Source organism: Heloderma suspectum, chromosome 3 (genome assembly GCF_057233095.1).
Source record: "Heloderma suspectum isolate Gila_16-S chromosome 3, 16-S_ref, whole genome shotgun sequence".
NCBI classification, from domain to species: Eukaryota; Metazoa; Chordata; class Lepidosauria; order Squamata; family Helodermatidae; genus Heloderma; species Heloderma suspectum.
Window position 1 is genome coordinate 195,634,533 of NC_139460.1, and position 230,922 is coordinate 195,865,454.

The following is a 230,922-nucleotide window of genomic DNA, read 5'->3' on the forward strand; positions in this document are numbered from 1 at the left end:
GCCTGCATTGAATAAAATGTATTTTGTATAATTTCTTTTAGCATTTGTAAGGACCTTGGATTTGCCTACAATAGGGTGGCCAGATGCAAAAGTGGACAGGGATCGTGCCCCTTTAATAGTTGTGCAGAAATTAGGAGGTGGAAAGGGTGGGGATGGCCACCGTAGCCTTACCTGAGGGCCAACACAGACCTTACTTTAAATGGCTGAATTCACACGTAACTCTAAGCCATGGTTTATGTTGATCATAGTTTGTTGCTTTAGCCATGAATTACCTTGCAGACCAATCCATACCTTGTTTTCCTGATTTCTGGTTTTGTTCTCTCCTGCCCATTTTGCCAGCCTTCAGATAGTTTAATTTTCAAGCTGCTCTTATTGGATGATTCTGTTTCAGCGTGGTCAGCAGCACAAACAAACCAAAGATAAGCCTTGGTTCTGGGCCCAGACATCACGATAAGCCCTGGTTTAAACAAGCCAGAATTCACAACCCAACAATAAATCATGGCTTCTCTTTCTGGGTTGTTAGTGGGTTAACAACCCATGGATTGTTTGTAGGGATGGGTTCAGACACAACGATAAACCAGGTTTCAATGAACCACATCATGGCTTTCTGTTATGTGTGAACCAAGCCATGGTGTGTCTAGCAGCTATGATATTTTTTTCATTTTTACTCTTGAATAGGCTCAGGGCTCCCAATCCAGACTGGGACTCTAGTATGAGGTGTAGGGGGCTTAAGATCTAGATTGGGGCCCCTGCACCTACTCTAGAGTAAAAAATTAAACAAAGACACAGTTGCTAGACACATATTTAAAGTAATATCTATTTTGACCCATGGGCATCTGAAAGGGTGGACTCACAAGCGGAGAAGTCTCCTTGCCTTCCATGCAAAATAAACCATATGTAGCCTAGCTTCTTCTAACTCCAACTGAAGACCTATTCCAAAAGATGAGGCTACATATGTTTAAGACCTTTACTGAGAAAATAATTCAGTGGTATGTTCTGTTTTAGGATATCAAGCAGGTGTGAAGCAAAGGTTGACCATGAATTAGCACCATGAATTTTTGCTCCTAGGAAGGCAGATTGTGATCTGTCTGAAACATAAGGTCAGATATAGACTTTGAGACTATATGCAATTTTTACAATTTAACCTGTTGCATCTCTAACTTTTTCTGACAGAAATAAAGCAAATCATCGCCACAGAGATAGGGAGAGGTAAGAGTGACACACTGCTCAGTTTAAGGATGGACTTTGGGTAGTTCCAGATGAGGCTTTCATGATGCGATTGCCCTACCTCATTCACGGAATCTTACAGAGGGTCCAGACAACAACATCTTCTACTTATAACACTCCAGTGTTTCCCCATCATTTCTTCTGTCGTTTTTCTTACGGCAAAAATCCATTAAGGAAGAGACAGAATAGCTGCTGCACAATGGCTACTCATTGGGAATGCTAAGAGCCCTCTTGGGAAGCATCCTTGGTACAGGCATGTGAAGCTTTGCTTGGGAAAAGGTCGAAGGAGTATGTGGTTGCTGCAAGCAGAACAATGGCTCATGAGGGTTCTTCATGCAAATGAGCACCGGATTTGGACTGGGAAGGAGTCTCAGAGGGAGCAATTGAATAATGAACCTTTGGTGTGACTGGAGGTGTGCTTTGGCTAGAGATGTGAAAGCCTGGGTGGCGGGAACAGAAAAACTGGGGTGGGGGGAGGGAATAGATAAAAAATACCCCAAAAGTATTTTTTCCAGGGAATTTTTTGTACAATTGGGAAAAGAAATCCCCCACCCAATTTCTCCATCCCTCCCCATTCTCCCCCACCCCACCCCTCCACATCTCTCATTTTGGCTGGAATCTTTGGCTGATGGGATGGAGAAGTGGTGGTAACAGCTTCTACTGCAGCATTTTAAAGCACGGCTTCACAGTGCTGAGACTCAAACAACACATGGCTGGTTCAGTGTTGTTTTTAGGGAAATGCAGGCACGGGGATAAAAAGTTGATCACAGAAGCACCACTGGGGGAACAAGCGATCAACATTTTGCCATCAGGTTGTTTTTGCAATCAAAATCCCCTATTCTCCCCCCATGGGTGGGAAAGAGACCATAATCCCCTTCCCTCCCAGTGCTGCTGCTACAATCAACTCCACAGACCCCCTGACTGCATTCTTCCTCCCCCAGTGCCAATTTAACACAACCAGGACCAGGAGACTGGATAACAACCCTGGATGCTTGACTGGGCTACTTTGCAGGGCTGATGTAGCCCACACTCTCAACCACAACACTCCCCCACGTCACAATACGGATATAATAACAGCAGATTTTATTTTTATTGGTGGTAATTACTTATGTGGTAATTAAAAAAATACATACAAACTCGGGGAAAATAATATTTGCATGAAACAAGACCTGTGCTGGAAAGGGCATGATGAACTCCTGACTTTCCTGCTACCTTTTGTTTTGGGGTGGATACTGCCCAGTCACAGCTACTCTAAAAATCTGGATTTCTCCATTGTTTTCTTTGGGCAGCAAGGTATTGCAAAATACTGTTGGCAAGCTGCTCAGGAGCAGAGCAGACACAGTCAACCCTCTACCTACGTAGCCATCTTTGAGGGTTACTTTAAGACATTCAGCTCAGAGCAAGGCAAGCCCAGGACCAAGTGACCTTGCCAGAGGCAAGGCAGTAGCAAGTCACCTATGCAAGGCTAAATTTAGCAAAACCACTCAGATCAAACAGCACTTAATCGGACCCTCTGATGGAGGGGGCAATAACTGGATTATTGCTATGCAGGCATATCCCAGCCCTGTTTATATGCTTAATAAAAATTATCCCCGTTTTTGAAGAAACCTGTGTGTGTGGATAATTGAGTCATTCCTTCCAAGATACACTATTGCCAAGGTTAAAAGGCCCCTTAAGAGGTGTATCCCTAAATGTATGTATACTTGTACATATTGCAAGTACCCAGAGAGAACGTTTGGTAACAGTACTTCAAAGATTCAGGGCTCAGGCCCGTAGGGTTGGCTCAAAGAATAATTAGCGATGTCAACAGTTTGAAGAAAGGTTCAAGGCCGAATAATGGTGGAGGGGGAACCCACAAAGCAAATACAGGTTTTTAAAAGGCCTTTAATAAGCTTCATTTTAAATTAAATTAAAAGGCATATATTTGGATACTTTAAGCTTCACACTGGCTTCTGAGTGATAAGATTCTCACCACCTCTGACAATGACAGAGGAATTATTTGGGAGCAAATTTCATTAAACTCAGTGGGACTTACTTCAAAGGAAACATGCACAAGAACAGCCTGCATTTGTGTGTGTGTGTGTGTGTGTGTGTGCGCGCGCGCATGAGAGAGAGAGAGAGAGAGAGAGAGAAGAGAAGCCAGTTGAGCAGAGACCTCGCTGCTGTTGCATATGGGCCAAGGCTGTGAGCTTTGAAATCCTCAGTTCAAGTGTCACCACAACCGCTACATTGGGAGTGGGCCAAGCCTTAAGGAACCTCTGTCTCTCAAATATCAGCTGGGGCGCTGTTGCAATAATGGGGGTGGGAGATAAGAGAGAGACGTTTGTGCTCTCTTCCTGAAAGTTGACAGTTGCACCTGGTGGCAGAGGTCTCCAGGAACCAGGCCTGTTTGTGTAGAAGAAATGGCTCATGTGATAGGGCTAGACTAACTTTTGTTGGTGTAAGAATAATAAGGCTTTTGAATCAAGCCATGACTCACACCCTTGTCGCTGAGGCAAGGACTCAGGCCTGTAGCCAGCCTAAAAGTTTTGTTTTGGGCGGGGGGCTGAAAACGTAGGGGGCAGTTTTATGTGGCCTGCAGACCTTGTTAAGACACAACTGTAAACCATTTTTATTTAACCCTTATTTTTGCAGTGATACTGCAATTTAGGTACATTCAAAAATTTTCACTAAGCAACTTCAACAATTGTTATGACTCTCGCCACCAATTAACAAAAAAGGTTAAAAGTCAAGAATAACCCACTAGGAGAAAATCAAGAATAAGCTACGACAGGAATATTCTTATCACAGAATCCTAGAGTTGGAGGGAGCCATTTAGGCCATCAAGTCCAACCCCCTGCTCAGTCCAGGATTCCACTTTAAAACGTTCTCTGCTCTGACCATTAGGAAGCTTTTCCTGACGTCCAACCAAAATCTGCCTTCCTGTAACTTAAGCCTGTTATTTCATGTCCTACAGTCTTGGATGATAGAGAACAGGTTGCAGCCCTCTTCTGTGTGACAACCCTTTAGGTACTTGAAAAGTGCTACCATATCCCCCCTCAGTCTTCTCTTCTCAAGGCTAAACGTACCTGGTTCTTTTAATCTTTCCTTGTAGGATTTAGGGTGCAATTCTGTGTCCCCTAGACATTGTCCGAGGGGCCATAGGATACAAGGGATTCCCCCCACCAGGGTAAGAGACAGCATTCTGACCTTGGAATGGAGAGTTGGAGATCCAACCCCCCTTCCCCACCTCCTTGCAGCTGGTGTGGAAAGAACCATGCTGGCTGCCCTCTGAAATAAAATAATTGACCTGGGAGAGGGGGGAAAGGGGGTGCTCCAGTGCGTGGGGAGGGAAGGAGACCAGAGATAAGAGTTATGAGTTATCCTGAGCCTCTTCCAGCCTCCTACCCTCCCCCTCCAAAGTGCCCTCACAATGGGTAAAAAAAGCCCATCTCGTGAAATATAAAGGGTAGGAGGATGGAGAGGTGAAGATAGCTTCCACTGCTCCTCCCACCCTGCATTGGATAATTGGAAGCCTCTGAGTTTGGGGGCTTCCAATCATCAAGGGTGCAATCAATAGGTCTGTGTCCTTAGTTTCTAATCCCCTGACCATTTTTGTTGCCCTTCCGTGAACTCGTTCCAGTTTATCTGAATCCTTCTTAACGTGTGGTGTCCAGAACAAGACACAGTATTTGAGGTGAGTTCTGGCAAGCGCAGAGCAGAGTGGAACTATAAGTTCCCGTGATTTTGGAACTATACTTCTACTGATGCAACCTAAAATTGCATTTGCCTTTTTTGCAGGCACATCACACTTCTGCCTTATATTCAGCTTGTGATCTACTACAACTCCAAGGTCCTTTTCACACATACTATTGCCAAGCCAGGTATCTCCCATCTTATAACTGTGCATTTTATTTCTTTTTTCTAAAAAAGAACTTTGCCCTTGTCTCTGTTAAATTTCATTCTGTTATTTTCTGCCCAGACTTCTAACCTCTCAAGATCATTTTGAATTTTGTTTCTGTCTTCTAATGTATTAGCTACCCCACCCAATTTTCTGTCATCTGCAGATCTGATAAGCATTCCCCTCACCTCTTGAACTCCTCTTCCTCTTGGGTTTTCGTGCCATGGAATCTCACTTATCTGTGCTCCGAGTTTATTAAAATCAGCTTTCCTGAAGTCTAACGCAGTTTATGAAGACATTTTGATGGAGCTTCATGGTGAGCAGATTCACATGCTTTCTTGGCTGCTTCAGAAATGTTGTTGAAAACAGTATCATTTTGCATTTCTTGCAATTGCCTCCCAATACAGTCAATTGCATGCTGCCTTGATATCCAGATTCTTCAGCTGCAGCAGTGATGTTGCGGGTCTAAAATCTCTCAGTACTTTTGGCATAATTTCAGTAAGAAAGGGAAAACAAATACTACTAACTTGATTGAGCAATCCAACAGCTTCAGTTCTTAGATTACATTTTTTTTCACAAGATGCACTGATTTATTTGAGAGTAGAAAGAAGGAATTCTTCATCTGAATGTATAACTGTAACTGAATCCAAGTGTCCAGTCCACCGTTGCACCAACAGGCATTTTAAAGAACTGTATTTATACATCTGAGCAACACGCTCCTTCTTTAAACGTACGTACAACTGTTCACATATGTCAAAATATTCCTTTGTCTCCAAGTATAGCCTCAACTGCATGCGCTATTAGGAATCTGTGGGCAGATTCCAGCATGGCACTGCCCCAAAATAATACCATCTGTACCTTTAAAAAGAAAAACAAAGGCTTTCAAAAATTGTTGGCTTTCAAAAAATTCTGTAATACATTTAATAATTTGTTTGCAAAAGAATTGGGGGACAGAGAACATTTGGAGGGCCTGCCCCCCAATCCCCCCCCTCTGGCTATGGGCCCACAAGGACCTTGGAACCAAGGTTCCATACCTTCCAGTTCAGTTGGCACTGCACCTTCCATCCTGATTTGGGATGCCTCATCCATGCCAGGTAACTCCAATTTCCCTCCAGTTTGCACCCACCATCACCCCTGCCAGATATCCATCTTCCCCAAGCAGATGATGTGTTCTATGGTGGGACACCCAATGGACCCTTTAATGACCATGTATGGCAGTGGTGGCCAGTGTTTTTGTACTGCAGCTCTCATCATCCATCACCATTGGCTATGCTGGCTACAGCTGATGGGAATTGCAGTCCACCAATATCTGGGGGGGGCACAAGTTGCCCACCCCGATGTATGGATACAGAACAGTGCAGAGGCTTTGACTAGTATACTGGGTACCAACCAGACTTTCTTGAACTTTGATTATATGACTTAGGTTTGACTAGGACTATGATTCAGCAGTGACCTCATTGCTCAATATAGATCATTTATATTTTATGATTCCAAAGTTTAATGTTTCTGTTGTGTAGGTAAGTGCTACAGGATGGGCCAATATTTTCTATTAATGGAAATGAGCCTTGGTGGAGGTTTTAAAAAATAAAAAATGAAGGAAGCTGAAAAATACTTGATTGATTTGGGCTATTTCGGAAAAGTATGTGGGGAGGGGAGAGACATTGCCAAAGAGTGGCTGTTTTGCATGGGGCTGTGGATGAGAAGGTTAGCTGTTAACTGCACAGAAAATAAAGTCATGCTTATTTCTACAGCTCGTGTAGACATTCCATTGCCGTGGCATGTACACTGTGCTAAGTTAGTTTTACGCAGTGTTAAGCACTATTTATCTAATTTTATGTCAGTTCGAGACTATACGAACCACAGGTAGTTCCTAGCTTAAATCTAGTAAGTACAGTTGCCAACTTCCAATTTCAACAATCCTGTCAGTCATATATGTAAAGCAAAGGAAGAATCTGGAGGGTCAGTTCAGAGCCTTGCAGTACCAGCTCCAGCTTCTCGAGGGCCCTTGGGCAAGACACCCTCAATGGACCCCCCTCCCTCAGTGGGTCTACCTTCTCACCACCTTTGTCACCAGCTGCTCTTCTTCCTCCTCCTCTTCTTTCTCATCATTGCTATCACGTGCTTGCTTAACAGCGAGAGAGCCAGGGAGCAAGCAGGCCGTGGCATCTACTGCTCCCCCTTCTCACCACCACTGTTGTCTGGGCCAGAGCAAGACGCAGGTGAACAAGCAGGTTGCAATGGTGGAGAGGAGGAGCAAGTATTATTTATTATTATTATTTATCACATTTCTATGCCGCCCAATAGCTGGAGCTCTCTGGGTAGTTTACAAAGATTAAAAACATTTAAAATACAATATACAGAGATTAAAAACCATTTACATAAACAACACACAGACAATATACACAAAAGAAACATATATCTAAAACAACTTCAAACCATGTTGGCGCCAGGCGGGCCTCATTGGGGAGATCATTCCATAATTTGGGGGCCACCACCAAAAAGGCCCTCTCCCTTGTCGCTGTCTTCCACGCTTCCCTCGGTGTAGGTAGCCAGAGCAGGGCCTTAGATGTTGAGCGTAGTATACAGGTAGGTTCGTGTCGGGAGAGGCGCTCCGTCAGGTATTGTGGTCCTAAGCCAGGTAAGGATTTATAAGTTAAAACCAGCACCTTGAATTGGGCTTGGAAACATACAGGCAGCCAGTGCAAGCGGGCCAGAGTCGGTCTTATATGTTCAGACCCTCTGGTCCCCATTATCAATCTGGCTGCCGCATTTTGCGTGAGCTGCAGTTTCTGAACCGTCTTCAAAGGCAGCCCCATGTAGAGTGCATTGCAGTAATCTAACTTGGAGATTACCAGAGCATAGACAACTGAAGCCAGGTTATCCCTGTCCAGATAGGGGTGTAGCTGGGCCACCAACTGAAGTTGGTTGAAGGCACTCATGCCACTGAAGCCACCTGAGCCTCAAATGACAAAGATGGCCCAAGGAGAACCCCCAAGCTACGAACCTGCTCCTTCAGGGGGAGTGCAACCCCATCCAGAACAGGTTGAGCACTCTCCATCCGGTCAGAAGAACCACCCACCAACAGCATCTCAGTGTTGTCTGGATTGAGTTTCAATTTATTAGCCCTCACCCAGTCCATTGTCGCAGCCAGGCACTGATTTAGCACATCCACAGCCTCACCTGAAGAAGATGAAAAGGAGAAACAGAGCTGTGTGTCATCAGCATACTGATGACAATGCACCCCAAAACTCCAAATGACTGCACTCAACGGTTTCATGTAGATGTTAAAAAGCATGGGGGACAGAACTGACCCCTGTGTCACTCCATACTGGAGAATCCATGGGGCCAAGCAATATTCCCCAAGCACCACCTTCTGGAGCTGACCATCCAAATAGGAGTGAAACCACTGCAATGCAGTGCCTCCCACTCCCAGCTCAGACAATTGTCCCAGAAGGATACCATGGTCGATGGTATCAAAAGCTGCTGAGAGATCAAGGAGAATCAACAAGCTCATACTCCCCCTGTCTCTCTCCCGACATAGGTCATCATACAGGGTGACCAAGGCTGTTTCCATGCCAAAACCTGGCCTGAACCCCGACTGAAATGGATCTAGAGAATCGGTCTCATCCAAGAGTGTCTGGAGCTGGTTGGCAACCACCCGCTCAGACACCTTGCCCAGGAAAGGAACATTTGCCACTGGCCTAAAAGTACTAAGATTTTCCAGGTCCAGGAAGAGTTTCTTTAGGAGTGGTCTCACTATTGCCTCTTCGAGGTGGCTCAGGACCACCCCCTCTTGCAAAGAGACATTAATCACCTCCCTGGCCCAGCCAGCTGTTCCTTCTCTGCCAGTGTTTATCAGCCAAGAGGGGCAAGGATCCAGTACGGAAGAGGTTGCCCGAACCTGTCCAAGCACCTTGTCAACCTCCTCAAGCTGTACCAACTGAAACTCAACCAGGAGAACAGGACATGTCTGTGCTCTGGATACCTCACCAGATTCACCTGCTATAACACTGGAGTCTAAGTCCTGGTGGATGCAAGAGATCTTATCCTGGAAGTGCCTAGCAAATGCATTACAGCGGGCCTCAGGGGGATCTACAGTGTCCTTAGGGCCAGCATTTAATAGCCCCCAGATGACTCTGAAAAGCTCTGCTGGGCGGCAGACAATACAGATTCAATAGATTCAATACAGGCAGCAAGATGATGGTTTTTTGCCGCCCTCCCTGCCCCTGAATATACATTACCATGTGCACATACCAGCATTTGATTGCATCCACTAGTTCTTCTCCATCTGTACTCCAGACGTCTTCGATTTTGTTTCATCCCTCTCAGCTCTGGGGTATACCACCGAGCAGTTTGAGCTCTACTCAGGAGAGGGCACTCAGGAGCAAACATGTCAACCGCCCAGGTCATTTCTGCATTCCACTGATCAACCAGGGTTTGGACAGGAGAGCCCGCCATATCAGCTGGAAACCTCTCCAGAGTCCTCTGGAAACCATCCGGATCCATTAGCTTCCAAGGGTGGACCATCTTAATAGGTCCCCCACCCTTGCAGAAGGGAAACGCTGCTATAAGTCTAAATCTCAGCAGGTAATGATCTGACCATGACAAGGGGACTGATGCAAAGTCATCCACCTTCAGACCACCATCTCCATGTCCAGTTGCGAAAACCAAGTCTAGAGTATGCCCTGTTACATGCGTCGCCCCGATGACATGTTGGGACAGTGGGTCATCATGGAGGCCATGAAATCCTGAGCCGCCCCAGACAAGGTGCCCTCAGTACGAATGTTGACATCCCCCAGAACCAACAGTCTGGGGGATCACAACAGTGCAATAGAAACCACCTCTGTCAGCTCAGATAGGGAGTCTGTTGAGCAGCGGGGTGGGCGGTACACCAACAGAGTTCCCAATCTGTCCTGCTGGCCCAGCACAAGGTGCAAACACTCCAGACCAGTAGTCACATGGACAGGGAGCCTGCAGAGGGAGATGGAACTCCTATAGACCACAGCAACCCCCCGTCGCTGGCCCTCAGGTCTTCCCTGATGCTGAACCAAGTACTCCAGTGGGCAGAGCGGGGAGAGACTAACTTCTCCCCGCTCACCCACAGAGGTCTCGATTATACATGCCAGATCAGCTGCCTCATTCACTATTAAGTCATGGATGAGGGAGGTCTTACTTTGAATCGATCTGGCATTTAAAAGCAGCATCCGGAGACCTGAGGGTAGGCTGATAGGGCAACCACCATGCCTGCGGTTGGGGGAAGGGCCGGAACACGGCACTGCCATTAACTGTATGGGCCATGTTCCCCTAACCTGGCGAGCCCTCCTCCCAATGCCATATCTCCCTTGACCCATAACCACACTAATTGGGGCCCCCTCAAGTGCCCCGACTTGGCCATATATCCTCTCACCCAGGCACGTAACAGGATCCTAAACAAAACAGACACAAAAGCAACACAGTAACAACAACAACCAACACCCACACATAGGAGCCACAAGAACTAGTCAACCCAGTGTTAGGGGGTTGGCCCCTCGCAGCTCCCCCCCGAAGGGACAACCCCACCTTTGGTGTTGCTGCCGCCAGGGTGCTGCCGCCCCGTGTCAGAGCTGGGCAGATAAGAGTCTTCCCAGGGAGCTCGGGCCCAGCCAGCTCGAATCAGCCGTAATTAGCCTGGGGGAGTTTTTTCCTTTCCCTCTTCAGCTCCAGCCAAGGGGGTGGCTTCTCACTGGCAGCTACACAGTCCCAGGCAGGGCCAATAAGGTGGTAAGTTGGCCCACCTGCCTCTGTTGGATGTCCTGGCTGCCTTCCCTTGCCTGGTCCAGGCTTTGAAGTACAGGGGACTATTGTCAGTGGGCCCCTGCTGGAGTGTGGGCCCTCAGCAGGCGCCCAACTATGCCTAGCCTTGACACCAACTCGAGCCTAGCGGAATATGGTGAGCCTAGGGGTGGACCCTGGTGAATCCAGCAAGGAGGTTAATAACATCTTTAATAATTTATCAGGCCAGGATCTCTTCTCGATCCTCCCAGGATGCAGGACACAGAATAATGGGCTCAAGTTACAGGAAACCAGATTCCAGCTGAACATCAGGAGAAACTTCCTGACTGTTAGAGCAATATGACAAAGGAGCCAATTACCTAGGGAGGTGGTGGGCTCTCCCACACTGGAGGCATTCAAGATGAGGCTGGCCAGCCATCTGTTGGGGATGCTCTGACTTAGATTCCTGCATTGAGCAGGGGGTTGGACTCGATGGCCGTGTAGGCCCCTTCCAACCCTACTGTTCTGTGATTCTATTATCAGGTCAGCTTTGAAGTTTCCTGTTCTTCAGGCCTAGTGCAGGTTACTACCAGAACTTAACTGTATTACTGTCCAGATGAATAAATAATGGACCTTGGGCAACTTTATACTCACCCACCACACCTCAGTCAGCAGGGGAATCCAAAGCAGAATCTCTGATGTAGATGGGAATGCACAGAAGAGAACACACAGAAAGACACAATCCTTGATAATCCAGGTCCCAGGCTATTTAGGGCTTGGGAAGTATGAACCAGAACCTTGAATCAAGCACCATCAACTCATGAGTCCTCCTACTTACACCTAGCCTAGAAGCAGGTTTGCGGCTACCTATAAGTAAACCAGCTACTACACCTTGTTACAGCTGCCAAGGGCTAAACATTATGGCACGCACAGTGTCAATGCTATGTTGCAGCATTTGTTTTTCCCTTATAAAGCTGCTTTTAGACAAGTGAGCTTCCAGAATAATCTACCTGGTTGCTCTGCTGTTATAAACAACACTGGACTAGATGGACCTTTCCTCTGACCAAGCAAGGCAACTGTTATTATATTATGAAACTGGCTAAGAACTGCCCAACTATGAGAGCTTTTGGATCTGATTTAATGGCATACAAAAACATTGAACAGCGGGCAGTGATATTGTTGGTAGCGGACCTGCTGGCTGTGTTTGCTGCAGCAAAGGTCAAAACTAAATTCAGATATCCATGATTAGATTCACTGTTTCTCTCTGTTTCCTCCTTTAATGGGTTCTACAGTAAGTCCCAGTTTCATCAGCCATGAGCAATGAATGGATCCACCAAGGGCTCCATCACACGGGTGGAGAATTCCACATCAATGTCAGTTCTTTCCCCATCTGGCATCATTGCAGGACTGGGTGGTTCTCTTTAGATGGCTGTGCCCGTTGTGTTATTTTTCATTTCTTTCCTTCTCACGGGGTGGTGATGCTGCTTGGGGTGTAGCGATAATTCCTCCCAGGTTCCTGCCCCTTTCCCTCCCCTTGCACGTTACTGGTGGATGGGGACTGACATGCTGTAAGTCTGCAATCCTCAGCACACTTACTTGGGAATAAGCCCCATTGAACTTAATGGGGTGCTCTGAATCAACAGAGGAGATTGATTCTGAGCTTGGTGGAATGGGGGATCAGATCTGTCCCCCTTGGTTGCAGGGAGGCCTTTTACCCTCTTCTCCCTCCGATTGAGAAATGAGCTCAAGCATTTACACAGCAGACACATGGTTTGAGAGCAATGCACTTCTTTGCTGCCGTCTGGTGCTGCTGTGGCCAGGCAGGTGGCGTGCTGTGCTGCGGCCAGGATTTGGGCAGTTTGGCGGGGGGAGGGGGCGCCTTGAAGCAAAGGGGAAAATTGCCGGTGGGGGGGAGGACTGGGCGCAGATCTTTCCTTCCTCAGCAAGACTTGAGCGGAGGCAGGAGTCGCCCTCAAACTGGGCGCCCTCCCCTCCTTGCAAGGAAGGGAGAGAGCACAAGCCCTCGCGCCTATCAAATCTGCCTGTAGCCCTGCAGCCCATTCCCAGTGCCTTCATCATCCTGACTGCTCCCCCAACAACTGAAAACAAATGCCCACAGCTGGTTTATTCCGCTGCTGGAGATTTTCACGGGGAGGTCATGGCACTCCTGTTCCATGGGCTGGAAAAAATACCACATTTTTGGCATTTGGGGAAAACACAGGATAGGCTAGGAGAAATGGCGGGAGACACCCTTCAGGGTAACGGCGTCATCTAAGGAGCCCTCAAACTTCTGAGAAAGAGCCATCTCAATAGCAGGATACAAGCTCTGTGTGAAGAAGCCTTGTTTCTTAGCTGAAGAAACAAAAGTGACATCAGTCTTTGGATATTCAAAGGTGGGAAATGTTGTCTTGGGCATGACTCATGGAGCTAGCATGGCAGAGTAGAAAGCAGTGGGCTCTGGGGCAAGCTACATGTTACACACAAATGTGTATAAGAAAGCCACAACAACTTAAAAATAAAAATAAAATCAGATTTGGGAGAGGGTATTTTAATCTGAGGAGTGGGACAGAGGGAGTAGATGTTTAACCCTTTCCCCCCCATGACCCTTATTTCTGTTCTATTCTGCCTCCACCCCAGTTGCTTTTCCTCACACAGGATTCCAGACATGTGTTTGCAAGAGCCATCACAGAATCAGCGAGTTTGATGCAAACAAAGAGAAATCAGGTCCAAACCTCATTTTTCTGGTGGAAGCACTCATCCAGCAGCACTCCCCATAGATCCATATACATTCCACAAAGAGAGCAGGCCTTGCCACCAAAGCTGGTGAAACAATAGCGTACAGTACAGGAAAGATGGCAAAATGAAACTGAAACGAAAAAGTAAACATCCTGAAGCATATAGCAAGAAGGGAATTTGCTACCCACTACGTAGCAAAGCAGAGAAAATGCTCATTTGTTTTTAAGCAATCAATAGTAGCTTGGTTTTATTGGAAGAAGAATGCTCCCAGGCTACGAGGACAGACTGTTCTATATTTTGTAATCACTGACTCAGGCCGTAGCAACATCACCTGATATTACTCATCTTGGCAAATGGTGTCATGTGTGCATTCCACTGCAGTACCCTAGAAGAGTTTCCAAGAAAAGGATGATGAGGATTCATATAGGCCTGTGATCCAAAGGCAGCAATAGATGCCGAGAAGCCGTTTCAGTAAAGTTGACATAATCAGGTTGATTTTGCATCAGCACTCAGGCTGACCGGAGAAGAATTTCCCAACCTTCTGATAGCTGAGGCACATTTCTCTCCCCCAACAATTAAAACTGGAAGCACACCTCGTGTTTGCACCTGAAAAGGTATACTTTTATAGTGTTGTTATGGTCATCCCGCTTCTCTGAGTGCTCAGAATTTCCAAAGGCACAGCCCTTTCCAGGGTTTAGTTTCCTTTGGGAAGAGGTCACTGGAAGCTTATGGCATTTTCTAATATTTAAGTTTATTTACACATGTACAAGTTGTGCATAAGTGGAGATGCAGCTTGAACACTCCAACAGACAGCCATGATCACTGTCCCACATCAGATGTCTAGAGAGGCAGCCCCCCGAATGTTGACAGAGCTCCAAAACTCATCTCTCTCTCTCTCAGTCTATCTCACTCCCCAACTCAAATAACAGTTTCTGTTTTTTTTCCGCATACAGACCTAGATTACATCACCCTTAGCTTTCAGGGTATTCCCTAGTCATTCCTTAATAAGACTTAGGGCACAATCCTATGGCTGCTAGACAGCGGCTAGACAGTCATAGGGTTTTTCATTTTTCGGGAACCGCCTCCCCTCCCCCTCCCCCTCCCCCTTGTAGGTAGCGCGGTTCATCCCCAGCTCCGCACTCATAAGAGCAGCATGGAATGGGGGGGGGGAGGGGACGGCAGAAGTGCCAGTATAATGCTTCTTATGTGCCATCTGGCCTCCCCCCCCCCCTTTGAGCCGCTTTGACTAGACAGCTGAAATTGGCCGTCTAGCCACAAATGCAGGCCAGCAGGAGCACGGAGATCTCCTCCGTGCTCCACCTGCCCTGCATTGGATAGTTGGCCACCTCCATGTTTGGAGGCGGCTATTGCCATAGGATTGTGCTCTAAAGGAAGATCATCTGAATATCGTGGGCTATTAACACTCCTGTGTCAAGTCCAAGACTCTGGTCAGGTATTGCTTTAAAGCAACGCATAGTGATTACTCATAGGAAACTCATAATAGTGTGAAAGGGTAAGAATTCTGCACCCTGCAGACTGTGACCCGGCTGGGGGCTGGCTTCAAAAAAAGTGCTGGAGCAAAGGCCCTGCGGGTCCTGCCACCACCACATGCTGCTCTGCATGACACCTAACTGGAAGGAGGTGAGCTCTTGGGAAGGACTCATGCAGCAATACATTGGGAAGCCTCCTCTGAGAATTTTTTTTGCTATTTCTGAGGCTGGGGTGTGAGTTGCGCATGATACACAGATATGACAAAAAATCCTACCTTTCAGCTCATTGAAAGGAAGTAAAGCCCAGAGTAATAAATCTTGCGGAGATGCAGCCTGCAGGCTCCGGTGTGGGTCAGTGTGTTGAGCTCCCTGGAGTTTTTTAATTACTTATACTTAACTTATTACTCATAGCAAAAAGTTTGAGAACACTGGGACTAGAGACTTGAAGATATTCTCACTGGATTTAGTCTCACTTCATTTAGTCCTCCATCATACCAAGTGGTTTCAATGGTTACACTTAGGGTTTCTCAGGGACATAAATGTAACAGCAACTGAGTTTTAAGCAAGTAATCTGTAAAGTTCACTGAAACCTTTATAATCAGCAAAGCATTCTCAAACCACCTTCTACTCAGGTCCTCTGCTTGGTGTTATGCCCTACCATGAGACAAGATGACGTGGACTCCTGCATTCCACCGAGGCTTGTAAAATCCTGTGCACACCTACTTGAGAGTAAATCCTATTAAACTCAGGGAGATTTATTTTCAAGTAAACCATGCATCTTACATGGGTGGCACAGCAGGAGACTAGCATACTTGACCTTTGAAGCACAGTCCACAGGGAAGCTGTCCTGCACAAACCCTGCTGAAATGAAGAGAAGGCATGCAAGAAGTCACAGCAGCCAAACAAATGAGCCAAATGATTGCACAATACAGCAGTGAAACTGAAACCAAGATCTAAGGCGAACACACAGTGTCTGCTGGTTGTCTTGAACCAGCCCTACCTGGAAATGCTAGACTTTTGTATATTCAAAGCATGTGTTCTCTCACTGAAGGGAGTTGCAGCTACACAATGAATTAAGTGACCCTGAGTTGCAATAACTCTTGTCTAAGGACCAGCATGGCCAGACGCAAAAAGGGACAAGGCACCTGACCTTTAATAGTTGTGCAAAAGTAGAGATTTCAGCTGGTATAGCTTGTCATGGAAGTGTGGAAGAAAACTTCACAGCTTATTCTGAGCATTCACACCTTCATTAAAAAATAAACAAAAGACAGAAAAGAAAGCATATGTATGCAGAGATTCCTACAACATCCTTGTAAGAAGGTTCTCCCAGTTTACATTTCAAACAAAGCTTTTATATGATGTATGACAAGGCACAACTTTGGCTAACACTGATTGGATACAGAACATTTCAGAGGCGGGACAAGTTGTACAATAGTTCTGATTGGTTTGTAATTGCCAGTTAGCAAAATAGTATTAGTTGCCATTCTGATAAGCAGTTCTTACTGTTCTGGTTTTATCTGACTTTTCAGGTGGCACTGATGCTGGGGCATTAATTTTCCCCCTTTGCCCTGACATTGCTTTTTACCCAGACTTTCAGTCTGCATTCTTTGTTTACTTTCGCTTTGCTGCATGCAAGCTTAGTGAAACGCAGGGCAAGTATAAGCATCAGTCTGATTAATGGCTGTTGGAATTTTCTTCCTCACAAGTTACACCTAATGAAATCCTGTCTTCTCCACAACTATTAAAGTGCAGGAGCCCTGTCCTCTTTGGCATCTGGCCACCCTACAAGGATAGGCCTCGGTACAGAAAGATAATTTCTCTTTTTACCACTGTGTTGGTTGTGTTGGTAAGCATGTGGCATTATACAACAAAAGTGGCTGAGGCACTAAAGAGCCTTTAATTCTGTGCAATGCTTTCTTTTGCTGGGGCTTTTAGCTGAGTATTGATGACTTGCTGGGAAGGCTAATAGGTTGTTCAAAGCCCCCCCCCCATTTGTGGTTCAAAAGTGGTGTTATACTAATAAGCAAGATACATACATTCTCGGCTACTTTGGGCGCCTGCCAGGTACATTGCCTACCCTTAAGCATCTTCTCACCGTCAGGCAAAAAAATTTCTGATTTTCTAGTAATTAATTATTCAACATGCTTAATGTATTCAAGGTGGGGCAAGTTACTATTGTGAAATCGGTACCCTAGTCTTACACTGTAGTTTTAAGGAGGCAGGTTGCTGCTGCTTCTCTCTCCCTTGCCCCCACCTTTCCAGTGTTGTCTCTTTCGTATTCAAACCTATCCCACGTTTTTGGGGGGTGAAATGTAGCTCTGGACCACACTGCCTGTTTTTCCCCCTGATCTTCTCGACTGGACTCCAGGGGAATGTGTCCAATCCCTTCCATTGTCTCAGAAGAGTAAAACTCTGCTTCGGACATACACAACACCTTGCAACCAAGCCTGTGGAAAGCAGCGGGTGTGGTGTCACCAATCTCTGTGGCTGACGGCCACTGGGATGCAGCCACGCTGCAAAGACCAGTTGGCACTTGGCAGTCTGTTGTTTTCAGTGGTGTGAACGCTATTCCACCACTGTGGACTAGTTGCATGGAGCAGGTTGGCCTTTTGCACTGACTTCTCATGCCCTCCCCTGAAAACACCCACCCACACTGGGTTGTATCCAGTGTTCGTCTAACGCAAGTCCCATTCATTTCAATGGGTCTACTCTAACTAGGAGCAACTTTGGCTACGGCCCACTGTTCCTCGATACGGGCGCGGCAACACCTGTGGCCAGCCTGTCCTGAAGTTCCCCTTTTCCCTGCCCTCTCCGCTCTGATCCCTCCGTCCCTCCTCCTCCCCCCCCCCCGGGCTCAGCGAGGCCCTTCCCAGGCAGGCCGGCGGAGGGGTCCTTCGCCTGCAGCGCGGCGCTCTCCCTCTCCTCCCCTGCCAGTCCGTATTCCTCCCCGCCACACGCGCTTCTGCTGCAATTTATTCATTCATTTGCGCCGGGCGGGCGGGGGCTTGTCCAGTCGCTGCCTGGCCCGAGCGACCGTCCCCAGCAGCTCCATCGCGAGGGGGGGGGGGAGAACTCTGCTTGTTTGCTTGCGTACTGCCAGCAGCCTTATTAGGCAAACAGCAGCTCCGTCGCAAGGACCGAGGCAAGTCCCCAGCTGGCCCAGACCACCCCAGGCGGCCGCCAGCAGCAGCAGCAAGGCGCCTTGCTGCGCACAAAAGCCGAGCTGCTCGGCGCGGGCTGAGGGGGACAGGCGCGCGTCTTTCGCCATCCCGCGCGTGCGGGAGGTGCCGGGGCGGAAAGCAGCATCCCTTCCCCTCCCCGAAGACGCGCGCGCCTCTTCGGAAGAAGTGCACTTGCAGACGCTCTGCGCGCCCTATCCGGACGGCGAAGCGCGCTGGCTGCATCCGCAGCGGCTTGTCGGCGAAGGAAAGGAGGCAGACCTCTATTCCAGTTCCTCGCTCTCCCCTTTGAAGTTGACTCAGCTTCGCTGCCTCCCGCCTGCCCGCTTCAATGAAGACGCCCCCTCGAGCTGCTCGCGCCTCAGACGCTTGCGGCCGGCTGAAGGCCACCGGGAGTTGATTCAGAGAGAGCCGCCGCCGCCGCCGCCGGGAAGGTGGGCGGCAGGTGGACTCAAGTTCTCTTTGGCCGGGGCGCTTCTAGGAGACTCGTTCTCTTTCCTGCAACCGCGGCGGAGGAGAGTCAAGGACCGGCAGAAGCCTCCACGCGGGCTTTCCTTTCTCACGACGGGAAGACCCGCGTTAGCCCTCGGGCTTGTTGGCATTTTGCAACCCCACCACCAACAAGTGAGCAGAGAGATCTGGGAAACCTTCACACCATGGGGCGGACCTGACTGAGGATCCGCTTCTCTGCCAACACCAAGTCGAGACACCTTTTTTCTTGGGAGAGGTGAGGGGAAGGCAAAAACCACCCCGGAGGTCCTCTCGTGCGCGTTTTCGATTGAGGTGGCCCGTTTCAGAGACTTATCGCGGACACTGCGCTACCGCGTAACAAGCTGGGTGGGGAAATGGGATTATCCAAAGGGGGGAAGATGCCTTTTGCAAGATGGGCACTCGGCGTCGTCGTTTTGTGTGAGGGTAAGTAGATCTGATGGGACCCCCCCCCCCTTTTGGCGCTCTGGGGTGGGATGGCACAGTGGTTAAGGGCACGATCCAGCGTTGAAGGTTGCAGTCATATGCGCGCTTGCGTAACTCTGTAGTGCGCTGATTTCGGTGGGATTTACTTCCGAGTAAAGATGGAGAGGATTGGGCTGCATGTCCCGTTTATTTCTGTCGGATGGCGTATACAACGCACCTGTTTAAATTTACCTTATGGAAAACAGGGATTGATGCGCCCCGATCCTGTTTAAGGCTACAATCTTGGCTGAGAGTACATTGAACTCACTAAGACTTCTTCCAAATAACCATGCATGTCACAGTGAGTTCAGTGGGGCTTACACCCGAGTAAGTAAGCATGGGATTGGAGGCTTAAAAATGCCTGATTTTTGCTGAGATCGTGCATCTCTACTGGCTGCAGACTGTGCTCCAAAGACCACCCCCACCTCATAAAATATCTGCAACTTATGTATTTTGTCACTTAAACACACACACACACAAGACAAGACAGCCTCATAGTACCTGGTGTATAAATCCTCATTTCAAACAAATCTGATGGGCGAAACAAAGACCATGGAAATTAAAGCAAGTTTCAGGATTTTTTTGTAAAAGGTTTAATAATATACAATTTGTAATATTTTCTCTCTCATCCTCCACTCCCCATTATCAAATTAAATTGGCTTCAGGTTGATAAATGGAAAAAAGGCTACAAGATGAAAAGTTATTGGCTCGCCACACAGATGATGCTTCCCGCAGCTGTTTAGTTTCTAAGGCAAACAGAAAAATCCATTATCTTCCTCCCCTCCATCTGGCCTTATTTGCCAAAGCATTTCTGATGTTTACGTGAATAAATCAGAGATGGTGTGTTGTAAAGAAAGTTATTCACGCTCTCCTGGTCTGAGGGTCCCATTTAAATCATTAAAAAGAACTCAAAACAAAACAAAGAACTCCTATTTGGATGGATGCCGCTGGCTGATCCAGAGGTGGAGCACTTGGCTCATCTAATTTCTAACACTGACTCTGGCCCTTTGTGCTGGGTCAGGATCAATAATCTTAAAAATGATAATAATAATAATTAATAATAATAATTAATAATTAATAATTATTAATAATAATTAATAATCTTAAAAATTAATAATCTTAAAAATGGCCCATGGTGGCATAACTGGTAATCAGTTAAAGGCAATGAAACACACACACACACACACACACACACGTGTACACACACAGGGTTTGGGTTTCATTCATGGAAGTGTTGATTGACTTATACAAGCCTTCTGCCCTGCACATTTCTTAAGAATTGCATCTTACTGTATCTTAAGTCTTCCAGGCAAAGAGATTCTCCCCTCCGCCCACACACATGCACACACCTTTTGTCTGTTGCTCATTCTAAGGATCTATGCATCTCTAGTTGTTTCTTTAACTTTATGAAGGTATAACATCAAGAACAAAATGGATCAAATGCAAATATTAACTGCCCACCCTTTTTTTTCCATATCCAGAAACTTCCTGAGGTTGAATGTTTTCTGAAATGTGACCTATAGATACATCTGCTTAAGTTGTTTCTCTCTTTCTGTGATTGTGTGTATGTGGTGCCAACATAAAGAGAAAAAGATCGCTGCCCAGAAGAGCTTACAATCTAAAATTTGGTAGTAGAGGAGAATACAGAGAAAGGGGGCAAGGATGAAAAGGGAGAGGCAAGAGCAGCATTTTATTATTCTCTTAAACATCTTTTTTTTCCTATCCTTTTTTCTTGACTACACGTGTTCCTATTTTTGAAAATGGTTTCACATCTTAAAATTCTGACTCATATTTGTCACATGATACTTTGCATGTTTTGGCAACCTCTTCTAAATTGCACGTGAAAGAGTGATAAACTAATCCAAAAAGTAAAACTGTTTCTCCTTTTAAAATTAATGTATATGCTCTCCTTTTTATTTCTTTTAATGTTTGTAACCTTTATCGATGTATTCCCTTCTGTGTTCTTAACAGCTACTTCATGGATGAGCAAAGCAAACACTTGTTCAAACACAGGTTTTCTACTTTGACAGTGCAATCTTTTAAATGTCTCCTCGAAAGTAAGTGCTACTGAGTTCAGTGGGGCTTACTTCCAGATCAGTGTGTCTGTAGGATTGCAGCCTAAATATCAAGAGTCGGATCCAAATTTAGTCATGCTTATGAGCCATCTGGACTACCTTAAGTCCAGTTGATTTCAGTGGGTGTACTCTAAGCATGACTAAGTCTGGATCTCACCACAAAACTTCTTAGATTGCAGTCTTATGTAATTTACCTGTGAGTAAGCCCCACTGAAGTCAATAAGGGTTTCTGACTAAACATGCATAAGCTTGGGTTGTTAGCTAGCTGCATATTGCACCATCCTTTGATTTTCACAAATGTGAAATAGCATTTCTAGTGGTTTTCCAAGTGATGCTATGAATCCTTTAGTCTGGTTGATGTCACTTGTGGATATTGTGTTGATAGAAATCGCAGTGGCAGAGTTTTTTGTGATAGGGAGCCTGTGTCTTTCAGAGCTGCAGAACAAACAAATTCTGCAGGTGTAGCCCATTGCTACATTTGTGTGCAGGGAAAAGCTGCCCCTGTTTAACTTATGTCTGGCAGACAGAAGAATTCTGCCAGCAACAAAATAAGTAAAAGTGGTTTCAGACGTAGATAAAAATCAGAAGACTGCTGTTCCTAAATTGAAGGTAGATTCTCATCCATGCGGATTTTACGTTCGAATTGCAGATGGAAGAGATCTGATGGGAAAAAAATGAAGTCCCAGTTGTGAAAACCACCTAAGGGCACAAGGCAGAGGAAAGTTCTCTTGTATTGCCCTAATTGAAACAAATGGGAGATGAACAAGAGCTCGCTGCTCCCAAGAATTTCACTGGGGGTTGCACAGGGAGAAATTCGCACTGCGTTGTCCCTATAGGATCGGAAAACCGAAAGAGATGGCATGCCTAATATTTGAATGCTTGCTAAATTTGAACTTTATTTTAGTGAGTATTTGCAAGCACTGCTTTGTTTCTTCCTTACTCACTGAAGTTGCTTGGTCCTTTCTTAAAGACCTTGGGTCCAAGGCAGGTGGGAGCTGTTTTTGAACAGGGCCTGTAGCTCAATAGAGCACCTGCTTTGGATGCAGAAGGCCTCAGGTTTGATCCCTGGCATCTTTAGGTAGGGCAGTAAAAACTGTTGCCCCAAACCCTGGAGAGCCACTACCAGTCAGTGGCAACAATACTGGGCTAGATGGACTAATGATCTAACTCTGTATAAGGCAGCTTTCTACATTCCTAACATTCCCCCCCCCCCCCCGTGCAGTGTTTTTTTCCCCTCCACATCTTTGTTCAGACTTCTCTCTTGTGAGTTGAAGTTGTATATTCCCCGATGTAGCTCCATGGTTAAATATTTGTTATGTTCAAAAGCAACATAAATGAGAGTTGAGCTTCAAACCTAGGTAAAGCAGATGTGAAGTGATCATATTCTAAAATGGGGTGGAGGATCCTGAATTTTGCTTGCATCCTTTTGTTTCAAGTCCCACTCCTCCTCCCATATGGGGTTCTTCTCTCCTTCCTTATACGACTGAACCCACACCTAAGCTACTGGAGGTTCCCCTCCCCAGTAGCACCATTTACTTTCTTGGTGCCCATTTTAAACCCGTGCACCTGAATTGATGACTAATGTCATTTTAATTTTTTGACTCAACATAGCAGCAAATGCTTTTTAGGACAACGTTAATGAGGAATGTAAGATGTCTAGCACAAAAGGTGCTTATTGTGTGTGAGAGAACTGTTGTCTTGCTTTGAAAGAGGTGTGACACCAACTCTTATTTATGTTGCTTGAAATCTACATGTAGCCATAGTGAGCAGCAGGGTGAAGTTCTGGATGAATTTTCAAAGTTGCCCAGATACATTTGCTCTTCAGCCAGTTTCATCGGGACATTTTCCATGTTGCACAGCAATCAACCTGGGTTTGCCACTCTGTGTACACTCAACAAGGAGCCACATCCCATCCCAGCTCTCTGATGAGTGTACCTGTGCGACACCTGTTTGTCACACCCGCATTTTACATATTTAGGCATACACTGAAAAAACAACAACCCTTGTGTACACTTAAGAATTAATGTGTAAAGAGCCTCCCCTTTTAAAACCGTGCATAGTCTGGGCCATGCCTGCCTTGGGGTGTAGGAGGGCAGCCTGCATGTTCCATGCAAGGTGAGGAGCCCAGAAGGAGAGGAGGAGGATGGGAGGGGGAAAATGAGGGTGGAACCAAAATGGATGGAGTGATAGAAGGAGCAGGGAGAAAAGCATTATGGAAATGATCGATTTAGACCTTTGGCAAGAGTTATCTGTCCCCTCCCTTGGCAGCCTGCTGCAAGGTAGGGGAGGAAGGGGGGAAGAAAGAGAGAGAGAAGTGGTGGCCCTGCCCACTTTTGGCTCTGGCTCCACCCACCGCTGGCATGGAGCCCTTGAATGAAAGAAATGGTTCCCTCTGCCTCCATTAGGGTCACCTCCTTCCATATGTACCTCTTGCATCCCCTCAAATCAGCAGCTGAAGACTGGCTCTACCATTAGGCAGAGTGAGACCACCACCTAAGAGAGCTGCCTTTTGAATGTCAGGGAAGGACAGCAAATGGTTACTCATTTAATTCATTCCTGTTGTGTTTTTACTCCTGGGGAGAAGCATTCGTGGGATTTCTGCCTCAGGTCTCAGAATAAATTGGCCTGCCTTGGCATTCTGCACCTTGATTTGGCAGAGATGGGTGCCCTTTGCTTGTCTGCCCCTCTCAGTAAAATGTCTTGGACTGGCTCTAGCTCAGGCTTTGCCTGCCTACTCTCTTTTAGTGAAGCTGGAATGATGAGGGTGCAGACCAATGCCTCCATGGTTGTGGCACCCTCCCTGTGGAACTCGCCACCCCAGGCTTCATGCTTGTACCCTTTTTTGTTGTCAAGCTGAAGCATTTTTATTGATTAAGACTTCATAAAATAATACTGCTGAGCTGAATGTGATTATAAATGGGCATTTTACTGCTGCTGGTTCTAAACTGCTGCAGGTTTCAAATGTTTTGTTTAACCGCTGTACTGGCTTAATTCTTTATTTTGTCATAAGCTGTTTTGGGTATTCTATAGAGCTGTGACTAAATAAGCTTTATACATAAAATACTTTACACAGAAAAATAATTATATTTATTTTACATTAGGTGAATAAATTATGTGTAATATTATAGTGAACAAACAAGCAAACCACATGGTTTAGCCCTATGAAATAATTTTTGAAGCATTAACTTCAGGGCTGGGCAACCTTTTTGACCTGGAGGGCTTTATTTGGGGATGGGTGGTGGATCAGGTGCCACACCTGTAAGCATGTGCACACACCACTTACATACGGACTACAAGATTAAAACTATAAAACACAATAAAACAATGATAAAATGGTAAGAACAAAACACAAAAATTTAACTATTAAAAACCAGCAAGTACTATCTGTACCAGGGTGGGCAGACAGTAGATCTCCAGATGTTCTGAATTTCAGTCTCCAGTAGGTTCTGCCAGTGGTCAGAAATGCTGGAAGTCCAAAACATCTGGAGATCCACTTTCTGGCCATCCCTGATCTACACAACATCCAGCTCAGTTATACATTAAGATGAAAAAGTAAGTTTTTTGGACCCACTTAAAGGCCAGTCATGGTGTGGCCTGGTAGATGTCAACTGGAACAAAGTTCCAGAAGTGTGTGTGGGGGAACTACAGAAAACCCTCCCCCACACTGTTGCTTCTCATCCATAATACCTCCCCCAGCTTACTCTAAGCCTGGCTGGAGAAAGGTTGTCAGTGAGAAACAGCAGATAAGAGTAGTACTAAATACACACACTTGCAAGTTTTCCTCTGTATATGCCTGCATCCAACATTATGCCCATTTCCAAGATTCGTTGTTCAGTCGTTAAGTCGTGTCCGACTCTTCATGACCCCATGGACCATCGCCCGCCAGGCCTTGTCTGCTATTTACTACAAATTCAGATCACATTTAAAATTTCTATTCTGTAGGGTGGGCACTTACACATGGCCAAAACAGAGGAAATGCATCACCAGAAAAGGAGGACAAACAAAAGAGGGAAGGAATTTACATATGATAATATACACATACATACATATACATGTAAATTTAGAAATAATTACTATAATTTAAATAGAAATACATTACATCTCACAGTAGTGGGGAAAACTGACTAGATGACCTCTGGGCCTGTGTCCAAGAGCTAAGTGTTGATGGGCAACTTTAAGGCCCCTCCACGCTCTCCATTCATATGGGTTTTTGACTTCAAGGTCCCTCCACGCTCTCCATCCATATGGGTCTTTGACTTCAAGGCCCCTCCACGCTCTCCATCCATATGGGTCTTTGACTTCAAGGCCCCTCCACGCTCTCCATCTATATGGGTCTTTGACTTCAAGGCCCCTCTATGCTCTCCATCCATATGGGTCTTTGACTTCAAGGCCCCTCTATGCTCTCCATCCATATGGGTCTTTGACTTCAAGGCCCCTCCACGCTCTCCATGGGTCTTTGACTTTACATCAGATGTCAACTGGGCAGCCAATCAGATAGAGGGCACCTTCAAAAAGAGGACTGTCTTCCTTAAAGTAGGGCGCTTGGCCATCTTATCATTATGGCTTTGATCAAATAAATGACAGACTGGGCACCCATGATCTCAAGTTTGGGAATGTATGGACACTTTTTGAAAAAATGTGCTCCCATTCAGAACAAGTTCAGATTATTTGTGAACTGAAACAAAATTCTCATACATCTCTACCAATAGCCTGTCAAACGGCTATGGACTGTCATGAGCGTGATTTAAATGGGGAAGACAGCGCAGCATGAGGTTTGAAACGGTGTGTCCTCCTCCCCTAACTAACTGGCATGGCAGGGGGAGGTGCATGGTGCCTTCAGTGCCTAGGGAGGAGACGTTTAAAGCTCCCTGCCCTTGCCCACTGAGAAGGGGGGAGGGGAATGTGTGTGCATGAGTGTGTGTATCGCTGCGCGTGTGCATGAGTCTGCATACGCTGCCTTGGGAGGATTTCTCCTAAAAAGTGGCCTATAACAATAAGTTAAGCACTCCCTTCCGCTCCTTGGTTCTCTACAATTGCTCCCCTCCCTGTGCTTACACTAGTGTGATGGGGAAACAGTAAAACTGGAAACCTTATGCTTGCCTTGTAAGGTGTAATTGTTATTATTTTTAAAATGTATTTGTTACATTTATATCTCACCTTTTCCTTGAAAGAACCCAAGGTGGTATACATGATCCTCCTCCTCTCTATTTTATCCCATAGAATCATAGAATAGTAGGGTTGGAAGGGGCCTACAAGGCCATCGAGTCCAACCCCCTGCTCAATGCATCCCACTCAAAGATGTTTAAAGATCAAACAGAAGTAAGCTGTTTGGAAGTGAATCTTTTGTTAAATGAAAAATGAACAGTTATAGGACTCTGTGCATCTATAAAAGAGTTAATATGATATCTACTCCATGAACTGGTTCGCATGATCAATTTGAGCCATGGTGGCTCAAATAAGCCACCATGGATTGTGGCATGTTGAGGGGGTCCGTGGGCAGCCATTCCATAACCCTACCCCTGCTTGTAGGTTGTTGTGCTGTCTGAACCTGGCGAGGGTGGGTTGTTGGTGTAGTTAACAAATCACCCAGAACCCATGGGCTGTTTTAGGGTTGTGGGCGGTTTGTTAACGATGCCAACAACCCACCGTCATCAGGTTCCCATGACGTGACAACCTACGAGCAGGGGTTAGGCTATGGAACGATGCCTGTGGGCTCCTGGCACATGCCGCAAATCATAGTGGCTTATTTAAGCCACCATGGCTCAAATTTATTGTGCAAATCTGGCCCATGTGTTGAAGACACTTTTGATTAGAAATAAATATTTTCAGTAGTAGGCATTCATAGGAACAGTATTGATATACTATCAATAGTATAAAGAAATAATGGCTTGCATCCAGGTTTCCCTATATCTGACAGAAGGAAATTTCTCTGGAGGAAGGGGACATATATACTGGGTGTAACCCACTATATTTTATATATACTCAGATCTTGCTGTTCCTTGGACTGTGGCTTCCTTAGGTCTCCCATTCCAGTACTGATTAACAGTTCTTTTGGGTTTGGGCCATTTTGAAAGTATTAGACTGTTTTCACACATGATGCTAAAAAATTCCCTTTGAATCTTTATCTTGTTTTTGTCAAGTGTGACTGTTATGCAGGAGACAGCCATTTGTCAGTCATTTTGACATTCTAGCCAATGCATGTTTTCAAAATGCAGAATGTGTCATGAGGAAAGTGTCCAGGCAGAACAATCCTATGGTGGTCAGAGACAGCAGTGCAGTGGGGGTAAAGATGCTCCCAGGTAAATGGGTATAGGATTACAGCCTAAAATAATGCTATTTATTTATTTTAAATGATTTTTAGCCCACCTTTAAGGGTAGAACTTTCTCAAAGTGGTGCAGAAGAAAAAAATCAGTACAAAACAAATTCAACAGAAAAGCAATAAATGTTCAATAAAAATGCTATTAAAAAAACACACAAGACATAACACCAAGAAAACCTGTAGCCCATAGACTATGGAAAGGCTGGTGCAAACTACTGGGTATTCAGAGCCGTCTTCTGCAAAGAAGGGGCTGGATGAACTCCTGATGGTAGTCAATTCCAGAGCTGTGGGGCTACCACTGAGAAGGCCTTCTCACTTGGGGCATCTCTACACCAGCCTAAAATCCTACATTTAAAACAGGGCTTTCTGCTTCCGTTTTAAATGCAGGATCACAATTACTCCCTTTGTCATCTGCCTCCTTTCCCCCCTCGCCTTTCCCCCTCCTCCTCCCCATATCTGAGTCTTCCGTTATCTTTCATCGATCTTGCTCCTCTTCTTGCCTCTTTTCCTCTTTTCACAGAGGGAACTCAAGCAGAACACAATAGGGTAATTTGATAGCTCATTATCTGCGATCTATTTAAAAATGGAACAAAGGGCATTTAGTGCGGGAGACGCCCTGGAGGGTAACAGCGTCATCTAAAGAGCCCACAAACTTCTGTGAAGGAGCCATCTCAATCGCAGGATAAAAGCTCGGTGTGAAGAAAGGCTTGTACTCACTACCCTAACTGCCCTTGTCTTGCTAGTATGCTGTAAGATATTAATGACTTGGAGGAGGAGGTACAGGGGATGCTGATCAAATTTGTAGATGATGACACCAAATTGGGCGGGATAGCTAATACTTTGGAAGACAGAAACAAAATTCAAAGTGATCTTGATAGACTGGAGCACTGGGCATAAAACAACAGAATGAAATTTAATAGGGATAAATGCCAAGTTCTGCACCTAGGAAAAAGAAACCAAATGCGCAGTTACAAGATGGGAGATACCTGGCTCAGCACCACTACAAGCGAGAAGGATCTTGGAATTGTTGTAGATCACAAGCTGAAGATGAGCCAGCAATGTGATGTGGCTGCAAAAAAGCCAATGTTCTTTTGGGCTGCATTAATAGAAGCATAACTTCCAAATCTTGGGAAGTACTAGCTTCCCTCTACTCAGCACTGGTTAGGCCTCATCTGGAGTACTGTGTCCAGTTCCGGGCACCACATTTTAAGAAGGATGCAGACAAACTGGAGAGGGTTCAGAGGAGGGCAACAAAGATGATCAGGGGACTGGAAACAAAGCTGTACAAGGAGAGACTGAAAGAACTGGGCATGTTTAGCCTTGAGAAGAGAAGACTGAGGGGAGATCTGATAGCGCTCTTCAAGTACTTGAAAGGGTGTCACAGAGAGGAAGGCCAGGATCTCTTCTCTATCCTCCCAGAGTGCAGGACATGGAATAATGGGCTCAAGTTACAGGAAGCCAGATTCTGGGTGAACATCCAGAAAAACGTCCTGAGTGTTAGAGCAATACGACTATGGAACCAATTCCCTAGGGAGGTGGTGGGCTCTCCCACACTGGAAGCATTCAAGACGAGGCGAGTGCTGGACTGGGAGTCGGGAGATCCGGGTTCTAGACCCCACTCGGCCATGGAAGCTCACTGGGTGACTTTGGGCCAGTCACAGACTCTCAGCCCAACCCACCTCACAGGGTTGTTGTTGTGAGGATAAAATGGAGGAAGGAGGAGGATCATGTACGCTGCCTTGAGTTCCTTGGAGGAAAAAAGGCGGGATATAAATGCAATAAATAAATAAATAAATCTGTCGGGGATGCTCTGACCTGGATTCCTGCATTGAGCAGGGGGTTGGACTCGATTGTCTTGTAGGCCCCTTCCAACCCTACTAATCTATGATTAATTTTCCTTGCAGCTCACAGTTTTGGAAGTTGGAGCTCTGATGATGATGTGGACTAAATATTTTTTTAAAAATCTATGCTGTCCTTTAGCATAACTTTCAAAACAAGATAAAATACAAATAAAACATAAAAGTTACTTTAAAAGTCGTTATTACATTAAAATGAAAATGTCTTTGCCTGGTGCTGAAGACAACAATGTTGGTGCTGGCTGAGCCTTGCTGTGGAGGGAATTCCACAATTGGGACTCTACCATTGGGACGGTTCTCTCTCTGTCGACCACTCACCTTACCTCAGACTGTGCGGGCCCTATGAAGATGATGTCAATACATAGGCAGATTGGTATAGGAGCAGGCATTCCTTCTGGTACATGGATCCTAAGCAGTGTATAAAGGCAGAGAAAACAGATTTTGGGCACACAGTTGATTTCTTTAAAAAAAGATTTGCTCTTCTGGAACATAGATAATGTTACTGAAGTTTGTTTACAGCATTTGTATCCTGCCTTTCCAAAACAAGAGGTGATTTCCAACAATATTCAGTAATAAACCAATATGAGTCATATTACAATTAAAAATCAGTCTCATAAACATTGGTCAGTAAAAATGATATGCTCTCCAGCAAAAGCACTACAAAATGAGGCACTTGCTGAACAGCTGTGGGCCTTTTGGAAGAGGTGGGTTTTTCATCCTCTCCCCCAAAGTTGCAAGAGCAGCACAGTTCAAAAATTCTTGGGGGAGGTTGTTCCATAACCTCAGAGCAATTTGCATTAAAGGGCCAGCTTCTTGCCAAAGATGTGCTCCCCTCAGGTGATGTAGACACATCAAGCACAGCCCTTCCTACCACATGTAAACAGCAGTTGGGCTTCTGTGGGGAAAGGCAATGCCTGAGGTAGGTGGGTCCCAGGCTGCGAAAGGGTTTAAAGGTAAGATCGAACCCTTTGAACTGGGCCCAGAAGCTAAGCTGCCACATAGTAAGTTAAACATGTTTTTGCCTCCCAGCATCTAATACAGGGGGGGTGAACATGTGGCCCTCCAGATGTTGGTGGACTGCATATTCCATCAGCCCTAGCCAGCTTAGCTAAGGGTGAGGGATGTTGGGAGTTACAGTCCAACAACACTTGGGGGCCACACGTTCCCCAGCCCTGATCTAGTAGGATATGGCATTGCCATTTTGCATCACTTGCAAGGGCAGCCCCACGTAAAACATGTTACAGTAGTCAATCCTAAAGGATTACAAGGATTACCTCCCTGGCCAATCTTAAACCCTGAGTTGGTGGCGGCTGGGGAAGGCAGTCCTTCAAGTTGTTAAAAGAGCCTTGCAAATAATCTGGGGGTGCAAGATGGTCCCTTTCCAACTCATTCACCCAGACTCCCAACCCACTCTTCCACCTTCCCTAGCAAATGCAGTGGAACCGGTTCCTTCTTTTTGTTCTGACACTCTCCCTGTGCTGGAGAGAGACAGAGACAGAAAGGGGGGGGGTCAGTCCAGCAACATGGAAACTTTCTGTGTGGGTGAGCTATTAGAGTCTTTGGGTGAATGTTTTCATTATAGTTACTACTGCAGATAACCCTGCTAAGATATTTTGCTCTCCTCATGCTGAGAAGAGTCCTCATGGGAACAATAATTTAAGGTGCTCTGGTTAGGAATGCAGTAATAATTCAATTCAAGGAAGCGGTTGAACTAGGAATGCAGTAATAATGCAATTCAAGGACCTTGCTTAGCAACCAGGTTTTAACAATTTTATTGTTTTTTTAATTTATTTGTTTTTATGTGATGTTTTAATTAAGTTTCTTTTAAAATCAGTATTTTATTCTTGGCTGTCTTGAGCACCATTGTTTGGCAGAAAGGCAGGATATAAATAATAAAATAAAATAAAGAATAGGGGGAATGCATTTTGAACTGAGCAGGGCCAAGGGTTCTGCCCACTGGTTCTCTTCCTCGTGAGCTGAGTCATCAGTAAGGGGCTTGTTAGGCTGTTCTCTCCTCCCAGACTGAACTACAGCAGAGGCTTGGGCTTTGCCATCTCTTTGGGCACCTCTGCTGCTCCCTGCCGTTTCCCTTTGCCCCTCTGGCTTGTGCATGGCAGTGAGTGGTTGAGGTGCTTTGAGCAAGAACTCTTGAAGGAGCCTCTATTACTGGCCATGCGGTGGGGGAGGAGTTAAGGAGCCCTTTGCCTGTTTCTCCGCTTGGGTGGAAGCAGCTGATATGGTATGGAGTCCTTGGTAACCATGGTCCAGAGGAGATGCCACCAGTTGCCTACTCCTACCCTAGCCCTCTGCAACGCGCTCCCTCTGGATGGGTTGGACTACAACTCCCATCACCCATAGCCAGCAGACCTTTGGCAATGCTGGCTAGGGATGATGGGAGTTGTAGTGCAACACATCTGGAGGGCATCAGGTTGGGGAAAGCTGCCCTACCCTATAGGATCAACAATACTTTGGAAAACCAGAGGAGAGGAATGCAAGAAAAACAATACGATCCCGAGTTATTTGTTTGTGTTGAAAGGTGTCATTAAAAATATACCCATTTGTTCGCTTACACCCCCATCCATCATCCCTGTGTTGCCTGTCTCTGGGATTTTAGCCCTGTCTCCCTCACCCAGCTGGGAGGTCTCTGGGAGGCTAATGCACTTTGCACTGCCTGGGCCATTGCAGCCTCAGCCACCACAGATGCAGCCTTTCTGTCGGGAAACGCATTGCCTAGGACTCAGCTATGTATATGTTGGCCATTTAAGTCAGAAATAATAATTTGCAACAGTACCTTTAGCAACTGTAGAGACTGTCCAAGAACTGCAGCGTTTTTAGGGTGGTGCTATGCCATGCACAGAAAAGCTGTTAACTCCAGCAGGGAGGTTTATCTTCACAGTTGGATATAGAGTGGATTGCAGCTTTAAAACAGCAGGCCTCCATCCTGTTTCCTGCTTTCCCGTCTTATAGGACACACTACAGAAGCCTGGACAAACCCAAAGTGTATAATCTCCTTGGTTACTGGTTTGATGTGCTTATATTTTTTGGTCTGGTTGGGTCCAGTGAGTGACCACCCAGGACCAGCTCATGATATTTTGATGCCTGAGGTGGAGCAGCAAATCGCACCCCCCCCCCCCCCCGCTTCAAGGTACATAGTATCTAAGGCTGGTAAAGCTGTTTTGGCACTTGAGGCAGAAAAACCCACAAGTGCCTATTCCCAAAATTTGGCAGTAAAATTTGTCATTAAATTGCCAAATTCAGCCATAAAAATGAATACATAATAAATTAAATGGCTAACAATTTACTGCCCTTTCATGACATCCAAAGTAATCTTCCTGAGGCAGATGCCTCACTCTGCCTAATGGTAGGGCTGGCCCTCTATCATCTTACTTTTAAAAAGTTGGATCCTTATTCTGAATGTATTGAGTGGGGTTCTGAACTAGTTGGGTTTAATAATGTTAAACAATTATTCAAGTTCCTGTTGTGGGGAAAAACAAAGATTTTGTCTGGGTTCCCCCGCCCCCGCTCTGGTCCAGATTCAGTTTGAACCCTTTCTCAATAGTCTCATTGCTGTTTCTCTTGATGATTTCTGTTATGGCCAAAAATTCCTAGCGAGGAAATTAATATGAATATTAAAAAGCTAGCATTTTCATGTGAAATACTGAATTCAGTACAGCATGATCAGTAGGGCAGATGACTTTATTAAATTAGGTTTGTCACATGCATTGATTGCTGACATACTAGATTGTAGTATGATAAACAGGAGCCAGTATTTATATACAAGAACCTTGGAAGTTCAAATGGACATTGACCAATTAGTGGCTACCATTCAGGTGCACGCCCTCTTAAACTGCTGCAAAATTAGCTTCTGGGCCCCATCTATATGGCATCGCTTTGACCCCCCCCCCCCCGTCGCAACTGTGCAGCAACGCGGCTTTGAATCACAATGCCCTGCAATACACTCACGATGTACTGCCTGCTTCCCTAAGAGACTCGCTGTGCCCTCTTTTTTGGGCCATTATACTGAAATGCGCAGCTGTGCAATCCCATGAGTGTGGGGGTGCAACACTTCAGTGGCTGTTTTATATTTGAGGGGCTCTGCTGTGTCTTTCTGACCCTGTTTTAAATAAAAATTGGGTGTTTTGTGCGCCTTCATTTCCACACCATCAGTTTGTCAGTTCCCCAGCCTGAGACTCGTGATGGTTCGCACTCACAAGCGTGAGCGCTATGTGCCTACCCATCACTCTGAAATGGTTTCTGGAGCGATGTTCTTCCTCCCCCAAGACCCTCCCCAGCCCTTCGGTACTGAGCCCAAAAGCAACCGTTGCGAAGATACAAAGCTGCAAAAATGTATGAAAGTGTGATTAAATAAATGAAAATGCCTCTCTGTGCCTCTGTAATGGTGCAGCTGCGAAGGGATGGGGGAGTAAAGGGGCATCACAGAGTGACACAGGCACTAAGCATGCCTACAACACGCCCACTGTAAGATGCAAAGTCAGTTCGGGGAAGGAACCAATGGCCCGCAACCGTAGGGGAACCCGCAGCAAACCCCGCAAATCACAGTAAAACGACTCCTTGGAACTCCGCTTTTTCCTGGCGAAAACCACGGATGGCTGCGAAGTTGTGACTGTGTCATCAATCACGAGGGACCTCGACTTGCCCCCGCCCCGGAGTAAAAGCCTGGTGCAGGTGGGGCCCTGGTGCAGTCATGTGTGTTTGGGGTGGGGAGGTGGTTTACTTCATGCAAGTTAAAATCTGAAATCCCACAATGCAGAAAGCTACACTCTGCAAGTCCATCATAAATAGAATAAATTATGCAAATGACAGATACTATGTAAATTTTGCATTCATGTACATTTACTTCCCAGCATGTTCCTGTTCATTTTTATTCATATAAAAATATTAGCGTTTAAACTTCAGTCAATACCTGATGAACCAGAATGTGGTAGCGAAAAAAATCTGAATTCTGATGGTTGATAACCAGCTCCTCTAATATTTGTATAAAGTTAAATAAATAAGGCATGGACATATTTTCAGTGATGAGGGATATTGAATTGCAGCTCAACAGTCTGCACATTAGCCAGCCTGTGTGTACAGTTTTAATTATTCACTCTTAGAAGATTAGGTTCTGTTTGAAAAGCATTCCATCCAAGAATCTCAAATTCCAGACAGTTGTTTTTGTCTTTATTACTGCTTAAGTATAACATGCCAAAATCGTTGCACTGATCTATTTAGATTAGAAGATGTCCTTATAGAGGCTGGGCAGCGTTGCCAAGAAGAAGAGAACCAGTCTGGTCGAGTAGTCAGTTTGATAGCTCATTTACACATGCACCTTAGGGCATCAGTACAGAAGCTGCCCTGTTTCTGGATGGTTGTTTTTGTTTTTGTTGTGGTTCCAGCTGCTAGTACAGGCACCTACAGCTGAAGAGCTCTTTTCCAGTGTGTTCTCAGCAACTTGGGAGTCCAGTTCTAACAGCCACTACAGGCTCTGCAGCCGGAGAGCCTTTTTCTAACCTTGTGCTCTTAACAAGGGGATAGTCCCTGTCAGTGCTGCTGGACACTCATCTTAGCAGTTTCCTTAGGGTTTCCTCCCCACAGAAAACAATGAAATCACGGTACGGTCTACTTTATCGCTTTTCTCTCTGGCAGTTGCTGTGCTTTCCCCCATTCCCTTCCCACCCAGTTGTATGCAAGAATGGAAGCCTCCAGAGACAAATCTGAAAACCGCCCATGTGGTGGTTTCCTTGTTGCTTCCAGCAAGGAAAAGCTGGAGCTGCTTTGAGTATGAGGGGCCGCTGGTGGTTCTTGGCGCGCTAGGAAGTGTGGGTCCAAGGCACGGGCTGGAAGCGGGATCTCTGGCTGCAGATGCCTGTAGTGGCTGTTAGAATGAGACAGACTCAAAGAGGTTACAGGATAGGGTCGTGCATTAAAAGACTAATGCAGGGGTGGGGAATGCGTGGCCAGATGTTGTTGGACTGCAATTTCCATCAGCCCTTGACAGCATGGCGATAGTGTAAATGCATGATAGTGGCATAGAGATGTGAAAGAAATCTCCCATCCAGAAAGGGAGAAGTTAAAGAAGCACACCTACAAAGAGGTTTTCAATGTCACTAGGTCACTATCATGCAATTGTCTAGTAATCGCTATGGCCCTGTATAGTGACATAGTGTCATAGTGAGGTAGGGGGATAGGAGATATGGGTATTGCTGGACAAATGCAAAATAGTGAAATACTGAGCAAGATGGGGGAGGTGTAGGTACTGCCAGCAAAAGCACTGTTTTGGCTTACCACTTTAATTTTTTAAAAAAGAAGTTGGAGGCTGCCAGGTTCTCTGACAGCCAGCCCTGAAATGGCAGAAACAGCAGGGAAACACAGGCAGGGAAAACATTGGGGAAACCCCCCTTGACTGGAGTCAGTGAGGTGAAGGGCTATCATGCTGGAGTAAATGAGTAGGGTGGTGCAGACCGCAATGAAAGCACAGACAAGCTGACTGAAGGAAAACAATCAGACTAAAAGTAGGATCAGAAGAACTGTTTGCTTGGCACAAAACTCCGGAGTGGCTGCTGGATGGCCACGACACATCTTGACACCCTAACAATGTCCAAATACAGCCAGCTCAGAATAAGTCGTTCGTGGAGGCACCCCCCAAGGGAAAATATCTCAGGTTGCAGCAAAGTGTACTGGGGCCAAAGAAGCAGTGACTGCTCTCCTTTTGGAAGTATAAAAGTCAGCTGTTGCTCAGATCTGTCTGTAGAATTAATGGGTCCCTTATAGAGTAGGGAGCAGAAGTAAAGAAAAACATGGCGTATTATCAAAGCAAGATATATTGCATAAGATATAGTATAATAGAAGGCAATACATATACCTAGTGCTAATGTTTGCCATGTTCAGATGAAATCATCCTTCTTGCCAGAGAAGCACCTCCAGCGGGGGAATCTTAACTTTACTTTGTAGATCCATAGTTAACAGGTGTGGCACTGTTTGTCAGCATAGCAGAATTTGACCAGTTGACTGATTCCAGGAGTAATGCCATGTCTGGGTTGCAAGTTAACTTGGTTGGTGGGCTCTTGCCAGGGCTGTGTAGTATACTCATAAATCAAAATTCTGTACCAAGAAAAGTGGAACCTATATACATTGTGTAAATGAAGTCGATTTGTAGATGCTTATTTGCAGTGATTGTTGTACCAAATTGTTGAACCAGTATGTAGCTGGTTCATCCACTTTGAAATGGGTTTCTTACTTTGTTATTTGGGGGAAGGTAGATGAAATTCTTTCCTGGGGGAGAGGAGGTGAAATTCTTTCTGGGGGAAGCAAACTGGAGCTATTTCCTTCACCCCAGAAAGCCCTGTTTTGAGGTGCATTATGGCAGCTGCTATAAACAGCTTTCTCCTTTACCACTCACTGGGGGCTACTGTTATAGCAGAAAGAAGTTGAATATGAACAGAAAAACACATACGTTACAGACTGGGCAGATTGATCTTCCAGCAGTTCTTTTTACTTGAGACGTGCAGTGTTAAATATCCCTCCAAAGAAAGGACAGTGATGGAAGCAGGCATGGCATGTTAGAATACAAAGTTATAGTGTGTCATTCCATGCACCCCTATTTTTACACCTGAAATACTAGGAAAACCTTTTTTTAACGTTTGGATTTCTTTCATTTTGGGGGGTAAGAATGTCTTGTATCAATCAACCTTTATTTGCTTAAAATCAAAGTTCATAGCAAAACAAGAGACAACAAATCCCCAATAAATCCCCAATCATATAATCTCCACCACTAATAAATATGATTATACATAATTCTGTCTCATTTTAAAAGCAGCTGTTGCAAATAGCAAGACTTGGCACATAAGGTATTTGTTCTGATCAGCCAAAAGTATACAAATTGTCTCAAAATCTGACATCTCCAGACAAGAAAGGAAACTGGATAAGAGTCTCACTCTAGATTTCCTATACAATGGTCAGTACAACAGATGACAAATTTCCTCGACCTCTCCTGACCCACAAACACTGAGATGTTGGTTCCATGGAACCTTAAGGAACCTTTTTTCCAAATAAGCCGTAGGCATGTTTTGGAAGCACAGCTCAGTAAAAACCTTAATTAATAAAGGAAATGTAAGCTTGTGTAATACTTCTGCAGACTGTGATTTACCTTTATATACCTATACCACAGAGACAACCAAGTTTTGAGTGTCTTGTAAAAACCCAACTATGCTTTATTTGAAAGTAGACCCAAAGGTTTAAAAGGTGTCCCAGCATTTTTGGGCTTGAGAATCATATTAATGCAATTCTATGCATGTCTACTCAGAAATAAGCCCCATTATGTTCAGTGGGACTTTCTCACAAGTAAATCTGTGAAATGATTTGTTGAAGCAAAAGTGGGGCGCACTTCATGATACCATTTCTTCTTGAAATACTGGGTCAGTTTCACAACTATTTGGTTGAAACACTGTTTCTCCACAGTCCTAAGAGTCCTGGAAAGGAACAAAGAGTCCTTTGGGGCAATGAACAATTTTCCATTGCTGTTGAAAGTTCTGCGCAGTCCGTGCTCTGTGCACTGAGACTTCACCAAACTCTGTCAGCATGTTTCAAGCATATCTTTGCTTTTAAAAAAAGAAATAAAGCTCAAATTCTCAAGATACTTAATTTTATGCTTGATACCAAATCCCATGCTTCTGTAGTGAATCAGATGCACACAACTTGGCAATATTAACCAGACTGCATTAACTGGAACTCAAGTATATTTGACATGTTGCAGGATTTGATTGTCCTGGAACAGAAACCTGTTATGGGATACACAGCCTTGGACATTGTTCCTAGGGCAGATCCAAAAACTGTGAAAACACAGTGTTATATTCTGTGATAATATGTTCTTTTCTAGAAGCTCAGTAAATAACAACACACTGTTGTAGTAATCCTTAAACAATGCCTGTCCTTCAAGGAGGAAGTGAGAGGGAGGAAGAGACCTAGAAAGGGGAGAGATTGGGAAGGGAGAAAGCATTTGGGGGTCTTTCCCTGGCCCAAGAGAGGTCTGGGAAGGTTTTAGGGTGGGTGGGGAGGAAGTGTGGCTATTTATGCATCGCCCCAAAAGAGGAAACGCATAGTGGGAAGACTGACCAGGTGACCTGTGTGCCTTGCTCATTCTGCTTCCCAGTTATTAACTGTTGATGGGCAACTTCAAGGCCCCTCCCTGCATTCCTTCCTTCTGGGTTTACCTTTAAACTGGACTTGGACTGGACAGTCCTTCAAATAGAGGATGCTTTCAAATAGAGTATCCTCTGACAAGTTTTCAAATAGACGGCTGCCCTTCGTAAAGTAGGACCACCCTAGGATGAGTCCTTCCCCCCACCCCCATCTTGGCCTGACAAAATGTGGTTCTGGGCTTTTGCCAACTGAAAGGATATTGCTCAGAGGTTGTTCTCAATACCTGGACTTTTAATTGGGTCATAATGAAGCTCAGAAGCGCTCTTGCTCTCTGGGACAGCAAGTAAAATGCCTGAAATGACCTGCAAGAGCCAGGGGGATTGGAGGGACCTCTTTAAGAAGAAATTATGTCTTGCCAGTAGCAAAAATGAAATTAGAAAGTTTGCTCACTTAATCATGATAGAAATGTACTGATTCAGCTGAATTACCTTCAGGAATTTGGCTAACTAAATCAGCATTTTTTCTGGTTTTGCAAGGGAAATGGGTACATTATTTCTAATGATTACCTAATGGGATATGCATTTAGAAAACTAATTAAACATATTTAACAGACATTATGTTTTTGCTTGTGTGGCTCTAATGTTACTGTGTTTTTTTAAAAAAACATTATGGATAATCTTACAAAGGAGATAATAGGGAGGTTGGTGGCTTGGTTTCTAGTCCATCAAAACAGATTTGTTGGCTTGGTTACATAGCACATTCCAGGAATGCTAGTGATTTATGGGTAGTCTTCCAGTTCTGCTTAAGGAGGTTACCGCTGAGAGTTCCATAACCTCACCTTGCTGCTGCTTTTTGTGCAGCAAATTGAAGGATTTTGTGTTTCTTATAAATGGGAACATTTTTACATTTCATACAAAGGCTCACTCGTGTCTCATTGTGATGGCCCCGGTTGTCTTGGCTGCATCATCTGTGGTTACTGGGGCTTAGCCAGCCCCCCCCCCCAAATATCACGATAGGGGCTGTGTCCCTCAGACTCAGGGCTGGGGTCTGGCAAATCAGTGGCTAAAGGTACAACAGAGGAGCAAGCAGAGCCAGACTGTCCAAGTCAGATCCACAGTAACAAATAGCAAGCCAGGCAGTATAGATCAAAGGGGTGTGTAAAGAGGGTAGTCAAAGGCAGGCCAAGGCCACTTACAGAGAGGGGGCAAAGAGAAGGCAGGATAGCAGGCTGGAGCTAGCGTCAAACACAGCTGTGGTATCCACCAGCTTCTAGTGGGCTTTTTATCCTGCAGCTCACATAGCCCCACCTAAGCTCCAGCTCCTAGAGGCCTCCTTGTGAGGAGGGCTTTTTACTCATGAGGAGCCCCTTTCATCCCAAGTAGATCTTTGCTGCGGCATGGCACTTCATCGAGGTTTGCCTCCTTTGGTGCTGTTGCTCCTTGGGACTTCAGGATTGCTCGGCCTCCTCTTCTGAGGCAGACTCCTGGTCTTCCCAAGGGGCTGCGATCTTAGCAGGCTCCTCCATGGGCTCAGGCCCCTGTTGCAGCACAGGGCCTGGCATCGTCCCCCGTTGGGGCTTCTGACCTTCTAATGGGGGCGTGACAGGCTCCTGGCTGAAACTGGCTGTACAGAGAATACAAGAAAATGATGTAGGCAGGCAGCTGCAGCACTGATGAGGCCATCGGAGAAAGGAGAACTAAGAGCATGATGGAATGCCGAGAGTCTTGAGGTAGTGGATTGCAGGAGAGAATTCAGCACTGGGAATTCAGCACTCAACCTCCAGGGCTGAGAGAAAAAGGCACCTCCAGCTGGCTTCCGCAAGGAACCAAGCCCCTTCCTCTTCCTCCTCACTGTTGATCGTGTGGTGGTTTCCCCCTCCCCTCCATTCTGAAAGGTTGACATGCTTCTGTGGTATTTTTCCCTTGAGCTCCACTGTGTTTTTCCATGGCCCCACCTACCACTAAAATGCACCCTCCTAGCCTGAAAGAGGTTCGGCACCCCCTGTCCTAGAGGAAGCCATAGAAAGAGTGCAGTGAGGCTGGTTTTCCTTTCTTGCTGGAGCAGGTCAGTCAGGAAAGCTCTAGGAAGCCATAACTAAGGTGACAGGTGCCTTGGTACTCATTCGTGTGGCATCATCAAAGTGGCGCCCCCACCATCATGCACTGTTCTTACCATCCAACCACTGGGGAAGACCAACAAAGCCTTTAAAAACAATTGGAGCATGATGAGGCTGTGGTGGCACCAGTGGCCAGGACAGACATGCCTAGGTTGTTTAGGCTGAATTTCAGCCTTGCCCGCCATTCAGCCCAAGTTGGCCAGTGTTCTTCCACCTGGTAGGAGGGGATGGAGACCAGGTTTCCTTAATTAGGAAAAGGTCTTTAGCATCATTTAACCCCCCCCCCCCCGCAGCCTTAATGCAGTAGGAAGTCTGTGGAGGACTGAATTATGTTTCAGGTTCTGCTAGCTTCTTTCATTATTCTGCAAACACATTCTCAGTGCTTCCAATTCATCCATCTGTATAATAATTGTTTACATTGTACTTAAAAGGTAGCTGGTATATACATTCTCATACAACTACGAAGTGCTGGGAGACCTGTTTTTCACTATTTTTAAAATTAGCGATGATTATACTCATAGAAACCCCTTGTATTCTGTTAGCAAGTGTCCCTTTTGCATGGATGTCTGCCTCAGTACACACTTTCAGACATGCAAACTAACCTTTGAAGGGATCTTTTAACATTGACCACTGAGCCTCGCAAAGCTTGGCACCTTAGGGGGTTGAGGGGATTTGAAGATTGAAGATACAGTTGCTTAACTCAAGAGTAATTTATTGAGAGGAATTAAAACATGCAATCAAAAGATCAGCGTAAGGCAGTAGGTTTTTATAGGGTTAAATTTCACTCATGCAGAGTACTAGTTCTGTGTTTTCTTCCTTAATTGATTTTTTCTGGGAAGAAAAAAAGCTGGAAGAAGTGGTGGGTGGGAAAACATAGGAGGGCTACATATTGAGTATGATGTTGCCTGGACCCCCTGTAAAATTCCAGGAACGAGGCAGTGTGATTGCACAATAAAAGCCTCGTCTGGAAGCACCCAGACTCCTGGCATGGATTTTTCCTCCATTTATAACTGCAGGGCTGGCATCAGATGTAGGCATCATTGGGCACCTGCCATGGCCCACATTCCTGCAGGGGGCCTACTGCCACTCTTGGGAGCCTCCTGCACCTTGGCCTTTTAATTGTGGCCGACTGTTCACCTGCCCTTTCTAAGAAAGCAAACAGTGACAGCTGCACCCTCCATCTGCCTTGTGCGTGCCCTCTGGGTGCTTGTGACGGTTGGGCTGAGAAGGAGAGGGCAAGCAAATGGGCATAAGTGCCTTGGCGAGAAAGGGGACACAGGGAGGGGGCCCCACTGAAGGCATCTTCCCCAAAGGCCCCCCAAACCTGGAGCTGGCTCTGTGTAACTGTGCAATGCTGGTGTAGCAGCTGCGAGCTGGGAAGTTCCTTGTCCATTAACTGAGGTCACTTTCTTTTGTGGGTGAATCAGGATTCTGGTATTTCTGAGCCTGTAGATTAGAAGTGAATTGACATTTCACATTTCATTTTGTAAAATTGAAACTTCAAACATAGTTTCAATTAGTTCTAGCTTTTTACAGGAATTACTTCTAAATTTATTAATTCAGGATCCTCTCTTGCTTCCCCTTTAACTATATTCATCCTTACAAGGTGACCATTGTTCCCATTAAACTGGGATTGAGGGCATCCCAAAATCTCAAGTTGTTCAGTATCTTGCATGCTTCAAGGACATTAAATGTGTCTAAGCTGCCTAGAATTAAGGATAAGTTAACCATGCATCTGCATGCTTTGCAAAAAAACATTGGCATAGCTTTAATGCATTGCTCACACACACTACAGAAGTCGGGGGTTTTCTTGCCATTGAGTTATTGTAACTAACTACAAATCATTCTACTGAGGCATAAAGAGTTTGAGCCATGAGTAGTGTGAAAACTACAAAAGAGCCACTAAGCTTCCCTGAAGATAGTCTTTGATTATCCTCAAACAATGTTTCATGCTTGGTTCTTTTCCTTAGATTTTTTTTTAATGTGGTATTAGCATAAATACTTGGGACCAGTTAGCACAGGACATTGAGCCAGTTTGGCACAGGACTTTGCACTGCAACTAGTGCAAATGGATTGGGTGATTCACATGCTCACCACAACATTAGTGTGAAGTGGGAAATACATGGATAGAAGCTGCAGAATTTTCCACCATTGCGATAAAAGAAATCGGCTACTGACTGTATTCACATACATGTACTGGACCGCATGTTAGGCGATTCATGCAACTGTTTGTTAGGGTTGCCAGATTTCAAACCAGCTCCTGTAGCTGTGCCTAAATTGGGACAGTTTGATCTGCAGCTATTAGCAGGTGGCAAAGTTTAGTTCCATGCCATGCAAAGCTTCACCAGTTTGTAGGTGCCTACTTATGCACTGTCAAAAGAGAGGAATGGCATCACCAAAAAATACAGCCAAAAGAGGACACCAATTTGCATAACATTTGTGTATGCAAATTTATATGTCTAGGTGCAAATTTAGAAAGAATTATTATAAAGAGAAATACAGTATATCTCACCATAGTGGGGAAGATTGTGACCAAGGCTGCATCTACATGGCACCGATTTCATTGTTTGCTCAGTAGGAGGTAAGCATTATTAGTGCTGCGAATTAACAACTGGGGCGGTAGACTGGAGGGTTAAGGCGGGCTTCCCAAGCTGGGAAGAGCAGAGAGTGCAGAGCTGGGAGGAGGGTGTGCAACTAGCATGTAGGACTTGCTTGCGAGTCGGTGTTCATAACAAATCCCGCATACACATTTCTGAGGCGGGCAGGCAAGCAGGCAGCTGCTGCCTCAATCTCCCTGAGAGCAGAGAGCGCGGAGCTGGGGAGGAGGAGAGAGCAAGTAGCACGTAGTCTATTAACTGCCCAATCAACAGCCCCCCCCCCCCCAAACACAGGCTCAATGAAGTGCTTCTGAGTACATGTTTATGAAAATCATCCGCCCTGGCACGCACCCTTTCCCAACTGTGCAGCTTCGAATCCACAGGCATGCAGCATTTCTCAGCTGTGTTCCTTTGTAGCTGGACATGTCTACTCTCAAGCTTGATTATTAAAGTGAGAGAGGCAGTGACATGGAACTGAAGGCAAAGAGTTACTTCCTGGTAGACATGTTTGCCCCTCTGCTCTCCCCCTGCCCCAGGCTACTTTCCCTTCCACCAGCCAGCGCGGCTTCCACCAGCCCGCTTCTTCATGCCTCTGTAACTGTAGAGCTGCGGAGGAGGAATGGGGAGGGGCATCACTAACGATGCTGTGATTTCAATCCGAGGAGGGACAGACAGCTTAACCCCCAGCAGTGACCCCGAAACAAGTGAAAACTCGGCAGCAAATGGACTCTGAGAAAATCTGGATTATTTTGTGAAAACCACAGTTGGGCTGCAAAGCGGGGACTATGTCATCTGTCGCAAAGATCTTCTCTTCGAAGTGGTACGGGAGCAAATGGCTCATGTAGATGGGGCCCAAGTCACCTGTGTGTCTGCTCAGTCAGCTGTCCAGGTGCTAACAGCTGATGGGCAACTTCAAGGCCCAGCTCTTTCTTTATAATGGTTGATGGGTAACTTCAAGGCTCCTCCTCTCCCTCCTTATGGGTCATTGACTTTAAAACAGACTTGTACTGGACACCTTTTCAAATAGAGGAGACCTCTGCCAGTTCTCCACAACATAGGACTGTCCTCTGTAAAGTAGGACATCTGGCCACCCTACGCTTGCTTTCTGCAAATTAAATCTTGGTTAAAGGCACAGGAGCAGGCTAGCTTTTTCTAGTTAGCTGGTATTGTTGGTGTCTGTCCAAGGACAGTTGAAACTGTCTCTAGGTCCTGTGTGAACTAGCGCTTGGAAGCTGTATATGATTATGGGTCATGCTATTTTGTCATACTGGATGCAGATAAAGCTCTCTCTCGGCTCTTGTGTACTCTGCTAGTGGATGGTAAACAATAGATGCTTGCTTAATAGTCCCATCAGGTCTAAATGCCCAGTGTGAAATGTTGCTAGAGCCATTCGTATGTGGAGAATGGGGCTGAAACGAATAGTTTGAATGTGGAGAAAGCAGTTTCAGATTCTAGGAGCTGATGGGCAAAGAGCAGTCTTGTGAGATGGAGGACCTCAAGGATTGTGCTGAGACATTTAAGATGCAATCCTTTGCATGTTTAGAGAGAGAGAAATGCCTACAACTCTCAGCATGCCTCAGCTGGCTATGTTGGAAGTTGAAGGCCTTTTTTCTGTCTAAATATGCATAGGATTGCGCCCTTAGGGACTGACAACATAATCCTAAGCATGTTTACTTAGACAGGCCCACTGAATTCAGTGGAGTGTATACCTAAGTAAGCGTGCATAAGATTGCAGCCTAAAGCTGCCTTGGACTCATCTCTGCTAACCTGTGTTCATACTTGAGTCCTCTTCACCTGTATTTTTGTTGTAATAAACAAAACAGTACACTGTTAAGTCTCCAACACTCTATCCTCTGGAGGCAGCTGCCCTTGTAAAGCTGCCTTGAAACTTTCTATCACTGAGGGAAGTGGGGAAGTGAAATAACAGGATGTATATCCAAACAAAGTGTAATATGATGGCTGTTATGAAAAATAATTATTTTAAACCTAACTTTGTGATTTTTTTTCATTTTTTAAAAAGCATTACTCATGTCTTTTGAACATTTGGAACTTGGAACTTTGCCTTTTGTGCCTTCAGCATTGCTCCCCAAAGTACATTTTTCTTCTAGCTTTAACTTTCTTAAGCAGGTCCTGCCCTAGGGAAGTGGAGAGTCTATTTCACAGTCTAATACATTTCATCATTAAAAAGCTTCCTCTTTTAATTCCAGGATATTCCAGAAGGAAGCACTTAATCTGAACTGCATTGCGATGAGTAGAAAGCTGGCCTTCTGGCATCCACCGCTTCCTAATTATTTGCTGTGCGGTGGGGTGGGGAGAGGTGCTGGAGAGAGAAGACATGGGAATGCTCCAAATTAAATAAACCATGCCAAGGGGGAATCAAAGGTACCATATTCTTGCTTTTCAGAGACTTCCTAAAATCTTCATTTATCCTGAATTACAGCTGAAGGGTTTCACTATCACCTCTTCATTGTTCTGCTGTAGAACAACAGAAAACTGCAACCATGTGGAACAACTGTTGAGAAACAAACTATTAGCACACTATGCTGTGTGCTTGGGTTTCCTGTATGTCCAATTTTTCTAAAGTGAGACACATGATTCCCCCCAAGGAAGCATGAGAAGCCAGGCAGGAGGGTGTTTGAAATGTTTATGGGAAGGTTGGGAGGAAAGTGTATCCCTGCCTTACCTTCCTGCAGCACCAAAAACCTGAATAAAAGCATATAAGTAAAAGCAGGCATTGACAGTAGGATAGGACCTGAGCAGTTTCTTGCTGAATGGACATGCATCCCCTAGGCAGATGGCAAAGATGGTTCATATGGGCCTCTGGGGGTCTATTCACATAACAGTTGGGATGGGTTAGCCACAGAAAAAGCACTGGAAAGGTTTACATATGTTGTCTCCCAGCCTATGATGAGGTGGTGACATGCACAGCTCAACAGATGCAAGATTTGGTGACTTGTCATGTCACTGCAAATGTTCAAAACAATTGTGTGTCCAAAGCCAAATCTTACATATAGGTCAGCTTACTATAGGGTGGGGGCCAAAATGTGCAAGTTTATATTTCCTACCAAGATGGTAGCATGAATGGGCAAGAGTTGAATGATCTTGCCACTGTTATCCATGCTCTGGTAACATCCAGACTGGATTGTGGAAGTATTTTATATGCAGAGCTATGTTTGAAAAGTGTTTGGAAACGTCAACAGTTGCAGAACAGGTTGCCATGTTACTAGCCAGAAATGGCTTTAAGATCTTCACTGGACTTCACTTTGTTTCTAGGCTTCTAAAGGGTCACCTTCTCCCATATGAACTTGCCCATCAATAGGGAAGCTGTTCAGGTGTCTTCTCCTTTGGATATAGGTGGGTGGCTACTGGAAAGAGGGTCCTTTCTGTGATGGCACCCTTATTATGGAACTGTCCTTCTCTTGTACCAACATTGCTCAAGTTTTAGGTGCCAGGCCACGTCTTGACGTGTTTGCTCAAGTTGTTAATAATATTTAAGATCTTAGCTGTGACTGCTTTTAATCACGTTCCATGACCTTGTTGTTTTATTAGTTTTATGCTGGCTTCAGCATTTTTGTAGGAGAAAGATGGGTAAAAAAGGCCTTTATTAAACTTGGAAATGAAAGTTTGGGAAGTCTTGCTATAGTTTATATTTATATTATATTTATATTTATTAAATTTATTAATCGCCCATCTGGCTGGTCACCCAGACACTCTGGACGATGTACAACAAATAATAAAACAGTTTAAAACAATAAAATTCTACAATAAAAACATGTTCTAAAATACCCTAACCCACCCCAAATGCCTGCCTGAACAACCACATTTTTAATGCACGACGGAAGCTCATTAAAGAGGGGGCATGATGGAGTTCCTTAGGGAGGGAGTTCCACAGAGTGGGGGCCACCACAGAAAAGGCCCTCTCCTTCGTCCCCACCAGTCTAGCTGTCCTGGCTGATGGAACAGAGAGAAGGTCATCCGAGGCTGATCTTGTTAAGCGGCCTGTCTGGTGTTGCTGGAGGCGCTCCTTAAGATAGGCTGGGCCGGAACCATACAGGGTTTTAAAGGTCAAAACCAACACCTTGAATTTGGCCCGGAAAACAACTGGTAACCAGTGCAACTCTTTCAGCACTGGAGTGATGTGATCTCGCCGGCGGCTACCTTTAATCAGGTGAGCTGCCGCGTTCTGTACTAGCTGCAGCTTCCGAACCGTCTTCAAGGGTAACCCCACGTAGAGTGCATTACAGTAGTCTAAACGAGAGGAGACCAGGGCATGTACTACTGATGGGAGTAGATGGTTGGGAAGGAAGGGGCGCAGCTGCCGTATCAGATGGAGTTGATACAGCACTGTCCGGCTCACAGCTGACACCTGAGCCTCCAGGGACAGCTGGGAGTCCAAAATGACCCCCAGGCTGTGGACCTGGTCTTTCAAGGGTAGCTGTATCCCATTCAACACCAGGTCAACATCCCCCAACCTCCTCTTGTCTCCCGCCAAAAGTACCTCAGTCTTGTCAAGGTTCAGCTTCAGCTTATTCCTCCCCATCCAACCATTCACCGTCTCCAGACATTTGGACAGGGATTCTACGGCCAACCTTGGTTGAGATTTGAATGAGAGGTAGAGCTGCGTGTCATCCATTCATAGTTCATGGGAAGAATGAAAAGTCAAATTTCCCTTTCCTGTGCCCATGACATGGGTTGGTGTCACTGTCAGGCCAGAAGGGCTTTTTAAAAAAAATGTACCTAAAAACACAATGGGAAAACAGCTCATGCACACTCTTATCTGACATTGATTTTTGGTTATATTTCTTTCAACTGATAAGCTGCTTTCCTTTAACTCTGTTTGTCACATATACATTCACATTGTTATCTTTCTTTATTCTTCGAGACCTTTGCATTTGTTGGATATGTGATGCTCTTGAATGTCTAAATCTTCCTGTAGGGCAAGTCAGCTTTATGGCATCCACATACTGGAGTTTCTGTTGAACTGGGACGATACACACACTACTTACAGAGCCAGTGGTCAGAACTGTTCTGAAAACCAAAGTCATTGATGGCTAGGACAGCCTTCCCCAACCTGGCACTCTCCAGATGTGTTGGGCTACAACTCCCATAATCCTCCAGCCAGCACATATCTTTAGGGTGTCCAGCTGAGGAAGGCTGGCCTAGGATGTCTTCATTTAGGCAGGAAGTGCCAGAATACCTCTCCAGTGTCCTTGATTGTGAGGAGCATCCTGCATTATGACAGAATCCCATGTGCTCTACAGTGGTTGAAAGGCTGGAGGGTTTGTCCCAATGGCTTCTTAGACAGAAAATAGATGATTAGAAATGGGCTGTCTACCCCACTCAGTGCTTTCCAGACATTGGGGGCAGGGGAAGGGGGAAAGCAAGAAGGAAACTGAAGGTGAGAAATTAGCAGTGGTTACAGCTGACATAAATCTGCTGTGGAACACCTGTGTGTTGTAGAAGATTCTAGGTCATGTCCTTTGGGTAGACCCTCAAATAGGTGGAGTGCTGGTTGAACCTATCAAGTCTCATGGTTATCCAGCAAATGGTGCCCTGCAGGATCTTATTAGTAAGGGAAGGACCAATAGTGGTGGACAAGCTGTTTTCTAAGGCCACTCAGAAGATACTGCTTTTCTCATTGAGGAACCCTTGATAAACTTCCAAGGCAATAGGCTGGTGACCTCCTGATTGCCCAAAAAGAGAAAATGCATCACCAAAAAAGAAGACAATGTGTTGCATAACGTATCCATCTACTGATGTATAGGTTGTTGTTTATTCGGTCAGTCACTTCTGACGCTTCGTGACTTCATGGACCAGCCCACGCCAGAGCTTCCTGTCAGCCGTCGCCACCCCCAGCTCCCCCAAGGTCGAGTCCATCACCTCCAGAATATCATCCATCCCTCTTGCCCTTGGTTGGCCCCTCTTCCTTTTGCATTCCACTTTCCCTAGCATCAGCATCTTCTCCAGGGTATCCTGTCTTCTCATTATGTGACCAAAGTACTTCAGTTTTGCCTTTACTTCAGTTTTGCCATCTCACTACAGTAGGGATGACTGTGACATGTGTGCCTGCTGAGTCTGCTGTCCAGGTTGATTGGCAGCTTGAAGACCCCTGCTTTACCTTAGTCTGGTCCTTTATCATTAAACTGGACTTGGACCAGACAGCCCTTCAAATAGAGGATGCCTTCAAATGGAGTTCTGTAAAGCAGAACACATGGCCACCCTACAAGGAAATGTGGGTTTTCCCAAAATGTAGTTAGAAAATCATTTGTATAAAGGAGTCACTACGGGCACAATCCTATGCATGTTTAGACAGAAAAAGGTCCTACAACTCCCAGCATTATCCAGCCATGCAGAGGATTGCACCCTAACCCTCTCTGAAAGATACTAAGATGTGATGTGGTCTCCAGAAGGCAAGCCCCCCACCCTCAAGGTCGAGTTCAGACACAAACAACCATGGCTTGTTACATGAACAAGCTGGCACTGGTCTCAGGCTTGTGCACTCCCATTAGCATGCAACTGCAGGAGATTTAAAATTTCTGATCCTGGTTTGAAATTCTGGCTTTTAACAAACTGTGGTTTGAACAAGCCACCATTTATTGAGTTCGAGCACAGCAATAAACTGTGCTTTGTTGCTAATCTGGAATGGAAGATTTAAATCTCTCCTTTTGTGTGAAGGGAAGGGGGAAAGCATGCAAGCCTGAGGCTCTTGCTAGCTTGTCATATTAACAACACACCATAGTTCATTGTTACATTTGAACCAGACCCAGAAAAGTCAGGCAGATTACAAAGGGATAAACATGACAAATGTGGGGGAATCTTAAGAGGTGCATGACTTGAAAACCAACATTTTATCTTGGGATGACTTGTAGCTTTTCTTTCATTTTACCTACTGGCTGGCATATAAAAATTCCTGTTGCCCATTTACCAGCTGGCACAAAAAACTTGCTGTTGTTGCGGGGGGCGGGGTGTGTGTGTGTGGCTGGAGGGGGAGGGGAATAACACCAGCGTAATACATGATCAGATCTGAATTTTGTTTATAATCAACTGTGCTTTGTAGAGCACTGTGTACTCTTGAACGTGTCCTGCCAAGAGTGTATACGTTTTACCACCCCTTCTCATGGAGGTTGCACATCATCCTGTTAACTAAGTTAAAGGGAAACTTACCTTGTGTGGCGACCGCTTGGGAAGAGAGATAAATAAGACACAGTTAATTGGAAGCAGATTTCCACTGTCCATCTCTAAAATTAATCCAGCCTATTAAAGTGCTCATGAATCACTTTTGCGCAGAGAACTCCTAAAACTCTTTGCTCTTCTTTTGCCTCAGTAAACTCTTATCTGCGGAGGAAGCTCTTGAATTTGGTGACTTGATTACTAGGAAATAAATAAAATTGTAAGTGCAGTGTGGCATTCAGAAGCCAGGAGGATATAGAGATTTAGTCAGTCAGCTTTCTTTGTTTCAGTAAGTGCCTAGGGTTGGTAATTGATGCAGTGATAAGGACAGGTCTTGACTACGTTACCTGGTGTCAGCTTCCGCTGCTTCAGGAACAGACCACAGGCTGTATTTCATTTGAAGTGTGCTCATGAAAGCATAATAGATCATAGGTTTAAGATGGGGCCCAGTTACTAAGGCCAGAGAGGCAGGTGGAGCAGCAGGGGAGGTAAATAGCCTTTGTTTGTCCTTTTAAAACATTGGAGCAGCTGCTGCTGGAAAAGAACAAGGATTATCTGAAGTAATAACAGGTTATACAACCAAGTGTAAAAATTTGTCTGACTGACTTTTAAAAAAAAACATTTGAAACAGATTTTTGGGGGAAGGAAATATTACAAACAGATTCTAAACGTAATGCACACAAATGTTAAACATACGCAAATCATTTTAAGAAGGTTTTTTAAAGTGTCAAGAGTGTAAACTATTCATTCATCCTTCAGTCTGCATGTATCTGAAGTTCCCTCCGGGGGGCGGGGGACATGCACTATGTGACATGCACCGGGAGTTGGAATTTGCAGTCACTCATGATCAGTAGAGTATGATGATCGACTGTGGGACATGGTACAGGGAGACCTAAGTTTAAATCTGCACTCAGCCATGAACCTCACTGGGTGGAGAAGTTGCTATTTCTCAGGCAAACCTACCTCCTAGGAATGTTCTGAGGGCAAAAATGGGGTAATCCTATATATACTGTATATCACCGTGAGCTGTTTAAAGAAAGGGTAATTTTTTATCTGAGAGAGCCCTTTGGATAGCTATTGTGAAACACATTTTCTGTCAAAATGCACATTTAAAAACATACTTTGATATGTTTTTGAGAACTGTGTTGGAATGTTCAGGAAGTGTGAAAGCTGGTGGATGGCAGAATTCTGTTGCACACAGTAATCTGGAAGGTGCAGATCAGGTCAGCTTATATCAGGATTCAAAAAGATTGGATTCCTCAAGCTTCCCTACAAAAGACCCTCTTGTACCAATACCTGGTCAGAGACTGACTCTCAAAGCTAGTGAAGTTCCTTGTGTGTCTTATGTTGAAGTTGCACCAAATTTGAAGACCGTGACTGCATTTGCATGACACGCCAACCCATTGTGGGTGACTAGCTATGCACTGTGGGTTCTGTGAAGAGCTTCAGTCATTTGGCAAACATCATTACTTTTTTGATAATTAATATGAAGATGTTCATTATGACAATGTTGTGCCAAAGTCCATAATGCTGTCTTCAGGCCAACAGGTGACTGTGAGAGAATTATTGCGTCATCTGCGTATAATAACACAGTTAGCTGCCTGTTAGTTAACTTAGGTGGATGGAAGTCAGGATGGTTAAGGACTCGAACTAGCGAATCTATATAAAAATTAAATAGCGGGAGGGCTAATATGCAGCCTTGCTTAACACCGTTAGAGGCTAAAATGGGACTAGATAGAGGGCCCCTGGGATTGCATCTAATTTTTAAGATGGTATTTTCATGAAGTTTATATATAAGAAATAATAGGTGGCAATCCACCACGGAGGCCTGGAGTTTTGACAAGGGTCTGTTTCTAGAAACAGAGTCAAAAGCAGCTTGAAGATTTACAAACGTTGCAAACAAATATGACCTTGGTGTACTTGCGTTTTTCTTCACCAAATGTTGTAAAATTAAAGCCTGGTCTAAGGTGGAGTGACCGGATCTAAATCTGGCTTGTTCATCGGCCAAGATATTCTCATGGTCCATCCAGTCTAAAAGTTTTGAGTAGAGATGTTTGGCATACAACTTACTAATTGTGGTAAGAAGGCTAATCAGTTGATAATTTGCAGGATTATCCTTCTTTCCTTTTTTAAAGAAAGGAATAATAATGACCAAACCCCAGTCTGAGGAAACACATGCCTACTGATCTATGTAAGGCTGAATCTACACATAGCAGTTATACTGTTATCATAACTATTGGTGCCCATTGGTGTCATGTGTACCAATAGTTATGATAATGGTATGATAACGGTATAACTGCTATGTGTAGATTCAGCCTAAGTGAAACGAGTTGCAAGAATTGGAGCCTACCAGTCAGTGTTACTTTTGAATAGCTCTGGGGGCATGTAGTCGCAGCCGGGAGCCTTGCCTAATTTAAGTTGGTTTATTAAATCAATAATCTTTCGAGCTGTAACTGGGGGCCATTTAGGTAGGTTATCGGAAATACACTCCAACTGAAAGGGAGGGGGAGCTGCTTTTGCATATAGCGCTGAAAAATATGCCTTCCACCTCTCAGCAGATATATGATGTTCCAGACGTGCAGGAGGGGTACACTGCTGTCATTTGCCAGAAGGTGGCCGAATCATTGGACCTGACTGCATGTATAAGCTGTTCCCACCCCGTCTTTTGGGCATGCTTCCTCTTCTGCTTAAATACAGTTTTATAGCGTTTTTTTTAAGGATTAAGTCCACTAGTGGCACCGCTAGGGGATTTTGCCTGTAAGTTCTAAATTTTGCACTTGGCTTTCTTGGCTTGAATACAATCCCCTTTCTTGGCTTTCTTGCTTGAATACAATCCCCATCAAACCAACCCTGCGATCTATAGTTATGAGGCTGGGTTGTCCCCACAGTCCTGACAATGAGCCTTTAGTTAAATGAGCCTTTAGTTCATCAACCAAAGACTCTCATATATTAAGGATTCTCTCATTAGGTTCCAGTGCAAGGATAAAAGAGCAGACCTTGTGGAAGTGGTCCGACTGGAACAGCTTAGTAAGCGTCCCATCTGCCTTCTCAGACCATCTGATCTTAGAAGATGTGATTTCAACTATGGAATTTGGTATAGAATCAATGGCGATATACATCTGCCAGTCCAAAGGTTTCAGAGTTAGGGTCAGCGGGAGATGATCACTATCAAGCTGATTGCCTACTTCAAGATGTTCCGCTAGATGGGTCAGATTTCGAGAAGTAACTAGGTAATCAATAACACTCATCCTGGAGCCCGACCAGAAGTTACATTCTCTAGGAACGTCCCCTGTACAGGAGCCATTTAGAATGCAAAGGTCCAGTCAATGGAGCATTTGAACCACACATAGACTTGAATAGTTGTCGATAGTATCTTTTGATTGGCGTGTATTTATTGAAGAAAGGGGAGGAATATTACAGTGGTTACATTTTATTTTTGTTGCCACTGTAAGCCGATCTAAAGGAGTGAGGTTGGTTATGGACAAGCGAAGCCTTGTAGAGATAAAAATGCATAAGCTACCCTTTGGTCGCCCTTTCTTTTCACTGGGGGAAGCTTGTAACTGATGCACTTGTGAATCCATTTAATTCTATGATGTTCAGTGTCCAAGTCTCTTGCAACATAATAATGTCAAATTTGGATACATCGTTTATGAATGATTCCTCCCCACTCTTGCTTTTCCACCCAGCAATATTCCATGACAGGGTGGAAAGACTTCATTAAGACATCAGAAGTCAATCTGTGCCATCAGCTGGGGATGCTTTACTGGTGGCTGGTATGCAGGAAAGATCTGAGTTGACACATCCAGGCAGGGGAAGAACAGATGGATCCAACCCCTGTTGAGCAGGTGAATACATTTTGGGCTGAATCAAAAGCACCTCCAAAGAGTCAGATTGTATATTTTTCACTGGTGGCATCAGCTGAGTCGTATTTAGTGTAAGGCTAGTGGAAACCTGGACACCATGTAAGCTGTTTCTAGTATGAGACCAGCTATCTGGACTAGCTGTGACTAGTTGAAAAGTAACGATGTCCTGGCAGGGAGGTCGCAAAGGGGCAATCAGGGGATCATATAAAGCTTGATCAGCATCCCACTCGGGGCAGTATAGGTTGGAATGGTGGTATCCGTGGGAAAGTCGATGTAGATAGGTTCTTTCCAGATTTTTGTACTGTAGGATGCCTTTCTTTGGGTAATGGTTTATTGTTAAGATTAAATCCACTTGTTGGCTGTTTATCTGATGCTGTGTACTCTCTGCTGCATGAGGGGACCTTGGAGGAGTAATAAGTTGACTGTTAGTATTGCTAATTTATTTATTTATTACATTTCTTAATCACCCATCTGGCCGGTCACCCGGCCACTCTGGGCGATGTACAATAATACAAACCATTTAAAAACAATAAAATTACACATTAAAACATCATTTCAAAAATTTCCCTAGCCCACCCCGAACGCCTGCCTGAACAACCAAGTTTTCAGTGTGTGGCAGAAGTTCATTAAAGAGGGGGCATGGCGGAGTTCCCTAGGGAGGGAGTTCCACAGAGTGGAACTGATAGCTGATGGGACAGAGAGAAGGCCATCCGAGGCTGATCTTGTTGAGCAGCCTGTCTGGTGTTGCTGGAGGCACTCCGTAAGATAGGCTGGGCCAGAACCATATAGGGTTTTAAAGGTCAAAACCAGTACCTTGAATTTGGCCCGGAAAACAACTGGTATGGTTTGTGATGTCTGAGTGTGGGGGAAGAGCTCCCAGAACTTTACACTGTCAAATAAGGAGACTAGACTAGCCTGTAAATCTTCTCATTTAGTATTAATATCGGTGAAGTTTGCAGAGTTTACAGAGTTCGTATCTGAGCGCGTCGTGGCCTCTTGATGTTTCCAGGTGAAGTGTCTCCTTTGGAAAAAATCTTAAAACTTCAGTGGGATGGTTAGACACAAGCTAAAGATTTGCAGTGAGATCACTCAAGGATGTATCCATGGGAGCCTTATCATCATGGCATTTTTGGTGTGCAATGTAGAAGCCCCCCCCCCCCTGCAGAGCAAGGGGCAGATAGTAGGATTGTAAAAGACTGTGATGGGGGAGATACAGAACCCGGACAGAAAAGTCTGCATTCTAAAAGCATAAGGGGAATTACAGCCTGTTCAAAAGTGAGTAAAACTCTCTTCTGATTAAATTTTGCAGGGAGCCAGTCAAGAGATAATAAATCTATATGGTGGGGCTGGCAGTGAAGGAGTTGACTCAAGGAGAGAATCACTGCCTTTTGCGAGAGCCATTGACCACTGTTAACTCTGTTCAGGGCAATTTGCAGTAACACCTGCGTGTTTTGAAAAATCCAAGTAGAAGTATGTTTGTTTAATGCTCTAATCTTTCCCATTGTAATGGGACTGTTGTTTACATGCTGCAAGAAGGGGCTTCGAAGCCCTTGTGGGTCTGATTTAGTTTCTGCAATTCCATGAGTTGTAATGGCTACTTTAGATGGGCCCACAGATTGAGAGAGTCTTTTGAAGTTTGGTAATACCCTCGCCGAGGGTGTCAGCTCTAGGGCAAACAGACTGTAATTTATCGAATATTGCTATTGTGGTCTGAGCAGTAAGGAGACATTGTCAAGCAACATAGTCAGATGGAGGGTCTTCTAGGGCATTTACGTTTTTGTTCACAGCAAAAGGAATCTGTATGTTTCCAGAGCCCAAAGTAGAGGAAATTTCAAAAGGCTCAGAGGGCTCGGAAAGGGTCCATTTTGCTGGTGAAAACAGTAGGGATGGGCGGATGGCTCACCTGCCGTTCCGGGGGGGTGGGGGTGTTTGCAGCGGGGGAGGCCATCCATCCCTCCCCCCCCCCGGAATCCTGGCCGGCCGGCTCTGCTCCGCAGTGATTCCGCAGAGCTGCCAGCCGGCTCCGAAGCACCAGCGATACGGCTGCCATTGCCATATTGCTGGCTGGGCTGATTGACTGCGGACGCAAATGGTGTCCACTATGCCATTTGCGGCCGTAAAGGTCTTAGTTTAAGCTAAATGCAGCCATTTATGGCTGCATTTACCTGAAACTAAGACCTTATGGCTGCAAATGGCATAGTGGACGCCATTTGTGTCCGCAGTCAATCAGCTCAGCCAGCGATATGGCAATGGCAGCCATATTGCTGGCGCTTTGGAGCTGGCTGGCCGGGAGTATCCAGCTGGTGAGGATTCCTTCAGGAGGTGGAGGTAAGTCTTCCGATCCTCCACGGACTTCAAAAGAATCCGGCCTCACTGGGGTCCGTGGAGGATTTCTCCCCCATCCCTAGAAAACAGAGGGCCAACCTCCAAAGTGCAGCATATCTATTTGAGGTCGTTAGAGGCAATGAATTACTTACAGAACTGTGTACTGAGAAAAGGTCGTCAATCTGTAGCTGTTTTGTAATCTTGGTGGCAGGTTGAATTCCGGGGCTTAATCCACGCTGTTTTTTGTTGCCCATGCCTTAGCAGTTTGAGTTGAAGATCTGTTTGTTTGCCATTTCTCACCTTTTTATGTTTCTGCTAAATGTTTAAATCGGTGACATATGCCTTCAATAGGTCAAGAGCCAGGGAGGGCCCAGGTCCAGGTTCAGATCATATAACAATAAAAACTAAAAACAATAAATAAAACTAAAACAAACTAAAACAAACATGGAGCTCTAACGATATACCCTCACCATTGCCATCTTGCTTCGGCACTTCCGAACATAAGGTAATTTCCTTTGTAATTGTAATGAATGAAATGATGAAAAATGAAGTAAAGGATCTGTTGATTTGGTAAACACTCTGACAAATAACTGATCAAATTGGCAGTACACATCTGTGTCCAGAAATGGAATGCACATTTGGTCTGTATGGAAAGAAAATTTAATGTTGGTATATATGGAATTAATCCATGAAAATAATTCCTGTAAAATACATGTGTTGGAAAAAAGAACGTAAAAATACCATCAATGTAACGTTTATAAAAGAAAATATTATAAAAAGGATTGTTAGCTGAATTGCAGATAACTGTATCCTCAAGGGCTGTCATAAACAAATTTGCTATGCTGGGAGCAAACAGACTTCCTGTAGCAACACCGCGAATTTGAAAATAAAACTGATTGGAAAATCTGAAATATTTTTTTTCTAAGATGATGTACTTAAGTTCCAAAATAAAATATGTGGGAGGTGAAGGGTCACTCCTGCTATTTAAGTAAGATTCCACCACTGAACATGCTTCCTCAGGGGAAATACTGGTGTATAATGAGTTAACAGAATATCACCTGTAGGGATCTTCATGCCCCCCAGTTTGTTAATAAAGTCCTTAATGTCTTTTACGCATGAAAGCATTTTTGATACAAAGGGACATAGAAAATAGTCAAGATATTGGGACAAGGGTTCCAATACTGAGTTGGAACCAGAAACAATAGGTCAACCAGGGAGAGGAAAACCAGGTTTATGTATTTTAGGAAGAATATATAAAACGGGCACGCGTGGATGGCAGTTTTGTAAAAAAATTGATGTGGGTTCATCTGTGAGTTTCAGCATCATGGCTTCAGTAACTGAAGCTCTAATAATGGAGGGGATAGGTTTAGTGAGGTTTAGTGAGCCAAGGATGGGCTTATAACAGGTATCATCCTCTAATTGTCTGTGTATCTCCTTCAAATAATAATCTCTGTTTAACAAAACAATAGCCCCCCCCCCCCCCCCTGTCTGCCTCCTTAATCACTAAAGGCTGGTCCTGGGCCAAAAGATTGAAAATACTCCTTTCCCGCTTAGATAAATTATGCCATTTTCTCGATGATAAATTATACTCTAATTGTTTAATGTCCCTGAGTGCCAGTTGTTCATATACCTGTATATGAGGATTCAAGGTAGACGGAACAAAAATAGATCTGGGACAAAAAGGAGAAAGAGTAGACATTCTCCCTTCACCAAAAAAAATCCCTCAATTTTAATTCATGAAAAAGGTGAAAGAGATCCACCCGAGTATGAAAAGCATTATATATGGGAGTAGGAACAAAGCTTAAACCCAAATTCAAAACTCTTCTTTCATCCTGGGATAATTCATGGGAGGACAGATTCACAACAAAATCCTGTGGCATCTTCTACGTTGCAGATGAAACTGGGAAAAATTAGTTCTCTGAGAGCGTGTTCTCAAACGCATTCCCCTAGAGGGTCCCTCATCTCCAGATGTTCCTATGGATTCATCTGTCTCACTAGATTCAAAATCTGTAGGGATATTGGAGAAATTCTGCCAAGAAACCTTTTTATTATATTTGAGATTATCTTTATCCATCCAGTTACACACCTTGGATTCAGAATAACCCTTTCATCCCTAGATAATTTCTTGATTTTCATAGTTTTTAGTTCCAAATGAAAATGATCAAGATCTTTTTGTAACGCCGAACATTTGTTAGTAAACTCTTCAAAATTATGTTGCTCCTTAAACTGATTTTCCAAAGTCTCCAAACGGTTACTAACTGTGATAGTTCCTTTCTGTGCCCTTTCAATAATCAGTAACATTAAATCAAATGAACATTTGTTCAATATAGATACCCATTTCATTTTGAAATCCATATCATCCAAAAACATCATGGGCACCTTATTTATCCTTAAAACTCGAGGGATTCTATGGGATCTACAATAATCCATTAAGGAAGTGGCTTGTAAATCCAATTTGATCTGTTTTTTCTTTAAGTAGAAAATCCAACCAGTCAGAATTATTAGCAAGTGCAACTTCATCAGTAAATAAAGAAGAAGAATTGACATACGGGCCATATCTGCCTCAGCATAAGCAAAAGCAGAACTCCATTGGGCCATGCCCACAAAAGCAAACTAACGAGTGCAAAGGGCACCAGTTGTAATAAAACAAGACCCAAAAATGCTAAACTGCACACAACTGGAACACACGAGTATAAATTATATAATATTATAGGGGGACAAAAACAATATATATACAAAGAAGACTGCAAGAGTAACAGCACAGTACAAGAAACAGAAAAGTTCTCATTTTCAGCTTGTATGATTTTTACTTCTGAGGAAGCTCATTGTGGAACAGGAGTATGTCCGGATTCCTGTAAGACCACAACCTTCACAGCACAGTTCCTTCCGCTGCAAGCAATTACTGTTTGTTCCTGTAGCATTCAGCCTGTTTCATCTACATTTTTACAATTCTGTTTCTTGTATTGTGTTGTTACTCTTGTGGTCTTCTTTGTGTATAAATTCCCTCCCTTGTATTGTAATATTATGTAATTTACACTTGTGTGTTCCAGTTGTGTGCAGTTTAGCATTCTGGGGTCTTGTTTTATTACAACTGGTGCCCTTTGCACTTGTCAGTTTGTTTCCTCTCCACGTCTGCCTCAGTCCCCTGAGCAACTCAAACCAGTATCCCAGGGGACCTGGCCATCTTGTCTGCTGCCGAGTCCCCCATCCCCACTCTGACCATGATCCCAGTTGCAGTCAGAGCCCTTTACAAAAAATGTTTTTTAAATCGGGGTAGTCGTAGTGCTTAGTGCTTACTATGCGGGATGACTATATGAAACATTCCGTATCAGAGGCAGCATGCATTCCTATACAAGTTGCTGGGAAATGATAACAATAATGATAATAGTAGTGGATGGAGGAGACAGTTATGCCTACTATACAGGATGACTATATGAAATGTTCAATATCAGAGGCAGAATGGCTGCCTACACCAGTTGCTGGGGAAGAAATAACAACAATAATAATACGTGTGGAAGGGAAGCAACACACCAGTTGCTGGGGAACATGGACAGGAGGGTGCTGTTGCTCTTATGACCTACTCGTGAGTTTTCAAGGGGCAGCTGGTTGGCTCTTCTCATGTTCATGCTTCTAGGGCAGCCTTCTCCCCTTGTCTCCACCAGATGTGTTGTGCTGCTACTCTATTCTCTCCATTCTCTGCTAGGCATCCTAGCCTGCCCTGCAGGGTTGCTGTGGACATGAAAGAATGAGGACATGCATTTCACAAAAAAGGTTTTATTATAAAAAAGATAATAACACTGTGCAAGCAAATCCCCAGCCCTCACTTTGCAGCTTGCTGCGCTACTGCTCCAGGTACCGGACTCGCTCTTCCAGGTCGTGGGGCTTCCTTTGGACAGAGCAAACTGTAAAAGGGGAAAGAGGAGTTATGTCAGTCTTACATTACTGTATGTGAACAGCTTTGTCTTTTGCGCAAAACCACTCCAACTGCTTATAGTTCCTGTTTGTGGAGTGGTGGTATTGCTCCACGGACCTCTCGATGTCCTCCACCGAGGTGGTGTGGGTTCCCATCTCACTGCCATTCTGAGTCCCCACTGACTGTGTCAGGGGCGGGGGTCTAGGTTTCCATTGCACTGCGGCGCCTATAATGTGAGGTGAAACATGCATCACTTGACAAGCAAGCAACATTCCCCTTTCCTGCCCTTCAACTGGCACATTGCACCTTCCTTACCATAGCTTGGGCCAGGAATGGGATCCTCTTCCTCCTGGGAGGCTGGTTCATCCTGGGGGGCTAGTTCCTCCTCCTCCAGTGCTGCTGTCATCCTTGATCTGTTTGGGGTTGAGTAGGGGTGTACAAAACACTTACCTTGTTCCACTGGGGCCATCCGCGGTGGGGGGGGAGGTGCTCCGCCCCCGCCGGAATCCTCCCCGGCCGGCTCTGCTCTGCGGCAGCTCCGCGGAGCTGCCAGCCACGGCTGCCCACAGCCAGACCTCGGTCCACTGCTGGGCTGCGGCTGCAAATGGCGGCCGCCATAGTGGCCGCCATTTGCGTCCCTGCAGTAGCCATGATAGGCTACATATATATTTACGTAGCCTACCATGGCTACCGCAGGGACACAAATGGTGGCCGCTACGCCATTTGCGTCCCTCCCTTTCACCGTGATAGGCTATGTAAATATATACGTAGCCTATCACGGCTTGGCTGGGACGCAACTGGCCAGGTAGGCTCTGTCCCGGGGGTATTCCACGGGGTGGTGGTGGGGATTGCCCTATTCCGCCACGGACTTCAGGGGGCTGGATTCTAAAGAATCCGGCCTTACTGGAGTCCATGGCGGAATTCTCCAACATCCCTAGGTTTGAGTGGAAAGAAAGGTTGAAACCAGGAGATGGCCACAGCACATACATCTGCTCATTTTCTGGCAGGTTGCTCTCACCTTTGACAGCTCACAGCTGTTGCCCACATTTAGTAAGACACACACACAAAACATATCCATATGATCATGTGTATGTACACACAGACACACACACAGACACACACACACACACACACTGTCCGTCTGTCTACACACACTGCAGATGTATTTACAGTACAGAATACTTAATTACACTTACACAGTGGCTGCTGGTCAACCCAGCTGGGTCTTCCGCCTGCCTTCCACAGGCTGTGAAGCTCCCAGAAAAAAACTGGCATATAAATTCTGTTGTCAATATTGGTAGTGGCATATACCTATAAAGAGGATGACTGAATAATGCCATCTAAAGAATAATGTTCTAAGAAGTTACCTTACTGAAGTTTTATATTCGATTCCAGTGTGCTTCAAATTTCTTATTGGGGTATACACAGACCACAAGCTTTGGTTCAGACCCCGATTTGGCACTTCAGAAAAGAGCCCAATTTGGCTTGGGCCAGTTCAGAGGCTGCCCACTTCAACTCAGATTCAAATCTGAATTTTGATTAGAAAATCCAAATCTTCATGCCTCCCATTGACTATCATTGAAAATGAACAAATGTCTATATCTTTTCCCCTGTTTGTCAGAATTGGATGATATTTGCAGGAATAGCAGTCCATTATGAGAGGATTGCATTCTCCAGATGTCAGACAAAGAGATGCATGGACTTTTTTTGCTACATGCCTTTAATGTTTTTTTCCAAGGGAACTGTGGATAACTTTTTTATTTCTTGGCAGAATTGGCTGAAATTTGCAGAGTAGTTGCCCCTTCAGAGGGGATCAAGTATGCCAAGTTTCACACGAATAGGTGCAGGAAACTTTGTGTAAGAGGAGACATTACATTTTGAGGGTTCCAAAAAAAGGATGTGCTTATCCCCCTTTGTTTTTTGTGATCAATTGTTGTGAAAATGACATACAGCACAGAGGTGGCACTAGTTAAGAAATCTGTAAAATGTCAGAAGGATAGGTGTAGTGTTTTTTGTGGAAGGGGAATGTTTACACTTTCCCATGGCCCCCTCCTTTTTGAGGGGGGAGGGACACTTTGTATGGAAATGCTGTGTGTCACAGAGGTGTCCCTAGGAAAGAAACCTGCAAAGTTTCAGAAGGATAGGGAGTTACGTCGAATGCAAACCAGTTTAAGACTTTTGTTTGCTGCGTGGCACCAAAGTAACAGAAAATGCAGTATGATGGGGTGGATGTGGAGCATCAAGTGGCAGAGGCAGAAAGACTTGAACATCTGGCATTTTCCAAGCAAGTAATGTTACACCCTCCCAGGTTGCACAGATGCCACAAAACTCTTTTAATGCTCCTGCTCCTGGGAGAGAGAACAAGCAAAGAGCTGAGATATATTACATCCACATCCCTTACCAAAAGCACTGGGATTGAAGATCCCTGGTAAAGCCAGTCACTGTGATTAGAAGCTAGAGTTGCCGGTCACAAAACGACACCAGCTCCTCTTCCCACCCTGATGTTTTCCTTATAAGGAGAGCTTGGGGAGAAATGTATCAATTTTTGGAGACCCACCGTCTGTCCCTCTGAATTCCAAATCTTCACAAGTGTTTAGATTCTGTCTGCTTGGAGAAGCCTCTCTTCAATTTGTACACCTCCTGAATCTGTCCGAATCACCCTGATTCAGTTCGGGATCTATCAGAATTCAAAACATGCTTTTTGCAATGATGTCTCCCAAACAACCACTGCACTTTGGCCTTGGATTCACTATGGATTGCAGAGGGTTCAAGGTTGTGTCACAGGAGACATTCTCAGTTTGATCAGAACTTCTGATGGGCCTGTAATACAAGCCATTGCCAGGCTTAGGAGGAGACTTAATTTATTCACAATTACAGATAAGCTGATAAACCCTGTAAAACAAACCGTCTGCCATCACTTGCAGTATTATACTCAAAGCTGCAAGTCCCACATAATTAATTTTCTTTAACAGCATATCTTGGAGTAGATCAAGTTTTTATCTTGAACAGGGATGGGTAACATGCTGGCCACATGTGGCCCCCACTGCCCCCTCATACGCACCCAGTGCTGCTGGAATTCATGGCGGTGGCAAAACAAAATGGAAAACAAAATGGAAAACAAGCTACATTTGATTGTTTTATCCCTCCATATGGTTTGCTGATGAAATTTGGCAGCAAACTGGTAGGTTTTCTTTGCTGCTGCCAAATTCGTTGGGGCAGTGGTAGTGACAGGAGTTGTGGTGGCTCCTAGACCCCCCAAAGTATAGTGAATAAGCATAGTGAATCAGGCTATTTTCAGGGGTTAATGAGACCCCATGATATGAGAAAGGCATGCCTGGTGGGAAAGAGGAAGGTCCCCAAATACTGTTTCTCCCATTGCACACAGCCTCTATGCTCCATGAAGGTCATCCAAACTGGCAGAGTATGGATCGGCTTGCAGAAAAGACAAAAAGTGTGCATATCAGCCATGAAACCTGTTTGGTAATGGATTAATATTTCTCATGAATAAACAAGAAGATGCTGGAAATAGTATTGTGAATTCATACATGAATGAAAAAGCATAGCATTGTAACTAGAGCAAACTGCCATACCTCTGAAATAATTGACCATCACAGCAACTAGGTTAAAGGATATGCTACAGTATGCTTTCCTGATAAACGTCAATAAAATGTCTAAAAATAACTACACAGATATAGTCTAAGTTGATTAGGAGTAATTGCCCTGAGTCAGTGTAGTCACTGATGGGTGATGTCATGTGTAATATTCTCTTAAAGTGATTTTAGCAGACGTGGCTTTTTGAAGAGCTCTTATAGTCGACATAAATGTCCTCCTAGTTTTAAATTGGATGCCAGCAGTCAAATATATGCCTAAATATGACATAATATAACATCAGGTTAGATCTTCGTGACTTTGATTTTTTTTCTAGTTTTCTGTCGCTGAAGAAAAACTACAGCATCTGCCTTCTTAATGCAAAAATTGAGTCATTAAACTGAACACGGGAGGGAATTATGTTAAACAATGGGGGTGAGCTCTCAAATATTGATCAAGGATCTGGAACTCTCTCAGTCACAATTGAATCATTTGACCTTGTAGCTGTAATAATGTGGCTACTGGAGAAGATAAACAGTGGACAGGATCTGATCCCCCCTCTAGCATGAGTGGGTAAAACCCCTTCTGTGCATGTATGGTGGAGAGGGTGCTATACTCTCCTCGTAGCAGCCCCCTGTGCCTCATGGGATACCTTACAGAGATCCCTTGACCTTTCCGTATGTGTGTGTGTTGGGGGGCAGAGGGCTGCTTCTGGAAGAAGGAGCTGAAAAGTCACAATGCATAATTGGCAGACCACCCATAATACTTTTGAATTCCACCCATGGTTTGCTGAAGGGTTCAATAGACAATAGAGGTTAAGCTGTATTTAGTTGCTGTGCGTGTGTTGAAACCCATTTCCTGCTGAGACAAAAACACTGCTCAGGCATTCAAGAGAACACATGAGGGTGCAAAGTGGGTACTGGCACACTAGCCCTGCTCCCCTCACTTCAGATGATGCCATGTTGAACTGGCAAGGTCAGAAAGGAAATTCTACTGGTGTTCGTTTGAATGTGAGTGGAACTCTCTGATAAGGCAGATAAGAGTTCTGCTCACGTTCAAGTGAACACAAGTAGAACTCCCTGTCAGACTTTGCTGTATCAGACCTTGCTGTTTCAACACATTGGGGGCAGCTGTAACAATTCCAGACCTGGAGTGAGTGTTCTCCAACTCGGGGCCTCTGAGGTGATCAGCTTGAGTTGCAGACAGGGTTTGATCTTGGCTAGAGTGAGGACTTAAGCTCAAGCCTAAAGTAAGGCAGATAGTGCTGTTAAATCTATTTAGCTTAAGCCATTTCTGAAGTTTGGTCCCAATATGCTGCTAGTGATGTCATCAGACCACACCATGGTCTGCCCTCAATCTTTGCTGTTTTCTCCCACAACCCCTTCCCTTCCTCTCCCCAAACTTGCTAGGCGATAGTGAGGTTTCATGTCAGGGCCTCTATGGGACAACATGTGTGGCAGCATCCAGAGCCACCAGGAATCATAGGATTCCCACAGATCCTGAAGTTCATGCTAGGAAAGTACATTTCCCAAGGTTTCTAGTGTCTGCATTTGCAGCTGTGTATAGGGCCTAAGGCTCCATTGTGAGCTTTTGGCATCGATTTGGGAAGGGGGCTTCCAGTGGCAAGGGCTTGTGTAAGGGGGCCAAAACAAGATCATATCAGGCAGCTCTGAACTCTGAAGAGGTTTGGGACCAACTCATCATGGGCTTGGGTTGAAATGCAAAAATTTGCACTTCAAGTCCCTCTTTTTTGAGGCCCATCACATTGCCAAGGTGGACAAAAAGTACCACTCTTTAGATCAGGCAAGGGCTGATGGCCAGGCTCCCAATATTTCTACCAAGCCTGGCCAATGCAGAGACTTAATACTGCTTGCCAATTGCAGGAGCTGATGTTGCACATCCCCATTCCTTCTGTGCCTGAAAAAGACTGAGGTATCCATATTACGCTAAAAATATAATTTTTCTAATTTTAGTTCCCCGCCCCCTCAAGTCTTGTGTCTTTAGTTTCATGGCTCACCTCTGTTCTCCTTTCTGAGCAATAATATTTATGTGCAAGAATTTATGAACTGAAAGTTGCATATGTTCCTTGGAGGCTGCATCCTTCAACAGAGGCACTTTCTTGAGATACTGAAGGAAATGGTAGATGTTTTAATAAAGAAAGCTGCTTCGCATCATTGGATGGAAAGGCGATTAAAAAAAATCCTTATCACTCTCACGCTCCAGAACTAAAATAGCCTCCAAAATGTACCAATGTGCCCTTAACTCTCAATCTTACTGATTGAAATTTGCCCCACATGAATAATTAACAAAAGCTTTAAACCAATTAAAGTTTTACAATGCTAGTTATATTTAATTTTCAACAGGGATTTGTAATCTTCTATCACAATGGAAACATTTCGCTTTGTAGAATTCTAACATGGTGATTGGATAAGTTCAACAATGGCAGGATCCAATAATCCACAGTAGTCATGCTTAATGTGAGGTTGCCTCATCAGGGCTTAGCACCAGAATTTGCATTGAGGGGCAGGGATCAGTCTTGACATAACAAGAGGATACTATTGATTATGTGCAGAGTGGCATCTCTTCTGCATTGAATAGCCAAAACCATCTAGGGTGGCCACTTGAAAATTTCCAAAAAAAAGAGGACAAACATCACCAAAAAGAGGACAAAAGAGGATGCTGATTTGCATAAAATGTGCACGTGCTAATTTATATGTAAAGATGCAAATTTAGAAATACAGTACAATTCACCATAGTGGTCAAGACTGTGACCAGGTAACCTGTGTTCCTTGCTCAGTCTGCTATCCAGATGCTGTTGATGGGCAACTTCAAAGCCCATCTCTTTCTTCTGATGGTTCGTTGTCTTGGACTGGACAGCCCTTCAAATGGAGGACTGTCCTTTGTAAAGGAGGACACCTGGCCACCCTAAAACCAGAGCTTTATGTATCTGAGTAGGGATTGAGAAGAGGCTATTAAGTCAGAGGATATGCCTTAATGACTTGCTTGGATCCTTATGCCTCTCATTTTATTTATTTATTTATTTATTTCTATACCACCCCAATAGCAAAGCGCTCTGGGTGGTTCACAACAATTAACAAAATCGTTTTAGAAATGAAAAGCTTTAAAGAATGGCAAGAGACAACTGGAAACTGCATGGTTGCCACTTAAAAGCTTCCTGCATGCACACGTAACCTTGTGGGAAAGATGTAGCTTCTGACCATGCTGTTAAACCAGGGAGTTACCGCCACTCAGTTTCCTCCAGATTACTAGGGAACACTGGTTTTAACCATGTGGTTAGAGGTTACACTCATCTTTCTACGTGAATATGGTTGCCATATGCCAAGCTTTAAGGTAAGGACAATTTGGTTGGCAATCATCTGTTTCCAACCTTTGAAAAAAAGGAGATGTTTTGTGGTGGGAGGCTTTCAGCAATTTTGACTTTGGGATCTTCTCCAGTAATGAAGCCTCTGTGGAGAAAAGGAAGTCTAGCAAGTTTATTCTCTATCTCTGAATATAGTTTCCTCATCCCTGGTGACCCCATAATTAGAAACTGTACCTCCTTCCTATGGGATTTGAAGTACATTTTTCCCCTGTGGCAGCATTATTTTTTAGGGTTGTGGTCAAGAGCTACTCTAATATGCTGTAAAGGTATTTTAAAAGAAAATTCCTTAAACTAGTATTTCTAAAACGTGGGCCCTTCCTTGAACTTACTGTACCTTCTGTAACACCCCCCCACGCCATTTTTTGATGAGTGAGAGTGTAGAGCGGCATTCCCCAACCTGATGCCTTCCAGATGCATTGGGCCTGCAACTCTCATAATTGCCAAATCTGTCCCTCTGGGGTTTCCCAGATGGCCACCCCCCATTTCTCCCAACCACTGATCATTTGGTAGTTCCCCCCTCATTATAAAGGGTTGAAATGCCTCTGCTAAGGGTTAGTTACTGTAAGAACTTTAAGCGAAAATATGCTGGTGTTTTTGTGTTTCGGCCCCACCTACTTTTGCTTTTAGCCCCACCCAACACTGAAATGTGGCCCCCCTACTTGTAAGTAGCCACACACCCCTCCATGGCGGCCATTTTATGAGTAGCCATGCCTACACAGTGGCCATTTTGTCACTGGTGCCCATGGCACTTTGTCAGGATTCCAAATGTGCCAACAGGCCGAAAAAGGTTGGGAACCCCCACATTAAGGTGTGACCTACTCCCATACATCTCTGGCAATGTTTGTAAAGAAGCACGAAGTGATTGAACACTATGACATGGCTGCTTCACGTGTCACTATCATCCCACCCTAAGAGTTGTCAGTGATGGCTTGGGATGCACCTGCCCATCTGGTGTAGCTTTTAAAATGCTACCAGAATGCATGGGCATGGACTGTGGTTCCTATACTGCCAAATCCATGTTTGAATTGGGCCTAATGTTTGTCACAATGGTAGATGATCCAGAAGCACCAGGTTCCCTTTAGTGCTGCTGTCTCGCAGTACCGGTGCAGCTTCTCTGGCCTTTTCCCTTCCTTGTGTTGTTGCCTGCCCCCACTTTTATCTGCCACAATGAGTAGGACTCCAGTTGTACCACACTCCAGGTGGGAAAAGATGTGGATGATGCAGTGGGACAGGGAAGGGGTTGGAGAAGCCTTTTCTTTCCTCTTCCTTGTCTCCCATGGAATTGGGGGTTTAAAGGTATGTGTCTCACATTTTAGGTTGCAAGGTGACAACCCAAATTCCCTTTGGAGACATATCAGTAGCCCCTTCTGTGGGTGTTTGTCCCTCTCTTGCTAGAAGAGTGTTGTGTGTTAGATCAGTGACTTGGAACAGTGATCAATGTGATAGCCACTTCATTTGAATGCCTTCCTGACAGGAGGGAGGCTTCCTTAATTGTTATAAGTGCCAATACAGTCGAGAGTCTGTTGGTATGCATCCAACTTCTGTGTGAGTGTTAGCTGTGTCCTAGCCTGGTTTGATTCTCCCCCTCCCTTTTTCAAGGTCTTCAGGTTACCAGTAAATTATATCCATAAACTTGGCAATTTCTTCACAAAAACTGCAACTAATTGAAATCCCTTCTATCACACAGTAAACTATCAAAATAATTGCAGAAAAAGTGGGGGGAAAGCTTCAATTTGAGCTTTGAGGGCAAAAGCCTTTATGCATTGAAAATCAGGCAAGGTCCGTCCCCCCCATGGAAGCATGCCAAAAGTTGCATTTATGTTCATTGAAACTTTAATTCTGAAATAAGCACTTAAAAGCTAACGGGAAATGGTTTTGGAAACTTGACTGCCCTCTTTTTCCCCTCTAACGTATGTGTGCAAATATAAACTTCCCCCTCTCCTCCCCTCCCCAAATATTGAAAGTTGGTGTGGAAGTCAAATTTGCTGGCTTTTTTAAACGAGGGGCTGTGGACAAGTGAGGGTCTAAGCCAGCTTTCCCCATCCTGGAGCCCTCCAGATATTTTGGACTTCAACTCGCATCAACCCCAGCCAGCATGACTAATAGTCAAGAATTCTGGGAGTTGTAGTCCAAAATATCTGGAAGGCACCAAGCTGGGAAAGGATGGTGTAAGCTGTTTCCTAACTATTGTTGTTGTTGTTATTATTTCTATACCGCCCAATAACCGAAGCTCTCGGCCATTTAGAAAGATTGAAAACATTAAAACATAATATACAGAGATTAAAAACCATTTAAGTGCAACAGCGGCAGCAAGACCAGCTGGAGGGGGAACCGACTTCCGGGTCGCTGCCCTCATAAAAGCAACACCTGCAGCTGAGGCCAGCGCCTCAGCGACACACGGAGTGCGGCGCTGAGTGCAGCGCGCTTAGAGCAGCACTTGGAGCTGAACTGGAGGTGGGAGTTTAACTGACTGACCTTAAATTAGCCTATGTTGTAAGCTGAATTGATAAGACTAACAAATGGGTTCATTAATTTTCTAGGACTTACCATTGAGGATTTATAAATTTGTAAGTCTGATAGAAAGGAATATGCTGAAGTGATTAGTATTTATGACTTTAATTTCTAACAAATTCCTCATATTTGATATTTTCCATATTTGAATAATTTTGCTGTTAAATTAATTAGTTGCAGAATTACTGTTATAAATTGAACGGAAACAGGTCTTACATTTGGGGAGTCCTGTATTTTTTATGATGGGTTGGAAGGATAAAAATGCAGAAAAGGATGAAGATGAAGCAGGAATGTCTAGTTCGTTAGCAGAGGAAATCAAAGCACTCATAATTAATTTAAAGAATTTGAAGTACATGCAATAGAAAAAGTTAAGGAAACTGAGCAAACATTACTGAAAAAGATAGAAGAGAAACAGAAAGAGGGAGAAGTATCACTAACAAATCTGATTAAAGAACACGATAAAGAAATATTATCTAAAATAAGTGAGATATCTACCGCAGTTAAGGGTTTGGAACAACATTTTGTAGACTCTGAAAAAACACTGAAAACTCATAATGAAGAATTTGTAGTATTAAAAAAACAAACAAGTGACCAGAAAGGATTTCTTCAGGAAATAGCTGCTGAGCAACATGATTCTAAAACTGAAATGGTTAGATTAAGAGTAAGAATGGAACAACTAGATTATAAGACACGGAAATGTAACTTGAAACTTAGAGGAATAAAGGAAGGTCTAGAAGGACAAAATCTTACTAATTACTTAGAGGAATGCATAAAAGAATTTCTTGAACCAGATATTTGGTATGCAATAGAAACAGAATCAGACTATACAATTAACTCACTTTATGTAAACGGTAAGCAATTACCTCGGGATATTTTTGTTAAATTTACCAGTCTTAAAACTAAAGAAGCCATACAAAAAAAGATCTGGTTGGGAAACACCTTGAAAATTGATGACAAAGAGATTCAGGTTCTCTCTGATCTACACTGAGACACTGAAAAAAAGGAAAGACCTGAAGTTTTTGACAGTCTGTTTACAAGAAAGGAAAATTCAATATCATTGGGAAATCCCATTTAAATTAAATGTTTGGATGGGAAAGGAGTGGGTTATGGTCCAGTCAGTGGAAGAGGCAAAACAACTTTTGGAGATTGTTAGGGATTTACCAACAGCTTCTGTAAACCCCTCATAGTTTGACTGTTTCTATCTGCTTGGTTTCCTATGTAACGTCATTAACATATTGATATTTTTTCTTGTTTTTCTTTTTTCCTTCTCTTTCTTTTTAGTAATAAAATATGTTCAATAAACTTAGAATTATATCTTTGAATGTTAAAGGATTAAATTCCCCCATTAAAAGGAGGAAATTTGCTTATCTATTGAAAAAAGAAAGAATAGATCTGATATTTCTCCAAGAAACTTGTGTTAAAAAAGGGGATGAACAGTTATTAAAGAGTTTAAATTTAGGGGAAGTTTATTTTGCTTCAGCAACTAATAAAAAAAGGGGAGCGGGCATTATAATTAAAAACCTCCGAATAACAATCAAAAGGAGTTTTAGAAAAAATTGAATAATAGAATAAATGCTAATTTGGACAAAGAAGTTATTATTGGAGGGGATGTCAATGGAGTGGTCAATCCTCAACTAGATAGATCGTCTTTAAGACTCTGTAGCGGTAAAATGCCTGATTGTTTTATAAAAAATCTTTAAAAAGAAGATCTTACTGATGTGTGGAGATATTTAAATCCCCAGGAGAGAGATTATATTTTTTTCTCTCCTCCTCATAATTCTTACTCAGGATATATATGTTTTTTGCCTCTCCCTATGTAACTAAACAAGTATAATCTATATCAATAAAACCATATATATATGCAGACCATGCTCCTATTTATGTAGAATGGCTGTCTGGAGAAGAGCAGTTAATAAGCAGGAAATGGCAGTTAGATAATTTTATTTTGCAAAATCAAGAAGATGTATCGGACTTAAATATTAAATTACATGAATATTTTCAATTTAATAACATTTCTGAATTAACAAAATCAACTATTTGGGAAGCTTCAAAAGCTTATATGAGAGGATTGATAATACAAAAAACATGCTTTCTAAGGAAGCAAAAGGGACAAAAACATACTAAAAAAATAAAATTCAGAAATTAGAGCAAGAACATAAACAGACGTGTTCAAATAGTATATATAGGAGATTGGAAAGTGTCAGGAAGCAGTTAGATTTATTAATTTGTGACCAAGTGGAGAGAAAGTTAAGATATCTTAAACAATGTTTTTTTTCCGAAAAAGACAATAAAGCCGATAAGTTACTAATCAACATAGCACAATGGGTATGCAAATAAGGAAAGGAAGTACAGTTTATACTAAATCTAAAGATATAGCAAATGAGTTCAGAAAGTTTTATGAAAATTTATATACTTCAGAACAACCCTCTAGAGAGAACCTTGAATCATTTCTGAATATGATCAAACTACCAAGCATAACACCAGAAGATATAGATAAATTACAGAGGCTTATTGCTTTAACAGAATTACATAACACAACTAAGGATTTAAAAAACAATAAAGCCCCAGGTATGAATGGTTTTACACCAGAATATTATAAGGTATTCTTACCAGAAACAGAACAACCATTATTAGGTGTATTGAATGGGATCATGATAACTCACTCTCTTTTAAAAACCTGGGGGGAAGCTCGTATAGTAGTGATTCCAAAAGAAGATAAAGATATCACAAAAGTTGAGTCTTACAGACCTATTGGTCTTTTGAATCAAGACTTTAAAATATGGACATCCATCCTTGTCAAAAGATTAAATGGAATAATTGCTAATTATATATCAGAAGATCAAAGGCTTTATTAAAAGTCGTAAATTGTCAGTGAATATAAGAAAATTAGTAAATATAATACATCTTGTTAATAAATCTAAACAACCATATGGACTAATTTTTCTAGATGCCGAAAAGGCATTTGACCACCTAGAATGGAAATTCTTGTTACAGATTTTGGATAAAATTGGTTTAGGCGGTCCATTTGCTGAGTGGCTTAAAATGATCTATGCAAACCCCAGTGCTTGTGTTTCTGTGAATGGTGTTGATTCAGACAAATTCTATCTGAGGAGGGGCACTAGACAAGGTTGCTGTTTATCTCCTTTGTTATTTGCGTTATCTATAGAGCCTCTTGCTCAAGCTATTAGAATGGAAAATATATTAAAGGGGGGTAAAGATTGGTAGGGAAGAGTTCAAAATTAGTCTCTATGCTGACGATACAGTTATTTATTTATATGATCCAATGAACACTTATGATAAACTTTTATTTTTGTTGCAGGAATATGGTCAAGTATCAGGATATACAATTAATATTACAAAATCAGAATGGTTTGGATTCAATATGGATAATTCTACAAAAGCTAAGATTACCAAAGAATAAAATCCCTTGGAAATATACTCCAGTAAGATATTTAGGGGTATAGATTACACAAAATTTTGATATCTTAACAGAATATAATCATTGTAAGGTCATGCTTGAAGTAAAAGATGACTTAGCTCGCTGGAACCAGCTTCGTATTTTGTGGATGGGTAGGATATCTGCCTTAAAAATGGTAGTACTTCCAAAAATTTTATTTTTGTTCTTAAATGTACCATTAAAGGTCCCACAAAAGATACTTTGAGATTGGCAAACATGTTCTTAAATTTTGTTTGGAATGGAAAAAAACAAAGAGTAGCAAAAAAAAACTTTAATAAAACCAACAAAGAATGGTGGATTAGCCTTCCCATCCATAAAAAATTACTATGTTACAGCTATGCTTATGCATTTGAAGACATGGTTTAATCCAGATAGAGCAACTGAATTAGAACAGTATAATGTTTCAACAAAGTTGAAAAATACTTTATGGTTCTGTAATAAATTTGACAGAAATATATTTAGAATGAACCCATGTACCAAAACCCTGTTTAACAACTGGTTGAAACTTAAGTCCGGGTTTATCTCCATTAACAGCTATTATGTATAATGATGAGATGATAGATGAAACACACCTAGGTAATCTATCTTTATGGTACAATCATGGGCTAATAGAAATAACCACACTTATAGATAAGGGAACATTTAAATCATATGAACAAATACGGAAAAAAATGCAGTATTCCCAACCTTTATTTTTTCAGTATTTACAGCTTAGAAGTATAGCCTTAAGGTTATTAAGGAAATCTGGACCTCTTCAGGAAAAAAACACCTTTGAAAATTTGATGATACATAATCAGGAAAATCTATTAAGTAAGCTTTATAAAGTTTTATTAGATTTAGATCTTACAATTAATAACTATCAGAAAAGCTGGGAAAGAGAACTAACTTGTCTGATTCCAGTAGGTACTTGGACTTGGATATGGAATAATATATCACAGCAGACTATTAGCACAAACTTGAAAGATTTTTTTAAAAAATTATATTCCACTGGTATTTAACGCCTGTAAGGCATTTATCCTAAGGGTGATAACAGGTGCTGGAGATGTAAAATGTCTAACGCAGATATGGCCCATGTTTTTTTGGTTTTGCCCAATCATTAAGGACTATTGGTTAAAGATAATAGATGAAATTGAGATTATATCAGGATATAGACTACCTTTGGATCCAGTAATTATTCTTTTTGGTTATGTTAAGGAAGTTGTTTTATCTGATGACATAGAGATGATAGTGCATTTATTAACAGCCACCAGAATGCTGATATTGGCAAACTGGAAAAAACCAAAAGCCCGTACAATTGATGACTGGATTATCAGAGTATGGGAAATAAGATATATGGTTAAATTATCTAATATAGTAAGGGTTAGAGAGGGAAGACAGCAAAATAATAGATTTATAGAAAAGTGGTCGTTATTTGTAATGTATTTGTGTAATAAGAATCAAGAGAACGTACAGCCTTTTGTGTTATTGGGAACTTTGTTATATTTTTGGTTTGGTTGATTAATTTGACTATATTCTATATTGTTTGAACTGTTGATAGTAATAAAATTAAGAAATACAATATAGAGATTAAAAGCCATTTACATAAAAAAACACATAAACAGACAGTATATACAAAAGAAACATATATCTAAAGCAACTTCAAACAAACAATCTCAAAAGCAAACAACCATAACCATAAGACATTCCAGGATCGATTAAAACCTACCATATGCTGCCAAATGCCTGGGATAAGAGAAAGGTCTTAACCTGGCACCAAAAAGATAACAATGTTGGTGCCAGGCAGGCCTTGTTGGGGAGTTCATTCCATAATTTGGGGGCCACCACCAAAAAGGCCCTCTCCCTTGTCACCATCTTCCGAGCTTCCCTTGGTGTAGGCAGCTGGACAAGGGCCTTAGATGCTGAGTGTAGTATATGAGTAGGTTTGTGTTGAGAGAGGCGCTCCATCAGGTATTATGGTCTATAATAGGTCTAAAGGCAAGAAAATCTTTCATAATTGGTGCAAAAATATGGGGTTGTTTGCCCCATTTCTTGCACTGCATATCAGTAATGGATATTCTTGGGCCAACCTTTTCACACAGATTGGAAATTGTCTCCCTTTTCCAATTTTTCACCATCCCTCTTGAACATTTCAACCATGGCACTGTCTGTAGAAACTATTCAAATTACTCCTTTAAAGAGTCCACAGAAGGTATTTTAAAATGTGGATTTAGGGAGAAAACATGTGTAGAAATAGTATTGAAACATGTTATTTGCGGGTGCATAGTGGGGAGAAATGACGAGATGACACAAACAGAGTTGGGATAAAACTGGGCCACATTTATTGACATATTACAATCTGCGAAGGAAGCACCAGCGGGCACATAGAAAACAAGTAATCATGACAGGTATCGAGTGAGGCATTCATCGTCTGAGGCATGGCGTCTACCGTAGCCATCCTGCAGATTGATCCACCCAATTCTGGGCTGGGAGACCTTCCCCTGTCACCACCCCTTGAGCCATGGAACCCGAGTGGGTGAGGAGGGTCGTCCTCAGAGGTAAGCTGTATCTCCCAACTCGGGGCCACAAAACCTGGAGCTGAGAGCCTCGGGCCTTACCAGTCACCTGAAACGGTGCCCACGAATGCTCACCTGTCCTCTCCACCAGTAGAGTGCCCGCCCGGAACTGCCAGTACAGTTATGTGACTGGATAAAAATATCAATTGGATGATACCAATTAGCCTACATTGCTCCCTATCCCACCTGCAGTATGAGGTAGGCAAAAAACCCAATCTGGCTAAGAGCAAAATTCCTACTCTGCCCCCAATAGGGCAACCAGTACAACCCACACTGCACGTTGGGGGGGAGGGAGGGAGCCAGAAAAGCTGGAATGAATGAGGAAAGGGGGCGGGGTGGCCTAAATATCAGCCAGCTCAGCCCCCGCCCCACCTGGTCGTTGAGAGCGAGGGCAAATGGCCTTGGATCTCATCCCGCCCTTCCCCCCCACACACAACACCCCCCCCACACACACAACACCCCCCCCCCACAGCCAGGCAAGCCGGACGCGGGGTGAGGGGACTTGCGGGTGCATAGGGGGAAGAAATGACGAGATGACACAAATAGAGTTGGGATAAAACTGGGCCACATTTATTGACATATTACAGTCTGTGAAGGAAGCACCAGCGGGCACATAGAAAACAAGTAATCATGACAGGTATCGAGTGAGGCATTCATTGTCTGAGGCATGGCATCTACTGTAGCCACCCTGCAGATCGATCCACCCAATTCTGGGCTGGAAGACCTTCCCCTGTCACCACCCCTCGAGCCACGGAACCCAAGTGGGTGAGGAGGGTCGGCCTTAGAGGTAAGCCGTATCTCCCAACTTGGGGCCACAAAACCTGGAGCCGAGAGCCTCGGGCCTTACCAGTCACCTGAAACGGTGCCCACAAATGCTCACCTGTCCTCTCCCCCAGTGGAGTGCCTGCCCAGAACGGCCACAGAAGGGCGACAAGCCTCTGCTTAGTCACCCTCCCCCCAACCTACACAGCAAAACATTCCAGGATGTCCCTTCGCAGATACACCAACAAGAAAACATTGCCTAGGTCAGAGATGACCACCATCTTCAGGGATCCCAACCGTCATTCCAGGCCGCTCTCGGAAGCAGGATGGACCCAATGATGGCAATTCCGGGCCAGCGACACCGAATGAGCTGTAAATCTCAGGCTTGAAGAATCAGGGCCTTGTCCTTCAGCAGGCATAAATCGTTCCCCCCTATGTGCCAAACCAGAATCTGCAGGGGAACCTTCACCAGCCCTTGCTGGAAGAATGTGGGCAGGAGGTGCACCAACACATGCCATGTCTGCACAACCACTGGATGGTGGCACACCAGCTGAGCCCCAGCTAGGCTCTGCCACTTGAGGAGGCACTCCGACTAGCCCAGAGAACCATGCTGTGCCCCCAGATGAGCACGCATACCGGTTCCCTCGCACTCTGGACATCTGAAAGAACAAGAGACAAACGTGAACACCACTGTCTTCATGTCCGAAAAGGCCCAGCAGTGGCCTTGCGGAGGCCCGATATGCCTTGGAGCTCCACCTGACGATGGACTGCACATTGTCCGATGTGAGCCCCAGAGATGCGGCGCAAACCCAACACCTTCAAGGCCGCAGAGTGACTACCCAGAATTGATGTTTGGTCAGGGGAGAGGAGTTACTAAGGCAGAAGAACGGGCCGGGGAGACTCCTCCAGACCTAGAGAAAAGGCCCCTAGGGTGGTGACCGGACGAAGGTCCAGCACCAGGGCTGTGAACAGCGACGCGCTAACCCCACTCCTGACCTGGTCAGTTTTGGACTTCCTCAGCGGAATAAGGACCACCTGCTGGGGAAGTTGCACATCACTAAACTGCCAAGCCTTGTCTGGTGAGGTACCCAAAGGCCACAGAGCCCGTAAACCCAGCAATATGTCTGGCGGCAGAAGGGCTCTGGAGTCTGGAGGCGCCAGTGATCCCCGAGACCAACCCTGGAGCACCTGCCTGACCAGGAAGTCAGCAGTGTTGTCGGCCACACCCTTCATCTTTAGCAAGCCTGCCCCAATAGTCTGGGCAGTCCCTTTCATGGGCTTTTGAAATTGATCGTAGTCCTGAATCAATTCCAGCTGAACAGGATGCTGAGGCCTTTGCTTGGGAAGAAGCTGAAGCCAAAACTATCGTTACTCTAGCAGGATACCCTATGGGTAGGGTGAGAGAAGAGCAAAAGAGCCTACACTAGATCTTACTTAAAGGCCAGGATTGGACACATCTCCTGCACTGCCATAGCACTGGGCATAGTAAAGGAAGCTGAATAATAAGAAAACTCCTGCTATAAATATAGGCCCAAACAGCTCCCATCAACTGCCACAGATAAAATCTTAACCATTTGTCATCTACTCTCCAAGACTGTCTCCATTCAAAAGTCACCAGGGGGAGCAACGCGAGGTAAGTTAGAAGCCGCACAATGAAACACAAAACGAATATTAGGACCTGCATGTAGCGCTCTAAATGTTTGTTAACCATTCTGCTACTTAATGCTGAAGCATAGCACAGCAAGCCTCTTAAGTTTTTTTAAAAGAAGCTGGTTGACTTTTATTTTCTGATTAACACACAGGCTTATAAATATCCAATTCTAAGATCAGGGGAAAAAATTAACAACAGGAATTAGCTGCTGGGTACAGCTAAAACTGGAAGACATCAGCTTTTGCCACCCTTGAGGTGATGCCACCCTGGCTTCAAACACTGGCACACCAAGTTGGTGTTCTGAGCTTTCCCTTCCCTGTCCACCATGAAGGTGGACTGAGGGGTCTGTGATTGTTCCAACCCATTGCTCCTGGTTGGCAACCAGTGAGGCAAATTCTGCTAACCACACCCTCCGAAGCTGGCAATGATATAAGTTCGGTTAGCAGCCCATTACCTTCTAGGAGGTGCTCCAAACGCATGCTGTGTCTGCCAACCACTGAATGGTGGCATACTGGCTAAGCCCGAGTTGGGATCCGCTGCTTGAGGAGGCCCTCCGACCGGCACAGAAAACCATGCTGCGCTCACAGACGAACACCCGCACTGGTTCACACACACTCCGGCCATCTAACCAAGCGCATTCCTCCAGTTAAGTCGGAAACAAGCCGGACTGATGATCATTATAGCTGGCAAACTGTGCCGCGTGACCTGGGAAAGGTCCTTGCCTTTCCTACTCACAGGTTGTTTCCTCCTAGATGCAGCACTGGAACCTGCAGGGGAACATGCACCAACCCATAATGGAATGGAGTGGGAAGAAAGCGCTTTCACTACAAGCTGCACTGGTCAATCTGCGAACACATGCGCCCTGGAACAGGCTGCTCTGGGAGCTGCAGCCAGACCTATATGCGCTATGACCAGCTCGAAACAACATGCTGTGTCCGGACATGAGCACGCGTGCACACGGGTTGATGTCCAATACATTGATCAAAGAAAAATAAATAAATAAATAAATAACTGTAAAGACAAGAAAAGAGATGCCGAGCAGTAAAGTGACTAAAGTCCACACTTTAGGAATGGACATAAGACCATAACTGTAAACTACCGGGAGGGCTACAACTGTTGCAGCTGAATGAGAGAGTAACACCCCAGGGCTCCCTATCAACCCAGGTACAGAAGCCCTCGTCATGTGAGACATGAAGTGCAGCTTGGCTTACGCTACTTAAATGCACAGCACTCAACGAGAGCCTCTTAGCGTGGTTTCTGGAATTTCCGGCGTCTGGGTATTAGATGAAACGTTGGCACTGGTGCTCAACCTGCCATTTGTATGCCTCATGAGAAAACAGGTGTTACGCAGGAGGTGTTGCAAATTCAATACTACTACCCGATCCATAAGGATCGGATTGCGGGAGGACTGTGGCTTAATAACCTGAATGGAGGCCTGCCCCTCACACACAAGGAATTTAAGAATGGACATAAGTAAAGCCTTGAATCAGCCTGCAGAGGCAATGCTGTGTATAAGAGAATTTTGAAAAATGGGATTTCAAGAGATCATAGGGCAGCCCTTGGGTGTGGCGCTATGCACCAGATGATCCTTTACATTGACCCTAACAGGGTAGTGTTTCATACCTCCCGTGTTACTGCACAGTTGTAACCTTAATAAATTTAACCAGTTAGCTTAATTGGCACAGACTCCTGCCACTGACTGTGGAGTAACCAAAAAAGGTGTGTGGGGGGGCAACCTTGTTTAGCTTCAGCAAAGCAGAAGCTACCTGTTCCTCCAGAGCATGCCCTTGGAGTGAATGCGAAAGCCGCTGCCTCGCAACATGAACAAAGAACAACCCTTACAATCAACCCAGTGAGGCGGGTTACACAGAGAGCCAGGGGTTGGCCTAAAGTCACACAGTGAGCTTTACGGCCAAGTGGGGACTAGAACCCATATCTCCAAGTTCCATTATGGCACTTTAACCACTTCACCGAGCTGGTACTCTAAGCTGCCAGGGAGGTGTGAAAACAGGAGAACCCCAAACCACATAGCTACCGGTCTCCCCTCACGGGGGTTGGCAATGGCTCTAAAGGGCGTGAGTCAAGATTCTCACCACACCCTACCCAGGGAAGCTGGGTATCAAGCCCCAGACTTTGTTAACAATAAGGGGGCTCTGTGAGATGCTCAAAGGCCTGAGTCTGAAACTTGGGCAAGGCGGAGGGCCTTCCCCCTCCCCCCCCCGCTCACTTTTCTTCTCATTTCCTTTTGTCCCTTTTCCTCCCCGTCTATGGACCTTGCACTCCGACCTGGAAAATTAAGACCACCATTCGAAGATGCCTCCCTGCGGAAAGGAGACCTTCTATGTGAGGTGGGAATGGATGGAAACAACCTTTTGAATTGTAGAGGGGCATCTATGTCTTCACCTCCCCACCCAAACACAACTCCCCCTGCAGCAATGGGGCCACATGCACATGTCCCCATTCCTTCCTATGAGGGTGAGAAAGGAAGAAATCTGCTCACAATGCATAGCCCTGATGCTATGTATTCATTTGGCCAAATGAAAGAAAGCCCTTATCTCTTCTTCCAGAGATCTTCTAAAAGATCTCTCTGGAAGAGAGGGAGAGTCTAATAACAAACAAAATACTTGCACTTCCCATGCAGAAGATGATAGCTGAATATCCTAGATACAACTTGGCACTTTTTCCCCTTTCCCTTTCCTTTCCTTCTTTTTTTTTTTTGGTCTCCTCCCCCACTCTTCCCACCTAAATACAAAAGACGCTGGGCCAGCAAGGCCACCAGAGATCATAGAATCATAGGGTTGGAAGGAGCCTACAAGTCCATTGGGACCAACCCCCTGCTCAATCAGGAAGCCTGATTCCCAGGTGGTCACCCAGCCAAGTACTAACCAGGGCTGACCCTGCTTAGCTTCTGAGATCAGGCAAGATCGGGCGCATCCAGCCCTTTGACTGATTGCTTGGAGGCATGGGGGAAAAACTCCGCCCCATGCTGCTGCTGCTGCTGCTGCTGCTGCTGCTGCTGCTGCTTATTATTATTATTATTATTATTATTATTATTATTATTATTATTATTACTGCACTACAGGCTGTTCAGGAGGCATGGGTGAACCCCACCCCTCTCTAGGCTGGCAAGGCCGCTCTGCTGCCACCCACAGCAAAGGCAATTCAGGCTGCTTCATAGCACTGAAAACTCCCCTTCCCTCTGCAGGGGCGGCAAGGCCACTTAGCCGCTGCCCACTGAAATCCCTGGCCCTAAGGGCCTCACTGGAGGTGCAGGAAGTGCCCGTAGCACAGCAAGGCCATGCCGCTAAGGGGTGATAGCTAGCTGGTAGGCCGACCTGCTATATTGGCCAAACAGGCACCCTACCCACAAAATGGGAAGATCGGGCCACAGAGGGAGCCCAGGGAATGAACCTCTGTTGGCTGCAGCCACTCCAGGGTGCGGGAACACTCCCCTACCTCCCTGAGACAGCAAGGCCACGCCGCCGCCGCCGCCATCCTCGGCCAAACAGGCTGCTCTGGGGAGGAGGAAAAAGCCCGCCAAGAGGCAATTCAGGCACCGCAAATGGCCAAATGGGCCACTGTGGGGCATGGGGAAAATCCCCCCAAGAAAGGAAGCAATACAGGGGCCTCAGTCAGTGGCCAAATGGGCTGCTCTGAGGCGCAGGAAAAAGCCCGTGAAAAGGTGGCAATTCGGGTGGGGCACGAGAAGACTCCCCCCTCTTCCAGTTGGAGCGGGAGGCCACTGCCGCTACCGAGAAAGGTGGCAATTCCAGGCTGCTTGGGTCAAGGGAAAACTCCCCTGTTGGGCAAAATGGGGTCCCACATGAGGCGCAGGAAGCCCGGAGGGAGCGAGCTGGGAGAAAATCCCACTGCTGGGCTGGCAAGGCAGCGCCACAGCCACCCGCTGCAATGTGCAGCAGAATCCGGGCTGTACGGGGCATGGGAAACTCCCCCCCCTCGATAGGCACGGCGAGGGCCTGCAGGGTCAGCTGCTGCAGTCAGCGGCTCTGGGGGCAAGTGAGGGGGGGTGCAGGGAAATACTCCCTCCCCCCACTTGAGAGTGATGGCCCCACAACGTCCAGGGCAGGAAAAAACGGCCCGCCCTCACGGTGGCCAGCACCCTCCTGTGGCTCGCTGGAGCCGCTGCTGCCGAGCGCTGTTGCGTCCTCCTTGACGCTGCTGCTGCTGCTGAGCCAGCCAGAAAAGCCGGAATGAATGAGGAAAGGGGGCGGGGCGACCTAAATATCGGCCGTCTCAGCCCCCGCCCCACCTGGACGTCGAGAGCGAGGACAAATGGCCTTCGATCTTGTCCCGCCCTCCTCCCCCGCAACATCCCCCCCCCCCGCAGCCAGGCAAGCCGGACGCGGGGTGAGGGGACTAACTGCCAATTTTCCTGAAGAATTAAAAAACAAAAACAAAACAACTACAGATTAATGCAGAAATGTGATGGAACAGATATAGGGGTGAACACATGCAAAAGTGACACCGACCAGAAATAACACCAATTCGCTGGTTCTTAATTCAGATAATCATGATTTTCACTCTGGACTGCAGCTGTTGTGAGAGAGCCTGAGCTTGAATCGTCCTACAGCTATCATGAAATGCATGCAGTACCCAGTGCTGAACATGATGAGCCTATGAGACATATCTGTCACTGGTGGCTCAAAAGACAAAGTTTGACCTTGTTTGGTATGGGTTCAGAGTGCATTGTGTTGCAGTTTGTCTTCACAGTCAACACAGGAAGTACCACAGAAAAAAAGAGGGGAAAAAAGAAAAAAACCAGGCATAAGGGGATAGGAGCTTCTAATTTTGGGCCTGCCACTGAACACTGATAGTTCGCATCTGAAAGGTTAGGAGGTGGAAGTGAATTTCCATTTTGTTTTCCAGACTTATTTTCCATGGGGGAGTGGGGGGAAATAAGGGACTGTGTTAAAAGTTATCAGACAGTAAAAGCTGTTCGTTGCTTTTCTTAGGAAAAAAATTGGTTGATCGGGGGGGATCAGTTGGCGTTTTTACAGAAATATTTGGACTGTAAAGTTCAGGTGAATAATTCTCCTATGTAACTCTGTATATTAATTAATTGAAAATGAATATATGCGGCGTTCATTGAAAATGCAGCAGACATTAGAAATCATGTTTTGTTCTTCCTCTGCTTATGTAAGGGACTGGTCTTACAGAAGGAGGAGAAGTACTTGGCGGTATATTAATGAAACCTCTTGTAGCAATTTTCAGTGGTTAGAAAACGCTGGCTGTAGTTTTCTGTAGATTATTATGAAATTTGCTTTCCCTGTAATTAATCATTCAAGAGATGTTCAGGTGTTCTACTAATGTTATACAGTGAAATATGATGTTGCTTTGATGCCACATCTGGTGTGTTCCACAATTAATTCCCCTGTGTTGGGATCAGCATCTGGAGAATCAGGGGCCAGAGCTGGACCCCATAGGCTTTCCATCTGGTCCCCAGCATATGCCAAACTGTTGCTGTTCATACTGGGAAGTGGGGTTAAAGATCCCCATGCCTGTGACTCAGCTCACAGGGGAGGGGGGCTGTGGGTGGGACCAGTACTGTTGGTCCTTTGGTTCTTCTTGCTCAGTACAAAATAGGACCCATATTAAAAATTAGTTGCCAACTACAGTCCACCTGATTATAGGGGTGTTACAGTGTGGTTGTAGGCAGGCATACTGATGAAGATACTTGTCATGCATTTGTTTTGTTAGTTTTCCTGACAATTGGCTCTTCCATTAGAAAGTTCAAGAGTGCTTACATGCTGAGCATACCTTGTCGGTGGTAGCTCAGGATTTCATGGCCTCCGTAATTCCAACTCATGACACATGTCATACTTTGGACTTGGGATTCTTGTGAGGGCAGGAAGATGGTGTTCTAGATATGGAGGATCTCTTTGTGACTCTTTTTGTCATGGTCAGGTAACTTCTTGGTGAAGTTTAGGCTTGCTGTAGCTATTCCCACCTCAGGGCCTATTAGGGTTGGTGGGCCTATTAGATCAGTCCATCCTCAGAGGTTGGTGGATCTGGATGGATTCCTGAGAGGGCTTGGGGCTCCCTGTGGGATGCAGAGATGACTCAGACAGTTGACATGATAGATCCTCTCTCCCACTTGTTTGGTGCCCTCATTTCTGAGGGAGATGGGAGTGATGAAGCATACAGGGATTGTTGTTGTTGTTCAGTCGTGTCCAACTCTTCTATGCTATGCTATGGACCATAGCACGCCAGGACTTCCTGTCCTGCGCTCTCTCCCGGAGTGTGCTCAAGTTCATATTCATTGCATCGGTGATGCTATCTAGCCATCTCGTTCTCTGCCATCCCCTTCTCCTTTTGCCTTCAGTCTTTCCCAGCATCAGGGTCTTTTCCAGAGAGTTTTCTCTTCGCATTAGGTGGCCAAAATATTTGAGCTTCAGCTTCAGTATCTGTCCTTCCAATGAGCACTCAGGGTTGATTTCCTTTAGGATGGACTGATTTGACCTCCTTGCAGTCCAGGGGACTCGTAAGAGTCTTCTCCAGCACCACAGTTCGAAAGCATCAATTCTTCGGCGCTCAGCCTTCCTTATAATCCAGCTCTCACAGCCATACATTACTACTGGGAAAACCATAGCTTTGATTATACGGACTTTTGTCGGCAAGGTGATGTCTCTGCTTCTTACTATGCTGTCTAGGTTTGCCATAGCTTTCCTCCCAAGGAGCAAGCGTCTTTTAATTTCATGGCTACAGTCACCGTCTGCGGTGATCTTGGAGCCCAAGAAAGTAAAATCTGTCACTGCTTCCATTTCTTCCCCTTCTATATGCCAGGAAGTGATGGGGCCAGATGCCATGATCTTCGTTTTTTTAATGTTGAGTTTCAAACCAGCTTTTGCACTCTCCACTTTCACCCTCAACAAGAGGCTCTTGAGATCCTCTTCGCTTTCTGCCATGAGGGTGGTATCGTCTGCATATCGGAGGTTGTTGATAATTCTCCCAGCAATCTTAATTCCGACCTGTGATTCATCCAACCCGGCGTTTCTCATGATGTACTCTGCATATAAGTTAAATAAGCAGGGTGACAATATGCAGCCTTGTCGTCCTCCTTTCCCAATTTTGAACCACTCGGTTGTTCCATGTCTGGTTCTTACTGTTGCTTCTTGACCCTCGTACAGGTTTCTCAGGAGACAGGTAAGGTGGTCTGGTACTCCCATCACTTTAAGAATTTGCCGCAGTTTGTTGTGATCCACACAATCAAAGGCTTTAGCGTAGTCAATGAAGCAGAAATATACATTTTTCTGGAATTCTCTTGCTTTCTCCATGATGCAGTGAACGTTGGCGATTTGATCTCTAGTTCCTCTGCCTCTTCGAAACCCAGCTTGTACTTCCGGTAGTTCTCGGTTCGCATACCGCTGAAGCCTAGCTTGTAGGATTTTAAGCATCACCTTGCTGGCATGTGAAATGAGTGCAATTGTGCGGTAGTTTGAACACTCTTTGGCGTTGCCCTTCTTTGGAATTGGAATGTAAACTGACCTTTTCCAGTCTTGCGGCCATTGTTGAGTGTTCCAAATTTGTTGGCATATTGAATGTAGCACTTTAACAGCATCATCTTTTAGGATTTTAAATAGCTCAGCTGGAATACTGTCATCTCCGCTAGCTTTGTTGTTAGTAATGCTTCCTAAGGCCCACTTGACTTCACTCTCTAGGATGTCCGGCTCAAGTTCAGTGACCGCACTCTCATGGCTATCAGGGACATTCAGATCTTTCCTGTATAGTTCTTCTGTGTATTCTTTCCACCTCTTCTTAATCTCATCTGCATCTGTTAGGTCCCTGCCTTCTTTGTCCTTTATCATGCCCGTCTTTGCACAAAACGTTCCCTTGAGATCTCCAATTTTCTTGAAGAGTTCTGTAGTCTTTCCCATTCTGTTGTTGTCCTCGATTTCTTTGCATTGTTCATTTAAGAAGGCCTTCTTGTCTCTCCTTGCTATTCTCTGGAACTCTGCATTCAGTTGGATAGATCTTCCCCTTTCTCCCTTGCTTTTCGCTTCCCTTCTTGCCTCAGCTACTTATAAAGCCTCATCAGACAGCCACTTGGCTTTCTTGCATTTCTTTTTCTTTGGGATGGATTTCATTGCTGCCTCTTGAACAATGTTACGGACCTCCATCCATAGCTCCTCAGGCACTCTGTCTATCAGGTCTAATCCCTTAAATCTATTCCTCACCTCCACTGTATATTCATAAGGGATATGATTTATGTCATACCTGAATGGTTTAGTGGTTTTCCCTACATTCTTCAATTTAAGCTGAAATTTTGCAAGAAGCAGCTCATGATCTGAGCCACAGTCAGCTCCAGGTCTTGTTTTTACTGACTGTATGGAGCTTCTCCATCTTTGGCTGCAAAGGACATAATCAATCTGATTTCGATATTGACCGTCTGGTGATGTCCATATGTAGAGTCGTCTCTTGTGCTGTTGGAAAAGAGTGTTTGCTAGGATCAGCATGTTCTCTTGGCAAAACTTTATTAGCTTTTGTCCTGCTTCATTTTGTACACCAAGGCCATGCTTGCTTGTTATCCCAGTGATTTCTTGACTTCCTACTTTAGCATTCCAGTCCCCTATGATGAAGAGGACATCTTTTTTTGGTGTTAGTTCTAGAAGATGTTGTAGGTCTTCATAGAACCGATCAACCTCAGCTTCTTCGGCATCAGTGGTTGGGGCACAGACTTGAATTACCGTGATGTTGAATGGTTTGCCTTGGATTCGTACTGACATCATTCTGTCGTTTTTAAGATTGTACCCCAGTACTGCTTTTCCCACCCTTTTGTTGACTATGAGTGCTACTCCATTTCTTCTAAGGGATTCTTGCCCACAGTAGTAGATGTCATGGTCACCTGAATTAAATTTGCCCATGCCTGTCCATTTTAGTTTGCTGATTCCCAAGATGTCGATGTTCAGTCTTGCCATCTCATGTTTGACCACCTCCAGCTTACCTTGATTCATTGATCTTACATTCCAGGTTCCTAAACAATATTGTTCTTTACAGCATCGGATTTTCTTTTCACCACCAGACACATCCACAGCTGAGTGTCCTTTCGGCTTTGGCCCAGCCGCCTCAGTCTTTCTGGCGCTACTTGGAAATACCCTCTGCTCTTCCCCAGTAGTATATTGGACACCTTCTGACCTGAGGGGCTCATCTTCCGGCGTCATATCTTTTAGCCTTGTGATACGTTCCATGGGGTTATCTTGGCAAGGATACTGGAGTGGGTTGCCATTTCCTTCTCCAGTGGACCATATTTTGTCAGAAATCTCCGCCATGACCTGTCCGTCTTGGGTGGCCCTGCATGGCATAGCTTATGGCTTCACTGAGTTACACAAGGCCCTTCGCCACAACAAGGCAGTGATCCATGAAGGGGATACAGGGATAGCTGCTGGAATAAAGGGGGGCAGAAAGCACAATACAAATCCGACCCAAGCACAGTTGAGAGGGCCCATCTTAGAATCAAGGCTGTTGCAGTGATGGCAAAGAAACAATACTTCTCTGTCAGCATTGTGTCCTCACAGTTCAAGCCAGGGAAGCTTTTCTTTGTGATTAGTGGCCTCCTCCACCTTGGCCACCAAGTGGATGCTAAAGAATTATCAGGCACTTGCATTCGGAGCAATATGAACACCACATTTCTGCAGAGATAGCAGTGAATCTATCCAGAGTCCTGTGTAGTCAGATTTTGGATGAATTCAGTTACTGCAGCCCAAGGACGTGGACACGGGTTTTGAAGGAGCATGGCCTACCACTTGTTTGCTTTGCCCCTTTTGGCTTATAACACAGAGCAGGAATGGGTTGGCTGGCTATAAATGCCTCCTTGCAAGACGAACTGGTCCTGATTTCCTTGAAGGAGATGGTTGTGAAGCCACTTCTGAAAAAGCTTTTCTGAATCCTCATGGTTATTCAGGCCAGTTGATCATATACCTTTTGGGGGGAAGGTGCTTGAGCGAGTGGTTACAGTGCAAACCCTGACCCTTGGATTATACTGATTATTTACATTCATTACAGTCTGGTTTCCTGCCTGGGTTTGGTACTGAAACTGCGTTGGTTGCAGATTTTAATCTTTTTTGTAACCTACTCATAATAGTCTGGATTGGAAAGTGTGGTAGTATATATTTTTAAAAATGAACAAACAAATAAATAACATGGTCTCCCACTGTTGCACTCATGTCAGACCTGCTTAACTTTTAAAATGCTACAGCGCCAGGTGCTGCCAGATCATTCAGTGGACTAATAACTCACGGCATAGCTCCTATAATCATTAACTCATGCAATTGTTAGCTACCAAGGCTGCTGCTGCTGCTGCTGTTGTTGTTGTTATGTTTGTTTTGTTTGCTAGAAAAGAATATTACAAAGGTTTTGGTAATCTACATTCCAATTTTCTTTACGTATGCCAGGATAGCACCTACATTCCAGTAAAACCCAGAATTTGGCAGAAATATTTGTGGTGGGGAGAACTCACAGAAAGTTGTAGTGGGTAGGGTTGCTAGTTCTCCCGATCTTCAGTTCCTGAGACAGAGGGAGGAGCCTTGGAAATCAGAGGTGGTGCCTGGTGATAGGTATGGAACCCAGTAACACCTGGCAGGGCAGAGGAGAGCAGCTGGCAGTTCAGGGGCGGAACTTGATGGACATGGGAGTGGCAAAAAGCTTACATCAAAAAAAAGAAAAGAAAAGAAGAAGGTCACATCAAGCCAGGGAGAAAATGGCTTGGCCCTTGGTCCTAGCCTCTCACCCTTTTATGATTTTTCTCAAGAGAGTAAAATGCTGAAACTTCAGGTCAAACCATGAGACTTGGCAAACATAATGGTGGTTTCTTTCAGGCTCTTCCCCCTATCCTGTACTATATAGCCTAGAGGTTCTTGACACATGCTGATGACCAAAAGCAGGGGAATTGGTAGGCCTGGGCCCATGGGACCCAAGCCCCAAATCTATTTCCCAGACTCCCTCTGTATCCTCCATACTGGCCAGTCCTTGCTCCATTCTTCTCCCCCCTTCGATCGTTACCCTCAAAACTGCCTATTCTGTCCCTCCTCCCCTCCCCCTCCTCCCCTCTGTTCTCCTTATTTTCTTCCTTTCCCCCTTTCCTCTGCCCCACTCTCCAGCCCTCACTCCTCCCACTACCCACCCTGCATTTCAAACCAGCCCCTAACAGAATTCTGCACTATTTTATTTATTTTGAATTTAATTTATGAAGTTAATGATGGTTGATGAATGAGTTAGTGAAATGAAGAGGAATTCATTTTGGAGCAGGGGTGGGAATTGCTTTGGATTAGTGCTATGTTTCCATTTTTGATGTGCATGTGTGAACAACCTTATAAAAAACCTAACAGACACTCTTTTTTGTGCATTGTTTTCCACATGTGTTCATAGCCATTGCAAATTAGTTGTAACTGATGAGGAACTGCTGATTGGGGATGATTTGGGGGTGGGGTGCAAATTCACTGAATAATTTATTTTATTTTGGTGATTTAGCTGGGAAAATAATTGGCTGGCTTTGCCTGCTATAAAATTTAAATGAATCCTAGTAATGGTTTCTTAATTTGCATATATAGATATAAATTAGCATATGCAGATTTTATGCATATATGGGCCCTGTGGGTCTGTGCCCTAAAACATTTAAGTGCCTAGCAATGCCACTGACTCAAAGGGACTCTGCCTCTGCTGTGCCCTTCACAATGAATTTAGTCCCACTGTGGGATCATCCAAGGAAGGCGTTATTTGCACTGTGCAGGTTCATAGCTGCTGCAGAGGTTTCAATAGAAGCCTTGGTATGTGCTGACGACACCGTTGTCCTGGAGCAGGGATGGACAACTTGCGGCTCTCCAGATGTTTTGGCCTACCAGTCCCATCATCCCTCACTGGCTATGCTGGCTAGGGCTGATGGAGTTGTAGGTCAAAACCCATGAAGGGTCACAAGTTGCCCACCCCTGTCCTGGAAACACTGTATTGTGGCCTGGTGCACCAAGGCATCCAATGGAACTGAGAAATATCCCATTTCAGATTGAATTTTCTGGGCCTTCAAATTGTGTCTAATTAACTGCGCCTCCCAATCAGCAACTAAGTAACAGTTATTATTTTAGGATAACACAGTTTATGTAAAGCCACTGCAACTTGCTTCGTAGAAACACAGTTGACATTTCCATTAATCTGGGGCTCCCAGCTATGTCAGATTTGTTCCAATTTGAGTTGTTGGAGGTCTAGTAATGTTCTTGCCATGTGTCTGAAATCAGAGGTGGAAAACTGCAGTACTTTCCTCTTTGAGAATTAGACTCCACCATCTTTGCCATGTCTTAGCATTGCTGTCTGTTCTTAACATTACAGTACATATCTGATGTTCAGCGTTTTGTTTTGTTTTTGCCAGAGCTGCAGCAGAGCCTATGTTTTCCCTTGTTTTGCTGGGAGCCACTGCAGATCAAATATACTTCATGCAGTGATCATCTCTGTCTCTCTGTGTCTCTGTCTCTGTCTCTCTCTCTGTGTTACATATTAACTAGCCCTGGTGCCTCCCATACATAAGGTCACAGCCTCCCAAATTAATTCTGTCACTGGAGAGAATTCATTAGATTCTTAATTGACTATTTCCTTACAAATAAGGAGGAAGGAACTTCTGGAAAACAAAGAAATTAATCATTAAGCAGTGCACATAAATCACATTTCTGAGCAAATTAATGACAAGATACAGAATTCATTGCACATTATACAGCCTCCCCCCCCCCCCCGGATTCTTTTGTCAGTGTACTAGTGATGACCCAAGAACCTCAGCCTGTACTATGGCCTGCACATGGTGGATCAAACCCCTCTAACACTGAATCATCTAAGGCAGAGGTGGGGAAAGTGTAGTCCATGGAGCCTTTGGATCTGGCCTGTGGCCTCCGCTCCTCAGCCCCTTTTCCCTGTGTGCCAATTAGCCTTAGGATAAAACAACAATTTTAGCAAATGGAACCATTTTTCAAAGGCTGAGTACTGTTTAGGACATGTTTTGGGGGTTACTTGGGGTGGGAAGTGTTACTGCCCCCCACCCCCACCCCAGTGTGGCAATTAGGCTTAGAAAAAAAGTTTTCAATTGTAGGAATGGGCCCTTTTCTCTAAGCCTAATTGCGGGGGTGAGGGGATTGAGAGAGAAAGGAGGAGAAAGAGAGAGAGAAAAGAAAGAAAATGGGTGATCCACTGTCAGCTCTGCCCTACCCACTTTTGGCTTTGGCCCTGCTCACCCCTGGTATTCAGCCCCCTGAGACTGCCCTCAAAGGAATGCAGCCCTCAACAGAAAAAAGGTCCCACACCCCAATCTAAGGGGTGGGAGGGCCACATTTGGACTGTTCAGTTGGTCACAACCATCTCAGAAGTCTCTATAGACAACTGACTATTGAAATATTGGCAGTTGAAGCTTATAATTTGCCTGTACTCAACTGTTCTGTCACGTCAGGAACATATGTGGTAGCCTACCCTTTTTATTTCATCATGAGGTCATCTGAGAGCAGTGGCTGGAGTTTGTGTCGCACATGCATACAGGACCCGGCACCACCCAATGAGTGACTCTCTACAGAGGATTTCTGAACTCTCTCATTGTTGTTCAGTCGTTAAGTCGTGTCCGACTCTTCATGACCCCATAGACCATAGCATGCCAGGCCTTCCTGTCCTCCGCTGTCTCCCAGAGTGTGCTCGAGTTCATATTCATTGCATCAGTGATGCTATCTAGCCATCTCATCCTCTGCCGTCCCCTTCTCCTTTTGCCTTCAATCTTTCTCAGCATCAGGGTCTTTTCCAGGGAGTTTTCTCTTCGCATTAGGTGGCCAAAATATTTGAGCTTCAGCTTCAGTATCTGTCCTTCCAATGAGCAGTCAGGGTTGATTTCCTTTAGGATTGACTGATTTGACCTCCTTGCAGTCCAGGGGACTCATAAGAGTCTTCCTGGACTCTCTTACCTCTTGGTTAAGCCACATGGCCCAGCATCTCCTGCTGGCCATGTGCTGTATCGGCAGGCATCTCAGAACAGGAATACAGTGTTCAGGAGGAAACCTGAAGCAGATGTATATAAACCTTGTGCAGATATCCAGTGAACATGGAGAAGGGGGCAGAATTAGGAGCACACCTGCTACCCCTACCCCTGACCTCCATAAGTTTTATTTATGTATTTATTTAAAATATTTCTTGGCTGCCTTTCAGGGCAGAAGCCCTCCTAAGGCGACTTACAACAATAAATTACATAAAATCAATTAAAATATTAAAAGTGATAAAAATATAAAAACAATAAAAACAACAATAAAAGCCAACAATAAAACCAACAACAATGTTAACAGCAGCAGCAACAACAATAGCAGTCATATCAAGAGAAGGCCAAGGTAAAATAATATGTTTTCAAGGCCTTCTTAAAAGTATGCAATGATGGAGCATGGTGGACCTCCAATGGCAGCTTGTTCCAAAGGTGTGGGGCCACTGCAGAGAAGGTCCTCTCATGTGTGGTCACCCACCTGACTGCTCTCATGGGTGAGCAAATAAGAAAGGCCTCTCTTTCTTATCTTAAAGTGCGGGCAGGCTGATATAGGTGTAGGCGGTCCTTCAAGTAACTTGGTCCCAAACCGTTTAAGGCTTTAAAGGTCAAAACCAGCACTTTGAATTGGGCTCAGAAATGCACCAGTAATCAGTGCAGCTGATGCAGTATAGGCGTTATATGATCAAATTGCCTTGCCCCCACTGATACTCGGGTGGCCGCATTCTGCACAAGCTGGAGTTTCTGAACCGTCTTCAAAGGCAGCCCCACATATAGCGCATTACCGTAGTCCAGCCTGGACGTGACTAGTGCCTGCATAACTGAGGCAAGGTCCATCCTCTCCAGATAGGGCTGCAGTTGGTGTACCAGCCTAAGCTGGTAAAAAGCACTCCTGGACACCGCAGCCACCTGGGCTTCTCCAGTTAGCTCAGAGTCCAGGAGAACTGCCAGACTGTGCACTTGGTCTTTCAGGGGGAGTGCACCCCCATCTAAGACCTGTTATAAACCTCCATCCGGAGTAGCTGGTTTCCCAACCCACAGTACTTCCATCTTGTCTGGATTAAGTTTCTGCGTGTTCACCTTCATCCATCCCAAAACAGCCTCCAGACGCTGGTTCAAGAGTTCCACAGCCTCCCTGGGATGTTCATATGGAAACGAGTGGTAGAGCTCATCTGGAAGTTCCCTGTGGCAGAGAGAGAGAGCCCACACATGCATAATGTGCATATTCATACGCTCTGTCCAAACATTTGCATGAATGTGTGGTGGTCGAGAGCCAGTGCCGTCTCCAGGTTTTCGAGGGCCCTTGGGCAAGACATCCTCAGGGGTCCCCTCCCTCAATGAGCCTGCCTTCTCACCACCATTGGCATCAGCTGCTCTTGCTCCTCCTCCTCTTTCTCATCATTGCTACGGTTTGCTTGCTCAATAGGCAGAGAGCCACTGAGCGAGTAGGCCGGGGCATCCATTGCGCCTCCTGCGGATGTACAGATTGTGTTAAATCTGTTCCGTCTGTGTTTGCAGATTGCCAGGCATCTTTCATTCCATTGTCCACGCATTTACGGAATCGGAAATTTTCTGTGAGAATTTCATTCATTTGCAAATGCACATTTGCACAAATCCTCCCTCCCCCAAGTAAAAAACCAGTCTACGAAATCCTTGTGACTCGGAAAAAGCCGGTCCGCTATGGAATCTGTAGGATTTCATAGAAATCTGAACTCATTTGAATCCATTGTGGATTTATCCGACATCCTTTGCGCCTCTTTCTCCCCATCTCTATTGTCTGGGCCAGAGCAAGAGGCAGGTGAACAAGCAAGTTGCAGTGGTTAAGAGGAGAGCAGCTCAGGGTGGGGGTCTTGTCAGTGGGCTCCTACTGGAGTGTGGGCCCTTGGAAGATGCCCAACTGTGCCTATCCTTGACGCCGGACCTGTTGAGAGCAGGGACAGTGGGTAAGATCCTGATTCTCAACTCCCCATGCATTGATTGCAAATCTTCATAGGGTTATCAGCAGTTGTCATCACAGTGGCACAAGTGCCTGAGATTCAGGTCTGCCAACAAATTTGTTGCATTTGCTTGCAGGGAGAAGGTGCTTCTGAGGGACACTGAAATCTGTTCTCTTCTAAAAGATAGAACCAACACAATTCTGTGTGATATTTGTTTCTGTTCGTAAAAATGAATGCTTTAAATGTGTGATAGTATTTGTCCAAGTTGTTTCTTTTGACTGATCAAATGTCAACCCTACAGAAATGTTCCCAAGCCTCAAGCTTGCTGTTTTTGTTTTGTTTTTTAGATCCAAGATGCATCAATTCTGCATCTGCATGCCAGAGCACATGGCAGAAATTTTAAAATGAAGTGGGGTGGGAATTGAATGCCCTGTCCTACAAAGTAGTTTTTACCATGCATTTTTTATATCTTGTAAATGTGAACTTGACTGTTTCGTTGCCCATTTTTAGATGAATGGCAGAAACAACGATGGCATTATTTTACTTTCTGAATTGAAAAATTGAACTGTGAGCTCACAGCTCCATTTCATGTTTGAAAAGAGAACAGTAACTCTTTGTAATGAAATCACTTTCATATCAGAGGTACATGAGCATATTTACTTCTCTCACAATTTTTCAGCTATCAGCTGAGATGTTTTCACTGATTTTTTATATTGTAAAGTAACATTGATAAGTATACGTATGGCAATAGTCTGAGAAAGCAATGAAAAAGTAGTTCCTATATTGCAACAGCACTGTGGGAGTAAGTGTGATAGTATGACTGCTTCCCATTATTCTCTAGTTAGAGATGAGCCAAATGTTCCTGAGTTTTGATTTTTGTGTTGAAACGTGCATGTTGGATGAGGAAGAATGCTTTCACTGAAGAGCTAGGCAAATTGCACAAAACTCAGAAAGTGTTTCTACTTCTTGTCCGAGTCTTAGATGCTAATCATGGTTTAGACAGTGATGTGTAAAAAGCCTGATGTAATATGTATTTATTTAAAAGATTTTATCCCACCTTTCAGGGCGCACTGCACTCACAAGGTATCTTACTAGATTCTAAAACACATGAAAATACAATTACAATTTAGAACAACAACGTGGGAGCAGTTAAAAGATTTTTCATGGACAGCATAGTCCAGACAAACACAGACTGGAATTAATGTATCTTCAGATTTTTTTAACCCCCCACCCCTGCAGTGATGAGACCATATGTATCTCCCAGGGAAGGGAGTTCCAGAAGTGGGGCTGTTACTGACAGAGTCCCTCTAGTACCCACAAGACTCACTGGTGGGGACAGAGAACAGGGCCTCAGACTCTAATCTTAATGCTTGGGCAGTGCAGGCAGTCCTTCAGATAACATGGTGCCAAACCATTTAGGGCTTTGATGGTCAAAATCAGCACCTTGAATTGGGCCCAGAAACCAATAGGCATCTGATGTAACCATTGTGGAGTAGGTGTAATACAGTCTGACTGCTTACTCCCTTAAGCACTCCAAACTGCTGTGTTCTGTACCAGTTGCAGTTTCTGAACCATCTTCAAGGGCAGGCCCATGTGGAGAGAGTTACATCTAACATGGACTAATCATTGTGGCTAGGTCAGCTTTCTCTAGATTGGCCCACAGCTGCTGAACCAGTCTAAGATGGCAAAAATCACTTTTGGCAAATGACAACACCTGTACCTCTATAGACAGCATTGCCTTCTGTGACATTTAAAAAAGGAATATTTTGACAGTTCCAGGCTCTCTGTTCCCCCTTGAACCTGCTGCTGATCTGTAATTTGTACTTCCCAAAATATTTAGATGATGTATGTGTTACCTGTCTGCAAGCATTTTCTCCCAGTCTGTAGCCACATCACACTGAATGATCTAATCAGTAAGAACTAGGCTTGCCTATATTTTTGCTTAATTTATTTTGATTTGAATCAGGGCTGATAAAAATCAATGATTTTTTTAAAAAATCATAAAAATGGGATACTTAAAATTTAATTATTTTAAATTTAAAGCAGATTTCAAAATTTTCTTCAATTAGTAAAAAAAAGAATACAATTATACAACATTAATTATATTCTATGCATATGATAACAGCATTTTTATGGAGATGGGAGATAACCTGATCAGTCCTATTCTGCACTGCAGCGGTGTTCAGAAGTGCATGCTCCCCCCCTCCCGCTCCCTCTCCCCCTCTCTGCCTTTCCTCTCTCTACGTGCAAATACAGAAAATGTCAATGAATACAGAATTTGGGGAGATGGAGTAGATCTGAACAAGGAGGAGGAGTCTGGATATAAATGCAAGGGATAGGATAGGGGAATAGAAAGTGAAACTAAAAGTGAGCAGAACTTATTCATGCAGTCCTGACTCCTGAAGAAAGTTCTGCTGCATGTGGCCTCCACTGTGTACCTACCTTCTAATGAAACCTACGTCTCTGAATATGTATTAAGGTTATATTAGACAATAACGTACTTCTACTAAAAATGATGATTAAACAGAATCTTCCTCACTAGTGATTTAAACAGTGATTTATACCACTAAAATTGAGTCCTTCAGAGAAGCAGTTTAAATCATGATCTAAATCAATTTGCTTTAAATCAAATCAACCCTGATTTGAATATATTCTTGCTTTTTAGGTTGTATTTTGACATGTGCCTTATTTGTTTGTTTATTTATTTATTTATTTGCAATATTTATATACTGCTCCACATCAAACGATTTCGGAGCAGTGAATGACAAAGATAAAAGAATATAACACCATATTAAAACAATTCAAACATTAAAAAAACAAAACAAAACAATTCTGAACTTAATAAACTGTGGCTGGTCACTCAAGGAAGGGCTCTTGAAATAACAATGTCTTCAGGAGGTGCTGGAAACAACACAACATTGGCGCCTGCTTGTTCTCCAAAGGCAGGGAGTTCCACAGGAAGGGGGCCACCACACTGTCTCATATTTATAAATATTAATAAAGAACTGTAACATGCTGATATTTCTTGATTTAAAATAGTTTGCCAAAGCTTGTCACAGTACAGTGCCATTATCCAAGCAATTATATCCAAGATAATGGTGAAAATCAGCATTGTGAGCTTCTGTAGGCAATCAGGGAAGATCTTGAGAAATCCTGTTTAGGAGGGATAGTATTTCCACACTTTCCTTTTTCTTTTCTTTGTTGAGTAGATGTATAGACCTCTTAAGGTGCAATCCTATGTATGGTTAGACAGAAAAAAAGCCCCATAATTCCCAGCATGCCCCATCCAGCCATGTTCTCAAGAGTGTTCTCAACATGCCCTTAATTTAATGAACCTAGAAACATTAGACAGTAAGAATGGAAGAACTTGCTGGGAAAAGGGAGTAATATAATCTTTAGTTCGGGCAGAAAAAGGTGGGGATGGAAAAGGGCTTGCTTCTGGCTCCTGACCCGAAGATTTTATACAAGAATAAGTGATATGAAAATTGGGATGATTTTGGAAATCAGAAGCACAGTATTCCAATGGTCTAAGTAAGGAGAATCTGCCTCTTGCAAGTTGTTTTATTCTTGTAGCTGTAGCCCATCACTTTTATGTTATTTGGCAAAACTCCCAACTTTGGAAGAAAAGGGTCCATCTAGTCCAGCATTCTGTTTACAGAGGGGCCAACCAGCTGCTTGTGGGAAGCCCACCTCCCATCTGTGTTCCCCAGCAAATCGTGTACATAGGCATACTGCCTCTGATACCAAAGATAGCACATAGCTGTCAGGACTAGTAGCCATTGATAGCTTTATTCTCCATTAATTTGTCTAATCCCTTTTCAGAGTCATCCAAGTTGGTGGCCATCACTCCGTCTTGTGGTAGCGAATTCCATAGTTCAGTTATGCACAATGTGAAGAAGTATTTCCTTCAAGAACATCTCTGCATGTACAGGATGCCTTTCCCACTGAGTATCTGCCCCTACTTGTCCCCACATATTTAGAATGAAGGAGCCAGCTTCCATTTAGACCTGACCCCTTGTACCTCTCCTTTTGTAAAGTAAGCACTACTCTATCTGCCTTGCCAACATACCCAAAGCATTAAACATTAAAGCATATCACATCTTGCAGTACTTCCTTGCTGCCGTAAAATTTCATGCAGGTACTGTGTACCTGACATTTCCTGTTTATTTTCACCATTGATGTGCTCCTATCAGGACAACAGGACTGCCCTACATTAAATACGGTTGCAGTGACCCTGCTTGTTTAAGTCATATCATGTTATGATATGACTTAAACTTAAGTCATAAGTTTAAGCTTATCTTTCAAAGAGACCATGATTCACTTGGAAAAAGCAGAGCAACAACTAATTTTTGTCTCTGGTATCTATTGCTGACCAAGACAAAAGGGATGGTAGGGGACAGTTTTAGAAAATAAATAACGACAGTCCAATCCAGCTACCAATTGATTCAACCTCTTGAGATGGCTTAGTGCAACAGACATTTTTCTGTGAATTACTGTTATTCAAGCTAACACAGACAACTAACAGCACTGCCATTAATATTAAAGAAAGAGATACAGATAATGCTAGAGGATGTTTCCGTTTCCTTTTACGCTAATTGCAAAACCATATGGTATCTCATCATTTTTACACTTAGACGTTCCCTAGCAGAGTATGTGAAGTCTCGGGGGGTACATTATTGCTTTATTTATTCACGAAGATACAAGTAGTTACTTCAGAAATACTGCTGCCCTTATGAATTAGATAGGCGTCAGGTTGAAATGAAAAAATACAGGAGATCCTTCCCCCCAATTCCTTTCTCCCACAGCTCTTGTTATCCAAATTCACTGTGAGTTTCTTCAAATGAGCTTCCGTGAGTAGAGGCTCCCCATAGTGAGGGATCACCTTCCTACTCTACCTACTGGGTATGCCTGTCCCACTTGAGTGATCATGTGTGGTTGTGGTGCTTTCATGAGACCTATGCATATAGAAACAGAGAAATCCATCCAAACCACCTATGTTTCTTTCCCTTGTCCATGTAAATGTGTTTTTACTAGGGCTAGACTGAAACAGCAGGATGTTTTTCACCCCTGTACAAAAAGTCCTCCTGTAACTTTTTTGGGGTGTGTATGTGGCTACAAGCATGGGTGAAACAATTCATATGTTGCCCTCTGTCTTAACTGGCCTTGTGATGTTGTCACTTGCCAAATCTGATAGGCTGCATGGTGTGACATCATTATGCTGTTTACATGATCCCTGATTGAGTGGTATCTTGTAGCCAGTAGGGGGGTGGGAGAGAGAGGCAAGAGGCAAGCATGAAAGTGGTCATGTGTGAAAGTGGTAAAAGATTATGAGGTAGTTAGCTCATGTTTGATTGTCACTTATTGGCTATAGAGTCAAGTGGTGACTTTTCGAATGTGTGAATGAGCTGTTACTGACAAGTACCAGGGATGGAATTTTCAAATCCACTGCCTTCACTTAAAGCACAATGCTTTTCAGGCATCATTTCACAAGTGAGTATTAAATGACTGAATGAATGGACCTGCCCTGTGTAAATCGCTTTCACATATACATGATTGGCTGATCATCTGTTGTTTCCTAGGTTAATCCAGCAAATGAATTTGCCTATAAAGGGCAGCAGATTACAGCGGAACAGTGCATGTTCAGTGTTCTTACCTTCTAATAGTACTCTTGTAGTTACTATACTTAAAAATATTTTCATGCGCTGTGCAAAAAAAGGATTGTCCAAATGTATGGTAATTGGGGTAGAGGTTAACTATTTGGGGGATAATGTCTCTTTCTGGCGACCCTTCTCCTACCTTCTGACTGATGCCCTGATCCAATAGTAGGAAGGAAATGTGTGTGAAAAAGGTGAGGGTGGGTGGTGGGGAAGAGCTCTACCCATGTTCGCGCAGGCCAGAAGACCAATCTAGGAGTCAGTCCAAAAGCTTTTAAATGCTGGTAAACATCACTGGAAGCCAGTTTGAACCTAGCCCTCCAGATTGAATCCAGTCCTCTGCTGGTTCTCCTGTATTGCTGAGTCTCCTGAGGTTCAGACCTATGGGACCTCAATGTTTTCACCTGTTGGAGCAGCAAGGAATGTAGCCTGGTGACAATTGGTGATTTTAAAGGAAGAAATCTCAAGCCCCTTTTAGGGTACAGTGTCAGGACTATTACCCTGTTTAGATTTCTTTTGTGTTTTTAAGTATATATATTATGCCTGTAATGTTGTCCACTTCTCAGTCACACTCCTGCAGAAAGAGAAAAATATACAAAGAGTGGAATAATATGCTGGAAAAAGGGGTAGTATAAAGTTTAGATTGGGGACAGAAAGGTGGTGATGGGTTCTATAGAAAAGAGCTTGCTTCTGGCTCCTGACCCTAAGATTCTGTGCGAACATGCAGAAATGCTAGTGGTATTTGTAAGGGTGTTCATTTTCTGGAATGCTGTAAATACGAAGAGAGAGTTCTTAACTCTTTTCTCCACCTCCAGTTTCTCTGCTCCAAATCCCGCCCCCTTCCCAAGCAGTGATACTGAATGGAAATACTTCTGAGAATTTTTCCATTTCTTAATTTTTCTATGAAGAAATTTCCATTTCAAAAATTAATTAGTAACAGTGAATGGATGCCAGTTGGAAATACAGTACTAGGTAAGCTTGGCAGTTTCAAAGTTGTAATTAGTTTTTTTAGGTGATTCAGTATTCCAATAAAAAATTCGACAAAATATAACATTTAAATCACATTAAGAGAACAATTCTATGGTCCCTGGAGAGTGTCCCAAGGAGTATAGGATTCTTCAGAGTCCCCCTCCAAGGCTGTAGACAGTGCTATGACTTTGGAAGGGGGACTCCAGAATCTGATCCCTCCCCATGCCCCCTCCCCTGCCCCCTATCAGCCACCCTGAGATTACCATGCTGGCTGTATTTGTTGTTGTTGTTCAGTCGTTCAGTCGTGTCCGACTCTTCGTGACCCCATGGACCATAGCACACCAGGCCTTCCTGTCCTGCACTCTCTCCCGGAGCGTGCTCAAGTTCATATTCATTGCATCGGTGATGCTATCTAGCCATCTCATCCTCTGCCATCCCCTTCTCCTTTTGCCTTCAGTCTTTCCCAGCATCAGGGTCTTTTCCAGAGAGTTTTCTCTTCGCATTAGGTGGCCAAAATATTTGAGCTTCAGCTTCAGTATCTGTCCTTCCAATGAGCAGTTAGGGTTGATTTCCTTTAGGATTGACTGATTTGACCTCCTTGCAGTCCAGGGGACTCGTAAGAGTCTTCTCCAGCACCACAGTTCGAAAGCATCAATTCTTCGGTGCTTAGCCTTCCTTATAGTCCAACTCTCACAGCCATACATTACTACTGGGAAAACCATAGCTTTAATTAGACGGACCTTTGTTGGCAAGTGATGTCTCTGCTTCTTACTATGCTGTCTAGGTTTGCCATAGCTTTCCTCCCAAGGAGCAAGCGTCTTTTAATTTCATGGCTACAGTCACCGTCTGCGGTGATCTTGGAGCCCAAGAAAGTAAAATCTGTCACTGCTTCCATTTCTTCCCCTTCTATATGCCAGGAAGTAATAGGGCCAGATGCCATGATCTTCGTTTTTTTAATGTTGAGTTTCAAAGTTGAGTTGCCTGTCCATTTTAGTTCGCTGCTTCCCAAGATGTCGATGTTCAATCTTGCCATCTCATGTTTGACCGCCTCCAGCTTACCTTGATTCATTGATCTGACATTCCAGGTTCCTAAACAATATTGTTCTTTACAGCATCGGACTTTATTTTCACCACCAGACACATCCACAGCTGAGTGTCCTTTTGGCTTTGGCCCAGCCACTTCAATCTTTCTGGTGCTACTTGGAAATACCCTCTGCTCTTCCCCAGTAGTATATTGGACACCTTCTGACCTGAGGGGCTCATCTTCCGGCGTCATATCTTTTAGCCTTGTGATACGTTCCATGGGGTTTTCTTGGCAAGAATACTGGAGTGGGTTGCCATTTCCTTCTCCAGTGGACCACATTTTGTCAGAAGTCTCCGCCATGACCTGTCCGTCTTGGGTGGCCCTGCACGGCATAGCTTATGGCTTCACTGAGTTACGCAAGCCCCTTCGCCACAACAAGGCAGTGATCCATGAAGGGGGCTGGCTGTATTATAAGGTTGCAAAAGTGGCCTCGGAATATCTCAGAGAGGTCAGAAAGGAGGTAGTGCAGTGGGAGGGGAGGGGAGGCCAGATCATGAAGAATCCTATGGCCTCTCCAACCGCTCCCCCCTCAGCCCGCCTCTGCTAAGGTTCAAAGGCCTGTCTAGAAAAAAAAAATCCACAAAACAGGGCGGAGAGGTGAAAATCAGCTCCATCATTCCTCCTGCCCTGACAACAGCAGCCTGGCAAGGGATAGGACACTTGGAAATCTCCGAGAGCAGAGGCTTCTGTCCAATGAGGGCACAACACATAGGATTGCACCTTAAATGTGTTTTAATTCTTTTCCTCACATTCTAGAGGTCAAGTACTGACGATATATTGAGACAAAAAATTAACATGGGGTACTTTTTTTTAGCTTTGCTTACTAAGTACAAGTAAAATAAACATGCTAAACTAGATCACTCTCTAGGGTAAGGGTGGGCATCTTGTGGCCCTCCAGATGTTTTTGCCTACAACTCCTGTCATCTCTCACAGTTGGCTATGCTGGCTAGGGCTGATGGGAGTTGTAGGCCAAAACATCTGGAGGGTCACAAATTGCCCACCCAAGCTCAAAGGCAAGAGAAAATATCCCAGTGCAAACTGAAAATTTTCTAATGCAAACTTGCCCTGAGTTGCATGGGAATTTTTGTCTGGAAAACCCACATCACTCCTGCAGGTTGCTTTGCCATCTGAAGGATTCGTGTTTTGAACACTGTTAGGGGATTTGGATAGAGAAGCTGGAAGCAGGGAAAGGATTAAGCACCTGCAGTCCTTCCCCTCTGCTGCTTCTCCAGTCCAAATTCTCCATTGCCACTGCTTTTCTAGTTAAACAATAAATAAATAGTCATTTGGGCTCTGAGATGCATATGTGTGTTATATGTAGCTAGCACCTGTGGATTCCAGTTTTTATTATTGTTAATGTAGCTCTCAGAATTGTGGAGATGTGTTTATTTGAAAATGTACAGACACCTTCTCTTAAAGGTGTGTCCTTTGGGTCAGGGGTATGTAGACAAGCCATTTTAATTATTTATAAAAGAGGTTTGGGCTATGATGTGGGCACACACACATGCATCCTTTTCCAGATATCCCACAATGGCAAACTTCAGTGCTCCTTCAAGCATTGAGGTTAACTAAGAGGACAAGAAAAGGGCAAACGTTTACACTGAAATGGCATCCAAATAAAAATGAAAGACCATACTGACTTCTCTTTGCCTTTTTTCCTGATGTCCTGTAAATTTGACCCAGATGTGAAGTGATGCTATAAACTGCCTAATGAAAGTAAATTGTGGTGCTGTGTGTGTCCTGTAGTAAATTCCTCTCCCCTATGATATGAATCTTTGTTCTAGTAGTTAAACCATATCTGATTATTCCTTACCTACTGCACTTTACTTAACCTCTTGTCAGTTAATGCTTTAGTAGAGTAGACACAGCACACTTGGCTCCCTAGGGATGTATGAGAAATTCGTTTCAGTTCATTTTTTATCAGTATTTACGTGTCTGGTGGTGAAAAGAAAATCCGATGCTGTAAAGAACAATATTGTTTAGGAACCTGGAATGTCAGATCAATGAATCAAGGTAAACTAGAGGTGGTCAAACATGAGATGGCAAGATTGAACATCGACATCTTGGGAAGCAGCGAACTAAAATGGACAGGCATGCGCGAATTTAATTCAGGTGACCATCATATCTACTACTGTGGGCAAGAATCCCTTAGAAGAAATGGAGTAGCACTCATAGTCAACAACAGGGTGGGAAAAGCAGTACTGGGGTACAATCTTAAAAATGATAGACTGATCTCAGTACGAATCCAAGGCAAACCATTCAACATCACAGTAATTCAAGTCTATGCCCCAACCACTGATGCCAAAGAAGCTGAGGTTGATCGGTTCTATGAAGACTACAAAACCTTCTAGAACTCACACCAAAAAAAGATGTCCTCTTCATCATAGGGGATTGGAATGCTAAAGTAGGAAGTCAAGAAATCACCGGGATAACAGGCAGGCATGGCCTTGGTGTACAAAATGAAGCAGGACAAAAGCTAATAGAGTTTTGCCAGGAGAACACGCTGATCATAGCAAACACTCTTTTCCAACAGCACAAGAGGCGACTCTACCCATGGACATCACCAGGTGGTCAATATCGAAATCAGATTGATTATGTCCTTTGCAGTCAAAGATGGAGAAGCTCTATACAGTCAGTAAAAACAAGACCTGGAGCTGACTGTGGCTCAGATCATGAGCTTCTTGTTGCAAAATTTTGGCTTAAATTGAAGAATGTAGGGAAAACCACTAAACCATTCAGGTATGACCTAAATCATATTCCTTATGAATATACAGTGGAGGTGAGGAATAGATTTAAGGGATTAGACCTGATAGACAGAGTGCCTGAGGAACTATGGACGGAGGTCCGTTAGATTGTTCAGGAGGCAGCAACGAAATCCATCACAAAGAAAAAGAAATGCAAGAAAGCCAAGTGGCTGTCTGATGAGGCTTTACAAGTAGCTGAAGAAAGAAGGGAAGCGAAAAGCAAGGGAGAAAGGGGAAGATATACCCAACTGAATGCAGAGTTCCAGAGAATAGCAAGGAGAGACAAGAAGGCCTTCTTAAATGAACAATGCAAAGAAATCGAGGAAAACAACAGAATGGGAAAGACTACAGAACTCTTCAAGAAAATTGGAGATCGCAAGGGAACGTTTTGTGCAAAGACGGGCATGATAAAGGACAAAGAAGGCAGGGACCTAACAGATGCAGATGAGATTAAGAAGAGGTGGAAAGAATACACAGAAGAACTATACAGGAAAGATCTGAATGTCCCTGATAGCCATGAGAGTGCGGTCACTGAACTTGAGCCGGACATCCTAGAGAGTGAAGTCAAGTGGGCCTTAGCAAGCATTACTAACAACAAAGCTAGCGGAGATGACAGTATTCCAGCTGAGCTATTTAAAATCCTAAAAGATGATGCTGTTAAAGTGCTACATTCAATATGCCAACAAATTTGGAACACTCAACAATGGCCGCAAGACTGGAAAAGGTCAGTTTACATTCCAATTCCAAAGAAGGGCAACGCCAAAGAGTGTTCAAACTACCGCACAATTGCACTCATTTCACATGCCAGCAAGGTGATGCTTAAAATCCTACAAGCTAGGCTTCAGCGGTATGCGAACCGAGAACTACCGGAAGTACAAGCTGGGTTTCGAAGAGGCTGAGGAACTAGAGATCAAATCGCCAATGTTTGCTGTATCATGGAGAAAGCAAGAGAATTCCAGAAAAATGTCTATTTCTGCTTCATTGACTACGCTAAAGCCTTTGATTGTGTGGATCACAACAAACTGTGGCAAATTCTGAAAGAGATGGGAGTACCAGACCACCTTACCTGTCTCCTGAGAAACCTGTACGAGGGTCAAGAAGCAACAGTAAGAACCAGACATGGAACAACCGAGTGGTTCAAAATTGGGAAAGGAGGACGACAAGGCTGCATATTGTCACCCTGCTTATTTAACTTATATGCAGAGTACATCATGAGAAACACCGGGTTGGATGAATCACAGGTCGGAATTAAGATTGCTGGGAGAATTATCAACAACCTCCGATATGCAGACGATACCACCCTCATGGCAGAAAGCGAAGAGGATCTCAAGAGCCTCTTGTTGAGGGTGAAAGAAGAGAGTGCAAAAGCTAGTTTGAAACTCAACATTAAAAAAACGAAGATCATGGCATCTGGCCCCATCACTTCCTGGCATATAGAAGGGGAAGAAATGGAAGCAGTGACAGATTTTACTTTCTTGGGCTCCAAGATCACCGCAGACGGTGACTGTAGCCATGAAATTAAAAGACGCTTGCTCCTTGGGAGGAAAGCTATGGCAAACCTAGACAGCATAGTAAGAAGCAGAGACATCACCTTGCCGACAAAGGTCCGTCTAATCAAAGCTATGGTTTTCCCAGTAGTAATGTATGGCTGTGAGATCAGGCCTATAAGGAAGGCTGAGTGCCGAAGAATTGATGCTTTCGAACTGTGGTGCTGGAGAAGACTCTTACGAGTCCCCTGGACTGCAAGGAGGTCCAGTCAGTCCATCCTAAAGGAAATCAACCCTGAGTGCTCATTGGAAGGACAGATACTGAAGCTGAAGCTGAAATATTTTGGCCACCTAATGCGAAGAGAAAACTCTCTGGAAAAGACCCTGATGCTGGGAAAGACTGAAGGCAAAAGGAGAAGGGGACGACAGAGGATGAGATGGCTAGATAGCATCACCGATGCAATGAATATGAACTTGAGCACACTCCGGGAGAGAGCGCAGGACAGGAAGTCCTGGCGTGCCATGGTCCATGGGGTCACGAAGAGTCAGACACGACTGAACAACAACAACAACAACCCATTTTGCACCTTCTGGATCGAACACAGACTCAGATGCAATCTGCATTCAAGGTCTGTACATTTCCGAGCTTGCAATATGATTTGTGGACCAAAAAAATTGTGTTCAACAGCATGTGTTCATTTGAAAAATGTGCACAAATATGCTTTAATTAATGGGAGAAGAATGTGTACATTTCAAAGATGCGCACAGTTCGGTGGTATCCAATGTTAGTCCTCTGTAGAGTAGATCCATTGAAATGACTGGGACTTAAGTTAATTGCAACTAACTTAAGTCCCATTGATTTCAGTGGGTCTAATCTACTTAGGACTAACATTGGATACTGCCCACTGATGCATACATTTGGAAAAATATGCATGGATTTTCATGTGAAAAGCAAAAACAAAGCTCTCAATCTGATATAGATTTGAGTCGGAACAAGCTTCAAGATGGAATTTGGAGAACTTTGGTAAGCTTGAGTTTTGCTGATTCACATGTCCCTATGTTTCTCCCAGAGAACTTAGGGATTTATGAAATAGCCCCTTGCTGCTCTACATGACATTCCCATGCCATTGGTGGGCATAGGGCAGGGGAGGGCACAAGGCTACAGATGACAGTCATTCAGAGCAATTCCATTTTGTCTTCACAAAAACTGTGTGAGGAAGTTTAGACTCTGAGATGGTGACTAGCCAAAGGCCACCCAGTCAGTTTCATGGCCAAGTTTGGATTTGAGTCCAGGTCTCCGCAGTAACGTTAGTAGTCTCTATTATTCTTGCTGCACTTGTAAGCAAAAAGGATCAGGGAACCTCTTGCATCCCCCCTAGCAGCTTCCTGCCCCTCCTAAGGGAAGTCTGCCTCACATTTCAAGAACCAGAAGTGCTGAAAGGCTAAAAATCCTCATTCCCTTATCAAGCAGCTGTCAATATCAATTCTCTTTAAGTGGATGTCACTGACCTTATTTGTTTTCTACTTTTCAGTCACACATACCTACTTTTTTGGATGGATACCCTCTGAGAAAAATTATAGAAAGCTGTGCATTTAACTTGGTATGAAAAAAGTCTTTCAGAACAAAGTCTGGAATCTATTTGGCTTCTGTTTACCATCATTGCTTCAGGAATAAGTTATCTTTGGGAGTTTCAGGTTGCTGAAAATGCATACATACAGTTATACTGGTGACACTTTCAATCAGATGACACTTTCTTCATGATCTTATCCTATGTGTGATTGGGGAGGAAGGTCACACCTTTCTGCCTTTCCACTATGTATACCTGTCCCGTTAGACACCCATGCACGGCCATAACATTTGAACAGAACACTGTTCAAATCCAGTGTCGGTAAGGTGTAAAAAATTCAGTCAAGTTCCCTTAGACAATTCAGGAACAGACCATGTAATTTGGGTCTATATGCATTGGCTTTTTCATGTGTACACCCTATTCCAATGTTATCTCTGTATCTGGGTATCCAATGGGACAGGTGCAATTTTGTTCTCCTGAGGTAGCAATGAAGAAAGTCTCAATTGATCCATGCCAGTGTCTTTAACCATCTTTCTTACCTCTGAAAGACACAGGGAAACTAGATTTCCTCTGGAGGTACAATGTTAACTTTTGAAATCCATATGTGGCCTATAACATATTATTTACTTTTCATCAGTCCACAAGTTCACATTTCAAATGTAAAATCATGCCTACTAAATGTTTTATGCTTAAGGGTGATTTGGATGAAATGTTTGATGCTTTTTTAAAGAAACACTGAGCATGCAACATGGAAAATTTATATTGAAAACAGCTAGCCATGTTCTTTCTCCAAAAATATGTCCATGAACAAGATAGATTAAATGTGAAATAGGAAACATAGGATAACCAGTGCAATGTGTAGTGTTACACTAGTAGATGTCAGAGCATGAGAAGCACCATAGGAACAATGACCAGGTCAGATAAAAGAGACTTTTGTCCTAACTTGCTCCTCAAAAGTATGCCCAACTTTGGTTCTGTTGTCTTTATTTAGACTTGGTTTAGTTGTGGACCAGCTGGTCCAGGTGAGGAGATGAAAGTCAATATCACTGGCTCAGCTGCTGACACAGTTGAAGACAAGACCCTTGATATGCATTATTGACATTTTAAAAATTGCAAAGCGCAGGATAAGTATAGGATACTTATAGAATCCTATAATAGTAGGGTTGGAAGAGGCCTATAAAACCATCGAGTCCAACCCCCTGCTCAATGCAGAAATCCAAGTCAAAGCATCCCTGACAGATGGCTGTCCAGCTTCATCTTGAATGCCTCCAGTGTGGCATTCTGGAGGCATCCAGAATGCCTCCTTAGGTAATTGGTTTAATTGTTGTATTGCTCTAAAAGTCAGGAAGGTTTTCCTGATGTTCAGCTGGAATGTGGCTTCTTGTAACTTGAGCCCATTATTCCGTGTCCTGTACTCTGGGATGATCAAAAAGAGATCCTGGCCTTCCTCTCTGTGACAACCTTTCAAGTACTTGAAGAGCACTATTGTATCTCCCCTCAGTCTTCTCTTCTCAAGGCTAAACATGCCGAGTTCTTTCAGTCTCTCCTCATAGGGCCTTGTTTCCAGCCCCCTGAGCATCTTTGTTGCCCTCCTCTGAACCCTCTCCAGTTTGTCTGCATCCTTCTTAAAGTGTGGTGCCCAGAACTGGACTCAGTACTCCAGATGAGGCCTAACCAGTGCTGAGTAGAGGGGAGCTAGTACTTCATGTGATTTGGAAGCTGTACCTCTATTAATACAGTCCAAAATAGCATTTGTCTGTTTTGCAGCCACATCACATTGTTGGCTCATTTTCAGTTTGTGATCTGCAACCATTCCAAGATCCTTCTCGCTTGCAGTATTGTTGAGCCAAGTATCCCCCATCTTGTATCTGCGCATTTGGCTTCTTTTTCCTAGGTGCAGAACTTGGCATTTATCCCTGTTAAATTTCATTCTGTTGTTTTAAGCCCAGTGCTCCAGCCTATCAAGATCACTTTGAATTCTGTTTCTGTCTTCCAGGGTATTAGCTATCCTGCTCAATTTTGTGTCATCTGCAGATTTGATCAGCATTCCCTGCACCTCTTCATCCAAGTCATTAATAAAAATGTTGAAGAGCACTGGGCCCAGGACTGAGCCCTGCGGTACCCCACTCGTTGCCTCTCCCCAGTTTGAGAAGGTCCCATTGATAAGCACTCTTTGAGTCCGATTCTGTCGCCAACTGTGGATCCACCGGATCGTTGTTTCATCTCGCCCTCTTTTTGCTAGTGTGCTCATCAGGATATCATGGGGCACTTAGGTTTATCCAATTTTATGCTTTAGGTTTATCCAGTTTTCCCACCGTGGTTAGGCCAGGGTGGGGAACCTTTTTCAATTGGAGAGCTGAATTCAGTTTTGGAGAAACTCTCAGGGGCCACATTCCAGTGGTGGGCAGGGCCAAAGGCAAAAGGTGCAGGGGCAAAAATGCCATCATATTTTAAGAGCTTGAAGCTCTTACTACCAGTTACTAAGACTTAGGAGAAGTATCTCAACCTTTTGGAATGGGGAAAAACTACACAGAAGGTGGGAAACTAGCAAGTGATACTAGTTGGGGGAAAGGGATTTGGGCCTGCGGAACGGGGTGTGGCCTTTGTGGAATTCTGGAGAGCCTGATTGGGACCCCAGTGGATTTGGCCTCTGGGTCTGAGGTTCCTAACCCCTGGGTTAGCCTGTGAGACCATGTAGTGATCAACCAGTATTTACCTAAGCAGGGATTAAACCTAAGTTTCCCAGTCCTACAGTTTCTCCGCTCCTCCACATTGGGTATCTGCAGACTATCCTGCTCACCTTGCTCTGATGGAGTACACAAAAATGCTCTCTAGGCTCATCTCTTCTGAATATTCTCTGTATATCCCTGATCTTGTCTATGGTCCTATTAGCCTCTCCAGTTTACAGCACTAGTACATTTCAAAATATAGACAAAAGGCAATGGGGAATCCAGCAGGAGAGGATATATTTTGTACAACATATTAGCATGCATCTACTATGTCACTACACTGGTTACCAGAGAGTTTCTGGGATAAAACTGTCATGTACTTCCACATGGAACATTGTTCCTTAGCTGTATGAGTTGAATTACTTCAGTACTGGCAACATACTCAAGAACAACATAAAACACGTTTTGTGTGGAAAACAGTGTTTTGGAAGAGTCTGCTACTCCTTTTCTGTGAACGCTCAAGAAAACACATATGGAATCAATTTTGTGAGGATTTCCTTCAGAGACTATCAACAATTCATCCTGGCCTGATTTTATGTTAGGAAGGTAAAACGTCAGGTGGTTAAATATTTGCAATCGAAGTTAACTGTCAATCATCATTAATAACTATAACCATTTAAAAACCTTTCTCCTGCTACTCTAATTGATTGCTGAAATCTGATGCTTAGACACAAATAAATGGATGATTAATAGCAGTCAGCATGTTTGTCTGGTAAACGTATTCTCTCCGCTAAGTAAAATAAAATAAAATAATGTTCTTTCTTCACAATCAGAACAGATAGGAATATAATCATTAATAACATGACCTGTTTTTAGTAAGGTGTGGTAAATTGCTAGGTATGAAAAATAGAATTTGTTCCACAGTGGGTAAATGTTTGCCCCTTATTAAAATACTGTCCTCTGAAATTAGTGCAAAGGTACTTTAAGGAAATTTCATAAAGGGGTGTAGTTGCACCATATAAAAAAGTCTATAGTACTTGTTGAAGGAAAATCTTCTGCTCTCCAGGTTTGTCCATGCTTATAGCTGAGAATGACTTTTCTGGCAACTAAAATGACCATGGGTACTGGAGCCATGGCAGTCTCTCTTGTTTGGGTATACTGGGTTTGGTTTTAGAACTGAACTACACTTTTACAACAGTGTTGTTACTATTTTATTTTATTTTGATTTTAGTACATGTGTATTCTGATCTTTCCTTAATGAGCTCAGGATGCTATATATTTTCCACTTACAGCAACCCTGTAATGTAGGTTAGACCAGTGGTCCTCGACCTTTTTGGGACCAAGGACTGGTCCGTGGAAGACAATTTTTCCACAGAACCGGGGGGGGGGGGATGTGACCAGGCCGCAGTAGGGGTGTGGAAACCCCCCTTACCTTGGGTTCATGGGGCGGCATCCGTCCCTTCCCCCCTGGAATCCTCGCTGGCCCTGGCAGGCGGAGGACTTCCGGCCGCTGGGATGCAAATGGCATCCGCGCAGTAATAGACAAATGGCTATTACTGCAAAGAACAGGGCTGGAGCTGGCCGGCAGCTCCGCGGACTTGCCGCGGAGCGGAGCCAGCCAGGGCTGGTGAGGATTCCGGGGTGGGGGGGAGGGATGGATCACCTCCCCCCCTGTGGACCCAAGGTAAGGGGGGGTTCCCACACCCCTACTTCAGCCTGGTCCCTAACAGGCCACGGACCGCTACCGGTCCGTGGTCCGGGGGTTGGGGACCCCTGGGTTAGACTGACAGAATGGCTGACCACTCCATAGCTGAGTGCGGATTGTGTTGTATTTTGCTTATGAGTGCCCTTGATTCATATCTTAAAAATATATATTTTCTGATACTGTGAACTTGATAAGTGAAGTTTTCATGAACAATTTATCAAATAAAATGCTGAAGCAAAACATAGCTAGAAATATCCCTAGTCAATTAAGCAAAACAATAAATAAATGTATAACTGTATAAATAAATGTACTGAAATAAATAAACGTGCTGTCATAGCAGGCCAGTTTTCACTCATGGCTCATTCAGAAACAAATGGAGGAAGGATGGTCTCAGTCAATAAAGGCTGATTTTCTTTCAGCTCATATTTCATTACCTCCCATCTGTTCTGATTTTTTATGTTTCATGTTGAAAAATGATACAAATAAGCTGTATATCTGTGAGAATTCAGCTTAGCTTGAGTTACCGTGCCCTGATTATGCAATACTTCTAGCAAATCTAATTGTTGACTGCGTTTCCCAGTAGCACGTGTTCAAAGAGAGTTTGCACAGATCACGCCTTTCTTCTTTGTGGCCTCTGTGTGGTCACACACTGGGAAGTGTGTGAATGCAAGCACAGCTGTGACTTTTTCCTACTTTTCTTCCACACCAAAGGGAAGGTGGACTATCTCCCGGCCACTTCTTTCTTTGCCAGTGCACAGTGAACATCTCAGATTTTCAGAAACCTTTACAAAGAATATTTCTTCTTCAGCAGTGAGATAACTCTTTTTATCAGTAGACACTGGCCCTATTTTCCTCTGCTTCTGTAGCAGGTGATTAGTAAATAGTTTCTTTACACAGAGACTGTTAATGTTCTCGGGGCTTCAGGACCTTAGGACAGAAGTGGGTGGAATGCCCAAAACAGTTGCCTTATGTCAAATGTCCCCCTCTTCTACCCATAAATGTAGTTATAGGAAAGCTGAGGAGTGGCATCATCATGTTGTGTCTCCCCTCCCTCCCTTCACTCTATCGGTTACTGTTTGTGGAAGGTGGAGGTTTGCATGATGTCATAATGTCACATCACCTATTTCCATGAATACATACTTCAGGGAAAAGAAGGGGACCTCAATATGGGGTTGATATTTTTTTCTCCCCAGCAATCCCATATTTGACATCATGTCTAGCTCTGGCTGAAGGGGATGAGAAATTCCCTTTGTGTTTAGTGCTGTATACTTCTACAAGGATACGTGCATCTGTCCAAGAAAGGGGATCTGGGTCATGGTTTTGTGGTGTCTACAGTCAGTATGCACAGAGTAAAATGCCAGTTGGGAGGTGGGCTGGATGACTGAATTTACTCATTTTTCCAGCCACCACCACCTTGTCACCTTATCTTTACCATCTTACATATCACCAGCTCAGCTGCAGACATACCCCTACATTGTAGATCTTGGGAGCTGGGTAAGTTATTATTAATTGTTTATACCATGCCACCAGTGTACATGTATCTCCACAGAGGTTGAGGGTGTGTAGCAGCTAAAATAATGAACAATGATCTGAGAAGTCTCTGGTTCAAATCTTGCCTCAGCCTCAGACTTGCTAGATAGGCAAATCAATGTCTCAGTCTCAGCCCCCTCATCTGCAATTTGAGGATAGTAATACAGGCTTACCTTACAGGCAGTTGTAAGTGTTACAAGATAATGTGTGTGAAGCGTTTTGAAAACTGTAAGCAATATATAAATACTTATTATCATTATTGTTATTTTGTTGTTGTTGATATTAAGATTGACAGTGGGAGAGACAAGGGTGGCAGTGGATGAATATGAGCAAATGCAATTAAATGAATGTAAGCTTGGTTACAGTGGGGGATGAGGACTAATGGGTTAAGATAACACCTTGCAGTAAAGGTAAGTTCTGATTAAATGATTTTATAAAATGACAGCTTTAGGGGTGTATACCTTTGAGTTTGATTTGTGCAGTGAACTGTGCACATAGTAATGAGGTACAAAACAAAATTCTCTAAAGAACAAGAAAATACAAGCCCCATCCTCTCAGGAGCTGTTAGTTTTCATTTTGCTTCTTAAGTAAGATATAAAGCTATGACTGTTCAATGAGAAATTATTAATAAACGTTCACCTCCTTTATTACTCCACTAGATGGTTAGTTTAATGTACAGTACATGTAGAACAAATTACACAAGCAGCCATTAATCATGCTGTTACCATTCATCACAAGATCTGGTGATCTCATGAATCACTACCAGATTTCAAGAGGATTATGTAACGTTTCCCAATAGACACACAAGCCTGTAATTCACAGCATTCCATTGGATCTTTTCCTTTCTTTGATTGTATGGGCCTGACAATAATAACAACAAGCTAAGGGCGCAATCCTATGGGGATAGGCGGCCGCCTCCAAACTCGGAGACGACCGCCTATCCAATGCAGGGCAGGAGAAGCACAGAGGGGATCACTCCCTCCGCGCTTCTCCTTCCCTGCATTTGTGGCTAGACAGCCGATTTCAGCTATCTAGCTGCAGGAAGGCGGAGCGGGGGAGGAGGCTGCCGGACAACACATAGGATGTGTCGTGCTGGCATTTCTGCCTTCCCCGCCCTAGATCACCCCCCAGAACGCCCCATTTTGGCTGCTCGGTGCTCCTCTTGCACTGGGGGGGGGGGAGGTCACTTCTCTGAGAACCAACTTCAGAATGTGGGCTCCGAGGTTGGTTCCTGGAAACACACATATCCTATGGCCGTCTAGTCGCTGACTAGTGGCCATAGGATTGCTCCCTAAGTTAATATAATATTTGTACCACTTCTTGGCAAGAAATTTCCTCTGTTATCCTAATGACATATGCATAGAGAAATTAAACTTGCTTACATTCTTCTTGTACAGCTGTAATAAAAGTACGGATAACTTCTGCAATACAGCCTTGCTTCTCTTATTTTCTTATAGTCTGGAAAAAAGATGCTATTTTATCCACTCTTGTATTCCACTTTAGGGAATGCTGTGGTAAAGAAGTGTTATCTTGCTTCTTTGAGAGCTGTTTTTAAATTATGTGCATGTCTGTCACCTGGCAAAAACATGCCTGGCTTTTGTGTGTAGTTTGGCTGCATCATAATGACATTTCTGTTCATGTATAATAATAAAAGAGGATGTGTTTCTGTCCATCCATCACTGCCATAGCGCCATGGCCGTGAAAGCTGGGCACCCTGAAACCTGGCATGTATACTAAAAGGAACCTCAGGGTTATTTTGGTTTTGAAATTAATTTTAATGTCAAGGTGTCCATGTGTTTGAAGTCTACAGTATCATTGCCTGCCACTAGAGGCAGACTTCCCTGATGAGCACATAATTTTTCAGTCCATACAGTCTGAAGCCTGGGGAGATTAGTAGGCCAAAGGACAGAGTTAGTAGGACAGTTAGTAGGACAGAGTTATATCCCTGCCCCCCCCCCCGCTGCTGTGGGGCAGCCCTCCTCAGGGGAATGGAATGGATAGACCCCTCCCTCAGGGAGCTGTAGGAGTACGCCGTGGCCAGGGGCATGCCTAGGGGTGCCAGCGGACACGGGTTCACTCAGACAGGGCGGGCACAATGTGTCCAACTCTGACAGCTGTGTAAGTTTTCTGGAAGGCTTCCCTGTATCAAACTAAGGGCTATTTCAACCCATGCAAAGCCGGGCCTATTTGCTAGTACTATAACATAGTATCTGTGCCAATGCTGAGACTGTGTCATGGGTATCTGTGGAATTTTGAAATGGTCTTTCCTTCATAGAATGGTCAAGCAACATTCAGAATAAGGCACGCAGTGGCAACCTTACATCTAGCTTTATCCACTGAAAGGAATGGGAATTTATTTTGTAATTTTAAGAAGGACAAGCCAAATGGCAATCATGTAATCCCTCGTGTATGCAAGAGAGTTTGAGAATAGTTGAAAGAAAATTAGTTAAAAGAAACCGATGGATTAAAAGGGGATTGGGCGAGCTACCATGGCATGGTATAAAGACCCCAGAATTGGCACAGCAGCTTCTATTCCCCAAAAGACAATGTGGCGTGTGAATGGCACTGTTAAGGGTAGGGAGTATTTGGGACTGCCCATAGTTCCTATGGGACCCTAAAGCACTTTCCATTACTCAGGAGGGGTGCAGACCAGGACCTGCCTTTCCTAGAAGTGCTGTGGACCATATAGTATTGGCAGTGGGGCAGATCTGGCAGGATGTCTCTACCCTCATATCGCAGTTGCACAGAACTCTGTCGCAGTGTTGGTAGGTCAAGTCAGGATGCACTGCCATGGCAGTGCATCCTCACTTGATCCACCCTACTCTGCAGCTGAGTTGTAACAGATTGGATTAATTCATGTCAGTCAGTTTGTAGCCCTTCAGTTTACTTCCTTGATATGAAGTAGTGAAGCTTCTGAGAGTTCAGGTAACTGCTTTTGATGTCTGTGTTCCTGTTCCTGGAGTCATTCAGAGCCAGTGAAGTTAATGAAATATCTGAATAAAGCAAAGGCCTACCTTACTGTGTATTTTATAGCTTCATGCCTCCCTTTATCAATGTCCCTTTGTTAACAAATTTAGTTATGGTCAGATTTATGTACAAGTTGATGAGGCAAAGACAGCTGTCTGTGGAAAGGAAATATAGAACCACACTTCAGAGCTGCTTGCTGAGAATGAAGCTGTAGGAAATGGGTTCTGATTATGCTGTAATTAAATAAAGTGCTTAGTACCAGGCAGAGAAATAAAAATGGTACTGAAACAGAATGAGCCAGTTACCCATTGCACAGAGCTGATTGCTTTCAGCGTAGACTTGATCAACAAATGTTTTTGACCTTTTCTGTGCATCATTATTTTGTAAGACTCGGAAATTACTGTTATATCAGTTTTATGGTGTAGTATATCTCATAAAGGTACATGCTGAGTTGATACAGTGTAGATCTTTCAGCCACTGGAAGAAAAGTGAAAATGGGGGTTTTGGTTGGATAAATGTCATGATGATGCCAGAGGGCAAGAAGTTGACTGTGAGCAGCTGAGAATGATCAGCTAACTTATTTTTCCCCATCCTTTTCTGAAAATTTCATTGTTAAATTGCATATGAAATTTTTCTAACATTCATTTTTATTAAAATTAGAGATGTAAAATTTCTGGAAATTTTGAGACCACGAAAAAAACCTTTTTTCCCGGAAAAATTGGAAATTTATGAACTTGAGCACGCTCCGGGAGAGAGCGCAGGACAGGAAGGCCTGGCGTGCTATGGTCCATGGGGTCACGAAGAGTCGGACACGACTGAACGACTGAACAACAACAACAACAGATCTAAAGTCACTTTGTTGCTTTAAGACAGCGTTCCCCAACATGATGCCCTCCAGATATTTTGGACTTCAGCTCCTACCAGCCTCAGGCAGCACGGCCAGTGGTCAGGAATGCTGGTCACTGTAGTCCAACACATCCAGAGGGGCACCAGGTTGGGAAGGGCTGCTTTAGGAACATAAAGAAGACTTTCTGTTCCTAAAGTTATTTTATGTATGACTTTGGTCATAAAATTATTATATTTTAAAACTTTAGTTTTAAAGGATTACTATGCTATTTTATGTATTTTAACTGATATCATGTATTATTAGTTGTTGTGTGTTTGCTATGGCTATTGTGCTAATGTAATAAATATTTATTGTTGTTGTTGAAGTATATATATTGTTACCCAGGCTTTACTCCCCCCCCCCCAATGATTTCTAAAAACTATGTCATACGAACATTTTTATAGAAAAACTAGAGATGTAAAATGTCTGGAAATAATGAAGCTATGGGGAAAAATATTTTTAATCCTCTCTGTAAGTTTCCCAGCATAGTTAATTTTTTTCATTCCTTATTAAAATTTTGATCTAAAGTATATTTTACTGATAGACATTTATGCTCAGTTTCCCAGCATGTGAGTAGAGTCACCATTGTGCATCCTTGTCAGTAAATGTGCATTCTTGAAAGCTTGAGTTTTGTTCTGTAGAGTCCAGTGTTTCTGATGCTGTAGCAGGCATTTAATGTAGTTCTAATCTATTTAGACAATAATAACAAATTTATTGAGTTTACTTTTAAAAGTTTTAAAATCACCCCAAACCAATAATCATAACTCAGTTAATAAAATCACATAAAAATATTGGTTATAGGTACAACTCCAACAGTCTAATATTACATAGTAAAATCCATACAGTCCAGAGTAAACAATTAGTCAGCCACAGTTGGGACAGTTGCTTTTATCCTTAAAATGGCTGTAATAAATCTCGCCATTCTGATTGTGACAAATTTGTCTCTATCCTCCAACAATATTATTTTGTCTTGGTCAGATTTTCCAGCTGTTCTCAGGAGAATAGACCTGAGAAATCTCTCATGCTCTGCTTCAAATCTCGGACACCAAAGTACCACATGGGCCAGATCTTCCATGGACCTACAATTACAGGAACAGACCCTTTCATGATATGGAACCCCCTTGTATCTTCCCTCTAATACCGCTAATAGTAAAATATTCAGCCGAGCTTTAGTGAAAGCCTTCCTGAGTTCAAAACTCATTAAATCTGTGAAATAAGTTGGAAGTTTCAGGGGCAGTGAGGAAAGGGAGGAAACATGTTTATAAATGGGCACTGATTTTAAAATACCCAACTGTCCATTATCTGCTTGAACACTCACTTCGAATATTCTTTGCGTCACTGCAGTCTTGGCAGCAAGGAAACCAAGGCTCCTCAAATATCCTTCTGAGAATCCCAATTTGGCCACTAAACTCAATACAAAGCTTCACCATGAGTTAGACTTCATTTTCCCATATACCGATGGTTAAAAAAACCCTGTAGATTCACAAAAAAGAATTTTCAACCAATAATTGATGGTGGCTTTGTAAACAACCACTTTTATGGGGAAAAGGGCTCACTCTGATCTAATCAGGAAGCTATTGAAGGTGGGGTTACCAATGAGAGCCGAACAAACTTATTCTGGACCACTTCGAGGGGATAAAAGATTCCCATTGCCCAAATTGGGGCTCCATAAAGCAACTGAGAGAGGATTTTCTTTTTTTAATTCCAAAATTGGAGGAACCAAACAACCCCCTCTAGATCTATAAAATCGAAGAATGCCAAACATAGCTTTTTCAAGCTTTTGCTTGGCATAATCAGTATGAGCTAACCAGGAAGCTGACTGATGGTATTCAGCACCTAGGTATTTGAAACAAGATACCTCTTCCAATAACTTCCCATCCAATGTCCAATTATGAACCCGAGTTCTTCTACTGAAGACCATGATTGTAGTTTTATCGTAATTAACATTAAGCAAATTCTCTTTACAATATGCACCAAACTGTTTTAATAATCTCCTAAGACCAATTTGGGAGTGGGATAGAAGTACTGTATCATCTGCGTATAACAATATTAAAATGAATTTGTCACCTACTCTTAAAGGAAAAAACTGTGATCCCGATACATATTCAACTATATCATTCAAATACAGATTGAAAAGTAATGGGGCCACGATAGATCCTTGACATACCCCATTAGTGGTTTTGACTGAGTTGGACAATTGCCCAGGAGTCTAACCTTTAAGGAGGTATTGGTATTTGTTGTTTTGTTGTTTATTCGGTTAGTTGCTTCCGACTCTTCGTGACTTCATGGACCAGCCCACGCCAGAGCTTCCTGTCGGCCGTCGCCACCCCCAGCTCCCCCAAGGTCGAGTCCGTCACCTCCAGAATATCATCCATCCATCTTGCCCTTGGTCAGCCCCTCTTCCTTTTGCCTTCCACTTTCCCTAGCATCAGCATCTTCTACAGGGTATCCTGTCTTCTCATGATGTGGCCAAAGTACTTCAGTTTTGCCTTTAATATCCTTCCCTCAAGTGAGCAGTCTGGCTTTATTTCCTGGAGTATGATCGACTGGTTTGATCTTCTTGCAGTCCAAGGCACTCTCCTCCAGCACCACAGTTCAAAAGCATCTATCTTCCTTCACTCAGCCTTCCTTATGGTCCAGCTCTCGCAGCCATAGGTTACTACGCGGAATACCATTGCTTTAACTATGCGGACCTTTTTTGTCAGTGTGATGTCTCTGCTCTTCACTATTTTATCAAGATTTGTCATTGCTGTCCCCCCAAGAAGTAAATGTGTTCTGATTTCCTGGCTGCAGTCAGCGTCTGCAGTAATCTTTGCGCCTAGAAAAAGTCTGTCACTGCCTCCATGTTTTCTCCCTCTATTTGCCAGTTATCAATCAAGCTGGTTGCCATAATCTTGGTTTTTTTGAGGTTTAACTGCAAGCCAGCTTTTGCACTTTCTTCTTTCACCTTCGTCAGAAGGTTCCTCAGCTCCTCTTCGCTTTCAGCCATCAAAGTGGTATCATCTGCATATCTGAGATTGCTAATGTTTCTTCCAGCGATTTTAACTCCAGCCTTGGCTTCATCAAGCCCAGCCCGTCGCATGATGTGTTCCGCATACAGGTTGAATAGGTAGGGTGAGAGTATACAACCCTGCCGTACTCCTTTCCCAATCTTAAACCAGTCCGTTGTTCTGTGGTCTGTTCTTACCGTTGCTACTTGGTTGTTATACAGATTCCTCAGGAGGCAGACAAGATGACTTGGTATCCCCGTACCACCAAGAACTTGCCATAATTTGTTATGATCCACACAGTCAAAGGCTTTAGAATAGTCAATAAAACAGAAATAGATGATTTTCTGAAACTCCATGGCTTTCTCCGTTATCCAGCAGATATTGGCAATTTGGTCTGTAGTTCCTCTGCCTTTGGCAATTCTCGTTCCATGAATTGCTGGAGTCAACCTTGCAAGATCTTGAGCATTACCTTACTGGCATGTGAAATAAGTGCCACTGTTTGATAGTTTGAACATTCTTTGGTGCTCCCCTTTTTTGGTATGGGGATATAAGTTGATTTTTTCCAATCTGTTGGCCATTCTTGTGTTTTCCAAATTTGCTGGCATATGGCGTGCATCACCTTGACAGCATCATCTTGCAAGATGTTAAAGAGTTCAGCTGGGATACCGTCATCTCCTGCTGCCTTGTTATTAGCAATGCTTCTTAAGGCCCATTCAACCTCACTCTTCAGGATGCCTGGCTCTAGCTCACTGACCACACCATCAAATCTATCCCCGATATTATTATCCTTCCTATACAGATCTTCCGTATATTCTTGCCAGCTTTTTTTGATCTCTTCTGCGTCTGTTAGGTCCTTGCCGTCTTTGTCTTTGATCATACCCATTTTTGCCTGGAATTTACCTCCGATGTTTCTAATTTTCTGGAAGAGGTCTCTTGTCCTTCCTCTTCTATTATCTTCTTCCGCTTCCGCGCATTGCTTGTTTAAAAATAATTCCTTATCTCTTCTGGCTAACCTCTGGAATTTTGCATTTAATTGGGCATATCTCCCCCTATCACGGTTGCCTTTTGCTTTCCTTCTTTCTTGGGCTGCTTCCAGTGTCTCAGCAGACAGCCATCTTGCCTTCTTGGTTTTCTTTTTCTTTGGGACGTTTTTTGTTGCCGCCTCCTGAACAATGTTGCGAACTTCTGTCCATAGTTCTTCCGGGACCCTATCTACTAAATCTAGTCCCTTAAATCTATTCTTCACCTCCACTGCATATTCATTAGGAATATTAGTGAGCTCATATCTAACTGATCTGTGGGTCTTCCCTATTCTCTTTAGTCTGATTCTAAATTGTGCAATAAGAAGTTCGTGATCTGAACTACAATCAGCTCCAGGTCTTGTTTTTACCGACTGCATAGATGTCCGCCACCTTTGGCTTCAAAGGATGTAGTCAATCTGTCGACCGTCTGGTGAAGTCCACGTATAAAGTCGTCTCTTAGGTTGTTGGAAGAGAGTGTTTGTTATGCACAGTGAGTTGTCTTGGCAAAATTCTATCAGCCTATGTCCTGCTTCATTTTGTTCTCCCAGACCATGCTTGCCTGTAATTCCTGGTGTCGTTTGACTACCCACCTTAGCAATCCAGTCTCCTGTAATGATAATAACATATTTTTTTGGCGTACTATCCAGTAGGTGCTGCAGATCCTCATAGAACTGATCTACTTCTGCTTCTTCAGCATCTGTGTTTGGGGCATATATTTGGATCACTGTGATGTTAAATGGCTGACCCTGAATTCAAATTGAGATCATTCTGTTATTTTTTGGATTGTATCTAAGCACTGCTTTAGCCACTTTATTATTAATTATGAAGGCTACTCCATTTCTTCTGTGGTCCTCTTGTCCATAGTAGTAGAGCTGGTGGTCATTTGATGTGAAGTGGCCCATTCCCATCCATTTCAGTTCACTGACACCCAAAATGTCTATATTTAATCTTGACATCTCCCCAATAACCACATCCAATTTGCCCTGGCTCACAGATCTTACATTCCAGGTTCCTATGGTGTGTTGATCTTTAGAACATTGGATTTGTTGTTCACCACCAGCACCATTGGCTGCTAGCCGTCCTTTTGGCTTTGAGCTAGCTGTGTCATCACATCTGGAGCGAGTTGAACTTATCCTCTGTTCCTCCCCAGTAGCATTTTGACCATCTTCCGACCTGGGAGTCCCATCTTCCGATGGTATACCGACATATCTGTGGTTGTACTGATCCATTTAGTTTTCATGGCAAGAATACTGGGGTGGGTTGCCGTTTCCTTCCCCAGGGATCGTATTTAGTCTGACCTCTCTGCCATGACCTTCCCGTCTTGGGTGTCCCTTCATGATTTAGCTCATGACGTCATTGAGGTGCTCAAGCTCCAGCACCACGACAAGGTAACGATCTCCTTTGCTGAAGAGGTATTGGTATACAAGCCACAAATTTGCTCAAGCAATTAGCTATCGATATGCAATTTAATTAATTTCTTCCTCAAAAGGTACCATGGGATGGAATCAAAAGCAGCTTTAAGATCCATAAAAGCAACATATAATTGCCCAGATGGTCTAGTCACATGTTTGTTGCTGAGGTGTTGCAACAAAAAACAATGGTCCGAGGTTGAATGTCCAGCCCTAAAACCTATTTGTTCTGGTGCCAGCAGTTCATTACCATCCACCCAAGACTCCAGCTTCAAAAGGAGATGTCTTGCATAAACTTTCCCTTTTACATCCAGCAAACTGATTGGCCTGTAGTTAGCTGGATCAGTTTGCACTCCCTTCTTATAATTAGGGACTACAGTAGAAGGAGACCTATCATGGGGGAACCTACCAGACCCATCAGTGTGGGTGAACAAGGTAGCTAACAATGGTGCCCACCAATCCGCAAAAGCTTTAAGCATGTCGGGGGAGGGGATCAAATTCTCGCCTGGCGCCTTATTATTCCTAATTGCAGAAATTAAAGATTTTATTTTGCTCAGGGTAACAGGTGGCCAGACGTGAAGTAAATTTAAAGAAATTAACGCAGATGAATCTGCTGTCTCTTCCATCTGAATTGGATCATTAAATAAATCAAAAGAAGTGTACTTCCCAACGATCTTTAGCTATATAAGAATCCAATTCATGTCGTATTCTGCCCTCTGAAGCTGCAACTAACTGCCCAAACATTGCTGTGTCATTCTGTTTTAAGGCCACAGCCAGCTCTTGCCAAGATTCCTTTATCGAAATGAGCTTTTTCTTCCAGAGAACTCATTTATACTCATTGTGAAGTGTGAAAAAGGGTTTCGGCAAACAGTGAGATTTAAATTGCTTATATAACTTAATTGCATGCTGCAATTGCTTTCTCATATCCAGACATTCTTTATCAAACCATCTGTTATTGGATTGATCCCTTTCATTTGCTACTATCACATTCTTGACCAAAAAAGGCCTCAAAGCTTTAACTAGATCATTACATAATGCCAAGGCAGCAGCAGTATCTTGGACAACCAAGATCTTCTGTCTAATTCCCATAATTAATTCACTGTTCAACACATGATGTAATTCTTGCTGAAGTCTGTAAGACCATTTCAGTCTAATGTCAGCCATAATTCCGACTGGGGCTTTTGGGAAAGATCCCCTTCTCTCTCAATTCTCTAAAGTCTCCAATGCATGAATATGAAATATAAGTGGTTGGTGGTTGCTTTCTGGGAGTGACCCTACTGTAAAATACAAAATATCCTCTATAAGAGCCAGTGATACAGCTATATAATCGATCACACTGGCTCCCCTCTGACTATAATAAGTAAACTCACCTTCCTTATCTCCTTCAGTATTACCATTTAATATCACTAAATCAAAGTTGTCAATTAGTTGACCAAACGCTGACCCAGATTTATTAACATGAGAATCTTTTGAATTCCTATTTCTGTTATAAAGATCATCAGCAATGTCATTCCAATATGGGCGTTAAAATCACCAAGTAGTATCATATACAGTCAGTCAATATTCTCTCCTACATGCTCAGTGTTACTCCCTCTAATATGACGGGCCGACCCAGTGGGGAGTTGCCATGTTTGATATCTACTTCAGTGGTGTGTACTGTATTGAATTTACCACCTTTAAGATCTTTGGCAATGACTTGTCTTCTTACTTTTAAAGAATATTCAATTTTGGTGATTAATGTTTATATTCCTCCCTGTTCTTCACCCTTCTCTCACAAGTGATGTTGGTCTGATCTGGAAACTTATTTTTATGAAATTGGGGTTAAATACCCTAGGGCATACAGTCAGGGCCAGAAATATTGGAAGAAAGATAACTGTTTTGGCAGTTGGCCTCCGTACACCACCACATTGAAGTTGAAAGGAAACACACCCGGATGGGAGTGAAGTCAGGACTTTCAGCTGTAATTCAAGGGGTTTGACAAAAGTGGGGCACTAGCCATTCAGGAAGTGCAGCCAGTGGCATACACCACCACCCCATCGTTGGTGGCTCATAAGTAATGGAACAAACCAACATAATTTCAAACTTAAGGATCGCCTTTAATACCTGGATGAAAATCCTTTGCTGTCAATGACTGCCTGAGGTCTGGAACCCATGGACATGAGTTTCCTCCCTCAAGATGCTTTGCCAGGCCTTTACTGCAGCTGCCTTCAGCTGCTGCTTGTTTGTGGGTCTTTCTGCCTTCAGTCTTGTCTTCGGTAAGTGAAAAGCATGCTCTATTGGGTTGAGATCAGGTGACTGACTTGGCCATTGAAGAACATCCCACTTCTTTGCCTTGAGAAACTCTTGGGTAGCTTTTGCTGTACGTTTTGGGTCATTATCCATCTGCAATATGAAGCGGCATCCTATCAGTTTGGCAGCATTCGGCTGAATCTGAGCAGAAAGTACAGCCCTGTTCACTTCAGAATTCATCCTGTTGCTTTTATCAGCAGGCAGGTCATCAATAAACACCAGTGACCCAGTTCGATTGGCAGCCATACACGTCCATGCCATAACATTGCCTCCACCATGTTTGACAGATGATGAGGTATGCTTTGGATCATGAGCTGTTCCTTTCCTTCTCCATACTTTTCTCTTCCCATCATTCTGGTACAAGTTAATCTTGGTTTCATCAGTCCAAAGAATCTTATTCCAGAACTGGGCAGGCTTTTTTAGGTGTTTGCTGTCAAAGGCTAATCTGGCCTTTCTGTTCTTGAGCGTTACCAGTGGTTTGCACCTTGTTGTGAAGCCTCTGTATTTACATTCATAAAGCCGTCTCTTGACTGTAGATGTTGACAGTGACATGCCTACCTCCTCAAGAGTGTTCTTGACCAGGCTAGATGTTGTGAAAGGGTTCCTCTTCACCATGAGCAGCATTCTGCGGTCATCCACTTTAGTTGTCTTCTGTGGTCTTCCAGGCCTTTTGCTGTTGCTGAGCTTGCCAGTTAATTCCTTCTTTTTCAGGATGTTCCAAACTGTTGTATTGGCCACTCCCAATGTTTTTGCTATCTCTCTGATGGTTTTATTTTGTTTCCTCGGCCTACTTTCACTCGCATGGACACCTCTTTGGACCTCATGTTGGGAGTTCCAGTGAACAGCTACCAAATGCAGATGTAACACCCAGAACCACCTCCAGGCCTTTTAACTGCTTGATTGGTCATGGGGTACCCAGGAAACAGGCCACGCCTGGCCATGCAGCTTCTTGTCAGCCATTCATTCCATTACTTATGAGCCACCAACGATGGGTGTGTGTGTATGGCACTGGCTGTCCTTCCTGAATGGTTAGTGCCCCACTTTTGTCAAACCCCTTGAATTACAGCTGAAAGTCCTGACTTCACTGCCATCTAGGTGTGTTTCCTTTCAACTTCAATGTGGTGGTGTACGGAGGCCAACTGCCAAAACTGTTACCTTTCTTCCAATATTTCTGGCCCTGACTGTATGCCCTAGGGTATTTAACCCCAATTTCATAAAAATAAGTTTCCAGATCAGACCAACATTACTTGTGATAGAAGGGTGAAGAACAGGGAGGAATATAAACATTAATCACCAAAATTGAATATTCTTTAAAAGTAAGAAGACAAGTCATTGCCAAAGATCTTAAAGGTGGTAAATTCAATACAGTACACACCACTGAAGTAGATATCAAACATGGCAACTCCCCACTGGGTCGGCCCGTCATATTAGAGGGAGTAACATTGAGCATGTAGGAGAGAATATTGGGCTGGGGATTATCTGGTTCAGAATAAAAAGGCATATTGAAAGGCTCAGCTACTCGAGGTGTGCCCAAACGAGGCAATATAAAAGGGGTAATCAGATCAATCATATCTGGTGAGGGGTCAGAAATTACCCCATCCTTATCTATTCCCCCCTTATTCTGATCAGACAAACCTAATCTGTGAACACTGATAACCTCTGCTTCAGAGCACGTCTCTTCCATAGTCTCAGTATCCACAATTTTCTGAGACTGCGTCTGCTTCTTATTACCAGATTCCTTACTTTTCGGAGTCCCTTCATTAAAATTAACTTTATGGCCAACTTGTTTGCCAGCTGCTTTAAACCTTTCCCCACTCAGGAGTAGGGTTATCACTCCATTCTTCAAGACACATCTGTCAGGATTCCTTTTGCCCCTGCTGAACTTCAAATGCTAAATCAAACACAGACAAGAGACTTTAGTCTACGGCTTTTAATCCATTACTTCAGTGGGTCATACAGATGCAAATTCTCAGAGAATCCTCTAAAGTTGGTAATTCACCACTACTTTCAACCAACAAATCAGCTGTATCTGGGCAACTAAGGGGTGTGTAACAATTAGTAGTTGGAAATTCAGCCAAGATATCTACTTGATCTAAAGTTTGGCATTGCACCAAAAAACTATCCAATTTGGTTTGTTTAAGAGGAGGAGAGTTGCTATTAGATACTTCACTGCCAAGCCTAACTTCTCTCTTCTTTTTTTTTGGCTTAGGGGCCATAATAACTACCTTATAAAGGTAATTATTCCAATACAATAATGTACCAAACCCCTCACAATCCTCCACTCTTCCACTTTCATGTTTGAAAGTAGGTCACTACAGCCAAAACAGTCACAGTAGGAATCACAGCCGACCAAACAATTCACAAAGTCCAAACTGACAACAAAACCTGTCTTTGATTTAAAAATCCCAGTACAAATATCAAGAATAAATTATTGATGGCATCAAAAACTCCCTCGGCTTATCTCCCCATAGTGTTCGAAGCCCCAGTAAGTTATCTTCACAGTAGTGAACAGAACATTGGTGAGACCAAATCCTGTGGATTGTTCTTCAGATGTTTCATGATGGGTCGTCATGCCACAGTATATTCCAATGTAATGTAGGGACTGCTTGGACTGGAGAAGCCTCTTGACGTAGGTAGCCTCCTGTGCAACGTCGAGTGCGACACCAAGTGCAACGCTAAGTGCGCACTTAGTGTCGCACTTGGCGCTTCGCCAAGGAACGTGCTGAGGTGCTGCCTCTGGCAGCCCCACCTTAAATACCTGGTGGGCAGGGACAGAGACAAACATAGGCTCAGGCGCCACAGGTGCGACAGCCTTTGGCCACTCCTTCCCCACAGACTCTTCCCAAGCTCCTTCCCCCGGTATGTATACAAACTTTGTCTTCAATTCTAAAAGAAAATATTTCATAATCCAAAGCTGTTCAATTTTTTTGGAACACCCCCCCCCCCCCAATGTTCCTTCGGGGGAAAAATGGTTTTTTTTTCTGATTTTTTTCTGTTTTTTTTCCAGGCCTTCACATCTCTAATTCAAATATTATATTTTGCAAATGATACAGGAACTCAAATTAGCAAAGAAAGTGTTCCAATATTACAGCAACACTCTTCTTGGTATAATATGGAGTCTGTGGTTTTTTACACTGGTCATACTTTACTGTTTGACCCACTGTGTTCCAAAGGTGCAAATTTGAACACAGATAAGACCACCGAATTAATAATAGATTGTGATTTGAGAGTCACTGAAAGTGTTTCTAGAGATCTATTTAAAATAATAGAACTAAAAAGGTTAACAAATACATTTTGAATCATCTCTACATATGGAGTGCACTGCTAATCTCTGCAATGTTCCAGGATAATAGTATATTGAAAACTAACTCTGATGATGAAATTAAGAATAAGAGTGTATTCAGATATCAGCAGAGTAAATGTTTAAATATTGGGCATATCTATGTGTGAAACAAATGGGTAGCAAATGGTAAAAAATGGACTCTTTCTCCTGTCTTTTGCAAAACAAACTTGACAGGTCAAATTCCTCATGATCCTCTCCTATATTTTATTAAACCACTGCTTTTTTCCTAGTGGTCTTTGCAATTTGCAGCATACAGAGTTTCTGATATATTTGAGAGAAGTAAAAACTCTCTGCTTAGTTCTTCCAATGGGTATTGTCAGTATGTTTTTGGCTTTGCAGTTTAGCTTTAATATGGATGTTTTTCATTTAGTAAAAAACATGAGAGACACCTCAGCTGGCACTAATTGGTTTATTTATTTTTAAAGAGGCACAGGAGTGCCCCTTTAGTTAAGATGAGTTGCAGAATAAAAACAAGAAAAGAAAAAGGTTCCACCATTTTAAGACTCAAAATTCTACTGCTTAGAAAAATGACACGTGTAGAGCTAATATTGTGAAACTTGGCATCCATGATCTAACTGATGAGCTCTGCAGTTGTGCTCAATTTCAAAGCAATCCATAAAAATTGCCACAGGGTACAGCAAATTAAAAGTGTTGAAAATTTTCACATTTGTACTTTTTACTCCAAGCTGTAGCTGAGCACATCATATCTGTCTTCCAAGTTTTGGTGAAAACTACTGATGTACTTTATTCAGGTTTGTTGAGGAGATACGCTTTTCATTGGTTTGGTGAAGTTCTGAGCAGCGGTTCAAACATTATTAAGGTTTTTCTGCCCCGTGAAGCTTATGGCAGCAACCGCTTTCAAAGTTATGTTGGGCATGCTCAGTTTCAGTCTGACATTAGAATGCTACCAGTACTCCAGTGTTTTGAGAGGAATTCCAAGGTTCCTGTCAGCATTTTGACAGTGGGGGAGGGGTAGCAGGAAACTGAGATAAAATGGAGGTAATTTTGAAGGCTGAGGGAATAACTTTCACTGATTGATAGATCACTGATGAAGAGGGGATAGGGAGGGAAAGCGTATGTTGGAATCCTGTGCAGACTTACTCAGAAGTAAGCCATTCTGACATGCAGGGTCATATCTATCCAGTTGTATACATCTACTCAGTTAATGACTTGTCAGTGTTTTGTTTTTCAGTTCCTGGGTGGGTGTTTTTTTCAGAACACTAATAATTTTTTTAATATACATTTTTATTGTGAGTTTCAACAAAACACAAACAACAAAGAAATTCGCAAGTATAACTACATGCTTTAAAGGCCTCAGTTCCAAATATTACAATATTCTAAAAATAGAAAAAAGAAAAGAAGAAATGGATTATACATAAACTTCAGTAAAAGCAGACCAAATATCCAAATATAAGGCCATTTGTGAGTGGCGCCTATATACCACTCTTTCAAATGTTGCTAGTATTGTTAGGTCTTCAATTCATTGCATTACAGGTGGTGTGCTTTTATCCTTTCAATGTTGTAATGTCAGTCTTTTAGCAGTCAAGAGGGCGCAAAAAATCCATTTACGCTGACCATGTTAGATTCCAAAAAGCAGGTAAATAATTTAAAAGAACATGTACATCAGGAAATATTAAAGAGCTTTCCAGTACAAAGTTTATCCATATGATATCTTCCACCCAAAAGGAGGCCACTATTGGGCATTTCCAAAACATATGAATACAAGAAACATTAGCTGTATTACACCTCCAATAATTAGCTGATTTAGACAAGCCTTTGTTTAAAGAGAAGTTGTGGCATCCAATAAACGGGAAACTTTTTTTTTTTTTTGCTGGATAAGGCATAACCAGAGGTCCATAGATAGATACAGATGCTAAGACAGCAGTCCACTGATTAGGCAAAATAGGACATTCCAATTCCCTACCTATTCCTGCTGTAGACCCTGTGTATCATACTTATTCACTGATAATAAGTATTTATAAACATGAATTATGGGTCGATGTACCTGGTCAGCCCGAATAAATGTTTCCAATGGCACAGGGGACTCCGAAGCACTGAAAGCAACTGGACTAAGTCTAGATTCTAACAAATGTTACAACTGCAAATACTGCCATTTAGCTGTTGCGGGTAAATCAAATTTATTTCACAAAGCTGAAAATGGCAAAAACTCATAATAAACACCCACTAATTGATCCAAAGTAAAAATAATCTTATCTCTCCAGGTGTGCTACAAGAACATTTTCTTTCCCATTTTTAAATCTGGATTTTCCCATAAAGTCAATTTCGCATGGGAAAATGGATCAAACTGTAAATTTCTCAACATTATACGCCACACTTCTCTGACCACCAAGATTGTGGGAAAAGTTGTGTCCACCTTAATATGCTGAGAACCTAATACCATCCATTTCAAGAGAGGCTCCAGACAGGAAGATTCCAAAACTAAGGTGGAAAATCAAATCTAAGTGGAAAAGACCAAAATTTAGTGCAGGACAGCAGATAGGCCCGATGGTATGTAGCAATATCTGGAAACCCAAGCCCACCTTCATTAATTAGAAGTTGCATCCTTTTCAAAGATATTCTTGGTGGAAATGAACCCCCAGAAAATCTCTGAGCCCCTAAGCTTTTGGAAATATTTGCCAGGTATAAATAAAGGAATCCCACATATAACATAAACAATTCTAGGTATAGTATTCATCTTAAATGTATTAACCTTACCCCACAGACTCAGCTTTAAAGATGCTCATCTATCTATCTATATCTTGTGAAATATCATTAATCAACTTACTTATATTTAACTTGATCATTTGAGAATTATCCCCAAATAAGTAATGAAATCTGGGCATCATCAAAATACCCAGTTAGTTAATACACTGGAGTATATCCTATCTCCAGTCGGCGTTATTTCTGACTTCGACCAATTAATTGAATAGCCTGACAATTCATCAAAAGTATTAATCAGTTTCAGCAAAGCTGGAACCGACAACTGAAGTTTCGAGATAAACAGCAAGAGATCATATGTATAAAGAATAATTTTAAATTCTAAGCCAGCATGTACAAAACCGTGAATGCTACTGTTTTGTCTAATAGCTCACGCCAGGGGTTCCAAACATAAATTGAATATTAGTGGGGAAAGTGGCATCCTTGTCTGGTGCCCCAGCCAAGTAGAAAAAAGCTGAAAATAGATTGTTGGTCATTACTCTGGCTTTCAAGGCTGAGTATAAAATTTTAACCCATCTCAAAAATTCTGTAGGAAAACCAAAATTAACTAATCAATGTGGTAAAAATAAATATCCAGTGGATTTTGTTAGAGGCCTTTTCCGCATCCAATGAAATGTTGGCCGCTATAATAATAAATTTCTTTTTTTTAAACCAGGGAAATTCCATGAGCAAAAACACTGTCAGTGTTTACAGGCAACAAATGGTTGTGGGGCAACTCACAGGAGGATTCCTTAGCCATACGTTAAAGCTCGCTTCATAAGGCAATACAGGACCAGGACAATGTGGGGCATCTTTGCTGGTCCCAGGCACTCCATCCTCCCATACTGGATTTGGGCCTGAAAGACCCAGGAAAAGTGTGGGTGCACGGAGGGTAAATTATAAGCACGCACAATTTGAGACATTGTGCAGTATCATTACTGATCACGGGACACATCTGTTAGGACATCAGCCTTAGCATCCAATGTCCTAGCCTTGTGGAACTTTAACCAACATGACATAGCCTTAACACTGGTCTTAAATTGACAAGTTTTTTGATCATTGAATTTTATTTAGGCATTTGAAGCCCTGGTCTTCAGCACATGTTCCCAGAACAGTCTCTAGTACAAATATATAAAACATAAGTTAAAATTAAGAATTCTTTCAAAACAATTTGACCAGATACAATCCAAATTAAAAAGGGGGGGGGGAATCTAAAAGGACTGGAAAAATAAAACGGTTTTTGAAAAGACAACTAACTCAGGTATAGGTGAACCTTCCTGGGGAGAGTTCCAAACTTGGTGTACCACCACAGAGAAGGCCCTATATCCAATCACCACCTGCCTCACCTCTGATAGTGGTGGGACCCATAGAAGAGTCTCCATGGCAGATCTTAATATGAAGGCAAGTTCATGTGGGAAGAGACAGTTTAGCTTCAATGATGTATACAGACCTGCACCAGCCTGATGAATCAAAGAATCAGCCTTACAAATATATTCTGCATAAACTATAGAAATGAGGCTTATGGCTTTTTCTAAATGCATTTTTGAGATGTCCACCCAGGAATCATAAAACTTGCAACAACTTTTTGTAATTTTTGTTTTCTTTCCAGTTGCCTTTGGCCTCTATTTTCCGAAGAAAGAATATCATGAGAATGTCTATCTTGAACAACCGGGGGGAACCCCCCTATTGCAGATCCATGCCTTGAAAGATTCTGAGGAGGAAGAGGTCTACTTTTGGTTATGCCCTCAACTCTACATCCCACGAGTGGGAACTAGGGACAATCTCTGGTTTCAAATCAGAGAGAAAACAGGACTTCTTTTTCTGAATAAGAGTCTGGAGAGAGAAGACTTCGATACACTGTGTAAGTCATGCAGATGAAGCCCTTGCTGTGGTGGAATAAATGGTATTGGATGTTGACCTTTATTTCCATCTGGTGGGATTGATCCAGCCACAGAAGCTTATCAGACTGATACAGCTTTTTCAGGGAGAGGAAAGCAGTCTAGAACCTTCTCATGTACAAAATAGTATTGGGAAAATATTGGAACAAACACTAAGAAGAGTAGTCTTGCAGCAAAAGCAACAAAAATTCCTGTTGGTACACGAAAGACTAACAGATTGTGGCATGGGTTCTCTAAATTAGGCTCTTGCCTATAAAAGTGTATGCCGCTGTAAGGCTACAATCTTATACACCCTTACCTGGGAGTAAGGCCCATTGAACTCAGTGGGCTTTACTTTTGAGTAGACATATATAGGATTGCACTGTAAATGTGTTAGTTTTAAAGATGCCACAGCAAGAAAAAAATCATTTGTAATAGGATTATTCTGTTTTGCATTAGAGCTTTAGCTTGGAATACAGTAGAAAACCTACACCAGATTAATTTATGAAGATAAAAGAAATGGCAGGCCTTAAGTGGTCCTTGAAAATAGCTGTGTATTATATGAAGATTGCCCAAAGCATTGCAACATGGCCTTCATTTGTCCTACTCTGGGACATTGGTTAAAACAATTCACTCAGATGGTACACCTGAGTGAGTTGTTTTAACTGATTCTTGGGACACACATATTTTGGAGCTGCTCCTCCCCATTGAAAACCAGAAGTTAGTTTCATGCTTTCTTTTTTCTCATGCTTGTGTTCCCTGGTGACTTGAATCCCCAGAGAAGCTGGGTAAAGGTAGAACAGAAGATATTGTTTTGTTTTTTGCTTAAACGTTATACTGTTGGTGTGATGGACTTACAAGGGAAGGCTTCACTGGGATCTAGTATTGCAGTTGACAAAATGGAAGGCTATGACTGGCTGTTCTGAGTTAAGAGTTGCACCCTCCCAAATCAGTGCCTGATTTTCAAACTTAGTTACACTCTTATCTGTCAGAAACCAGATTTTTAAAAAAAAAATCTTGCAGAGAAGAATGGCCAGCAGAATAGTAAAATCATGCTGCTGTGCACTCTTAAGTGTACATTTATCTTTTCTGTAAGAAATGTGAAGCCCACAGCACTTAATGGAATGTAAGGAAAGTGAAACATGAACAACTTTTATAATGGGTAATAGGAAATTACCAGGTGGGCCTACCTGGACAGAATGATAGATGATGGTGAATTGCTAAAATGAGGACTCTTTGAATGTTGGTTGTAATATTTTTCCCTTTTTCCAATAGTTGCAGGGAGTTGGGTACCAATGCCAAAGCTCATACTCCAGGTTTTCCTCTCATCCCAACCTTTCCAAGGGAACGAATGCCAAGAATCATACACCAAGGCATTGGCAATGCTCTCTATCATCAACGCAACCTTGCCAGCTTGTAATTCTGCAAAGGCAAGCCAGTTATGTTTTGCTGATATGGACCTGTCGTTTCACATCAAGGAAAACAAACCACCAGGAGCATTTCATCAACTCCAGTCATTCTCTCTACAACACCAGTGCCACAATGCAAGCATTTCCTATGAGGTGATAGCAGGTAAAGCAACAGTTTATCCAGTTGGCACATAGAGCCCATTTCTGTATACAAATTTTTATTTTATTGCAGGAGTGGCTACATGCAGCCCCCGCTGCCCCCCCTCAAAATAGTAAAAAAATAAATAAATTTTAAGTCATCTGGAAAGGCCATTTTGACCCTTTAAGTGCTCCATAGCTACCGTGAAGCAACATTTTTGGCTTGTCTGTAACCTCACTTAAAAATTATTATTATTTCCAGTGCTGGAGGAGGGGCAGAAGTGCAGCCCACAGTGTGTGTGTGTGTGTGTGTGTGTTGGGGGAGGGAATGCCCCCCCAAGACCTCATGAAGATTTATATATATATATATATATATATATATATATATATGTATGCGCCACTCCACATCAAAAGATTTTGGAGCGGTGAACAGCAAGGCTAAAAGAATAAAACACCATGTTAAAACAATTAAAACATTTTAAAAGAAACAAGTTCCTATAAGTCTGAATGTAGTAAACTTCAGCTGGTCACTCAAGGAAGGCTTCCCGAAAGAACAATGTCTTCAGGAGGCACTGGAAGGAAGACAACGTTGGCACCCGCCTGACCTCCAAAGGCAGGGAGTTCCACAGGAAGGGGGCCACCACACTGAAGCCTCTTTTCCTGGTGTACTCCAACAGGGCCAGGGTCCATTTGGAGCCACGAGGAGCATGCCCTCTGATGACCTCAGTGACCGGGCAGGTTGGTAAGGCAGGAGACATTCTCTCAGGTATCCTGGTCCCAAGTTGTTTAGGGCTTTGTACACTAGTACTAATACCTTAAACCTGGCCCAGTAGTGAATAGGTAGCCAGTTTCCCACTCCTGTTTTGTTGGGTTGCTGACACAGCTGTTAGGATATATTTCCACCACCACCACCCCCGCCTCCGAGCAGGTACTAGAAGCCTGGGTTTTGCAAGCTTTCCTTGGAACTACTCAAAATTCTCACCCCATTCGTAGCCACCACTTTTGTTGGCTGGAGGGCAGTACTGCAACTATTAGCTCAGGAGAGGTCAGGTGGCTCAGGATTCCATCAGATCATAAAAAGCTTCCTATGTTGGGCTTCCTTCTCAGTTTGTAACTCATTGCTCAAGCACAGACTGAGCTACAGGCTATCTTTACACGAGGCGTTTATAGCGCACTCGTGACTGACCATCCATGAAAGTTTGCGGGTCCATTACATGATGCTGTTGTCATCCAGGGCCCCTCCTGCACTATCCCCTGCAAAAAGTGTAGTAAAAAAATATAAGGGCACAATCCTATTATAAAACAATGCATCATTTAAACTAGTAAATGGTTGGGAAAAGCCAGAGTAAAACAAATAAGTTCTTAATAATGGTTGAAAGCACATGATTTTCTGAGGGAGGGCGCCACCACAAAGATGGGACCCTGGAGGATTTGGCACATACAGCAAGACCTCCCCTGAGGATTGCAGTGGTCTAACGGGTCTATATAGAAGGAAACAATGTTTGAGGTAACCTGGTCCTAAGTTGTTTAGAGCTACGAATGCAATTACAATTAAACACAAACATATACACACACACAGTGTAATTCAATTTTATTTTTTTATTTATAATGGCTGTGATCCTATTATGCCCCATTTCCCCAGTTTACGCAGGCTTGGAGGTGTTGTTTCAGCAGTGATTCAGCAGACCTGAGAACTTGCATAGGAGCTGGAGATTCCACCCCTTCTTGGCTCTCAACCAGGCCCTGATCCAGCTACTGTTTTGTTAGTGAAGTAATGACAAATAGATACTCTTTTTTCTGTGTTCCAGATGAAGGTCTGCCATTTTATTACAATGACGACACCACAAGTATTAGAGTGACACAGCCTCTGGATCGGGAGGAACGAGAAAAGTATGACCTGATTGCTAAATGTACAGTGAGGGAAGGTTCCACGGAGATTTCCAAGGAGGTGCCTTTACTTGTAAATATATATGATGAAGATGACATGCCCCCCTTCTTACGTAATGGTACCAGCACAACAGATGCTGTGGTGGAGTTCAGTAGGAAAGAGGTAATGTTCCACGAGGGTGTAATGAGCTACTGTGCCTTGTTGGTGATATACAGTTGGGGTTGGCAGAAGGTAAATCTCTAGATGTTTTGGACTTCAACTCCCAGTGTTTCTAACTATTGGGTATGCTGGCAGGGACTTCTGCGAGTTGACGTCCCAAACATCTGGAGATCTTCCTTCTCCCCACCCTGATACAGATTTCTGTTGAGCATGGGTATCTTGTCAACTTTGCACCTCTTCCCACAATGTTTTCACTGGCAGGTTCATGTTTGAAGTGTTCTTATAAGTTCATACATTCGGAAATGTGAAGTTGGAGTTGGTTATCCACATATACTTACTGTACTAGAATCTGGTATGAATCTAGAATTCTGCTCATGGATCTATCCTAGAAGAATTATGTGCACAACGGATTTCAGTGAAACATTTCCACTTGAATGGAGCATTTTCAAAAGCTACCCATGAATGCAAAATGTTATGATTGATCCTGACATTGAGCACCCATTTGCTCTAAGAGTGAATTTGATGCTTGTCAGTTTGGAAGTTAAATGGGACTACCACCTCCCTCCACAAAAACAGCATGGTTTTTGCATACTCAGAGGACTCCTCAGGTATTTAGAAGTATATAAGGTTGCAAATCAAAAATATTTTTAAGCCCCCAAAATGACCCTGTGAGCTTCAAAGACCTATGGAAAGTTGAGGGCAGAGGGATAAGAAAAATTTGAGTAATCTCTCATTGTCTGGAGAGGGAAGTTCCAGGTTTGCATGATTGCAGTGGCCAACCAGTTGCCCACGGTAAACCCCCAAGCAGGACATGAGCGCAAAAGCACCCTCCTGCCCATGTTCCCCAGCAACTGATGTGCATAGGCATACTGCCTCTGATACTGGAGGTAGCATATGGCCATCAGGACTTATAAATCCCTATTACTCTTATGAGAATGAAATGTGCTACATGGGATTATTGGTCCCCCCCCCATTTGATTTCAGTGAGCACAGGTAAAGAAGCTTATGTAAATATAAGAAAGCACACTATGTAGTCCAGTTTGACATTACTGGTGACTCTGGTATGTATGGAAATTGCCATATAGCAGAGACTTGCTGTGTTCTTAAGGGCTCTTTGGTTCCCTGGAAGCTTATCAAGGGTTCCCGAGTGAGGAAGATCAGTAATGATGTACAGCCAGTGTGGTGTAGTGGCTAGAGTGTTGGACTGGGAGTGAGGCGATCCGGGTTCTAGTCCCCACTTGGCCATGGAAGCTCACTGGGTGACTTTGGGCCAGTCACAGACTCTCAGCCCAATCTACCTCACAGCGTCGTTGTTGTGAGGATAAAATGGAAAGGAGAAGGATTATGTACGCCACCTTGAGTTCCTTAAGGAGGAAAAAAAGGTGGGATATAAATGTAATAGATAAATAAAAAAGATTAATAAAATGATGGACTGGCTTCCCTGAAAAAGAGCTTGACCAATAATGTTTGCCACTATTGCCTTCAGTTTATCACATCGTTCTGCAGCCACAGGAGGGTGTTAGGTGTGTCCTAGGCCACACTCTCACAGCACAATCCAGTGCGTGCTTACTCAGAAGCAAGTCTCACTATATACAGTGGGGCTTATTCTAGATAAGTATGCATGGGATTGCAGCCTCAGTTTGTGTTGAGTGATGGATGAGGCCCACCATACCTGGCCAGTAAATTATCTGGGTGTGCAGTCTCAAACTTTCTATGGAAGACTCTGGGACATGCACAGGTTCCATGGCAGATGTGCAAAGATCCTTTGGGAGACATCAGTGTGGAAAGGTTCACTAAAAGCAGGAATACTGCCCCCTACAAAGTTTAAAGTCTTGGGAGTATTCATGGGAAAATACTTTTAAAGGGTTTATAAATTAGTTAAATTCCCACTTTTGTCTACTACCACAATTATGTGTAGTTGTTCTTATAAAAGAAGTCCCGTTATTGTTAGCAGAGGTTTCAGCATACCCATTCATTGTAATACTCAATAAAATTAAAGAGCTATCTATTTACTACCCTTGTCATATTGGAGATTTTCTTCAGAAACTCATATAACAACAAGAAAAGGCAGACTCCAGAAGGGAAAATGTGGCCCATAACATAACCATATGAGTGGGACATTTCTCACTCAAACTTCCATCTCTCTTTGCTTCTTCTGTGGCCTCAGTGGGCAGATACAGTGGATCATTTACCAAATGGTAGTAAGTCATTGCATGCATGTAACCACTCAGTAGGCTGTTTGTCTGTATCATCCTGCCAAGTATTAAGGAGAATTTTCCATGCAACTGTGAGGTATAATGGTCATCTATATCCACCAACAGTCTTAAACTATCCAGAATGTGGTACTCTGCAGTATTTCTTGAAGGCCAGAAAGTACGTCCAAAGCACTACACATACATTGGGTTCCTCCTGTGCAAGCACCAGGTCATTACTGACCCCTAGTGGGATGCCGCTTGCACTGGCGTTTTCATGGCAGATTATAGTGGGGTGTTTGCCATTGCCTTCGCCAGTTGTGACTACTTTTCCCTCAGCAAGCTGAGTACTCATTTTACTGACCTTGGAAGGATGGAAGGCTGAGTCAACCTGAGTTGGCTACCCAAGACCCGGCTTCTGCTGGGATCGAACTCAGGTCGTGGGGAGAGTTTCGGTTGCACTACTGCCACCTACCACTCTGTGCCACACGAAGCTCTCACCTACATTACTGTGCTGTAATCCTTACAACAAGCCTGTAAGGTGGGCCAGTATTATTATCCCCATATTGCAGATGGGGGGCAGAGGCTGAGAGAGATTAGCTTCTTAAGGCCAGCCAAATGAGTTCATGGCAGAAGCAATTACTTCCTGATTTGTAGCTTAGTCTTTTAGCCACTGTGTGACACCAGCGCTGAACATTCAGTGCCATGAAAAACCTGTCATCTGTCTTCAGCATTAAAATGCTACAACATGCCCTTGCTGCCACAGAATAATATGGCTGTTGTTTTGGAATCTGCATTTATATATCTTTATAACGTTCTGTCTTTGGAAGAACACACAGACATGAGTCCTTCATAAAGAGCAGTTATGTAGGAGCTCTCTTTAATACTGCTTTGCATTTATGTAAAAAAAAAAAAGTCCAAGAGATGTATCATGACACACATAATTTCTTTTAATACAGTTTTGAATGATAGGTATGTTTGTTTCCCAGGTGAGTTATTTCTCTGGCCGCTAGATTTTGCTGAAGAGGAGTTTACCATTTTTGAATGTTTGCTGCCACCAACAGGCCAGAATCACGTTTTTTTTCTTTCTTTCTATCCCCAGCCAGCGCTTGATGGGTTGTGCTCATTCAGTCCTTTAAATTGATACAAAATACATAATTTCAGACCACTTTCACAGAGTTGTATGAAAAAGAAGATAATAAACATAACAGATAATTTACAGTCACTAACTGTAAAGCAAAAGTATTATATCATTCCCTCTAATAGCAAATTCCGGTGGTTGAATGCCAGTAGCAGTGGAGCTAGAACCAGGCCACTAAGAAACAAGACGGAGGTGTCAGGAGGCTTAGGTGAACCCCAACGTATGCACAAGTGTTAAGACATTTTTTAACAAACCCAATGGGGGTTCCCCACAACAAAGCAATCAACTGAGGATTGAGCAAACTTCCAGGAGTCATGGAACATTGAGTGTCAGTTGAAAAAGAAAACAGAAAACTGGAGTTGGGGAGAGTAAATTGGCCTGCTTGAGCCTCTTGTGGCTGATACGATCCTGGAGGAGAACATGGCCGGCTGGAACACTAAACAGGAGCACATCTGTGATGTAGGAGAGGATACATTACAACATTTTGTTACAGGTCCCAGTTCTGTACACTAAAGAGGAGCATGCACCTTTACTCATACATGCATGCTGCTCTTTGAAGATTACCTATATAGGAGTACTTAATGGAGGTTGGGTTTTTGCTTGCTTAAAGGACATATGGGGTTGGGGGGTGGAAATTGGGCAAGAGAGGAAAAATGTATATTTGGATCGTGTTCCCCTTCCCCCAATAATAATTCATATTTGAAGCTCAGAAGCAGTATGCCTCTGTATACCAGTGACTGGAAAACACAGACAGGAGGGTCCTGTTTATGGGCTTGCCAAAAGCATTTGGTTGGCCATGATGAGAACAGAATGCTAGACTAGATAGGCCTTTGATCTAATTCAGCTTGGCTCTTCTTATATTCTTAACTATATGTGGAGTTACCAGAGCCAAGAAGCAGCAATGTTCTCTAGAGCCCAGAAATGCCTGCTGTTGCCATTCTGCTGGGCAGGGTCAACCCTACCATTAGGCAGGGTGAGGTTGCCTGTCTCAGACAGCATTTTTTTGGGTGATGTTAACAGGACAGAAAATTAGTATAGTATCTGTGATTTATTATATTTTTACTAGCATGGCAGTGGGGCATTTGGATTCTCTGAGGCACAAAAATGTCTTAGGTAATTTCTTTACTGCTAAGTCTGATTGACTTAATGAAGACGATAACTGGAAGAGTGCTTCCTAGGCTGGCCATTAGAGGTGTTGACTTAGAACATCACAGAGGGCAAGCTACAAGAGGATTAAGAAAACTGATAGATACTCTATTCATGCAATGGGCTCAAGTTTCAGGAAGCCAGATTCCAGCTGAACATCAGGAAAAACTTCCTGACTGTTTGAGCAATATGATAATGGAACCAATTACCTAAGGAGGTGGTGGGCTCTCCCACACTGGAGGCATTCAAGATGAGGCTGGACAGCCACCTGTCAGGGATGCTTTGACCTGGATTCCTGCATTGAGCAGGGGGTTGGACTAGATGGCCATGTAGGCCCCTTCCAACCCTACTATTCTATGATTCTAATGACCAGTTCATGATAGTTGAACCTTTCTCCCACAGGTGGCCACTGTCCTCAAAGCTTGAAAAAAGCAAATATGGTGAATCAATATGCAATAGAAGTTTCAGATGACCTTATTTGATGTGATAATTATCATTGCCTTGTTAAAAACATGATCTTGTAAATCTGTTCTACAATGAAGTACCTTTCATCAAATTTTTCAAGCTAAGGTAATGTTTAAGTGCCAAGCTGGAAATGCGCATTGTGACTACAAACAATTGTTCTCCACCCCATTCTCTTAAAGGGCACCATCCTAGCAGCACTGATGGTCTATGATGCAGACACGACCCCCATTTTCCCTTTAGAGAGTAGCAGGAAGAAGTACACTGGCACCATAAGTTCATCTGATCCATGGATAAGGGAAACATTTCGAGTGGAGCATAACTTCCATGAGATCTATTTCATCCCAAATGGCAGCCAAGTGAGGGGAACACGACATGAATACAGTAAGTTTATGTGCATCCTTATTACCGAAGGAAAAGGAGTATGCTTACAAAACAATAAGTGCTACTTTTAGCTGCCTCATCTATTGTTTGAATCCTTCATTGGAGGAGTGAGATAATAAATCATAATATCAGACATGAGGAAAAAAATGTCATGAGACAGCGGTGCCCAGTGCTCACACAGATAATAAGGATACTAATGTTACAGTAATTTTAATACAGTAAACTTTCAACTAATAGGGGCAGTATAAAATAATGATAGATAATGTACATGACTAATGGCCTTGGGTTGAATCCAGATTTACTCATACTTTGAGTAGACCCATTGAAATCAATAGAACTTCAGTTAGTCATGACTGACATAAATCCCATTCATTTCAGTAAACCTACTCTCAAGTATGACTAAATCTGGATCCAACCCCTTGGATGGAAATATACCTTGCCATGTCTATCAAGAGGATGGGATCTGTTTGAGCACTGCCGTATGCTCAGTGGCCTGGATGAGCACTGCAGTGTGTTTTATCCACATTGAGATGCCAGTCAGAGACACATGTGGATCGTCCTTACTGATTTGGGGCAACAGTATCCATCCTCAATTTTGTAATACCATGTCAGTGGTAAAGTAGATTTTCAAAAGAAACCCAGAATGTCATCCAGTGACTGAGTCTTGTTGCTTTGGAAGGCAAGATTACGCAAATACAAGACCAAAGCCAACCATGGGAAAGTGCCAGACATGCTTGAAAATCTTTGTCTTCTATTGCCAACAATGGAATGTGCTCACACTACACTGTTTCAGAGTCTTTAGTTTCAGTTCAGTTGTTGGCCTAAGTCCTGGTGTCTTTAATAAATTATCCTAAAATAAGGTAAAAGAACTCGAGTGTAGTATTATTTTAAAACTCAGGATGGTTTAGACTATTTTCAAATTCCCTGAGACAGGATCAACTGTCCTCAATATATATATGGTGACAGGTAGCCAAGAGCTTTTAACTGCAGCCATTTTGGAATGTAATGTGACTCTAGCATATGTCTTTTCACATCCTTGCAATGAATGGCAGTACTGCTCATTCTATATACAAATTTAATAATGGGTTCGGTTCAAATGTCACAATCCCATGCCAACAAACCATGATTATCTGACCAAGAACAAACCTTGTGCCTATGTTCTACCTCCTGTTATACATGAGATCATAAATACAAGGAGTTCTGGCCTGTCAGGCCAAGTTATGCCATCCTTTGCGTCTCTAGGATTTCCCATGGCACCTGATTAGAAAGGTCCAAGGGGGGGATGGATGAAGAAAGCATTGCAGCAGCGCATCACTCTCTCTCTCTTCCTATTTCAGTCCAAGTATGACAGGGAAGAGGGTATGTGTCCTAGGATGGAGCCTGTAACTGGCCCTGGGAAAATAGTTCCTGTTATTTCCCCCTCATGGACATGCTTAGTGGTGGTTTTACTTTTTTTACAGAACAGAACTGTACATTGCAGCATGCCTGTGCCAAAGTTTCCCCATTAGCAACTTCCTCTCTAAGGCTTTTTTCACATGGAGCTTTTATCTGCGATTGAGATTGCTCCTTCACGGAAGTTTGCGGGCTCTTTACATGACGCCATGATCATTCAAGGTGTCTCCCGCACTAAATGCCCTTTGTTCCATTTTTAAATAAATCGCAGATAATGAGCAATCCAAATTACCCCACTGTGTTCCACTTCAGTTTCCTCCATGAAAAGACTAAAAGCGGCAAGAAGAGGAGCAGGATCAATGAAAGATAATGGAAGACTCAGCTGCTGGGGAGAAGGAGCGGGGAACGGATGGGGGGAAAGGAAGCGGGTGAAAAAGAGCGTCGTCGTGATCCTGTATTTAAAATGGAAGCAGAAAGCCCCGTTTTAAATGCAGGATTTTAGGCTGGCGTAGAGATGCCTTTAGTGTGCTCTTTTCACTCCTGCATGCCCAGCCAATTTTCTTTGCTTTCCTTTCTTTGTCCACTGGGTGTCTCTCCTGAACACTTCTTTGCTTTTCCCAAGGGAATCTCACTGGGAGTGCTTTGTCATTGTAAAGTGAGTCCAGTCTTTTGTTTTTGCAGAGCTGGTGTTAAACAAGAGCGTTTCAGTTACGGAAAGCCGTTCCTTCCAGCTGGATGTTATCGTGAATGACACAGAATACCAAGGGCCTGGCAAATCCCTGATGCTCCACTTCAATGTCTCTGTTCTTCCAATTAGCATTCAGTTTTCAAATGTGACATACCAGTTCACAGTGAACAGAAATGCTGCCAACTTTTCACAAGTAAGGATGGCTAACTCTTTTGTTCCACTTTTGAAAATGAGGCTTTTACAGTTGACTTACCATGCAGGAAAATGTGCATATAAATGAATATCCTCCAGATGTTGATATCTTTTATTTTAATGGCCTCTGTGAGGAGAAAAGGGCCCAGTCCCATCTGGTGAAGTTATTTGCAGTTTGTAGTTTAGAGAGAGACATTAATTTATAGTTAGTTTGTTGTCTATGAGTCGGTCTCTGTGCCTGGCATATTCCTTAATCACTAACATTTATAGTCTGTGCAAGTATGTTTGTTTTGAGCATGTGAGTGTATGACGCCGAACAGCTAGTGTGTTTCACTGTGTGTGTGCACGCGCGCACACATGTTCCTGTAGCTTTTAATTCTATTTCAAAGTTTATTATGTTTACAGTTAGTTTCGATTGCCGTTAGGCTGGGTGTGTGCCTTTTTAAATTGCCTAAAAATATGACCCTTTTCACTATTTATGTGAATTTTGGCAGATCTGATCCCTTGGAGGGGTAGATGAATGTCTGAGAAGTCCATGCTAACTGGATGGAAAACATGGAAGTTACAAGCAGCAGAATAACACCTGCGTCTTCTGTTAAAAACAGTGGGAAGCAAAAAATGAATGGGGATAACGAAAACAAATGGAGTTATATAAAAATGACTGTGATTTTAGTTAATGAATAATTAAACAAATTAGGTTTAAATAATAAACAAGAAAATAATAACTAAACAATCCTGACAAATTACCTTAGCAATGTTTCTCTGTTATTGATGCTTGACAGTGCACAAATATTTAGAGAAATTCCATGGTGCAGGGGTAAATCCCCCAGATGTTTTGCACTACAGCTACCATCAGCTCCAGCCAGCATGTCTAATGATCAGGGATTATGGGAGTTCTACTCCAAAACATGTGGAGGGCACTTGATTGCTAATCTTTGCCATTTGAGGTTACAAAATATTTAGTATTTTAGCTGTTATTTGAACTCCAGCAAACATTAAACAATTTTTGTGTGAACTGGATTTATCGTCCCTATAAAAATAATAAAGAGATATGCCACAGTTAGTTTAATTTTTTTAAAAAATTGGGCTTTAAAAGATGCAACTAATGTAAAATTTTGCAACCTTGAGAATTTAGCTATAACTTCAACAATAATTTTCTTTAGAATTATTAATCCAAAAAGTGCTTTGTCCTGCATAGATATACATGGAAAGCTAATGTTTCACGGACAAGTGCCAAACCTAAAGTATATGTTCATTTTAAACTAGAGAAGAAAAAGTTTTCTTCCGAATGACCTGTGACTAACATAACATGACTAGCATAAAATGTGAATATCCACTGACGGACAGACAAATAAATACCCACAAAGCAAGACAGTGTTCATACGATACTTTACTATGCATGCATATGTTACAGTTCAGCATCAGGTCCATGTGGGAACTTGTATTGCCCACAGGAATTCACACTTGGCTGGATTTCAAGTTTTCAAGTCATAAGGCTGTTGAACAAGGAAACATATTGCCATACTGAGGGCAACTCAGAAGCAAAAAATTTGGTTTCATCTTGAATTCGGGTTAAAAATAAATCCCATGAGGCTTTTCTAAACCCTATGGGGAGAGAGCTTCCTTCCATGTGAATTGGAAGGAAAAATCTACATCTGAGAAATGCACACAAGACTAGACTATGAAAACTGACATCACAAAAGAGTTTAGTCTTTAAGGTGCCAGAAGACTTCTTGAAAAACTATTCATTTTTCCTTTATTTTGTAATAAAATTCGTTAGAAGAGAAAAATAAAGTAAAGATTTTACTGGCCAAATCCACACTTCCCTCACATTTTGTGATTATATCAGAAACATCAATGTAAATGTTGCTCAGTATTTGAACTTACACAAAACACATATATGTGTGCGGGAGGGTAGGGAGGTGGAGGCGGGACAATAACAATGTTTAAAATTTGAAAGAGGGAAAAGCCCTGTTAAAACTTGTGGAATAAAATTCTGGTTAAAAGCTTTAAAAAACCTACATACAGTCTGAGTTACATAACTTCATCAAACTTTATCTGTGTAGATAAATTCATATAATATTGCACTATCGTGGTGGTACTGGATTTCATAGCTGGCTAGTGGAAAATAATCCTTGGCTTCCATGCCCAGCCATAATTTGTAGACCCCCTACATATAATTATATAATCTTTCATCTGAGCAATAGTGTATGAATTGAATATTAAATTCACATGGAAGGAATTATGACATATGTTATATCATCTAATCACATTTCCTTAACAAACTCCAATAAGACTATAACATTAAAAGATAGAGATTTTTCATTCCATTTGTCAAGGAAATACATATGCATGAGATTTTGTGACTTAAGGTGCAATCCTGTGTACATTTACACAGAAAAAAGGCCTACAACTCCCAGTTGTAGGCCTTTTTTCTGTCTAAACACACGCATAGGATTGTGCCCTAATACTAGTATAACCAAGAATAAATTTTATTGGCCTAAGCTCATCTCATTTCATTCCTAACGTAAAATTTCTTTCCAGTCGAGAAATGAGAAAACTTGAGTATTAATACACTAAAGGGCCTTTAACCTATTTTCTCGAAGAGCTCTGACTGAAGATTAGAAAAGTACAAAGAAATTATGTCTCTTCATGTATGCCCTGTTTTGCTGTTGTTTTAGTACCATGTAAGATGCCAATTTGAAAAACTGTTGCCAGTTTATGAAAAGTTGAAAAGGTATCTTTAAATTGATACAGAACATCACAACTACATATGAAAATGAAAAAAATGAGTCTGTAGGTTGACATTTTCATGGAATTTCTCTATACTCCAAATGCCTACTCCTGAGATAGAATATACATTACTGATGCATGCCATATGTTTGTGCTTCAGGTTTTTTTCAGGCTGGTTTGTTTTCATCAGCATGTGAAGTTTATTTACTGTTTGGTACTGTGGAAAGTTTGTTTGGTACTGTGGAAAGTTTCTAATGCACATTTTCATGAAGAGAATAAATATTCAAGATAATGGGATCTTGAGTTTATCCTTCCACAGAAAGTACCAGTCAATCTCAGTTACGGACACAATCCGCATTCCTCCCTCTTTGTTCATTTTAAAGAAAGGGGATACCTTTCTAATTGTAGGTGATGATTGCTACTGTGTTCTAAGAGAGAAAATAGCCAGCAAGCATATGAGCCACATGGTTAAGACATGAGTAGGTAGGGAGACAGGCAAGGAGCAGAGAAAGGGGAGCAATTAGGCCTTTCAGTCGGCTTTCAATAGGCTTGTTAATTTCTCAGAAGCAAATTATAAGAGAATTCATATCAAATGCAGAGTGAACAAATCCATGCTAATGCAACTACCGCAAATACATAAAAGCTCCTAGGGATGAGGAAAGCTAGATTGATTTGTCTCCTCCAGTTTGTGAAACAGTCAAGATCCACCAATTCCTTGACCTTGGGTTGGATGAGATCTCCTTGGAAAGAAGCAGAAAGAAGCAGAAGCACATGCTAGGGGCAGGAGGAGCTGTCACCTCCTAGTAGAGACTGTGAGACAGGAGCTATGCAGCCATTGAACTTTGCCCATGCCTGGGCTCCCTGATATACCACAGGACCCCACATAATTATTCCTGGACCACAAGAAGAAAGATGACAGTGAACCAGGCAGAAGTCACCATTGGGAGACACAGTCACAGTCTCCTTAATGGTTAAGATAAAGAAGTGCAGAACTGCTTTCAGCCTGAAGGCCAAATTGGAGAAGCTTTTGGTGGCCACATTCCATTGGTGGGTGGGGCCAAAGGCAAAAGGGGTGGGACCAAAATATAGTTAAGAGCTTGAAGCCCCTACTGCCAATAACTAATCCTTAGGAGAGGCGTTTCAGTCTTTTAGGACAGGGGGAAAACTTCACAAAAGCCAGGAAGACATCAAACTACCAGCAGTTTGAAGAGATGGGGTGGGACCAGGAGAAGGGGTGGGGCCATCTGGGAAAACCTAAGAGGGCCAGCTTTCAGCCCCAGCGGAGCCACATATGGCCCCTAGGCCTGAGATTTCGCACTCATACCTTTGCCCAGCCTCTGCTCCTGATCCCCTTATTTCAGTGCTTCCAGATTCAGGCTTCCTCTGATGCAATGGAATAAAGAGGCAAAGTCTCAGGATGTTAAAAAAAATGTGGTTTTATTCAAAGAAGTAGCCTTACGTGTTTCGTCCCTGAGTACAGGTTTTCTTCAAGGCCAGTTTTAATATATGTAATGCCAACAGAGATATTGCAACATTTAATATATGTAATGCCAACAGAGATATTCTACTGCCCAGCTCTTTGCTATAGCTGCACTGCTATTCCAGAAATTGTGTCCTAGCACCTGGTTCCAGCATTCACTGGACAGCTCCCCCATCTTGCTCATGACTCCAAGCCCACTGGCACCTGTGTTCAGAGGAACAGGAAACAAAGAGAACAAGCAAACAACCAGCTATCTGTAGCATTTTCAGCATCTGAGAGTCAAGGAGGGGATCTAGCATGTGTGTCTATTGGTGGTCAATACAAGTTTAGCACATTAGATGTTTGTTAGGTTTACTGAACTTGGGATCAGCTGCAATTCCAGCCCCGGTCAGACCCTTCCACGGTCTACTTATATGTAGACTGGGATTGACATCATCTTGGAGTTGAGTAGCTCCAACTGAAGATGCTTGTTTATGCTTTGAAAAGCATTTTGTGTGTGTTAAGAATGGAAATGCTAATTCAATTACAAGAGTTATAAGTTCATCGGCTTTATCATCAACTCATTTCCAGGCACACTTACCCTTTTTTTCTTTGACTTGGAGACAGCAAGAAGAAAGGTGAAGACTTGTTGTTTGATGGCAATCTGAGTACTAAACAAGGCTGCACAACTGCAAAAATCAAGTTCAATATAGCTGCGGTCCATTCACTTAATTCAATCTCATATAGTGGAGGAGTGACCCAGCTTGTCTGCTTCTTTTCCCAGGAGGGAGGGAAGGAGACAAGGTCACCCCTCCACCATATAAGGATCATACCTTCCATGGTGAGTATATGAATTAGGATGATGTTCTTCTAAATTTGGATGTGAATCTAGAATCTGTAGCAAAGAATGTGATTGAAGCAACTTGGTCCCTAGAGGACACTCCACATTCTCAAAGTATTAGGTATAATTTGGAATGATTAGCCAGCATAGGGAGAATCGCAAGTTGGGAACTAACGTGAAGGCTAAACGGCATTTGCCCTAAAAAAAATATGAGAGTGTGAGGAAGCAATTAACCTTTGGGCTGATGCCGTTTCTCCATTTTGACAGCCAAATCAATGAATGAAGCTGCAGGATCATGGCATAGCAACACCCTGTCGCCACACTAAAAAATAGGATTTAACTCCTTAATGACTCCGAAGAGCCATGCTCTGTGAACATGTTCTGAGATAAAATCGTTACGTAGCCTATCACGTTTTTTTTTTTACTTTAGTTTTTTCTTTCGCGGCTGGAGAGGCGGGGCGCTCCCCTCTGGCCAGAATTTCGGCTGGGAGGGATGGGGCGCCTCCCCCCCAGCCTGAATTTCGGCCGGGAGGGGTGGGGCGCCTTCCCACCCGCCAAGAATTTCGGGGGGAGAAACGGAGCACCTCCCCCCCCACTGAAAACAGCTGCGGGACCAGGTAAGGGACTTTTGTCCATCCCTATAACAGCTGCTCATTAAAATATAATGGCAAAAAAAGGGCATGGCGGAGTCTGTTGGGGAAGCCCGCAGTAAATCACAAGTGTATTGCAGCAGAAGCTAATTCGAAGTTGCAATGCTGTGCAGTTGCGATGGAGAGAAGGTGAAAGTGGTGCCATGTAGATGGGGCCAGAGATGCATTGAAAGGAACTGAGATATCTTTTAAAATGTCTCTAGTTGTACAACAAAGCAACTTCTGTCACCCTAAAGATTAGCAGATCCCACAATCTGTATGAAATTGTGTGAACAGAGTTTCGGAAGGCCAGCAACTCTGAACATATTGTTGCTTGTCTATGATATGAATTGCTGTAACATGTTTGAAAAGAGACGGGTGCAAGAGGCCACTCTTAGTGCTCCTTCACTGTTCGTTGTTGTTGTTGCTGACATTTTTATTGGGTTCTTTTTTTTTTTGAGCCTAGATAGGAAAAATCTGCATCGACAACTGTATGAGGTTTTACGGTGTCAACATCACGTACAGCTTAAGGTCCCCAAATGTCAGCTGCTATGCTGTGGAGATTGCTCAGGGTCACGAAGACAAGTATGGAAGCCTCTACGTGAATGATTCTGCTGTGCTACGGAGACCTGACTGCAAAGAAATACAGTACCCTGTGCTAGCTAAAGAAGAGCGGAGCAGGAAAGAAGCTCATACCCATCTTACAATTGTGCTTGATGGATCTCGTAAGTCAGGAGTGGGCAACTTGTACGGACCCGAGGGCTGCATGTGGCGTTGAATGGGTGGCTGGGGCCCATACTCATGTGTGCAAAAGTACACACATTCATACATACATCCCCTGCCACACATTCTGATCCAGATCGCTGGGAGGAGGGATGGACTTTACCCTTCCCTTCTCCCAGTGGAAACAGAGCAGGTGGGGATGGATTTCCTCATGCACCCTCTATCCTGGCACTTTCAGTTCTGCTGGGAAATAGGGCACATGGGGATGACTCTCCTTGCATGCCCTGTGTGGTGGAGGCACAGGAGGGATTGGCAGGGAGGGCACCTGTGGCAGGTCACACAGATAGCCTTCAAGGGCCAGCCTGCGTGTTGTGCATCCCTGACATAAGTTATTGCTGGACTTCGATCTTTCCAGTGAGATGGGACTTGAATTCCTTAGAGCCTCCATTAGTTGAACGTGCAAAATGTCTGATAGTTCAGATCCTTTTATGCAACATCTCATGCAAGTGAAAGACAGGCAACAACGCTGGATCTGTCAGAATCCTCCTCTCATGAATGTCAGCTGCTCCCCCCGGTTTGTGAGCCAAGCACAGGCAAATGGGAGAGGCCGCTGAGGGTCGTAAGGGGAGAATTCTGGTAGATCCTCTGTTGCTGTTCATGCTGGGAAGGGGGTTAAAGAATATTTTGTTTATATCTCTGCTTCTGTATGAGAAATATGCTGCATTGCATAATCAGGCAGAGTTTGGGGGATTGGGGGCTGTGCTGGGAGCCAGATGGGAAGCCCCATGTGGGGAGTGGACCCCTAGCTTTTATTTAAAAGGGGACCTGCCAGTTGGTAGCCACTTTTAATGGGGCTCTTGGTGGCTGCCTTTACATGTTTAGCTAGTTGATTTTAAAAAAAATGATTTTAAATATACACATTCATAACACAGGAAACAAAATATACATAACTTGACACAGGAATTCAGTGAGGGTTTGCTAATATAAATCAATAATTTCAGTTGATTGCTGAGACTCAATTATGCAGATGCAGTTAAGTATTGTGCTGAAGCATGTCCAATAGTATCTCTGCACACTTTACCATGGGTAGCTAGTTCATTTGTAATGATTGTATTATGAGGCCTCTCTGCACAGTTGGAAGGGGAGGATTTGGAGACTTCTTTGTGGAATAGCTCACAGATGCATGTCTTGATGTTTGGAGACAGGTGTCACAGGGGTTGTCCTTTAAAGGGGCCTCCACAGTATACCTGTTCATCTAATGAACCCAAAGAGAGTAGTTCTCCAGAGTCATACTTCCTTGTTTTATTTCAGGAGGTATTCCAGCAGTTCCCAATCCCCATCCATATGTCAAAGGTGGCAGGGATACCTATGGCTTTCCAGATGATGTTGGACTACAAACCCCATCATCCCTGACCACTAGTAATGCTGGCTGGGGCTGACAGGATTTGGAATGCAAGAACATCTTGAACAGTCACAGGTTCCCCACCCCTCATTTAAAACATACCCTTTCTTCTGAATGACTTGAGGATCAATGAAGCTGAATATTTCTTCAAACAGTCAAATAGTGTACCTATTTTAAGTTAAGTTAGCAAAGGATTCTGTAATGATTAATATTGCAGTGTCATTGATAAACATTGTCCTTTACTGAGTATGATATGTAAAAGCTAGGCCCTTGCCCTAAGAAGCACATACAGTCTAAATTTCAACTGTGCGAGAGAGAACAAAGGAAGAGGTGGAAAACAAGAGACAAAGGTAACAAGTAGTGATGCCTAATGTCATTAGGCAGCTTGTTGGTCAAAACTCATAGCTTTCGTAATGCTCACCTTTGTAGAGTGCTTGGGTCACTGTCTTACAAATTTGTTATTAATTTTGGAATAGATTGTGAACTTCAACGCATGTGCAGTCTGCATCTAAACTACAGCATTTCTGCATTTGTCTTAAGTTGGTTGGTTTAACCCTTTTCTTTTAGGATGAAATGTGATGATGTCGCATTAACCCTTTAGGGAAAAATTGGCATTTGATCTCTATCCACAAACTAATCATCTGTATAAGAATACGTTAGTGTAATGCTTACTACTAGAGATCCACCAGATCAGTTTTGCTCTTTTTTAAAAAAACTGAAGCTTGAGCAGAAAAATGTGAAACTTCAAAAAAGTTCAAAGCTCAAGCTTTAATAGCAAAATAGTATGTTTATTTCCTCCACACTGAACAGTCTCCTATTGCTCTACAGTTCAGTGCCGGTTTATTTGCTCTGTGCCAAATGGCACCTGGTCTGACTTCACATGTTTTCAACCTCCATTACTTGCAACCTCCCGCTTTCCTTTTTTCTGTTTCTGTTTGGGTTTGTTTTTGTGCCCTGTGTGTGTGTGGGGTGTGTGCATCTGTGTATGGGAGAGGGGGGGTAGTGGGTGGGGTGAAACAGCAGGAGTGGGTGGGGTGCAAGGCCGGCGCCATATTGGATGGCTCTGGCTTAGGGCAGGTATGAGAAAGGAAACATTTTTTTTTCTCTTGCCCTCCCATCTCACCTTTTGCTTTTCACAACCAAGTGAAGAAGGGGGTGGGGCTTCTTGGGTGGGGGCTTGGAACACCCCCTTTCCCTGCAACAGAGGAGGGGTGAGTCGGTCTATGCTCTCATGTAACAGGAGGGGGTTCTTATTGGAAGGAGAGAGCCTAATTGTGTGGGTGGATGGGGGGGGGAGGGGGAGGGGTTGGAAGTAGGGCTGTGCAGGGATCCCCTGACCCACTCTGGAGGCCAATTTGGAGTTTCCGAATAGGCCCCAACCCACATCGGGCTGATCCAGAATTGGGCCAACCCACTTCAGTCTCTGGATCCGAAGTGTGATCTGGACAGCTGAAGCACCCCCCCACCCCACCCAGCCGCGCACGCCCCTTGCTCCTGCTTACCTGGACCCATGGAGAGCACCCACAGCCACTGCTGTCTTGGAGGGGGTAGCCATTTTCTTTTAAAATGGCAACTCTTCTTCCAATAAGTAAATGGTGCATAGATTGCAGAAGTAAAGGGGCCATCTACACAATATTATAGGTGTGAATGGCCCATTTACGCCTTTAATATTGTGTAGATGGCTCTTTTATGGCCACAATCTATGCACTGTTTACTTATTGGAAGAATACGAGTCGCCATGCTGACTCCCTCCAAGATGGCAGCAACTGCGTGCACTCCCCATGACTCTAGGTAAGGAGCAGGGAGCTTGCACAGCTGGGCAGACAGCTGCCCGAATTGGGCTGAAGTGGCCCAAAGTGCTTAGGGAGTGGTCTTTGCTTTGGGCTGCTCCCAACCCGCTCTGGAATCAGACCGCTTTGGCCTGAATCACCCCGATCTGATTCTGTGCACCTAGGTGCACAGCCCTAGTTGGAAGACCCTGTTTCCTATGGCAGGGGAGACTTGCTTTAATGTAGTGGGAAGAGGTTGTATTATTGGGGTGGTCATTGAAGGGAAGCTGATGTGGGACATAATTGGAAAGTTGAGAGATGAAGAGGGAGGGAAGGAAGGAAAGTTGTTCCAGTCGCAAGGGAAACTGCCAAATATACTTTCATCCAATCATTCTCAGACTACTAATGGTTTACACTAGTGTTTGAAGAAACAGCCACATGTATACCCATGCATATACTGATCCATATATCTTTCTTCCATATACCAATCAGTGGTAGCAAGTAAACATTATGTAGAAAGGCCACGTGGAAATAACCAATCAAGAAGGACGTACATAACTGTCAGGGTAGACACTAAGCCCATAGAATCCCAGAGTAGTTCTGATTCTGAGGAAGAGCAGCCGCTCCTGGGAGAGGAGCGCGCTCATCCTTCCCAGGGCCAACAGCTGGCAGGGATTCCTCCCACCAGCATTCCTAGCACATTCTGGTGGTGGTGGATTTTTTTTCTAAGATGGCCCATTTCATCCCCTGCTCTGGGTTGCCCGCAGCCAGGGAGACGGCAGAGCTGTTCTTGGTGCATGTTTTCTGCCTCCACAGATGACCTGAGGGTCTCATTTCGGATAGGGGGCCCCAATTCACTGCCCATTTCTGGAGGGAGCTACTTGCGTTGCTCCATGTGACACTCCATCTTTCCTCCGCCCATCATCCACAGACGGACGGTCAGACCGAGTGCACCAATGCGACTCTGGAGCAGTATTTGCGCTGTTATGTCAATTACCAGCAAGATAACTGGTTTTCCTTCTGCCTTTTGCAGAATTTGCCTATAACAATGCCTGCCATGCTTCCACCCACCAAACTCCATTTTTTGCCGATTTTGGTTACCACCCCAAGGCTTTCCCATCCACCCTAGCTCCCTCTTCAGTGCCAGCGGCCCATGACTTTTTAGAGGAGTTGAGAGCGTTACACCACCTCTTACGGGACTCCCTCGAGCAAGCCAAGACAGCCTACAAGGCCTCTGTGGACCGGCGGTGCCAGCCGGGTCCATCTCTGCAACCGGGGGACTGGGTTTGGTTGTCCACCCAATACCTCCCCTCTTACTCGCCCGCAAGGAAGCTCCCGCCTCGCCACACGGGGCCTTTCCAGATTACGGCCCAGATTAACCCTGTTGCTTTTTGCCTGGCTCTTCCCCCCCTCCATGAAGATCCATCCTGTTTTTCATCGGTCCTTGCTGTCCCCCCTGCTTTCTGGCGACCCTCATCGCTCAGTCGGCTCCCCCCCATCACCAGTGCTAGTGGAGGGGGAGGAGGAGTTTGAGGTCACAGAGATTTATTTATTTATTTATTTATTTATTTATTTATTTATTTATTTATTAAATTTATTAATCGCCCATCTGACTGGTCACCCAGCCACTCTGGGCGATGTACAACCCACCATAAACAATTTAAAACAGTAATATTTTACCATAAATTTTTTTTAAAAAAATACCCTAACCCACCCCAAATGCCTGCCTGAACAACCACGTTTTTAATGCACGACGGAAGCTCATTAAAGAGGGAGCATGATGGAGTTCCCTAGGGAGGGAGTTCCACAGAGTGGGGGCCACCACAGAGAAGGCCCTCTCCCTCGTCCCCACCAGTCTAGCTGTCCTGGCTGATGGGACAGAGAGAAGGCCATCCGAGGCTGATCTTGTTAAGCGGCCTGTCTGGTGTTGCTGGAGGCGCTCCTTAAGATAGGCTGGGCCGGAACCATATAGGGTTTTAAAGGTCAAAACCAACACCTTGAATTTGGCCCGGAAAACAACTGGTAACCAGTGCAACTCCTTCAGCACTGGAGTGATGTGATCTCGCCGGCGGCTGCCTTTAATCAGGCGAGCCGCCGCGTTCTGTACCAGCTGCAGTTTCCGAACCGTCTTCAAGGGTAACCCCACGTAGAGCGCATTACAGTAGTCTAAACGAGAGGAGACCAGGGCATGTACTACCGATGGGAGCAGATGGTCGGGAAGGTAGGGGCGCAGCCGCCGTATCAGATGGAGTTGATACAGCGCTGTCCGGCTCACAGCTGACACCTGAGCCTCCATGGACAGCTGGGAGTCCAAAATGACCCCCAGGCTGCGGACCTGGTCTTTCAAGGGTAGCTGTACCCCATTCAACACCAGGTCAACATCCCCCAGCTTCCTCTTGTCTCCCACCAAAAGTACCTCGGTCTTGTCAGGGTTGAGCTTCAGCTTATTCCTCCCCATCCAGCCACTCACCGTCTCCAGACATTTGGACAGGGATTCTACGGCCAACCTTGGTGAAGATTTGAATGAGAGGTAGAGCTGAGTGTCATCCGCATATTGATGACACTGCACCCCAAACCTCCTGATGATAGCCCCCAGTGGCTTCACATAGATGTTAAATAGCATCGGGGAGAGGATGGAACCCTGTGGCACCCCACAAGTAAGTGGCCACGGGTCCGAAACCTCCTCTCCCAGTGCTACCCTCTGGTACCTGCCAGAGAGGAAGGACTGGAACCACCGCAATACAGTGTTTCCAATGCCCAACCCCTCCAGGCGGTCCAGGAGGATACCGTGGTCAACGGTATCAAAAGCCGCTGAGAGGTCGAGGAGAACAAGGAAGGAGCATTCACCCCTATCCAGAGCCCTCCTCATATCATCCACCAAGGCGACCAAGGCCGTTTCTGTACCATGCCCAGGCCTGAAGCCCGACTGAAATGGGTCTAGATAATCAGTTTCTTCCAAGTGTGCCTTCAACTGCACCGCCACCACCCGCTCAATCACCTTGCCCAAAAATGGCAGATTTGAGACTGGGCGAAAGTTGTTCAGAACTTGAGGATCCAAGGAGGGCTTCTTTAAGAGCGGTCTTATCACTGCCTCCTTGAGGGCTGATGGCATCACTCCCTCCTCAAGGGAGGCGTTCACCACCGCCTTGATCCCCTCACCCAGTCTCTCTCTGCAGCTCATAATGAGCCAAGATGGGCAAGGATCAAGTAAGCAGGTGGTTGGCCTTACAGATGAAAGCACCTTGTCCACTTCATCAGGAGGAAGATTCTGGACTCCCGCCTTTCTCGCGGCCGCTTGCAATATCTGGTGGACTGGAAGGGGTACGGGCCTGATGAGCGATCCTGGGAACCCACGGAAAATGTGCATGGTCCGTTGCTGCTGAGGCGTTTCCACCAGCTGTACCCCCACAAACCCAGGGCCCCAGGGGAGGAGCACGAGGGGGGGCCTCATGCGAGCGGGGATGATGTCAGGGTGGACACTAAGCCCATAGAATCCCAGAGTAGTTCTGATTCTGAGGAAGAGCAGCTGCTCCTGGGAGAGGAGCGTGCTCATCCTTCCCAGGGCCAACAGCTGGCAGGGATTCCTCCCACCGGCATTCCTAGCATAGATAGCAGTCCCGGGAGTGAGAGAGCGCGGGAAGCAGACTTGCTGGACACGCGACACCGACGCAGGGAGCAGCGCCAAATGGAGGGTGCAGAAAGGAGGCGTAGTGCCCGGTTGGCGCGCAAACAACGGTTGCGCCCATAGGATCCAAGGGAGAAGGGGAGGGACTCTCCCTAGCCCATAAGTTCAGGGTCTGCCAGTGATTCGCCTTCAAACGGGGACCAACTGTTCCAACTTGGGGCATAGGTACTCTGCTGCTCATATCTAGTTGCTAACAGTAGAGTTGTTAAGTTGTAAAAGAGGAATAAAGCTTTGAAAAGAATCCCTTTGTCTGTGTCTGGACTTGGCTACTGGATTAGACTGAGAGAGGCCTCCAAGGAGCCCTTGACAATAACATGGTGACGCATGACATTGTGATACACTATGTGATTCCAAAATACAGCTCCCAAGATGCAGTTTGATTTTTGCGCAAGCACAATACATAGAATGAGATCTCAAAGAAGAATTCTCTTATGAGATTATACAGATGAATTCCTTACTTTCTGAGGAAATAATGAATTTGCTTGGGGTAAATTCACCCATCACTAGTAATAACTGGAGGAGTGGTAGAAACAAAGTTGCCAGTGATAAGCAAATGCAATTATTCCTTCTTAGGCTTGGTTTGCTTGTGGATAGTTACTAAAGGGTGTGGTAACAAACAAGATAATTTCATGGGGTCTGATGGTTGTATGACCCAGCTCCCATATAAAACAGATGTGCTTATGGTATCCAGGTAGATACAGTTTTCAGATGTTTCATACGTTTTGAATTAGGTGTACATTCCATAAACACCACTAATCTGTATACACAATGAGAAAAGAGGAATTGCATTGGTGAATGACATTTTTTAAATCCAGAGGAAAGTATATCCTCTTTCAGTTGTGTAGGTTTGATAAACATATGTTTTGTTGATGGTAGAGCCCTTCTTCTTTTTCTTCTCTATGTAGTTATACATAACAGCGATGACTGCCCAGACTCCTGTGCTATAAGCAAGACTCGATCGGAGTGTGAAGAATGTGGTGGCGTTGGAGTGCTAATTGGGAAATGCCAGTGGAGACAGGGAAGTGGGAAAGGTATGCTCAGACATTCAGCAACTGAATGGGCATCTAGAGTAAGACTGATTCAGATTTGCACCAAAGACAGCATTAAAGAACATGGGCAGTTTGATCAGTGGAGACCTCAGTCTGATGGTCAGGAAAGGACCTTCCCTGGGTTGATACTATGATTTATCATTCCTTGTGAAGGGCCTTTATTGCCCTCTGCTTTCAGATTGTGCCCTCAGTGCTTTTCGAAGAGGTGATATTTAAAGATACTGGGATATCAGAGATTGCGAGATTGCAACCTGCAGGAAGTTGAAGATGTTCTCCATTAGTGTCCTACATTACCCATGTTTCTCCTAGAGAAAAGCTTTTGTATGAAATAATGTGCATGACTTGAAGAATGGAATGACATGGACAAACTATATTATCTGTTATGTAATCAGTATAAATATGTAGCTTGTAATGTAGTGATCCATTTGCAGTGGCAGAACATAAATTTAGAAGTGCAGTAAATTGCCATGGCGACAGTTTATATTAGGATTTGTTTGATTCTGTGCCAGAAGTGTATAAGGCATAGACTGATTATTTAACTAACTTTTGTTAATGTTTTGTGATTACCTTTGGTTAAAAAATCTAAGGGGAGTATAACCCTGTCCAGAGCAAGCAACCAATTCCCAGACACTGGAATCACTCATTCGCAGAGCCTCCATCTTGTCAGGATTCAGACTTCGTTAATCGGCCCTCATCCAGCCTATCACTGCATCCAGACACCAGCCCAAGGCTTGCACAATCTCTCATGATTCAGAAGTTGGAGAGAGTCCCCTAATGACCACTCCTAACAGCTTTGTATAGATGTTAACTAGCATTCGAAACAAAATAATGCCCTGCAGCACCCCTAAATGCCAAGGGGGCAATGAGCATTCCCCTCAAAGTATTCTCTGAAATCAACCCTGAAGATATGACCAGAACCACTGAAGAATGGTGCCTCCAGTACCCATCTCACAAAGGCAGTCCAGGTGGACACCATGGTAAGTGGTATCAAAAGTTGATGAAAGAGCAACAGCGTAGCACTCCCCACTCCTCCATCCCTCTCCCAGTAAAGGTAATCCATCAGAGCAAACAAGACCAGTTCAGTCCCAGAACCGTGCCTGAACCCAGACTGGCCTATTGCCAGTGAAACAAGACCAGTTGGCCACAATCCATACTTTTATCCTATTTCTTAAATCTGTATGTAATCATAAAGGTTGATATTACTGTGAGTCATCATGGGCTGTGTGTGTGTGTGTGTGTGTGTGTGTGTGTGAGAGAGAGAGAGAGAGAGAGAGAGATTTTCATGAATGTTTTCATAGCCTCTGAAAAGTGCCTCCACTTTGATTTTTTTGGCATAGGGACTCAAAAGGGTCTAAAAGTGTTTGCAGGGGGATGTGTGCCCATTGTCATGGCAACCAGGCTACCATTTCTTGTCTTGTCATGCTGCACTGCAGTGAAGCTTTTGCAATATGCAGTGACAAGATGAGGAGCATCTGTATTGCCAAGGCAACAAAGTTAATGCTCTCAGCATGCTGCATTGTGATGGTTTCATTGAGGCAACCCAAGACAGAGAGAATCAGCCTGGTTACCTTGGCAGTGGTGGGATGCATTGCTTCTGTTCCCAAAGTAAGGGAAATAATGGTTTTATTTTCCTTCAATGACTTTGGCACATAGTCAAATCTGATTGGCTGTGTATCATTTTGATGTCATCATACTTGCATGATCCTTGACAGACTGGGATCATGCAGTGGGAGAAGAAAATGGCACTGAAGGAACAGTAGAGAGCAGAAACAGTGGCAGTAAATAGCTGTGAAACCCCCCCCCCCCCACAAAAGCAGTACATTAGGGTTTGGGAGGGCATTCCATGCCCCTAAAAGCCCCATTTTCCCTTGAATATGTTTGTGGACAAAAATTTGGTGCAACAATAATTTAAAAAATCAGAAAAATATACAAAGAACATTCAGATAAGAAGCTGAAATGAAAAATGAAAATACTTGTATTGTTTCTTTTGGAATTTTCATGCATGGGACATCCATGCAGTCTTATTTTAGCAATAGTAAAGATCTCAAGGTGAGTTTTTATTTGATCATCTTGCCATGTCGAGCTTATAAAAGTTTTAAGGGTGACAAGCCAAGTTCTTATGCCAAGTTCTTTCCTTTGTTTGTTTCCTGTTTCTAGGAATAACTACAAACTATTCGACCTGCAGTCCTAGCATCAGGACCTGTCCAGATGGCACCTGTGATGCCGTTGAGAGCAGAGATAAAAGAATATGCCCTCAAGATTGCACAAGTATGGAATCAAGGCTTTTTCCCCATTAGCTTTTCTACTGATATGCACTTTGCTTTTCTGCTTCTAGGTCAACATTTTGCTTATCTTAAATTCAAAGAAGACAGAACTAGAACTGCTGTGACTGACTTCAGGCTTGCTCAAGGTTTTTTAAGACAGATAACAGTTGGGTAGCTCAGTTAAAACTCTTTTGCATTCAGAATGGGAGATGTAACTTTGGCTATACTCTTTAAACTGTTCACTAAAGAGAAACTCCATTTGCAAATTTGGTGGCATTGTAAAATCATACAAAGACTTTGGTGTGAGCTTTTACAAATTAATCAGAACATTACTGGTGATGCACTTATATGTACTGTGCAGGCAGTATTTTTAAATCATTTGTGAAAATGCATAGGAAAAGAAACAAAGGTGTTGTGGGGTAATTTATTAGCCTATGCAAACATTATTGTTGCAAAAACTTGGAAACGATCCAGATGCATCAGTTGAAGACTGGGGCAGGAGCATCTGGCATCTCATGAATATTTGTAAAGTCACCACTATTTTAAGACATGGTATATAGAGAAGGAGCAATGAGCACTTTTATGGAACAGATGTGTACTTGATTTGAATAGTAATGATCCCTATATACATATAGTATACGTATGCAGGTATGCTCAATATTATAAGAAAGAAAGGTTGATGTATGCACATACAGAAGCTTGATTTATTTTATATTGATTAGTATCCAAGGCTTCTGGCACTGGGGAGCTTTCCTACCTCTCGTCCTGCAGCCCTCTGTGCCTTCCCCAAGGCTTTTCTTGAGGTTTGTGGAAGTCAGAGGCAGCTTGCAAGAGCAATTTCCTACTGGCTTATGCAATCTGCCTTTGCCCAGTTTTTGGCAGTTCCCCGACCTTCAGCAGCCCTCCATTGCATGTCCCAGATCTGACCCTCAGGAGAGCTTTGGTGGTGGGGGCACAGGAGACTGCAGTGGGGAGAAGGGATGGAAAGGCCCCGTGTGCAAGCAGACTTCCATTTGTGTGGCATTGGATACAACCCAATATTTTTCTCCATATCCATATCATATCTAATGCCATTATAATACCAGAATGTGCTTATTATATATTTTAATAATTTATATAAATTAAGTGTTTTTAAACATTGGCCATGCTTCAAAGAGCTCCTATAAGAACATGAAAGAGATTCAACCCTGGCTCCTTACCCCAGTTGTTTTATTTTTGTCCAGCCACAGGAAGTCTGCATCAGAGGCTGCATCAGAAGATGCCCTGAGTTTATAGGGTGGCTGTGCAGATGCAAAAGAATACAAAAATAACGGTTATGTCTTGAGGGCAGTGATTTATTTATTTTTTTGAAATACTTATTAACTTAGGCTCTGTCTTTGCAGCTAATCTGCACTGTGTGTTCTAGTTCCACAGTTACTGTGCTGGGTGGCTGTATTCGATAATAGCATATATCCTGCCTGGGTAGTTTAATGATAGTTTAAAAGATTATGCAATGCAGTTATACTTAGCGCTTATGTTGAGTGCTTTTGAGTCAGAGTGTCTCTGAGCACTCTGGAAAAGTTGTTAAGTATCATTAGTGCCATTTTTAGGTGAGGAAATTCAACAGCAACAAGGCTAAACTGATGACTCTAAGACATGAAAAGGGAAGTTATTTCCCTGAGTCTGACACTATCTTTGATCTGACTGCTGGACTGTGCTATAGCCCACATTTGATTTTATTTGTATTTATTAATTACATTTGCATTGTAATAAAGGTGTAGAAGTAAGTATGCTCGAGGTAGCATACTTAAGCTGCAATCCTACATCCACTCACATGGGAGTAAGCCCCATTAAACTCAGTGGTACATACTTCTGAGTAGATATGAATACAGTTGCACTTTAAGTGTTGCCAGCTACTCTCCCAGCTAGATATTGGCCTGGCTCAGACCTTTTGGGTCTCAGAAAACACAGGTACATTCATGTGTTTAACCTCAGAAAGGACAGCTACATGTATGTCACATAATAAATTTTCTTTTAATTCCCAGACCACAAAATAAGCCAATTACTGATATAGCTAGTGGCAACTTGTCCCTGCCGTGTTCCAGAGTAGGACCTGGACATTTCAGTGTCCTAGGCAAAATATTAAAATGATGCCCCTCCCACATCCTGAAATGCCTCTGCTCATTGGGCTCTCATCATGTGGTGGCACTCCCTAGGCAGAACATCACTTTTGACCCCTGCCTCACAAGTAGGTGTGTCCTACATTTTTCCTTAGAATCAAGAATACACTGTCGGTGCCTATTAGAGAAACATACTTAGTTGCTGGTTAAACAAAAGCCTGGGGATGGAACTCTTTTTCTGTGACATGCTTACAACCCAATAAGATTTCCATTACAATGCATGCATACATGTGCATACAAAGCCACACAAACCAGCCACTTCCTGCTGGAGTCCTTGGCTCTCCCTAGCCTTTATCTCTACCTACGTACCATCTATCCATCCATCCATCCATCATTATTTCTATGCCACTTTTAAGGGAGGAATCTTCCCAGTGGCTTTGGGCCTCCATCCAAACAGGTTGTCATTACAGCTTATTCAGCCACACCTCCTAGTTAGCTCTGAAACCACCTCCTATCCATGTCTGTTTTCTTGTCATCCTTTGCTACACTGTAGCATCCTCCTCCTTTGTCTTTTCTTTGATCCTGTTCCTGAGCACCAAATGAAAGACACCAAGATGGCAAGACCAATGTGCCAAGACGCCTAGAAATGTAGTTTGAAAACTGTTGATCCATCAGCTGAAAATCGTTTATTGAACTTGAACCAACTGTATATCATGATATGGGCTTTATTAGTCCTAATAAAAGCTAGGGATAAACCACCCCATAATAAGCAAACTTTAACAATGGCTGTCTTCAGTTTGTAGTGTATGGAAATGGTAATACTATGGGGTTAGGGATCCCAAATCCAGTTTCAGATTCTTGAAGGTAGGTTTTATTATAACACAGGAAACACAGTGACCCTGTTCACACATAACGCTAAGCCACTGTGGTTAGTGTTGTTAAGTGAACCATGGTGGCATAGCATGTCATGTGGGGGGAGAAAATCCTGACAATGTTGGTTAGTAAACCGCCCCGGGTAACCACCCCCCTGCAGCAGGGTTAAGGGGCCACAGGGTGGCTTACTGTTACGTGTGGTGGGCTCTCCGATGGTCAAAGTGGAGTCTGGGTGGTTTCTAGGCCACAACCATAGAGACGGCAGCCTAGAGCATCCCACCCTTCGGGTGATGCTCTAGGCATTGTGGCCAGACTCTGTGGTTGCCATCACATCGTGATGGATGCAGCCAGCATGCACATTTCCTGGTGTGACTACTGTTGGGATAACCAGCGGTGGGAGGCCAGGGAACTTTATGGGGATGGGTAAGTAAGCTATGGTGCACTGTGCAGTTCCCAGTCGTGTGATGGGCACGTGCATCATGGTTTTCCTAACCACCACCATCCCCATTGTAGTTCCCTTAACCACCCTTCCCCCTGTCAGGTCTGAACAGTAGCCAAACAAAGCTACAAACATCTGAAACATCTGATGTAAAAGTTCATCAACACAAGATTTCCAGTCCTGACTGAAAATCCTAGATGTCTACCAGAAGGTTATACTACAGCTTGTTGTTCAGCAGGTATCAGGTGACAAAAGGGGCCAATGGGGTTTGATCTGGGTCTATAAAGCCTCTGATTCTGCTCTGGGTCCTCAGTCTGAGTGATCTTCTTTTGGGTAACAAAGAAGCAATTCTCATAAAGCCTCTATTTTGCTGCCTCCTTCTTCCCTGCCATCAGCTCCATCATCAGCTTGCCTGCTTGCCAGCCTGACTGCTTACCCCTTCCCTCGCCTGTTTATCAAGTTTATCTGTCTGCCTTGCTTCACCTCCTTCAGACTGCCAGCCCTGACACAGACATTAAATACATATGTAGGAATCAAAAACAACATTGTGGCCTGAGGAGACATCATATTCCATACTTCGGATGTTGCTCACATTTGCCTGTGGATAAGTCCCATTGATTTGATGGGAACTAATTCACACATAACTGTGGGCAGGATTTTAGCTTTGACAGGTATTTTCAATAAAGTTGGCAGTGGTGTTGCTGCTTTTGCATGTACCGCAAATTTGTAAGCCATTGCGAATTCCTTTCATGTCTTGCTTCTGTATCATTCTCTAATGTCATATTTAAGGCAGGTTGTTCTGTAGCAGCAGTTGTTAATAATCTTGATCAACCACACGAAATGAGCTCTCATGCAGTTTTCTTTGGGCTAGAACCCAAGACGGTTGCCAGTTTTCGCACCCAGTTTTCTTTCTCCTGTTATAACAAGCCAGCATTTCAAATACTCAGCATAATAAGCCCTACCTATGGAATGGAGCTTGCTTACATCTGTATTTAATTTAGGGACCAACATCGTAGGTGGCCATCAGAAAGGCGTTCTTGGCACTGGAATCAGGGCAGGACATGGAGTGTGTCACTGCTTTCCAGGAATAAGCTGCTATTGCGAGAAAGATGATATCAGAGGTAAGTCTGAGGTTTATTTGCTGGTTTGTCACTTGCCCTGTTGAATGCTCCAACGCCTTTATAACAACATTTTCCTACAGTGGATGAGGGTTTGCTAATCTGGCTTGCTCCTCCCACTTGCTCCAGAAGACAGGGCCAAATTTGCATAAAGTTGAAGTCACCTTCCTTTGTGGGAGAGCACCTCCCAGTTACGGTCCTGCCAAGCTCTAGAAAGCAGGGCATTGATGGAGCTCTGCCTGCAGATTACGTTTTTATATGATATGGCCTTCTTTTCTCTATTGTGCCTTTTGTCTGGGGAGCCTCCTCGTATCAGTCTGGGTCATGCAGTCCCTTAGACAAGGAGAGAGCCCCACTATTGATTCCTCAGAAGAGCTGTCAGAGGATTGGGGAAAGTGCAAGTGAGGAGCATCTCCCAGAAGTGTCTCCGGAGCAAAGACTGCCTCTACAGGTGGTGAGTGCCTCGAAGGACCTTTCTGAGTCCCAGAATGGCTGCAAAGGTGGGCTTGAGGTTCTGTGTAGTGGGACAGATTTACTCAGGTCCTTAGTTCTCCTGTCAGAGGGACATAGAGTGCGAGACTTGGTCTCCCCTTTGGTGATTCCCTCAGCTTCCCCACCTCCCCTGTGATAAGATGGGTTAGCGCCTCATCCTGAGTTTTGTTGCTGGATTTGCCAAATTTTAGTTAAAGAAATTAGACCAGCAACAGAGTGGAGGAGATGGGTTGAAAATTTATCTCAGGAACATTTACCTCAGGAAAGTTTGCCTCAGGAAAGGTGGGAAACCCGTCTCAGACTTCTTTGTTGGGTCATTCCTCCACCATCTGCTATTTTAACCACCTCGAGAGGAAAAGGCAGGGGCTTTTTCTCTCACCATTTTCTTCTTCTGATGAGGATGTTTCTGTGGCTTCTGATAGCAGTGTTCATGCTGGAGAAGCCACAAATGAAGACATTCCTCCTCCATGTTTTCACAGCCTTCTCCCAACCTTTGATGGCCCAGAACAGCACAGTTGGGGGCAAGAGGCTCGCAGAACTGAAGCCTCCTTGTCTAAGGTGTGTGTGTGTGTGTGTGTGTGTGTGTGTGTGTGAGAGAGAGAGAGAGAGAGAGAGAGAGAGAGAGATTCCTACTAAACCACTTCCAATTAGACTGTTTGCAGCTGAAGATTTCCCAGTGCTTCTCAGAAAAGCACAAAAGGTCCTGGGAATTAAGGATAAAAATACAGGAGCTCAGTGCTCAGACACACGGCCCTCTGAAGTTCCTGAAGTTTGCCTAAGGCAAACCTCCTGAAGAATTTGGGCTTACTCAGCCTGTGGAACATCAGAATCCATGTGAGTTTGTCAGTGTTTTCAGAGGAAAGCAGGCTTCTCCCATCCAGCTGTTAGCTTTGGCCTTGCCAGGGAAGGAAGCTTAGTCTCTGTGTGAGAACAGAAAAGGGGGGCGGGGTGGTTCAGACATTTCATGCAGGTTGAAGTGTCACCCTTGAAGGGCAGAAGGAAATGCCCTGTTTGGATATGGGCCTCATTAATGGGCTTAAATCTCTTGTTAGTTATTTAGGAGGAGGGCTATCACTGCCATACGTTCACTTTTAAGCCGATGCTCAGGCTTGGAGCCTTTGCTAGAAACATTTTCATCCTCACTGCCCCAAATCCTCTCTGTTTGGGCTTACTACCATCTGAGTCTCTTGAGGCATTCTGCACTTGGACTCTCCATCCAATTTGGACTCGTTTGTTACTTTGAACTTTGTATTGTTAAGAACCTGCCATGAAAAGTTGTTGTTTATTCAGTCAGTCGCGTCCGACTCTTCGTGACTTCATGGACCAGCCCACGCCAGAGCTTCCTGTCAGTCGTCGCCACCCCCAGCTCCCCCAAGGTAGAGCCCGTCACCTCCAGAATATCATCCATCCACCTTGCCCTTGGTCGGCCCCTCTTCCTTTTGCCTTCCACTTTCCCTAGCATCAGCATCTTCTCCAGGGTATCCTGTCTTCTCATGATGTGGCCAGAGTACTTCAGTTTTGCCTTTAATATTCCCTCAAAGGAGCAGTCTGGCTTTATTTCCTGAAGTATGGACTGGTTTGATCTTCTTGCAGTCCAAGGCACTCTCAGAATTTTCCTCCAGCACCACAGTTCAAAAGCATCTATCTTCCTTCGCTCAGCCTTCCTTATGGTCCAGCTCTCGCAGCCATAGGTTACTACGGGGAATACCATTGCTTTAACTATGCAGACCTTTGTTGTCAGTGTGATGTCTCTGCTCTTAACTATTTTATCAAGATTTGTTATTTCTGTCTTCCCAAGAAGTAAACGTCTTCTGATTTCCTGGCTGCTGTCAGCGTCTGCAGTAATCTGCTGTACTTTTCATAGACCTTGAATTGTTTGCTATGGGTTTCGACCCATGTAGTGTGGAGATACCAAAGTGGAAGCTACAGTTGTTGATATCTTGGCATGTATGGGATTACTCTGGACTTACTCTTGAACGTCTCTTGACTCTTGGATTTGAAAGGCCTTGACCTGTGTAGTGTGGAGGTTTCAGTGAAAAACTCAAGATTGGACTTAACTTCTGCATGTGTGGATTTGTTTAGGTCTTTTTCTAGAACCCTTGCCTTGGATTGCCTGGGATGAATTATGCCAGGAATCTTCTGAGCCTTTTGCCCTGTATTTGAAAACCGGTGTCTTTGATTGCCTGGGATGGCTTATGCCAGGAATCGTTCAAGCCCCTTTCCTTGTATTCTGAGCCATAGAGATTGCAACGGGGAAACTGTTGTATGACTCTCTGACATGGTTATAGTTATTAGCATTTGAGTGTTCTGGAATTACTTATGGAGCCTAAAGCCAATTGTCTCCAGCTATATGATTTTTGAAAAAATTTAACCATTAAGCTTTCACTGTAGGTTTTGCTAATAACAACAACAACAATTTGGAGTGTCCTGTGTCAGAATGTCAGAGTGTGTGCTTCAAAGATCAGGCCCACAACAAGCAAGCAGAAGTTATCCTAGTGGTTCCAGCATGGCCCAGAAAAGCATGGTTTTCTGATCTGAAATCTCTGTCTATTCAGGATCCATGGCTGCTCCCTTCCAGAAGGGATCTCCTAAGTCAAAGACACATGTTGCACCCTGATCCACACCGGCTACAATTACACACATGAAAGTTGAGTGGGTTAAATTAGAATGATGGGGATATAGTGAAGAGCCTCTACAAATTGAATTTATGAGGCCACATGGAGGGCTTTTCTGCTGCTGGTGCAGGTGCTAGGGATTCCAGCCTTTGAGTGCTGGGATGAAACATGTGCTGGCCTTTCTACAAGCTAGATTGGATCAGGGACTGTGGCCTAATATATTAAAAAAGACAAGATGTGGCCCTTAGCACTGTTTGTGGCAGTAACCAGAAGGTTCTCCTGTCCCAGCATCCACATGTTAAGAGATTTCTCAGAGGAGCCTCCTTACTGCAACCTCCCACCATGCATATGTTCCTTTCTTGGAATCTCCATAAGGTTTTGAGGGGCTTAGTGAAACTTCCCTTTGAATCCTTACATACAGTGCCTCTAAAACTTCTTTCCTGGAAAATTTTTATTTTTAGTTGCCGTCACGTCAGCACATTGGGTGTTGGAGCTTGTTGAGCTCTTGGCTAGAATGGAACTTTATGTTTTTCATAAGGACTGTGTAGTTCTACACACAGACCCTACCTTTGTACCCAAAGTGAATAGCTTGTACCATCTATCTCAAGAACTAATTTTACTGTCTTTTTGTCCCAACTGTCGAGCACCAAAAGAAAAGGAATGGAACAAAATTACCTAGGGAGGTAGTGAGCTGTCCCACACTGGAGGCATTCAAGATGAAGTTGGACAGCCATCTGTCAGGGATGCTTTGACTTGCATTCCTACATTGAGCAGGGGGTTGGACTCGATGGTCTTGTAGGCCCCTTCCAAACCTAATATTTTATGATTCTATGAAACTGGATGTACATAAGGTGATCAAGATATATTTGACCTGTACTGAAGACTTTAGATTTTTTTATTTGTTTCTTTCTACCCAGCCACTGTGGGAAGAAAGGTTTCAGTGGCAACACTTTCAAGATGAATCAAAGTCTGCATCCCCCTGTGCTCTAGGGATTTGGCTTCTGCTGTCCCTGGGGGTCTTATAGCTCAGTCCATAAGGAGCACAGCCACCATGGCTGCATTCAGCACTAATACTCCCTTGACTGACATTTGTCAAGTGGCAATTTGATCTTCCATTTCCCTGTTTGTCCACTGTTATAAGCTGAATAACTTCTGCTGAAGCATCCTTTGGCGGGTAGGTTCTGCAGTGGGTGGTCTCTACTGAAAGTGAATAGCAGCAAGAGGCCTGCCCTAAGAAAGTACTGCTCAGGTATGTCCCAAACTAGGGTACACTGCTTCGCTATAGGAAAATGGTACGTTGAACTTATCATAAGTCTACAGTGGATGAAGTCTACACTTACCATGAAGTCTATAGTTTTCCACAGTAGATGGAGGGTATCCTATCCACCCAGGTGAGATTATGTCTTGCTGCTGGGAGGGAAATAATTTTTCAGTTCATTGTCCATTTTTATTCAGGTTATTTAGAGGTTGGACTCACTGAGAGTACCTCTCTTTCTTCTTCCTCTATCTGTTATTCTTGCTGTTTTTTCTCATTGAACTGTTTGATGAGAATATTTTTGCCTTTGAGCTATTTTATTTCCGAAACTGGGAGGTGCTCTTCCACACAGGGAACGTGACTTCAACTTTATGCAGATTTGGCCCTGCCTTCTAGAGTGAGTGGGAGGAGCAACTCAGACTAGAATACCCTTCATCCACTGTCAAAAAAAAAAAAAAAAAGGAGCCTTCACAGTAAGTCCAACTTTACGTTTTCATCTTAGGTAAGTAAATACCTCTATGCTTGCATGTATTTTTAAAAAATGGAAGGAAACATACAAGAATGGCCATAAATACAACTCAGGGATACTATGTCAGACGTAGTCTAGAGCTAGTTCAACCATTTAGTCTTTCTGGTATGGTAATATTCAATACAGAAAGCAATTTTGAATTATCGTCATTATTTACATTACAGAAGTGCCCAACAGCTGAATTCCATGTACCTGTGAATTAAGAGTTTTCTATCCTCTCCCCCACCCACCACCAAGCATCCCCTAGCAGTATTGTGAAGCAAAACATACTGCATGAGTTGGGGCCATCATGTTGTGAGTATCCTTGCCGTCAGTCTGTATCAATGGCAATCACGTATGACATGATGGTTCCAACTTATTTGGTAAAATCTGCTCTTGCTCTGTAAAATGCTGTGTACTTTGTGCAATAATAATAACAATACTGAGATAATGACTGTGCTGTTTAGATTATCATTTTTAAATAGAGCTGAAAATCAAGAAAAGACAAGAGCGTTTAATTTTTGAGGTACATTTTCTCACTTAGCAGCTGAAATCATCTGCTAACTCTTGATCAAAAGGGAGATTAAAGAGAATTAAAGATGGGAAGGGGATGACTGAAGAAAACTAAGGACATCGAGGACATGTCTCAGGTTCTGTGACCTGATTTGGTAACATTGACCAATTAAGCCTGCTGATTTGAGGGAGTAAATGTCAGAATTTCTTAGTAACAGTGGAATAGCCTCAACAGTTGAGGGAAATTTTTCTGCGGTAACTGAAGTACATGTTCCTCTCCCAGATCTCCTTATGTTTTCCCTGAGCATTTGCTCTTGTAGAAATGCTGTATGTGTGAATATTAAGTGGAATGGAAAAAGGGAAAATTGGAATGAGCGGCCTCATAAAATTCTTCTTTATCTACAGAACCGTTGTGTGATGACATGTGCAAAACTGTGATTGCAGGGGGAGTCCTGCTATCATTCATTATTTCAGTGCTCCTTTCTTCCTACTTCATCCATCGCTATCACAAGAATTCTCCAAAGCCACCTATTGCCTCAGCAGAGATGACTTTCCGGCGCCCAGCCCAGTCTTATCCTATAAGCTATTCATCTTCTAATGTCCGTCGACCATCAATGGACTCTGAGAACCAAATGTCGGTAGACACATTTAAAATAACTGTAAGTTCTTGCAGTCTTCAGTTGCTTAGCATGAAAGGCATCTCACTGATGCTTTAGTTCGGGAGTAGGCAATCTTTTGAGGCCCATGGGCACATTTGGCAATTTCAGAAATTGTCCTGGACACTACCACAAAATAGTCAAGCTGCAGATGAATGCATCGGCCTATAGTCACCTGCCATCTGAATTTTCTAAGAATTTCTCCAAGTCCCACATGTGGCTTAGAGGCATTCATGGAAAAAGATGGCAGCAGCTAGAGGCCCTCACTTTGCTTTGAAGCAATCCCAGCTGCCACTAAGAAATATTGTAATCTTAAAAAAAAAGTGTAGGAAGGTTAGGGCACCTGGGCAAGCACCAGGAAAGGCATCCGAGGGCATACTGGTGTCCATGGGTGCCATGTTGCCTACTTCTACTTTAGTTGGGGCATTATCTTGTCACTAGAGGGCATTTCATCTAGGAATAAAATAACCAACATCTCATAAGATTGGGAGGGTGGAATAATTCAAAAGCACAGTTCCCAAGCTTTATAGTAAGGGGACACATGAAAGAAATTTTGTATGTGCTTGGAAGTCATCTGTTGATACTATTCACTGACTTAATTAGAACTCAGCCTCTTTCAGCCCCTTATGTAACATTGGTCCCCAACATACCATTACTTGGTACTATGGGAACTCACCAAGAAAGCTCCCATAGTCTACTGGTGAGTCGCAGCTCACCATCTGAGTATAAAAGTAGTTAATACATGCAAGATCTGAATGTTCTGGATCTTTTGTTACTGATAGTCACTAAAATTATAAACTCGAAATACTTCTGTTTGCATAATAATTCTAACTAGGACTTGAGTTTTGTAGAACTAGAATGTGCCTCAAGGGTCAAATAGCTGAATATTCATTGTATCAGGGGAGAGCAACCTGTGATCCTCTGGATGTTTTGACTACAACTCCCATCAGCCCTAGCCAGCATAGCTAATGTGCGGAATGATGGGCACTATAGGCCAAACCATCTGGAGGGCCACAAGTTGCCCACTCCTGCACTAAACTACTGTTGATAGACACTGAGTTCATTGGAACACCCCTAAGAAAGTGCTTGTAGAACTGCAGGCATATTCACACTTTTCTAACAACCAAATGAGATTGGTCTATTGCTTAGTAAAAATCACCTCTTTTTGCAGTTAACTATTGAGTTATAAATCACAAGCAGATTTTTAAAATTTCTTAAACCAGGATTATCTAAATGTTTAAATGTGAAGGACAAGGAGAATCCTTGGAAGTGCACTGCCTTTACTGCTGATCTGTATTTCCTTGAGGAAATTGTATATTTACTTTTTATCCCATCTTCTCTAGAAGGCTCAAAGCAGATAGCATTTTCAAATCTAACATAAATATTTAATTAGTTCAGTATACTTCTACCAACAACTCCTGGTAACCAAATGCCAACCTACAGATGCTTTGGCAAACCTCCAAAGGGTTTGAGACTGGGATTGCTTGTCTGTGCCTCTAACATTCAAATATGGCAGCAGCTTTATTAAAAGGATGTCTTCTTGATGATCAGAGGGAAAGCTGTGTAGCTGTCACCAACGTTTTGCCAGAAACAAGATGCAAAACAGCTGATGGTTTTTCACAGAAACTGAAGAAGTTTTGATAGGACAAGTTTCACACATCCCCGATGAAGTATTCAAACTACTTAGAGTCTTATATGTCCAGTCCTGCCACACCAATCCAGAAAGGCAGATGATCTTCTGTAAGCAGGCTTCCATATGCACAGCCAGCATGGATGCTTATCTGGATGAACATCTACATCCACAGCATGATGTTCACCCTGCCCACACTGACATGGCTGGATGCATCTTTTGAGTCAGGCATGCATCCCAATCTAGGGCATCTATTATTTATTTATTATAAAAGCTTTCAGATCACCAGTGGGTTCCAGGGCAGTGTACAAACATAACACAGAATGTCAAAAATATAATAAAGTGCAATAAAACATCAATCTGTAAAACAGAGAGGAATAAAAGCAAAGCTCATCAACTAGCTAAAAAACATCTAGTCAGATTAAACTATTCAAGCAAGTGAAAACGCCCGTGCAAATAGAAAGGTTTTAACCTGGTGCCTGAAAGAACATAGCATCAGCACCAGTCTGATCTCCCTTGGAATGGCTTGCAGAGTCAGGGTGCTGCCTGCTCTGCTGTGCCTTCAAAGTGCACTTCCCTTTCTGAAGGGATTTGGAGAAGGGCCTGAACTGACGATCTTAATGCACAGGCATGCCTCTGGCCTGTAGAATGGATTAGACTCATGAGATCTCCCCATCTGGCCTGCTGAAGCCCAGGTGTAACCCACCCCCCCAGTCCTTTTGTCCATTCTCAGAGAGCTTGCATGCCTCTCTCTCTGTATGGAGAATGTGAGAATGGGGTGGACCTGTGTGCACACATGTGAATGGGGTGCAGGTATGTGTGTGAGTGTGTGTATGTGAATGGGGAGTGCAAGCCTGAGTGTGTGTGTGTGTATGTAAAAGTGAGAATGAAGTGTGCAGGCATGAAATGGATTTATTAAATTTATATACCACCCAACTGGCAGATGCCCTCAGAGTGGCTTACAGTCATAAAGAACATACATACACACACACACACACACACCACCAAGAAAATAACAACCAATACAATAAATACAACAATGAAAATATCAAAATATTTAAACATTAACAATATTTAAAATATTAAAGAGCGAGCAGGAAAAACAGTGGTCCCAGCCATTGCAGTCCTCGCCACAGACAACGTTCCCCAACTGTGCCTTAAATATATGGAACCTAAGCCATTTAGGACTGTAAAGGTAAACACCAGTACATTGAATTGGGCTTGGAAGCAACTAGACAAGCCATTCTAGCTGCCAAATTCTGCTCTAGTGGAAGTTTCTGGACCGTCTTTCTGGGCAGCCCCATATATAACGCATTACTGTAAGCCAACATGGCGGTTGCCAGAGCATGAATCACTATAGCCAGGCATCCTTGTCCAGGAAAGGCTGCAGCAGATGAAACTGGTAAAAGGTAGTTGGGCCTCTAGTGACAACATTGGGTCCAAGAGTAACTTCAAGCTGTGCATTGGCTTGTTCAAGGGCAGGGCAGCCCTATCCAGGACAGGTTGTACACCAACTTCCCGAATCCGGGAACCATCTGTCCTCAGATTATTGCATGTGAGCTCTCTAGTTGGCCTTAGTCAAGCCATCCTCTTTCAGCCAGACTCCCATCTATAGTATGTGGATAATAATATTGGCCTATGTTACAGGGCTTTAAGGATTACAAAAAGATAGTATGTGTGGAGTTCTCTGAACACTCAAACGTACTCTCTATAGAAATGCCATGGATTATTATCATTTGCTCAGTCTCCTCTGTTTGCATAGGGACACTTTCCATATGTATTTTGAGATCCTGAAAAAGAGCTTGCTGTAAATTTATCTGTTTGAAAATTAGCCCCATATGAATAGAAAACGTTCCATTCAGTTCTGTGGTTGTTCCATCTAATACAATAGCTTGTTTGTTAGTTAATGTCCTTTGGTATGAAACCATAAATAATCACTTGTTCTGCAGGAATGAACCATTAGATTACAGTTAACTAGTTCCTCCCAAAGCCTGCAACTAATTATTTTAATGTTTCCTAGCAACCACACTTGGCTACTCCCCACTGCAGCTGTATCAACCATACTAGTACTATGTGAAGCTCATTTCTTTGCTTGAGAAAGTTTCATACTTTTAAAAATCAGGTGAATAGCAGCTGAAAAAAACAAACAAATTGGTCTGTGGTTATTGTTGCAACCCATTTGTATCCTAATCTTTCTTTTACTTTGGTATGGTCCTTGTGTTGCACTACAGATAGCTCTACAAATAAGGCCCCAAATGGCCATCACTTGGACTCAACCTTGGTTTTTTCCCAGCTCCCTAACATCCTTCCCAGGCCAGATTGGGAGTGTGAGGTGCACACTGCTGCTTCTTACCTTGCAGGCACCTAGGGGGAAGGGGGACTGCAAAGAGCATTGAGCTATATGGAAATGAGGGAAGAGCTTCACTCTGTCATGCCACACAACAAAGAAAGGGTTAGGAAAAATTTGGCTGTGTGAGAGAACGCTGGTGTTCTTGTTGTATACTGTTCTTCCTTTCTTGGGCTTTTGCCAGCTTCTTTCTGCTATCTGCATGTGCTGGTGGAGAAAGGGTCGCAAAACCTATGTATTGCCTCATACCTCTGGTTCCTACTGTGGTGGCAACATCCAGGAGTCTTGCTCAGTGGAACAAAAGTGTGTTGCCCATACATAATGGACCACAAGCTGTGGGGCAGGACAGATTTTAATGTCTGTGGTTAAATTGTTAATTCAGGCAAACCAGTTAATGGGAGCCAGGGTGGTGGAATGAATAGAATAGCAGTGGGCTACCATTTTGTCTTTGAGGGCTGCATGCAGTGATGGGTAGTGGGTCAGGGGCCACACATGCATGTGTGCCAGTACACTTGGGTGCACACCCTTCCCCCTGCCCCTCTCTCAAACAATTGTACACACTCCCCACTTGCCTTCTTCCCCATTTAAGTTGCATTGCCGGCACCCTGCCAAACAGCTGTCTGCCCGGAGCACATCAGGAAGACATTCCTCACATGCCCTTTTCCCCAACCAAATGATGGCAGCAGCAGCATGTGGGGCAGGGATTTGGTGCTGGGTGTCGCAGCAGCTTGGACACCCGCAGCAGGCTGCACAGAAGGCCTCCAAGTGTTACCCATATGTGGAACAGAATGTTGGGCTAGAATCTGGGTAGACTGTGCTGAAGTTCCTGCTCAGCCATGGACTTAGTGAGTGATCTTGGACAGGTAAGATAACCAACCTTAGTTCCTTTGTAAAATGGGAAACAGGATTTAACAGGGGTGTGAGGAAGATTATTCTAAATATTGTAAAGTCCATTTTATAAGTAAAAGGAGAGAGAGAGAGAGAGAGAGAGATTGGTGAAGATGGACTCCATCAAAGCACCTGCTCCTGGACAAGCTGGAATGACTCCTCTCCCTCCCTAGTGGCCATGTAAAGGCAACTTCAGTGGTGTATTGGAGCAAGGTCTCGCAAGGATGAAGCATCGACATTTTTTTATTAACAAGGATGCTGACATCATATGCCACCCCCCTCCCCAGAATTCCCTGTTCCCTCTGAGCTTAGCTGTAATTGTTATAGTAGCTGAGGAGAAATGAATTTTCCCAGCAACAATATATTGTTACATGTTGTAATACAAAGTATTTTGGGACGTCTTGGTCTTGAGTGGGCAAATAAAACCCATTTGCTTTACAAAAGACCTGCTGGTGGTGGAGATGAAAACTACTAGACTGGTGTGTTGATATGGATCAACACAGCTGCCTGAATTTTTAAATTCTCCTTGGGGGTTTGGCTACGGGTACTGTCATGATGAATGCCTGCACTTCAGAATTTATCACTACACCACTGGCCAACTGCCCTGTTTGAGTCAGGAATCATGGGTGGTGAGCCCTTTATGCTCATCTATATGATTCCCATATGTTGCTATCTGCCCTAAGTCCTTGGGATAGGGTGTGAAAATAAATATATAGTGATACATAAGAATGACTAATAACAACGGCAGTAATACTCTTCAAACCTGTAAGACACCTTAGGTGGCCCCAAATAAGCACATCCACGGACGCATATCCACAGGTTACCAACCAAAAAAGCCCCAGCTAAAAACAATGTGAAAATATGATTAGCATGCCCTAAATTAATCTTATCCACTTAACTTTTACTGCCTAACAAAACAGGTCGGTTTAAATGACAATCTGCTGTGCACATGTGGAATAACATTAAAGTAACAGACATTTAAGGCTCAATTCCAGGAGCATTAAGCCCAATATTAGCTAGTGTCATAACCTTAAAAATCCATCTTAATATAGTCTCTGAGTTGCGAGTATATGCAGTATATGCACAACGTGGCTTCAATATTGGAGCCATTTAGGGGAGCCCTTGCCAGTGAAACACTGTCTTTTTGTGCAGCTCATATGGCTCCATATGATATATTTAGATGTTAGAGGCTGATGCTTTCATGGAAGCATGAGTGCTGTTTGCTTTTATTTCTCAGCTGGTTTATTCAGCCCTCACTGTTCTGTGACTGTCAGGCTTGATAGCTTCCCAAAACAGAAAAGCAATTGTCTTAGATGAATCCTAAAACTCCTTCAGTTTCCCCAAATTTATAAATCAGGGCAAAATATTTTTGCAAAGAGCATTTAGGCCTCACTTCTGGCACGACAGATACACAGAGAGAGTTGAGAGAAATTCCACCATAATTACCACCTACCATGTATCAATAATAGCTTCATAGTCGTATAGAGTATCTGTTAGGGCCTCTGCGGCTGGGAACCACAGGGCTGGGACCTACTCTAGTGTACTAGCGTGGATTGTGTATGCTCAGGCCTCAGAACCCTCTTTGTGCAGACATAGTTTGTATGGCTACCCATGGGCCAAGCCTAATCCTGACAGTGTCAATGAACAACTGGAGCTCTGAGCATGGACAAGAGAAGGAGCTGCTTGTAGGGTGGCTACATATAAAGTGCCCAGAAAAAGAGGCCAAAAGAGGATAGCAATTTGCATAAAAGCTTCATGTGCTAACTTACATGTATAGATGCAAATTTAGAAATAATTAGTATAATTTAAATAGGAATACAGTCCGTCTTACCATATTGTCGAAGACTGTGAGCAGTTGACCTGTGTGCCTGCTATTCAGGTGCTAACTATTGATGGGCAACAGTTCTTATCATGCTTTATCTTTAAACTGGAATTAGATTGGACAGCCATCTAATGTCCAATCATTAGATGGCTGTCCAATCTAATTCCGTAAACAGAGTAGGGCTGGACAACTTGTGACCTCCCAGATGTTTTGGCCTACAACTTCCATCAGCCCTAGCCAGTATAGCCCATGGTGAGGAATGATGGGACTTATAAGCCAAAATAACTGGAGTTTGGGATGCCTTCCAATAGAAGATGGTCTTCTGTAAAAGAGGACACATGGCCACCCTAGCTGCTTGTGTTTTGTACCCATCCATCCCTTCAGAACCCTAAATTTTGCACAGAAAAGACTATGCAAAGCATTCTTGATCACCTGCATCCCACACAATCCAATATTTATTTTTTCCTCCAGAATATTGGACAAAAAACTAAAGTGATGAGTTGTGTCCTTCAAAAGTACCAATTTAATGCATGGTTTCTGAGTTCTAGATCTCTGCACTGGATTGCTTCCAGTTTGTATCAGTTTTTTTCATTGGCTCCTGTTGTCAAGTGGAAAGCTCTGGTGCTGTCAAGGGCTCCTTGGAGGGCTCTCTCCGTCTAATCCAGTAGCCAAGTCCAGACGCAGACAAAGGGATTCTTTTAAAGCTTTATTCTTCTTTTACAACTTACAACTCTACAGGTAGCAACTAGATCTGAGCAGCAGCATCCCTATGCCCTAAGTTGGAACAGTTGGTCCCCGTTTGAAAGGCAATTACTGGCAGACCCCTGAATATAAGGACTAGGGAGAATCCCTCCCCTTTTCCCTTGGATCCTCTGGGTGCAACCGTTCTTTGAGCGCGAACCATTTGGCGCCGCTCTCTGCGTCTGCGCCGCGCATCCCCCCCAGTCTGCTATCTGTGCTGAGTCACTCCCTGGACTGCTTTCTAAACTAGGAATGTGGGTGGGAGGAATCTCCGTCAGCTGTTGGTCCTGGGAAAAAAGGAGAGCGCTCCTCTCCCGAAGGAGCGACTGCTGTTCCTCAGCATCAGAACTACTCTGGGATTCTATGGGCTCAGTGTCCACCCTGACAGGTGCAATGTATTTTTGTTGTCCCAGTTCCAAGACACCTTGGACCATAAGAGAGGCAGGCTTTACACATGGGGGTGATTAGGAGTCTGCTTCAGGGACACACAGACCCCAAAACAATGCACAGATATAGGTTCAGTTGGTTTTGACTAGGACAGAGGGAGATGTTCTCACACACAAATGCATGCACACATCCCTAGCAAATCTGATTGAACTGCCATCATGAGAATAGTAGTTGAGGTCGCTTGTCCTGAGTGGAAAGTAACTCATTTTCCCCACCTAAGCTAGGGTATTGGGCCTTTCCCTCCCTCACCCTCTCCCTGCTTGGCCCAGAGTGAAGGCCCGCTGACAGGAATATCAATTCACCTACAATGGGCAGACTCAGGCAGAGAGGGAATATACCTATCAAATGTTGCTATACCAGTCTTGTCAGATTTCATTGCTCCCTCTTCTCCACAGGAGGATCCAAAGTGGGAATTTCCTCGGAAGAACCTGGTGCTTGGCAAGACACTTGGAGAAGGAGAATTTGGAAAAGTTGTCAAGGCAACTGCATTCAGGCTTAAGGGAAAGGCTGGCTATACCACTGTTGCAGTCAAAATGCTAAAAGGTAGTTTGTTTGGACGTGCCTGGAAAGATCTTGAATGATTTGGTAACTTCTGAATACATATGACAGAGGTCTGGCTTGGAAGCACAAAGCTGTCCACTGGCAATCAGACCCTTCCAACGTTGTGGCCGGATGTCCTAAAGCATTCTATTTATATGCTGACATTTTTTCTGTGCTGTATTGATGAGGGCAGTCATTTCCACTGGGGCACAAGCGTGGCTTGACTTAGCTTGGCCGATACATTTAAATTGCCCTATGACAGAGGCATCTCAAGAGCATTTTAAGAACGCTCCAGTTTTCACCATTAGCTGAACTCTCTCCTTCAGATAGTTTAAAGCATAAAAATAGTGTCTCATTGTGTCACATAATAATGTGGGAGAGTAATGTAGCAAGATCTCTGCCCACCAACTCTCTCTGACTACAGCTGCTCTACCATACAATGCAATACAATACAATACAGTGCAATAAACAGATCTCCTTCTGTCACAGAAGCATTTTTGGCTTATCACAGTAGAGCAGGGGTGGGCAACTTGTGGCCCTCCAGAAGTTTCGACCTGCAATTCCCATGATCTCTCACCATTGGCTATGCTGGCGTTGTAGGCTAAAACATGTGGAGGGCCACGAGTTGCCCATCTCTGCAGCAGAGTGTGACCAAAGTGGATGACTGTCTTGATGGGAGGCCAGTTTACCCAAACATACGCCCGTTTCTCCCTTTTCTCACTTCCCTTGGCTTGTTCTTTCTGGGTGCAGAAAGGTCAGAGAGTTCTTGGTTTTGATGATTCCAGGGTGAAAAGACAAGAAAGCATATGCTCCATGCAGTGCCAGCTGCCTCTTCCCAGACTATGCTGTTTCAGGGAGAGGAGAGCAGAGGGAAGCAAAGAGCAGGAGGGTGAATCAAGGGAGGTGGGAGACATGGAGAGGAAAAAGGGTAATGGGAAGGGCAGGATTCCACAGCCCCCACCCCCCGCAACACACACACACTAAATTTCAGACATTTAACTTCTAATAATCCCTGTTGATTATCTCCTTAATATGGTCATTTGCTTGAGAAACTGGAGCTGTCTTGCCTTTCTGCAACATCACAGACTTGGCTGAAAATATATGTATTGCATAGCAGTGACATAAAACAGAGGGGACTATGAGTAGCTTGTTTGCAAATTGATAGAAGACAAAATATGACAGAGAAAAAAAAATTATGGTCAGTTTTATGACTTTAAATGGGTTTTTTCTCACTCTGCCTAATAGCACCAGAAAAGTAAGGGAGGGCGGGGAGCAAAGTGCCTTTCTGGGTGGGTGAGCTGTGTCCCACATGTTGGATTTCTGAAAGAAAAATACTGGTATATCTCATATTAAAGATCCCATTCTAAACACATTTTCTCTGAAGTAAGTCCTATTGATTTTGATGAAGTTAATTTAGCCAATACAATGTATATTTTATATACCAAGTATTAACTAACCGAATTAAAATTACAGTAAGGGGTGGGGGGAAGAAAATGGTTTTCAAACAATGTGGAATCCCTGCACAAACATTTCCTTGATGTACAACGTAGGCAGACATAATACTGATGAATTTCTTTAGAAAACACAGTTACATTTGAACTAGTGCAGGTGGAACCATGGATGTCAGCTCTAAGTGAGATGAAACTAAAAGCAAACTTTTGTTTACATTACTGTAACCATGGGGTGTGGGAATGATCAGGATAAGGGATACCATGCCAAGGTTGGGGAGGTTTAAACCTTCCCACTCCTCCACTCTTCCCCCTCCCCAAATTTACCACCACGGGGGCAAAAACACACACACAGATCCCCTCCTTTGGTGCCAGTGGAGGTTTTTCTCTCTCTTTAGTCTCTGTGGTGGTGGGACAAATTGGGGGGGCGGAATAGCTGGGTGGGAAGGTTTAAATTTCCCCTACCAACACACGGTGGTGTTGGCCAAGATCAGGGTTTCACACACTTAGAGCTTTTTTACATGAGGCTGTTAATATGCTGTATCTGCTTTCAGTTTTGTCGCAGAATTGAGATCGAAGCACTACATGAAGAGCGTTTCCTTTCCTGCTTTTCCACTACATAACTTGTAGGTGGCCCTGCAGTATAGCGGAATGGCACAAATACACAAGTGAAAACAGTGCTTTCTTTTGCTTTCACAATTAAATGCCGTGTTTTCCCTGCTCTAAAAAAACTTGCCAAAAGTGCTCTTTAGACCCAGAAGCAAAACTAGAAGGTCACGATGTCGTCTAAAGAACCTATAAACAACTGTGAGTAGGGAATGATGAGTAAATGCCTCATGTAGAAAAGCCCTTACACTGAGGTAAGCAAAATGATGAGGAGCAATTGCAAGTATTTAACACAGTGTGTAGTTTAGCTCTGAGACAAGACAGGCCCTGGGCCCTGCACAACTAGGAAACCCAGGGCATGCTGCTGGGTATCCAAGTTAGCAGGGGTCTGGCTGATCAGATTGGTAGTCAATAAGAGGGAAGGGAAAGGAGAAGAGAAAATTGAGGCAAAGCACATATGCAGATCTATAGAAACTGATTCCATTATTTCTTATTGTTGTTGTTCAGTCGTTCAGTCGTGTCCGACTCTTCATGACCCCATGGACCATAGCACGCCAGGCCTTCCTGTCCTGCGCTCTCTCCCGGAGCGTGCTCAAGTTCATATTCATTGCATCGGTGATGCTATCTAGCCATCTCATTATTTCTTATAGAATTCTACAAAACAGCAGCTTCAGGGGCTTTTGGGAGTCCCTTTTCTATTGCCTGTATGACAGTTTTACTTAGATGTTCATCACCCATATTGCTCCTCAAATGGGTCTTAATTTGCTGCAGACACAAAAATGTTCACATCCAGCAGCTGATGGGAGGTATTATGACAGCAGTGGCACACAATCTGTGAAGTTCATAGAAATACATTTTCAGTCCTTCAAGAAGATTAAGCACTTGGCGCATTGTGGTAGTTTTTATTTCTCTCTCTTATTCATAACTCTAGATTCTAGAACTTTTGGAATAGTCTGCTTCAAATCTATCCATATCTCAACTGAAATATTTTTCAAATGATCTGAGTTTTTCTGGATCAAGAAAGTTATGGCACTTGAGAATGAAAACACTAATTCCACCCAAAACATTGCATTTGTCTGTACATATTTTCTTAAGTTCACTAATGGTGTGATCAACAATAGGAAGGAATGCCTTAACTTTGAAATCAAGATCAGTTTGGGGGCATGTATTTTCTGCTGTGTTTAGTTCAGCAATATAGCTTTGGAATTGTTTTGGGATAGAACAAGTTCTATTTTCCTTAGTAGGTATTTTGGCATAATTTTCTTATGCAATTATCTTAATATCAGCCATGATTTTAGTGAAAGTCTCATCCAGATCCCTCGGAGTTTGCCATTTATCCAAGAATTAACAAGGAAGCAAGTTTGAGCCACATCACAACCTGACTTGCAAGGAATCCGATATCACCTTAGATTCAAGAAGCACTTCATTAAAACGATTCAGACAAAATATAAAGCCAAAGTCTATCTGATTTAGAATGCCGACACCTCTACGCTTCTTTCAGAATTTGATCCATTGCTGATCGTATTCAGAAGCAATACAGTTACATGAAGTATTGATTTAACATCTAAACACAATTCAATCTGACACATCCAGTGAGCGTCCGATTTTCCCCCACTGCCAATTCAGTAATTCTATTCGATCTTTCTCTTTGGAATTCAGTGAAATGTGAATGCACATAGAGCAGATTGCAAATACATACAGTTGTTGAGGAAGACTAAAGAAGTTTGCAGCAACATTGATATTCTTACAGACATCATCAGTAATTAAGTTTAACCTTTCCTTGAAACAATTAATATAGATGGCTTGTGGTACCTCCCTCAGAAACGGTGCCTGCGCTCCATTTAGTGCTCCACTCATTACACTGGCACCAGCGGTAGGGTGGGGAGTAGTGAAAAACCTAAAAAATACAATCCTCCCAAACTCTACTAAAATATGCCACCACCATCACCCCCTCCTGCCCAAATTACTAAAGAATCAGAGGAAGAAGTGATTTAGAAGTTAAGGTGTTATCTTATTTGGTTCTTAGCCGAATGCAGTGTGTGCAGGTCAGCCATTTTGCAAATTCCTGTTCCTTGTACAAGTTACCAACACCCTGAAAAGCCTATCTCAATTTGAGCTTTCAGAAAACAGAGCAGGAGGGGGAAAACTAATGGACTCAAGAGGAACAGTGGTGGTGAGAAGTAGATAGTTCCTTTCAGTTCTTCTTCGTGGTCTCTGTGCATCACACATATGGGCTCTGCACCTGTGTGGAGCCTTGATTCAGGAAACTCCCATAGCTGAGGAGTTTTGGCGGGAACCCTTCCCCCACTGTTCCAGTGCCCATGTCCCCAGTGGTTCTGCATATTCCCTCATTTCTCTTTTAACTGCCATTGTGGTAGCCCCATGAGGGAACTTCTCCACATTTGGTTCATCTGAAGCACTAAAAAGCTGAGATTTTATTCTTTCTCTTTCTTCAAGTATTTCTATCTTCTGTGTTATTTGATTTATATAGTGTGTGTGTGTGTGTGTGTGAGAGAGAGAGAGAGAGAGAGAGAGACATTGCGATCAGCCTTATAGGAGTATAAGGGTGCTTTTCAGAAAGCGTAGCCATTGCTGGAGCAAGTTACCACCATCCAGCAAACACTTGCTGTGCTTTTTTTGTCTTCGTAGAATCATAGAATAGTAGGGTTGAAAGGGGCCTATAAGACCATCAGGTCCAACGCCCTGCTCAATGCAGGAATCCAAGTCAAAGCATCCCTGACAGATGGCTGTCCAGCTTTTTTGCAGCCACATCACATTGTTGTCTCATATTCAGTTTGTGATCTGCAACCATCCCAAGATCCTTCTTGCTTGTAGTATTGTTGCGCCAAGTATCCCCCATATTGTAACTGTGCATTTGGTTTCTTTTTCCTAGGTGCAGAACTTGGCATTTATCCCTATTACATTTCATTCTGTTGTTTTCTGCCCAGTACTCCAGCCTATCAAGATCACTTTGAATTTTGTTTCTGTCTTCCAGGGTATTTGCTATCCCACCCAATGTTGTGTCATCTGCAAATTTGATAAGCATTCCCTGCACCTCTTCATCCAAGTCAGTAATAAAAATGTTGATGAGCACTGGGCCCAGGACTGAGCTCTGTGGTACCCTGCTCATAACCTCTTCCCAGTTAGAGAAGATCCCATTGATAAGCACTCTTTGAGTCCAATTCTGTAGCCAACTGTGGATCTGCCTGATAGTTGTTTCATCTAGCCCACTTTGAGCTAGTTTGCTCATCAGGATATCATGGGGCACTTTGCTGAAAGCTTTGCTGGAGTCGAGGTATATTATGTCCAAAGCATTCCCACAGTCCACAAAGGAGGTTACCTGATCAAAAAATGAGATCAGATTAGTCTGGCAGGAGTTGTTCTTGACAAATCCATGTTGGCTTCGAGTAATCACTGTTTTCAAAGTGCTTACAGATAGATTGATTTATAATCTGCTCCAGAATTTTCCCAGGGACTGATGTCAGACTGACTGGTCTGTAGTTCCCTGCATCCTCCTTTTTGCCCTTTTTGAAGATAGGGACAACGTGAGCCCTCCTCCAGTCATCTGGCACTTCACCCGTCCTCCATGATTTCTCAAAGATAATAAACAGTGGTTCTGAGAGTTCTTCTGCCAGTTCCTTTATTATTCTAGGATGCAGTTCATCTAGCCCTGGTGATTTGAACTCAAAGTAATTACTAATTCCTTGACCATATGCCCATCGATCTCAAGCTGTAATCCTGCCCCTTCAGCCTGTACTTCACCTTTGCCAGGGGGGTCATAGACCCTCTTTTGGGAGAAGACTGAGCCAAAGTAGGAATTGAGCACTTCTGCCTTTTCTTTGTCATCTGTTATCTTTTTGCCATCCTTATTTAATAGTTGAACCACCATTCCTTTCCTCTGTCTTTTACTATGCACGTATCTGAACAAAGCCTTTTTGTTGCTTTTAGCATCCCTCGCTAACATCAGCTCGTTCTCAGCCTTAGCCTTCCCGACGCCATCCCTGCAATTCTGTGCTACCTGCCTGTACTTTTCTTTTGTAGCTTGGCCTCCCTTCCACTTCCTGTATTTGTCCTTTTTTGTTTTAAGGTCATCTCTATGCTTTTTGTGAAGCCACAATGGCTTCTTTTGTTGTCTTCCACCTTTTTTCTTGTTGGAATTGTTTGTAATTGTGCCTTTACAATTTCCTTTTTTAAAAACTCCCACCCATCTTCTCCTTACTTACTGTTCTGAGTTTATTAAAATTGTCTTTCCTAAAATCCAGGGTACACGTTTGGTTACACTTGGCTTTTTCTTCCTTTAGAACCAAGAACTCAAGTATAACATGGTCACAAGTCATCCCTGTTGGTTAGGATCAAGTCAAGGATAGCCAATCCTCTAGTTCCTTCCGCCACTGTGTGTAGGAGGATATTATTGGCAACACAAGACAGGAATTTCTTGGAGGGTCCATGTTTTGCAGAATTTGTTTCCCAACAAATATCGGGGAAATTGAAGTCCCCCATTACTACTATATCTTGCTTCCTTTAAACATTGGCAATTTGCTTTTCAAAAGTTTTATCTTTGTCTTCTCCTTGATTGGGTGGCTGGTAGTAGACTCCAACCACCATATTCCTTTTATTCTTTGCTCCATTTATTTTAACCCAGATGCTCTCGATGGGACTACCAAGTTCATCCTCCTGTATTTCTTGAGGAAGGCCACATCGTTAAGACCTGTCCTCATTGCCAGGCATTTTCAAAACAGGCTCTGCAAAATCGTTCAGATCGCCTGAAGGCTGTGCTTTGGAAGCAGCGGTGGAGCCTGCTGCCATGGCTCAAACACCAAGTTCCCCATCTGGGGAGTTTCCCACCATCCAGGAGCCTGTTCAAGCATTGGGGAGGAGTTCCCAACAATGTTCTGCCGATAAATCATTGAGTAGAAAGGATTCCCCTACTCCAGGGAAAACACTTGACACTTTCCTTGGCCGAAAAATGTTCTAAAAAGGCCAAGATGCTGCTTCTAAGAAGCTGGTGGATTTTGCTTGGGATCGAGCCACACCGCAATCTCTACTACTGTTTTGGGTTCAGTCAAGATCACTGTGCAGACTATACCTATGGATGCTTTGGTGAGGCCTCGGGATCAACCGGCCTCCCCAGTACCAAAGGCAATTCCTACTGCTCCACCAATGCTCCTCTTGCCCATCCTGATGGCCATCTTCGACATCAGAGCCGATGCCAATTATCTCAACATCGGAGGGTGAGATTAGAGATTTATCCCCACCTGAACTAATCTCTACGACACCTTGTCCATATCGTTTCCCTCAGGGAGATGTGTTCTGGGATAAATGTCCAAGCTTGCCGAATTCCTCCTTTTCAGTTGCCTCAATCAGGCAGAATCAGCCCCCCTAGATTCTATGAGCGACTGCAAGAGCAGTCCAGATCCCCAGACTTGGATTGGGACAGACACTACAGATGGGATTTACCATACAAGAGATCCCGAGACTGGGATGATTGTTGGGATAGCCCTTATAGCCAGCATCACTAATACCATCATGAGGGCCCATCAGATTGGGACCCCCACCCTACTCTGGTACCAAACCCAGCCCTCGGCTACTGTTTCCAGACCTCTTGAGTCAGAGGGCACATTCCTTGTCCCTCCACCAGTTTCCCAGGAGCTGCGCAGTCCAGTGGCCCTTCAAATGCCGCCAACTCGTCCTCCTTTGACACAGCAGGTGTCACCTCCTTCAGCCCTGGCAGTGCTATCACAGCCACCGTGGTGGACTCCGAGGTGCCCACAGGAGCCTGCCTCTGAACAAGCTACTCTCCCATTGCCTATGGAAAGATCCCCACTGTCAGATACAGAGGATTATAATACTGACTCCACTTCTTCATGCCAATCTTCATTGTCATCCCCAGACTTAGCAGTTGGGTCTCAGGACACAATCTCTCTGTCAGAAAATCTTGGGCAGTTTTCAGACAAAGTTATGAGAATGGCCCAGTCACTGGGGCTAGCTGCTCAACAAGCCATGCCTATGGTACAGGACACAGTCTCCAGTGCTGTCAACACCAAACTCTTGAGACCAGAGGCGATTCCTCTTTTACTTGTTCTGTGGGATACTATCAAATAGTCATGGAATGCCCCCTCCACCGTGTCTCCTACAACTAAGTAACTGGAGGGAATGTGCTGGGTGCAGGAAGCAGATGCAGAGTTTCTGTTCAGCCACTCTGCCCTGAATTTGATTGTAGTCGAGGCAGCCCAGGGGAAGTCCTGCAGAGTCCACTCTTCACTGGTTGATAAAGAAGTCCAACATCTTGATTTCCTGGGAAGGAGAATGTACTCTTCTGCTGACCGTGGCCTGAAGGTATCAAATTACCAAGCTGCTTTGTATGGCTAGCCATTGGGTATCAAATTACCAAGCTGCTCATTGCTTCTGTGGGACAAGGTCAGAAAGTTGTTCAAACACCTTCCTGAAGACAAAAAAAGACTTGGCCCGCATCTTCCAGAACGAGGTGTTGAAGCTCTCTAGACAACAGATAAACACATCCCAGGCACCAAGTAGACTGTGATACCAAGCTCCTGGTTAGCCCCATAGTACTTCAGCAGTATGCGTGGCTCTTATTGGCAGGACTCTCCCAGGAGGCTCGATCCCAGATAGAAGATCTCCCCCTTGATGGCCAGGGTTTGTTCAGCATCAAGACTGACGAGATGTTGGACTCTGTCCTGAAGGCCAGGACCACGACTTGCCAAATGGGCTTCCAACAAGCAACCCCCAGCCCCATGACAGTATTGCTGGTTTAGGCCCCCTGCTGCACCATACTACCTTCAGATTTCTGTTGCCTCTCAACAACTATGCCAGCAGCCCTTGCAGTCGAGGCAACTATATTTGACATTCAAGTTTCAATCCTTCTGCCGAAAGGAAGTAAGCAACATCTTTGACAGTCTCCCCCTCTCTCTTTGTCCCTCTGCTTAACCTCCCATCTTCGGCACTGTTTTATCCCATTTTCTCCCTGCATGGGTCAACATCACGATGGACTCCTGGGTCCTTGCCATCATATGGAGGGGGTACAGGATGGAGTTCAACGCCCTTCCTTCCCTCGGTACTGTACAAGTAACTGCTCCATCACCAGTTCTAAGAGATCAAGACACTTCTCGAGAAGGGAGCCATTGAATCTGTACAACACTTTCATCTTCACAATGGTTTCTACTTCACAGTACCAAAGAAGGATGGAGGGCTCTGTCCGATCCTGGACTTCTAAGAACTGAACCTGTACATATCACCCAGGAAGTTCCTCATGGTTTCTCTGGTATCTATCCTCCCTCTCCTCTCCCAGGGAGATTGGTTTGCCTCTGTTGATCTCAAGGAAGCCATACCAATGCAACCTCCACTTGCCATTGGTACCAACACCAGCCAATTCCAGGTGCTACCCTTTGGCCTTGCCAGTACTGTGATGGTATTCACCAAGTGCATAGCAGTGGTTTGCTCCCATCTCAGGGTACAAGGCGTCGAGATGTACCCTTACATCGACAATTGGCTTTTGGTAGCATCGACAAAAGGCCAACTCCTTCAGCCGATAAAAGTGACCTACAATCTCTTCCAGGAACTTGTGCTTTTCATCAGCTGGGGGAAATCACACTTCCAACCAACATAGAGCATTCCGTTTATTGGGGCTCAACTGGAATAGCACTGGGGGGGGGCATCTTCATCTCCAACACTCAAATCTGAGCACTCACTTTTTTGGCAGCAGAATTTTTGGCCTGCAGGTTCACCATGGCATTCATGATCCAGTGCCTCTTAGGCCTGATGGCTGCAACTAAGGCAGTCGTCCAGCATGCTCAGCTGTGTATGAGGCCACTTCAAAACTGGCTCATATGCAACTATGATACTGATTGGGATGCATGCCGGACCAGGCTGCACCTTCTTTCAGATGTCAAAGTCTACTTCCAGTGGTGGACAGTGCCGAACAACTTACTGCTGTCAGGTTTTCTGATCCCCCAGTACACACGCTGAGGCATTCTGACACTGGACACCTAATCAGTGAGATTTCTTTATTGCAGGAAATCCCACAGCAAAAGCTTAATAGTTACACTTTTTAGAAATCCTGAGTACAAAGTGCAGGGTTGTTGTTTTTTTTCCAGTTCCTGGGTTGATTGACTCCCTCCTCCTTCACCCTCTCCCTCCTATAACCCAAATGCTTTTGCGGCACTTAGTACTGGCATGTGGAGCAGCTGTTTTTGTTTGCTTGTTTGTTTTTACCATTCTTACCTGCTGCCTCTGTAGCCTGGTCAAACAACCCATGGTTCTAGGTTCGCACATAATGACAGCCCAAAGTTAAAACAATCTGGAGTTCACAACCCAACAACAAATCATGGGTTCTCTTTCTAGTTTTTTGTGTGGATAACAACCCAGAGTTAACCCATAGTTCTGGGTTCACACCTAATGACAACACAAGATTCAACAATCCCTACTCAACCCATACTCTGGGTTGTTGTTAACCAGGGGTTTACCAAGGACTCTTGCAAGGCTTTAGTATTCTTGTTAAACCATTTCCTTCTCAGAACAGATGTATTATGCCTTTTGTATATGGTGCAGTCTCTTAAGCTGCAGTCACGTGCACACTTAACAAGGAATAAGCTCCATTGAACATTGTGAGATTTATTTCAGAGTAAACATTCACAAGCTGACAATGTAAGCCATTAAGGCTGCAGTCCTATTCATTCTTACTTGGGAACAAGCTCCGTCAAAGTAGGAAGAAGGGCTAAATGTCAGGGGCTCAAAAGGGAGCCCATCATCAACTATCTTCCAGATTCAAAGTTCTCTTCTCCACCCAAGTTCTGTCACCAACGGAAGAAAGGAAGCCCATGGAGCATTACTGCCTATAGGTAGATAGATAGGTGATAATAAAGAAAAGCACTATTAAGTATATGAAGTGCCTTTCTTCCAAGTAAACACAGGGATCCAGCAATGAGGTGTGTGTGCGTGTGGGGGTGAGCTACTTTGAGTTGCTTTTCCTCAATGGAGCCCCACGGAAAACTGTAGAGCTATTAAGCTGAAGATCATCTAGTCAAGCCATGTGGACCAGGCAGAATATTCTAAACCTCAAGCATCCTTTAGACATTACATGAGTCAGTATCATCCAAATAATATTGTGACCAGGCAAAAGGTGTGCTTTAACAGAGGAACCATCAGCATGGCCATTAATGCAAGGAGTAACTTTAGTGACTTACTTCGTCACATCTGACTCCAGATTCTGTTGAATGTACATCTATGGTACATTTCTGTTAAGAGAGAAGGAACCTTGGCAATGGATGTACCTTTGGGGGTGATGAATCTTCTCCAGTGGATTACTAAAAGAGGAGTGAATTGAGGTGCATCCCCTCAGTGTTACACTGCGAGGTCCTTAAATCTCTCGGGTAGCTCTATCCATTCCCTTTTGCCAGACTCACCTTCACTTTCAAGCAAGATTCTCAAAGCCATCAAAGAATATACACCCACGTTGGAGCTAGGATAGCAGCAGTTTGCTCCTCCTCCATCTTCCTTTGCAATAGAATGTTGGGGCTGAAACATGAGGGGTTGTTATGGCAACCCAACTGCTAAAGGTGAGTATCAGTTGAAGAAACTAATGGGGCATGTATTTCAAGCTAATTCAAGGTTCCTTCATAGTCCTTTGGCTAAAAAGTCAGGGACAGGCCCCATAATAGGCTTTGAGTTTTGGTTTGTCCTGTTTACTGCCTATCCTGGCTTATATCTTTCTGCTCCATCCTCTTATGAAATAAAAATAAGGCTTGGAATTGTGTGAGTTCCAAGCCTAATTAACAGATGTGGACCTTGAAAATAAGCAAACACCAGAGATAAGGTCTGTTTCACTTCACACCCCTTGACTCTCTCTTAGGCTGGAACAATTTTCCTTTCAAAAGGAGGTAGAAAACCAAGGAAGCACTTTCTAATCTCTCTCATCTTAACAGCAGTACTTTGTCATTCCTGTTCCCTGAGCAATGCTTCTTTCCTCAGCATTCTAATATATATATATATTGTTCCTTCACTAACTGATGCAGGTTTGTCAGAAAATATTGGATCGATGTATCGCTTTCCTCTGGAACTTGTCTAAACACTTTCCCCTCTGTGATCTCTTGTTCACCTCATCCATTGCTTCTCCTTCCCTTGCTGGTGTGTTTGCACAACACTCAGGGACGGTTCACCATCGACCTCATTGCTGACTTCACGGTGTCTAGCTTCGTGCTGGTTGTATAACTTGGTACAAACTTACTTAGGACAGGAAATTATTATTAGGATGATCAGAAGCAAAGGTGGACAGCGCTCCTGTTCCTTTAAGAGTTATGTAGAATAGCAAATTTCAGCAAATGGGCTTATTATTTATTTAATGCAATTAAATAAATAATTAAATTGCATCTTGGAGGGTCATAAGTAGTACAGTCGTGCTTTGCAGCGTTGGATGCCTTAGCAGGATAAAAAGCGAATGTGCTCATTTCATATCTGTGATAGCTGAACACCTGATAGAAGTTTCAAATGAAAAATGGCCATCCGGTTGCATTATATCCGTTGCCCATCCCTGTCCCCCCATCCATTTATATAGTACTCTAGTTTGCAGCTGGTAAATACTACAGATCTGCATAGTATGTGGATATTTTAATATTATAGAAGCAGTGTTTTTAATTATCTGCATTTCTCTTCTGCAGAAAATGCTTCCCAAAGCGAACTCAGAGATCTGTATTCTGAGTTCAATCTTTTGAAACAGGTCAACCACCCACATGTCATCAAACTCTATGGAGCTTGCAGCCAGGATGGTAAGTGCCAGGCACTCGTTACATATAGCTAACAGTACGAGCAAGAGATGATGATGATGGTGATGACGATGATGAAGAAGTGTATGTATATGCCACTTTTCTACAATAAATTGTACTCCAAGTAGCTCACAACAAACATTAACTTATTTTAAAACACAGCACTTGAAAGAACAATTTGTTACAAAACATACCAATAAAAGGGGGTTGGACTCAATGGTCTTATAGGCCCCTTCCAACCCTACTATTATATGAAGTTCAAATATAAAACAATTCAATACGGGTAAAATAAATTCAATATTACAATGAAACAAATTCTAAGCAGTGTCAAATTAACAGAGCAAACAATAAAGACACTACCAGCGCTGGTTTCAGAACACTCCAAGGGACCACAGCAGCCTGGCTAAATACAGTGCAGAGAGGGAGAGAAATGCCTCACCAGGCTTGATGGATTAGTAATTCCTAAAGAGAAATGCTTGTTTGGCACAATCCATCAGTCAGTAAAGGCTCCTGTAAGCACAAAGTGCCCATCAAGAAGACTGCCCACTGTGCCTGCTTTGGCAAATTCACTACTCTGTGCTTCCCTTCTTCCAGTCATCATCCACTGGGGCCCCATAGTTCTGTCATGCCTGTGCATTGGGTGTAACTGCATTGCCAGTGATCAACAAAATTAGCTGCCCTCAGAAGAGGTATGCTCAGAACAGTGATTAATGCAGAAACACAGGGCTCAATAGTACAAAGGTGCTGCCATCTGGGATATCAAAGTACATATGTGATTGAGACCTTGGCACATATGTATTAGTCAAGTCAAATAGTGGTACCCATGCCATTTGCCTTGGACATGAGAGGGCAGCTTTCACTAAGACAAGTACAGTCAAGCAAAACAGCAAGCAACACACATCTGACTTCGTGAGACTCTTTCACTAAATGACCAAGTGCTTAGTTTAGAAATAATGTCCAAAAGGAGGGTTTAATAAATGCCAGAGGAGCATATTATTAGTCTGGTAAAATGGGTATTATTTATCCAAACAGCTCAGCGATTGCTGTTGCATAGCAACAGTCACCCATTTTAAGGGAACAGCACCACAATAAACCGGCAGATAACTTTCAATATTGCCATAATGGAGTGTGTTGATTTGTGCAGCAGTGCATTTGGTAGAATCCCTAGTTTCTGAATTTCTTACCTGGAATTCCTAGTTAGCCACATTCACTATATGTTCCCATATGGCAACACCTCCATGCAGTCGTCTGCATACACTTGAATAAATGTAATAACATATTCTCTGAGTTACCACCCACCCCATGGCATCCTCCCATTATATACTCCAGAGTAATACTCTGTGCAAGGCTTCTTCTACTTTTCTGTGGTAAGAAAAAAAATGAAAGGACTGTTTGGAAACCATGGGAGGGTTTTGAGTGGAAGATGTCATCATCTGGAATCCCACTCCCATAAAATTCCATGGATGAGGCAGGGTGGCTGGAAGCACCGAAAATATGTTTTTAATGTGTCAAAGCTGGGATAGGAACGCTTTCAACTTTGGGCCCGCTGTAGTCAATGCTGTGGCACTGAGGAGATCATTCATGTGGATGGCTATAAGGCAAAGCTTGCTAATAGACTAAAGTTACAGGAACCTTCTTGTGAGAGCCTATACTTGAGAGATATAACAAGCCACTCTAATTTGTGTGCAGGAAACACAAGATAACTGCATATTACCAGTACCAGAGTATGTCTTAAACTGTGAGCTTTTTAGATAGGTTCTTCATGCGGTCTGTTTTGCATGGAAATTTGCATTAAACATCCTATGAACTCCTTTTTTTAAAAAAAAGATCACACATTTTCTATTTGACTTTGAAGAAACGCGGCATAGCTCCACCAATTGCTTTTTCTAGGCATGGTGCCTGAAGGCACATTTCCAGAAATAAGCACATTTTATCTCCCCATTTGTTTGCCTGTCTCTGTGATGGGGGAGAAATAAGAACATGTCTGAATACGCCCCTTCACCCTATGGTTCTGAGTTCTGTACTTGGCTTTGTTTTAAAGATAGGTGTATAGAATTCTTCTTTCAACTGTCTCAACAAAATAAAATAAAATGCTATAAACAAAACAAAATATAATGATATAAAAATAACCATGAAAAATTGTGAGATAAAATGTGGTAACCCATATTATTTCAAAAACTGTGCTCAGGTAAGACCTGTTATGCAAGGCAATATATATTCTGTTTCATGTGCACAAAGCTGCAGACATTCTGGTATTGGCTAAAGGATCCAGGATTCTGAAGATCACTGCTTTCATTCTCTCTCTCTCTCTCTCTCTCTCTCTCTCTCTCTCTAGCCCTTACAGCTATGAAAAATGTGTGGGAAATAACCTAGTGAACTATCTGCAGCCCAAAGGAGGCTGGACAATATTTCCAAGAGCCCAGGGATGGGGGAGTTGGCAGCATTTATGTTATATAAGTTCCTTGCCCATCCTAATTTCTATCAGAAGCAGACTAAATGGTACCCAATTAACACTATATTCAGATTTTCTTGATTTGCATTATTTAGGCTGCAAACCTACACCTATTTACTAGGAAGTAAGCCCTGTTGATCTTAGTGGGACTTATGTCTGAATATACTAGGGCTTCACTGGTATACAGGTTACAGAATTAAATTTTTCTTGGTGGAGTCTTCTTTTTTAAGTGCAAGGCACACACAATCTTGCTGGAAGATACACCATTTTACTGTATGATTCTCAAGAGCAAGTTGACCTAACTCTACTTCTAAATTTCTCCCCTTTCCCCGCTCAGGGCCTTTGTACTTAATAGTGGAATATGCTAAATATGGCTCCTTGCGGAGTTTTCTGAGGGAAAGCCGGAAAGTTGGACCCAGCTATGTGGGAAGTGATGCGAACAGGAATTCCAGCTACTTGGACAATCCAGATGAGCGAGCATTAACCATGGGTGACCTGATCTCATTTGCATGGCAGATATCTCGTGGAATGCAGTACCTTGCTGAAATGAAGGTATGGTGAACCTCACACCCTCTCTATTTTCCTAGCTTTTACAGTAGCAAACATTACTGTTAATTCCTTCTTTTCTGTTTCTAAAGCTTGTACATCGTGATTTAGCAGCCAGAAATGTCTTAGTAGCAGAAGGGCGTAAAATGAAGATTTCTGATTTTGGCCTGTCACGAGATGTTTATGAAGAGGACTCTTATGTCAAGAGAAGCAAGGTAGAACACACTGATCCTGGTGATTGATTTGTTAATCAGAAGAATCTACCCATTTGGAAACAAACATACATCTGGAAATAGCACATTAAAACATGTCCAACAAAAATTGCTGGTGCACAAAAGTTACATGTCTTGAGAGTGTTAAAAGGAGTAGCTAATATGGGTTGAGTGAATATGTATGTGGCTTGCATTATGTTCTTCATCTTGAGCAAGTTACTTGCTTCTCCACCGCAGGGTGTTTTCAGAAGGAGATTGACTCAGAGGAACGCTGTGCTGAGTTTCCCTATTTGGTGGGTAAACCCCACTGTTTAATGTATTGGTGGGGAGGAGAACAGTGGGCTTCCTCAAGATGACTAGGAAGTGCCAGTGATGGAGTATCCACATCTGTCGAGCTGTGTGGATTTTAACAACTTGAAATTTGGACTTTTGGTGGAATTGCAATGCCTTTCTTGGAAGCTGTGTGGAAAGTTATGGATGAGGATAGAGTCTACTTTGGATGAAATGGATGGGTTTTGAAGGACAAGTGGGGTGCGTATGTTCATTTGCCAGCTTCCTTTGTGTTATCACTTTGGTTAGCCAGTGTCCATTTCTAGTGCTTTATGAAGGACCATGGAAAACATGTGGCCTGCATTGGTCAATTTCAAATCTCTGGAATTATAGTCTGACTTCACAACTAGTATTGGTGTGGAAGCAAAAAGATACTTACAAAGTATCTGATAAAGAAATGTCAGGAATTCTTGGGTCAGTAAGCTGCTTAAGAGTGGGAGAATTACTATATCTTGAAGTTGTAGTTCCTCTGAGTGCTTACTCTGTAGAAAAGTTACAATTGGGGCATAACTTTCCTCCCATATCCTCATTGCCAGAGGAGCAGCAACAATTTTTATGACATGGATCGTTCTCCTTTCGTACCCAGAGTTGCACTGTGTGACTGCCATCCGTTATGTGCCAATTTGGAATACCTCCTTCCCTTTAAATCAATTATGTTTTGCCTGTCACACTGAAGTACAGTCAGCTGCCCCCAAATAGGCTTGTTTGATCAGAAGTGTTCATGGCAGTATTCAGCCTATGGTAACATTTCATTTGTAGAATGGTGCAGAGGAAATGTAGTCCTGAATCCTGTCATGCGGTATAAAGAGTCTTTCCATCATTGTAAAGCTGAACATACTTATATTGGCATATAACAGATCAGAAAGCAAAGTTTAAGCTGAATTTTATAATGGCAGTAATGTTGTAGCAATGGTCTGATTATCACAAATGGGAGAATATGGCTTATTTTTACTTTTTGTTTGTTTCATTTAGAGCCTGCCTTTCCACTCAGATCAATGCACAAAAAACAATAATATTTTAAATAATTTCAATATTAGACACAAGATTATTAGATACTAAAAAACTCACTAATTTCAAATAAATGCAGTAGCATAGCGTCTTCCAGTGTAGAAAGTTGCACCAATTAGGGCGCAATCCTATGCATGTTTAGACAGAAAAAAGTCCCACAATTCCCAGCATTCCCCAGCTAGCATCGCATCCATAGCGGGGAAGGAATGGGATTACTTCACCCTGCAAGGTCATGTCTCACAACATAACCATTCCAAGGCACTTTTCTCTATCATATCTTACCAATCTCTCACTAGTTCCTTAAACAACAACAATAATACTCTATTTGGGGGGGGGGGCGGTGGCAGGGGGGAACAAAGTGGTACTAAAGAAAGTATACAAAAGTGTCTGCCAGTTTACTTAATAAGCCTAACTAGGATCATCCTCCCATCACAGTGTTTGATCCCCCTGCACCCCGCTTTGACACTGGTGAAAAATATAACTAAGATACAATATGCATCCATCTCAAGGTATGTCTTGCTCTAATCTAAATGAAAGAAAAAGCACTACAATATAAATGTGACAAAAGTCAAATGTCCATGACAAGTGTGACAATAGAAACAGTGCTTCAAGGAGTAATCTTCTTTCTTCCTCCAGGGTCGGATACCTGTAAAATGGATGGCAATAGAATCTCTCTTTGATCACATCTATACAACACAAAGTGACGTGTAAGTCTATATATTTAGACTCCCTCTCTGTACTCTGTCATGCAGCTTTAGCTTTGTATCTGTGCTGTGCAAGAACACCGCAGGCTGTAGAGAGGCCATTTGCTCTCTAGTCCTACTGTAAAAGATGGAATGAGCAGTGGCTGGATGGGGATTCAGCATGGAAAACTGGTTTCTCAGGCAAAGCCTAAGCAAGATGTTCAGCATCTTGCCATCCTCAAGGGCGGCATCATCTAACAGTAATCCTGATAGACCTTCCCCAGCCAAAACATGCATGGACCTAGATTGTAGCTGGCTCCCTGCCTTCCCTCAGACACATGTGCTGTAACAGCGGGCAATATATGCTGAAATGGACTGTTGCAAACTGGACAAGTCTCAATTTCCCTGGAATTAGAATTCCCCTAGCAGTCAAACTAGTGGTCCCCCAATCACGCTCAATAGGAGTGATTTTCTCTTAAAAGTAAATGGCTGATAACATGGGTCTTTCCTACCAACTGTTATCCATGGGAGTGGCTCCCATGCTGCTGGCTACAGTTGTGATAGGGACCAAATGCTTGTAAGGCACCAGTGGAGGTCTCATTCTAGGGCCTCTGATGGCTGGTCTTCAGTACCTCCTGCATCATTCAGCACTCTGGTCCTCTGCAAACGATGCAGATTAGGCTATATAGATTAAGGGTGCCCTCTAGGCTACACTTCCAGCCTGAATACTGTCAGCTGATCTCATAGAGCAGGGGTAAGTAACATGGAGCCCTCTAGATATTTTGGACTACAACTCCCATAATTTCTTAGGGGCTGGTGGGAGTTGTAGTCCAAAACAGCTGGAGGGCACTGGGTTGCCTACCCCTGTCATAGGCCATTGGGGATACACCAGGCTCTCTAAAGCACTCACATCCAAGTTAGCTTATCAGTCTGAGCAACTCACCTCCTTGAGTAACCATACTAGACTCCCTTACTTCAGACGTGACCACCAGCCTGCCTTTGACCATGTCCTTTGCCTTTGGCTCTCTGATCCTCTTTGAATCAATTTTAGACACCTTTGGCTGCAGCAATTCTCAGAGTTTGACCAAGGTCTTACAGTGCTCTAGTGATGAAAGGGTGGCCAGAGAGAAACCTTTATTCACTGCTGCCACAGCATAATCCTTAAAATTTTGTCAGATAGTAGTTGCATCTGTTGACTTCAGGACACCCCTCATTAGCCTGTTGTGGTGTACTGTCTCTGACAGCCAGCTACCCACAATGCTGATTGGAACGATGGGTAAGCCCAGCTCGCTAGGCTTTCAGATTCCATATGCATCTGATACCCTTCTGCTTTTAGTATTTGCAAAGAATGGAGGATTTGGGAAGTTTCAGTTTTTCCATCTTAGAATAGCTGTGGTGGAAGAAGCTGCCTCTTATCATATTCTCTCCTTTGAGCAGCTAAAGGCAAAGACTTTCCTGAACAGTATCTGGGCATTGTAGTGTTCATCCTTCAGAAATCACTGAGTTTATCAATTTTCCTTTTACCAGAACTCACGTTTTACTTTCTTGCCTCAGTAACAGTCTGTAACTAAGTGCTAAGGAAAATGGCCATTCTGTTATAAATTTTGGGTTCTTTAGTATGAAATTAAGTCATCAGAATGTGGGGGAGGGGGGAATCCTCAGAGGGTAGGTGGGGGAGCATCTTGAAGGACTGTGCTGGGTCCTGGGCAGTGCGTGAAAAAACTCTACAGCAAGCTTCTTGCTCATCTTCCAGTAAGTGGAGCAGGAAGTAACTACATTACATTGGGAAATAGCTGGCTTGAACTGTAACAGAAAAAGCATTCCACAAAATGATGAAAGAAACTTAACAAATTCAGTCTAGCCTGGTTATTTAATGTGTATTCATTTGGAGGCATACTTTGAGCAACAGGTGGTTTAATCCATGTCTCTTGGCATGATTAGCACCAAGCAGCGGATTAGCAGTGATGTGGTAATGAGTACCAGTCAGTTATTTAGAATGGTTGTAACCAAACATTCCTTTAGTGCTAAACACCTCTGCTCATCGGTCACCTGAACTTACTCATCTCTTTGTGGGCCTCTGTAGAGCCCCCAAATATAGGGGTAGATTGTCTCGGAACACCAGGTACTGGGGACAAACCATGGGGGGAAGCCCATCTCCTTCATCCTCTGAATGAGAGCTTCCAGAGGCATTTGGCTGCTTTTGGAAACAGAATGCCGGACTGAATAAACCTTTGGTCTGTTCCACCAAGGCAGCTTTTAGTTGTCTGGCAGAAGCACCCTGAGGCACACATGATAGAGCTACGTTTCTGTCCAAGCATCCTCCCTTATATTTACCTTATTTATTCTTATATTTAAATCCCACCTTTTTTCCCCCAAGGAACCCAAAGGCTTACACGATCCTTCTCCTCTCCATTTTATCCTCACAACAACACCGTGAAGTAGGTTAGGATGAGAGTCTGCGACTAGCCCAAAGTCACCCAGTGAGCTTCATGGCCAAATGGGGACTAAAACCCAGATCTCCCGAGTCCCAGTCCAAGACTCTAACCACCATACCACACAGGCTCTTGTCTTGTCCTATCTGTTACTATGTCTCTTTTCAGGTACTGTGACACCCTAAAAGAGTATAGGAAATGTTTGTCCTGTACATATTGGAAAATTGAATGTGCCGTGTATTGATTATATGTCTAACTATAGTACAGAAGATAAGGAGAGAGCAGTAATGTAATAAATAAAAAATAAAAAAATAAGATAACCAATACATACAGTAGCATATTCAATTATTATATAGGTCTCACCTCACTGTGAGTCTGCCTTTCTTTTTCCTTGCCAGCATGAGCAAGAAAGGTACTGTTGGAAAGCTGGGAGGGAGGGGAAGGTAATTTACTGTTCTTTGGGAACTTGTCACTTTCCACCTGAGAAAAAGAATCTCCAGTGCCCCTAACCTCTTGTAACTGCACAGGGGAATAATACCCACCAACAGTACCTCTGGGACATCCGCAGCCATTACTCCAGTCCCCACTTTAATCTCAGTTCTGTCAGAATGCCTAGCAGTCAGGTGGCAGATACTGCTATGCTTAACCATCCAGGAACCGAAGGATCCAGAATGCATGTGGCAGTCAAAGGTAAGAAAGAGTCAGTACTCACCCACCTGTTCAGCTACAGCCGATATTTTATGGCCTCATTCCCATATACATTCCCACTACTTGGAAGGTATTTCACTAGTTTTTATTAATGTGTTGATATTCATTTTAAAATATCAAAAACAAAAAACAAAAATATCATCGTTTTCCTCTCTGTCTTCCCATCCCCCTTCCCCAGAAACTTTATTTACACTGAGTTTTGTTTTCTATAGACATTTGCACATTGCTGTGTGTCTTAATCTGGCTCGAAAAGCACATTTGCTTTTTACAATGCTGGGCCTACAACCCTGCAGAGCAGGCCAACAGTCTCCTTGTATGCATTTGTTCTCAAGGGTAATTTACTGATTTGTAAACGTACTACAGTGCCTAGAACCACCCATTGCTTGGTAGGGTTTTTTCAGGATTAACGAAGTACAAATGCATTACATTAAAAGACATAAGGCAAAATCCATCTGAAAACTTCAAGCAAACCCCATTGAAAATGGATATATGGGATATTACAGTGCTATGCCCCCTCTGTTGTTCAGTCGTTCAGTCCTGTCCAACTCTTTGTGACCCCATGGACCATAGCACGCCAGGCCTTCCTGTCCTGTGCTCTCTCCCGGAGTGTGCTCAAGTCCATATTCATTGCATCGGTGATACTATCTAGCCATCTCATCCTCTGCTGTCCCCTTCTCCTTTTGCCTTCAATCTTTCCCAGCATCAGGGTCTTTTCCAGGGAGTTTTCTCTTCTCATTAGGTGGCCAAAATATTTGAGCTTCAGCTTCAGTGTCTGTCCTTCCAATGAGCAGTCAGGGTTGATTTCCTTTAGGATTGACTGATTTGACCTCCTTGCAGTCCAGGGGACTTGCAAGAGTCTTCTCCAGCACCACAGTTCGAAAGCATCGATTCTTCGGCGCTCAGCCTTCCTTATAGTCCAGCTCTCACAGCCATATGTTGCTACTGGGAAAACTATAGCTTTGATTATACGAACCTTTGTCGGCAAGGCGATGTCTCTGCTTCTTACTATGCTGTCTAGGTTTGCCATAGCTTTCCTCCCAAGGAGCAGGTGTCTTTTAATTTCATGGCTACAGTCACCGTCTGCGGTGATCTTGGAGCCCAAGAAAGTAAAATCTATCACTGCTTCCATTTCTTCCCCTTCTATATGCCAGGAAGTGATGGGGCCAGATGCCATGATCTTCGTTTTTTTAATGTTGAGTTTCAAACCAGCTTTTGCACTCTCCACTTTCACCCTCAACAAGAAGCTCTTTAGATCCTCTTCGCTTTCTGCCATTAGGGTGGTGTCATCTGCATATCTGAGGTTGTTGATAATTCTCCCGGCAATCTTAATTCTGACCTGTGATTCATCCAACCTGGCGTTTCTCATGATATACTCTGCATATAAGTTAAATAAGCAGGGCGACAATATACAGCCTTGTCGTACTCCTTTCCCAAATTTGAACCAATCAGTTGTTCCATGTCCGGTTCTTACTGTTGCTTCTTGACCCTCGTACAGGTTTCTCAGGAGACAGGTAAGGTGGTCTGGTACTCCCATCTCTTTAAGCATTTGCCACAGTTTGTTGTGATCCACACAATCAAAGGCTTTAGCGTAGTCAGTGAAGCAGAAATTGATGTTTTTCTGGAATTCTCTTGCTTTCTCCATGATCCAGTGAATGTTGGCGATTTGATCTCTAGTTCCTCTGCCTCTTTGAAACCCCGCTTGTACTTCCGGTAGTTCTCGGTTCACATACTGCTGAAGCCTAGCTTGTAGAATTTTGAGCATAACCTTGCTGGCATGTGAAATGAGCACAATTGTGCTGTAGTTTGAACACTCTTTGGCGTTGCCCTTCTTTAGAATTGGAATGTAAACTGACCTTTTCCAGTCTTGTGGCCATTGTTGAGTGTTCCAAATGTGTTGGCATGTTGAGTGCAGCACTTTAACAGCATCATCTTTTAGGATCTTAAATAGCTCAGCTGGAATACGGTCATCTCCGCTAGCTTTGTTGTTAGTAATGCTTCCTAAGGCCCACTTGACTTCACTCTCGAGGATGTCCGGCTCAAGTTCAGTGAGCGCACTATCATGGCTATCAGGACATTCAGATCTTTCCTGTATAGTTCTTCTGTGTATTCTTTCCACCTCTTCTTAATCTCATCTGCTTCTGTTAGGTCCCCGCCTTTGTCTTTTATCATGCCCGTCTTTGCACAAAACGTTCCCTTGATATCTGCGATTTTCTTGAAGAGATCTCTAGTCTTTCCCATTCTGTTGTTTTCTCCGATTTCTTTGCATTGTTCATTTAAGAAGGCCTTCTTGTCTCTCCTTGCTATTCTCTGGAACTCTGCATTCATTTGGATATATCTTCCCCTTTCTCCCTTGCTTTTTGCTTCCCTTCTTTCTTCAGCTACTTGTAAAGCCTCATCAGGCAGCCACTTTGCTTTCTTGCATTTCTTTTTCTTTGGGATGGATTTCGTTGCTGCCTCCTGAACAATGTTATGGACCTCCGTCCATAGTTCCTCAGGCACTCTGTCTATCAGGTCTAATCCCTTAAATCTATTCCTCACCTCCACTGTATATTCATCAGGGATGTGATTTAGGTCATACCTGAATGGTTTAGTGGTTTTCCCTACGTTCTTCAATTTAAGCCAAAATTTTGCAACAAGAAGCTCATGATCTGAGCCACAGTCAGCTCCAGGTCTTGTTTTGACTGACTGTATAGAGCTTCTCCATCTTTGGCTGCAAAGTACATAATCAATCTGATTTCGATATTGACCATCTGGTGATGTCCATGTGTGGAGTCGCCTCTTGTGCTGTTGGAAAAGAGTGTTTGCTATGATCAGCATGTTCTCTTGGCAAAACTCTATTAGCCTTTGTCCTGCTTCATTTTGTACACCAGGGCCATGCTTGCCTGTTATCCCGGTGATTTCTTGACTTCCTGCTTTAGCATTCCAATCCCCTATGATGAAGAGGACATCTTTTTTTGGTGTTAGTTCTAGAAGGTTTTGTAGGTCTTCATAGAACCGATCAACCTCAGCTTCTTCAGCATCAGTAGTTGGGGCATAGACTTGAATTACTGTGATGTTGAATGGTTTGCCTTGGATTTGTACTGAGATCATTCTATCATTTTTGAGATTGTACCCCAGTACTGCTTTTCCCACCCTTTTGTTGACTATGAGTGCTACTCCATTTCTTCTAAGGGATTCTTGCCCACAGTAGTAGATATAATGGTCACCTGAATTAAATTCGCCCATGCTTGTCCATTTTAGTTGCTGATTCCCAAGATATCCATGTTCAGTCTTGCCATCTCATGTTTGAACACCTCCAGCTTACCTTGATTCATTGATCTGACATTCCAGGTTCCTAAACAATATTGTTCTTTACAGCATCAGACTTTCTTTTCACCACCAGACACATCCGCAGCTGAGTGTCCTTTCGGCTTTGGCCCAGCTGCTTCACTCTTTCTGGCACTACTTGGAAATACCCTCTGCTCTTCCTCAGTAGTAGATTGGACACCTTCTGACCTGAGGGGGTCATCTTTCGGCGTCATATCTTTTAGCCTTGTGATACGTTCCATGGGGTTTTCTTGGCAGGAATCCTGGAGTGGGTTGCCATTTCCTTCTCCAGTGGACCACATTTTGTCAGAACTCTCCGCCATGACCTGTCCATCTTGGGTGGCCCTGCATGGCATAGCTTATGGCTTCACTGAGTTACGCAAGCCCCTTCGCCACAACAAGGCAGTGATCCATGAAGGGGATGCCCCCTCTAAGGAATATCAAATGTGTTTTCATACATAAGGGACTGCAGTGTTCTTCCACAGGTCCCATTCATTTCAGTAGGAAGTGTAGGGAAATGTTATGTTGAATAGTGCCTACAAGTTATAAATTCAAGAAACAGCTGAATGTGTATTAAAAACTGAGCAGTGCTAATGTCGTCATCATCCTTTTTAAGGAAAATTACAACTGAGAGCCAATAGGGAGAGTGTCAGACTTGGCTAAAGAGACCTAGATTCAAATCACTGCTGTGCCATATCATTCACTGGGTGAACTGGGGCTAGTCACTATCTCTGAGCTTAACTTAGCTCAAAGAGTTGTGAGGATAAAATGTGGTGGATAAAATACAATAAATAAATATAAATGTTTTTACATAAACAAGGGAGGTCCTTAGAAATGAAATCGAAATCACTGCAAACCCTGTTTGGCATAATCATAGAGAGAATGCTAACGCTGCGTGGAGGAGACATTAACTCAAATAAATGGCATGAAGGGAGAACAGATGGACTTCTAACACAGTATGAAAGGTTTTATGAATGAACCCAGGCCTCATGAAGGAAGTTGCAGACATTTTCATTCTACACTAATAATGGTCTGTTAAGGACAGCAAAAGAACTTCAAAAACCATTGCATGACCAAATGGAACAAGCAGTTCAGTTTGCCTATATGCAACTATTTTTTGTAGTCAAGTTTCTTGCTGAAGTAATTTTTCAATAATTGTGAAGCAGAATGAATGCTGCAACAGAGAAAAAGGTTACAGTTGCCAAAAAGTTTCCAAGTGTGGTTTTCAGAGGAATCCCAAGGAGTTAAACACAGCTTGCAAATGCAAAGCCAAAGATTGATGAATCAGTCCCTGCCATGTAGGCCGCAATCATTAGACACACCTTAAATCCCAGACAGCTCGTTGGGGCAATACATAGCTAAATCACTTCAGTGCCACTGATTTCAGGGGATAGCTGTGCCTAACCTTCTCTGGATTGTACTCTTGTGACTGATTATTAATCCTGGTTTATTAGAGAAATATTTTGTAAAGGTTCAATTTGCAATATCAATGTGCAGCTCTGCAGAATTACAATAAAAGTCACAGGTTTTTCAGTGTGAACCCACATTTTGTAATCTTATCTGACTGCTGCTCCTTCGCCTTTGATTTTTGAGCCCTGAAATTCTAATTTCATTTTCAAATCTATTTTTAACCGTTTACTTTTGTATCAGTGTATACAGACAGTTCTGTCAAATTTTAGAAATTTCACTAGTGCATGTGCAGTATGGAGATGCAAACCCTTTATCTCCTAATGCTTTTAGTAAATGTTGTTTTCTTTTCTCCTCAGGTGGTCCTTTGGAGTTCTGCTGTGGGAGATAGTCACCCTGGGAGGTAACCCCTATCCAGGTATTGCTCCTGAGAGACTATTTAACCTCTTAAAAACAGGCTATAGAATGGAGAAGCCAGAAAACTGCAGTGAGGAAATGTAAGTAATGCCAAATTGCAGGCACTGCTGATCCAAAAGATTCCATTAGTCGATTATAGCCATGATGTATTATGATCGGCTGCTCCGTCTTAGGTCTTTGCCAGATAGGACGTCTTACCCTGTAGCAGCAGTAGTGCTAGTGGCTAGCCATGTGTGAGCACTAGTCATTTGGGAAGAAATACTTGTCCTCAGCTTAAGGAAGGGGGTGGGCTAGCTTTAAAGCATTTAAAAACAAAGATGTCACACCTGGCCATCATAATCAATAATGAATTGTGAAGCAATGAGCGCAGGCATAAAACAGACGTATAAATAGGTCAAGGATATGAACTGAAGCTAGGTGAAACACAATGGATGCATTTTAGGAAACTGGATAATACACCCAGTAGGCAACCCAAAACAGCGGTTGAGCTTTTCTGCAAACTTTTGCCTTGGAACAATGAGATGCCCTCAGTTTCCACACACCCATGACAGGGTGGGCAATTCTGGCCTTTCAGGGAAGGGGGGGGGCTTTACCCTAGTCACATTCTTCTTTATAGTTTGTGACTCATATATATGGGTTATGTGCCTCCACAGAACAGTCATTCGGAACATTGTAGAGCTGAACAGCATTTAGGTGGGAGTTCTGGCCATCGCTTCTGTGCATGCTCTGGGTGTGGCTCCAGCCTGCCTCTCAGTTCCTTTTTGTCCACCACAGCAATTAGCAGCATTTGAAATACTCTCCACCTTATGGCTATTGTAGTACAAAAATTGTTTTGTTGTCGCCTCCTCAGACACAGAGCAGAGTCTTCTCTCCTTTCTCTCATAGAATCATAGAATAGTAGGGTTGGAAGGGGCCTATAAGACCATCGAGTCCAACCCCCGGCTCAATGCAGGAATCCAAGGCTGTGTTTCCATCAGCAATTTACTCCAACCGGGCTGCATGGTGAGGTCTCTGTGTTTCCATGACGTCTTGGCGATTCAGCACCAGCCACACATTTTAATGAAGAAAAACCGCTTCTTCTGAGACTGCTTATAGTCTGACTTTTCCAGCTAAACTTCGGCTCCATTACTGACCTGTTTCCACAACTGCACTAGGTTCGGTATCATTGTCCTGCCCATGGGGCGTGTAGACCGGCCTTTGTGGGTGTGTCACTCTGACCTCAGTGACCCAACCCTTTCCCTCCCTGTTTTCCAGAAGTTTCATCACTGTTTTGGAGCAGGATGCTAAGGGACCAACTTTTAAAACATCATTGAAAATAAGCATCGGAACACAGCCCATTACCTCAGTCAAGGGGTGTTTTCTCCCATTGCGCTGAGTGAGGTTTGCCCTCTCAATAACAGAAATAACAGAGAAGCCCTTCAATTGACGCGACACATATCAAAGCCCTCAATTCCTGAAATGCAATTAAGCGTGATCTTGAGGCTCTGGTCCATTGCCTTAGGACATAACTCCTTCACAGCTTCCATATAGAGATCCTGTGCATTAAAATGGGGGCTGGTTTCATTCCCTTTCCCACAACAAACCCATTAGTGTCTCCTCAGAAGTAACTCCCATTGTGGTCGATGAGGCTTGCCTTTGAATGCCCACATCAGAACTTGCAGAGATTTGAAATGGCACATTTTAAAGCCCAGTTTCTTAAGTGCGATTAAGTGTGATCTCGAGGCTCCAATTCATTGCCTTAGGAAGTAAGTACTTCATAGCTTCGTTATAGAGATCCTGCAGGTTAAAATGGGGGCTGGTTTCTGTCTTTGCGTTTACTGCTGTCTTTCCCACAACAAACCCATTAGTGTCTCCTCAGAAGTAACTCCCATTGTGGTCAGTGAGGTCCTGCGAGTTAAAATGGGGGCTGGTTTCCATCTTTGTGTTCTCTCCCCCCGTCACTTTCCCAGCACAAGCATATGTGTATCTATTCAGAAGTAACTCCCATTGTGCTCAGTGAGGCTTGCTCCTGAAATGCAGGTGCATCTGGACTTTCAGGGGAAAGGAGAAAGGAGGGGAGCTTCTCTTCACAGCAAAGCTGATTCCTTTTTAAAAATCCGGTACTCCTCCATTAGTTTCTCCTTCTGTTGTCCTGAAAATACAGCCGAGAAGGCAGGAACACTGATGAGTTAATCAGACCCAACCCAGACTCCACTCAGACTCCACCCGGCCATCAAGAAAATAATTCAATTAGAGCTCAGTGGAAACAGCACAAAGCCCCAGGCTACAGCAATGATAAGCTGGGTCTTTAAGTGCTGTGGAAACAGGAAAAGGAGAAGATGTGATTGGGGAAACATCGCAACAAAGTTGCAAACAAAGGGAAGCCAATAGCATGGAAACACACCCCAGCTCAAAACATCTATGACAGATGGCTGTCCAGCCTTGTCTTCAATGCCTCTAGCGTGGGAGAGCCCACCACCTCCCTAGGTAATTGGTTCCATTGTTGTATTGCTCTAACAGTCAGGAAGTTTTTCCTGATGTTCAGCCGGAATCTGGCTTCCTGTAACTTGAGCCCATTATTCTGTGTCTTTCCTCTCTGTGACACCCTTTCAAGTACTTGAGTAGCCCTATCATATCTCCCCTCGGTCTTCTCAAGGCTAAACATGCCCAGTTCTTTCAGTCGCTCCTCATAGGGCTTTGTTTCCAGTCCCCTGATCATCTTTGTCGCCCTCCTCTGAACCCTCTCCAATTTGTCTGCATCCTTCTTAAAGTGTGGTGCCCTGAACTAGACACAGTACCCCAGATGAGGCCTAACCAGTGCTGAGTAGAGGGGAACAAGTACTTCACATGATTTGGAAGCTAAACTTCTATTAGTGCAGCCCAAAGTAGCATTTGTCTTTCTTGCACCCACATCACATTGTTGTCTCATATTCAATTTGTGATCTGCAACCATCCCAAGATCCTTCTTGCTTGTAGTATTGTTGAGCCAAGTATCCCCCATCTTGTAACTGTGCATTTGGTTTCTTTTTCCTAGGTGCAGAACTTGGCATTTATCCCTATTACCTTTCATTCTGTTGTTTTCTGCCTGGCACTCCAGCCTATCAAGATCACTTTGAATTCTGTTTCTGTCTTCCAGGGTATTAGTTATCCCTCCCAATTTTGTGTCAACTGCAAATTTGATAAGCATTCCCTGCACCTCCTCATCCAAGTCATTAATAAAAATGTTGAAGAGCACTGGGCCCAGGACTGAGCCTTGCGGTTCCCCGCTTGTTACCTCTCCCCAGTTTGAGAAGATTGATAAGGCTTCAACTTCCTCACCAAATCCTCCTGTGGAAAATCAATACCCCTCTCTCCATCAGATGACATCAGGCCATATCCAGAACAGATATTGTTAATAGCAAAATCCTTAAGACTGGAGATAAACGCTCCACCAGTCCCAGTCATGGACCTGTTTTTTAACAGGTCATAATCAGACTTAACTTCCCCAGTAACTATTCCCATGCTACCAGTACGCTTGCATGTCATTAAGCAGTCATGGTCAAAACCTTTTACAGTCTTTGCTATGTCTAGGAAAGCCTATATAGGGTTCAAGAAGAAGACTGCTATTTCCTCTTTAAACACTTCATAACTCCATAATTGTGGAAGCATCCTAATTCTAAACAAAAATCTCACTCTGCTCCAGTTGACTCAGAGGGGAGAAAATTAGACTCAGTTGGGCATAGAATCTACTCTGCTGCAGCTCTTGCTTTGAGTAGCCAACTACAAGGCTTGCATGACAGCCCACCAGCAGTTTCTGTGGGAGAAAGTGGCAAACTTCTTTGATCACCTCCCAGAAGACGTGAAAAACCGGGCAATGATTTTTCAGACCAAAGCTCATAGGCTTGCCAGCCAACAGATCAACACAGCTTGCCATATTGCTGACTGTGGCTCCAAAGCTATGGCAGCTGCAATATCATTATGACACCATGCCTGTCTTTGTATAGCAGGGCTTCACCAGGAAGCTAGATCAAGAATGGAGGACCTTCCATTCAACGAGAAGGCCTCTTCAGTGTGTCCACAGATGGACCATGTCTATACGGTGAAGACATCAGCATGAAAGATGGGAATGGGATCCCATTCCTCTTTGACCTCCACAAATTATCCATGTGCATACTGGCAACACCAATGATCAGTTCGATGCCAACCTGATTCAGCTTCAAACAGACCCTCTAAACCAGGTTCGTATACTTCCTTTCAATCGAGGCGATCCTTCTAGGGCAAGCACTGCCAATCTACACAGGACAAACACCCTGATCAATCCAAATGTAATCTCTGACTATTACAGAGGGTCCTGATCACTGACCCTCTCACGCCCAAACAGACTCGGGCCTTTCCTAGCTGCTTGGGAATCCATCACCACTGATACGTGGGAACTTTCCATTATTGCACGGGGTTACTCCATCAAGTTCAGAGACACCCCTTCCACAAGAGTCTTCTGTTCCACTTGGCCTACTCCAGTTCTCAGAAAAGAAATTGCCACGCTTTTAGGCAAGTGTACTTTAGAAGAAAATAATTCCCACTCAAAAGCTCACTGGTTTCTTCTCCAGATACTTCAGTCCCCAAGAAGGACTGAAATCTTCAGCCTATTTTTGACCTTCAGGAGGACATCGGTTGCTACATCCTCCCGAGGAAGCTTCAAATGACTACCCTCTCCTCCATCCTTCCCTTACTAGGTCTTCACATTTCTGTTCACCATGCCTTACATCGTTTTCTTAGGTTTGCCCTGCACAACAAACTCTTCGAGTTCAAAGTTCTCCCATTCAGTCTGGCCACAGCACCGAGGATCTTTACAAAATGTATGGTGGCAGTGGCAGCATACCTGAGACTACAAGGAATCATCACCTTCCCACATATAGATGACTGGCTCTTTGTACCTCCCTCATCCCACCATCTCAAGCCCAATGTCACTGTAGCCCTGTCATTTTTGGAATCCTTCGACCTACAGGTCAACAAGGAGAGGTCCTGCCTAATCCTTTCTCGAACACAGCAGTTTATAGGGCATTCCTCAACTCCACTTGGGCCCACACCTAACTGCCGACAGACAGAACGGACCTACTAAGACAGCTTGCACATGAGGTGAAATGCCTCCCCTGGTGTCAAGCAATCACAATCCACAACCTCAATCCTGTGTATAGGCTTGTGGCTGTACTGTATGAATGGTTACAAAGATAGAACTGTTTCCCACGCGCCTTTAGTTCTGCAAACGGATCCACATATATGCAGGCATGTGTTTCTATGTGGATTCAGAACTGCCTTGGATATAATTTGATCAGAAGACCAGAAGATCAGAGTACAATTATTTAATTGTGTATTTATCTATTTATGCTAAAGATTTATGTTCCACCTTTCCAAAACAACCACCACCACCCCTTTCCCAGGACTGCATAGTGAAAACAACAGTATAATAACAAAATACAAATTAAAAAACAACTTACGAAAACTAAGACATTAAAACCAACATTGGAGATAAAAGGCAGCAGCTTGCAGAATGTCAACTTGCAAACATGAATTAACTATTTGCACAGCAGAGAAATACTGAAGGAAACATAACAACAGGATTCTGATGGGAGGGTGTTTTGTGGGGGGAGGGGCAGCTAATGTTCACATAAATTGTTAAATTCTTTGGACACAATTCAGCCCATATTCACTGGGGTCAGAAAGAGCAGGGGGGGGGTGCACAGTGGCCCCCATGGCAGAGAAAGTATTCTAACTGAGGCAAGTGGGAAAGGATTCAGCTTTTACCAAGCTGCTTATATTTATGAGGTTGTGTCCCAAGAACTGGGAAGGAGCATAAAGGGGCTGCCCTGGTTCTCCTAGCTCAAGTAATTAGTGTGTGGTTGCAGGACCCATGATGTTCCTGTGCTGCCCCTCTGACACAACACTTCCCCAGTAGAACCTTCTCCCATCCCCTTCATGTCACTTCTTTGTTGCTGGATTCTCCACATGATCTGAGAAAAAGCAGCCTATTTAGACTGGCCAAGGATTTAGTGTATGTATGTTGCTGTTGCCACCGCTAAACCCTGGGCCCATTGTGCTTGTAAAAGCCTCTGTGGCCTGTGCTTCACCTGCAGGCCCAGTGAGGGTGGCCATGTGTCCTGCTTTACAGAGGACAGTCCTCTGTTTGAAGGTGTCCTCTGTTTGAAGGCCTGTCCAGTTCAGTTTAATGATAAAGAGTCATAAGAAGTAAGAGCAGGGGCCTTGAGGTTTCCCATCAGTACTTAGTGCCTGGAGAGCAGGCTGAGCACACATACAGGTTACCTGGTCATAGTCTTCTCCACTATGGTGAGATGCATTGTATTTCTACTTAAATTAATTATTTCTAAATGTGCGTATAAAGTAGCATATGCAATCTGTGTTGTCTTTTGTCCTTTTTTATGATGGCTTTCCTCTTTTTTGGAGATGCCAAAGTGACCACCCTACTAGATCATGCCCCTTATTAGAGAACATTCAGCTGAAGAGGAAGAATCAGACCCTGATTAATACACAGTGTATCTTGTGTTTTTTCTTGCAGGTACAATCTGATGCTTCGCTGCTGGAAACAGGAGCCAGATAAGAGGCCAACATTTGCTGAAATCAGTAAAGAGTTAGAGAAAATGATGGTAAAGAGTAGGGTAAGTGCCTTTTGAGTTCATGAAAGCTAGCTGGGAAGATTTTCCTATTCAAGCTGTTGTGTGCAAGTAATTGGCAAGATTTTATTTAAGACACTGTATCCATTTTCCACCATCCATATTTGAAAAAGAATGAGCATGGGCAAGAAGTCCAAAGGAGTATTTGGGAGATCAGAAGAAAGGAAGATGTACCTAATAAAGAGGAGGGGATATTTAGGGCATCCCTACACCAGCCTAAAATCCTGCATTTAAAATAGGGCTTTCTGCTTCCGTTTTAAATGCAGGATCAAATTAATGACTCCCTTTTTCATGTGCTTCCTTTCCCCCCACCCATTCCCCCCTCCCATTCCCCCCTCCTTCTCCCCGGTAGCTGAGTCTTCCATTATCTTTCATTGATCTCGCTCCTCTTTTTGCTGCTTTGTGGAGGAAACTGAAGTGGAACACAACAGGGTAATTTGGTAGCTCATTATCTGCGATCTATTTAAAAACAGAACAAAGGGCATTTAGTGCAGGAGATGCCTGGGATGATCACTGCCTCATGTAAAGAGCCCGCAAAGTTCTGTGAAGGGTCAATCTCAATCGCAAGATAAAAGCCCAGTGTGAAGGAGCCCTTAGTTTAAGAAAACACCTGAAAAGGAATACCAGCGCATACCACACAATGCTTTTTTGAGGTGTCTGATTACAGTGAACTGGTAGTATTATTTACGTAAAAGGGGACAAAAGTATAAAAACAAACAGGCGTAAGGGCCTTTTCACACAATTTAAGTTCTTTCACTGTATACATAAAAATGTAAAATGTGACTGCAACAAACAGGTGTTTGAAAATGAATGCATCTCCTCCTTGAATGAATACTCTGTGACAAAGCCAGGTTCAGCACTGTTCAATGTGTGAAAGTGAAACAGGACTAAGCTGTTAATAAAGGAAGTAGTGTTTTTAAAAAGTTTTCTTGACTAGTCCTAGAAAGAAGGAAGGAAATGAAATGGGTAGCTTAAAGATCTAACTCCAGTAAAGAGGAAGGATTCTTCATACTCAAAGCATCTTTAACAGGTTTACTCCCCAGTGTTCAGATTTCCAAACTTTCCAGAGCATTTGTTTTTTTTAAGAGGGATAGTTTCACTTGCACAACCTGTTAAGTTTTGGGGCTGCATTCAGGACCTCTCCTGCGGCCCCTCAAAATAATTCTGTGCCTTCAAAAGCTGTTTCTCCTGGCAGCTGCTGCTCACAATCAGCTTCAGTTCTTTTCAAGCCTCTGTGATCCCTGTCCCCTATCAGAAGTTGATATGGGCAGGCTTTGGATCATTGATAGCCCAGGGAAAAACAGAGCAGCTGCCAGGAGCAACAGGTTTCAAGCCATAGCTGCTGTATTAGAGGCTTGGAATTTGGCCAAGGAGAAAGAGAGCCCATTCTTCCTCTGCCCCACATCCCTTCCTCATTGAAGAGTAGATGGAGGAGAATTGGAAAACTGCATTTGCTTGTGCACAACCTGTGTGGGAGTTTTACTAACTTCCTCAACTTGTACCCTCAAATAAAAACACACACACACACACACTCATGGTACTTATTGCTTACCATCACCCCAAAGTGTTTTCCTTTAGCCCTCTAGGCATTTGGGAATGTCTCAAGTTTATTCATCTAGGGCGCAATCCTATGCATGTTTAGAGACAGGAAAGTCCTACAATTCCTAGCATGCTGGCTGGTGCATGCTGGGAGTTACAGGACTTTTTTCTGTCTAAACATGCATAGGATTGTGCACTTAATCATATAAAACTGAAATATCTGTTTCTCAGTAAATTTAAAACAGCATAGCTTTTAAGTACGTATAGGCTAGAGTGCCAAATTCTAGAGGCAGATTAATGCAATAAACCAGATTGCGATTTATTTATTAAATAATTTCTTAGATTTGTATTCTGGGTTTTGACTGGAATCCCCAAAGCAGCTTACAGCATTCATAAAATATACAGTTCCATTAAACACTTTATTCATAGGGAATCAGAATTACTTGGTATTCAAGGATAAAAGAAAAGGAGGCAACTCTTAAGTCTGGTGAAAAGCAAACTTTCTTTGTCAGAGGTGATGGTATAAAGGGCTAAGTACAGACAAGCTTAGTCATCTGGTTTTCTAACATTGCAAGTCTATACAGACGTAAGTCTGATTAATTTAAATGAGGCTTTTTCCCAGGTAAGTGGGTATAGGATTGCTGCCTAAGAGTCCTTTTTAAGTCATTCGAAATCATCCCAAATTGACCACATGCTTGCTAGGTCACCCGCACCCATTTTGAACAGGTTTAGGTAGACCCACTTGTGTTTCACCCAAGCATCCAACAATGGCACCAAATGCGAGAGACACTCAGGACCACTTTTTAAAAAATCTGAACCTTCCAGGATTGTCAAAGGGTTGCTATCTTTCCCCTCCCCTTATAGAGTAGACGAGTCAATACTGTACAAGATGCTGAGAGGGAGGGCTTGAGAACATTCAGTCAAGAAAACTTATACAAATAAGTACTTGCTTACATGGAGAAAACATGAAGGCAGATAGACATGCAATATATAAACATTTCCTGGAATGGCCTGGTCAGGGAAAAACATGTGACAGGCCCCTTGTTGTGTATGACACACGCAGATAGCCATAAAACAGACTGCTGACTCTCAAAAATGGGAGTTTGAGCTTTTTAAAATAGAGGTAGAATGTCTAGCTGACCAAACTTTAGCTATCAGGGCCAATAGGAGTCTGGTTCCTCACACGCTGCAATAATAAATGGCCATCTGATTACTGGGTAAATGTGGTTCCCCTGCAGTTAATATGCTAATGAGAGAAACACGCTTGATCTCCCACAGCAGTTTAGTTACAAATACACATTCACTAGGTGTTCCTCTATAAAGGCCTATGGTGTGCTATGAACAGATGACTGGATGCCTAGACAAGGAATAACTGAATTTTTAAAAGTCCAAATGATTAAAAAAGCTAAGCTTCACAGTGCAAGAAATTCCACTCTTGGGTCATTCACAAGTAATTTATTTTTTCTCAGTGGGAGGAAATGCCTTCTTATCCCCAAAATATGGTAAATCAGGTAGATGGTGGATTCTTCCAGATGGAAGGCTCCTAGTGCTATTGTGCAGCTATTTCATTTCCTCCTCCTCAGTGGATTTTCTCTGGTAAGGAAAAAGTGGTGAGAAAGCTTTGGAGGGTTCCCATTGGACATCTGGACCTCCTGTAAAATTCTGTGAATGAGGCAGGGTTGTCTGGAAGCACCCGGTTTCTGATAAGATCATCGTTGCTGGATCAGACCAAACATCTGTCTAGTCAAGCACTTCAGTTCCAACATAGCTAGTTGGGTGCCTCTGGGAAGCTTACAAGCAGGGCATGAAGGGAACAATCCTTCCCTGACATCTCCAGAAACTCCCAGAAAGAAAACTTAGCATACCACTTTAGCAAAATGCATCCACTGAGGCCTAGTCTAAGGAATAACTAGTAGCATTCTATAAATAAGATCTGCAACAAAATGTTGCAGTGTGGAATGCTCCTTGCTCAGGATTCCAGCTGCTCCACCCCACCCACCCCTGTGTTTTCTGTCACACACACCCTTTAGTTTTTTTCTGAAGATTTCTTGTACTTATACAAATCTTGTGGTTTTGTCAAACCCACGGATACCACCCTCTGTGTATGGGCAATGCTGTTTTGACTACATAACCAGCAGCACTTGCAGCTTGAACATTGGAAATAGAGGGAAGGAGCATTGCAACAAAATGTTGCACCGTGGAGTGCTTCTGCTCAGTGCTCCAGCCACTCGGTTCCATTCCTCCTCCCAACCCCCGTTTTCTCACTGTGAACCAGAAAATTACCCCTCCAGTTGATAAGATGGTTCTCTCTACCCTTTTAATATCATATTTCTTCTGTCCTCCTTTTCCAGTGACTCCATTCCCCCTCCTATCTCTTTTTCAATTTCCCCCCTCTCAACAGTCAAATCGGCATTCCATGGGCGCCGAGTCCTCATTGGGCTGTTTTTTTCTTAATAGGTCTTGTAGTTCTGCAAACCTTGGGGTTCCCCCAAGCCTGCTGGGGGTTGGACTCGATGGCCTTGTAGGACCCTTCCAACCCTACTATTCTATGATTCCCCTTATGTGTGCATGCTGTGTTTTTAGCTATATAAGTGCGAGCACTCGACTTGAATTGGTATTAGATTATAACATAATCATTTCACAACATCACCTCGCCCAGCATTTCCAGCTGTGATGATTTCTGAAGCTTCACTTGAAAGTAAAGCATGTCTAGGGGGAATCTTCCTGATTCCAGTGGGCCTTTACTGATGTACCAGATAATCATATGTGTCAAATAAATTCTGCCTTCAGTGTCGAATAAAGGATTGCTCAGAGAGGCTTTCATGCTGTGCGGATAATCTTAGTACCCTCCTACTATCCTGGAAGAAGCACGATGATGGGGGTGGGGGGGTGGAATTTCCAAGTTTGCCTGCCAGATTCACTATGTTAACTTGCTGGCAAAGAACACCACTCCTGGGGACTAGCAGTTGAGCATATGTCTACGGAAGTGTGTCTAGTGTTACTCCAAACAAATGTGTCTCCAAGGATACTACTCTTGCAGCAAGCAGAAGTTGATGATCTCATCCACACTGAGTGTTTTGTTGTTCAGTTTGAGGGATGAAAAATGCGAGTAGAAATGAGAGCCAAAGAACTGCATTGTTAACCATCTTTCTCTTTATCTGCCTAGGACTATTTAGACCTTGCAGCTTCCACACCTTCTGACTCATTGCTTTACGATGATGGACTCTCAGAAGAGGAGACACCCCTCGTGGATTGTAATAATGCTCCCCTCCCTCGAACCCTCCCTTCCACATGGATTGAAAACAAACTTTATGGTAGAATTTCACATGCATTTACTAGATTCTAGCAACACACACACACCCAAAGTGATTTTCCTCTGCACTGTCCTCGCACTCTCTGTAATAACCTTTAGAGTATTATTTGTCTGAATGAAACCAATCAAAATTTGCTTGGCAAATCTTTTTTTCTCCCTCTTTCATTTGTCACTGTCAAACTCTGCATTAGGCTCTTACTTTAGCTGTCTTTTGCAGCTGTGTTTTAAAAAAAATTAAAGGATGTGAAAACGTGCAACATTACTAAAATATATATTGTATGATAAAGAAAAAAAAATCTTAGATCAGGGAAGTACTCTCAGGGGAAGTTTTAAAAATATGCGAGTGAATATCCAATTAAAACTATACTTTTTGTGTATCTGTGGGGTTGGGAGCACTTAAAAGTGCACCGCTATATTTGGCATCTCTCATTTTAAGTAACAGCCTTTTTTTTTTTTTTTAACTGCTTGAAGATTTGGAATTTTCCTCACATTTCACTGTTAAGAGTCCATTCTTGTTTTTATTCTAATGGATTCCTGAATCTCAACTGTTGTCTGTATATTTTAAGTTCCCAGTCAGCCATGGCTGCTTACTAAGTAATGGAATTTAGGGTGGGGGTAGAGAAGGGGGAGGCTGGAAGAATCAGCTTACAATGCAAGGAAGGCAGAGCAGATGCAGCTGTGTAGCTCTTTGGAAGCTGAACTGGTGAGGACCACATGAAAGCAACCTCTGCTGTTTTCACATGCTTTTGGTTTCTCATGAAAATGTGAGCATCTAAGCCATGTTTTAAATGTTGTCGCAAGTGTCTTAAAAGGAATGTGCTTTAATATTGTGGTGGTGAGATAGACAGTAAAGATGGTTCTTGCCAAAACTCCTACATTTTTGTCTCATAATTAAATGCTTACATGCCATTAATGCTTTAAATTACTTTAATTCAAGCTACGTAACTTTTCCCCTTTGCCCATTCTTTTTATTTGTCAGTATCAAGGTACTGATTTGGAGCCTCATCTCTGAGCCCCAATTCTTTAATTCATAGTTAGACTCTTAAAATAATTAAATAAGATGGCTAAATGCCAGGCTAATCTTCCTGAGGTCAATAAGTTCTTTGCATGTGAACTGTGAACGTCTAGACTATAGCTATTATATTCGGGTTCCCAAAGACACTTGAATTCTGCTTTATTTGTGAGTGTCTTAAACTTCATGGGGTCCTTGCAGAGAGTGGTTCTGGGTTTCTCCCCAAATTAAACTAAGAACTAGGTGATTCAGGAAGAGGAGGAGGAAGAGCTAGAGTTAAATCTGATGTTCATGGAATTCAGTGGCCCCTTTGGAAGCTGCTCCAGGGCCTCAGTTTTTTTTAAAGATGCTCATGTATATGAATCCTGTTGACTTCAATGGGATGAGTATTTTTAGGATTAAAACATGCATGCTAAGTGTTTAAACTTTTCAGAATTGGGGACTGTGTAGGCTTATTACTGCTTTGAGCACTTTACATACCACAGGAATACTCCACTGCAATAACCAATCTGCTGCTGTATTCCCATTAAAATATAACACCCTGAGATCCAAAGACTTATCAGAAACAAATGTATTAGCTTGCACTGGGATATATCAGAAGAGCACTTTATTTATTTATTTAGTCATGATTTTTTGGCCTTCACTGCAACTTGTGCTTCAGTGCCTTTGAAACACAGTTCTCTATTTGTTTTTTTACGGGGGATATGTTGTAATTTGGCTTGCAGTTTTTGAAGGGAGTTTTGCCAAGGGCCTTACTGTCTGCACATGAAGTTTTGGTTCTTCAGTGCAGAAAAAATTATCTGTTTTCATTTTTAGGCATGTCATACCCGAACTGGCCTGAGGAGAGCCCCGTTCCGCTCACAAGATGCGATGGCCCTAAGTCTGTGTTTTCAAGATATGCAAATGATAGTGTATATGCTAACTGGATGGTTTCACCCTCAGCGGCAAAATTTATGGACAAGTTTGATAGTTAACAATTTCTTGGTGAAGGTAATGGACTCAGGAGGGGAGCAAATGTCCAAAGAATGGCCTTCCCCTTGGCTCATTCTTTGTCTAATAACTGGTTGAAGCAACAGGAATTTCTAGAATGGGAAACTTTCCCCTACTTTTTAGTAGTTCCTAAAATGTTATTTCTCTCTCGTGATACTATAATTGACTCTCTCCCCCTATGAAGGCATATCAAACTGGGTCACATGACAGTTCCAGTAGTTGTTTAAGTTTTTTGCCATTCTCCAAGTAATCCATTTTGGTAGCTATGTATTACTTGTGCCTGGTGGAGTTCATTGTTAAAGTGTTCAGGGCAATGGCTCAGTACTGGAACTGTCATAAAGGGGGTGGGATGGGGGGAAACTCTGTTGTTTCATTATAAACTTCTATTCTGTGGTCGTTGCTAAGAAAAGGCAAATTGATCAAAGCATGAAGCACAAATTATATGATGGGAACAATTTTTCCAAAAATTCCTGAACTTGCTCTAGAGTTAAGTGTTACCATGTTGTTGGCAGTAACGGATCCTGAGTTAATGGGGATTTGGAACCAAGAGCATTGAGTGACTCAAATCAGTGTTGAGATTCAACATTTGAAGTATTGGAAACCTGTAGAAATATATTGTTCTGTCTTAGTGGAAAAATAGGTTTTTTATCAGGGTTAAACTGTTCTTACCTTTAGCACAATGGAAAACTTTGATACCAGATATACTGTAGTAGAGACATGATCTCAGAGTGCCCACCTGACACACCTTATTTTCCTTCATGTACATTTTACTGATGTCTCAAAATCTGCTCAGGATGTTTTGAAATGAGCTAAAGCAAAGGGACCTGGTTTGTAGTCACGCCCAGTGGATTTTAGTCCTCTCGGCTCAAACGCTTTAGTTTCTGCCATCCATTGCACAACCAGTGGGACAGTGCAGGCATAGCACTGGTTCCCTGTTAACCACAATTAATAAAATTTGGAGTCAGGCTTAGGAATGCATGTTTTGCCCTGCAGCCTCTCCCTTCCCTAGAGCAAAATCTTTCCCTTTAATTGTGGTTAAACAGTTGGTAGTCACCAACACTTTCCATGGTTAAGGTTAACCAGAGTTCCCTATATCCCAGGAGGTGGAGCACTCTTCATACTGCTTTCAGACCACGGTAAACTGGAACGCCTGGTTACCTTAACCACAATTCATGCGGGTGGTAACAAACTGATTAATTGTGGTGAAGGTGAAAGGGTCTGCAGGAGAAAGGGTCTGCATTCCTAAGCCCAGTTCCCAGTTTGTTAACCACAATTAACATGGAGCCTATGTTGCATCTGCATCAACCCCTGGAGAACATTTAATTTACACAACTGTTTTTCTCTCTCTTGTGAATCGTGCAGACAAAAGATTTTAGTCAATATAGTCTTTGCTCTCTTCCTTTGTTATATTTTTCTCTGTCAGTATGGAAAACATGACAAAAGTTGTTGTGTGCGTTTTTTGAGAGTAAAGCTAATAATGAATGTGACGTCTTAACTTTGGCATGGTGTTTTGGAAGATGATCTACAGAACTAGTTGAAATGGTTAACGGACACAGCATAACATGACTGTATTTTGTTTGTAATTTCATAATGTTAAGGAAGGATTTTTTTGTTTCATTTTGTTTTTCTAAAGAATGCTGGATCATAACCAATATGTTTACCCTTTTTGGATACTCTTGCATAATCAAAAATAATACCAAAGTATTGCTTCTGTCACTTAGGTTTCTGCCATGTAATTCTGTGTGTCTCCATTACATGTCCCAATTATTCCAGAAATCAATGAGTCAGATTGCCAAAAAAAACCTGTAACCACTCTCATCATGAAAGAGGTCTGAACACCTCATCAAGATAAACTGGTTGAAAATAACCCTGTTCTCTGACAAAGGGGCAGGAAACAGTTTTCTTTCTGTAAGCTAACTACTACACTAGACACTGTTTACAAAAAAATATAACTGCCTACAGAGATGTGAAACAGCCCTCAGTATACTGTAACAAGCAATCATCTCAAATAATAAAAATGTAAATGTCATAGGCTTGCTAATTCATTGTTGTTGAGAGGAACTAATTGTAAGGACTTAAACCTACAGCAGGTATTGCTGGTGACTTGAGGAATCGCCTGAGGATTCAGCCTTCGTTCCACCATCTGACTGATCAAAGGAAGAAAACTGCAGGTAGACCAGGCAAGGAATCCTCCTGGCAGCAATAGGCCAGAGTGAGCAACATACAAGGCCTATAAAAACCTTCTGAGTCCAGCTTGATCACTGCTCTGAGCAACTAGGGAGACTACTTTCTCCTACTAAGTTACAGATTGTCTTTGCCTTCCTCCCACTCTGCTTTTTTGCCTCATGCTGTCCTTGAAGGCATGGAAGCTGGGTCTGACATTTTCGTTTATACCTGCCTTTCTCATCATAATTAAAGAGAAATAATATGTATTCCTTGGGAGTATTCACAACTATCTAATGGGAAGAGGTCAACTCTGCTCCCAGTCCCAGGACATGGCAGCCTCTGAGCTGAATACTTTCTCCTCTGTTGTCTAAATGTAATTATGCCAGTACCCAGCATTTCCCATCCTGTACGTCAGGTGAGTGTGGGACAGTCATTCCTACCATGAAGTAAGAAAAGTGTTGAATCTGACATCACCTAGTCAAACGGTTACTCTTCTGCAGGACAGATGTAGTTACTCTATATCCCAACATCATCTGCATGGTGTTCCTTTATCATTGGCTGTTCATTTGGGCCACAAATGTAGGACTCTGTGCAAGCCACAGGCAGAACCTTCAAGAAATCCCTAGGAATGATGAAACACTAGCCACCTCCCCTTACCCATGCCCTGTAAACACAATGTAACAAGCAGGGAAGACCAGAATTTCCTCATAATTCCTTTCTTACTATCACAGGAGCAACAGCAATAGCAAGGGAGCTTCTCTGTCAAACATCTCCATACGGGTAGTATTTTGGTTTTCCTTTCACTTTCCCCCCTCATTAGATAGTTTAGTCTTTCAGTTTAGTAGGGGTTTCTTAACTCTGTCTCCACAACCAGTGCCTCAAGACCATCCAGATGGAAATTTGGAATTACAGATCTGGATTTAATAACAAGCTATTGTGCAAAACATCTTTCTCCAGTAGTCTGTATACCTTTTCACCAGTGTGATTTGCCAAAATCAGGGCACATTGTTTAATATTTCACTTATTAGCATGTCTTTCTGCATTTTCTAGCAGTACATCACTAACAACTAATTCCAGCCAGATCATGCTATAACCTCTCACCTCCTATCACCATAGGCATACTACATCCCAAATAGTAATTCAGATTGTTCATAACATGGAAAAATCAAATACAAAAGAACCGCCAATCTCCAGGTGGTAGAGATCTGGTGACAACATTTGCATAAATCCTCAAATCAGGATTTGTGTGTAAAGGAATGAGCAAGAAAATTGTATGAATCATCAAAAAATAAGGTAATAGAACATCGCTATTTTTAAAATATATATATATATATATATATATATATATATATAAAAGGATGTGGAAAGATGACAAAATGGCATATTCTGAATTTTTGGCACTTGTAGAATTGTGGACATAAACTGCTTTTCTGCTAGCAGTTAACCATCATCTAGCCTTAGGCTGGTATATATGTGCATTCCCATCACTAGATGATAACGGCTCTCTTGGATGGCACATCATAGCCAGTATGGCAAGACTGAAAGAAGCTTTCACTTTTGCATATTTCCTTGTAAAATATGTTTTCTACAGTCTGCCTCCTTCCGCCTGAGTTGGGCAACACACACTCTAGGTATCTACCTTTGCTCTTCATGGGGAGGGGATGGGGGCCTATCAAGAGAGAACTCTCAGCAGCCAATAAATAGGGTGATGGACACAAAGGATGGAGATGATCTCCAAGCCATTTAGATCTCCAGTCATTTTTTTTAAGCCATCTCTAACACCATAGCTTACTTATTGCAAAGCTTAATTATTGTAAAAAAAAGAAAGTAAAACATCCAACTGCTGCTGCAATTTCTTTTCAAGCCTCAAAACTCAAGCGGCTTTGCATTGAAAGCAAAAATTCTGTGAGTGTGGGTACAGATTCCAGACTGCAAGCAGAGCATTTGTTGCAGAAAATGTCCTGTTTTGGGACTTTTTTTTTTTTTTAGAACACCAAAGTGTGTTTTGTGTTCCATGTACACCAAATTTCAGCTGTCTCTGTTGGGGAAGTACCCTAATCATTTTGAAACCCCAGTAAATATGTTGATCTGTGAGAACCAAGCATTATATAGGATGATGAGCTCATAATCTTACTGTGATGGTTTTGCAGGTTCTAAAACTATTGAAATGTGTTTTCACTAAAGCAAGAACTAGTGGTCTCATTTTGTCACAAACATGTTACATATTTTCCTATAAAGTGAATCATTGCCATGGAATCATACTATATTTTCTAGCAAAACTAAGTGAGACTTACACAAAGAAATATTTGAGTTAACTCCTCCACCTCCACCAAATAGGTTTAAAATAATTGACATTACTTGAGTTCCTTTTGAAATTGGGAGTGCCACATTTTCTGCGTTCAGCAGTCTAGCATATTATGTTCTTTTTGTAATATCCAGCACCAAAAATAGATCTAACTATGGGAATGGAAGAAGGGAACATAGGTTTGGGGATTCAGAGCAGAGAATATGTTAATCATTCACTAAAGCAGTTAAGAATTATTTGTGCGCTGCGAATATTTCTGTAGACTGCTAATTCCTCCACTTCTTAATAGCCAAGCTTTTAAATGATTTCAAGCTAGTAAAATTAAAGGGTGTATTGTAGATATCGGTTGTAATCCAGAAAACCATGCACTTGATTGGGTCTCAAAGTAAGCAATGGAAAGCAGAAACGTACGTATATATTTGACAAAAGGAAAACCCTACTGAGCTCATACCACAAGTTCATGGGCCACCCAGATGGTATCACAAGGGTTCCCATAAAGTGACAGCCAGTGTGATGCTATTATTTTTTAATAAACCACCTGAGTCCAATTTACAGTGGGAAAAGGGCCATCTACACTACAAGCTCTCCCTTCACTGTCTAACAGCTATATACATAAGATCCTTTATTTCAGGGGTTGGGAAACTCTTTCAGCCCAAGAGCCAAATTCAATTTTGGAGAAGCTCTTGCGGGTTACGTTCCAGTAGGGCTGAAAGCAAAAGGGGTGGGGCCAAAAGCTCTTCAGCCCGAGGAGAGGCATTTTAACCTTTAGACTAGGAAAAAAAACTTGCACAAAAGCCGAGAAACCGCAAAAATATAGGTGGTCAGGGCAAAGGGGGTGGGGCAAGGACACTTGTTCAAGCCTGGAGGGCCAGACTGGGATTTCAGGAGAGCCAAATTTGGCCCCAGGCCTGAGGTTCCCCACCACTTTTATTCTATACATTTATGCCCTGCTGTGAGTGGGGCTCTGTGGCTGGCGCCAGGCCAGACAAGGGGGGCAGGCACAAGGATCTCAGTCTAGAAAGAAGGTGATAGAAAGCTGTGGGATGGGTTAGGCCCCATGGAGGCTGGAAGGGTGTAGCCTCAGGAAAGGAGCCATGCTGCAGAGGGGCAGGGTAAGCAGAAGGAGAACAAAAGACAGAGCAGAAAGAGGAGAGAGAAAATTGTGGAGGCTGAAAGAACAGGTTTATGCGGGGGCATGGGGAGTGGGGCATGGGGTGGATAAACGCTGATGCTTCAAGCCACCAATCAAATCACTTGAAGTTGCAGCCAACTACGCTTTTGCCGAGAGTAAGCACCGGGGGGAAATAGGGCAAGGAGACAGCTGGATTGGAGAGACACTACAGCCAAAATGGTAGGCCAGTTGTGAGACATAGGCAGCCGTTTAGCCTGGGACTCCAGAGGGAGATGAAACGCTGAACACAACTCTGTGGGTCCCACATACAGCCAAGATGGGGTTCAGATAACCATCTTCAATGTGCCTGTCGCTAAGCAATAAGCCAGACAAGGGCACTTTTGTGCAACAGCCTAGTATGTGCAACTGGTTTCTTCAAAAGGGTACAGTAAATACAGAGTCTTTTGATGTAAAGCTGCCTCCCACAAACCCCCACAGAGAGCCGTGCCCTTCAATACAAATATGACCAGGGCATCTTACAATTAAAATCTAATAACAAAAGAGAAACAACTAAAACGACAGGAATCAAATATCAGAATCAAAGCAAAAAAAAAAAAAAAAACCTGCAGAAGATTAAAAAGATAGTGATCTGACCATGGAAGTCGGGGGTATATCCACCACCCCCTTGTCATGGTCAGATCACTATCTGGTGATGTTGGACTTCTCGGTTCCACAACCCCTCCGCAGGGGTGGAGGACCCATTAAAATGGTCCGCCCCAGGCGTCTTATGGATCCAAATGGATTCCTGAATGCGCTTGGGGATTCTCTGGGGCATGCCAACGGCCACTCAGTCGAGACCCTGGTGGGTGGCTGGAATGCCGCAATCACTGGGGCATTAGATCAGGTGGCTCCGAAACGCCCTCTCCCCCTGAACAGGGCTCGGACTGCACCATGGTTCAATCCGCGGTTACGAGCTCTGAAACAGGAGGTGAGACGGCTAGAGCGCCGGTGGCGGAAGTCTCGCTCCAAAGACGATCAGACACGGGCTAGAGCTATATCTTCAGCCTATCACGTGGCGGTGAAGGCAGCAAAAAAGGAATATTATGCTGCCTCCATCGCGTCTGCAGAGTGCTGCCCCAGGAGGCTTTTCCAAGTGGTCCGGAGCCTGGTCGGTCCTGTGGCTCCGGAACCACTGGAGCATTCTAAGGCCTCCTGTGAGGCTTTGGCAAGGCACTTTGCAGATAAAATTGATCAGATTAGGTGTGTTACTCTGCACACTGTGGATACAGTTAGTGAGCAAGAGGCGGCCTGTGGCAAACCGGTTTTGTGGGATCGGTTCCAGCTTCTTCCTCCTGATGAAGTGGACAAGGTGCTTTCATCTGTAAGGCCAATCACCTGCTTACTTGATCCTTGCCCATCTTGGCTCATTATGAGCTGCAGAGAGAGACTGGGTGAGGGGATCAAGGCGGTGGTGAATGCCTCCCTTGAGGAGGGAGTGATGCCATCAGCCCTCAAGGAGGCAGTGATAAGACCGCTCTTAAAGAAGCCCTCCTTGGATCCTCAAGTTCTGAACAACTTTCGCCCAGTCTCAAATCTGCCATTTTTGGGCAAGGTGATTGAGCGGGTGGTGGCGGTGCAGTTGAAGGCACACTTGGAAGAAACTGATTATCTAGACCCATTTCAGTCGGGCTTCAGGCCTGGGCATGGGACAGAAACGGCCTTGGTCGCCTTGGTGGATGATATGAGGAGGGCTCTAGATAGGGGTGAATGCTCCTTCCTTGTTCTCGACCTCTCAGCGGCTTTTGATACCGTTGACCACAGTATCCTCCTGGACCGCCTGGAGGGGTTGGGCATTGGAAACACTGTATTGCGGTGGTTCCAGTCCTTCCTCTCTGGCAGGTACCAGAGGGTAGCACTGGGAGAGGAGGTTTCGGACCCGTGGCCACTTACTTGTGGGGTGCCACAGGGTTCCATCCTCTCCCCGATGCTATTTAACATCTATGTGAAGCCACTGGGGGCTATCATCAGGAGGTTTGGGGTGCAGTGTCATCAATATGCGGATGACACTCAGCTCTACCTCTCATTCAAATCTTCACCAAGGTTGGCCGTAGAATCCCTGTCCAAATGTCTGGAGACGGTGAGTGGCTGGATGGGGAGGAATAAGCTGAAGCTCAACCCTGACAAGACCGAGGTACTTTTGGTGGGAGACAAGAGGAAGCTGGGGGATGTTGACCTGGTGTTGAATGGGGTACAGCTACCCTTGAAAGACCAGGTCCGCAGCCTGGGGGTCATTTTGGACTCCCAGCTGTCCATGGAGGCTCAGGTGTCAGCTGTGAGCCGGACAGCGCTGTATCAACTCCATCTGATACGGCGGCTGCGCCCCTACCTTCCCGACCATCTGCTCCCATCGGTAGTACATGCCCTGGTCTCCTCTCGTTTAGACTACTGTAATGTGCTCTATGTGGAGTTACCCTTGAAGACGGTTCGGAAGCTGCAGCTGGTACAGAACGCAGTAAGCTCGCCTGATTAAAGGCAGCCGCCAGCGAGATCACATCACTCCAGTGCTGAAGGAGTTGCACTGGTTACCAGTTGTTTTCCGGGCCAAATTCAAGGTGTTGGTTTTGACCTTTAAAACCCTATATGGTTCCGGCCCAGCCTATCTTAAGGAGCGCCTCCAGCAACACCAGACAGGCCGCTTAACAAGATCAGCCTCGGATGGCCTTCTCTCTGTCCCATCAGCCAGGACAGCTAGACTGGTGGGGACGAGGGAGAGGGCCTTCTCTGTGGTGGCCCCCACTCTGTGGAACTCCCTCCCTAGGGAACTCCATCATGCTCCCTCTTTAATGAGCTTCCGTCGTGCATTAAAAACGTGGTTGTTCAGGCAGGCATTTGGGGTGGGTTAGGGTATTTTTTTAAAAAAAAAATTATGGTAAAATTTTATTGTTTTAAATTGTTTATGGTGGGTTGTACATCGCCCAGAGTGGCTGGGTGACCAGTCAGATGGGCGATTAATAAATTTAATAAATAAATAAATAAATAAAAAGCACGGGAAATAAAGGCTCAAGGAAGCACCAGGTGAGCCTCCCAGGAAGAGCATTTCATATGTGGGGCACCACAACTGGCAAGGCCCTCCCCAGTCGACACCTGCTTGAAAAAATGTGTTCAGAACAATAATTCCTTAAGGGAAGCATGATGTAATACAAGAGCTAAAAGTAGGGCACAGCAACCGAGATGGTTGTCTTCCCAGTCGGTGCCTATATCACTTCTGATGGCACTGGCATGAGGAGGAAGGCCTCTGAAAATTATCTGCATGCACAGGGTGGCTAATTTTTATTCATTTATCTGCAAAATGTATAAACCACACTATATGTCAAAAACAAAACACAGATTCCTGAGTAGTAAACAGAAAAGAAAAACCAGTCAATATACAAAAGAATAAAAATATTTAAAATTGAGTACCAATAAAACTGTGGTTGGTAATTCAGGTAATGTTTGTTTAAATAAAAATATCTTTAGTAGATGCCAAAAACAAAGCAACTTTGGCACCTGCCTGATATCAGCTAGCACAGAATTACAGAGAGAGGGAGCCAGTACATGAAAAACTCTGAGTGAACTCAGAGCAGACCTCAGGTTGAAGTGGGTGTAGGCAGTCCTTCAGATTCCCTGGTCCCAATCCAAGCAATAGTACAGCAGCTATTTAAAAGCAGGGAAATAAATCTTAAGGGAAGCCTAATGTAACAGAAATTATTTACAAACTACCCCTGTCTGTCTGGGTATTTGCCTGCTTCCCCATGCTCAGCTTGTATAGTTGCAAATGGAATATCATAAATACCCATTATACTCTGGGAACTGGGGAATGCGAAACAATAGTAGGCCACATACAATAGGGAAAAGGTGGGGCTGAGGAGCACTTCCACCAATCCCCTGGCTTATTTGCCAGTCTGATCTGGAGAAAAAATCCTTTAGGGCCCAAGGAGACAAGCATCATGTAGTTTATGTATTATAATAGCACGTCACATAATAGGTATATATTTCAACTGAAATGCTAGATGGCAAAATGTGACTGGTCTTCCAATGATATTTGAATTTTTAAAAATTAAACATTCTGTGACACCAAAACTCCAGATGGGGATTTATGATGAAAATAAGCTCAGGAATTTTAAAGGGTTTGGGGACGGATCTCTTGAGTATTTTCAAAATTATTCTTTGTATGTTTGGCTTTGCCAATTATGACTAATTTGCAACAATAAAACCTGCGTTGCATTGGGATCGTGGCTAGAATTATTCTTCTATTAAGATCTGAACCATGACATTTTGTAAAAGGCCCTCTGGCAAATCAAGCTAATGACTTTCTAAGCGCTGAGCACAAACTGTGTTTTCCCTGAACCCCTTTGCGAATATTGCGGGGGGAGGGGGTAGAGTTGCATTTTCCTTTTCCAGCTGATTCTCAGTTGACACCCCCCCCCCCACTCTGGGCTGATGATCCTACCCCCACCTAAAAGTACTGTTCTCTTCTTTGTTATGTTTTAGGATGAAGGATGCCTATATTAGAAATACAGTCAGGGCCTGTATTGGAACAAGGATAACTGTTTTGGCAGTTGGCCTCTGTACACCACCACACTTAAGTTGAAAGGAAACACACCCAGATGGGAGCGAAGTCAGGACTTTCAGCTGAAATTCAAGGGGTTTGACAAAAGTGGGGCACTAACCATTCAGGAAGGACAGCCAGTGGCATACACCCCCCCACACACACATCACTGGTGGCTCATAAGTAATGGAACAAACCAACATCATCTCAAACTTAGGGATTGCCTTTAATACCTGGATGAAAATCCTTTGCAGTCAATGACTGCCTGAAGTCTGGAACCCATGGACATGTCCAAATGCTGAGTTTCCTCCCTCGAGATGCTTTGCCAGGCCTTTACTGCAGCTGCCTTCAGCTGCTGCTTGTTTGTGGGTCTTTCTGCCTTCAGTCTTGTCTTCAGTAAGTGAAAAGCATGCTCTATTGGGTTGAGACCAGGTGACTGACTTGGCCACTGAAGAACATCCCACTTCTTTACCTTGAGAAACTCTTGGGTAGCTTTTGCTGTATGTTTTGGGTCATTATCCATCTGCAATATGAAGCCGTGTCCTATCAGTTTGGCAGCATTCGGCTGAATCTGAGTAGAAAGTATAGCCCAATACAGAACTTCAGAATTCATCCTGCTGCTTTTATCAGTAGTCAGGTCATCAATAAACACCAGTGTCCTGGCTCCATTGGCAGCCATACATGCCCATGCCATAACACTGCCTCCACCATGTTTGACAGATGATGTAGTATTAGGGATGTACGAAAATCACTTACCTGTCCGTGGATTATGCTGATGATGAGGGGGGGAGGCGCTCCGTCCCTCCCCCCGGAATCCTGGACGGGGGGGAGGCGCTCCGTCCCTCCCCCTGGAATCCTGGATGGGGGGGGAGGCGCT

At 43.6% G+C, this 230,922-nt stretch overlaps 1 protein-coding gene across 2 annotated transcripts; it reads left to right on the forward strand.

Annotated features, from left to right (window-relative positions):
- Positions 1-18,048: 18,048 nt before the first annotated feature.
- On the forward strand, positions 18,049-222,306 carry RET (ret proto-oncogene). 2 transcript variants are annotated; one of them, XM_084845255.1, is made up of 22 exons: positions 18,465-19,178; positions 133,052-133,303; positions 134,595-134,891; positions 136,675-136,916; positions 142,037-142,238; positions 144,312-144,511; positions 149,487-149,543; positions 150,639-150,897; positions 158,657-158,782; positions 160,958-161,068; positions 165,477-165,596; positions 171,382-171,635; positions 179,903-180,050; positions 192,772-192,879; positions 195,666-195,880; positions 195,967-196,089; positions 198,061-198,131; positions 206,320-206,457; positions 212,907-213,006; positions 217,727-217,874; positions 219,702-219,875; positions 221,963-222,306. In XM_084845255.1, exons 1-21 carry the CDS (start codon positions 19,109-19,111, stop codon positions 219,857-219,859), a joined length of 3,399 nt encoding a protein of 1,132 aa, XP_084701381.1. In that variant the 5' UTR covers positions 18,465-19,108; the 3' UTR covers positions 219,860-219,875; positions 221,963-222,306. The 2 variants fall into 2 exon arrangements, with proteins under 2 accessions (XP_084701382.1, XP_084701381.1); XM_084845256.1 differs by lacking the exons at positions 149,487-149,543; positions 221,963-222,306 and having other exon boundaries at positions 18,049-19,178; positions 219,702-221,904.
- Positions 222,307-230,922: the final 8,616 nt, after the last annotated feature.

Bases quoted from the DNA above. Each gene is read 5' to 3' on its own strand.
- RET (XM_084845255.1), top strand. From the start codon at position 19,109: ATGGGATTATCCAAAGGGGGGAAGATGCCTTTTGCAAGATGGGCACTC. The intron at 161,069-165,476 runs GTATGGAATCAA...TATTTAATTTAG, and splicing joins ATGCCCTCAAGATTGCACAA to GGACCAACATCGTAGGTGGC. The intron at 195,881-195,966 runs GTATGGTGAACC...CTGTTTCTAAAG, and splicing joins AGTACCTTGCTGAAATGAAG to CTTGTACATCGTGATTTAGC.